This window comes from Mustela putorius, unplaced genomic scaffold, assembly GCF_011764305.1.
Source record: "Mustela putorius furo isolate JIRA1106 unplaced genomic scaffold, ASM1176430v1.1 tig00000460_pilon_pilon_pilon, whole genome shotgun sequence".
NCBI lineage: Eukaryota > Metazoa > Chordata > Mammalia > Carnivora > Mustelidae > Mustela > Mustela putorius.
In genome coordinates, this window is record NW_025421389.1 from 5,712,123 (window position 1) to 6,000,480 (window position 288,358).

At 41.0% G+C, this 288,358-nt stretch overlaps 1 protein-coding gene and 3 non-coding genes across 4 annotated transcripts; 3 read left to right on the forward strand and 1 right to left on the reverse strand.

The window, feature by feature from the left end:
• Positions 1–8,995: 8,995 nt before the first annotated feature.
• On the forward strand, positions 8,996–154,171 carry LOC101674957 (keratin, type I cytoskeletal 18-like). Its single transcript, XM_045080309.1, has 2 exons — positions 8,996–9,214; positions 152,905–154,171. Exons 1-2 carry the CDS (start codon positions 8,996–8,998, stop codon positions 154,099–154,101), a joined length of 1,416 nt encoding a protein of 471 aa, XP_044936244.1. The 3' UTR covers positions 154,102–154,171.
• LOC123392222 lies at positions 52,242–52,321 on the forward strand. The gene has a single exon (XR_006606924.1). It is a non-coding gene; the product is annotated as a small nucleolar RNA U2-19 (small nucleolar RNA).
• On the forward strand, positions 52,465–52,534 carry LOC123392221. Its single transcript, XR_006606923.1, has one exon. It is a non-coding gene; the product is annotated as a small nucleolar RNA U2-30 (small nucleolar RNA).
• Positions 68,207–68,346, reverse strand: LOC123392198. Its single transcript, XR_006606907.1, has one exon. It is a non-coding gene; the product is annotated as a U4 spliceosomal RNA (small nuclear RNA).
• Positions 154,172–288,358: the final 134,187 nt, after the last annotated feature.

Below are 288,358 nucleotides of genomic sequence, written 5' to 3' on the forward strand. Positions count from 1 at the left end.
GACTTTGGGATCACAATTTTTCCCATCAGAGGACTTAAGAAGGATTCAGGTCATGGGCTAACAACTGTGCATAAATTAGTTCTTGATTTTTGTTTAGAACATGCTTGACTGAAAAATAAATATTAGCTAATGGAGTAAATTAATATTATTGCTGATTTGGCTTTTTTTTTGATCCCTTGTTACCTTACCTTACCTTGTCCCTGCTTACCTGATTGCCTATCTTGGTCCCAGGACCCTAGATCTTCTTAACTTCTCTGCAGTTATTCATATCCCTCTGTAATAAAACCAAGCATCTTTGACTATGTTTTCACCTACCAGCTTTCTTTATTACCAACCCCATGCATATGGAGTAAATTTCTGTGCCCTCTAATCCTTGCACTTTCCCAACAGAAGGACTATTAATCTGATGGGACATAAGACCATCGACCAGATGGTGATTAATAATGTGTGGGAATCAGTGTGCATAAAAAGGAGTATCTATTATCTATCTATCTATTTATGAATATCTATTATCTATCTATCATCTATCATCCTTCTATCATCTATCTATCATCTACCTATCTTCTATCATCTATATCATCTATCTATCATCTATTTATCCCTATATCCTCTCCTTCTTCTCTCTCCTCTAGAGAAATTCAATTCCTTCTTTTCTAGTCTTACCTATAATTATATATTCAGGCATCATCTCAGGTGCTAGGTTCACAGTGGAGAAATAAAACAAACATGGAAGTGCTTTTATAGGAACTTGAGTCTAATGAAGGAAGTGGATGCAAACAACTCAATTTTAAAAACTGGTTACATATCATGAGAATTCTTTCAAAGGAAACAAATAGCAATGATCAGAGAAATAATTTAAGTAGAGAAGACAAAACCTCTTTTCTAGGAAAATATCTTTAAGGTTATATCTGAAGGATGGCTGGTGAGAATTTAGGAAGGAATGGAGGCAAGAGTTTCTAAGCATAAGGAAGAACATTACCTAAACCTCTGGGGCAGGAACCAAGAGAAAGAAAGTTGGATCTAGAAGTTTAGGTTATATAGTGACAATTAAGAACTCTAATTTTATCCACATGCCTGGTACAATTATTTATAAAATAGCTTTCTGGTCCTTCTGCCTGTTGTTGAAATACATGCTGCTTCCAAGGGGAAGGTGTAAATGGTGAAGGCCAACTGTTGAGGATGCACACTTTCATATAATCCCTCTATTTTCTCCTTGATTCTCATCATATGCCACTCCTGTTGACTTGAGCTCTGGAGACTCTCCAGGGCTGTCAGGCTGACTGGCATCTCTATCTGGAAAATATGTGTGTTGTAAGGTGTCCAAAAATGATGACAGGGTTAGGGGTAGAGATAGAGAATGTGAGGAGGTATGGGCATTTTTCATGAATGGAAAGGAAACCAGATCTCGGTGGATGACAGCAAAAAAGATAGGAATATCCATATGGCCAGTAGAGAGAGCCTCAGAAAGTCATCAGTGTGTGTGTGTGTGTGTGTGGTGCAGTAATGTCACTAAAGGCCAACACACCTTATCCCACTGTTCACCAGACTCTACCTTTCCTACACAGCCTTAACTAAGCTTTGTGTTTATTGCACTTAATATACAAGTTTCATAACTTCAGGAAACATTCTCAATTAATAAAATGTAAATTTATTCAGCTTGTTGTCTCATTTTACAAATATAATTTTCTCATTGACGCTTAATTGCCTCAAAATTCTTGAAAGGTTAAAAGGGAACTATCTCTTGAACATTAGTTTTTAAATTATGTCTTACCAATTAATTTGCTGAACTGATTGAATTTTATGACTTTTTTATTGATTGTTTGAAGCAAATTTCCAATTATCAAAGGATCAGATATTCTCCATTCAAAATTCCCTGGAGAGTAGCAGGAAGCTGGTTTAATATTTTCAAGATCCTGGGTCCTTTGTGACCAAAAGGTAACTTGAGCCCCAATATGGGATCAACTAAAGCAAGCATTTTCTTCAGTGGAAGATTTTGAGAAATCCAGAATCTAATTCTCAAGGCCGCTGTGACAATTGCTTCATTTAGAGAACATCTCATTTGCTTGCATTTTGGATACCAAGGTACTGAATGTAGTCTATTACATTTACACTGGAAATAGAAAAACACTTAGTCATACATCCCTGCCCAGAACCTGACTTTCACAAAAAACATGGGCTGTCAGAAGCAGAAATTAGTGTTTATCCTTCTTATATCAAGTTGTCTATGATATAGGAATAATAATATTTATAATTTATTGAGTATTTAATGTGCAGGGCACGGTGTAAGTACTTTACATATGTATCTGTATAACAACTTATGATTATATTCACATACATAGTTAATATATATTCATAGATAGGTGATAAATAATAAGATAGATGATAGATAGATAGATGATAGATAGATAGAGAGATGATAGATCTCCACTTTTAAATCCTCTCATGAACTCCTCATTTTAGAGTTTAGGAAATTGAAGCCAAAAAAATGAATAATTGGTTCTGAAGAGTCAAACTAACATGGAGTCACCTATGTCAAAGATAAAATGAAAAAGGTCAATACAGGTGCATACAGGAAACTTAACCCAACCTTACAGAAATCAGCAAAGGATGCTAATCAAACCCCATATGCCATCTGTTTGTGCCTTCTCCGGACTTCCTTTTTCCTCCGATTCAGCTATGCTGATCCAAATAAGAAAGAAAACCACCAAGCAATCAATGAGTTGAGAAAGCCAATAATTTCTGCATTTACTAGATAAAAACTCTTTAGTCTGTAAGAAACTCAGAACTCTTTGCCCCTATATCCCTGAGCTTCCCAACAGCAGGTCAAAGGCCTTATAATACTTTCATTTTTCTGCTTCATTTTATCAATATGCAGAGTTTGGTTTTGACATTTCTTAGCGTCAGAAGTGGCATCCAAAGCCGTGTCCATGGTGACTTTCCTCTTGACCAGACATATCTTGATACCCACCAAGATCTTTAGGTTCTCCATCTACACAGAGTACTATGAATCACCAGAGATAAGCGCTCTCACATTCCAGTCTCCACTTCCTTGCTCTGATAGCAAGGAAGTTTTTTTGCAAGTTTGTTCATGCCTGGTGCATTATACTGTCATGAGGTCCAGCAAACCTAAAGAGGCTGCAGTTCCCTCCCGAACTCTCATTCATATCTCTTTTTGTCTAGATGACATGATCTAACAAAAACAGTTTGGAAAACGATGGCCATTTGGGAGATATTTTGATCTTGTAAGTTTGTTTTCCTGCATAGTAAATTATTTACTATTTTGAGTTTTTTTTTCTTTTTTTTTATTCTTTTTTTTTTTTAATTTTAATTAACATACAGTTTAATATTTTTCTGGAGTAGAATTCAGTGATTGGCTTAAAAATAAGCACTATATAAATCAAGTTTGCTAAATTTTTAAGTTCATGTGATTTAGGATAACTTTGGCAAATAAAAGCTAGTTTAAGTTTATTGGTTTAACTAAAACAGGCTAATCTTTAGAATTATCAGCATTAAACATAGTGCTTTTACTCTACTTAGGGTTGCAGTTAAGTAAACTCACATATTCTCTGCTACAAAATTTGACAGCAAGAAGAATTACAAATGATGGTTAGCTGTTAAAGATCTCATGAGTACTTCCATGAATTAATGAAATTTGGGTCTATTAGTAAACATGGTTTGTACCACACAGAAAAATTTGCTATGCAGAAGAATATACTTCTAGTTATTGCAAAATGTATTTATAAATTTGTAACAATAACAGACTGTTAACAATAACAGTCTGTTATTAATTTATAAATTACAAATTTATAAGTTACAAATTTATAAATTTGTAACAATAACAGACTGTTATTGTTACAGACAACTCAAAATCACTTACTTTTTAGTTTTCTCTAGGACTTAAAGACTCTAAGTGTTAAGAATTCTAACAAACATTTATAATTAAAACTACCTAGAAACAGTAAGGGCAAAGAAAAACAACTATGTATAAGAGGTAGACAAGAAAGGTAAAATGGTTGCTCCAGAATGAAATTTCGTGTGTGTGTGCGTGTGCGCGCATGTGTTTATGGCAAAATCTGAATACTTACAGAAAAGTTATGGAAAACTTTTGTGGAAAAGAGATCATGGGAAAGGCATTTTATGTGTGGTCAAATTGGCTAATATTGGAGTGGATATATTTAAGTTTTTTAAAATTGAGCTTCAATTTCAAAGATACATGGTACAAAATTAGAATTTGGTTTTCCCTATGATAAAGGGACTAAGTTTTCTTGGACCGGGTTGCTTTTGGGTTGCTTGCAGTAATGAATTATGAAAGTTCTTACCTTTTAATCTGCCTAAACAGCAAAGATTTTATGTTTTATGAAAATAATTGACTGTGTTTCACATTGACTATATCAGGTCCTTGATTACTTAAGAAAACACAGTTCCTCAATATTAAGAGAGCTAAATTTTGTTTCCAACTCTATAAGCTTCTGTATTTTGCTTAATATCTTCTATGGTCACTTTGGTTTAAAAAATGTTGAAATGTTATTTCATAATGATTTGTGCCTTTATTTAGTCAAATATTCAAACTTTATGACACCTTGACAACTTTTTAAAAATCAAATCCTAAAATGAAGTCCTTTTTATCTCAAAGTTACTTTGAGATTTACCAGAAGACTCCTGGAAAATCTCAAAAGACTTATGTCTCACCTGGTAAAATGTAAAACTCTCAGGTTTATTTGATATGTTAAATTATGTGTGAAGCATAATCCAATAAAAAGTAATATTTAACCTTCTTAGCTTACATTTATATGGATTCATGTTATTAAAGTAAGTGTTCTGGAAATTGTGTGGATTTTCTAGATATGATATGTCCTCATATAATATTATCAGTCGTAATTCCAGTATTCTTGAAATGTGTGTCACAGAAATAACTAATTTTCCTGAACAATTCGATTATAATGAACTAGCATCAGATCCCTAACAAATGGGCATTTTAAAGTCTTTTGTCATTTAAGGACCATTATTTGGCTCTGATAATTTTGCAAAAGTGAGATTCATGAAAGGGACCCTCCAAGTACTCATGACTAATGACAATCTACCAAATTACATGGTGACAAAGTTTGGCTGCATATTTCACAACTGAGTTGGGCTCCACCTAATAGCTGGTCCTGTGCAAAGGCTGGAGACCTCAAAATCAAATTGTCAAGGAGGAGATGTAGCTGACATTGACAGACTACTTCCTCCCCAAGATATTGGGTCAAGAACATTTCTTTCCATCCCTTCTTCCCTCTCTAACCATCTTTGCCGGAATAGTCATACCACAAAGATTTTTATAGTTCTTTTGTCCACCTTTGCTTTGTCAGGAAAGATAACGCCATTGTTCACATAACTAAGATTATTGCAATGGGTGTAATCCAACCTCCAAGTGACTGTTGGATTTGCCATGATACTGATGAAGTTCTGCCCATCACAAACTTCCCCCGATTTTCAATGCCTCAGTTTCCCTGGCATGATCTCATCCCTCACTCTATCATATCAGACTCCCTAACACTGGGGGTTCATTTCCCTATTTCTGATAAACAGTCCCAATCCTTGAACCTCACATCCAAGCTTATACAAAGAAAGATACCCAAAGCAAGAGTAACTGGGGCAAGGGGAGAACAAAACACAAAAATGATTGCAGTCTACACACCCTTAAAATGTACTGGCCTACATGGCTGTCATCTTTCCAGTCCTAAACCAGACTCAAAAAGGAATTATTAGGAAGCTTTCATGATTCAAAATTCACTTCCTTTGGTAAGTCACTGCTCTCCTGGGTAGGAATAAATGCAAAAGAGGTTATGATCAGAAACCTCTCCTTAAGCCTTGGGGAAATTGCAGAGTCTACTACTAAAGCAATAGTGCCCCTAGGATTTTACCCTGAACTCTCACCAAAGTTGTTCTTGATCATTGAATAGCCTTAGGTTATCTTTTAGCTGAACAAGAAGTTATCTGTGCCATAGTCAATTCCACTTGCTGCATTTGGATTGACATTTTGTGGATGTTGAAACTCAGATACAAAAAAATCTGAGAACAGGAACATTAGTTATAAGTCTAATCTGACTCATTGTGGAATTACCATTTATTCAGCTAGTTATCAGTGCACTGGGTTCATGGTTCAGATCTGTACTACAATTTAACTTTTCTATCCTATTTGTCATTGTGTTTTGTATTGTGTTTTTTAAAGTACTCAGGTGTTGTCTATCCAGCCTTAGTGAAAACAACAAACCACCCCAAAGATACAAATGTAATGACCTGAATGGATGCCTGCACCTCAATATTCAGAGCAGCAATGTCCTCAATAGCCAAACTGTGGAAAGAACAGAGATGTCCATTGACAGAGGAATGGGTGAAGAAGCTGTGATGTATATATATAGAATGGAATATTACTCAGCCATCAGAAAGGATGACTACCTACCATTATTGACATGGATGGAATTGGAGGGTATTATGCAGAGTGAAATAAGTTGGTCAGAGAAAGACAATTATATGGTTTCACTCCTTTGTGGCACATAAGAAACAGCACAGAGGATCATAGCAGAAGGGAGGGAAAACTGAATGGGAAGTCATCAGAGAGGCAGAAAAATCATGAGGGACACTTAACTGTAGGAAACAAACTGAGGGAGTGTCTCATTTGGTTAAGCATCTGCATTCAGCTCAGGTCATGATCCCAGGGTGCTGGGATTCAGCCCTGCGTTGGGCTCCTTCCTCAGTGGGGAGCCTGCTTCTCCCTCTCCCTCTGCCTGCTGCTCCACCTTGTTCTGCACTGTGTCTCTTCCCCAACCCCTCTGTTAAATAAATAAATAAAATCTTAAAAAAAAAAAAGAAAAGGAGGGGGACAAACAGGGTTGCTGGAGGGGAGGTGGGTGAGGGAGGGGGTAATTGAGAGATAGGCATTAAGGAGGGCATGTGATATGGTGAATACTGAGTGTTATATACAACTGATGAGTTATTGAACTCTTTTTGAAACTAATGATGTACTATATTTTGGCTAATTGAATTTAAATTTTAAAAAACCCTGATGAACTGATGTTTGTCCAATGCTTCCAGATGATATCTTACACCTATATCCTTTGCAAAGCCTCCCTGCCTTTACTCTCTACTTTGACCCAAGCTAAAGTATTGCTCAAATGTGGCCTTTTGGTTGGTCCTAATCCTTAAAGCTTCTCTCACCCTGCAGAGAAGTGTTCAATTGTGGAATGGGGAAGAAAAATAAACAAAATGAGTAATCATTCAAAGGGCAAGATCCAGGGGTGCTTGGGTGGCTCAATGGGTTAAAGTCTCTGCCTTTTGCTCAGGTCATGATCTTGGGGTCCTGGGATCAAGCCCTGCATCAAGCTCTCTGCTCAGCAGGGAACCTGCTTCCCCCACCCCTCTCTCTCTGCCTGCCTCTCTGCCTACTTTGATCTCTGTCAAGTAAAATAAATAAAATCTTAAAAAAAAAAAAAAGGCAAGGTCCAGAAAAAACAGCTACCAATATATTGGGTGATGAGCACCCCATAATGTGTACTTGATCAAAAGTGGGGGAAATATAAAACTGAACTAAAATGGAGTCACCTATATCAGGGACAAAATGGAAACAGCACAGATGTATAAAATAAACTTAACCTAATCTTACAGGAATTTGCCACAACAACTTACCTCTGTATTCAACAGAGGATGTCAGCCAACCCCCCAAAACCAACTCTGTTCATGCCCATTCTAGACTTCCTTATTCCTCTGACTCAGCTACCTTGATCCAAATAAGAAAGAACACCACCAGGCAACTAATCAGCTGAAAAATCCAAGTAACTTCCACATTTACCTCATAAAAATCTCCTAGTCTGTGAACAACTTGGAATTCCCATTGTTCCAATAGCTTGAGTTTCCTGGTTTGCAGGTCAAAAGCCTTCCAATAAATTCATCTTTCTGCCTTGTGTTATATTCAGCATGCAAAGTCTATTTTTTGACAGTTTAAAGCACACAGCTAATAAAAGGAGGCAGACCCTAAATTGAATCGTGGCAGTATAATGCTAAAATTGAAGCAACTTAGGTTTGAATTTAGGTCATCTGGTTCCAAACACAATATTGAAATTCTAAACTGATTGTACAAGGGAAATTTTGAGGTTCAGGGGTATGGGGACCCCACCACAGATGTTTCCTCAAGTGTCTAATGGAGGGAGAAAGAGGCTTCCTCAGGCCTATGACTCTGACTTCTGACTCTGAGGGAGGGACAGGGTCTCCTCTGTGTCACTGGTGATGAGTTCATGGTACAGTCACTTGACTTATTAAATCACCAACCTCTTTCCCCAACAGTCACCCCAGATGAATACAATGATTGTACTTAGGTTGATCTCTGTAATAGTAGAATAGACTCTTGAGCCCAGGCTTGACAAATGCTCCTCCTCTGGCCCTTTCTGAGACAATAAATAAGGAACTCTGTTTGGCTGCAGCCCCAGTCTGCACATCCAAATCTGCACTGCATGAGGGCTCCGTCTCTGCTTGAACCTGGAAGTTAATAAATCCCATGAGGAAATGGGCACTTGCTTGTGGTATAACTGAGGAAGTTTCTCCTTAAGCCCGGTGGACCTCAGAATATACAGGAGTCCTCATTGGGACTGGGTCTTTCATAGTCTCTAGCAAGTTCTCACTTCTATCTTCTTGCTATTATCCCTGCTGTATCCCTGTCCGTAAAACTCTCATACTCCCCGCATGGTGTGCATAACCTCTCTGTTATCTCTGAGACTTCAAGTCTTAATCAAAAGTTATAAAGGTCCAAGAAGCTGTGGATGTTGCATGTGTATTTCCTGTCCTGTTCTGCTTGTCTGAACACTTGCCTTCTTCTTCACTCCCTCCTCTTTCTGATCATGGGAGAAAATTGCTCAGATCTGTTATTATACTCTTCCCATGTTTGTCTCTTTCCTTTCCTGTGACCCCAATGGTTCTAGACTGTTCCTGCTGCAATCACAGCTTTTCTCCAACTCTGACACCGTTAATGCCCATATCTCAAGTGCTCAAACAACACCACTTTACCGAGGAGTGGAGGCTGCGAGGACGCAGGCTGTATCCAGAAGAGGGTGAAATACAAAAGTTGAGCTTAGTCATTAAATCCAGTCAAACTTCTGAAGTCAAATCCTCATCTCCTTCAGAAAAGCAACAGTCTCTGTTTGTCGTCACCTCTAATCCTCTAAGCATTGTTGTAAAAGCAATCTTTGTAAGCTATTACTTCATACCCCTACACAAAAAAGCTCTAACAATAAATAAGAAAGCACTGGGGTATTTGTTATATGCTTGCCTTTTTTATTATCTAATTTAAAGCTCACATAATTTGGTGAAGTAGGTGCTATTCTTGCCTCTCCATTTAGAGTTCAGGAAAACTGAGAATCAGATTGGTTAAATAACTTTCACAGTGCCACAAACTTAAAAAGTGGTAGATGTGGCAGATGCACCCTTTAACCACAACTGTATATGACTCTCAAGTCTGGGTTTGTATGCACTGGCGTCAAAGGGAACACATGGTCAGATCATAAGGCCTTGGAGTCATGTCCAGGCTTTGGATGTTATCTAAGTGCAATAAAATGCACTGGGTCTTATATGCAAACAATGAATCATGGAACACCACATCAAACACTAGTGACACTAGTGATGTACTGTACAGAAACTAACTTAACATAATAAAAAAAAAAATAATAAAACAGAATTTCCTGCTGAGAAATTTGCTCAAGAAAAAAAAATGCATTGAAAGGTATAAGGTGGGGTGGGACATAATCTGATGTATATTTTTAAAGGTTCACTATAGTGACCTTATAGGGAATGGCTTGTAAGGCAGCAAAAATAGGATCAGGGATATTAATGATAAACCTATGAAGAAATATGAGAGAAAGATAACTGCTCTTATTAGAATGATGGTATCCCTGGGATAACCTCACTTCAACATACTATATTATCATTTTTATGTGTTGCTGGAACATATTGACTATTTTTTGAGGAGTTTTGCTTCTGTGTTCAAAAAAGGTGTTTGTATTTGTCTTCTCTTATTAAATATTTTTTAATTTTTGGTTTAGAGTTATGCTGTTTTCATAAAATGACTTAGAAGACATTCTCTCTTCTGGTTTTTGGACAGAGTTTGTATTATACTGGCATTATTTCTTCGTTAAATTTTTGGTTGAGTTTACCAATAAAATCATCTGAGCCTGAAATTTAGTTTATGAGAAGACATTTTATTAAAACCTTAATTTACCAGATAGAGCATTTTGCTTTTTCCTTCTTAAACCATTTTTGAAAATGTGTGTTTTTTTCCGATTAATTTGTTCTTCTAATGTAAGTTAACAAAGTTATTGTAAAAGCATTTTTATATTCCTTATTATCATTTTATATCTGTAAGGTCATGTAGTGATATCTCCCACTTTAATGTTGATAATACGTATTCTCCTTGTTTTTTTTCCTCAATCATTCTTTTATTTTTTAAGATTTTATTTATTTATTTGACAGATAGATCACAAGTAGGCAGAGAGGCAGGCAGAGAGAGGAAAGGAAGCAGGCTCCCTGCTGAGCAGAGAGCCTGATGCGATGCCAGGCTTGATCCCAGGACCTTGGGATCACGACCTGAGCTGCCGAAGGCAGAGGCTTTAACCCACTGAGCTATCCAGGCGCCCCTTCCTCAATCATTCTTGTGGAAAGTTTTTCAAATGTATTATTCTTTCCAAAGAATTAACTTTTTTAATGAGATGAAATTCATGTAACATCAATTAACCATTTTAAAGTATAGAATTCAGTGGCATTTAGTGCATTCAGTGTTGTACAACCACACCTCTTTCTGATTTCAAACTTTCAAAACCCCAGAACATCCATATCCACTGAGTAATCACACCTCATTCTTTTTATCCTCTCCCCAGTTCCCAAGCAATCACTAATCTACCTTCTATCTCTAGGGACTTTCCCATTATGGATATTTCATATAAAAGAGGTCATACAGGGGCACCTGTCTAGCTCAGTAGGTGGAACATGCGATTCTTGTATCTCCAGGTTGTGAGTTCAAGCACCACATTGGTTGTAGAGATTACCTAAAAATAAAATCTTAAAAAAAACAAAAACAAACCAAAAAGAGGTCACATGGTATATGATGTTTATGTCTGGCTTTTTTTTTTAATAGGCTATTAGTTTATTGTACTTTTTTTCCCCCATTTAATTTTTTATTTTTTATAAACATATATTTTTATCCCCAGGGGTACAGGTCTGTGAAACTTTTTTAACTTAGTATTTTGTTTTAAAGTTCGTATTACTCTGCCCAGGCTGTCATAACAAAATACCACAGACTGTTGGCTTAAACAACAGAAATTTATTTTCTCACAGTTCTGGATGCCAGAAATCCAAGATCACAGTACTTATTTGGTTGGTTCTAGTGATGATTCTCTTCTGGGATTGCAGGCAGACAACTTTCTCACTGTGTCTTCACAAAACATTTCTTCACTGTGTTCTCAGAGAAAGAGAGTGGGATGAAAGATGGACTCTCTGGTGCCTCTCCACATAAAGGCATTAACCCTATCAGCAAGGCCCCACCCATCATAAATTTAAATTACTTTAATTACTTCCTTAAAAGCTCTTTCTCCATATACAGGCTTACTGAGGGTTTAGACTTCAACACTGAATTTTGGGAGGTTACAAACGTAGTCTCTAACAAGATCCATCCTATCATGGTATTATTAATGTCTCATTCTCGTGAATTTAATGTTAAATCTCTTAGTCCATGGCCAAATCTGAGGTTATAAAGATTACCCCCATGTCTTCTTCTACTAGTTTGAGTTTGAGTTCTTACATATTTGTCTTTGATCCATTTCAAATTAGTTTTTATATATGGAGTGAGGGTCTACTTTCCTGCTTTCATGTACAGTTGTCCAGTTTTCCTAGCACCATTTCTTGAAGATACAATTCCTCATTCAATGATCTTGCACCTTTGTCAAAAATCAGTTAGCCAAAGATGTTCAGTTTTCTGGACTCACAGTTACATTCACTGGTATCTATTTTTTTTTTAAATTTCTATTTATTTTTTAAATTTCTTTTCAGTGTTCTAAAATTCATTGTTTATGCACCACACCCAGTGCTCCATGCAATATGTGCCCTCCATAATACCCACCACCAGGTTCACCCAACCTCCCACCCCTCACCCCTCCAAAACCCTCAGATTGTTTTTCAGAGTCCATAGTCTCTTGTGGTTCATCTCCCCCTCCAATTTCCCCCCACTCCCTTCTCCTCTCCATCTCCCCATGTCCTCTGTGTTATTTCTTATGCTACACAAATAAACAAAACCATATGATAATTGACTCTCTCTGCTTGACTTATTTCACTCAGTGTAATCTCTTCCAGTCCCATCCATGTTGATACAAAATTTGGGTATTCATCCTTTCTGATGGAGGCATAATACTCCATAGTACATATGGACCATATCTTCTTTATCCATTCATCCATTGAAGAGCATCTTGGTTCTTTCCAAGTTTGGCGACTGCAGCCAATGTTGCTATGGCCCTTCTTTTTGCTACATCTGTATCTTTGGTGTAAATACCCAGTAATGCAATTGGAGGGTCATAGGGAAATTCTATTTTTACTTTCTTAAGGAATCTCCACACTGTTTTCCAAAGTGGCTGAACCAACTTGCATTCCCACCAACAGTGTAAGAGGGTTCCCCTTTCTCCACATCCTCTCCAACTCACGTTGTTTACTGTCTTATTATTTTTGGCCATTCTAACTGGTGTAAGGTGGTATCTCAATGTGGTTTTTTTTTTTTCCTTTCAACTTTTTTTTTAATTTTTAATTTTTTATAAACATTTATTTTTATCCCCAGGGGTACGGGTCTGTGAATCACCAGGTTTCAATGTGGTTTTGATTTGACTCTCCCTGATAGCTAGTGATGATGAACATTTTTTCATGTGTCTATTAGCCATTTGTATGTCTTCATTGGAGAAGTGTCTGTTCATGTTTTCTGCTCATTTTTGGACATGATTATCTGTTTTGTGTATGTTGAGTTTGAGGAGTTCTTTATAGATCCTGGATATCAGCCCTTTTTCTGTATTGTCATTTATGAATATCTTCTCCTATTCTGTGGGTTGCCTCTTCGTTTTGTTGACTGTTTCCTTTGCTGTGGAGAAGTTTTTTATCTTGATGAAGTCCCAAAAATTCATTTTTGCTTTTGTTTTCTTTGCCTTTGGAGCCTTATCTTTAAAGAAGTTGTTGTGACTGGGATGCCTGGGTGGCTCAGTGGGTTAAAGCCTCTGCCTTCAGGTCAGGTCATGATCCCAGGGTCCTGGTATTGAGCCCTGCATCAGGTTCTCTGCTCAGCAGGGAGCCTGCTTCCTCCTCTCTCTGCCTGCTTCTCTGTGATGTCGGTCTGTCAAATAAATAAATAAAATCTTAAAAAAAAAAAAGAAGAAGTTGTTGTGACTGATGTCAAAGAGGTTACTGCCTATGTTCTCCTTAGGATTCCAATGGATTCCTACATCACATTGCAGTCTTTAACCATTTCAAGTTTATCTTTGTGTATGGTGTAAGAGAATGATCGAGTTTCATTCTTCTAAACATAACTGTCTAATTTTCCCAGCACTATTTATTGAAGAGACACATAGACCAGTGGAACAGAGTAGAAAGCCCAGATATGCACCCTCAACTCTATGGTCAAATAATCTTCAACAAAGCAGGAAAAAATATACAGCAGAAAAAAGACAGTCTTTTCAAAAAATGGCACTGGTATCTATTTAAACCCTTGGGCTATTGCCACACTACTTTGATGGCTGCAGCTTCATAGTAAGTTCTGAAATTGGGACATATGAGGCACCAAATTTATTGATATTTTTCACTCTTATTTTGTCTATTCAGAGGTCCTTGCAATTCCATATTAATTTAAGTATTGACTTCCATTTTCAAAGAATTAAATTTCGACTTTGTAAGTTTTCTCATTTCTTATTCTGTATTTCATTGATTTCTGATTGTTATTGTTCTTTTTTTTGCTACTTCGAATTTATTTGCATTTATTTTTCTATCTTCTTATGGTAAAAATGTAGTTCATTAATGTTAAGCCTTTTTGTTTTCTAATATAAGCTTTTAAAGTCATAGATTTTCTATGTAGGTCTAGAAAATCCTACAAATTTTGATATACTGTATTTTAAAATATTATTTTGTTCAGAATATTTTCTAATTTCTCTTGTAATTATGATTAGTTATTTGATCTATAGTTTATATCAATGTGGACTATAGAATTTTCACATATTTGTATATTCTGGATATTTTATTGTTATTGACACCTAATTAAATTCAATTACAGTAAAAAATATATTCTATAATATTTTAATTTTTTTCAAGTTTATTGATACTTATTTTGCAGTCTGACATTGGGTAATACACATGATATCCTGTTGTATCCTTTAAAGTAATTTTTTTCCTAGTTGTGTATAGTGTTCTATAAATATTAATTATGTCAAGCTGGTTAATGAATTGTTATTTATTTTTCTCTGATTGTTTCATCAGTTATTGAGGGGATTGTTAAAATATCTAGCTATGCTTATAAATTTTTCTAATTCTTTTTTAATATCTGTCAGTTTTCTCTTCATTTACTTTGAAATTATGAAGAAAAGCCCTCGGCAGAAAAGGAGAGTCTGTGTTCAAAGTGGGACTTTTGTCAGTGTGCAGAAGTCTGTCTGCCCCAGAAGTTGTCCAAAAGGACTTGTAACTACATTTGAATAGTCTTGAATCAAAATACTAAGACCTTTCATGTTCTTATTTTACAATGGGCTTTTTTGTTTTTTTTTTTTGTTTGTTTGTTTGTTTGTTTTTAGGCAAGAAAATGTGGTTGAGTCCATAGAGTGAAGTTTCTCCTCATAGTAGTGCATGTGGTGAAAACATCTGTATACTGCCTATCACACACATCCAATCATAGTCAGGGTTTTGGAGGTTGGGGGAGGTCACTGCATTAACCTGATTTTCATTTGAGGCTTTAAGGAATGAAGAGGATGTTGCTCCCTGTGCCCCATTATAGAGCATTCTGGCCTCTGCCCTGGATTTTCCCGATGCCAGTAGGATTCTGCTGTATCCTCTTGGGCTCAATTCTCTCACTGGGGACAAGGGAAAAATCCAGGGTTCTTATGCTAATTATATTCCCAGTCTTCAGAATAAAGAAGGTAGGAAAAAAAGAAAGGAGAGATGGGTGCAATAATGGTTAGAAAAAAGGGGGAGGGGGAAAAGGGCAGTAAAATTCATTATGATACCTGGAAAAATCTGTTCCCATTCATCCTTAATCCCCACAGTCTCAAAAAACGGCTGTCCCCCAAAATACTTCTGAATCGCCAACCTAGATGGAATCCCCATTCAGTCCAACATTTCCTCAGATTAACCTTCTTCAATCTTTTCAGATGAACTCCTTTACATAGCCTATCATCAAAACCTCAATACTTTCCTGTGTGCACACACACACATACACATACACACACAAAAAAGAAAGTAGAAAAGAGAAAAAAGAAAAAGAAATGACAAAAAGGTGAAGAAGGAAGAAAAGAAGGAGGGGGGAGTGAAAATAGGGAAACATGAAGTCTTATACCAAAGAGAAGATTACTTCTGGCAAATGCCCTTATATGCCTACTGGCTTCTGCCCCTTTCCGTGTGTGTGCATGTGTGTATGTGAGAGTGTGTGCAATATCCTTGCTGTATCTGCTTTCATCTATTGTTTTCTCTAAACTTTTTATAATCTGGCACTGGACCTTTCCCATATGTCTATTGCAACAGAGTGGGTATAATGAGGTTCTAGAACCTAGGTGAGGTTCGGTGGGCTGAGGTCCGGAGCCGATGACCAAGAAAGAATTCTTGAAACATCTTTGGTGCAAAATGGTGGTTTATTAAAGCATGGGGACAGGACCCATGGGCAGGAAGAGCTGCTGTCCTGTGTTGTGAGGGATGGCAGGTTATGTACCCTGCGGTTGGGGGAAGGTGAGGGAAAGGGAGGTTTCAACAGAGTTTTCATATGCTAAAGAGGGCCTACAAGGTGCCGGAAGACCAATCTTGTCTTTTAGCAAGCCATTAACATCAAGATAGTTGGGATATTCTTGTCTGGCAGGATTGTGATCTCTGCAAATTAACTATTTGTTTCTCGCTTATGGCAGTCAGGGGTGCCTGAGGAATGTTACACTTATTACCAAGGGGAGCGGGTGGAGAGGGGGTGCAAGGTGCCAGCTTTTGCTTTGTCTTCAGCCAGCCTCCTACTTTCTCATCAGGTATATTCTAATTGGTAATAATTATAACAATGGCAATAATAGTGATTAATGTTGCTGACTTCTCCAGATTCCTGTGATCCAACAACAGCATCTGCTATTTCTGCAGAGAACACAGGTGGAAAACTGTGAGTGGGGGGGAATATATTTTCAAACCAATGTACCAGACTTCCATTTATGACTTTCCATAATAAGACACACATAAATTACTTAACAGTTATGAAAGAACACAGGTAAATCAGGAAGCTTATTTATATATTTTTGTCATGTCCAGTAAAAAATCAGTTTTGTTTCTAATAAGAGATACATAATTTCTAGACAAATAACTGAGGGTATCTTTGCATTGACTTACTATTTTATCTTCTATCAAAGTTCTTCAAAGACTAAGTACATTAATGCTTACATCTGTTATCCCTTATTTCCTGTAGGAATCTTACTATTACTTTGATAGTTTAGCATTAATTTGTCCTGATGTATCCTTTAATCACTGTGATTACTTAAGTCATTTAAAAGATCTGGTAAAACAAATTACTAATCCAAAATTGCAGCCTTTTATTTCTAGGAAACTTTGGGATTTATAAAACTGCATTTGCTCTTAGGGAGGGTATTCTTCCTGGCCAGGTGTAGAATATCACTGGGAGGGTGGGGCATTTTCCTTTCCACATTCTTCCTCTCTGAAACTCACAGCAGCTTGTGCCTTCTTTCCTATTTGACACCTCATCCTCTTGTCACTCCAGCTGCGGAGGCAGCCCCCACCCCCATGCATTCAGTCCTTGACTAAAGGTCCCCTCTGAGCTCCTAAAGGGGAGGAGAGGCTTCTCTTCAGTGTTTTGCAGCTGACCCTGGACAGGGCATAGCGGGAGAGGTCCAATGTACCAAATATACTTTTGATCTAAAAACTTCATACCGGAACTTGTTCTTTGTTTGCCTTTTCATTCACCTGGTCATATAATCATGCTCTGCTTGCTCGCTTCTGTGCTGCTCCATGGGGAGAGAGTAAGTCACCCCCCTCTCTGAATTTTCCTACTTCCCTCTACTTGAAGTTGGGTAAGAAGTTTGAACCAAGATGTGCTGTGCAGATTTTCCTTATCTCTTGCACACTACTGGTCAGAAGGGTAGTAGCCCTAGATTTAAACTAGAGAGAGGGGTTGATTTCTAAGCCCCACTTAGGCCTTGAACCTATGTCTGACCATATGATCTCTCTCTTTTTTTTAAAGATTTTATTTATTTATTTGAGAGAGAGAGAGAGAGCATGATGGGGGGAGGGTCAGAGGGAGAAGCAGACTCCCTGCAGAGCAGGGAGGCTGATGCAGGGCTTGATCCCGGGACTCCAGGATCATGACCTGAGCTGAAGTCAATCGCTTAACCAGCTGAGTCACCTAGGTGATGAGGGAGCAGGAGGCTGGCTGAGGACAGAGTAAAAGCTGGCACCTTGCACCCCCTCTCCACCCGCTCCCCTCCGTAATATGTGTGGCATTCCTCAGGCACCACTAACTGCCATAAAACGATAAATAGTTAACTTGCAGGGATCACAATCCTGCAGAACAGGAATCTCCCTTGCTCTACAGATGTCCTAGAGATCTAAACAGAGAGGTTACCTTATCAATAGGACAAATTTTCAGAGGCAAATAACTCACAGTTCCTGAAGCCCTAATGTCTCCCTCCCCACCATAAACTGGAGGAGACTGAGGTAGAAGGGAATGTAAATGATAGTAGGATCATAATACCCCACCAAGAATCTCCCAATTATCTTGATGTTAATGCCTGACCTAAAGACGACATTGATCAAGCCATAAGGGCAAGGACTTCCCCCCCGCCCCCGGCACCTTGTAGGCCCTCCCTAACATGTGAAAACTCTGTTGAAACCTCCCATCCCTTCACCACCTCCCCCCAACCGCCAGGTATATAACATGCCTACCCTCACAACCCCAGGCAGCCGCATTTCCACCTGCCCACGGGCCCTGTCCCCGTGCTCTAATAAATCACCTTTTGCACCAGCGACGTCTTAAGAATTCTTTCTTTAGTCGTCGGCTCCGAACCTCCTCACCCCACCGAACCTGACTTAGGTTCTGGGACTTCATCATAGGCACCCCTGACCATATGATCTTTAACAAGTTCTGCATTAAATGTTAGTTGGCCACTGCAGTCCTTAATAGTGTTACTTAACTATAAATAGTTAAGTGGCAGTAACTTTACTACACCTAGGGTGCCTGGTAGTTCAGTCCAATAAGTTCAGTCCATTTACTGCACCTGGTAGTTGAGTCCATTAAGCTCCTGACTCTTGCTTTTGGCTCAGATCATGATCTCAGTGTCCTGAGATCCAGCCTATATTGTCTCTGCACTCAGCAGGGAGTCTGCTTGAAGATTCTTTTCCTCTGCCCCTCCCCAACACACACACACACACACACACACACACATGCTCTTTCTCTCTCACTCAAATAAATTAATTAAGTTAAACAAATAGTGCTACTTTGAGTTTACAGATGATATGCCAGACAGGATCTATGTATTTCTGAGTGTTATAATACAACACACAGTACAACAAAGAAGATCATACCTACACTATAATAACTAACATATAATACCTACTAGGAGTTGCTAGGTAAAACACAAGATTCCCTGTTAAATTTGAATTTCAGATAAACATTTTTTAGCATAATTTCATCTCAAATATTTCATGGAATATATGTACTAAAAAAGCATTTATTGGTGATCTGAAATTCAAGTTTAGCTGAAAATCTTTTTGTTTACTTATTTATTTGCTTTGTTTTTGCAAAACTTGCCACAATAAATGACTGTGTTATGGAGCATAGACTCCAGTGCCAAATTGCTTGCATTTCAAATCCCTACTGTGATTTACCAGACCTTGGTAAATGATCTTGGTAAGTGATCTTGGATGATTTTATTTTAACAAATTCTTCCTCAGTCTCCACAACTGAAAAAGAAACATGATAGTATCTCATATGTTTAGTGTGAGGATGATATGAATGAACATACAAGAAGTGCTCAGAACAGCGCCTGGCATATGGTAAGTACCACGCAAGCACTAACTGATCCTTAGCCTGTGTTCAGTTGAAATTCCCTTTTCAGGGGAATTTCTCTTTTCAGAAGTTCTTTGGTACACAATGTTTTCCAACTTTCTACATTGTGTGTCTGACTTTTTTCTATGCAAAAGAAAAAATTTGTTTTTAAGTTCAGTGTATATAAATTTAGGTTATGTGTGTAAATGCATGAATATGTATGTATGTATCCATCCCTCTTCACTCCTCCTTTGCTTGTCACTCACTCCCTTGCTTATCTCATTCAGTGTCTTTCCTTAGCAGACAAGTGTGGCACTAACCAAGAAGACAAAATTTAGCATGTGTTAATGAGGACTGGGATTAGATTAAGAAGTCCTTTGCAGACAGCAGCAGATACCAATACCAGAGGATGGATTTTACCAAAGCTGCCTAGAATGGAAACAGATACTGATGACAAATAAGCCCCAAGATGGGTAAGGAAGAACAACAAGTCTCTGAGGAGCAGAAGAGTAGGGTAAATTTCGGGTTCTTTGCCCAAGGGTTTGGATTCAGAAAGAAAAGAATCAAAAATTACAACCAGAAATGGTCAAGCAGGTTTGGATACTTTGAACTTGAGCTGTCCCATGCTCTCCTGGACTGACTAGTTAGAGCCAGGATGATGGGCAGCCAACTCGGGCCAGAGTCAAGTTGTGCTGAACAAAGTTTTTTTCTAAGCCATCATTCAAGCTCTGATTAAAGGTTTGAGCCAGGTGTTCCAGCAGGCAGAAAACAAGCAGCCTCCTCTAGGTGAAGTTACCCAAATGTATATGAATCTACCTCCTACATGATCATCCTGCCTTCCTTTCTCCATCTCCTTTACTAGGAACTCAAGAATATAATTGTTGAAGTTCTTGTGAAATACAGATCTGCATCTAACCAGGATCCTAACATCTCCAGAAATCTCATCACAGTACCCAAAACTCCCAGAGACCTTGAGGTCTCACAACGACTTGGAAAAGAATGAGGCTCTAAAACTAACTTTGCCTTTATTTCTCATGCCCATTCCTTCTCCTTCTCCATCCATTCTCATGTTCCCTCTCACATCAGGCATGAGACCAGCCAAAGCTCTTCTCCTGGAGCAGAGGGGACAGCTGCAATGCCCAGAAACTAGTGAAGCCCATGACCCCCTCTCAGCATCCATCTCTCTGCCTCAGGTGTCCGAATCCTTCCTCTGGGAAGTCACTTTGCTAACACTGACAAAGAGGGAGATGCAGGTTTAGGGTATGCATAGTGTCCCACAGAGAAAAGCACTCGCCATCAAAAAGCATCTTTCACAGACTCTCAGAGGTTGACTCTATTCTCTAACCTTGCTCTGTCAGTTCTGAAGGCAGGGCTGTGCCTTCCTGTGCTTGATATGACAAGTATTATTTTGGAACCATTTAGTATTTTATATTAGAATTTAGCAATATGGGTATTGTTTAGAGGCTGAAAAATCAGATACCAAAAAGAAATGTATCATCCAAGGACCAGTACATTTTGGTCTTTACCAACAAAAAGAAACAGATCAAGGGCAATTACCTATGTAATTAGTGCTTAAAACTCTCTTGGTCTCAATTTATCTGGATATGTTGGGTCAATTACCTGGTTAATTACCTATATTATTCATTTATTGTATCGGTAAAGAGCCCATGGACTTTGGCAACTATTTTTCAAATTGGTTTAGCAAATGTTATCATTATTGTATCATTGTACTAATTAGAATACATTCTATTAATATATTATAATCATTGCATATTATCATTATTATAATTTCATCAGCATCATAATTATTGCTGTTATTGTTATTCATTACTTTCATCTGAAAAAAATTTGAAAGAAAAAAAGAAGCAAGAGCTTGAAAATGGTTTCACTTGAAGCTATTAAAAGAATAAAAGGTATTGAAAGGTTTTTTTCCTAAATTCTGGCAATCTTGGAAATTATCACAAGCATTTCTTTTATAATTCTTTAGATGGTTAAGAAAAAACACATATTTAAAAATTGGTTTATTTGCACAAAGAGCAGCTTTGGGCAAATTAAAAATTCTAGTAAATTGAAGGAAACTGCCTTAGAATGGGATGTCTTGGCTAGAGGAAGAATCTGAGTTTCTTAACTGTGTCAGCCAGGCTCTTTGCCCCGATTTATGATTCATGAACATCTTCCTCAGAAGAGAACCTCTGCATGATTGTTGAAAGACTTGCTTCTCTTCACTAAGTATATATTACTCTTAGGATCACGTAATGAAGAATTTGTGTGAATGAATGATAGCACCTCTAGTTCAATTGTCCATTTATGTTGATTTATTCTGGCATGTATCACATCAACCACCTCTTAAGTGTTAGCACCAGGATTAAAATCAAGCCTTAGCTCTCCCACCCTGATGTCTTCCCTCTCCACATGTGATCCTGATTCAGGACCAGTGTCCCACAGCATCCTTTGTCTGGCTGATGCAGGCATTTCTCCCCACTGTGGTATCTACCAGGGCTCTAGAGGAAGCTCTTGAGACAGTAGAAGCCTGAGTCAGAGTTTTCCTACTGTAATGCTTCCATACTTTTTCATTACTGTATACAAATTATTTTGTAGTTCTCTAGACTTTTGGGAACTTCTCTTCATAAACTATTTAATAAAGTTTGCCTGTATCACCTGAATTGTCTTCTTCAATCATTTATAACTCTACATAAAAGTATTTCTTTGAAGGGAGATTCAAACAGCTTGTCTTCATTTCTATCTAACCCTTTCACTATTCAGTCTCACTTCACTTATGCTTGGGGAGCAGCTCTTCCAGAATTGTAGTGGGCTTCTCTTTCTGAGAAAGGCTACTGGGGTAAGTTAGAACCTTAAGCCCCTTCCATAGAGCCTGAGCCCTTTGGGAGCACAGACTTTCCTTCTCCACTCAAGGCTGTCTTCCCTATCCATCAAGAGTCACAACTGGTCAAGAGATTACCAAGCTGGTCCCCTGTGATCCTGCCTACAACATGTAATGCCACACATTCCTCCTGACTATTATCAAGACGCATTCCCTCTGCCAGTACAGTGACTCCTTTATTGCCTGCTGGTCCCTGGACAAGAGGAACCCAACATGCCCAGGAAGCAGCTATAGTTCATAATTCAATGGGAGCCTTGCTGTGTTTCTGGAGAAAACATTCCCTCATTAGAAACCATGGTCTCCATACCTACAGAGCCCAGTGGGAAAAAGAAGAACAAAATCCTCCACTGGGTCATTGTAAATGAGTGTACTTATTCTTTTTACTTTTTTTTTTCTTTTTACTTATCATTCTTCTTTTTACCTATTGTTCCCATAGCTATGGGAACATTTTTTTTTTCGCCCTCTTGGGAACATAGTGTCAAATAAAGGTCTTTGATTCAATGCATATGATCCACCCTGGAGGATAGTATCATAAAGTATTGGTTCTAAGCTGGCAGTTTGGATATGGCTTTGGAAAGCTGTTTCAGCAGTCTTAATAGGCAGTAGTTTCTGAGTGGTATGATGTGTGATACAATGAGCCCTGTCCTGTAAAATAGGCCACCTAACCTGACATGATATTATGTAAGACCTCATGCCTCTGGATCAGACACGTCGTGAGTCCTCAGACAGTGATGCTAGACTGCTGGCAGGAAATGTGATCACATACTTGGAATATTGTCTCTTCTTGTGAGAACAAAGCACCTTACTTCATAATGAGAAGAGGATACAAGTTTGTGGTATCAGGTAACAACTGCTTAATATAAGCCCCCTTGGACTCAGGGATACCTTAGCAAGGTCCCCAAGTCCTTCCCTCCTTAACTGACACCCCAGATACCCCATGTGCTACGTTGATAAGTGGCCCTTATAGCATACTATCATAAACTTAGAAAAACAATTTTCTTTTTGGGGACATCCTTGACGACCTATTAGGATTCAAATCCGATCAACTGGGTAAGGACTCATAAAAAATGTAGTTCTACCATACTTAGTATTTCTTTCTACAATTCTGCTACTGTTTTATTTCTACAACTATGCTACTTTTCAACCTATTTAACCACCACCAACATTTGCATCTTCTCCTCTGAGATAAGTATTAATAAACTTTGATCTCGTGGTTGATGTTATTAGTGTAGCCACCTGAGAAATTCCCAGGAGGAGGATTGTGGAAAGGAGTTATGGGATGGACATTGGAAATATGCATGTAAAGTGAAAGGGATCTCATGTGGTCAATTTGCCACCATGTGGTTGTTGATTTTCTTAAGGAATGTTGCCACATTGTGGGTACATCATTGGTCTTTGTTACAGGCTATTAGGACATCCAACAGTGACATTAACTAGGCAGTTTATGGTGGAAGTCCATGCTGTTGGATCCTTGCATAGCCTCCATCTCTGCTGCTGTGGCCCTTTTGTTGATGTGCCCATTGCCATTGGGTGGCTGATGACAGAGGCTGGTGACATCTTTTGGCTCAGTTATTTTTCTAGTTGCTGGTTTGGTGACTCTTCCATGGCAGCTGCTCTCTCATGGGCCTTAATATATATAATGGGAAAATCTTCACACTTCTTGTATACTCCAATATGTGCATTTTTATACCTCTATCACCTCTATCTCAGACATTCTTGTCCCCTATCTTCCAATATTTTTCTTTCTACATCCCAGATCAACAGGATAGGTCTTTGCCATTGCTTCCAAATATGTATGTATGATGTATGATGTATGATGTATAATTTTATATAGGCTACAATTTTTCAATTTTTCAAATTCAAAATTTTTAGGCAATTTTTTAGGCAAAAAAATAAAAACTTTCTATAGAAAATGAATCACTATGACTGACACCCAAAGGTCTTTTGATTGTGAAGCTTTCTCCTTGTCATTATTTTCAAAGGCCACCCTTAAGTAAAGCTATCATGCAGCTGCCATTTATTTTTGGCTTATACTCAAACCAAGCCAATCTGTTTGTGAACCAAAAATTTAGACTTTTCTCTCTTTATTCACCTCTTCAAACAAGATTTCTCCACAAAAGTAGAGGAATGAACTGAGGGAAAGGCACTGAAGCAAAAAAAAATTGGTTTCCATGAAGATTTGGGATATCTGTTAATACTGCTTGCTTATATCCTATGATTCTGCTCCTGTTTAATTCTGGGATGTTCTACTTCTACCTTACAATGGATTGGTGCTGGGCCTGTTCAGTCTTAGCATAGTAGATTTGATGGTACTGAACTCATACTGACAATTTTGGATGCATAATCCACCCAGGTGCCCCTCTGATCTTTTTTATTAGAAATAGAATATGCCTAAAATAAATACAAAGACACCTAAAAACAAAAAACCATTTGCCAAATCAATGATGGCATTCCACATACCTGAAGCTCCACTAATATGTCCTAGCAAATGTTGTACATCTGACCCAGAGGCTTCAAATTAGAAAATCACTCAGTTGAATTTGTGTTAATTTGTAAATTATGCTTCTGGATTAATCCTCTTTCTAGGAGGTATCAGAGTATTATATGGAAGTATCATAAAGCCCACCACCCTTCATTCTTCAGATAATTAAGAATGACACTAATCTCTCCAATCCCCACACCAGGATGTGTCATTGTGTTTTTTTGTTTGTTCCTTTGTTTTGTTTTGTTTTGTTTTGCTTAGTTTTTAATCTATCTTCCCAAAGAGAGGAGTTTCAAAGGTTTCCACTTGGCTCATCCAGATAATGGCTTTTGCTATGTACAAAATAATATTCCAATGTGGAGATTACACTAATGACAAGAATATCCACACCAATTATACATTTGGGGATTAGAGAAATAACCATCACATGGGTTTGTAGAGTCAGTAGACTCACTCTAAACCAGATCTTGACTAGGACTTTGTTATTACCTGGACCCACTATAGTATTTTGTTTTAAGTATCCCAGTATTGACAGCAATTAGATTCTGTGTCCAACAGTCCCAAAAATGCTTGGGTCCCTTTCCTCAGTGCACAGTTACCTAAGAAATGGATAAATAACCATTTGAAGGAGCACTAGAGGAGTCAGGTTTTTGTTTTTGTTTTTGTTGTTGTTGTTGTTTTTTAATGTTCAGGGTCCTTCCTTTTGGGAAATAGGCCACCCTTCAGTCAGTAGGATCAGGTCTGAAAACTGATTAGGTCAGGAAATTGCACAAAGGATCACAATATTTTATTGGAGCAGATGTCCTCAGCCTCCCAATCATTCACCCTTGTCTCATTCTGTTAGTTTGAGCTGAGTATTACCCTTGGCAGCTGCCTATCTATTTGACCTCTAGAGATGCCAGGCTCTATTAATCATTTCTTCAACTCTTTATCATTCAGGTCCCCTTGGATATCATTCTCACTTTGCCAATCATTATAATAATAATTGCAATGCCCTGGCTTCTGGCCACCTGGCCCCTGCTATTTTTAGGGTCATGTCATTCCAATTTTATTATAGAATCACCTTTTTGCAAAGGAGAACAACCACTGAAATTTCAATGATACAAATATTTCTATCAGTAGTGTACCTTGATAATGGCAGGTTCCTATGACTCACATTCTTTCTCATGAGAAGTAATCTCCAATGGCTCTTCCAGCCATACATAGAACATCTACTCCATCATTTCAATTTTCCTAAGCCTTTTAATCCTTTTCCCCACTGTCTTCTATGGAAATTATGGTCATCAGTTTTCCATGCTTCTACGTGCCATCCTTGTAGAAAGTTCATACTAACTTCTGGGATCTTTGCTAGGATGTCAAATCCCAAGTCAATATACTCTACCTATCAAATTAAAAACACTCTTGGAACTCAGTCCCAGTGTGTTCTTCACAGTTGTATCTGGCACATAATGTCTAGGATTTGGGGAATCCCTTACCTTTCTTTTTTTTTTTAATTTTTTATTTTTTATAAAAATATATTTTTATCCCCAGGGGTACAGGTCTGTGACTCACCAGGTTTACACACTTCATAGCACTCACCATCCCTTACCTTTCTTTTCAGACAGAGCACATCCTTAGCTTGGTTATGCTGTGAGTAATTCTGAGGAGGGTGGCACATGACTTCTGCATCCAATATCAGTACAGGATAGTACTAGCTCTGAAATAGGAGGAGTGGGTTATATGTATAGGCACAAATAGTTTAGACAAACTAGTTTGACTTAGATTAGTCAAAACTTTTGGGCCATATGTCCATATATCCCCAACTCAGGTATTAAGATCTCATGTTTTCCAAGTCAGGGCACTGGACTCAACGTAGCAGACCTCCCTTGGTTGGCTATTGAGTCATATTTGAAATTTTCCAACTTCATTGAGTTCTGGGTATGATCCTTGGCAGGAACCACTTTTCAGGAGATGACAGATTTTTTTTTAACCTATAATCAGGACCGCTGGATTTCACTCTTCATTTCCCATTTTCTGTTACCCCCAGATGTTCATAATATCTCTTGAGTGAAATGCTAGCACTTAAAAATGGCCATATTACCTTTCTATGCAAAATAATACTATTTTCTCCATTTGTTCTACACCTTAAATAAAACACTCTACCACTGGTATACCACCCTTATCTCAGGTTCTGTGAAACTTTTAACATCTAGACCACTACCTGGTGCCTGAGACCAATTGTGATCTGCCTGCCACCACTGATGGAGTCCTTATTGACAAAAGGAGGTGAGTAATCCAGCTCTAAAATCCCTACTTACCTTCTCAAGACACTCCAAGTACCAACTGTCATTTTTAAAGCTATCCAATAGCAGAATCTGAAGCAGACTTGGGGTGTAAGATTTTTGTCAGGGATCAGTATCTTTGAAGGAAAGAGAAGAAAGAAGGATTGGATGGGGAAGAAATGTAAAAGTGTCATGTGGCACAACCATCTTGGACCACCTAATTGGAAGTTCTGGAAGGAATACTAATGATCACAGTTGTCTTACATTATGTCAAAATTGTTGGACCTTTATATCTCTATATCAGTCAGTCATTGAGTAAAGACTGTGCCAGGAAAGGATATGCTCTGGAGCCAGGTGGCCTTCTGCTGAGGCAGACCCTAAAGGAACTGAGATCTAGAGACTTCCTGGTCTCCCCACTGTTCATAACTGAGGAATAATTGTTCACGAAGAGAGATGTGAGAAGTGTATGTCCATGTCTACCACACACCACCAAAGGTTAAAGATAATGAATATGCAAAAACAACCCAACAGATTAAAGGCAGCTGGTGAACATTATGCCACATCCTTATTATTTAATTTTATAATGGATATGCTTTTGAAAAATAGAGTGGGTAGTAGTGTTACAGTGACAAGGATCAGAGAGGATTCCCTCCCTTTATATGGGTCCCAAGGATGAGTTCTATAATCAAAATCATACAACTGATATAGACTAATTCTGATTGTGAGTGGGACATTATTTTCCAATTTGCAAAAGAAGACCATAGGAGTTCAGGGTTGGAAAGTGGTAAAGTCTAAATCTGAGATGGGGCTTTGTTTTCTGTTGCCATCTAAATCAACAAAAGTCCTATCCAAGTGTTTATTTTTCTGTGTGCTGTAGCTTACTTTTTGGCAACATGAACTCCACCTTTTCTCCAAAGAAGTCATTAGTACCGTTTTCTAGGAAGTTCAACCATTCCCAGGACAGACTTTTCTATTTCTAATGCCTTAGACCCCAGAGATAAAGGACGTGAGAACTTTTTCAAAGAGCCATCAAGGACTTTGTGAGGAAGGAAGAGAGAATTTTCAGTGATAGAGTAAAAGAGTTTGAGGATACACAAAGGAAAGATAACAAAAGGGGATATGCCAACTATAAGTCCCTCCCCCAGGGTAAGGGGGGGAATATATGGCCTGGTAAGCAAAGCCAGCCTACAGGCAAGATGGTACTGGTAGTAAAGGGCATGGGCTGAGTTGGAACTTGGGCATGGCTAGGGAAGAGGAGGAACTTTAGAGGGCCTAGATAATAGTGTCTTAAAAGAGAAAGAAACTTTGTCATCAGCACCCCAAGGTGATGTCAGCCTGTACTCTGATTCAGGTGAGTCAGAACACAACCAACCCATGAACACTTATTAGAGACTGAGGCTGAGCACAGCTTTTGCATTTGAGCAGGATTAAACCAAGTGAACACCAGCATTGCCTTTAAACCACTGCACTTTAGAACAGGGTTTCTTCAAAATAGCATAAAATAAGTTTAACTATATCATAAACATAATTAAAAACCACCAAATCTTAAGCAAAAACTAGCAAATAATATATTTTGAAATTATAGAAAATTTAAATTTGCATTAAAATTTTATTTAAATTATGGAAGTTTGTATTTTTAAATATCCATTAGAACAACATATAGAACCATTAAAATCATAGGAGAAAACTAATAAAATGTGTATAAAACCTGTGCACTAAACACTATATGACACTGCTGAGAAATGAAAGAAAACAAAGTTGAGCTACATAGTCCATACAATGCCAATCAAGTTCTAGTAGTGATTGTGGTTTTTACATTTAAAAAGTTTCATACTATAAACTTATTTTGTAAAGCCATAGGGTTCCAGAATATGGTTTGAAATCCCCAGCCTAGGGGCACCAGGGTGGCTCAGTCAGTTAAGCATCTGCCTTTGGCTCAGGTCATGATCCCAGGGTCCTAGGACAGAGCCCCTTGTCTTGCTCCCTGCTCCTTAGGGAGTCTACTCTTCCTTCTCCCTCTGCCCCTCTCCCTCTACTTGTGCTCTCTCACTTTATCTCTCTCAAATAAATATAATCTTAAAAATAAAATAAAATAATACCCAGCATATTTAATTCAGCCTTTGGCTCCTCCTCCAGCCCACCTTATTAATTTTTATTCTTCACTAGAATATCCAGATTGCATTTCCAATTCTTCTAAAATTGCCTTACTACAGGTTACTTAGTGGGATAAAAAATATGAAACTCATTTATTATTGAATAATAAGTGTGTCTAGAAGTTTCTTTTGCTGCACAATCCCATGTTTTATTATTACATTTTACAAAATTGAGGAGGAAAAATGAATGTTGGCAACTCTGCAAGAAAAATATATAAGACATCTACAATTTATTTATTTAAGTTGACATGGGATTTTAGCTCTTACAATAAGTTGAAATTTTTAATGTCAATATCACCTCCAAAAGAGGATCTGAGAAGTTTGATTCCAGAGTCAGAAAGTTTCTTAGTTAGGACAGACATTGGGTAATAGAGATCCTTAGCTTTAACTGAGGAAAAGGAATTCTTTGGAAAAAGGAAAAAGGGCAGAGATTCTTGGCTTTTCCTTGCTCAGAGCAACTTGGCCTGAAGGACATTGGGAGGGAGACAAACCATAAGTGACTCTTAATCTCACAAAACAAACTGAGGGTTGCTGGGAGGAGGGGGGTTGGGAGGAGGGGGGTGGGGTTATGGACATTGGGGAGGGTATGTGCTTTCATGAGTGCTGTGAAGTGTGTAAACCTGGCGATTCACAGACCTGTACCCCTAGGGATAAAAATATATGTTTATAAAAAATTAAAAATTAAAAAAGAAAAAGAATATGTGGATGGCAGGAAAGGTTGCCAAAGTAATCCTAATATAACTGCCTCTACCCCAGTACACTGTCCTTCACACCTCTTGGGACATCAGTCTTGCCTAGCTTCCAGTCTCTGTATCTCTACCTCCTCCTCAGGGATGAGAGATTCTATTCAACAAGGTCAGCTATGGAGGGAGAGTCTTCCTATGCAGATGTTGGACTTCATAGGCCTCTTCTCCTCTTCTGTGATTCATTTCATCTGAGGATTTCTCAATAATTGTTGCTCCTGTCCCTATCCTGGTTTTGGGGGATGTTGTACTCCATATAATAGTCTTAATCTAGTTTAGACCATTGAGATCTGACTGGAATATTTAAACAAGACTTAATATCAGCCCAGAGAAAACAAAAGGACAATACACTGTGGGTAATGACAACCAGGTCAATGGAATTACAAGACACAGTAGTTTTTCTTTCCTGTGGGTTCCTTCCAGTTCTGTCTCCTTCCATAGCTCCCTGGCCATTTCCCATACAATGGAAAACTTTTACTACTCAAAAGTGTCTTAAAGCAAGACAAGGCTCTTCAAGGAGCAAGGTCAAGAGAAACACAGCCTTTCTTACAGAAATGTGTAGAGCCCTAAGGGCTACTGCTGATTGTCTGACTTACCAGCAGGGACCACTGCTGAACTCAATGTAGGCAAAGGCAAATGCACAAACAATGAAAACTAATCTAATCCTGAAGAATACTGGAGGGATAAATCCTAACAAAGTCATGTTTGATTCCAAGCCCCGGCTCCCATAAACAGCAATCCCAGTAAAACTTCTCCCTTGCTCTCCTCCCAAGCAGTACTCTCTGCCCCATTGTCAATCATCTGCATCCCTTTGCAGGCCTAGTGGTTGGTCCATGTGCATACATTCAGTCCATGCATACCCCCTTTCAAAAGAGAAGGTAAAATAAAATGAAAAAGAGCACTTTGATGAAAAAATAATTAAAACAATGCCTTTAGAATAAACTTCATATTAATTAATAGATTTTATTTTTAGAGCAGTTTTAAGTTTACAGAAAATTGAGCAAAGTATACAGAGAGATTCTATATTCCCTCTCCTTCCCTATCACAATTTTCTGTATTATTAACACCTTGTGTTAGGGTGGTACATATGTTACAATTGATGAATAATTATGGATATATAATTATTAACTAATGTCCATAGTTTACAATAGGGTGCACTGTTTGCATTGCACAGTCTATGGTTTTGACAACTGTGTAATATAATCTATCCAGCAATTATAGTTTCAGACAAATAGTTTCACTGTTCTAAAATTCCCCTGTAATAAATATACTTCTTCTCTCCCCCAGATCACTGGGGTCACTGATCTAAATAAAACCTGTCTCTGGAGTTAGAATTTCTCCAGAATGTCATTTGGTTGGAATTATATCGTAAGTAGCCTTTCGAGGTTACTTTCTTTCACTTAGAATTATGCATTTAGTGTTCTTCCTTGTCCTCCATTATAAAACTTATTATTATTGCTGAGTAATACTCCGCTATATGAATTACAACTGTGTATTTACCATTCACCTATTAAGGGACATTCCGAATGCTTCCAATTTTGGCAATTATATATAAACCTGCTATAAATATTAATGTGCAGGGGTTTTTTTATGGACATAAGTTTTCAGCTCATTTGGGACAATAGCTGGGTACAATATTGCTGTCTTGTATGGTAAAACTATATTTAGCATGGTACAAAAACTACCAACTCTTTCCAAGTGACTGCCATTTTGTTTTCAATCAGCCATGAATAGCAGTTCCTGCTGCTGCCCATCCTCACTAGCATTTGGTGTTATCGCATTTTGTTTTTTTTTATTTAAACATTCTAAAAGTTTTGTAGTGCTATCTTAATGTTGTCTTAATTTGTAATTCCCCAATGACAGATGATACTGAACATCTTGCTATATGCCTGTTTGCCATCTGTATGTCTTCTATAGTGAGGTATTAGTTCAATTTTCCCACTTTTAATTCAGTTTCCATATTAAGTTTGAGAAGTTCTTTATGTTTTTTGAATATATGTATTTTACCAGATATGTAATTTCCAAAGATTTTTTCACAATCTGTTGCTTATCTATTCATTTTCTTAACAGTGTCTTTCTCAGAGCAGAAATTTTTAATTTTAATGAAGTCTGGTTTATCATTGTTTTCTCTTTCATTGACGATGCTTTTACCTAAAAAGACATTACCAAACCCAAAGTAAACTTGATTCTCTTTTATGTTATCTTCCAGGAGTTTTTTAGCTTTGAATTTTATATTTAGGCTTATTATCAATATTTTAAAATTTATTTTTTATTTATTTTCAGCATAACAGTATTCATTATTTTTGCACCACACCAAGTGCTCCATGCAATCTGTGCCCTCTCTAATATCCACCACCTGGTTATGATCAATTTTGAGTTCATTTTTTGTCAAAGTTAAATGTCTAAATTCATATTTTGCATGCAAATATCCATTTTTCCCACCACCATTTGTTGAAAAGACTAACCTTTCTCCATTAAAGTGCCTTTGCTCTTTAATCAAAGATTAGTTGACTGTATTTGTACAGGTCTGTTACCAGGATATCTATGCTATTCCATTGATCTATTTGTCTATTCTTTCACCAGTTAACACATTATACTGATTGTTTAGCTTTGCTCTAATTCTAGAAGTAAGCCAGTGTAAGTTTTCCAATTTTGTCCTTCTTCAAAATTGTGTTAAATACTCTGGGCCTTTGAGTTTCCATATAAACTTTAGAATCAACTTGTCAATAACCACAAAATAGCTGCCTGAACTTTTATTGGGAATGCATTAAATCTGTAGATTGATGGGGAAAAAACTGAATCAACAATATTGAGTCTTCCTGTCCATGAACATGGGATACACCCAGTTATTTGAATCTTTGTTAATTTCTTCATCTAGATATTGCACATGTTTTCTTATATTTACTCACATGTACTTAATTTGAGGAGCACTAATACAAATAATATTGTCTTTTTAAACTCGAGTTTCTAGGATTCATTTATTGTATAGAAGAAAGACTTGTATATTAACCTTCTATCCTCAACCTTGCTAGAATTACCCAGTTCTAGGAATTAGTTTTTGTGTTTGTGTTTATCAGTTCCTTGGGATTTTCTATATATTTAATCATGTTATCTGTGAACAGTTTTCTTTTTTCCAAATATGTATGTCTTTTATATCTTTTTATTTTCTTTTATATCTTTTTATTTTCTTTTCTTATTGTATTATTGTATTTTCTTATTGTATTATTGTAGGACATACTGTACAATGTTGAATAAAAGTGGTCACAAGGGACATCCTTGCCTTGTTCCTGATCTTAGGCATAAAACCTTTATTTTCTTATCATTAAGCATAATGTCATCTGTAAGTTTTTGCAGAACATTCTTTATCAATTGAGGAATTCTCCTTCCATTCCTAGTTTTCTCAGTGCCTTTTATTTTTAATTATTATGAATGGGTGTTGAGTTTGTCAAATAATGTTCTTGCATAGATTGATACGATTGTGTGATTTTTCTTCTTAAGAGAGTTTAAGTGATGGATTACATTAATTGGTTTTTGAATATTGAACCAGCTTTAATCCTACTTGGTCATGGAGTATATTTTTTTTAATACCTTATTTGATTCATTTTGCTAATATGTTAAGTATTTTTGAATATGTCTGCATGAGAGATATGTGTTCTTCCTTTCTTTTAATGCCCTTGTATTAGGAATGTTCCCTCATAGAATTAATTATTTCTTCTGCCTCTATTTTCTGGGATATATTTTTCAAAATTGGAATTTTTTTTAGATGTTTGGAAGAATTTACCAGTAAATGCATCTGGGTCTGGTGCTTTCTGTTTTGGAAGGTTATTAATTATTGATTTAATTTTGTATAGATATAGAACTATTCAGATTACCTATTTTTGTTTGTGAGTTGTGATAGATTGTATTTTGTAAGAAATTGGTCAGTTTCATCTAGTTAATCATACTTATGGGCAAAGAGTTGTACATAATATCCTTTCATTATCCATACCAGCAGTAGTAATGTCCCTTTTTAATTTCTGATGTTAGTAATTTGTGTTCTTTTTTTTTTTTTTCTTGGTTAGCCTGTGTTAAGATTTATCAATCTTTTTTGTTCTTCATGTTCTGATGTTTATTTATTTATTTTTATTATATAAATTTCAGGTATGCAATATAATTTGACATCTATATACACAACACAATGATCACCTGCAAAATTCTAGTTATCATATATCATGTTACAATTGACCACTTTTGCCTATTTTGCTTATCCCTCAACCCCTGGTCTATTCTTTGTATCTGAGTTCATTTTGTTTATTAAGTATTTGTTCATTTTTTTTTAGATTCCACACGTGAATAAAATCATAGTGTTCCAAGCTTTCTCCTTCTGATTTATTTCACTTAGCATAATACCCTCAAGGTCCATCCATGTTATTGCAAATGACAAGATTTCAATCTTTTTTATGGCTTGGTAGTTTTCCACTGTGAATGTGTGTGTGTGTGTGTGTGTGTGTGTGTGTGTACATGTTATCCACCTATGTATCTATTCTACTATCTATTTGTAATCTATCATCTATCATTTATTTATCTATCCCATTTTCTTTATCATTCATAGACATTTAGATTGTTCCCATATATTGGCTACTATACATAATGCTGTAATTAGGGAAGGTTTCAAATTTTTTTTTTATTTAGTGTTTTTGTATTCTTTAGGTAAATATGCAGTAGTTGAATTTGATCCTATGACAGTTCTATCCTTAGTTTTTTGAGGAAGCTTCATACTGTTTTCCTTAGTAGTTGCACCAATTTACAATCCCATCAACAGTGTACAAGGGTTCCATTTTCTCTACACCTCTCCAACACTTATTTTTTGTCTCCTTGATATTTGCTTTTAATTTTCATTTCACTAATAATTAGTGATAACAAACATGTGCCTGTTTGCTATCTCTATGTTTTTTTGGGGGGAAAATGTCAATTCACGTCTTCTGCCCATTTTTTAATCAGGTAGTTTGTTTTCTTGTTTTTGAGTTGTAGGAGTTCTTCATACATTTTTGATATTAACTCCTTATCAGATATATGATTTATAAATATTTTCTACAATTCAGTAGGTTTCCTTTTCATTTTGTTGATGATTTCCTTTATTGTGCAGAAAGCTTTTAATTTGATGTAGTCTCACTTGATTATTTTTGCTTTTGTTTCCCTTGCCTTTGGAGTCAGATCCATCAACACCTTTCTAAGACCAATTTCAAGGAGTTTATTGCCTATGTTGTTTTCTTCTACATATTTTATGGCTTCAGGTCTTATATTCAAATTCTTTTTTTTCATTTTTTGGTTATTTTTACTATGTTATGTTAGTTGCCATACAGTACATCATTAGTTTTTGATGTACTATTCCAAGATTCACTATTTACATGTAACCCCCAGTTCTCCATGCAATACATGCCCTCCTTAATACCCATCACCGGGCTAACCAATCCCCCTTAGAGTCCACAGTCTCTCACCGTTCGTCTCCCTCTCCAATTCCCCCCCACCTTCATTTTCAACTTCTTTTTCCTAATGTCCCCCATGCTATTCCTTATGTTCCACAAGTAAGTGAAACCATATAATAGTTGACTTTCTCTGCTTGACTTATTTCACTTAGCATTAATCCATTTTTATTTAAATTTTGTGTATGGTGTGAGACAGTAGTCTAGTTTCATTCTTTTGCATATGACAGACCACTTATTCCAACATCATTCCTCCATTTTATGTTCTTGGCTTTTTTGTCATAAATTAATTATATATGTGTGGGTTGATTTCTGGGCTCTCAATTCTGTTCCATTGACCCATATGTCTGTTTTTGTGTCAGTACCATACTGTTTTGATTACTATAGCTTTATAGTATAACTTAAAGTCAATCACGTTTGATGGGATAAATCCACTTGATCATGGTGTATGACCTTTTAAGTTATTATTGAATTTGGTATGTTAATATTTTCTTAAGGATATTGCATCTTTTTTCATCAAGGATATTGACTTGTAATTTTCTTTTTATGTGATGTCCTTGTCTGGTTTTGGCATCAAGGTAATGTTGGCCTCATAAAACATGTTTGAAAGCATTCCTTCCCCTCAATTTTTTTAAGAAGTTTAGAAGTATACATATTAAATCTTTCTTTGAATGTTTGGAAGAATTCACCATGAAGCCATCTGGTCCTGGACTGTTGCATGTTGGGAGATTTTTTTTGTTACTAATTCAATTCCCTTGCCAGTAACTAGTCTATTCAGGCTTTCTACCTCTTCCTGATTCAGTCTGCAAGGATTGTATGTTTCCTGGAATTTACCCATCTCTTCTACGTTGTTGATTTTTTAAAGCACATAACTCTTCATAGTAGTGTCTTATGATCACTTGCATTTCTGTAACGTCAATGATAATTTCTGCTCTTTCATTCTGATTTTATTTACTTGAAGTTTCTCCTTTTTTCTTCATGAGTCTGGCTAAATGTCAATTTTATCTTTTCAAAGAAACTGCTCTTGGGTTTATTGATTTTTTCAGTGTCTTTTTAGTCTCGATTTCTTTTATTTCCACTCTGATCTTTCTTATTTTCTTCTTACTACTAACTCACACTTTGCTATTCTTTTTCCAATTCCTTTATATGTAAGGTTAAAATGTTTATTAGAGATTTTTCTTGTTTTTTTTTTTTTTTTTAATGTAGGCCTGTATTGGTATTAACTTTCTTCTTAGAACAACTTTTGCGGCATTCCATGGATTTCTGTGTTGTATTTCTGTTTTCATTTGTCTCTAGGTTTTTTTTTTTAATTTCTCTTTTGATTTCTTTGAGGACCTGTTGGTTGATGAGTAGCATGTTTATTCTCCATGTTTTTTGTGGGTTTTTTTTTTCCCAGTTTTCATATTGTAACTGATTTCTTGTTTCATGCCATTGTAATCTGAGAAAATGTTTGAAGTGATTTCAATCTTCTTGAATTTATTAAGACTTCTTTGTAGCTCAACATATGACCTATCCTAGAGAATGTCCCAGGTGAATTTGAGAAGAATGTGTATTTTGCTGCTTTTGGATGGAATGTTCTGTATTTTTCTAATAAGTCCAACTGATCTAATGTCTTTTGAGACTAATATTATCTTATTGATTTTCTGTCTGAATGATTTGTCTATCTATTGCTCTAAGTGGGGACTTTAAAGTTCCCTGCTAGTATTGTATTGCTTTGAAGTTGTCCCTTTTGGGACAAGTTAATATTTGCTTTATATGTTCTGGTGCTCTTATGTTGGATACATATATATTTGTACAAACTGTGTCTTCTTGGTTGATTAACCATATCATTATGTAGTACCCTTCTTTGTCTTTCATTATAGTCTTTATTTTAGAGTTTAGAGTTTATTTTGACTAACAGGAGAATAGTTATACCAGCTTTCTTTTCATTCAACTTCTCTTCATTCTGGTAAGCTGGGTGTGGCAAGAGTCAAAAGGAAAGGAATAATCCCCAGGGGGCTCCACAACCAGCACAGAAACCCACGTGGGACTCAATTTCATGACCTTGAGATCATGACCTGAACCAAAATCAAGTCAGAAACTCAACCAACAAAGTCACCCAGTTGCCCCTGTCTTTTCCTCTGAAGTTAATCTCTTATAGGCAGCAAAAAGATGGGTCTTACTTTTTAAATCCATTCAGCCACTCCATGACCTTGGTTAATTTACTCCATTTAATTTAAAGTAATTATTGGTGGGTCTGTAGTTATTACCATTTTGTTAATTATTTTCTATTTTTGAAGTCCCTCTCTATTTCTCTCTTCTCCTCGTTCTCTCTCCCCTTATGGTTTGATTGCTTTCTTCAGTGTTACATTTAGATTCTTTTTTCATTTTCTTTTATGTGTTTTCTATGGTTTTTTTCCATGATTATCAAAAGGTTCATATATAACACCGTGTATATAAATATGATGATATATATTTATGTAAATATAAAATATAAATATAATACAGTCCCTTTTAAATTGATAGTAACTTAAATTTTAACACTTCATCAAGAAGATCTAAAAATTATAATGATATATGCTTCCAACATGAGGGCACCCAAGTCTACAAAACAATTAATAACAAACATAAAGGAATAGTTGATAGTAATACAATAATAAGAGGGGACTTTAATACATTTTAAAACTGTGTTTTTAACCCCCACCACATTTTACATTTTTGGTGACACATTTTTACATCTATTTATCTTTTGCATTGCTTAACTAATTATTGTAATTTCAGTGCTTTTGTCTTTTGATTTTCATACTTGTTTTATAAGTGATTAATCCACTACCTTTACTGTATGTTTATTATTTCCAGTGAGATTATTACTTTTGCATATTTTCTTATTATTACTTAGTATTTTTCCACTTAGAGAGATCCTTTTAACATTTCTAGTAAGGCTGGTGATAAACTCCTTTGGTTTTTACCTATCTGGAAAAATTTTGCTCTCTTCTTCAATTATGAATATAACTTTGATGAGTAAAGAATTCTTGGAAGTTTTTTCCTTTCAGCACTTTGAATATACCATGCCACTTTCCTGGTCTGTAAAATATCTGCTGAAAAATGTATTGATTTTTTATGGGGTTTCCCTTATGCATAATAAGTTGGTTTGCTTTTCCCAGCTACTTTTAGGATTCTCTATTATCCTTAACATTTACTATTTTATTTTTACTTTTAAAATGATTTTATTTATTTATTTATTTGACAGAGGGGGGGGGGAACACAGGCAAGGGTAGTGGGAGAGGGAGAAGCAGGCTGCCCTCAGCAGGAAGCCCAATGCAGGGCTTGATCCCAGAACCCTGGGATCATGACCTGAGCCAAAGGTAGATGCTTAATTCCTGAGCCACCCAGGCACCCCAACTTTTACTATTTTAATTGTAATGTGTCTTGATGTGGTTTGGTTCTCTTTGGTTCATCTTATTCAGAGCTGACTGTGATTCCTGGACCTGGATATTTATTTCCTTCCCCAGATTAAGGAAGTTTTCAACCATTATTTATTTGGATACTTTCTTCTTTGTTTTTTTTTGTTTTGTTTTGTTTTGTTTTTCTTTCTCTCTCTTCTCTTTCTGGGACCCCTGTAATGTAAATGTTATTATGTTTGATGTTGTCCCAGAGGTCCCTTAAGATATCCTCACTTTTTTCCTCCAAGTTATTATTTAAATTCCAGTAAGTTAACATTCAGTGTAATATTAGTTTCAGAAGTGGAATTTAGTGATTCATCACTTACATGCACCCAATACTTGTCACAACAAATGTCCTTCATGAAATAAGTCAGTCAAAGAAAGACAAATACTTAATGATTTCATTAATGTGTGGAATTTAAGAAATAAAATAGATGAACCTATGGGGAAAAGAAGTAAACCAAGAAACAGACTGATTTTCTTATTTAATGTTATATTAGTCTCTATACAGTACTTCATAAATTTTTTATGTAGTGTTCCATGATTCATGATAACGTCCAGTTTTTGTTGCAAAATGTACCTTCCTTAATACCCATCACCAGGCCAACCCATCTCCCAATGCCCCCCTCCCCTCTGAAATCCTCAGTCTGTTTCCCAGAGTCCATAGTCTCTCATGGTTTGTTTCACCCTCTGACTCCCCTTCAGTTCACCCCTCCACTAATGTCCACCATGCTATTACTTATGTTATGAGTGAAGCCATATAATAATTATCTTTTTCTGCTTTACTTATTTCACCTGATATAATCCCCTCCGGTTCCATTCATGTCAATGTAAATGGTAGGTATTCATCCTTTCTGATGTTTGAGTAATATTCCATTGTATATATGAACTGCATCTTCTTTATCCATTCATCTGTTGAAAGGCATCTCAGCTCCTTCCACAGTTTGGTGATTGTGGCCATTGCTGCTATGAACACTGGGGTCCATGTGCCCCTTCTTTTCATACATCTGTATCTTTGGGGTAAATACCAGTAGTGTGATTGCAGGGTCATAGGGTAGCTCTATTTTTAATTTTTTGAGGAACCTCCCCACTGTTTTCCAAAGTGGCTGTACCAGCTTGCATTCCCAACAATAGTGGAAGAGGGTTCCCCTTTCTCCATATCCTCTCCAACATCTCTTGTTTCTTGTATTGTTAATTTTGACCAATCTAAGTGGTTTAAGATGGTTTCTCAATGTGATTTTGATTTGAATTTCCCTGATGGTTAATAATGTTGAACATTTTTTCATGTGTCTGTTAGCCATTTTATGACTTCTTTAGATAAGTGTCTGTTCACGTCTTCTGCCCATTTTTTGACACGATTATTTGTTTTTTGGGAATTGAGTTTGGTAAGTTCTTTATAGATATTGGATACCAGCCCTTTATTTGTACTGTCTTTTGCAAATATACTCTTTCATTCCATGGGTTGCCTCTTAGTTTTGTTGACCATTTCCTTTGTTGTGCAGAAGTTTTTTCTGTGTTTTTTTTTGGGGGGGGGCATTGTTAGTTTGTTTGTTTTTATATTAAGATACCTAGGAATAAACCTAAGCAAAGAGGAAAGGATCTGTACTCTAGAAACTACAGAACACTTCTGAAAGAAATTGAAGAAGACACAAAAAGATTGAAAAACAGTCCATGCTCATGGATTGAAACAATAAACCTTGTTAAAATGTCTATGCTGTCCAGAGCAATCTATACTTTCAATGCTATTCCTATCAAAATACCATTGGGTGAGCCTGGTGGTGGGTACATGGAGGGCATGTTTTGCATGGAGCACTGGGTGTGATGCATAAACAATGAATTCTGGAACACTGAAAAGAAATTTAAAAAAATAAATAAAAATTTAAAAAATACCATTGTCATTTTTCAAAGATCAGGAAGAAACAATCCCCAAATTTGTATGTAACAAAAGAGACCCCTAATCACCACAGAAATGTTGAAAAAGAAAAACAAAGCTGGGGGCATTATGTTGCCTGATTTAATGTTATATTACAGAGCTGTGATCACCAAGACATCATAGTATTACCACAAAAAAATACACATAGGTCAATGGAACAGAATAGAGAGGCCAGAAATAGGTTGAGGGTCAACTCTGTGGTCAACTAATCTTTGATAAATCAGGGAAAAAATAGCCAATGGAAAAAAGACAGTCTCTTCAATAAATGGTGCTGGGAAAATTGGATAGCTATAGAATGAAACTGGACCACTTTCTTACTCCATACACAAAGATATACTCTAAATGGTTGAAAGATCTCAACGTGAGATAGGAGTCCATCAAAATCCTTGAGGAGAACATAGGCAGTAACCTCTTTGACACTGGCCACAGCAACTTCTTTCAGGATACATCTCCAAAGACAAGGGAAACAAAAACAAAAATGAACTTTTGGGGCTTCATCAAGATAAAAAGCTTCTTATTTTTTATTTGATTAATCTCTCTCTCTCTCTCTCCTTCTGATGAGTCTGGCTAGAGGTTTATCATTCTTGTTGATATTTTCAGAGAATTAGCTCCTGGTTTCACTGATCTGTTTTATTATTATTATTTTAGTTTTATATCATTTATTTCTGCTCTAATTTTTATTATTTCCTTCTTTCTGTTGTTTTTGAGTTTTGTTTTTTGATCTTATTCTAGCTCTTTTAAATGTAAGATTAGATTTTTATTTAAGATTTTTCTTGCTTTTTGAGGTAGGCCTGTGTTGTTATAAACTACCCTCTTAGAATGGCTTTTGCTGCATCCCAAAGATTTTGGACCTTTTCTTTTTTTTTTTATTTCTATCTATATATCTATCATCTATCATCTCTCTATCTATATCATCTATATCCATCTATCTAAAGAGGGTGCATGAGCATGGGAAATGGCAGAGGCAGAAAGACTGCAGACCAACTCCCTGCTGAGTGCACAGCCTGACACAGGACTCAATCCCAGGACCCTGAGATCATGACCTAAGGCAAAATCAGTGGTCAGCCACTTAGTGGACTGAGTCACCTAGGCACCCCCTGTCTCCATATTTTTTTTGTTTATGTTTGATTTCTTGGATGATCCCTTCATTGATTAGTTGCATGTTATTTAATCTCCCTGTATCTGTGGTCTTCCCAGATATTTCTAGTTTCATAGTGTTATACTCAGAAAAGGTGCAATCTTTTTGAATCAGTTGAGACTGTTTCAAAACCCAATATGAGATCTGTTCTAGAGACCATCCCATGTGTGTTTGGAAAGAATGTGTATTCTGCAGTTTTAGAATGGAATTTTCTGAATATATGTGTAAAATACTTCTGGTACAATGTGTCATTCAAAGTCACTGTTTCCTTCTTTATTTTCTGTTTGGATAAGCTGTCCATTGATGTAAGTGGAGGTTTAAAGTCCCCAGCAATCATTGTATTATTACCAGTTAACCTCTTTATGCTTGTTACTAACTGTTTTATGCATTTGGATGCCCCCATGTTGGATGTGTAAATATTTACAATTGTTGTATCTTCTTGTTGAATTGTTCCCTTTTTTGTTACATAGTGCCCTTCTTTTTTTCTGTCTAAATCTTTGTTTTGAAGCCCACTTTCTTGATATAGTAGTGTTATGTCTTCTTTCTTTTTACATCCATTTGCATAAGTGTTTCTCCAACCCCTCACTTTCTCTTCTTTTTTAAAAAAGATTTATTTTATTTTATATATTTGAGAGAGAGAGCATGAGAGGGGAGATGTCAGAGGGAGAAGCAGACTCCCCACTGAGCAGGGAGCCCAAAGTGGGACTTGATCCTGGAAGTCCAGGATCAAGATTCAAGCCAAAGGCAGTTCCCTAACCAGTGGAGCCACCCAGACGCCCCTATCCCCTTACTTTCAATCTGTCTGTGTCTTTAGTTATGGAATGAGTCTCCCATGGCCAGCATATAGAGGGGTCTTGTTTTTTTATCCATTTTATGACCCAATATCTTTTGATTAGAGTGCTTAGTAATAAATTACATTTAAATTCATTTTTGTTAAGGATTATTTATTGCCATTGCCATTTTGTTATTTGTTTATTGTTATTTAGTGGTTTATTTGTTTCTTTGTTTGTTTCTTATCCTTTTTTTTTCTCTAGCTGTCTTTCTTGGGTCTCTGGCTTTCTCTATGTACTTGGGTTCTTTCTCTTAACTCTTTGCATATCTATTCGTAGTTTTTGATTTATGGTTACTATTAGTTTTTTACATAAATTTTTCTGCAGATATAGCAATCTATATTAAGTTGATAGTCATTTAAGTTTGAATCCATTCTTTACTCCTCTCCCCATACAAGTTTTAAGTATATGGTGTCATACTTTACATCCTTTTATTTTGTGTATCCTTGACTGATTTTTACAGATGTTTTTATTTTTATTGCTTTTGTATTTTCTACTTTTCCTACTCTCACTTATGGTCTTTCCTTTCACCCAAGGACTCCCCAGTAACATTTCTTGTAAGGTTAATTTAGTGCTCATGAACTCCTTTAGTCTTCATTTACCCGAGATATTCTTTATCTCTTATTTTCAATGAGCTTTGCTGGATATTCTTGGTTGTAGATTTTTCCTATCTTTGAATATATCATGCCCCTCTCTTCTGGCCTTAAAGTTTCTTTTGAAAAATTTGCTGATAGCCTTGTGAGGTTTCCCTTAGATTAACTGTCTTCTTTTCTCTTACTGCTTTTAAAATTCTTTCTTTGTCTCTCCTTTTTGCCATTTTAATTATTATATGCCTTGTTGTGGCCCTCTTTTGAATGATGTTCTTAGGGGAATTTCTGTGCTTCCTGGATCTAGGTATCTGTTTCCTTCCCCAGATTAGGGAATTTTCCAGCTATTATTTCTTCAAATAAATATTCTGCACCATTTTCTCTCTCTTCTTCTGGGATCTCTATAATGTGAATGTTATTATGCTTGATGGAATCACTGAGTTCCCTAAGTCTATTCTCATTTTGAACATTTTTTTCTGTCATCTGTTCAATTTGATTACATTCCATTATTCTGTCCTCCAGGTTATTAATTCATTCCTCCATTTCCACTAGCCTGTTATTGATTCAGTGTAGAATATTTTTACACATTCTTAGATAAGTAAATAACTCTCCCTCCCATATGACCCTAGTGTTTTTTTCAAATTACTACATCTACTCAGTGTCTCTGCAGGCTGTTTGTCATGTTGTCTAAGAGCAGTGACTCAACTTTTTATTCCCATTCAAGCTCTCCTAGAACTGACTCCACTGATTTTTTAATTGTAGATTTTAAGTCCATCTGGCTGAAAGAATTCCTGAAATTCTGCTCCTATCTCTTCCAAAGCCAAATGTTATAGAGATTCTTCTGCCTAACACAGGTTCCCTGGTGTGATAGTCTTTTTGTCCTCCTTCTCTGTGGCCGTCACTTCCTCCCAACTGTGGATGGCTCATGAGTCCATTTAACTCTCCACTGCTTCTCTACCTTTCCTGCACTCTTTGATATGGCCTTTTCTCTACTTTTAGTTGAGGAGTTTACTTTCCCAGTCCTCAGGTCATTTTCTGAGTTGTTTATGCTGATGTGAGGGTTAACTACTTGTATTCATAGGACGGGGTGAGCTGGGGTACTCTTATTCTTCCCAGTCTGCTCTATTTAGCTTCATATTTTAACTTTCCTACATTCCCTCATACTTCCTGCTGTATCCATTTTATATGTTCCAAGACACTTTGGAAATAGGTAGTGTCTTTTGCAGTTATTTTATTCTTCTTCTCTAACTATTGGTGTTCCCCTAAGAGGCTAGACTGTGGATACTGGGATACTGTGGAGTATTTTTGGATTCTGAAGAAAAACCCTTCCTGTGTATCTGCTCCTTGAAGTGTGGTGCACCTTCTAGATGAAAACAGGCACCCACTTGTTACTCTCAACCTTACACAAGCACTGCACCAACAGACACTAGATGCAGGAGGTGTCTAGACTTGTTTGTCTGTCAGTCAGTGTAAAAGCAGAAAACATGCTTGGAAGAGGCCCTGTACCTCTTTAGCTGCCAATTCATGAAACCCCCAGGGGTATGATCTAGGACCTCCAATTCCTTCCTGCTCTATCTACTTCATGTTCTCTTCATAACTATCCACTCTTAAACTTCAAAGCTGCCTCTTGTCTTCATAACATTAATATCTATTCCAAGAATATTTCTTTCTTTTTTATTCCAAGAATATTTCTATCAATTGAATGAAATACTAAAATCCTAGCTCGTATAAACAATAGGAAGACCAAATCATTTATTTTCCTTAAATTTTTAAGAAAAAACATTAAAAGTTGCACTTTGCTACCCTAGCGAAGTCACTCAATAGGTTATCTTCCAGCTGAACTTCTCTAATTCTCTAGTTCTATCTGTTCTAGTATCTACTCTGAAAAATGCAAACTCAGAATAGCACAGGATTTGCTTCTTTCATAAGAACTGCCAACTGGAAACAATGATATATAATTAGTGTATTTCATGAGGAAGACTAATATATATTTTAGCAAGGAAGAAACTGAGAGGTTTTATATATATATTTTTTTCATATTCATATTCATATATATTCATATTCATATATATGAATTTAACTATCTCTCCTTCCGGTGAGATGTCTAGATGTTGAACTGTGTACATACACACACATCAAAAAGGTTGCTTCTTATTAACTAATGCTTTGTTTCCAAGCCCCAATTAAGATAACTTTGGACACAATGGAGATTTTTTTCTTAATTTATCCATTGGAAGCTTAAAGAATAGAATTTAAGGCTGAATGTCTACTTTTTCCTAAAACTCAGATCTTGCTATTAGAGAGATTCTGATTCTCACTGGTTGTTATCTGGACTTATTTTCAGTCTAACATTGTTAAAGGATAAGAGAATTAATAGGTGAGAGTAATAGATCTCTACATTGGGTGTGTTTCAGATGTATCTAGGGAGATTCGCAAAATACTGCTGCTTGTATTCTGCTTCCTGAGGGTAAAGCTAATTGATCTGAGGTACGATATGGTTATTAGGATTTTTTAGAATTTAATAGGTAATTTTAATATTGAACCAAACTTCAATGACATGGATCTATAACAGAGTTCTCAGTTGTTGTCCTCAGACCAGCAGGATTAAGCACCACCTAGAAACTTGTTATAAATATAGACTATTGAGGCTTTCAGATCTATGAATCAGAACTCTAAGAGTGAGGCTTAGCAATTTGTGTTTTAGCAAGGCTTCCGGTAATTCTCTCAGACACTAAAGTTTGAAAATCCATGATCTAAACCTTGATCCAACTTTAATGGACATCAAAGTCATCTAAAAGTTTTGTAAGTATATATAAGCTCAGACCCCACTCCAGACTCACCACATTCATTTGCTGGTAGTGTGGCCATGGCACTTTCATGTTTTGCAAATACTATGGTGATTCTGATGCAAATTCCTGGTTAAAAGACATGTATTGAAACAAACTCTTCATTTTAGTGAGGAAGAAACTGAGAAGCAAAATTATTTGCCTGAGGTTGTAAAGAGTCCTCATCATGTGAAAGACACAAAAATCTTTCAATTTTACTATATTGTATCATTTCTTAAATGTGTGTATCTTTGAGCTTGAAGGAAGAAACCACAGGAGTATGAGCAATTACAGAATGAAGTGGAGACAGGTCAGCCTCAGCCTTAGGATTTGGTCAATTATGTCTGGTGGGCAAATGAGGGACTGAGTACTGCAGGTTTTGCGTATTGCATTGAATTAAACTGATATATTCTTTGTATTACAAATATTTTTACTGATTGTGTGGCAATATAATGGGCAGGAACTTGTAAATCAAGTATCTCCATATAGAAAGTGTTCATTCAAACTGGTTTATTCCAATAATAAACAAACAAAATCACAACATTTAAAAATCTCATTATAAAGAATTTCATCTAACAAAGATTCCATGTAGAATATTATTTTAGGGCAAATGTTTTCTTTATCTTTTGTGACATAGGAGAGTTCATGAAGCCTGATGTAGTGGGTTGGGTGGAGACCCATGAAGGGGCAGAGACTGAGGGTTTCCAGGAAAGAAATGAGATTCAAGCTACAGGGTACTAATGAGTAGATTACTGGGGAGGTGAAACGCTAGAAGTTGTAAGAGAGGCATGGAACCTGCCTACTTATAGGAATATTTTGGACAGATCAGATAAGAGAAACAGGGGGTTTGTTCTTGCTCAGTGACACCATGTGGAGCAACCAAACAGTGGGAATAAAGTTCTGTGAAGGGGGATGCCTGGGTGGCTCAGTTGGTTAAGCAGCTGCCTTCAGCTCAGGTCATGATCCCAGCGTCCTGGGATCGAGTCCCACACCGGGCTCCTTGCTCCACAGGGAGCCTGCTTCTCCCTCTAACACTGCCTGCCACTCTGTCTGCCTGTGCTCGCTCTCGCTCTCTCTCTGACAAATAAATAAATAAAATCTTTTTTAAAAAAAAGTTATGTGAAGGTAGTTACCTCCATATAAATGCTGTCTTAACTGTATCCACAAATAATATTTTTGTTTTCTGTTACTGCTAATTAGAAGCAATGATCTAGTGGCCTTTTCATTACTTAAATACACACTTATTCAATAAGCAATTTTCAAATAATAAATATAGACTTATTTGAGTTATTATATTCATATGCTCTAAAATACTTATAAATAGCAATTCTTGGGGCACCTGAATGGCTCAGTGGGTTGAACCTCTGCCTTCAGCGCAGGTCACGATCTCAGGGTCCTGGGATCATGCCCTGCATTGGGCTCTCTGCTCAGCAGGGAGCCCACTTCTCCCCTTCCTCTGTCTGCTGCTCTGCCTACTCGTGATCTCTCAGTCAAATGAATAAAAATAAAATCTTTTTTAAAAATAGCAATTCTTCATTTTTGCCTCCTCCCAGTCACTGGAGACCACCATTCCACTCTGTTTCTTTGTTTTTGACTATGTTAGATGCCTCACATAAGTGCAATCATTTAGTATTTCTCCTTCTATGTCTGGCTTATTTCACTTAGTATAATTACCTCAAGTTTCATCCTTGTTACAGATGGCAGGGTTATTTTTTGGGGGGTGGAGAGGATGAATAATATCCCATTGTATGTATAAACGACATTTTCTGTATCCATTTATCTGTCCATAGACATTTAGATTGTTTCCATTTCTTAGCTATTGTGAATTATACTGCAATAAGCATGAGAGTGAAAATATCAATCTAAGATCCCAATTTCAATTCCCTTGGGTAAATAGCTGGAAGTGAGATTGCAGTATTATATGGTACTTTTATTTTTAGTTTTTTGAAGAAGTTCCATATGATTTTCCACAGTGGATGCAACATTTTATATCCCCACCAACAGCATTTAAGCATTCCAATTTCTTCACATTCCCATCCACACTTGTATCTTTGTGTTTTGTTTTAGTTTTTAGATAATAGCTACCCTAACAAGTGAGATGATATCTCATTGTGGTTTGGATTTGAATTCTCCTTGGAATTCCCCTTATGGCTCAAACTCACTACACTGAGATTAAGACCTGAGCTGAGATTAAAAGTCAAAAGCTCAACTGACTGAGATATCCAGTCATTGCATTCCCCTAATCATTAGTAATGTTGAGCATCCTTTCGTAAACCTGACAAGTCCTATGCTTATCTTTTTAATGTTTATGTTTGTTTGGTGTTTGTTTGTTTTTTGGTTTTTGGGTTTCTTTTTTTTTTTTTTTTTGTCATTGAGTGGGAGTTTTTAGAAACTTTGGATATTAACTTCTTATCAGAAGAGACATCAAAGACTTTAACCATAATATAAGAAATATATATTATTTTTGTTAAATATATCTGCTTATCAAAAATAATTAAAACTGAATAAACAAATAACAATTGGAAAAATATTACATAGGTAGATTGATATAGATACTGATATAGATATGTAGTTATAAAATAGGGAGAGTCATTATTTGTATATAATTAACAATTAATACATTGAAAAATTAAATGAACAACAACAAAAGAACTCAAGTGAAAATGGGCACAAAATTCAAACAATCTCTTCACAAAAGAATACTAATAAAACTACTAATGTGAATACTAATAAGCATGTGAAATCATGTTTAGCATTATTATTAAACAGGGTAATGCAAATTAAAGCCACAAAGAGATACCATTTCCAACCCACTAAAATCACTAAGATAAATTTTGAAAGTTCTGACAATATCATATCTTGTCAAAGATGTGAAATTACTAGAACTTTCACACAGAGCTGAGGGAATTAAAATGAACTATTTACTTGGGTAATGTTTTTGACAGATTTTTTAAAAATAAAGTACACATCTGGCCAATTTTGCTCTTAGCTATTTAAAAGATGTGTTTATTAATGGATTGTGCATGGATACTTATATCAACCTTATTCATAACAGCTGAAAACTGAAAATAACCCAAATATTCATCAACTGAAGATTGAATAACCAAACCTTGGAACAATCATATAATGGAATACTACCTAGTAGTAGCAGTAGTAGTAGTAGTAGTAGTAGTAGTAGTAATAAAACAACTAATGATAGTTGGAATAACATGACTGAATCTCAGAAACATTGAGCACAAACAAACTTTGTGGGTGTTAGAAATATTCTGTATCATGTTTTGCAATACTTTTATGAGTATATATAATCAGAAAAATTGATCTAACTAAAGAATTAGGATAAATTAATGACCTTAATAAATAGTATGGTGTTAAATAAAATATATTATCTAGTGTTTACATTTTGGTTTTTTCTAACCAGGATGAAATGGCAACCTGAATAATTACCAGTGGAACAGGTATAGTGTTTAGCTTTATGGTACTAGCTGAGATATTGTTTGCTGGCAGGTTATTGACATGATCTAACTCATCCTCTCAGGGTCTTCAGACACAATCATCTATCATCTCACAAAATAATGAATCTGCCATACTGGAGAATCCCAGAAGGTCTCTATACAATCAACCTCTTGAATTTTATTTTTAACCTTACCCTTTCTTAACCTTGAAGTATTTCAAATTCTAACAGCTTTCCTCATTAGCCTCCACCACAGAGCTGTAGCATGAAATAAAATTGTAAGTACCATCACCAGCTCTATAATACAGTCAAAGATAAGAAGTTAAATAGTGAAAGGACAAGAGAGAGGAGGAGGATTGAGAAGATTCAACAGGAGGGGAGATAAAGGAAGTGAACAAGTAGGATAAAGGAGGAGGGGAAAATGGTAGAGAAAAACAGAAAGAAAAGTTATGTACTTCTAAAAAAAAAAAAAAGAAAGAAAGAAAAAGAAATTTTCAGATCGTGGTGAAAATTTGTATTTTCAAACTAGTTTTCTATACCAGTCAGTGCTGTGAATTAGGCAATAAAAGATGTCTCAGTATCCCCAATATAAGCATGTTGGACAGCTCCTCTACTCTACAAACACCAGACCTTTGTCTTATAATAAAGCAGCTCCTCTCTGGATTAGCATATTTTTTTAAATTTTTTAATAAACATATATTTCTATCCCCTGGGGTACAGGTCTGTGAATTGCCAGGTTTACACACTTCAGAGCACCCACATAGCACATACCCTCCCCAATGTCCATAACCCCACCCCCCTTCTTACAGCCCCCCTCCATCCAGCAACCCTCAGTTTGTTTTGTGAGATTAAGAGTCACTTATGGTTTGTCTCCCTCCCAATCCCATCTTGTTTCATTTATTCTTCTCCTATGCCCTTAACCCCCCATGTTGCATCACCACTTCCTCATATCAGGGAGATCATATGATAGCTGTCTTTCTCCGCTTGACTTATTTCGCTAAGCATGATACGCTCTATTTCCATCCACTTGTCGCAAATGGCAAGATTTCATTTCTTTTGACAGCTGCATAGTATTCCATTGTGTATATATACCAAATCTTCTTTATCCATTCATCTGTTGATGGACATTTAGGTTCTTTCCATAGTTTGGCTATTGTGGACATTGCTGCTACAAACATTCGGGTGCACGTACCCCTTTGGATCACTACGTTTGTACCTTTAGTGTAAATACCCAGTAGTGCAATTGCTGAGTCATAGGGCAGTTCTATTTTCAACATTTTGAGGAACCTCCATGCTGTTTTCCAGAATGCACCAGCTTGCATTCCCACCAACAGTGTAGGAGGGTTCCTCCTCCGGGCCGAGTAATCCACTCGGGTTTGCTTTCAGGAGCTTTTGTTCCCTGAGCGCTTTCCGTAGAGTTCTGGAGGATGGGAATAAAAATGGCGGCCTCCTGGTCTCTGGCCCAGAGGAGCTGAGAGCCCAGGGCCCCACTCCTCAGTGCGCCCTCAGAGAACAGAGCCCAGTAACTCCCGTCTGCCTGACCTCCAACCGTGGTCCGAGCTCACCCAGCCTGCAACTGGTTCTAGGTATCCTTGAGCTGTGAGCTCATTGTGGGCTCTGTCTCTGTGGCTGGCTTCCCCATTGTAATACCTGTAAGCTCTGTGACACTCAGACACCCCCGATCCTTCTGTGACCCTGCAGGACCTGAGGCCACACTGATCCCTCGTGGGCTTCACCCCGGTTTAGCCTCTGGAGCGATGTCCCTCAATGGAAGAGATTTTTAAAAGTCCTGATTTTGTGCTCTGTTGCTCTGCCGCTTGCCGGGAACCAGCCCCTCCCCCCGGGGTCTATCTTCCCATCACTTTGGATTCACTTCTCCGCCAGTCCTACTTTTCAGAAAGTGGTTTTCTGTTTCTAGAATTGCTGTTCTTCTTCTCTTCGATCTGCCGATGGATTTGTAGGTGTTTGCAATCTTTAGATAAGCTATCTAGCTGATCTCCTGCTAGTTGAAGTAGTCTCAGCCTGCTACTTCTCCACCGTCTTGACTCCTCCAGAAAACCAGGATTAGCATATTTTAAACAAAATTTGAGCTACACATTCTGTGTATATTTAATGATCCTAGAATTTTTAATATAATTTTTCCTCATGAAAACTCTGTTATAGCATCAGGGCCCATCTGTTTCATGCTACCTCCTTAGAACTTCATTTCTTGTTTAGATATATTTATTAAGAATGGAGAAGCTCTCCCTTTTTTTGCTCATTTTAGTTTTTAATTGATTTGTGAAATATGTTTCACAGAGGACTAATTTATCCAAAACATTTTTTATTATTGACTTTTTTCAAAACACTTAATGATACAATATAATCTAAAAAACACACAAACAAACAAACAAGAAATAACCCATGAAGCTCCCTTTCCCCCCATTTCTAAGTATCTGGGAAAGTGAAACTTGATTATGGCCACTGCCTGGACCTGGGTGACCCTATAATGTCTCCCTTTATATTCCAGACCCTACCCCCAACAATAGCACTCTGGAAGACCCTGGGAAAACTGGTCTTAGGAAAGAAATAGCTTTTCCTGCCTTTATACAGTTTTTCAGAGATTCAGGCCCCATCAAGCACAGCTCTTAAAAGTCTCAGAAGAGAAAACAGACATGCTATGGAAGGAATTTGGGGAAAAATTGAGACAGTTCAGATTCCAGGGAAGGTAACCTTTTCAGTTCCCAACTCTGATTTCAAGATTCAGTGAAGAATAAGTGGTTTAAAACAAATGTTTTATTCTCTGAGATCTGCTCTTACTGAAGTGGATCAATGATGAAAATAGCCAAATCTGAGCATCAGAAGACCTTCCAGTCTACCTGATGCATGATCTCTCTAGTTCTGAGAAGCAAAAGTAACTTAAAACAATAAGGGAATATGTCTGGAGGGGTGTGTGTGTGTGTGTGTGTGTGTGTGTGTGTGTAAAGGTGACTGAGTATAACTGAGGACTTGATAGATGGGTGTGTGTGTGTGTGAGACTAATGAGTTCTGAGCAATGATGAAAAGGTTTTACTGCTGACCTTTACAACTATCAAGGTTTCTACACTTGATCTGAGCTCAGAATTTAAAAAAAAAAAGTGTTTTATATCCTCAAGGAATCCTTTTTTCTCATAGCCAACAGCACAGATATGATCTGGGGTATACAAAGTACATAGATAAATGAATACAAAAAACTATAATTGCAGATTAAGCCTCTTTCCTTAATTTCTTGCTGAAAGGAAATAACTAAGAGGAGATAAGTAGCCTCAGGACCTTCATGTAGCTCTCTGAAACAAATTCTTACATCTAGAGTACTCAATTCCTAATATTTATCCTGTGTCCATTTCTTCTGAGATACTGAGGTCCTCATCAGAATGTTCTTTCTTTTTTTCTTTTTTTTTTAAAGATTTTATTTATTTATTTGACAGACAAATCACAAGTAAGCAGAGAGGCAGGCGCAGAGAGAGGAGGAATCAGGCTCCCTGCTGAGCAGAGAGCCCGATGCAGGGCTCGATCCCAGGACCCTGGGATCATGACCTGAGCCGAAGGCAGAGGCTTTAACCCACTGAGCCACCCAGGTGCCCCCAGAATGTTCTTTCTTAATGGGTGTACAATACAAGCTGATTCTGTTCTTAAAGGGAAGAACTACCGGGAGGAAAGTCTTTGGGAAAATAGTCCTTAGAAGCTCATTTGCAATGTTTGGGATTAGTTCTCAGGGTGGCTAAGAAGACCTAAGAGAGAAAGAAAAATTGGTCAATATCAACATCATGTTGACAGTAACCGAAATAGGACCATCTTTTCAAAGGAACTGAATGATTCTCTGGGTATAATGCCATGAATCACAGAGTTTCTCAGTTTCACTAATGTCACTTTGTCACTAAGAATGAGCATCATTCTGGGAACAATAAATTTGGAGAGGAAATCAAGGGAATATGACCAGAGAAGCTTCTTTTTGCCCTTCCCTCAGCACCCTGACCCTTCCCAGCTGGCCCCTATGATTTGGGAAGCTCACCATCCCAGAAGCACTCTAACCACTTCCACCATTTGTTACGGTTCATCTCTTTTCAAAAAATAACATTTAACCAAAGAATCTTGCCTGAGACTTCTGGATTCAGATATATATTACCAAAAATCAGGGAAATTAATAATGCCTTCATAAGAAACATTGGCATTCTCATAAACTCATTCCCCAATTCAGCCTGCCTTTCCCAGAAAGGAGCAGAGGATCACTTAGAGCCATGTGGTTTATTATGTCAGTTTGAAGCTGAATTTGATCTGCTGGTAGAAAACAGATAAGGAGCAGGGAATACCTTAGAATTATGGCTAGAAGATTAGGAAAAATCACAGAACAGAAACGTAGAGATTATAAATGACTATAATTTATGAAATATAGGCTGCTAAAAAATGGTATTCATAAAAAATAGCTTTAAAATAGTTAAATATCCCTACTTGAATTGTTGTAATAATTTGAGGGTAGGAGAAATTTTGTTAGATAAAGAGTTTTTATTCTAAGGTAATTTCTCATTCTGTCCACTTTATAGTGGCTATTATGAGGCTCAAATGAGATAATGTGCATTTTGAAAGTAATTTTAAGCTATAAAACATTTACAAATATTGGTAATGGTTCTTTTTAATTTGTTTTATCATGTTATGTTAGTCACCATTCAGTACATCATTAGTTGGTAATGGTTCTTTTTGACATTGTTAGTATTAATCCAGTCAAAAACTCATATGAAACTTCCCAAAATATTTTCAAGTACATCACAAAACTATGTGGGATAGAAGATGTTAGGCTTAATTGTTTCAATTTTACTTCAAGGCCTAGCGGAAAAATTTTGGGAAATTTATGACAAAATTGGGACTAGTCACCAGCTCAACTGTCTCCTGAGATAGTATAGTTCCTTTTATACCACATTATTCCTATGCAGAGAAATTAGATCAGAATACTATAACAGCTTAGCAAAAAGGCACAGTTTTATTCAAGGGATCTGACCCTACAGAACAGAATATAGGCCTATAGAAAACAGGCTAGCCATATCACCTTAAGAAGGGTTGTGGAAAAAAGAATATGACATTCATAGGAGGTCAGGTTTCTGTTCTCACTCCACCACTATGGCACACATTATATTTTGGCTAACCCAAAAGATATCACCAGCACAATTTTTTCTTATTATTCCACTATACAGGCTAGAAAATTCAACATTTATTTATCTACCAAGATGACTATTAACTGCTATGTGATACAGTCGTATCAATAAAATAGGTTAGTTTAGGAGTGACTGGTATTTCTCTTTTCTAACAAAATAAATAGTTAACATTGATACTATCATTTCCTCTCTTTATTATCTTGATTCCAGATATAAGATCTGAATATACAGTTGCCAAATTATGATTCTGAAGCCTAAAATATGAAGAAAAATCCAACAGAACTACAAGAAAATCAATCTTAATACTATCTAAGTGCTTGACTATTGGCAAAATCTTAATATCCCAGATTTTTTATAGTTGGGGAAAAATTAAACCTCATTTGTTTTAAACCACTTTAGGAAAGCAGATTTTGTTTGGATTGATACATGTGAATATAATCTTGTAATTTATATTATTAATTTGCAATTAAGTGATTATAATTTTCTTTTCTCCAAATGTACTTATCTATGAATGGGAGATTATTTAATCCAGAAAACTCCAGGTAATCTGAGAGATGGTGAAGAAAATATGTGAAATACAGAGAGAGCCCATACTCTGATTTTTTAAAACTTTAATTTTTATAAACATGTATTTTTATCCCCAGGGGGACAGGTCTGTGAATCGCCAGGTTTACACACTTCACAGCACTCACCAACGCACATACCCTCCCCAATGTCCATAATCCCACCCCCTTCTCCTAATCCCCCTCCCCCCAACAACCCTCAGTTTGTTTTGCGAGATTAAGAGTCACTTATGGATTGTCTCCCTCCCAATCCCATTTTGTTTCATTGATTCTTCTCCTACCCATTTAAGCCCACATGTTGCATCTCAACTTCCTCATATCAGGGAGATCATATGATAGTTGTCTTTCCCTGCTTGACTTATTTCGCTAAGCATGATACGCTCTAGTTCCATCCATGTTGTCACAAATGGCAAGATTTCATTTCTTTTGATGGCTGCATAGTATTCCATTGTGTATATATACCACATCTTGATCCATTCATCTATTGATGGAAATTGAGGTTCTTTCCATAGTTTGGCTATTGTGGACATTGCTGCTATAAACATTCGGGTGCACGTGCCCCTTTGGATCACTACGTTTGTATCTTTAGGGTAAATACCCCGTAGTGCAATTGCTGGGTCATAGGGCAGTTCTATTTTCAACAATTTGAGGAACCTCCATGCTGTTTTCCAGAGTGGATGCACAAGCTTGCATTCCCACCAACATTGTAGGAGGGTTCCACTTTCTCCACATCCTCGCCAGCATCTGTCATTTCCTGACTTGCTGATTTTAGCCATTCTGACTGGTGTGAGGTGATATCTCATTGTGGTTTTGATTTGTATTTCCCTGATTCCGAGTGATATGGAGCACTTTTTCATGTGTCTGTTGGCCATCTGGATGTCTTCTTTGCAGAAATGTCTGTTCATGTCCTCTGCCCATTTCTTGATTGGATTATTTGTTTTTTGGGTATTGAGTTTGCTAAGTTCTTTATAGATTTTGGACACTAGTCCTTTATCTGATATGTCATTAGCAAATATCTTCTCCCATTCTGTCTGTTGTCTTTTGGTTTTGTTAACTGTTTCCTTTGCTGTGCAAAAGCTATTCATCTTGATGAAATCCCAATAGTTCATTTTTGCCCTTGCTTCCCTTGCCTTTGGCGATGTTCCTAAGAAGATGTTGCTGTGGCTGAGGTCGAAGAGATAGCTGCCTATGTTCTTCCCAAGGATATTGATGGATTCCATTCACACATTGAGGCCCTTAATCCATTTTGAGTCTATTTTCGTGTGTGATGTAAGGAAATGGTCCAATTTCATTTTTCTGCATGTGGCTGTCCAATTTTCCCAACACCATTTATTGAAGAGGCTGTCTTTTTTCCATTGGACATTCTTTCCTGCTTTGTTGAAGATTAGTTGACCATAGATTTGAGGGTCTGTTTGCGGGCTCTCTATTCTGTTCCATTGATCTATGTGTCTGTTTTTGTGCCAGTACCATGCTGTCTTGATGATGACAGCTTTGTAATAGAGCTTGAAGTCTGGAATTGTGATGCCACCAACTTTGGCTTTCTTTTTCAATATTCCTTTGGCTATTCAAGCTCTTTTATGGTTCCATACAAATTTTAGAATTATTTGCTTCATTTCTTTGAAAAAGATGCATGGTACTTTGATAGGAATTGCATTAAATGTGTAGATTGCTTTAGGTAGCATAGACATTTTCACAATATTTATTCTTCCAATCCAGGAGCATGGAACATTTTTCCATTTCTTTGTGTCTTCCTCAATTTCTTTCATGAGTACTTTATAGTTTTATGAGTATAGATTCTGTGCCTTTTTGGTTAGGTTTATTCCTAGGTATCTTATGGTTTGGGGTGCAATTGTAAATGGGATTGACTTCTTAGTTTCTCTTTCTTCTGTCTTGTTGTTGGTGTAGAGAAATGCAAATGATTTCTGTTCATTGATTTTATATCCTGACACTTTACTGAATTCCTGTACAAGTTCTAGCAGTTTTGGAGTGGAGTCTCTTGGGTTTTCCACATATAGTATCATATCATCTGCAAAGAGTGATAGTTTTACTTCTTCTTTGATTTGGATGCCTTTAATTTCCTTTTGTTGTCTGATTGCTGAGGCTAGGACATCTAGTACTATGTTGAATAGCAGTGGTGATAATGGACATCCCTGCCATGTTCCTGACCTTAGCAGAAAAGCTTTCTGTTTTTCTCCATTTAGAATGATATTTGCAGTGGGTTTTTCATAGATGGCTTTGATGATATTGAGGTATGTGCCCTCTATCCCTACACTTTGAAGAGTTTTGATCAGGAAGGGATGCTGTACTTTGTCAAATGCTTTTTCAGCATCTATTGAGAGTATAACATGGTTCTTGTTCTTTCTTTTATTGCTGTGTTGTATCACATTGACTGATTTGCGGATGTTGAACCAACCTTGCAGCCCTGGAATAAATCCCACTTGGTCGTGGTGAATAATCCTTTTAATGTACTGTTGAATTCTATTGGCTAGTATTTGGTGAGAATTTTCGCATCTGTGTTCATCAAGGATATTGTATAGCTCTCTTTTTTGATGGGATCCTTGTCTGCTTTGGGGACCAAGGTGATGATGGCCTCATAAAATGAGTTTGGAAGTTTTCCTTCCATTTCTATTTTTTGGAACAGTTTCAGGAGAATAGGAATTAGTTCTTCTTTAAATGTTTGGTAGAATTCCTCTGGGAAGCCCTCTGGCTCTGGGCTTTTGTTTGTTTGGAGATTTTTGATGACTGTTTCAATCTCCTTACTGGTTATGGGTCTATTCAGGCTTTCTATTTCTTCCTGGTTCAGTTGTGGTAGTTTATATGTTTCTAGGAATGCGTCCATATCGTCCAGATTGTCAAATTTGTTGGCGTATAGTTGCTCATAGTATGTTCTTATAATAGTTTGTATTTCTTTGATGTTAGTTGTGATCTCTCCTCTTTGATTCATGATTTTATTTATTTGGGTCCTTTCTCTTTTCCTTTTGATAAGTCGGGCCAGCGGCTTATAAATTTTATTAATTCTTTCAAAGAACCAGCTCCTAGTTTCGTTGATTTGCTCTAGTGTTTTTTTGGTTTCTATTTCATTGATTTCTGCTCTGATCTTTATGATTTCTCTTCTCCTGCTGGGCTTAGGGTTTCTTTCTTGTTCTTTCTCCAGCTCCTTTAGGTGTAGGGTTAGGTTGTGTACCTGAGACCTTTCTTGTTTCTTGAGAAAGGCTTGTACCGCTATATATTTTCCTCTCAGGAATGCCTTTGTTGTGTCCCACAGATTTTGAACCATTGTATTTTCATTATCATTTGTTTCCATGATTTTTTTTCAATTCTTCAATTTCCCGGTTGACCAATTCATTCTTTAGAAGGATGCTGTTTAGTCTCCATGTGTTTGAGTTCTTTCCAAACTTCCTTTTGTGATTGAGTTCTAGCTTCAGAGCATTGTGGTCTGAAAATATGAAGTGAATGATCCCAATCTTTTGATACCGGTTGAGTCCTGATTTAGGACCGAGGATGTGATCTATTCTGGAGAATGTTCCATGTGCACTAGAGAAGAATGTGTATTCTGTTGCTTTGGGATGAAATGTTCTGAATATATCTGTGATGTCCATCTGGCCCAGTGTGTCGTTTAAGGCCTTTATTTCCTTGCTTATCTTTTGCTTGGATGATCTGTCCATTTCAGTGAGGGGAGTGTTAAAGTCCCCTACTATTATTGTATTATTGTTGATGTGTTTCTTTGATTTTGTTATTAATTGGTTTATATAGTTGGCTGCTCCCACGTTGGGGGCATAGATATTTAAAATTGTTAGATCTTCTTGTTGGACATACCCTTTGAGTATGATATAGTGTCCTTCCTCATCTCTTACTATAGTCTTTGGCTTAAAATCTAATTGATCTGATATAAGGATTGCCACTCCTGCTTTCTGCTGATGTCCATTAGCATGGTAAATTCTTTTCCACCCCCTCACTTTAAATCTGGAGGTGTCTTCAGGCTTAAAATGAGTTTCTTGGAGGCAACATATAGATGGGTTGTGTTTTTTTATCCATTCTGATACCCTGTGTCTTTTGACAGGGGCATTTAGCCCATTAACATTCAGGGTAACTATTGAGAGATATGAATTTAGGGCCATTGTATTGCCTGTAAGGTGACTGTTATTGTATATTGTCTCTGTTCCTTACTGACCTCCCACTTGTAGGCTCTCTCTTTGCTTAGAGGATCCCTTTCAATATTTCCTATAGAGCTGGTTTGGTGTTTGCAAATTATTTCAGTTTTTGTTTGTCCTGGATGCTTTTAATCTCTCCTTCTATTTTCAATGATAGCCTAGCTGGATATAGTATTCTTGGCTGCATGTTTTTCTCGTTTAGTGCTCTGAAAATTTCATGCCAGCTCTTTCTGGCCTGCCAGGTCTCAGTGGATAAGTCAGCTGCCAATCTAATATTTTTACCATTGTATGTTACAGACTTCTTTTCCTGGGCTGCTTTCATGATTTTCTCTTTGTCACTGAGACTTGTAAATTTTACTATTATGTGACGGGGTGTGGGCCTATTCTTGATTTTGAGGGGCATTCTCTGAACCTTCTGAATTTTGATGCTCGTTCCCTTTGCCATATTGGGGAAATTCTCCCCAATAATTCTCTCCAGTATACCTTCTGCTCCCCTCTCTCTTTCTTCTTCTCCTGAAATTGCAATTATTCTAATGTTGTTTCATCTTATGGTGTCACTTATCTCTCGAATTCTCCCCTCCTGGTCCAGTAGCTGTTTGTCCCTCTTTTGCTCAGCTTCTTTATTCTCTGTCATTTGGTCTTCTATATCGCTCGTTCTTTCTTCTGCCTCATTTATCCTAGCAGTGAGAGCCTCCATTTTTGATTGCACCTCATTAATAGCTTTTTTGAATTCAACTTGGTTGGACTTTAGTTCTTTTATTTGTCCAGAAAGGGCTTTTATATCTCTTGAGAGGGTTTCTCTAATATCTTCCATGCCTTTTTCGAGCCTGGCTAGAACCTTGAGAATTGTCATTCTGAACTTTAGGTCTGACATATTACCAATGTCTGTATTGATTAGGTCCCTAGCCTTCAGTACTGCCTCTTGTTCTTTTTTTTGTGGTGAAATTTTCCGCCTTGTCATTTTGTCCAGATAAGAGTATATGAAGGAGCAAGTAAAATACTAAATGTGTGGCAACAACCCCAGGAAAATATGCTTTAACCAAATCAGAAGATATCCCAAATCGTGAGGGGGGAGAAAGGGGATAAAAAGAGGTTCAAAAAGAACGAAAGAAAAGAAAGAAAAAAGAAAGAAAAGAAAAGAATTTTTAAAAAAGAAAACGAATAAAGAAAAATATAAAAAGAAAATATATATATATTAGATAAACTAGTTAAAAAACATTAAAAAAGAAATGGTAATAGTTAAAAAAAATTAGCAAAAGAAGAGAAAAAAAAATGAAAAAGAAAAAAATTAAATTAACTGCAAGCCTAAAAAAATCACAGGGAGAAAGCCATGAGTTCAGTGCTTTGCTTTCTCCTCTTCTGGAATTCTGCTGCTCTCCTTGGTATTGAAACCACTCTCCTTGGTAGGTGAACTTGGTCTTGGCTGGGTTTCTTGTTGATCTTCTGGGGGAGGGGCCTGGTGTAGTGATTCTCTAGTGTCTTTGCCCCAGGCGGAATTGCACCTCCCTTAGCAGGGGCTGGGGTGAATAATCCGCTCTGGTTTGCTTTCAGGAGCTTTTGTTTCCTGAGCGCTTTCCGTAGAGTGTAGGAGGACGGGAATACAAATGGCGGCCTCCTGGTCTCCGCCCCTGAGGAGCCGAGAGCCCGGGGCCCCACTACTCAGTGCGCCCTCAGAGAACAGTGCCCAGTTACTCCCATCTGCCTGACCTCCGGCCGCGCTCCAAGCTCACTGAGCCTGCGACCTGCTCAAGGTAAGCCCGAGCTGTGATCTTACTGTTGGCTCTGTCTCTGTAGCCGGTTTTCCCTTTCCAATACCCGCAAGCTCTGCGACACTCAGACACCACCGATCCTTCTGTGACCCTGCAGGACCTGAGGCCACGCTGACCCCACGTCGGCTTTGCCCCGGTTTAGCCTCTGGAGCGATGTCCCTCAGTGGAACAGACTTTTAAAGTCCTGACTTTGTGCTCTGTTGCTCCGCTGCTTGTGGGGAGCCAGCCCCTCCCCCTGGGGTCTATCTTCCAGTCGCTTTGGATTCACTTTTCTGCCAGTCCTACCTTTCAGAAGGTGGTTGTTTTTCTGTTTCCAGAATTTCTGTTCTTTTTCTCTTCGATCTGCCGATGGATTTGCAAGTGTTTGCAATCTTTAGATAAGCTATCTAGCTGATCTCCTGCTAGCTGAAGTAGTCTCAGCCTGCTACTTCTCCGCCATCTTGACTCTTCTCCCATACTCCAATTCTTAAGGGCCTGGCCTAATCTGAAAAATCATCATCTCAGCAAAAATCATGCTTATATGTTTGATACTTATGGTGATAAATTCCCAACAAAATAAATTCCTTTGTCCTTGTTTCGTGAATGACTTCTCTAGTCCAGGTGCAGTGATTATTTGTCAACCTACAATACAGAGATTTTTTTTTCAATACAGAGATTTTAAATGATGTTGATGAATTTACCTCTTTCCAGTGTTATTTATTTTTATTATTTATAAGTTCCCAAATGTCCCTGGATTTTCGCCACAAGGAAAACCAAATGTGAAGTTAAGAGCAAGATTCATTGGCTCAGATTTCCCCAAGCAACACATATCAAGAACTTGATTATCAGTGTTAGCTAGACAGCCATTTTCAGCACTGGACAGCAACTACCAGGTGTAACTGTCCAGGGTCACTTTCTAAGGAGAGACTTGTTAAGTTGTAGAGAAGAAAAGTTCTCAGTTCAGTAGAAGGGAGATGGACGAAATAAACCTGGGTGGAGAAAAAGAAGAATCCAATTAAAACTAGGAATTCTGTATTGGCAGTTTTAATCATTTCCTTTTCTCCCCCTTTAATATCTGAAAAGAGTTTTTCCCAACTAATTACAAATCCGTTGTTTTCAGACTGATTATCACCACATTATAAGAGCCATTTTCTTCCTTCTCCTAATGTATGATTGTCTCCTAATGTCTCACACCAAGTTTCCCATAGTTTGTACAGATTTTATCCTCTATTTTTCCTCCAATTTCTTTTCTGATTTAGTTATTCCTCCCTTCTTCTCCCTCATTGTAGTTTATCCCTCATCTCTGGCAGGAAGTCTTACCAAACTAGAGAAGAGTTCTCATTCACCTAAAGAAAAATGACTCAGCAAGAGTAGGTAGGATGCTATATCTGGTCATTGTCTCTGGGGCTTTCTGCTAGCTGTTGACTAAACTCTAGTGTTGAAATTGCTTTTGCACTGTTCTTCTTTCACTAAGTGTGTTTAATCTGCTGTAAAATTGTTTTCATGGTTGTGGTCAATGTTATTGTAACTGTTTAACAAGGAGCATTTCTTTGTTTTACAAAGAGCTTTGACAGTCTCTATGCAAATTAGTGCCTTGTATAATGCCATTAAGCATGCTTTCTGGAAGAGTGACAACTGGAATCATAGATAAATCTGTACACCCAGTCTAGGGAATAAGGAAACTAGGGTAAGGAAGGAGAGATTCTATCTGTGATGCATGGAACAGGCATTGCCTAAAGATACCTAATCTTTACTTTAACCTATAGTCTTGTGTTTAAGATAGAAGTAAGCAGATTTTATTAAATAAGCTGAACTTTTGTCCCTCTTATCATCTGGGTCTAATTGTCAAACTCCACCCTGAATTAGAACACAATGAATTTAGATTAGCCTAAGAAGGACTTTACATTTTTTTAAAAATTTGGGTAATAGCAACCATGTTTCTTCTTTTTTAATTTTTATTTATTTTTTAAATTTCTTTTCAATGTTCCAAAATTCATTGTTTATGCACCACACCCAGTGCTCCATGCAATACATGCCCTCCATAATACTCACCACCCAACCTCTTACCCTCCACCCCTCCAAAACCCTTAGTTTGTTTCTCAGAGTCCACAACCATGTTTCAACAACAACCACGATGTTTCAGTTAGAAAACATAGAGTACCTTAGGGTAGGTCACAAAACATATTTAGCTTGTGATATTGTGAGGAAGAGGGGTAAGGAAACACATTGTTGAGAAATAATGGTAAACACTATTTTATTACTCTTAATCCTGGTAACAATTCTGTGATGTTAGATGTCACATGTTGCGATCCTTTGAAGCAAACTCTGAGATGGAGTTCAGAAGCCAAAATAGGGCTTGAGAAGTGTCTGTGGAACAAGATCTGTAAGAAGAAATGAAAGAAAGATCATGCCCTTATACTCCCATAGCCATTAGTCATCATATGTGAGCCAATAAGACGGGAAGTGACCTAAGGAAAACATCTCTTTGCAGCTAACAAGAGGCCAGCAAGGACTGATAGCAACAGGCTGTTGCCAAAGATAGTACCAATAATGGGGGCAGCAATTCTTCACTGAAGGGGGATTGCATGGTGTATCATAGAGACAAACAAAAAAATTGAGGAGTTAAATGATTATTTAAGGTTACATAATAATTTTATTATTTATATATTATATATTTATTATAATAATTATAAGCATTGTATATTCTAATAATATATAATACTACTAATAATTGTTGTTATTATCTATACTCTATTCCAAGATTTTTTTCTAAGCACTTCACATGTGTCCTTGTTTAAGTCTCACAACAATTCTGTGGGATGACTATTATTCTAGACCCCATTTTAACAGATCAAAAAACCAAGATATAGTAAATAACATGCCCATGTTAGCACACAGGTAGATCTAGGGTTCAAACCCATCAAACCCATGACTCCAGAGACCATGCTATTAATCATTACACCATACTAAGGCTGTCTGAGTTTGAACTCAAAACTTTCTGATAATGAATTACTCTTATTCCCTTTATGATAAGCTGGAATGACTTGAGAATGTTCAAGAACTTAAATGTTTTTCTCAAAGCTGAACCTCAAGCAAAACACTCCTGAAGGCACATATTCCTGGCTCGCTACTCAGGATCCTGAAAAACCATCTGAGTATTATAAATCAGAGGTTCCCTAATTTTCCTGAGCTCTGAACCAATCCAAACAGGTTTCCAGCCTCCCCAGGAAGGCATGAGGAAGAGGCATGTCTGGAGTATTTATTCATACACCCCTACTTGCCTTCCCCTAAAAGGCACAGCAATGAGGAATTTTCCAGACTTTTTTTTACCTTAATGTTGGTCATGCTGTGTGGGATCTGGATCTTTCTTAACACAATACCTGCTTTTAAGGTTCACTTGTTTCTTTGAATAGGGTTCTAACAGCAGCTAGTCAGTATTCTAGTGGTCTCTTCTCTCTTCTGTGGCAAATTCTACATTTTTTGGTCTTTCAGACCTTTTATATGGGTCTTTTATATAAGCTTCCCTCCCTCCCCACTTCTCCTACATGAACCAGTATCTTGCACCAGAGATTACAGCACCTACATTCTCTATGCTCTGCTGAAAGCCCTTGCTCTCACCATTCAATGTTCCTGTCTTTTGGGGAACATTAAGGCATGTACATGTACCCTGGGTGGTGGTGCACAAACAATGAGTTCTGAAACACTGAAAAGAAATCTAAAAAAATAAATAATTTTTTTAAAAAGAAATGCTTTAATCAATTTCTAAAAGCTACATGTTTTTTCCTTCTTTGTTTCACTCAACCAATATATATTAAACATCTGAGATGTGATTTGATCAATCCTTGAACTCCAGAAGCTCATAAAGTACAGGAGAAGACAGATACACAAACAGATAATCACAAATGAAATGTTTGATAGACCAGAGTTGAGATGTAGACAAGTCCACATAGTGAAGATCAGGCACACCCTGGGTAAATATGCCTATCCTTCAATGTACAAGGACATGAGTTGATTCTTGGGAAAATTAGTACTTGATCCATGTACAAAGTCCTTGATCTTTGTCAATAGAGAAACTCAAACAAATCCAGACACAAGCAAGGGTCTGGGGATTCTGTGACATAAGCCAGGTTAGAGCCAGAATGCCACATAGGTGAAGATGGAGCTTGACGAGATTTAGGAACAAGACCTGAGGGTTGAAGAGAAGTGATGGTTTCCAGTGGAGGATTTAATTTAGTCACTTGTCATGACCCAGATACACTTACAGGGTTTATGCACTGTCAGAAAAATATCTGTGGATGACCTGGGAGAGCTGCCCCAACTAAACTCTGAAATTTCAGTCCACAAACATCCCTACCCTTGGATCATCCCTTACAAATTAGCAGAAGGATAGAAATACAGAACTGCCCCATTCTAATTAGAACATGAATGTGACCTCATTAGTCTACCAGCTGGTGCTTCCAGAATATTTGAAGGAAAACCCTCTCTACTTTCATTCCCTTTGCTCCTCAATAATCCTACTGCCATCACATCTGCACACTTAGAAATGGTTAAATAGTAAATTTTGTGTTATACATTTTAATCACAATAAAAAATTTAGAACCTAAAAGAATAGTACTGTATGACTAACATAACATAATAAGAAAAGAATTTAAAAGAATAAACCTAGATACAGATCTTACATCTTACACAAATATTAACTGAAAATGTATTAAAGAAGTCCATGTAAAATGCAAAACTATAAAACCTCTAAAATAAAATAAAGGTGAAAATCTACATGACCTTTGATTTGGTAATGAAGATTTAGATACAATACCAAAAATATGATCCATGAAAAGAAAAAATATGGTAAGCTGAATTTCATTGAAATTAAAAGTTTTTATTCCATCAAAGATACTGTTAAGGAAATAAAAAACAAGCAAACCCCAAACTGGGAGAAAATATTTTGCAGAATACATATTTAATGAAGGTCTTGTATCCATAATATACAAAGGACCCATAAAACTCAAGTATAAGAAAACAAAACACACAGTTTTAAAATAAGCAAAATATCTATATAGATACCTCACCAAAGAAAACATACATATAGCAAGAAGTATATTAAAAAGATGCCCAACAGAGATGGAGAGGAGAAGTGAGTTGGGAGAAATTGGAGGGGGAGACGAGCCATGAGAGATTGTGGACTCTGAGAGACAAATGGGGTTTTGGAGGGGAGGGGAGTGGGTTGTTGGGTGAGCCTGGTGGTGGGTATTATGGAGGGCACATATTGTATGGAGTACTGGGTGTGGTGCATAAACTATAAATTTTGGAACAATGAAAAGAAATTTTAAGAAATTATAAAATAAAAAAAAGATGTCCAACATCTTGTCATTATGGAATTACAAATTAAGCAACAATATGAATGCACTATGAAGTACTGTAAAAGGCTTTTTAAAATCCAAAATGCCAATTGCTGGTGAGGATATAGAGCAACAGGAACACTCATTAATTAAGTAGAAGACAGTTTGTTTCTTACAGAGCTAAGCATAGTCCTACCATAAGACCCAGCAATCATCTTTTAGATATTCAGCCAAATTATTTGAAAAATTATGTCCATATGAAACCTGTGCACAAATGTTTACAGCAGGTTTATTCATAACTGTTGAAAACTGAAAGCAACCACGATATCCTTAAATAGGTGAATGAATTCTAAAAACTATGGCATGTCTGTTGAGGAACATGACCAAGGACATGACCATGACCACCACAAATTGACCCATGAGCTGAACCTAAGCACTTGGAGAGTCCTCACTCCTACCTCTGTCCTTCGAATGTCCGTTCCACTTGCCTTTCCCCCTTCCAGAGTCTGCTCCAAGGACAAAGCCTTGAGATGATGATGTGATATTGAAGATACCTGCATGGTATACATGATTGAGTCCATTTCAGGACTCTTTATAAGCCTAAAAGATTTGGAAGGTGTTTGAGGGGATCTATTCATCTTGCTGCCATCCAATACAAGCCTTATATGTGACTTCCATTTCCTCTTATTAAAATTGTCACCTACCAACTTGGAGAGGCCTGCCTCTTTCTTTGGTCTCTCTCTGCCCTTTGTGTGATAGGAATCAGTTTCATATTATACAAGGAAAGCTCCTGAGAGGGCTGTGAACCTATAAACATCCATACATTAGAATAGTATTCAGTAGTAAATAGGAATCATCTATGAAGACAAAGACATGGATGAATTTTTAATGAATATTGTTAGTGGATGAAACCAATCTAAAAATGCTACATATTGTATTATTCCAACTATATGCCATTCTAGAAAAGGTGAAGCTGTGGAGTAGAATCAATAAACAGATCATTGGTTTCTGGGGTTCAGGGAGGGGAAAGGTTGAATACATAAAGCATTGGGGGTCTTTGAGGCCGTGAAGTTATTCAGATACTGTCATGGTAGATGCATAACATTACACATTTGTCAAAACCCATAAAATATTATAGTACTTTAATGCATGCAAATTCAAAAGATAATTTAGGAGGTTGGACAATCACAGGACCTGTAGACTGTGGCAAAAGAATCCAGCCATATTACAAATGTTTGAAATAAGCTAAGGGAAAGAGGTTGGGAGGTTAGAGGTGTCAACTTTGGAAACTGATGGGGTCTATAAAACTAAACTGTGTAAGTACTCTACCCTAGTTAATGAAGTTGTTTTCTATGAGGGTATGAGTTAACACCCATAACACTTTTCAAGATAGAAACCATATATATGCATACTGAAACTAAACAATAAAGTAAATGGAGAGTGTATGGCAAGAGTCAGGTTTCTCACAGATAGTGAGAGGTTACAGACAAGCCGGAGAAGGCTAGAGTGATAGGTTTGGCATTGGATTAGAGTTACAGACAACATTAGAAGTTATATTTAGCTTAATGTAGATATAGATGGATTTGTGTGAGTGAGTGGATTCATACACACACATAAGTGTATTTATCCTGACCCTTGAGAGAGCATAGAAGCAGTAATACCTTAATAGTAATGAGCACACCTCATAACCAAATTTTGGTTTTTAATATCATTCTCCAATAAAAGAATCCAGATCTCTCTAGAGAAATGGTTGATATTAAAAACAGACACACACACACACACACACACACACACACACATGGGTTATGTGACATGGACACCAGAATCAACAGAAAGAATAATTTGAGTGACAAATAAACTAAACAGTATTGGATTCTAAGTTTTCAATTATCAATAATCGCACCTCGGATAAACCTCATTGGTTACGATAATGCCACTGCGCAAAGCTAAGCAGTATTGGATTCTAATCCAAAATAGAAAATAAATACCCATGAATCCAAGAATAGGTGAAGCACTGGGGACATTTTAAAGCTGTGAAATTATTTGTACAATACTGAAATGGTAGACCCATAATATCATGCATTTGCAAAAACCCATAGAAAGTTTATAACACTTTAATGTATGCAAAATTTTAAATAAATAAATAAAGGGCAAGACCAATGTCCCATGCAGAACTCCTTAAGAACATATCTCCCTACTCCTTAAATGGGAGGGTTATATAACATTATTATATGGATGTACTTTCATTAGTTGTAAGAAATGTACCATTGTAACATAAGATGTCAATAAAAGGGGAAAGAAAGTGTGTGCTGTATAGAAAGTCTCTGTAATATCTTTGCAACATTTATATGAATCAAAAGTTATTCAAAAGCTAAAAATTTCTTTAGAAAATAGAAAAAATATGGAATTGGCCCTACAAATACTATTTGTCAATAAAAAAGATCAAAGTACCAACACATCCACAGCATGGTTTAACCTCAAAAATATTATGCTAAGTGAAAGAAGAAGGTATAAAAGCCACATTTTTATGCTCTATTTATATTAAATATCCAGGTAAGACAATTTGTTAGAGGCAAAAGTTAGATTAATGATTAATCTTATCTGTGTCAAAATAAATAAATCTTCCAAGGCAAGTACCCAGTGTGTGCAATATTCCCCTTCAAAATGGAACCCAGAGAAGGACAGGGAGGGGCTACTAATCTTCTTATGACTGAGATTTTCACTCTGTCTGGAAGACCAGGAGCCCAACTACAAAAATCACTAGCATCTCACTTACCCAATATCTCCATTGGCTTTCCAACAGCCCAAGGACTGGAGACTTTGAAGGGGCCTCTCAGCCTCAGGTGGGCCAGCCAGCTCTGCAGACAGATACAGCCTTGGCAATCCTCCTATCATCTCCTCTCAGTTCTGCCACCAGTACCTCCCATGCTGAGCAAGGTATTGATCAGCTTCCATCCAAACAACCAGAGGCCTTTGGGAGGTGATGATGATGCATGATAAATGCAGACCAAGACAATCACAGAAGAGCAAGCAGGGATGGTAATGAAAAGAGAAATTGGTTATTGACTTTGCATTTTCTTTCATTTAGTCATTTAGATAACACAGACTCCAGTGAGAGATGCACTGGCTTCTAGACACTGAGTGACCTACTCCACCTCCTGGGGATCAACATACCCGTCTGCACATGAGATGGTTGCATGGCACGTGCAGTGGAGACGTCCGGGTCTCAGCTCTGCTACCAACTAGAATTTGGGAATGCACAAATCATTCTCTCCGAGTTCCAGTTTCCCCCTCCGTAAAGACTTATGGGGTAATTGTGAGGATTAGAGATGGTGTCAAAGGCCTAGGATGAAGAGATGGTGTCAAAGGCCTGACAATTCACAGCAGCTGCACACACAGAGGAAGCATCTCCAGCCCTGCCAGTTCCAATGGCAACATCTGATTATTCCAGTGATACACTGGGAAGAACAGACATGGAATGCCACACCTGTGACTGCTGCAGAGACTGGAGACACTAGGGGACAGGATTAAGTAAGAACCACTCTACTTAGGACTCAGATTATAAAATCAATAGCAGCAATTAATAATAATAGTGAGTACCACGTGCCAGATCCTGCACAGGATTCTTGGGATCTAGTAACTCACCTCACTATCACAATACACTTCTGCATTGGTGTCTTATTTGCTTATAACCTTGAAACAGACACTAAGATGGAGTTTATGGTGCAAGACATTTGTTAGGGATCAGCACCTGTGAAAGTGGAAGAATAGGACTGGGAAAAGGAAGAATTTTGGCTGCAGTGCAGCCCCAACAAAGCCCTAACAACCTAATGAGGAGGCCAGGGGTGAGCACTGCCTTCTAGGGCTGTCCCACACTGGCTTCATATCCTGCATTCTTTAGGCTTTCCATGGAAATCCCATGCAACAAGTCCTTCCCTGCAATGGGAATATGGGTAGCACAGCGTATGTGGTAATGGAAATACAGAACAACTCACTGAAGAGCACAGGTATACTCAGTGGCTCTGCTTGGAACCACTAAACTACCTTGCTTTTTTGACAACTGACATTCGCACTGTACTTTGTAGAGTCCTACCACCTCTATATGTCCCTTGATGCACTCCACAACGCCACTGGGACAGTGGGTTCTACATTTCAAATGAGGAAGTTGAGGATCAGAGAGTACATTTTCTTGTCCAGTCACACAGAAAGCAACAGAGCAAGGATTTGAACCTAGTCCTCTCTCTGTACCTGACTCCAAAGTCAGTCTCTCTCCTCTGAGCCACACTGACTTTCTTAGGTTGCTTTGAGGTACCAGTGCTCAGCACCGGGCTGCAGTCTCTGTTTTATCTCATGGCATGTCAGACATAAAGGCCCCCTCCTCACACAGAGGTGAGTGTGGATGTCAGTTCCAAGCGTGGCACACTGCTTGGAGGAAGGTCCTCCATAAACGGGGAGGAGGGAACAGGAGATTGATAGCCTGACCTTGGCAGATGGCTTTGTGCCTACCCCTACAAAACACCATTTACAGACCCAGACATTTCTCAGCTCAAGCAGAGACACTCACAGAACAATGCAAATAAGGCAGCAATATCACTGACATGGAAAGAATGTCAAAGAAAGCAATGTTATCTTAATAGCTTTGAAATAAAGTACAGTCACTAGAAGGAATTTACTTGGAAATCATATTCTTGGACTTTGCAGGTAAGACTTACCTTCCGACCTTCACCCTGGCCTTCTCCCTAAAGGATGAGAATGTAGAGGCCTTTCTTAATGCCCCTCTCAGAGTTACCCAGGGCACAGGCATCTGGCCCATGGACCACTGCTCACTGCTTCTGGAATTTTGATTCATTTCCAACCACTCAGCACACCACCAGCTGTGCTAAAAGTTTTACTTCCCAAACACAGCATGGACTTTAATGAGCTTACAACTTCTGTACTCTCTTGGTGTACACGTGGCAAAAAGTATACAGAAAGATGCTTAATATCATTTGCCATTAAAGAAATGCAAATTAAGCAATAGTGTGATAGCACTATGAACTAATACAATGGCTTTAAAAATCTTAATACCGGGACGCCTGGGTGGCTCAGTGGGTTAAAGCCTCTGCCTTCGGCTCAGGTCATGATCTCAGGGTCCTGGGATCGAGTCCCACATCGGGCTCTCTGCTCAGCGGGGAGCCTGCTTCCCCCTCTCTCTCTGCCTACTTGTGATCTCTGTCTGTCAAATAAATAAATACAATCTTTAAAAAAAAAATAAATAAATAAATAAATAATCTTAATACCAACTGCCAGTAAGACCTGCTCTCAGCCCAGTGACCCAAGTCAATATGTCCTCCTCTATGTGCTGTCCTGGCCTCCTCCCTCACTCACAGGCTAAAATGATACCTTTGTCCTACAGCTCATGAGAGTTTACTACCCTTCTCTTCTTGACCTGTGGTTCTTCTGAGCCCAGAAGCTGGTTTGAGTCTATCCTGTGTCCCTCGACCCTCCCACAGACCCTACCACAAAACTTGCCACAGAGCCTCCCACACACCCTCCCACACATTCTCCCACTGACCTCTACACCCTCCCACAGACCCTCATACATACCTTTCCATACTTTTGCCACAGACCTTCCCCCACACCCTCCCTCGCATCTTCCCACTGACCCTCCCAAACACCCTCACAGACCCTCCATAGATCCTCCTGTAGACCCTCCCATAGACTCTAATATGCACCTTCACACAGACCTCCCCCACACATACTGACAGACCCTGCCACAGATCCTCACAAACCCTTACAAAACATTTGTTGAATGATGTTGATCTGAACTAAGCACCTGTCTCTCCTTACTTCTAAGCCCTGCCATCTCTGCTCTGACCTTCAGAGGTTTCAAAAATGACATACAGGGGAGGAGTCAAGATGGCGGAGAAGTAGCAAGCTGAGACTGCTTCAGCTAGCCGGAGATCAGCTAGATAGCTTATCTAAAGATTGCAAACACCTGAAAATCCATCGGCAGATCGAAGAGAAGAAGAACAGCAATTCTGGAAACAGAAAAACAACCACTTTCTGAAAGGTAGGACCGGCGGAGAAGTGAATCCAAAGCGACGGGAAGATAGACCCCGGGGGGAGGGGCCGGCTCCCGGCAAGCGGCGGAGCAACCGCGCACAAAATCAGGACTTTTAAAAGTCTGTTCCGCTGAGGGACATCGCTCCAGAGGCTAAACCGGGGCGAAGCCCACGCGGGGTCAGCGTGGCCTCAGGTCCCGCAGGGTCACAGAAGGATCGGGGGTGTCTGAGTGTCGCAGAGCTTGCGGGTATTGGAACGGGAAAGCCGGCTACAGAGACAGAGCCGACAGTAAGCTCGCAGCTCCGTGTTACCTTGAACCGGTCGCAGGCTCGGTGAGCTCGGAGCGCGGCCGGAGGTCAGGCAGACGGGAGTAACTGGGCGCTGTTCTCTGAGGGCGCACTGAGGAGTGGGGCCCTGGGCTCTCGGCTCCTCCGGGCCGGAGACCAGGAGGCCGCCATTTGTATTCCCGTCCTCTGGAACTCTACGGAAAGCGCTCAGGGAACAAAAGCTCCTGAAAGCAAACCCGAGCGGATTACTCACCCCGGCCCCGGGTAAGGGCGGTGTAATTCCGCCTGTGGCAAAGACACTTGAGAATCACTACAACAGGCCCCTCCCCCAGAAGATCAACAAGAAATCCAGCCGAGACCAAGTTCACCTACCAAGGAGTGCGGTTTCAATACCAAGGAGAGCAGCAGAATTCCAGAGGAGGAGAAAGCCAAGCACGGAACTCATGGCTTTTTTCCTGCGATTTTTTTTTTAGTCTTCCAGTTAATTTAATTTTTTCTTTTTCATTTTTTTTTTTCTCGCCTTCGGGTAAAATTTTTTTTTTAACTGTTACCTTTTTCTTTTTTAACGATTTTTTACTAGTTTATCTAATATATATATATATATATATATTTTACATTTTTCTTAGCTGTTTTCTTTTTTTAAAAATTCTTTTCTTTTCTTTTCTTTTTTTTTCTTTTTCTTTTCTTTTTGTTTTTTACTTTCTTTCTTCCTTTTTGAACCTCTTTTTATCCCCTTTCTCCCCACTCACGATTTTGGATCTCTTCTAATTTGGTTAAAGCATATTTTCCTGGGGTTGTTGCCACCCTTTTAGTATTTTACTTGCCCCTTCATTTACTCTTATCTGGACAAAATGACAAGACGTAAAAATTCAACACAAAAAAAAGAACAAGAGGCAGTACCGAAGGCTAGGGACCTAATCAATACAGACATCGGTAATATGTCAGATCTAGAGTTCAGAATGACAATTCTCAAGGTTCTAGCCGGGCTCGAAAAAGGCATGGAAGATATTAGAGAAACCCTCTCGAGAGATATAAAAGCCCTTTCTGGAGAAATAAAAGAACTAAAATCTAACCAAGGTGAAATCAAAAAAGCTATTAATGAGGTGCAATCAAAAATGGAGGCTCTAACTGCTAGGATAAATGAGGCAGAAGAAAGAATTAGTGATATAGAAGACCAAATGACAGAGAATAAAGAAGCTGAGCAAAAGAGGGACAAACAGCTACTGGACCACGAGGGGAGAATTCGAGAGATAAGTGACACCATAAGACGAAACAACATTAGAATAATTGGGATTCCAGAAGAAGAAGAAAGTGAGAGGGGAGCAGAAGGTATACTGGAGAGAATTATTGGGGAGAATTTCCCCAATATGGCAAAGGGAACGAGCATCAAAATTCAGGAGGTTTAGAGAATGCCCCTCAAAATCAATAAGAATAGGCCCACACCCCGTCACCTAATAGTAAAATTTACAAGTCTCAATGACAAAGAGAAAATCCTGAAAGCAGCCCGGGAAAAGAAGTCTGTAACATACAATGGTAAAAATATTAGATTGGCAGCTGACTTATCCACAGAGACCTGGCAGGCCAGAAAGAGCTGGCATGATATTTTCAGAGCACTAAACGAGAAAAACATGCAGCCAAGAATACTATATCCAGCTAGGCTATCATTGAAAATAGAAGGAGAGATTAAAAGCTTCCAGGACAAACAACAACTGAAATAATTTGCAAATACCAAACCAGCTCTACAGGAAATATTGAAAGGGGTCCTCTAAGCAAAGAGAGAGCCTACAAGTGGTAGATCGGAAAGGAACAGAGACCATATACAGTAACAGTCACCTTACAGGCAATACAATGGCACTAAATTCATATCTCTCAATAGTTACCCTGAATGTGAATGGGCTAAATGCCCCTGTCAAAAGACACAGGGTATCAGAATGGATAAAAAAACAAAACCCATCTATATGTTGCCTCCAAGAAACACATTTTAAGCCCGAAGACACCTCCAGATTTAAAGTGAGGGGGTGGAAAAGAATTTACCATGCTAATGGACATCAGAAGAAAGCAGGATTGGCAATCCTTATATCAGATCAATTAGATTTTAAGCCAAAGACTATAATAAGAGATGAGGAAGGACACTATATCATACTCAAAGGGTCTGTCCAACAAGAAGATTTAACAATTTTAAATATCTATGCCCCCAACGTGGGAGCAGCCAACTATATAAACCAATTAATAACAAAATCAAAGAAACACATCAACAATAATACAATGATAGTAGGGGACTTTAACACTCCCCTCACTGAAATGGACAGGTCATCCAAGCAAAAGATCAGCAAGGAAATAAAGGCCTTAAATGACACACTGGACCAGATGGACATCACAGATATATTCAGAATATTTCATCCCAAAGCAACAGAATACACATTCTTCTCTAGTGCACATGGAACATTCTCCAGAATAGATCACATCCTCGGTCCTAAATCAGGACTCAACCGGTATCAAAAGATTGGGATCATTCCCTGCATATTTTCAGACCACAATGCTCTAAAGCTAGAACTCAACCACAAAAGGAAGTTTGGAAAGAACCCAAATACATGGAGACTAAACAGTATCCTTCTAAAGAATGAATGGGTCAACCGGGAAATTAAAGAAGAATTGAAAAAAAATCATGGAAACAAATGATAATGAAAATACAACGGTTCAAAATCTGTGGGACACAACAAAGGCAGTCCTGAGAGGAAAATATATAGCGGTACAAGCCTTTCTCAAGAAACAAGAAAGGTCTCAGGTACACAACCTAACCCTACACCTAAAGGAGCTGGAGAAAGAACAAGAAAGAAACCCTAAGCCCAGCAGGAGAAGAGAAATCATAATCAGATCAGAGCAGAAATCAATGAAATAGAAACCAAAAAAACAATAGAACAAATCAATGAAACTAGGAGCTGGTTCTTTGAAAGAATTAATAAAATTGATAAACCCCTGGCCCGACTTATCAAAAAGAAAAGAGAAAGGACCCAAATAAATAAAATCATGAATGAAAGAGGAGAGATCACAACTAACACCAAAGAAATACAAACTATTATAAGAACATACTATGAGCAACTCTACGGCAATAAATTTGACAATCTGGAAGAAATGGATGCATTCCTAGAAACATATAAACTACCACAACTGAACCAGGAAGAAATAGAAAGCCTGAACAGACCCATAACCAGTAAGGAGATTGAAACAGTCATTAAAAATCTCCAAACAAACAAAAGCCCAGGGCCAGACGGCTTCCCGGGGGAATTCTACCAAACATTTAAAGAAGAAATAATTCCTATTCTCATGAAACTGTTCCAAAAAATAGAAATGGAAGGAAAACTTCCAAACTCATTTTATGAGGCCAGCATCACCTTGATCCCCAAACCAGACAAGGATCCCACCAAAAAAGAGAGCTATAGACCGATATCCTTGATGAACACAGATGCGAAAATACTCAACAAAATACTAGCCAATAGGATTCAACAGTACATTAAAAAGATTATTCACCATGACCAAGTGGGATTTATTCCAGGGCTGCAAGGTTGGTTCAACATCCGCAAATCAGTCAATGTGATACAACACATCAATAAAAGAAAGAACAAGAACCATATGATACTCTCAATAGATGCTGAAAAAGCATTTGACAAAGTACAACATCCCTTCCTGATCAAAACTCTTCAAAGTGTAGGGATAGAGGGCACATACCTCAATATCATCAAAGCCATCTATGAAAACCCACCGCAAATATCATTCTCAATGGAGAAAAACTGAAAGCTTTTCCGCTAAGGTCAGGAACACGGCAGGGATGTCCATTATCACCACTGCTATTCAACATCGTACTAGAGGTCCTAGCCTCAGCAATCAGACAACAAAAGGAAATTAAAGGCATCCAAATCGGCAAAGAAGAAGTCAAATTATCACTCTTCGCAGATGATATGATACTATATGTGGAAAACCCAAAAGACTCCACTCCAAAACTGCTAGAACTTATACAGGAATTCAGTAAAGTGTCAGGATATAAAATCAATGCACAGAAATCAGTTGCATTTCTCTACACCAACAGCAAGACAGAAGAAAGAGATATTAAGGAGTCAATCCCATTTACAATTGCATCCAAAACCATAAGATACCTAGGAATAAACCTAACCAAAGAGACACAGAATCTATACTCAGAAAACTATAAAGTACTCATGAAAGAAATTGAGGATGACACAAAGAAATGGAAAAATGTTCCATGCTCCTGGATTGGAAGAATAAATATTGTGAAAATGTCTATGCTACCTAAAGCAATCTACACATTTAATGCAATTCCTATCAAAGTACCATCCATCTTTTTCAAAGAAATGGAACAAATAATTCTAAAATTTATATGGAACCAGAAAAGACCTCGAATAGCCAAAGGGATATTGAAAAAGAAAGCCAACGTTGGTGGCATCACAATTCCGGACTTCAAGCTCTATTACAAAGCTGTCATCATCAAGACAACATGGTACTGGCACAAAAACAGACACATAGATCAATGGAACAGAATAGAGAGCCCAGAAATAGACCCTCAAATCTATGGTCAACTAATCTTCGACAAAGCAGGAAAGAATGTCCAATGGAAAAAAGACAGCCTTTTCAATAAATGGTGCTGGGAAAATTGGACAGCCACATGCAGAAAAATGAAATTGGACCATTTCCTTACACCACACACAAAAATAGACTCAAAATGGATGAAGGACCTCAATGTACGAAAGGAATCCATCAAAATCCTTGAGGAGAACACGGGCAGCAACCTCTTCGACCTCTGCCGCAGCAACATCTTCCTAGGAACAACGCAAAAGGCAAGGGAAGCAAGGGAAAAAAATGAACTACTGGGATTTCATCAAGATCAAAAGCTTTTGCACAGCAAAGGAAACAGTTAACAAAATCAAAAGACAACTGACAGAATGGGAGAAGATATTTGCAAACGACATATCAGATAAAGGACTAGTGTCCAGAATCTATAAAGAACTTAGCAAACTCAACACCCAAAGAACAAATAATCCAATCAAGAAATGGGCAGAAGACATGAACAGACATTTCTGCAAAGAAGACATCCAGATGGCGAACAGACACATGAAAAAGTGCTCCATATCATTCGGCATCAGGGAAATACAAATCAAAACCACAATGAGATATCACCTCACACCAGTCAGAATGGCTAAAATTAACAAGTCAGGAAATGACAGATGCTGGCGAGGATGCGGAGAAAGGGGAACCCTCCTACACTGTTGGTGGGAATGCAAGCTGGTGCAGCCACTCTGGAAAACAGCATGGAGGTTCCTCAAAATGTTGAAAATAGAACTGCCCTATGACCCAGCAATTGCACTATTGGGTATTTACCCTAAAGATACAAATGTAGTGATCCAAAGGGACACATGCACCCGAATGTTTATAGCAGCAATGTCCACAATAGCCAAACTATGGAAAGAACCTAGATGTCCATCAACAGATGAATGGATCAAGAAGATGTGGTATATATACACAATGGAATACTATGCAGCCATCAAAAGAAATGAAATCTTGCCATTTGCAACAACATGGATGGAACTAGAGCGTATCATGCTTAGCGAAATAAGTCAAGCAGAGAAAGACAACTATCATATGATCTCCCTGATATGAGGAAGTGGTGATGCAACATGGAGGCTTAAGTGGTAGAAGAAGAATAAATGAAACAAGATGGGATTGGGAGGGAGACAAACCATAAGTGACTCTTAATCTCACAAAACAAACTGAGGGTTGCCGGGGGGAGGGGGTTTGGGAGAAGGGGGTGGGATTATGGACATTGGGGAGGGTATGTGCTTTGGTGAGTGCTGTGAAGTGTGTAAACCTGGTGATTCACAGACCTGTACCCCTGGGGATAAAAATATATGTTTATAAAAAATAAAAAATTAAAAAAAAAAAATGACATACAGGACCCATGTGCAGGGCAAAGGGTGAGGCCAATATTTGATGACAACAAAGATACTGCCATACCCCAACTCACTAGTGCATAGAGGAGAGCTTAATATCTGAGTGCCTGGCCTAATCCTCCTGTCCTTTTCCTGCAACACACACACACACACACACACACATTCTCACATGCACGCATACATACTAACATGCACACACATATACACATGATTACACGTGCACACATGCACATGTATGCATTCATACATATGCACAATCTTGCATATACATGTGCTCACACATTGCTTTTTTATTAATTTATTTAAATTCAATTAGTTAACATACAGTGGATCTTTAGTTTCTGAGGTAGAATTCAGTGATTTATCAGTTGTGTATAACACCCAGTGCTCAGTACATCATGTACCCTCCTTAATGCTGATCACCCAGTAACCTTTAGTAACCCTCAATTTCTCTCTTATTGTTAAGAGTCTCTTATGGTTTCCCCCTCTCATTTCTTCTTATTTTTCCCTCCCTTCCTGCATGATCATCTGTTATGTTTCTTAAATTCCACATATGAGTAAAACCATATGATAATTGTCTTTCTCTAATTGACTCTTATTCTATCTTATTCTTGGCCATCTTTCAGATGAATTATGAACATTTCAACTTTTTGCAATGCCAAGAATTGTCATCTCTGAATCTCCTCCATTTTTTTGACAAAATTACATATATTTTAAAGTGTACAACATGATGATTTGACATACATATACATGTGAAATGAATACCTCAATCAAATAAACTAATACATCCATCACCTTACATGGCTAGTTCTTCATTTTTGTGATGAGAACACTTAAATTTACTCACATAGCCAATTTCAAGTATGCAATATATTATTATTAACTGTAGTCATCATGCTGATGTTACTTCCTCAGAACTTACCTTGTAACTGAAAGCTTGTATCTTCTGACCTAATCCCCCAAGTTATCCCATCCCCCAGCTCCTGGCACCCTACTGCTATAAAATCGTTTTTTCTTTTTTGTTCAGGTTCCACATATCAGTGATGCCATATAGTATTTTTCTTTCTTCCTTCACCTTATCTCACTTAACATAATATCTTCTACTTTCATCTATGTTGTCAAAATGGCAGGATGAATGTTCTTTTTTATTTTTTTTTTTATATTTTACCTTTTAACAGTTGAAGTATAGTTGGCATGCAATGTTTTATATATAATGCATGTGTGTGTTTAAAGATTTTTATTTATTTGACAGAGAGACAGCACAAGCAGAGGGGGTGGCAGAGGCAGAGGGAAAAACAGTCTTCCTGCTAAGCTGAAATCCCAACATGGGGCTTGATCCCAGGACCTTAAGATCATGACTGGAGCTGAAGGCAGATGCTTAACCAGCTGAGCCACCCAGGCACCCTGGCATACAGTGTTATATTGGCTTCAAGTGTACAACATGCTGATCTGACAATTCTATACATCAGTTAATTCTTGCCAGGATATGTGCAGTCACCATTCGTCATCATACAATGTTATGACAATATTATTGATTATGTTCCCTGTGCTTTACTTTTTATCTCTGTCACATATTTATTTTATAACTAGAAATTAATCCCTCTTCATCTTCTTTACCGACTTTACCCATTCCCCCACCCCTCTAACAACCACCAGTTTGTTCTCTGCATTCACCAGTTTGTCTCTGATTTTCTTTGTCCATTTATTTTGTTTTGTTTTGTTTTAGATTCTACATGTAAGTGAAATCATATGGTATTTCCCTTTCTGCCTGACTACTTAACTTGGTGTAATAGCCTTTAGACCCATCCATGTTGTCCTTCAAATCCTGTTCAATTCTGGAGGACTTTCCCCAGGTTAAAACTCTCAAAAACAGAGACAGCTGGCCTGGTAGTTAACAAGAAGAGAAAACATCTGTGCCTCCTCAAAAGGGCGCCTGGGTGGCTCAGTGGGTTAAAGCCTTGCCTTCAGCTCAGGTCATGATCTCGGGGTCCTGGGATAGAGCCTTGCATCGGGATTTCTGAACAGCTGGGAGCCTGCTTCCCCTCCTCTCTGCCTACTTGTGATCTCTCTCTCTATCAAATAAATAAATAAAATCTTTAAAAAAAAAAAAAAGTAAGCTTGGTTACTTCCTGTCTATCCAATAACCATGGCGTTCAAGAATTTCCCATAAGATAGGGAAAATCAAAGAGAAATAAATGGGGTCCCTCCTCCCTCTTCAGATAGGAAGCCGGGGCCTGAGCCCTCTGTTCCTGTCTCAGAGTGCCCCAGGCTACCCCCTGCTTCTGCATCATCCCTGCCTCCAGCATAGAGTACAGATACCATTGCAGGTGGTGGCTCCAACAGAAAGTCCAGAGACCTTTTAGGTTTGAGATGGCAGTTCTGAGAGGACACTTGCCCTTGATATGATACAGAGGAGAGGGACAAAAGGTAAGAGGAGAGTGTGTATGACTATCCAAAAGTGGGATATAGTTTCTAAGCTCTTTTCACTGTTCTCCCTGCCTCCCCTGGAGTTGGGGATGTTCCCTGCCTCTCCTTTATAAAGCAAATGAATGTGTCCTGGAAGGCCCAGAAAAGTAACCTAGATTAATGGTAAATCCCTGCCACCTACCCTCCATGGTCTGTTTCTGCATCTGTGAAACATGGGCTGGAAGGTGCAGAATTAGAGTCCTTTAGGGCTGATATGGGAACCGCTAGTCCTTGGTCTAAGAAGTTACCTCAGCTGGTTGGGGTTTAAGAAGAAAACACATAAGGAAAATGCCTCCAATGCAAAGTCCAGTAGAGCGGGCACCTGTGAGGCTAATGAATAGGCTACCGTGGCCTAGAAAGAGACAACCAATAGCAGACTCTGCATTCAGACAGCACCCCTGAGTAATCATAAATAACTTCAGGAGTCCTGGCCTCTCCGCCATATGACCTGAAGGTCCTGTCCCAGTCCCTGCCTTGGTCTCATCATCTTACAGATGATCAGTTGACTGGGGTGATCAAAGGGACAAGGGACCTTCAAAAGGGACCAAGTCCCTTTTGTTCCATAATTATATGGTGTTGATGACATGGATTCCCAACTGCCACTGTCACACCCACTGTCCAATGCATTGGAAGCTCCACCTCTGCCATCTGCCTTCCTTCAAGACCTTCTTCTGACCCTTCCTCCCAGAAAACTCCACCTGTCCACTCCTCCTTGAAGTTCTTGCCTGCTCTGTGGGCACTTTACTTTTCAGGGTCTTCAGGTCTCACCCCGCCTCTGTTCTGAGCTGTTTTGCTTTGAGATCTTAATACGTCAGGTGTGTCTGCAACTGGAAAGCAGCTGCCTTGTCTTCTAGGTGTCCAGCATAGTGTATAAGATATAATTAGGAAGGGGCACCTGGGTGGCTCACCCTTTAAACATCTGCCTTTGGCTCAGGTCATGATCCCAGGGTCCTGGGATCAAGCCCCGCATTGGGTTCCCTGCTCAGTGGGAAGCCTGTTTCTCCCTCTCTCACTTCCTCTGCTTGTGCTCCCTCTCTCCCTGTGTCTCTCTCTGTCAAATAAATAACATTTTTAACAAAAAAAAAGGTATAATCAGGAAGCTATGAGAAGTTTATATAAATCACAAATATTTTTGGTATTTGGCAAACAAAGAAAATCCTAGCATAGTACTAGACCATTTTAGTTAGCTGGTGCTCAAATTGTGATTTTTGTCTGATAAAACTGTCAGAGTGGGTTAGAGTGATTCAGGGGGATTACAATAAATACCAGGGATCCAAACTAAAAGATGTCACTGGCTCCTGCCTCCTGTTTTTTTTTTCTCAAAATATAGTTTCAACCTAATTTCTAACAGAACCATATACCATGTATCAAGAGCCTGGAAAAAATACATAAGCATTTCAGCAAAACACCAGACTTCCTAAGCTTCTCCTTCCCATCCTTACCTCCATTCTTGGAACAGATAGAGGGATTGGATGTTATCACTCCTCCAGCATCAGGGGTCATATTTCTTCCCCCTGTATATCACAGTCTACCAGACATACCTGATGAACTGAGAAAAAAAAAATCATATTCACAGGACCATCCTGATGTTCCACAGATGGAAAGAAAAGCCCAGAGCTTCAGTCATGCATGCAGAATAAGGGAGCTGTGGCAGTTTGAAAAGGTTGGACAGCCTCTCCCATACCTTCCTAATATTTCCCTATTCAAAGTCACTCTCCATCTTCCTTGGACCTTTGATATGCCTATACCAGTGGCTGGCATCAGGATAAGAGAACCTGAGGGTCAGAGAAGTAAGAGGGAAGGGGAGGAGTTAGGAGCAAGGAGAGACTAACATTCAGAGAGAGAAGGGATGGTAGAGAGGTGAGTAAAGAAGCTGGCTGCCTGTGCACAGAGTCTTCTGAGTTCCCTACATAGGAACCAAGCAGAAACTGAATCTTTGTGGTACCAAAAACAAAGTTCCAGAAACCCTTCTCTTTGAGACAGGCTTCTTCTGAAGGAGCTGCCAGATAAGGCACAAAACATGAGCTTGTTTTTTGTGTGTGTGGTTTTTTTTTTTTTTTTTTTTTTTTTTTTGGCTTACTTGCTTGATTTTATTTCTTTGATAGCATGGCTATATTTTTAAAGTTCCAGGTCATTTGTTTTTCAAAATATCCCTCAATTTGGATGAGCTTGTTTTTTAAGCTTAAGAGGCAGGGAGAGATGGATGAAAAAGCAAACATAAAAATAGAGTGTGCAAATTCCTGACGGAGGAAGCATAGCTCTGCTCTGAGTGCTGGACCCAGTACCTCCTTGGACAACCCTGAACATTGACGAGTCTGCTGTGAATGTCAGAGTCTACGACCTACAGGAACAGAGAACATAGGCAACAGAATCATTCATGGCCAGTGAGGATCTATTTAGAGACACTCAGGAGCCACCTGAGAGACTCTGGCCACACAAGAAGTGATGAGGAAGATATGTTTCCATTAACTGACTCCAAAGAACTAGAGATCCATGAACGCACTACTGATAAGTACACAAATTGGTACAGCCACCTAGTAAAACTAAGTAGTTGTATCTTCTAAACAAGAACATATACAGGACTTCCATACAGATATACATGGGATTGGAGGAAATTTCTGAGACATGGGGATTATTTTCCTCTCCTCACTTCTCCTTTCTCAAGATATTATCTTGAGAGCATTTCCTCTCTTAGGTATATCAGCAACATATATTCTCCAAAAACAGGTAATAAAAGGTTTGTGGGAGCATCATCCATAACTCCCAAACGAAAACTTCTTCAATGCCCATCAATAAAAATGAATACATAAAGTATAAAATAGTCACAGAGATGCAATTTGAGAAACAGCAAACTACGACAATACACAATTTTGAAAAACCTCACAATGTTGAACAAAACAGTTCAGATTCAAGAAAATACATACTATGTGTCTCATTTATAGTAAGTTCAAAAACAGGCAAAACTGACCACTTCTCTTGGAAGTCAAAGTATGGTTTATCCATGTGTGCAGACTGTAATAATGAGCAAGAGAGGAGCTTTTAAGATCCCAGTCAGGTTCTGTTTTCTAGAGCTGAGTACTGGTAACACAGATGTGTTCAAACTTTCATGTATGTTTATCGAGGCAGACAGAGCCAACCTCCCACACTCAGCTCCTTGACAGGGAGATAAACTAAGGCACCAAGAAGTTAAACAATTTTCTCAAGTTCACACAAGGCTCAGTGGCTGGGCTGGACTAAAGGACTGATCTGCTGACTCCTAGTTCAGTGCCCTAGACTCTCCAACCTCACTCTTCTCAAGAAGTCTAGAGCTTTGCTGTCCAGTATGGTAGCCACTAGGCACACGTTGCTATTTAAATTAGAATTAATTAAAATTAAATAAAATTTAAAATTCAGTTTTTCAGTCACCTTAGCCACTTTTTTGAGGGCTCAATACTCATATGTGGCTAGTAGCTATTGTATTAGACAACACAGATTTAGAATATTTTGATCATTACAGGAAGTTCTGGTGGACAGCACTACTCTGGAAGGACCAATGAGAAAATCAGGTCCAACAGAATCTCTCAAGGCACTAAAACTTATCCGAAGCATCTTTTTGGCCACTTACCTGATGGTCTGGTGGAAGAGAAAAGGGCCCAAATAGTGAATAAGATCCCAGAGCTGGATCTTAGCAAGCAGGTGTAGCATGACACTAGTGACTCAGCCCACCTTCCTCTGCCCCCTCCTTTCTCCTGAAGCTCAGGGCTCACCCTCACCCCAGATCACTCAATGCTTTTCTAATCCAAGATTGCTTATGCTTCAGTCTTTAATGTAGTGAAGCTTTGCATCTATTAAAGAAGTTTCCAGTCAGAGAGCACTCTCCAGAACTTTTGAACATTACTCATCCTAATCTCAGACAGGCTGGAAGACACATCCTTTCCTTCCACGAGTGGCTCTTGAGAGTGGATCAGATTTTCCCCAACTAGACTGAACCTCAGATATCTGGGCTTTTGACAATCTTGGTTCACAGAAGGCCCAGGGCAAAGAGAGGTTCCCCCCCCACCTCCTCCTTGTCCCTTCACCATGCCACATAGTCCCTCCCATGGTGTGCTGATGTCTTAGCCAGAGCATTCTCTAGGAAGAACTCTGAGTGACAGAGCTGTCAGGATTACACCTCTAGTAACCTCTCACTTCGTAAGGGTGATCTTTTCAACTCCAAGGTTGTAATGAACTTCCCTGAGCACATTGTGCATATTTCACTCCCCATGTCAGCAGAGGAAGACCTATGAACTCTCTGAAGGAGTGGTTGGGGGATAGACCTGAGGATCTCACAGGAAAAAATGGGGGTGGGGGCTCAAGCACCTCAAAGGTTAGGTGTTAGGGGAGGGCCCAGACCTCTCTCCAGCATGCTGAGAGAAATCCTAAATGGGAAACATACTAATCTAGCTCAGAGCAATCACCTTGTTGCCCACACACCCAGGAAGGGCATGGTGTGGAAAGTTCCCCAAAGCTGAACATTCCCAAAATCTGTCTCTCTCTTGGGACAAGGCTCGCTAGCTTTGTTTTATCAGATGATTGCTTTTTTACTCCTTATGAAGCCATGTGGAACTAAACGTTCTTAGGAAAATACCTACTTCTGGGATTGCAAAGCCTTTGGGTTTTTAGTCATCCTAGCACTTGATCTCTATTTCCCACTGCTGAAAAAAGACCAAAACTAAAAGAACAGATGAAATAAACTTTGAGGGAACAATTGGGAAGTGCATGTTTATGTAACCTTTATTCCTTTTTACCCCAAGCTCACTCTCACCTGCAGCTCTATCTTGGGAGTCACACCAGTGCAGCTGAGCTGACCGTGTCTCCCCAACTTACCTGGAAGAGTGTTTGCAGGTTGAATGCTTCACTTCTTAGATGCTCCCTAATTGCTCGTTCAGCCTTCATCAGAAGCCCATGCTGACTGAATATCAGTGAGCTTGAGCTTCTTTTTCACCTTTGCCTTTCCTTTCTCCTTGAACACAGGGGAAATTGGAGAACCCAGTAGATTTCTCAGTACCTGCTCTACCCCTCCTTCAGCATCTGAAGCCATGCTTCCTGGAAAACTGCCCACTATTTACTGAGCTGCTGAGTGGAAGATGGGGAGGGCTGAGGTTGAGGGAGGTTGGTGGGTTGGGATCAGAGGTAGAGACCATGGTGGGCCCCTGTTATGCAAGGCAGGTAGATGATTCTGTGGCTCAGCCATGCCAGAGAGAGGACAGGTATAGTTACCTGGAGATGATTTTCATTTGCAGAGACAAAAAGCTTCAAAACTCTGGAATTCTAGGTGCAGAGATATTCTCAAGAACCCTTTCTTCCCTCCCAGCTAACGTCCTGGTTGCCAATGTTGGGCTAAAACAAATCTTCCTTTACTTTCCTATCTCCCTGCCATGTGGTCTTCCACTAGTTAGGGCCTCAGGGTAGAGATGAAGTTTTCTCATTTGAAAAATAGGAACACAGGAAGTACCAAAGACCATGGAGCAGAATCTAGCACCAGCCTTCTAGTCTCCTACCTACATCAATTATCTTCCCCTAGCCTTATCAACTCATCCTGTAATCTAACCTAAAAGCTAGATATTTAAAGACCCACATTACATGAGACATGGAGCACCTCTCCAAACCCAATTCTGTCCTGTTCTACCTCAGGTCAGTTGACTATGTTATCTTCTACCCAGATCAGCATTACAGGTTGGGAGCCTGGGGGTCTGGGGAGGGGGGATACCAGCATTATGGTTTGGTGGGGTGGGGGCCAGAGTGGGGGATTGGGGACTAAAAGTGAGCTTGACCAATTGGTCTGCACCTTGGTACATATTCCCAGAGGAATATGCTCCCATAGGGGATGCAAAGGTCTAACTTCAATGGGTTATAAGCAAGTAAATGAGACAATCTGCACATCACCAAAAACTTGAAAGTGTTAGGGACTGCTATTACTGCTGCTGTTGCTATTTTTACGTTTCTTGTCCTCTCTGGCTCCAATATTCTCCCTGTCTTACCCTGGGCCCTGCATCTTGGGCTTGCCCTGTGAGAAGAAAAGGACAAGTCATATACAACGAAGTGTTCTGGTCACGCACTCAGCCTTGAGCCCAGAGGTGGCAAATCTGGACTTTCTGACCCACAGGGCTAACTGGCCACCCCTTTCCATGCTGCCCAGGACTTCTTCAGACCCAATAGTCAGCCTGTGTCTTCCCTAGGTTCCAGCTCCAAGCTGCTTAAGCTTGAGCTTGGGACAAGGCCTTGCTATACTCACAGAAGTGACTTAGTTCATGTTAAGATAGCTAGAGGAAATATTCAGTACATGAATTCTTTTGCAAGCCAGGACTGAATTGGATCCTAGCCACCTATAAACATGGGAAACAAAAAACAACCCCAAGCCATCTCTGGAAACCCTCTCTACCAAATACAATAGAGTTTCATTTTACCACTTTCAAGAGAAAAATCAAAAAACACACAAGGAAAAAAAAATCAGTTCAATAGCCTACCTTAGTGTAGTTCAAACAACTTACTCTCTTTCCCTTCCTTCCTTCGTGTTATGTGAGGATAATGGATCTACAATAATTTTGTAGATTGATATTCTGGTTACTCTGGGTATTTGAAGAAATGGTGAGTATTATAATACTTATTTTATAGAAAAATAAGCTAAAGTTAGGAGAAGAGACATACCTGGATTGGCGGGACCCCAGCAGTAAGCATTTTATCATGCCATGTTTCTATGGGTTTCTTTGTGGCTCATTTTCCTTGAAGCTACAACAACTGTCCACCAGATTCATTGTGGGCAGGGGTAAGGAGTGAATGTCATCATCAAAGAGGTCAATGGAGCAAAAGGGTCTGCAGGTGTTATTCCTGCCCACCACCAGCCTCTCCTCTGGGCCCTTCTGGCTGGGAATCCTTCCACTGTTTTCCACCTGTCTGCGTCTGCTTCCCTTCCAGCAGCTACCACCTGCAGCCTCTCACCCTGCTCCACAGAGAAACAACTTCATTGTTCTTTTTCTTCCTGTTTAAGAAGAAAGCACACCTTCTCTGGAGCTTTGTAATGTTTTAATTATTTCAATATTGATGACAAGAAAAAGTATGCCCCCCAAAATTTTTAAAAAGCAGAAGATGATCAAAAAGCTATTCCTGGTGTCCTGGGCCTGTGCTTTCCGTGCCATAGTAATTCATGATCACTCCATGGAGAGCTGTCCAGACTCTACCCTATACAGATCCTTTCTTCCCATCACCCATGTGGTCCCAGAAGACCAGACAAAGTGGAAAGCAGAAACACAGGTGGGAAAGTAAGTTCCTGGGCATGAGCAGGGCCCCAGTGAGGTATGGGCATACCAGGGGACTGACACACAATATCTGAGGGGAGTCTGTTAACCAGGTAGAGCTAGAATGGCTCTCAGGAACATTGACTTCAAGGAGGCAACTGAAGCATGTTGGAGAAAACAGAGTCTGAAGAATCCAGCCTGAGTGCTGAGGTCCATTTTCCTCACACCAGGCACCTCTGGCTATACTGAAAAACTATCACCAAAGTCTCTGTGTCCGTTCAAAAGAGTCATGAGGCCTCCAGTTTGACAGTATCTAATTTTAACTCTTTGTCTTTCCATCAAATGAATATATATATATATTTTTTTAATCTTAAAACCTGCTGAGGGCCCAGCACTTTGGAAGTTGCTAAACATAAGTAAAATAAAGAGAAAGTGGAAAAAGCACCAGGCAGGCACCTAGGAGACCTGGATATTAATTCCAAGACACTTATCAGCATTTGCCAACTTCAGACAGGTCCTCTTCTTTCTCTGGGTTCCACACTCTCACCTATAAAGCCAGAAGTGGCCTGTGCATTCTGTGAAGGCAGTTTTTAATGGCGTTCTTTTACTCACAGAGCCTATAATCTGGCCATACCCTGAAGCTTAACACTCAAGTGTTAAATGCTATTGTGGGATGACTTTCATTTCTAAAATCTGCTACTTTTAACCCCCGAATGTTATTTTCTATTCCCGGATCATTGCCTTCAAAATCCCAATCCCAAGGGAGAGTTGGGAGAGGCTTCTCTGAGCCTTCCTCAGGTTCTCATGACCTTAGCCTAAAATAACAGCCTATGGGCCCCATTGATGCCCTACAAAATGGGGTCATGTCTACCTGTTATCATAGAATGAGCACCAAAAGCAAATAATCCCTACTGGCCCATTTCTCCTTCAGCTTTTTGGAAGAGATAAAGATACACCTGGACAAAATGGAAGATTGATGTTCTCCCCACAGCACCAAAGGCAGTGTTGTGTTTCTTTCCGAAGCTAGTTGTGAGTACCTGCTGTTTGCAGAGTTCAAATGAGTTCCAGAAACACCAGCTAATGAGGTCCCCAAGCAACCTAGCCAGGCTCAGCCTGATCATTCCTTTCTGATCCTCCACCTGCAGATTGGTGGGTGTGAGAACATGAGGTTTTAGTCCTCCATCTCCAAGATGCGATGGGGAGGGGGTAGGTTTAGGCTCTTGTCTACTCTGGAGATGCCCATCTGAATATGTCCAGGATGATCAGGGTCACTGGTCTGGTGACCACAGAAGGATTTGCCCTCAACACTGCCAATTCTCCCAGGCCAGTCTCCAACTGAGGCAATTACAAAACACTGTGTCAAAACTCTCTGAGTCTCAAGAGCAGATGAGGATGTGACACAGTGTCATGATCATCTCTGCTCCACCTCTGTCTGGGAGGGGGTGGGATAGAAATAGAACAGCAGGAAAAAACATTAAAGCATGGTGGGACTTAGGGTCCATCTGTCCTGAATTCACACAGACACTTCTCAGCTGCCTAATCCAAGGTTAGTCGCCCAAGGTCACTATATCTTGGATTCCTCCATTATAAAATGAAGTTAATGGCTCCTATTTAAAGAATCATTATGGTGCAAAATTAGGTAATATATGTAAGCATTTCAGATAGTGTCTGTCATAAATTGGGTGCTCAAAAATGGTTGTTATAATTATTATCATCCTCTCAAGAAACATAGAGGATGCTAATATGGACATGGGGGACTCAGAAATGAAACCAAACTGAATGAGATATAGAAAAATGGATATGAAAGGCTGTCTGAATTGAGTTTGAGGAGATCCACAGAGATCCCTGTTCTCAGGTTACAGGGAAAGGAATGCATTTCTAACCTGGGAGATTAAAGCCATCTCTGTGCCAGACTCCTGGGGTCACTCTCTAAGAAAGCAAATAGAAGCAGGCTTTGGATCTGGGAGGAATCTCTGAGATGCAAGGATTATTTTTCTGGCTATCATTATATTACATTTCTTTCTCAAAAAGATCCTGTCCTGAGAGCCCCTCAGAGGTCACTGCAGCCTGGATTATGGGATCTTCAGGGTTGCGCCATCAAAAGTTTTGTTTTGCCAGTGGACTTGGGTCCTGACATAGGCACTAGGGCCTGGGAACTGAAATGACACACAACTTCATCTCACTCACAGAGGATTGTGGTTTTTTTTTCTAGGGGCTACAGGCTCCAATGGATGAGCACTTCACCCAAATGCTCTGGAAAACAGTGTAGAGCATCACAGGAGTATCTGAGCAGAAAAAAACAATCTGGTGGCCTTCCCTGAAATATCTCAACATCCTGAGGATAACTCCACGTGGTGAGAAGTGTATGGAGGGCATGTCAACAGTACTTTCTTGGAGCTATGAGAGAAGCTGCTCCCACAGGGGTGATAAGTCAGGAAATCAGGAATGAGGCCTCAATATCTTTCCCTACTGTGCTTAAGCCCCCCTCCTTCCCGAGTCTTGACTGGACTTTTATCCCTATATGGCAAGGACTGTAGTGCAGGAGGCAGACTCTCTGGGCTTGGAATCCTCTTACTAGCTGGGATCACACTGGAAGAGGTGGATTCACTTGGATAGGGAGTTCAGTCCAAGGCCATCAGCCTCCCATACTTAAAAGTTCCCATGATCACCACAAGTCAAAGGCCCACAAAGCCCTGGTGGACAACACTGAGCCTTTGAACCTTTGTCACAGAGAGGAACTCTCATCTTGACAGAGCACCCCTACCCAGCTACATACTACATCACCAAGAGGTCCTACAGAGACCAGACTGCAAAGATACCAAGTCACAAAGGCGGGGGGGGGGACCTACAAGGACAACGACAGCTGCACACCTTCACACTGGCACACAGAGACACAATGACACCAGAAGCAACTCTCCCTTGTCTCACTAATTCCTTCTTGTCTATGTTGGCTGATGTTGCCATACAAAATATCACAGGCTGGAAAATTAAAAGGACAGTAAACAACAAGTGTTGGAGAGGATGTGGAGAAAGGGGAACCCTCTTACACTGTTGGTCGGAATGCAAATTGGTGCGACCACTTTGGAAAACAGTATGGAGGTTCCTTAAAAAATTTTAAAATAGAGCTACCCTATTACTCTGCAATTGCACTACTGGGTATTTAGCCTAAAGATACACATGCAGTGAAAAGAAGGGACATCTGTATCCCAATGTTCATAGCAGCAATGGCCACAATTACCAAACTGTGGAAAGAGCCAAGATACCCTTCAACAGAAGAATGAATAAGGACGATATGGTCCTTATATATAATGGAATATTACACCTCCATCAGAAAGGATGAATACTCAACTTTTGTATCAACATGGATGAGACTGGAAGAGATTATGCTGAGTGAAATAAGTCAAGCAGAGAGAGTAGATTATCATATGGTTTCACTTATTTGTGGAGCATAAGATATAACACAGAAGACATTAGGAGAAGGAAAGGAAAAGTGAATTGGGGAAAATTTGAGGGGGAGACAAACCATGAGAGACCACAGACTCTGAGAAACAGAGGGTGTTAGAGGGGAGATGGGTGGGGGGTTAGGTGAGCCTGGTGGTGGGTATTAAGGAGCACATGTATTGCAAGGAGCACTGGACATGATGAATAAATAATGGATCTTGGAACACTGAAAAAATTAAATTAAATTTAAAAAATATATCACAGGCTGGGAAGCAGTATTTGCTTTCTGGGGCACCTGGGTGGCTAAGTTGGTTAATCATCTGCCTTCTGCTCAGGTCATGATCCTGGGGTTGAGCCCCACATCAGGCTCCCTGCTCATCAGCGAGCCTGCTTCTCCCACTCCCTCTACCTGCTGCTCCCCCTGATTGTACACTCTCTCTCTACCTCTCACTGTCAAAAAATTAATTAATCTTTAAAAACAAGACTGGGGGCAACACATTGCCTGATTTCAAGCTTTACTATAAAACTGTGATCACCAAGACAGCAGGGTACTGGCACAAAAACAGACACATAGACCAGTGGAACAGAGTAGAGACACCCAGATATGGACCCTCAACTCTATGGTCAAATAATATTTGACAAAGCAAGAAAAAAATATACAGTGAAAAAAGACAGTCTCTTCCATAAATGGTCCTGGGAAAATTGGACAGTTTTGTATAGAAGAATGAAACTAGACCATTCTCTCACACGATACACAAAGACAAACTCAAAATGGATAAAAGGCCTCAACGTGAGGCAGGAATCTATCAAAATCATAGAGGAGAATGTAGGCAGTAACCTCTTCGACATTGTCCACAGCAATTTCCTTCAAGGCATGTCACCAAAGGCAAAGGAAACAAAAGCAAAAATGAACTTGAGGGACTTCATCAAGATCAAAAGCTTCTGCACAGCAAAAGAAACAGTTAACAAAGCAAAGAGGCAATCCATGGAATGGGAGAAGATATTTGCAAATGACACCACAGACAAAGGGCTGATATCCAAGATCTATAAAGAACTCAAACTCAGCACACACAAAACAGATAACCATATCAAAAAATGGGCAGAAGACATGAACAGACACTTCTCCAAAGAAGACATAAAAATGTCCAATAGACACATGAAAAAATGTTCCTCATCATTGGCCATCGGGGAGATTCAAATCAAAACCACATTGAGATACCACCTTACACCAGTTAGAATGGCCAAAATTAACAAGACAGTAAACAACGTGTGCTGGAGAGGATGTGGAGAAAGAGGAACCTTCTTACACTGTTTTAGGGAATGCAAGTTGGGGCAGCCACTTTGGAAAACAGTGTGGAGATTCCTTATAAAATTTAAAATAGAGCTACCCTATGACCCTGCAATTGCACTACTGGATTTTTATCCCAAAGATACAGATGTAGTGAAAAGAAGGGCCACTGCACCTCAATGTTCATAGCAGCAATGGCCACAGTCACCAAACTGTGGAAAGAGCCAAGATGTCCTTCAACAAATGAATGGATAAAGAAGACATGGTCCCTATATACAATGGAGCGTTATGCCTCCATCAGAAAGGACGAATACCCAACTTTTATATCAACATGGATCGGACTGGAAGAGATTATGCTGAGTGAAATCAGTCAAACAGAGAGAGTCAGTTATACATGGTTCACTTACTTGTGGAGTATAAGGAATAACATGGAGGACATTGGGAGATGGAGAGGAGAAGTGAATTGGAGCAAATTTGAGGGGGAGACAAACCATGAAGGACTGTGGACTCTGAGAAACAAACTGAGGTTTTTGGAGGGGAGAGGGTTGGAGGGTTGAGTGGGCCTGGTAGTGGTATTAAGGAGCACACATATTGCATGGAACACTGGGTGTGGTGCATACACAATGAATCTTGGAACACTGAAAATAATTTTTTTAAAAATAAAAAATAAAAATAAATAAAAAAGAATTTGTTTTCTTACAGTCCTAGAGGCTGGAAATCCAAAGTCAAGCTGTCAGCAGGTTTGGTTTATTGTAAGAGCTTTCTTCCTAACTTGCAGATGGTGCCTTCTAGCTGTGTCCTCATATGGAAGAGAAAGAGAGAGAAACAGGGTGTCTTCCTCTTCTTATAAGGACACAGTCCTATCAGATTAGAGCTCATTGCATAAGACTTCATTTAACTTAATTCATTTCCTCATAGACCTATATCCAGATGGCCACATGGGGCTTGGGGATTCAACATATGATTTGGGGGAACACAATTCAGTCCATCACCCTGGTCTTCTTAGGTCACATGAAAGTGCAAAGAGCAGAACGCCTAGACTGATTGGACTCCAGTGCTGTTACTTACTGCCTCTTTGATCTTGGGCAATGAACCAGACCTCACTTTTTCCCTTTAATATGGGTAGTACAGATCTGGTGAAGGGTAGAGAAGGTGACTGGTTTGTGCTCCTACTGGATAGTAGGCAATCAACAATGTTTTTTTGTCCCTTACTGTGGCCTTTCCCTGAGCTTCAGGGGGAGGAGATAGAGGCAGAGGTGGTTATAATAATGGGAAGGTGACCTTTCTTCTGGGTTTTCTACAGTCCTAAAACGGGAATTCCCCGTAAGAGTCACAGTGGAGAGGACAGCTTACCACTGTCTTACACAGGGGCATTGACCCCAACAATATTGAACACAATTGGGGTTTGGCACTATGCAGCTACCATCCATGGTTTCTGGATAGTACAGATGTGGAGGCAACTCACTCATCCAAATATCAGCCTCTCTTTTCTTACCTTGATGCCTTCTTTCTTCAGCAGACTAACTTGCATTCCAGAGCGCAGGTGGTATCAAGTCACCCTCTTCCAGGCTCCCCAGCTCCTTTCCATCTGGCTAGCAGAGTAGCCCCTTGTCAAGGGGCACACATGGCCACTCTTGGACTGAGGGGAGAGGTATTCTTCTTCAAAGTCATGGGAATATTGAAGCTGCCCAGACAGCCCCCACATGCATGAAGCAGAGATGCCTTCGGCCTTGCCCCACTCAGCTCTGAGTAGCAAATACTGGCCTGTGATCCTCACTGTAGCCCAGACACCTGTGTCTTCTCCCATGGTCTTCTAAGAGATCTCCGCTTCCCAGAAGCCTAGCCCTGGCCAGGCTGAACTAAGGCACTCCCCTCTTCACCTCAGGCAGAGGCCTCTCTCCTCCCCTTAATGCGCCTACTCAGCAGGATGCTTAAAGGAGTAGGAGGACCATCTCTCTGCTTCCAGTAAGCACCCTGCTACCTCTGCCACTGATACCCCTCTTCACTTACTGCAGGGTTCTTTTCTCAACACTTTTCCACCAGAGGACCAATCAGTCAAAAAATAAGAAACAGAAGGCTTTCTTCCTTTCAACAACATCACTCTTTGGAGACCTGTGCACCTGGTTGAATGAGTCTATGTCTCAAAGTTGAAACAAATCCCAGAAAAATCATAATCCAATGACTCAAATGTCAGCCCCTCCACTGAGCTTTCCCATGTCCTCACCAGCCTTAAATGGATCATTATGTAGCTTACCTATGGGAATTAAGGGAACACTCTGGGCTCTGCATTCACCTCAGTTGCTGCAGTCTGCAAGTATCCCTGAGGTCTTCCTGCATGTCATGCAAGTTGGGAGGGTAGGAGAAAATCCAAGAACGAGGGTTTCTGCCCAATGTAGCCCTCTGGCTCTGAACACAGGACGGGAGGAGCGAGTGAGTGAGAAAACATTGGTGAAGATGCATGAGAGGTGTGTGAGTGTGAGTGAATGAACGAATGAATGAATAAATGTCAGGGTGTTAGTGAGATCATATGAGTGAATGAATGAATAAGTGAGCATGTGAGGTGTGTGTGTGTGTGTGTGTGTGTGTGAGTAAATGGGCAACAGCATGAGCAGAGTGTGTGAAGCATGAGATAAGAGTCTCTTTCTCTCTCATTTACAGTCATATCCCTGGCATCTGGAACATAGAAAGTGCTAATAAGTGGATTGAGTAACTAAATAAACCAACGAGTAATGCAGTAGTTATTATCAGTATACCCATTTCTCAGATGAGCACACAGAGCCCAGAGAGGTTGGTAAGTGGCAGATCTGTCATTCAGACTAGGAGTTCTGATTCCCAGTCCAGTGCTCTTATGTCTCCATAATAAAAATGGTCATGTGTAGGAAATACCAGACCCCATCTTTTCATTTCATGCGGCCTTCCAGCTTCAGTCCCAGAATTTCAGAAGCTAGGCAGGTTCAGGGAGGGGAGGGGAGCACACATATCAGGGAGGGAGACAAAGGGCTCCCAGGACTTCTCCCACCATCACTTAGACTCCAGACTGGGCAAGGGGAAGGGTGAGGTGCTTGTCCTAGAGGGAGGCAGGCCATGGCCCATGAGCTGTCCCTGATATGGGGGACATTTTTGTAGGAAGGATCAGCAGCCTGGGTTCCAGGGCCTGTCTGTGACCAGAGCAAACCCAGCCTCTCTGGACCTTAGTTTCCCAATCTCTGAGAGGAGGACCTGACCCCATTTCTCAATGCAAGCTGCTGACCTGTCCCTGCTCCCCACTGTTCCTGGAGGAACAGCTAAAAGGCTGCTCCGGAATTGGACAAACCCCCTGGTCAGGAATCCCCTGTGCCTTCCTCTCTGGGTGGGGTCACAGGCCTGCAGAGGAAGAGAGATTGCTGCTTTTCTTCTCCTCAGTTGAAACTTGCTCTGGGAGGTTTCATCAGGATTTCTGCTCCCAGACATCCTTTTTTCTATAAATGCCCTTGCTCTCCAGGATTTAGGTTACCTCGCCACTATCATCTTCTCAAAATATACTTCCCTGAGACAGCCTAAGGGTCCTTCCTGGCTTGACCCCAAAAGGGTCACCACTGAGTAATTTGTGTGTGTCATTCAGTGCACACCCAATGTGTGCACCTAGAGAATGTAATCTCCTCATGGTGCAGGGAACAGCATCCTCTGGGGCTGGGCAATGGAAACCCACAAAGATCTACAGTGACACTGGAGCTCAGAGATCCCCTCAAGGACTGGGGTTGGAAAAGGGGCACCTGGGCCCTGAATTCCCTCACAGGTGAATAGGGAGCAAATTTCTGGATCTGGTCTCTAATGCTAGCTTTTAGGGTGTGAAAAACAGAGTATCAAGGTGTGAAGTACACCCTTTCTACAATGAATATTAATAAAATGGAATTACATCTTCCCTAGATAAAACTTTCAAGAAAATGAAGTATCACAAAATGAAAAGGAATGCTAAGTTCTATATTCAATAAGATAATTACTCATCTTATGAACTGTTAAAATCAGAATTTAGTTTTCTTGTTAAAGAAAAGTGAAAAATCACATGCAGTTCCTCCTTAGAGTTAAAAGCCTCTGTGAGCATATGTAGAACACATATTTGAATAAGTTGACACCCAGACAGTCCATAAACAATTTTTTCTGGTGTCCCAATGAAGCCTTTAACTATGGGTTTCCAACTTGCCAGAATTGATGTATCAGGCTGTTTTCTCGGCTTTTCCAATTAAGTGTTGCAGCACTCTCCACTTCATTTACATGAGCAAAGCTGGCTTTCTGCTCCATAAGGTTTTCAGCCAAAAATAAAACATTTGCCTCCTCCCATCCCCCAAATTCCATTTTTTTAAACGATTTTATTTATTTATTTGACAGAGAGATCGCAAGTAGGCAAAGAGGCAGGCAGAGAGAGAGGGGGAAGCAGGCTCCCTGCTGAGCAGAGAAGCAGATGATGCAGGGCTCAATCCCAGGACCCTGAGATCATGACCTGAGTCAAAGGCAGAGGCTTAAGACACTGAGCCACCCAGGCACCGCCAAACTCCATTTCATATCTGAGCCTTCTCAAAAGAGAGGCCACCCCTTTTCCATCAATTTTAAAAATAACATGGTATCAGGTAAAATTTGCAAATTCAAGTTCAATTCAAACCTGCTTTGAAATGGTATATGCATTTTCCCCCAGATTTAAGTGAAATAAAGCAAAGAGACACAACACAGTGCTAAATAAAACCTACAGGTTTCTTGTCTGTTATCCAGCCTGCTATCCTCCAGCAACTGTGTCTCTGGCACACACAGCCACCTATCCTTTGACTAAATCCCCTTTGGGTGCCAGGATGTCTACAGGTATTAGCTCCATAGCGTTTGAGGTGAGAGGACAGTGGAGACAGAGACATAAGATCATCTGCAGAGATACTGTGCGGTGGCTGTGAGGGAGTCTCTGGTGTGGCACTGCAGCAGGAGGGATTTAGAGGACACAAGTAGTTCCCAAACTGATGTTAGGGTCTTCTGTCAAGATTTATAAAATTAGATCCTTGTCCCCCACCTGAGAGATGCTGATTCAGCAGCTTTAGCCCTGAGAAACAAGTATTTGCAGTTAACAAAAATGATCATAAATTATTTTACTGAATAGCAGAGAATGAAAACCGCTGAATGAGATCATGGAGACAATTAATTGCTTGAAGAATGTGAGCAAATGAGTTATACTTCTTCAAAGGGATGGACTGGGTGGCACAGGGGGTTGTTTAAGAGTACAAATTTTTCCTAGTTCATACTCCACATTACTGGGAGCAGAGCTGAACCGAGGACACCCAAAGTGTGAATCCCTACTTGACCTTATGTCATTTCACATAAACATCATACAGTCATAGAATCACAGGGTTTCAGATATCTTAGAGATAGATCTGGGTAACTTTTCTGCATTCTATTCATGAATGTCATCTCTAACATCTCCTTCACTTCGTCTTCCACTCTTTACTGGAATTGCTCAAATGAAGTATTTGATCATCAGCAAACTCTGCCTCTCTGGGGAAAAAAAATTATACACACATATACATATATATATACACACACATATACATATTCCACAAATTCGACAGCCTTCTCCCCATTATGTGAACCAGAATCTACCAGTCTGAGTACATTCTACCAGCCTCTGTCCTCGACATCAGAGCTAGCTAGCTGGCTGTTGTTCCTGCGAGCACCCTGCCTTCTGGAACAAACTTCATTTTGCCCCTATTTCCCCCTTCATCCTGTGAGCGGTGTGACTTGCAGTTCCCTGCCCCCCAACATGATGAGTGCAAGACCCATCCCATTTCAATGAGAAAATCACCTCAGGAATCCAGGTGTTTGGACAGTGTTCCAAAATACAGAGATATAGCAACTATGAGGGTACTCCCTGATTTATAAACCCTTCATAAATCTGCCAGACAGCTATGGTTACCATAAAAACACTTTGGAAAAGTCAGTCATAAGCTCCAATCCTGAAAGTCAGCTTCCAATATTGGAATACTGATATTAAAATACCAATTTTTAATACTGGTAAAGGGTTCACTGCCCCCGTTGTACTTGGACAGGCCTGTCAGAATGAGCCCCATGGGATCAGACTGACTCCAGACTGGCTTTTTCTAACCCAAAAGAAGCATAGGTTAGAGATCTGTTTGTGCAGAATCCAGTTTCAACCTACATTTTCTCACCCATATAAACCCAAATAATTTGTCTTTTGAGTAGGTAGTGTGCAGTCCTTCCTTAGCTAAGGTAAACTGAAATAAGTTTGTAGACTGCTAAATTATTCTCCTTATCCTGTTTCCTTGCTTCCATTGCTCTTGGAATCCATGGTCCAGATTTTTCCTCCTCTCTGTCTCTAGAGATACTACTTTTTACTTCATATGGATGTTTTCCAGTGGAGGAAGCTTCACAAGCTACCTTGGTAATCTCCTCCCAGGACCTTGGTCAGCCTTTCTTTAAGATGCATTTTTTTTTTATTATCTACCTTAAATAAATTTTGTTGAAATTAAAACTTGTTTTACCCCCTTCAGTTCTATCCTCCACGGCCTCTAAAAACAAGAGCTGATCATCTTCTTCTACATAGACCCCTTGCAATCATCTTCACCATACTTAACAGCCTCATCATTCACCCTCTCTCCAAAGACCCACACAAGCTACTGTCACAGAACAGGTTCTAAATGCAATGTGCTGTCCTTGGAACCAGAAAGAGACATTAGTGAAGTTATGACATTATGAAGTTCAATAAAATATAGAGTGTAGTTCATAGTAGAATGCCAGACGTAAACTCTTTGTTTTGACAAATGTACTTTAATTATGTAAAATATTAACATTAGGGGAAATTGGGTAAAGGCAATGTGAAAATTCTCTATATTATTCTTGAAACTTCTTGTAAATCTAAAATAATTCCAAGAGGGGTACCTGGGTGGCTCAGAGGGTTAAGCCTCTGCCTTCAGCTCAGGTCATGATCCCAGGGTCCTGGTATCGAGCCCTCTGCTGAGCAGAGAGCCTGCTTCCAACTCCCACTCTGCCTGCCTCTCTGCCTACTTGTGATCTCTTTCTCTCTGTTAAATAAATAAATAAAATCTTAATAAGATAAAATAATTCCAAGAAAAATATTTTAATCACAATAAGGGGAAAAAAATTTTTTTTTCATTTGAATTTCCTAAGGAGAAAGTTTCCAGTCTTCTCAAATCTGGAAGTTTGAGAGACTAAGATGAGAATGGGAATTTAGATTTACTTTTATATTTAGATTTGTGCTGCTCTTAAAATATATGAAGCACTTTGGCATTCTTCTCTTTTGTGCAACAAACCTGTTGAATGAAACTGGTACTAGTACTATTCATTTAACCATGAATGAGAAATCCAGGACTGAGCTGGGACATCAACCTAGATGTTTTACCTCTAAAGTCAGTGGTCTTCCTCCACCCTACTCAGGCCATCACAGGGCACAGACTCAAGACTCTAAGCTTGTCCCCAACAAGCACAACTTGGGACTCCATGGTCCTTGGCTGTTTATCCTCATCCCTAGTCTCTTCTCTCCAGGCCTGAAGCCCAGGACTGGGGGCATGAAGTATCTGGGAGAGAAAAAGTACATCATCTATGTTCCTTCCCTTTAAAATGCTCCCACCAACCTCTACCAGTCTCGGCCTCAGTAGTCTCATTGCTGCACATAGTAGCCAGAGGACCTGTGAAAATACAAATCAGATCCAGTCACTATCTTGCCCCGCACCTCCAGGAGCTCCCTGTCTCACTCAGGGTAATAACCAGGATCTTCACAGTGCACCTTTCCCAGGCTATCCATGGAGCTTGATACCATACTTACTCCAATCTTACCTTACATGGTACCTTTGCTGTGAAGCCCAACCCAGTGACCCTGTGTAAATGTGCAGGCCTTGCCCACTACTGCCATTCCCAGTGCCTGTTCAAATTCCCTCCACAGTACTCATCACTTGTTACACGCATTAGTATTTATTTCTGTATTTTGGCTCTTGTCTATCACTTCTTACTGGAATGTAAGTTCATTGAGGACCTGGAGCTCATGGTTTTGTTCACCGTGAGTTACTCAATGCCAAGAGTAGTAGGCACTTGGTAGATATTTTCTAAATTTTGATTAAATAAATGAATGAGGAGTGTGTGGGTGGCTCAGTCAGTTGAACATCTGCCTTTGGCTCAGGTCATGATCCCAAGGTCCTGGGATTGAGCCCCATGTCAGGTTCCCTTCTCCTTCTCCCTCTTTTTCTGACTCTCTCTCACTCATGCTTCTGTTCTCTCACTCGTGCTCACTCTTTCCCAAATTAATAAATAAAATATTAAATAAATAAATAAATAAAATGCATACTTAAGCCATTTTTCTGCCACCTACCTGTCATACATAAATTAGATCTTCCCATGATTTTCTCACAGCACTTTGCTGTTTCCTTTGAGGTGGATGCTACAACTTGTAATTAACTATATGTTTGTTTTTACTTCTTCTTGTCTTTTTCCCTGACTGGAATAAAACCCCCTTGAGGGCAAATACTGGGTGTCTGCCAGATTATTGCCCCAAACACCAAGCATAAGGTTGGTGAGATTAGAGTGCTCATTAATTACTATGTGGCAGACTAGACAAGTTTATCATGTTTTAGAGAGTTTAAAGAATTGTATTTTTTTCTGGAAAGTTGGCCATGGATGTAGTTGGTGCACATAAATACACACATGAACATACATGTACCAGCACTGACTGGTCACAGGCCTGAGGGTGTTCTTAGTTCACACAGCCAGGTTGTGAATTTTGAGTTATTCACAGGAAAATAAGAGAAAACACGTTAGAGGTGTTGTGTGTATGATTATTTCCCTCGTTGATTTTAATGTGAGAACGTCATTGCTCTCAGTTCATCCACCCTCTCACCTGGATTCCAGAACCTCTCGTGGTCCATGTATTCCCAGGAATCTTCAACTGACATATCCAGGAAAAAGAAGAATCTCTTATCTCTTTTTCTGAGTCTGACTTTTAATGATTAGATTTATTTCAAAGGCTTCCCTCAAACACCAGTTTTTAGATAAGAGAGTGGGTATGACAGGTTTGGGGAGGAGAGAAGGGATCCTCTCACACTAAATTTCACAGGGCTATCCTCCTGGGTGAACAGGCTACTGCCTGGGGATGTAATCATGTGATTACAGTCACACATGCATATGCACACACACATAGTACACATGCACACAGGCACGATGTAAGAAGAAAGGAACGTGACCAGAACAGAAGACAGTGACTGCACCTGTCAGATCCCATGGCACAGCTCCTATGGCTATTCTTCTAGCTGGGCTCTTCCCTGAGGGAGCCTGCCACCTTGGGAAGCCTGACCCTTCACAATAATTCAGGACGCTGTTTGGGTTTTTGCTTGGAAGAGTCTTCTTCACCTGGTCTTAGGATTTTTGCTCTCAGAGACCAAGAGAGGAGTAGTTTAGCTGCCTCCTTTACTGGCCACTTGAGAACACTCAGGGTTTCCCTTAGCCCAGGTTAACTGAGTCATGAAAAAGAATCCAAGAAAAGGGCAATGAAAATAAAAGCTAATGTCAGAATCAAGAAGAAATGTCACCACCACCATAAAAGTTGGGCTGCTCTTGGTTTCTTATTCAACACTCATGGCACAGTTGAGTGACTTTGATTTTAACTATTTCATTCATGACTTCTCTTTTACCATGACAACTTTCCCCATCCATGAGTAAGACTTTTCCATTAAAACTGGGTTTATTTCAACAAGGGATGCTATAACATCACAAACAAAACCCCACCCCCTAAAACAATTCCTGCAACTTGCTACTGCTTTAGCATGCCTTCTAGTCTCCCAAAAGGCTTCACCCAAACATTCCAGGGCTCCTAAATGCCCCCACCCACCAACTCCTCAACTGTGTCACAAGTGTGGAGAACAAAACACTGAGGGGCCTGTAGGTCCAGGTTAGAGCCTTCCACATAGTAGGATATGTGGACTGACCTTAATGCCAGCTCATAGTAGGAATGTGGACTGACCTTAATGCCAACTCTAATAGGCTGAGGAACCAATAAGGCAGCATCTTTCCTCTACAGGATAGACATGATGGAGCAGCAGCACTTACCACAGGATGCTAGTCCTTCCTGCTCAGCCACTGGTTGATTTTGTCAGTTTGTCCCAGCAAATTCTTCTCTCCTACAGGCCTCTCCTGTAATGCTCAGCCTGCTTCACCTGAAGACAGAAAGTGGTCTGGGAAAAGGCTCAGCACTCAACTGACTCAGCACTAAGTAATCTAAGCTACAACCTGAGTAGACATCATGTGCTTCCTCTCCTTCTTGCCAGGGAAGGATTATCACCTGATAGGAATGTGCAGAAGAGGCTCCTAGGGCTCTGTTAATGAGATTTTTTTTTAATTTATTTGACAGACAGAGATCACAAGCAGGCAGAGAGGCAGGCAGAGAGAGAGGAGGAAGCAGGCTCCCCACTGAGCAGAGAGCCCAACGTGGGGCTTGATCCCAGGACCCTGGGATCATGACCCGAGCCGAAGGCAGAGGCTTTAACCCACTGAGCCACCCAAACGCCCCTGTTAATGAGATTCTTATAGAAGCTAGAGGTCACCTGTACACCATAGGCTTCTCTTCACTTTTCTTCCTTCCTCCCTCCCACTCCTCTGCCCATTCCTTCCTTCCCTCTCTCTCCCTTCTCCTCTCGCTCCTTCTCTCCCTCTGTATCTCCTTCCCCCTCCCTCTCTCTTTCTTCCTCCTTCTTCCTTTTCCTCCTTTTTTCCTCTTCCCCTTCTATTATTCCTCTCCCCTTCCCCTTCCCTCGTTATCGCTCCTTCCTTCTCCCTCTCTTCCATCCCTCTCCCGTCCCCTTCTTTCCCCTCTTCCTCTCTCCCTCCCTGTTTTTCTCTCCCTTCTCTCCCCCTCCCTTGTTTCCCCTTCCTCCTCCTCTCTCTCTTCCTCTTCCCCTCTTTCTCTCCCTCATTTCCCTCCCCTCTCTTTCTCTCTCCCTCTCCTCTGCTCCTTCTCCTCTCTTTCTCTCTCTTTCCCCCTTCCTCCCTCTCTGTCCTACACCTCTTTCTCAACCTACCTCTATATTTCTCAGAGGCAGTTCTCTGTGAAGCTTGAGCTGCATTATCTTCAGTGCTTCTTAGTTCCTGGACAAGAAGACCCTGAGGTTACCACTTAGCGTTTGTTCAGAAACCATCTCTCAAACCAGGACATTTCTTTCATCCCAGAGGAGACTGACCAGTTTCCTCCTCCTCAGCTAGGGATGGGCCACCTGCACTAAGAACCACTTCGAAACCCTGCATTTGGCAGATGTCCTCAGCACCTGCCTGCTCCTCTGACTTCTAACCAGGGCAGGATTACTGACTGGGAAACAGAAAGTCAGACTCAAAAGGAAGGTCAGCAGCATCCAAAGTCATAACACTGTGTGAGAATATGTACTTAGGTTCCAAGGTCTGATGTATCACACCTTTGAGGGAGACAATAAAAGAGATGGGTCATGGATAGGTTAGAATCAAATGACCAAGGCATTTAAAAATTGCCAGGAGACTCAGCACATTTACAAAACTACAGTGCCACTGAACTTTTTTGAGAAGCATTTACAACAGAGTAGATAGATATCTCCTGGGCCAGGAAAGAGAAAGTGTTGGGTGCACACAAGTAGATCTGTGGGATCAAAAAGCCTAAGAATTCTGGAGACAGCATAGGGGAGGAGTCATGCTTGGCTCTTGTCATCAGGGACAGGTGACCAGGCCACCTAGGAGCTCCAGCCCTGTCTAGAATTCTAACCATGGGTATTTCTTAGCATCCAAGGATAAATCACTTTGTTCAGCCAAACTGAAATTTATTTGTTTTCAACAAGTATGGTGAGGATCCATAAAACATATAGTAACTTAGTTACTTTGAACAGCAGACTGAATGAACCAAATTATCTCAAAGATCAGAGAGAGAAGTACATCCTCCTTGTTAAATTCTGTAGTTTGCCAAGAGATATTTGATGTAAAATGAGAGAAAAGAGGGAGGAGAAGAGGCAAGAAAAAGGTGGGGGGAAGGCAGAAAGGAAGGAAAGGATGAAAGGAAGGAAAGAAGAGAAAGAAGGAAGAAAGAAAACCACAAAAGCAATGTCTTCTTTAGAACCTCTAAGACTCTGGTTTGTGCAGCACCAGAAAGTAAGCCCAGGGCCTCAGACCTGCAGTCCCGTCTGGTAGGGGGAGCAAAGGAAGAGTGCAGCCCACATCCACCACCTGCAGGAATCTTTGTTTCACTGGTGGCATGTGGTTTGTGTAAAACAGACCCCAAAGAGAGATCACATTGCTAGGACTCCCCACTATTCCCATGTCTGCCCATGCAGAAAGCCCCAGTCTGGCATCATCATCATATAATACCAAGCTGTATCCTCTGCCCCAGTCTACGTATTTTGTCCCTAGATACGATAGTTTGTTAGTCATTGCTGTGAAACCTTATAAGTCAAAACATACTGATTAACATTTCATTTTTCTGCACATTATGGTAATTATGTCCACCTTTCTTCTAATACTTAAGATCTGGCTTCTCCCGGGGCGCCTGGGTGGCTCAGTGGGTTAAGCCGCTGCCTTCGGCTCAGGTCATGATCTCGGAGTCCTGGGATCGAGTCCCACATCGGGCTCTCTGCTCAGCAGGGAGCCTGCTTCCTCCTCTCTCTCTGCCTGCCTCTCTGCCTACTTGTGATCTCTCTCTGTCAAATAAATAAATAAATAAATTCTTTAAAAAAAAAAAAATCTGGCTCTCCCATCCCATTCCAGAATTCCAAAGTCCTTGTTGATGTTAGAGAACACAGTTTTCTTGCATAGTCCTTTTCTGTAAATGCTAGTCTTCATAGTTCCTCTTTCACTAATCTTCTCCATACTCTAATGCCCCTCTAACCACTGAATTCTTCTTGCTTTAGTAAGAATAATTATCTCCTGTCCATTCAAAGAAACATGGTCAGAAGATGTATTCCCAAGATTTACATGGTAAATGTATTCTAGCTTATTTAAATTTGTGAGACTTCTGAGCCCTTCCTCAATGCTACAGCAAGGAAGTTCCAACATCTCTACCACATTCACTATTCACCTTTGTCATAGCTAAACTTCAAGGATCTTCTAAAACACCCTTTCAGAATACTTCCACAATTGTTCCAATTTCCATACTGGTACAACACTAGCCAGATCCTGCAACTTCTTTGGCAATTAAGTGATTGCCCTTCATGGAAAGAACTATACCTTTCATTCAGCCTAGGAGATAAATAAATGAAAAGAAATAGTTTCATCTGTATATATGCATTTAAATACCACATACCTATTACTTCCTTTTGCAAGATTTCAAATGCCACAATAAATGTCAGCCAATACCACATTTTTGTATTTACACTGCACACACATAAATCAAGAATTATCACTATTCATATCCCAAATTCTCAACTTCTAATTTCACTTTATCCCAATACAAAATCCTTAGAATTTTGAGGCCAATGTATAGCCAATACTATCACTCACTACCCCACTCATTAACAACAGTGTAGTACCTAAAATCTCATTCTGAGGATTTGATTATAAGTGCCATTGTCAAATTTGGGCACTCAAGATTATGTGGCAACAGATTATGCGGTACTGAGGTGTATGGCTCTGGGAAGGTGGAGTAGAAGTTCATTTCCCTATTATTCCTATTAAGTATGACTAAAAACACTGTACATTACATTTTTTAAAAATATAAGAAAACAATAAAAGGTGGAAAGAAAAGGCAGACCAGTATGAAATCTTGAGGAATAACACCATGTTCAGTTCTCTGAATTTTCTATCTCATATTCTAGATTTGGAGACAAGGACAGGAACTCCGAAACACCAAAAAGAATAAACAACAACAACAAAAATGACCCCCAAAAAATGTACTCTCTCTAGTCAAATGATCAGGAAAAGGACAGCACAGAAGACAGAAAAAGTAGACAATAATTACTTTCATCCAGGCAAACACTACAGAAAATACCTGTGGTCTCAAGTTACTCAATGTCAGGAAATGCAGAGTGGTGAGTCTTGATTTCCATCCTTACAATGCTATACTGAAGCATCTCACCATACCTACCTACCTCACCAGGACTGTGGCAGAGAAGACTGAGTAGGAAACAGATTTTATCCCTTTGGGGCATATGTCAGTGAAGACCATATAGGGAACATGGACTTTCACTTTTACCTGGCAGTAATGAAATGTTCCTTTCCCCTCTCTGCTGAGAGGTATCAGGAGAGATCTCATGAAATCAAAACTTTCACTATTGCCTATGGTAAAGAAGCACTTCTGCCTCTGGTGTCAGAGGAAGACAACTGAGGAGAAGCAACGGGGTGTTCCTGTTTCTCAAGCAGGCTGCTGGCAGTGGAAGACCTTGGGAACCAGAATCTCAACTCCTACCCAGCAGTAACAAGCAGATCTCCCTACCTAGTCAATCGAGATCAACTGGTAAGCTGAATATCTACCGCCACATGGCAGTAGAAACAAAAGATTTAAATAAGATATGGAGTTACATTCCATAATATTCAAAATCTAGGTCCAAATTAAAAATCATCTGTCATGCCAAGAAACAAGAAAATGTCAACTTGAATGGAAAAATAGTTGACAGATACCAAAAAAGCAGAGGTGTTAGAATTACCTGAAAAAGATTTTAAAACAGTCATTGTTAAAATATTTCAATAATAAATAATGCAAATGTTCCATACAAATGGAATTTTTAAAATCTCAGCAAAGAAATAGGAGATAAGAAAAAACAAATAGAAAGTTTAGAACTGAAAAATACAATAAAAAAACATTTAAAAACTCAATGAATTTTAGAATGGAGGGGACAAAGAAAAGAATCAGTGAATTTGAAATTTAACAATAGAAATTACCCAATCTGAACAACAGGAAAAAATAGATTGAGGGGGAAAACTGAACAGAGATTCAGAGAACAGTGGTACTATACAAAATATCTAACACATGTGTCATCAGAGTCCTGGAAGAAGATGAGAAAACTGTTAGGATTGAAAAAATATTCAAAGAAATAGTGACTAAAATTTTCTCAACTTTGTCAAAAAACATAAGCCAACAGTTTTAAGAAGCCAAACTAATCCCAAAGACATCCAGGCACACCACAGTCAAATTCATGAAAACTAAAGACGTCTTACTTCTATGGGGAAAACAATTTGAATGGAAATGTATTTCTTAACAGAAACCATGAAGGCAATAAAGTACTGACACAATATTTTTCAAATGCCAAAGAAAAAAACTGTCAATCCAGAATTATATATCGAGAAAAAATATCCTGCAGTCATGAAACAGATATCAAGACAGTGTCAAAAGAGGAAAAATCAATTTATTGCCAGAGACATTCTTTAAAGCAAAACAAGAAAATTCTCTAAACAGAAATAAATTAATAAAAAGGAGGTCTTGGAGCATATGACAAAAAGACATGGCAACAACAGAAATATGGGTAAATAACATAGCCTTTAGGATTTTTACTGAGTTTTTCAAATTCTGCTTGGAACTTCAAGCAAAAATTATAACACAGTGTGATGTATTTCTAAATGTATATGGAAGAAATGCTTAAGACAGCTACATTATAAATGGGGAGGATAAAGGGTTGTAAACTGTGGGAGGGGTTTTACACCTCACTCACACTGCAGCAAAGGTTTTTTATACTAAATTAAGTCAGTATTCATTCAGATTTCATGGTTATGAGTTAAAATGTTAATTGTAATCTCCAGGGCAAGCACTAAGAAATTAACTCAAAAAGAGTGAAATTAATGACAAGGGAATCACAATGTTACATTAGAAGATATTTTTAAATGCAAAATAAAGTAACAGAAATAAAGGAGAAAAATGACATAAGACATAAATAGCAAAATGCAAGAGTAAGTCTTTCTTTTTTTAAAGATTTTATTTATTTATTGAATACAGAGAGACACAGTGAAAAAAGGAACACAAGCAGGGGTAGTGGGAGAGGGTGAAGCAGACTCACCACTGAGCTGGGAGCCTGATGCTGAGCTTAATCCCAGGACATGGATCATGACAGATGCTTAATGACTGAGCCACCCAGGTGCCCCAGTAAGTCTTTACTTGTTGTAATTATACTAAAAGTGGATTTAAAACCCTAACTTAAAAATAGAGATTATCAGAATTTATTTAAAAAAACAGGACCCAGCTACATGCTACTTTAGGAGACACACTTAAGATTCAAAGATGAAATTAAATTGAAAGTAAATAGACAGAAAGACATACCACACAAACAGTAGTGAAAAATGAACTGGAACAGTTATGCTAATATAAGACAAATTACACTTTAACACAAAAGTTGTTATTACAAACAAAATGTCATTTTATAATGATAAAAATGCAAATTTATCAAGAAGATAAAACAATTATGAACACACATATACTGAAAAGAAATCTCCAAAATACATGAAACAAAAACTGACAGAATTGAAAAGAGAAAAAGATAATTCAACAATAATAGTTGGACATTTCAATATCCTACTTTCAATATGGGATTAAACAACAAGATAGAAGATCAACAAAAAGATATAACTATAAACCAACTAGATGTGATTTACATCTATAGAACACTCCATCCAACCATACCAGATTATATATTCTTCTCAAGTACACAGGGAACATGTAGACCATTAAGTTAGGTCATAAAACAATGCCAATACATTTAAGAGGATTTAAATCATGCAAAGCACATTCTCTATTTATAAAAAGGATTACATTAGAATTTTTTTTAAAAAGCCAGGGAATTTAAGAAATTCATAAATATGCAAAGCAATAGCAAAACATTTCTAAACAGGCAATATGTCAAAGAATATATCCCATAAAAATTAGAAAATATTGTAAAATAGAAACAAAACCAAAACATATAAAACATATGAGACAAACCTTGCAAATATCTATATTAAAAAAAAATCTGAAATCAATAACCTAACTTTCCACTTCAAGAAACTACAAGAAGAGCAAACTAAACCCAGCAAATGAAAGGAAATAATCATCATTATGTTGAGGAAAAAGGAATAAGGACTAAAAATTAAAAGAAAAAAGTCAAAACAGAAGTGGGTTTTCTTTAACCAATAAAATTGACAGATCTTTAGCTAGACTGACCAAGAAAAGAAAAGTCAAATTATTAAAAGTAGAAATGAAAGAGAAGCCACTACTACCAACTTTATAGAAATAAAAAAAATTATGGCATTATGAATAATTTTATGCTAACAAATTAGATAACCTTAAAGGAGATAAACAAGTTCCTAGAAAGACATAAATTGCAAAATCTGACTCAAGAAGAAACAAAAAATCTAAACAGACCTGTAATAAGTAGACAGGTTGAGTTAGCAATTTAAAAAAAATTAAAGAACTTTCACAAATAAAACTCAAGGTCAGATGACCTTATTGGTGAGTTTTACCAAACATTTACAGAATAACACCAGTCCTTCACAAACTCTTCCGAAATACAGAAGGGAGGGAACATAATTCAGCTCATTATATGATCTGGTATTATTAACCTGATGTAAAAACTAGACAAAGAAACCACAGGAAAAGAGCTACATATCAGTATCTTTTATGAATATAAGTGCAAAATTTCTCAAAAAAATACTAGCAAACAGAATCCAGCAACATGGATCCCAGCAACATTATCTATTATGAAGAATTCAAGGCTAGCTCAACATATAAATATCAAGAAATATAAATGTAAAACAATAGATTATGGAATAATGAAAACAAAACATAAATATCTCAAAAGACAGAAAAATCACTTGAGAAAATCCAATGCTCTTTCATGATAAAAACAATCAATGAACTAGGTATAGAAAAGAACTTTCTTGACTTAATAACAAACATCTTTGAAAAAAAAAAAAAAAGCCCGTTTTGAGGGGCGCCTGGGTGGACGGCTGCCTTTGGCTGGGGTCATGATCGCTGGGTCCTGGGGTCACACCCCACTTTGGGGTCCCTTCTCGGTAGGGGAGCCTGCTTCTCCCTCTCCCTGTGCTTGCTGCTCTGCCTACTTGTAGCCTCTCTCCATCTCTCTAATGGTTAAATAAAAGCTTTAAAAAAAACAAAAAACAAAAACCCATTTTGAAATGCTTAAAGGTGAAAGACAAAATTTTTCTACCATTAGGAATAGGACAAGAATATCTGCATTTTCCACTATAGAAAATGCTAAGTAATCCTCTAAACTGCTATTACGACTAATTATTTCAGTAAAATATCAGTGTGAAAATCAACATGCAAAAATGAGTTGAATTTCTCTGTGCTAGCAATGGGCAATCTGAAAAAGAAATTAAGAAAATAGTTCAATATACAAAACATCATAATGAGTAAAATACTTAGGAATAATCTTAGGAAATAAATTTTAGGATAGAAAGTACAAGACTTGCATCCTGAAAACTACAAAAATCATTGAAAGAAATTATAGAATATCTAAGTATATGGGAAGACATTCTGTAGTCATGGACTGGAAGTTGCAATATTGTTAAAATGACAATGCACCCCAAACTGATCTACAGATTTAACACTATTGTTATCAAAATCTAGCTGTCTATTTTGCAGAAATAGAAAAGCTAATCCTAAAATCCTTATGGAAAGTAAAGGGACCTAGAGTTGCCAAAACAATCTTAAAAAAGTAAAACCAAGAAGAGGACTCACACACCTAATTTCAAAACATTAAAAACTATAGTAATCAAGATTGTGTTGTATCAATGTTAAAATAGACATATAGATCAATGAAATAAAATTGAAAGTCTAACATAGACTTATACATTTATGTAATGAATGTAATAAATGCATAGATTTATGGCTAATTGATTTTCAACAACAAAAAAGAAAATAAATAAATAATATATAAATAAAAGAATCCAAGACAGTTCAATTGAGAAATAAGATTTTTTTCATTTCTTCCTGGTTCAGTTGTGGTAGTTTATATGTTTCTAGGAATGCATCCATTTCTTCCAGATTGTCAAATTTATTGCCGTAGAGTTGCTCATAGTATGTTCTTATAATACTTTGTATTTCTTTGGTGTTAGTTGTGATCTCTCCTCGTTCATTCATGATTTTATTTATTTGGGTCCTTTCTCTTTTCTTTTTGATAAGTCTGGCCAGGGGTTTATCAATTTTATTAATTCTTTCAAAGAACCAGCTCCTACTTTCGTTGATTTGTTCTATTGTTTTTTTGGTTTCTATTTCATTGATTTCTGCTCTGATCTTTATGATTTCTCTTCTCCTGCTAGGCTTAGGGTTTCTTTCTTGTTCTTTCTCCAGCTCCTTTAGGTGTAGGGTTAGATTGTGTACCTGAGACCTTTCTTGTTTCTTGAGAAAGGCTTGTACCGCTATATATTTTCCTCTCAGGACTGCCTTTGTTGTGTCCCACAGATTTTGAACCGTTGTATTTTCATTATCATTTGTTTCCATGATTTTTTTCAATTCTTCTTTAATTTCCCGGTTGACCCATTCATTCTTTAGAAGGATGCTGTTTAGTCTCCATGTATTTTGGTTCTTTTCAAACTTCCTTTTGTAGTTAAGTTCTAGCTTTAGAGCATTGTGGTCTGAAAATATGCAGGGAATGATCCCAATCTTTTGATACCGGTTGAGTCCGGATGGAACTAGAGCGTATCATGCTTAGCGAAATAAGTCAAGCGGAGAAAGACAACGATCATATGATTTCCCTGATATGAGGAAGTGGTGATGCAACATGGGGGCTTAAGTGGGTACGAGAAGAATAAATGAAAGAAGATGGGATTGGGAGGGAGACAAACCATAAGTGACTCTTAATCTCACAAAACAAACTGAGGGTTGCTGGGGGGAGGGTGTTTGGGAGAAGGGGGTGGTATTATGGACATTGGGGAGGGTATGTGTTTTGGTGAGTGCTGTGAAGTGTGTAAACCTGGTGATTCACAGACCTGTACCCCTGGGGATAAAAATATATGTTTATAAAAAATAAAAAATTATATTAAAAAAAAAAGATTTTTTTCAACAAATGGTGCTGATACAACTAGATATCCACATATAAAAGAATGATACTAGACTCTTATCTTGCATCGTGTGTACAAATTAACTCAAAATGGAAGACAAAACCAACTGAATATAAAATTAAAACTAAAATATTCTATTAGAGGAAAACATAAGAGTAAATCTTTGGGAAGTTGGAGTAAGTGATGATTGGACAAAAACACTATAAAGAAAGTAACTTCTTAAAATTCTCAGAAAACTAAGGATAGAGGCAACTTCTTCAACTTGGTCAAGAATGCCTGAAAAAGCTCTACTAGCATTATACTCAATGATGAAAGATTAAGTACTTTCCATTATGTGGTATAAGACAAGAATGCCCATTCAACAACTTTCATTCAACATACATTACAAACTTTGGTCTGCACAATAAGACAACAAATGAAAATAAAAGGCCTGCAGATTAGAAAATAATAATAGTGGGGACCGGTTGGCTCAGTTGGTTAAGTGTCTGCCTTTAGCTCAGGTCATGATCCTGGGGTCCCAAGATGTAGCTCCATGTCAGGCTCTCTGCTCAGCAGAAAACCTGCTTCTCCCTTTCCCTCTGCCCTGCCCCTCCCACTCATGTTTGCTCTCTATCTATCTTTCTCTCTCTTTCAAATAAATAAATAAATATTTTTTTAAAAGAAAAAAAATTGTTGCGATTTGCAGATATGATTGCCTAAGGAAAAAATCACCAAGAATTCACAAAACATGTCTAGAATTAATAAGTAAGTTCATAAGGTCACAACATAGGATATTAACCTTAAAAAAATCATATTTCTAAATGCTAACAATGAACACATGCATACCAAAATTAAAGTTACAATACCATTTATAATGATTGAAAGCAATGTGAAATACTTAGGAGTAAATCTAACAAAACATAAAAGGACTTGTATGCTGAGAACTATAAAATCCTAATGGAAGAAATAGGACAAGGTCTAAATAAATGGAGACACACCATGTTCAAGAATTCTAAGTGTTAGAAGACAACATAGCAAAGGTGTCAATTCTTCCCTGAATTGGAATATAGCTTTAAAGCAATTCTTTTTTCAATTTAAATGCAATTAGCCAACATATAGTACATCATTAGTTTTTGACGTAGTGTTCATTGAATCATTAGTTGTGTATAACAACCAGTACTCATAACATCATGAATCTAGCAAGGTTTTTCTTCTATAAACACAAACAGGATTATTCTGAAATTTACATGGAAGGGGAAAGGTATGAGAAAAGCTAAAACAACTTTGAAAAAGAAGAAAGTTGGAGAAATCACTCTAGTATATTCTAGGACATATTATACAACTAAAGTGACCAAGATTATATGGTGTTGGTAGAGGGATAGACACACAAATTAATGAAATAAAAAGGAGAGTTCGGAAATAGACCCATAAATATGTCCACCTGATTTTTACCAAAGTGCAAAAGAATTCAATGAAAGAAGGACAACCCTTTTAAGAAATGGTGCTAGAGCAATTAGACGCCTATCTATGGCCAAAAGATTTAAAAAAATAAATAATAACATTGACTTAAGTCTTATATTTTGTATAAAAATCAAATTCAAACTTACATACAAAATATAAATCTATGAATATTTTTAAAAATGGGCAAGGATTTGGGGGTTTAGGGACAAACTTGAAATTAGAAGCATAATCCATAAAAGAAAAAAAATTGGTAAATTGGACTTCATCAAAATTAAAAGGTTTTGCTCTGCAAAAGGCTCTATCAGGGAATAAAAAGATAATCTCATAAGTGGGAGAAAATATTTGTGCAAACCAAATAACCAATAAGGGTGTGATATCTAGAATATGTAAAGAACACTAGAAATGAAAAATAACAACAAAGCAATAGGAAAATGGGAAAAGAGATGAATAGAGAAGAATATGCAGATAGTAAATAACTGCAAGAGAAGATATTCAACATGTTGAATTAGTAATTTGAGAAATACACAGAAAAACCACAATAAGATATCACTAAACACCTAATAGATTGCCTAAAATTTAAAAAAAGAAAACTGTGATAGTGCCAAATGTTAATGAGATTGCAGAGAAACAGGATTAGCCATATACTGAGGGTATAAAATGGTGGGAATATAAACTGGTACAGCCATACTGTACCCTATCATACAAGCCAGAAATTGCATTTCCGGACATTTATTCCAGAAAAATGAAAATCTATTTTCACACAAAACATCCACACAAATGCCCATACAACTTTATTTATAATAGCCCAAACTGGAAACCACTTAGATGTCCTTCTACAGATTAATGGTTAAACACAGAATGGTGGCACTTCCATACCATGGGAAGGCTCTCAGCAAGTAACTGATGTGGGTGAATCTCCAGGGAATTATGACAAGTAAGAAACACCAATCTCAATAAGTTGCATACTGTTTAATTCCATTCATATGACATTCTTGAAATGATAAAATTATAGAAATGGAAAGCAGATTAATAATTACCAAGGGAAAAGGGAAAAGGACAAGACAGAAGGGAGTGTCCCTACACAAGGGCAATGTAAGTATTCTTGGGATGTGTCCTGGCGATATCAAATCAATATCATGGTTGTGATATTGCATTATAGCTTTGCATGATGTTATCATCAGGGGGAAAGGAGTAAAGGACACAAGGATCTTCTTCCATTATTTCTTTCAATTACCTATGAATCTATAATTATCTTAAAGTGAAAAGTCAAATTAAAAACAAAGAAATTTATGTGGTACCATTTCATTGGGATGGTACTCCTGAGAGGCAGGATGGAATGAGAGAAGGAGAGAAAGCAAATATTAGGCCTATGTTATCAAGACAGAGGTCATATGCACTACTGCATCTCAGGACTACTACATCCCAGAACCAAAAGCCAATGTACCCATTCTCCCTTCTCTTCCCCCTATTGTTCCTTAGCCTCATGGGAACTTAACTTCCCAGCATTTCTGGACTATGTCACATCTAAATCAAAGGCCTGTGTTTGTTTGCCTTATGCCCCCCAAGTAGTCTAGAACATAATAAACACCTTGATCTGTATGTCTTATCAATTACACTAGCAGAGAAAGAATTAGAAGGTGTGGAATCATACTTGTATTATTGTGTCCCAACAATAGTATCACCAAATATAAAAAGGGAGTTTTATGTCAGGAGCCCATGAGTCAACAGTGCATATATTATTCCATATCATACTCAAAAGAACTTAATGTGGTTTCTTCTAATTTTGCAGAAGAGCAACAAGAACTGGAATCCTACCCCAGGAACATCACATCACTGAGTGTAGGGATCCTGTAGCATAAGGTGTTCTCCCTCTCTCTCTCTGTCATGCACACACACTCACACACACAGAGCTCAACAGCATTATGAGTCTTGATACTAACACCTTTGCCAAATCACATAAGCTTTTTATAACTGGACTATGATCCAACAGATTGTTTGGATTTCTAAGCCTTTTAGTCATAGAATATCTTGGATCATCTTCAAAGAATGAAAAAGCCCTGGGGAAGGAAGGATAGTCTGCCAGAGTGGGGCTATCAAGTAAGGTCTTGGGAATAATCTGGAAGATGGGAAAGACAAGGTCTCTGGATGTTGGAATGAAGTGGGGATGAGATGTCTCACTGAAGGACCTATGCAGGGGGAGGGAATGTGGGGGTCACTTAGGGAAAGGGATAAGAATGAGTTTGCAGTATGACACCCATCCCATACAAGGCCAAAACCATCTATGTGAGGTGTTGGCTTCAGAACAGTCCTTTGAAAGGGACAACTCTATTTCTGTTTTTATTTCCATTTTTTATGCTTGGTAGATTTCGTGTGGCCTGAGGGAAAACCATAAAACTGTCTTACATCAGCTCATTATCATTGTCACTCTTTAGTTTTGCCTTATTCTCTATAACACTCATTACACAGAGGCCTCTCAGTAAACATGCATTCTCCTTCCCTGACCCCTCAAGCCCAACTCTCACCTGCACTGTCTCAGACGGCCCCTTCCTCCTGTCTGTGCCCTGGAATCTGGTAGATGAGCCAACAGGTTGAGGATGAATCTCTCAGGGAAAGCATCTCAGGAGGGAATCCTAGTTTTAGGACCTCCCTTATTGCCAGCTTTTGTTTCTTGCAATCCCAGCTTCCCAGTTGTCACAGTGGCCCTGAATCTCCCCGGCACCAACCTGAGCCAGCAGTAGCAAGACAGTGAACTCCCAGGGCTCCCTTTCTTCAGACAGTCCTCTCTAGTTAATCAGCATGACAATGGGCAGGCGGGGAGGACTAGGGCTGAACTCCTGTTTGTGATGCCTCAGTGGTCCTGGTAGGCTTCAGTGTTCCTGCAATGCTGGGATTGAAATCACAGGACTTTCACATCCCTGTTCACAGGCTTGGAACTTGCCACTCTTGGGGTTTGATCCAGGATATTTAGGATTGTTAGAACAAGGCTGAAAGCTCTGTTTCTATAGGTTGAGGTAAGTTTGCTTCGCTTCATGCATGCCCTCAATTAGAACAAATAGCCTTAGACACACAATAAAATAAAAAATTCATGATTCAGTGACAGCTAATCATTTGAAGAAACAACAGATGCCCTTACAATGAAGATAGATTTCATGGTATTTTTTTAAAGCACATTTAACTAGATGAATAATGCATTATAATGATCACACTGATATTTCTAAAAGTTTTTTAAGAATTATAATAAAATTTTTCCTCTTAAGATGCCAAAGAGATTTACCCAATTGTTGATGAAGTTAAAATAGGAGTGGGTGACTCTCTCTGTTTGACTTATTTCATTCAGCATAATCTCCCCTGTCCCCTCCATGTTGATGGAGAATACCCATATTGGGTATGCATCCTTTCTGACGGAGGCATAGTATTCCATGTATATGGACCATATCGCCTTTATTCATTTGTCTGTTGAAGGACATCTTGGATCTTTCCACAGTTTGGGGATTGTGGCCATTGCTACTATGAACATTGGGGTACAGATGGCCCTTCCTTTCACTGCATCTGTATCTTTGGGGTAAATACCCAGTAGTGCAATTACAGGGTCATAGGGTATCTCTAGTCTTAATTTCTTAAGATCTCCACACTGTTTTCCAAAGTGGCTGCACCAACATGCATTCTCACCAACAGTGTAAGAGGGTTGGAGGGGAGATGGGTAGGGGATAAGGTGAGCCTTCTGGTGGGTATTAAGGAGGGCACATATTGCATGGATTACTGGGTGTGTTGCATAAACAATGAATCTTGGAACACTGAAAAAAATAAAATTAAATTAAAAATACATACATACATACTAATGTATGGCATAAATAATGTGAAAATGCTTATAATATTATAGAAGATTAAAAAACAAGATGTAACATAAAATATTTATTGAAATATTAACTATAAAGCAAAGAAAGTTAATCAAAAAAAAAAAAAAGGAGTGGATGCAGGCTTTTTATACATCCCCACCAGTAGCTCTAGACCGTTCTGATGGAGGAAAAAGCCTTCCTGGTTTGGAAGACTGGGAGAAGGGCATGGAGTGAAATGGAAACGGGCTACAGAAACCAACCCTGGGTGGCGACAGATGGATAATGGGTGACCTGCAGGAGGGGGAGAACCAGCTATTGCTTAACTCCTGGAGGTAAGAACAGAAGGTTCTTGGCACAGGAGGAGACTTGTCTGAGATCCCAAGAAGATTTCCTGATGCCAGGAGTTGTGGAGCAGCCTCTTATGAGGCTGAGGCCAGCTTGCCAGGGACATATCTAACCAGGACCTGTCTGGTAATGGGGAGGGAGCCAGTAGGCAGGAGAGGGTGTACCAGCAGGTCACCTTCAGGCCTTGCCCACATGCCATGAGCAGCTAAACAGCTAGGCAACATAAACTAAATGACCTCTGGCAGAGACTGGGAAAGAGGATAAGGTTACTGAGCAACATCCAGATCTACCACGCTTCATTCTTCCAGTGTGTCCTGGGAGGCCTGCATCTTCCTGTCAGGGGACTCTACCTCACCAGGTGCCTGGGTCATATGAGCATGACTTGTTCTGTTACTCTGCCGACCTCTGAGGTCTTAACAAATATCCCAGGTGCAGGTTCATTACAGAATACCACTTGATCTAAAAGTTTCATTAATTTTATTAATTTTGGGATGAACTAATTACAACTAATTAAAGATATGAGTTCAGTTGTGGTCATTTTATAAATGAAAATCAGATTGCATCACTTTCCAAACTCTCCCAATTCCTTTAAATACCAAAGTCTGACACTGTCTGGGCTACTGATCCTCTATGTTCGTCCCCTCTGCTGAGACAGTGGCGGACACTAGGCTCCACCTCTTGCTCACACCTGTGTCTCAAGCCCACACCTGTGGTGGAATCTGAATCCACAGGGGTCAAATGCAGCTCCTTTGGGCTCCTTTGGCTCATTCTTCACCGGAGCTGTAGAAAGCTAGTAAAATATTCCTGGCATTAATACCTACAAATTCTTGAACAAAGATATTAAGTTGGCCCAGATTTCCCATTTCTAGGCTAATATATAAAACTTGCATAGCTAAGAACTCTTGATTTCATGTGGAACTTCTTCGTGACAGTGAATGATACATTTTTAGCTGAGAATCTTGAAGCTATGATTCACAAAGTTGCACAGGAAAGAGGAGGCAGCTTGGCCACAAGCTATATTCCATACACCAATGATGGCCAGGTCTTCCTCCTTCATACTGTCAGTGTTCTGTCTATAGGGTTACAAGTGCTTGGCTTGCCTAGCCATCTGAGGTTTCTCTAAACCAGGAGAAACTAGAGGTTGGAAGAGGAGGAAAGAGTAATGTGTCATGAATATTCAAGCTAGGACATTCATGTCACCATTTCCAGTTTTGAGAAGAGATTCTGAGGCTCAGAGGGGTTAGGTCATTGACCAGAGATCACGCATATCTAGTATATGGCTGAAAAGGTCAAGGGCTGGTGCAGGGGCCTGAGTGGCAGGTGGCAGATATGGTGGGATAGGTGGGTTGATAATGTGTGGGAGCCAGTCCCCTCTGATTCCTGGGTCTGGAAAAGTACCCCCACCAAAGTATATGCAGCTGTGCCACAAATGGAGGACAATGGAAAAGTCAGATCAGTGAGAGCTTTGTTTACTTTTATACCTATCTCATTATGGAAATTTTCCAACATGCATGAAAGTAAAAGAATAGTAAAGAACAGTCCACTTAACCATTTTGTACCCATCTTATGGCTTCAAAGTATCTACTTGTGCCCATCTTATTTCACCTACCCACCCTCCTCTCCCACTGCAGATTTTAAAGCAAATCCCAGGCATTATACTAATTTTATCTGAAAAAACCTCAAGTTTATTTATGATTATAAATATTTTATGATTATAATATTTTAATGACTGCAATTCTACAATCACATCTAATAAAATTTCTAACAATTCTTTAATATCAAATAATACTTGGCTTATGTTCAAATTTTTTGATTTTCTTAAAAAAAGCCTTCTTACATTTGGTATATTTAATTAGGATCTATATAAAATGTGCACATTGGAGTTGTTGACTTTAAATCTGTCACACTTCTCCTATCCCCCTTTTTGCGTGCCATTTATTTGTTGAAACTGGTTCATTTGTTCCTATAGAATTTCCCACATTTTGTATTTAGCCAAATGGTAAGTTTAACTTAAGCGTAACCTGGAGTTTAAATATAGAGGTTTGATTAGCTTCTTGCTTGCTGTTGTGCAGGAATATTTCATAATGCTCTTGCATTCTTATTGCATGGTATCTGATTTTGTCAAACTGATGCATCCAGATGGAGGTTTTCAGATGATAGCGAAATCTGGGTAATCACAATAATGATGATGGTGGTAACAAATGTCACACATTTTTTTTCCCCATTCCAGTCCTTCTTCATCTTACAAAGGAGGAAGTGGATGAACAGAGGGACTAAATAAATCGTTGCCCAGGGTATACAGCTGGAACCTGAGAAGCTAGAATTGAGCCCAGATCGGTCTCACTCCAAAGCCTGGTTCATCTAACCCTCTGTGGGGTTGGGTGACTTGGGTGCAAGAAGGCATCCCACATGGGATGCTCTCTGGGGAATGGAAGGAAGAGGAACATTTCTTTAAAATGAGCTAGGGAGGGCACACCGCAGCCTGGATAAGGGTGAGACAACCAGGAAAACTGTCTATGACCTGTCTAGGAGAGGTGTTCTGCAACCAAGGGCTATTTAGAGGAGGAGGGGTGTGTGTGTGTGTGTGTGTGTGTGTGTGTGCTCGTGCATGTATTGGGTATGGGTGATGCTTACCTTGTCCTGTTTTATTTTATGGCAGCCACACAAGGCGTATGGTAGAATTACTAAGTCAAGCAAGGATCAATTGATGAGGCTATTATTGGCTTCCTGGAGGCAGGATCCCTATACTGGGATCCCTGGCAGTGCTAAGCCCCAATGTGGAGGGACGAGGAATCCAAATCTCAGCCTATGTGTGAACCTGTTCTCAGAACAACCAAACACCATGCCCACTTGTTAGGAAGTTCTGGTTTTAGCCTTGGGATTTGTATTCAAGAATGAGCAATATTTGAGCTGGAATAGAAAGACGGGCCAGGAGCCACAGTGGAAAAGACCATGCTTTCTTCTGACCAAGGAGGCTAAGAAACATAATCATAGCCTTATAATGATTGTACCCCTTACCAGATTCTCTTCTGCTAGAAAAAGTGTTGCCATTAGAATTGGAAAACCTGGGACACCAGGGTGGCTCAGTTGGTTAAGCAGCTGCCTTCGGCTCAGGTCATGATCCCAGCGTCCTGGGATCGAGTCCCACATCGGGCTCCCTGCTCGGCGGGGAGCCTGCTTGTCCCTCTGCCTCTGCCTGCCATTCTGTCTGCCTGTGCTCTCTCTCTCTCTGACAAATAAATAGAATCTTTGGGAAAAAAAAAAAAAAAAGAATTGGAAAACCTGAATTTGTGTCTAGCCTCTAATGCTTACCTACATTAAAATGGTCACTTAAGCTCAATGGGCCTCTGTTTTCTCACCTCCATAATGAGGACAACCCCTTCAGAATCCACTCAATAGACACTCTTATGTGCCCAAAGCTATGTTAAGAACTACAGTGCCTCTTGAGCTCAGGGAGCATGGCTGATCATCATGACTGATGGAGACAGAGCAGAGTTTAGAGCAGAGGGTACAAAAAAGATGAAAAGGATCCCTGGCCTCAGGGAAAACCAGAATATTAGGAAGGAGATAAGCCTCTTACAAAAATGGCAACAGGATATGGCCAGAAAATGAAAATGTCATGATCGAGTTATAAGCAAAACATCATGCTTCCATGTGTTCGATATGGAAGGGGTGGGTGGTGTGTGTACAAAAGTTTTCACCTGGGGTTCCTGGTGGCTCAGTCAGTTAAGCCTCTGCCTTCGGCTCAGGTCATGATCCCAGGGTTCTGGGCTCCCTGTTCAGCAGGAAGTCTGCTTCCTCCTCTCTCTCTGCCTGCCTCTCTGCCTACTTGTGATCTCTGTCAAATAAATAAATAACATCTTTAAAAAAAAAAAAAAAGTTTTCACCTTTGAATTGGTCCTGGGAGACTGAGGAAATCTCAACAAGGGTACATGAAAAGATGTGTTCTTTGACAAATAATCTGTCATTCAATGATTGAGCCCAAGAAATGGGCCAGCTTCCTCACAAAAACACTGGGGAAATAATATGTGAGGGGCCCACCAGCTGGGTTAATCAACACTAAGCCAAAAGTTGCTCCTTAGGCTAAAATTTCACATATGTCTTCAGATGTAAATTGTTCCCTGACACCACAAACTCTAACCTCATATTGATAGGCAGTGCAAAAAGGAGACCAAAAAGGACTGTAGGTGACAGGGGTTTCCTCAAAAACCTAGCCCGCATGGCCAGAGAAGCTTTTTGTAGAGAAGAGCCATCAGTACCTTGGGGGTGGTGTTTCCAGAAAGCTGCCTGGTCATAGGAATGTCTGGAGAACTTCCTTTTAGGAAACAGCCTGGAAGCATTTTCCATTTTCCTGCACAGGCTTGTGGATCCACTCCAATGCCATAAGATGGACTCAGGCAGCTCAAGCCTAACACCTTGTGGTGGTAATGCAGAGGAGATACAGAGAGAATAAATCAAGAGGCAAGAATAAAGGACCTGAGGAGTCAAGATGGCGGAGAAGTAGCAGGCTGAGACTACTTCAGCTAGCCGGAGATCAGCTAGATAGCTTATCTAAAGATTGCAAACACCTGAAAATCCATCGGCAGATCGAAGAGAAAAAGAACAGCAATTCTGGAAACAGAAAAACAACCACTTTCTGAAAGGTAGGACCCGCGGAGAAGTGAATCCAAAGCGACGGGAAGATAGACCCCGGGGGGAGGGGCCGGCTCCCGGCAAGCGGCGGAGCAACCGCGCACAAAATCAGGACTTTTAAAAGTCTGTTCCGCAGAGGGACATCGCTCCAGAGGCTACCCGGTGCAAAGCCCACACGGGGTCAGCGTGGCCTCAGGTCCCGCAGGGTCACAGAAGGATCAGGGGTGTCTGAGTGTCGCAGAGCTTGCGGGTATTGGAACGGGAAAGCCGGCTACAGAGACAGAGCCAACAGTAAGCTCGCAGCTAGGGGTGACCTTGAACTGGTCGCAGGCAAGGTGAGCTCAGAGCGCAGCCGGAGGTCAGGCAGACGGGAGTAACTGGGCGCGGTTCTCTGAGCGCGCACTGAGGAGTGGGGCCCTGGGCTCTGGGCTCTTCCGGGCCGGAGACCAGGAGGCCGCCATTTGTATTCCCGTCCTCCGGAACTCTACAGAAAGTGCTCAGGGAACAAAAGCTCCTGAAAGAAACCCAAGTGGATTACTCACCCCGGCGGTGTAATTCCGCCTGGGGCAAAGACACTTGAGAATCACTACAACAGGCCCCTCCCCCAGAAGATCAACAAGAAATCCAGCCGAGACCAAGTTCACCTACCAAAGAGTGCGGTTTCAATACCAAAGAGAGCAGCAGAATTCTAGAGGAGGAGAAAGCAAAGCACGGAACTCATGGCTTTTTACCTGTGATTTTTTTTTTAGTCTTGCAGTTAATTTAATTTTTTTTCTTTTTCAGTCTTTGGTTTTTTTTTTCTCGCCTTCGGGTAAATTTTTTTTTAACTGTTACCTTTTTCTTTTTTAACGATTTTTTACTAGTTTATTTAATATATATATTTTTTCTTTTTTTATATTTTTCTTAGGTGTTTTCGTTTTTTTTTAAATTCTTTTCTTTTTTTTTTTTCTTTCTTCCTTTTTGAACCTCTTTTTATCCCCTTTCTCCCCCCTCACGATTTTGGATCTCTTCTAATTTGGTTAAAGCATATTTTCCTGAGGTTGTTGCCACCCTTTTAGTATTTTACTTGCCCCATCATATACTCTTATCTGGACAAAATGACAAGACAGAAAAATTCAACACAAAAAAAAGAATAAGAGGCAGTACCGAAGGCTAGGGACCTAATCAATACAGACATTGGTAATATGTCAGATCTAGAGTTCAGAATGACAATTCTCAAGGTTCTAGCCGGGCTCGAAAACGGCATGGAAGATATTAGAGAAACCCTCTCGAGAGATATAAAAGCCCTTTCTGGAGAAATAAAAGAACTAAAATCTAACCAAGTTGAAATCAAAAAAGCTATTAATGAGGTGCAATCAAAAATTGAGGCTCTCACTGCTAGGATAAATGAGGCAGAAGAAAGAATTAGTGATATAGAAGACCAAATGACAGAGAATAAAGAAGCTGAGCAAAAGAGGGACAAACAGCTACTGGACCACGAGGGGAGAATTTGAGAGATAAGTGACACCATAAGACGAAACAACATTAGAATAATTGGGATTCCAGAAAGAAGAAAGAGAGAGGGGAGCAGAAGGTATACTAGAGAGAATTATTGGGGAGAATTTCCCCAATATGGCAAAGGGAACGAGCATCAAAATTCAGGAGGTTCAGAGAACGCCCCTCAAAATCAATAAGAATAGGCACACACCCTGTCACCTAATAGTAAAATTTACAAGTCTCAGTGACAAAGAGAAAATTCTGAAAGCAGCCCGGGAAAAGAAGTCTGTAACATAAAATGGTAAAAATATTAGATTGGCAGCTGACTTGTCCACAGGACCTGGCAAGCCAGAAAGAGCTGGCATGATATTTTCAGAGCACTAAATGAGAAAAACATGCAGCCCAGAATACTATATCCAGCTAGGCTATCATTGAAAATAGAAGGAGAGATTAAAAGCTTCCAGGACAAACAACAACTGAAAGAATTTGCAAACACCAAACCAGCTCTACAGGAAATCTTGAAAGGAGTCCTCTAAGCAAAGAGAGAGCCTACAAGTGGTAGATCAGAAAGGAACAGAGACCATATACAGTAACAGTCACCTTCCAGGCAATACAATGGCACTAAATTCATATCTCTCAATAGTTACCCTGAATGTTAATGGGCTAAATGCCCCTGTCAAAAGACACAGGGTATCAGAATGGATAAAAAAACAAAACCCATCTATATGTTGCCTCCAAGAAACTCATTTTAAGCCCGAAGAGACCTCCAGATTTAAAATGAGGGTGTGGAAAAGAATTTACCATGCTAATGGACATCAGAAGAAAGCAGGAGTGGCAATCCTTATATCAGATCAATTAGATTTTAAGCCAAAGACTATAATAAGAGATGAGGAAGGACACTATATCATACTCAAAGGGTCTGTCCAACAAGAAGATTTAACAATTTTAAATATCTATGCCCCCAAAGTGGGAGCAGCCAACTATATAAACCAATTAATAACAAAATAAAAGAAACACATCAACAATAATACAATAATAGTAGGGGACTTTAACACTCCCCTCACTGAAATGGACAGATCATCCAAGCAAAAGATCAGCAAGGAAATAAAGGCTTTAAACGACACACTGGACCAGATGGACATCACAGATATATTCAGAACATTTCATCCCAAAGCAACAGAATACACATTCTTCTCTAGTGCACATGGAACATTCTCCAGAATAGATCACATCCTCGGTCCTAAATCAGGACTCAACCGGTATCAAAAGATTGGGATCATTCCCTGCATATTTTCAGACCACAATGCTCTAAAGCTAGAACTCAACCACAAAAGGAAGTTTGAAAAGAACCAAAATACATGGAGACTAAACAGCATCCTTCTAAAGAATGAATGGGTCAACCGGGAAATTAAAGAAGAATTGAAAAAAAATCATGGAAACAAATGATAATGAAAATACAACGGTTCAAAATCTCTGGGACACAACAAAGGCAGTCCTGAGAGGAAAATATATAGCGGTACAAGCCTTTCTCAAGAAACAAGAAAGGTCTCAGGTACACAATCTAACCCTACACCTAAAGGAGCTGGAGAAAGAACAAGAAAGAAACCCTAAGCCTAGCAGGAGAAGAGAAATCATAAAGATCAGAGCAGAAATCAATGAAATAGAAACCAAAAAAACAATAGAACAAATCAACAAAAGTAGGAGCTGGTTCTTTGAAAGAATTAATAAAATTGATAAACCCCTGGCCCGACTTATCAAAAAGAAAAGAGAAAGGACCCAAATAAATAAAATCATGAATGAAAGAGGAGAGATCACAACTAACACCAAGGAAATACAAACTATTATAAGAACATACTATGAGCAACTCTACGGCAATAAATTAGACAATCTGGAAGAAATGGATGCATTCCTAGAAACATATAAACTACCACAACTGAACCAGGAAGAAATAGAAAGCCTGAACAGACCCATAACCAGTAAGGAGATTGAAACAGTCATTAAAAATCTCCAAACAAAGAAAAGCCCAGGGCCAGACGGCTTCCCGGGGGAATTCTACCAAACATTTAAAGAAGAACTAATTCCTATTCTCCTAAAAATGTTCCAAAAAATAGAAATGGAAGGAAAACTTCCAAACTCATTTTATGAGGCCAGCATCACCTTGATCCCAAAACCAGACAAGGATCCCACCAAAAAAGAGAGCTATAGACCAATATCCTTGATGAACACAGATGTGAAAATACTCAACAAAATACTAGCCAATAGGATTCAACAGTACATTAAAAAGATTATTCACCACGACCAAGTGGGATTTATTCCAGGGCTGCAAGGTTGGTTCAACATTTGCAAATCAGTCAATGTGATACAACACATCAATAAAAGAAAGAACAAGAACCATATGATACTCTCAATAGATGCTGAAAAAGCATTTGACAAAGTACAGCATCCCTTCCTGATCAAAACTCTTCAAAGTGTAGGGATAGAGGGCACATACCTCAATATCATCAAAGCCATCTATGAAAAACCCACCGCAAATATCATTCTCAATGGAGAAAAACTGAAAGCTTTTCTGCTAAGGTCAGGAACATGGCAGGGATGTCCATTATCACCACTGCTATTCAACATAGTACTAGAGGTCCTAGCTTCAGCAATCAGACAACAAAAGGAAATTAAAGGCATCCAAATCGGCAAAAAGAAGTTAAATTATCACTCTTTGCAGATGATATGATACTATATGTGGAAAACCCAAAAGACTCCACTCCAAAACTGCTAGAACTTATACAGGAATTCAGTAAAGTGTCAGGATATAAAATCAATGCACAGAAATCAGTTGCATTTCTCTACACCAACAGCAAGACAGAAGAAAGGGAAATTAAGGAGTCAATCCCATTTACAATTGCACCCAAAACCATAAGATACCTAGGAATAAACCTAACCAAAGAGAAACAGAATCTATTCTCAGAAAACTATAAAGTACTCATGAAAGAAATTGAGGAAGACACAAAGAAATGGAACAATGTTCCATGCTCCTGGATTGGAAGAATAAATATTGTGAAAATGTCTATGCTACCTAAAGCAATCTACACATTTAATGCAATTCCTATCAAAGAACCATGCATCTTTTTCAAAGAAATGGAACAAATAATTCTAAAATTTATATGGAACCAGAAAAGACCTCGAATAGCCAAAGGGATATTGAAAAAGAAAGCCAACGTTGGTGGCATCACAATTCCGGACTTCAAGCTCTATTACAAAGCTGTCATCATCAAGACAGCATGGTACTGGCACAAAAACAGACCCATAGATCAATGGAACAGAATAGAGAGCCCAGAAATAGACCCTCAACTCTATGGTCAACTAATCTTCGACAAAGCAGGAAAGAATGTCCAATGGAAAAAAGACAGCCTCTTCAATAAGTGGTGCTGGGAAAATTGGACAGCCACATGCAGAAAAATGAAATTGGACCATTTCCTTACACCACACACGAAAATAGACTCAAAATGGATGAAGGACCTCAATGTGTGAAAGGAATCCATCAAAATCCTTGAGGAGAACACAGGCAGCAACCTCTTTGACCTCAGCCGCAGCAACATCTTCCTAGGAACAACGCCAAAGGCAAGGGAAGCAAGGGAAAAAATGAACTATTGGGATTTCATCAAGATCAAAAGCTTTTGCACAGCAAAGGAAACAGTTAACAAAATCAAAAGACAACTGACAGAATGGGAGAAGATATTTGCAAACGACATATCAGATAAAGGACTAGTGTCCAGAATCTATAAAGAATTTAGCAAACTCAACACCCAAAAAACAAATAATCCAATCAAGAAATGGGCAGAAGACATGAACAGACATTTCTGCAAAGAAGACATCCAGATGGCCAACAGACACATGAAAAAGTGCTCCATATCACTCGGCATCAGGGAAATACAAATCAAAACCACAATGCGATATCACCTCATACCAGTCAGAATGGCTAAAATAAACAAGTCAGGAAATGACAGATGCTGGCGAGGATGCGGAGAAAGGGGAACCCTCCTACACTGTTGGTGGGAATGCAAGCTGGTGCAACCACTCTGGAAAACAGCATGGAGGTTCCTCAAATTGTTGAAAATAGAACTGCCCTATGACCCAGCAATTGCACTATTGGGTATTTACCCTAAAGATACAAACGTAGTGATCCAAAGGGGCACGTGTACTCGAATGTTTATAGCAGCAATGTCCACAATAGCCAAACTATGGAAAGAACCTAGATGTCCATCAACAGATGAATGGATCAAGAAGATGTGGTATATATACACAATGGAATACTATGCAGCCATCAAAAGAAATGAAATCTTGCCATTTGCGACAACATGGATGAACTAGAGCGTATCATGCTTAGCGAAATAAGTCAAGCAGAGAAAGACAACTATCATATGATCTCCCTGATATGAGGAAGTGGTGATGCAACATGGGGGCTTAAGTGGGTACGAGAAGAATAAATGAAAGAAGATGGGATTGGGAGGGAGACAAACCATAAGTGACTCTTAATCTCGCAAAACAAACTGAGGGTTTCTGGGGGGAGGGGGTTTGCGAGAAGGGGGTGGGATTATGGACATTGGGGAGGTTGTGTGCTTTGGTGAGTGCTGTGAAGTGTGTAAACCTGGTGTTTCATAGACCTGTACCCCTGGGGATAAAAATATATGTTTATAAAAAATAAAAAATATAAAAAAAAAGAATAAAGGACCTGGTAAATTAGCAGCACAACAGCGTGGGGCCCTGGGTTCCTGGGCCTCATTCTGATGCTGCTCTCACTTCTGTATACTGCCCCCCAGGAAGGAGAACAAGTATGGAACAGGTTCTGAGACCTGGGTCAGGTGGCATTTCCCCTCCAGGATCTCTGGCCCCACTTTTCCCTTGAAGTATAAAAAGGACAGTTCACATTTGCTGAGCACTTGCTGTTTGTCAGGTACTTGGGTAAATCTTTAATATGCTTGATATCATTTTATTCTTCACCAACAGTCCTATGAAATGTAAGTATAGGGCACCTGGGTGGCTCAGTCGGTCAAGAATCTGCCTTCAGCTTAGGTCATGATTTCAGGGTCCTGGGATCAAGCCCCATGTGGGGAATCCCTGCTCAGCAAGGGAGGCTACTTCTCTGTTTCCCTCTGTCTACTGTTCTGTCTACTTGTGCTCTCTCTCTTTCTGCCAAATAAATAAATTAAATATTTTAGATATATATATATATATAAATATGCATATTTATATATAAATATATAAAAATCTTTTATGTGTGTGCATGTATATATATATGTATGTATATATATATGTGTGTGTGTGTGTATATATATATATATATATATATATATATATATAAAATCATTACCCCTCTTTTATAGAATACGAAGCTAAGGTTTAAAGAATTTAAGTCATTTGCCTCAGGTCACTCGGACAATAAAACTTAAGATCTTCAAGCTGCAGAGATGAGCCCCAATGCATTGGCCTGCCTCTCACTCCAGCCATGCTGACCAGTGCTGTCCCAAGATCCTTTGCCATCACCTCTGATGCAAAGAACATAAGGGGGTGGGGTGTTAGTCTTGGGACGGTTTCAAGACGGCCCCACTTTTTAACCTTTCTTGACTCTTGCCACTACCCAACATACTCCCTGCACAATTTAATCTGCCTCAGTGTCCCTCATACCTTCTCACCTTCTCTAGACCATGCTGATTTCTCCATGTGGATTTTTCTGGCAGTTGCTCTTTAGCCCTGTTTCCTTCCATGTAACAGATCCTTTTGTCATTGATGACACTGGTTGCCATATGACCTACAGTCAATTAGGAAAAGAGGAATCACACCACAGCAGGGCTCCTCTCTCAAAGCTCAGAGTGTGGAGCCAGTCCTTCTTAGAGCAGCCTATGGGTACAGGGGCTGAAACTTCCCAAATAACTGGACAGCAGGTGTGGACCAAAAGACATAAAGGAGGAAGGGGCCTTTTAATCACACAAGCTCAAAATTGGACCTAACTGTGATTTGATCTATGCTTATAGTTTCTTTTTATTTTTTAGAAGATTTTATTTATTTATTTGGAGGGGGGGGAGAGAGATAACAGGGGGAAGAAGGCAGAGGGAAAGGGAGAAGCAAACTCCCTGCTGAGCAGGGAGCCTCATTTGGGGCTTAATTCCAGGACCCCAATATCATGACCTGAGCCAAGGGCAAATGCTTAACTGACTGAGCCACCCAGGTGCCCCTGCATTTATAAAATTTTTACTTTTACTTTGCTTAAGTCAGATAATCTGAGTTCACCCTCCTCCTTAGCTTCTAGATGAAATTGGCTTAAATCCTTACATGTAAGAGAGTCTACATTCTGTTGCCTTCCTGAAACTGGAAATTCCCAGAGTCTTGGGTTTCTCCTATCAGCCCTAGGCAATTTCTGTGTTCCACAAAAGCCTCATTTCCCCCTTTGCATGTTATAGTTGTCCTGTATTAGCTGCAGTCCCAACCTCAACATGGGCCCCATACTAATTCTCTGATTTCTCTCTGTAAAACTCCCACTCATATAAGGAGCTAAGCACCCTATCTGGGACACCCTCCTATCCAACAAGGGCTTCAGTGAAGTCAGATAACCCATACTCAGCTCCAGAAGTAGCTAGCTACATGAATTGGGTTGCACTTCAGAGAGTCTACTGGTGTTGCCAGGACACAGGCCTGGCACTGGAGCTGGAGTGGAGAATTTTTACTATAGGCATTGAAAGTGCTGAAAGCCAAAGGCACAGCCAAGCCAAAATCTTCTAGGGAAACCTATGATGCAACCCAGAGAGTAGATTCAACACCTGAAGAGTGGAAAGGTCACAAAGCTAGCAATTAGGGTCTGGAAGAGAAAGGAGTCGGGCAAGAACAGGGCAGGAAGAATGAGGGTCTGGAAGCATTTCCAGGACAATTGTCACAAATCACAGTGGGACTCACTAGTAGTGAAGTATTTGCAAATGCAATGAAAAGTGCACTTAAAATCCAAAGACGCCAACAAGCCTCTTCTTAGTTGTAGAAAATGTGAGGTGTAGCAATTTAACCTTCATCTTAAATGGGGTGCACCATCACACTCTAGACCTAGACCCAATGTTTTATAGAAATTAATGCACTGCCATGATTTGTATCTCCCATTTTTTTTGGTATGTCTGCATCTTATGAAGTTATGTGTATAATTTCCAGTTTTTGCCATCCAGTTCCTAGCACAATGTTCTCTGGTTGACCATCACAATGATCCATAGAATGTCAGGGTCATCCAAATTCCCCTGAGCTATATTATGATAAGCGATCAAGGCTAGCATAGCTAAGAGGCACAAGGACAAGTACACTCTGTCCTGGGTATATAAAGACAAACTGCCTGGGCTCTTCCTTATTATGAGATTTGGCAAAGAAGTACTAACCAGATAAGTTGCTGTGTGTCAAGAGTCAGAATAATTGTAATGATGTAATGGTTATTCAATTGGCTCTTGACTGGACCCTTCCAGTCAAGAGAGCAGCCATTTGAATAGTCTGAACAGGGAAATCTTAATATAAAGAACTGGTTACTAGTAAAATGGTAAAATTCAATTACTGAAAAAAGTATAAAAAAATAAACAACTCTAAGGAATACAGGCCTAACAAATGTATGAAGTAGCTTACTACTTCTAGAAGAGAAGGGGTGTAGCCAAAGAAGGAAGAAGGCTCACCCACAAAGCTAAGAGTCAGATTTTATGGCTGTGGTCAGCTAGGTGGTTGGGAAGTCCTCCAAAGTTTGGTGGACCAGAACTGGTCAACAGGAATCTGTCCTCTGGATTGCCAGAGAAACTCACTGGAGAACCACTGGGGCCCCTGCATGCCTCCATCAGCCAACCACTCTGTAGTAGAAAAAAAGCAAATACACTAGAACCAGCAATAGAGGTCCTAACCTTTGTTATGCTCTGTAGCTTTCCTCGAGGGCCTACTACTGATAAAGTATAACATTGCTCCCACTAGCAACACTGTACCCACTGGTAAAGTTTACTGGGTCCAGATTTAATATCATAAAGCCAGGCAAAGAAAGATGGGTTTGGAGGTGAGAGATAATAAAATTATAGTTGGCACACTGTTTTTATCTACTCCACTAATTTTACCATATACAGAATAGTAGCTGTGACTACAGATTCCCCCTAGTCAAATTCATGGTAGTACTCCATGAATTGCTATGGTTCAATTGTTGTTCCCTGAGGCAAGGAAGATGGACTCCTATAAAGATATAAACTAAAGCACAGCTCATCTCAATGATGCTAGGACAGACCAGAGCAGATCTCTTTGATTTCCCATAGCATTCCTTTAGGCCACCTCTGATTTTATCCATTCCTGAGACAGATAATACCGCACAAACCCAGATTCACCTCCTAGTGGAAGTGTCCCCCTTCAAGCAACAAATGTCATCTCATTCCTCTTCCTTCCTCACTCTTGCCTCCTCTCCCATAGCCTCTTGCTACCAGAGTTAATCTGTTACACTTGGGTATTGAGATTCTGTTATGTGACACTGAACCATCTCTTGCCTTGGTTTACTATCTGAAGCACAAGAGTAAGGTAGAAGTCCTGGGGAGCTGACATCTCTGGAAACAATTTTCCACCTCCTGACGGCGTATGGGAGAAGAATGAGTCACAAACAAGTCAGCTGCAAAAAAATGGGAGCAGGGGACGACACTAGAAAAGACTGTCACCCCAAACAACTCCTCAGTCTCATATTTATTAGAAAGTGAGTTAACAATCAACAAAGAAGCCGGAGTAGATTACACATTGACCTGAGTCTTGTAGATATGTAAGAAGGGCATACTATGTCTGGTTACATAGTACATGACCTACAGTGAGCAAGCTCAAACAGAATGATTGAATAACGGCTGATGCTCTCTGGGGAAGGGGAGATAATGGAAAAATGAAGCAGGTGTCCTGAGCGAGCCAGGTGTTCCCAGTTGCTCGGCTTCAAGGACATATATCGTCCTCACCCTCAGAGGCCTATTGCCATTACACGTTTTTCTTAAGGCTATATCTAAGCATGCTTGGTAACTAGTATAATTTCTCAGAGGTTATATTTTGAGCAGTATGTTGTTCTGAGGGACAGTTACACAATTCTTAAACAATATAAGTTGGGACTCTGATTAAATTCATTCTCATTATTTTCAAATGAAAGATTCTGGGAGTCATTCTGTATCAAGAGTCCAGCAAAATTTAAATTTTTTTTCCTCATATAGGTTATCTCAATAACACATATTTATATTGGCCTTCCTTCATTCTTTCTCTTTCTTTCCATTTTATTTTATTTTATTTCTTTTCAGTGTTCCAAAATTCATTGTTTATGCACCACACCCAGTGCTCCATGCAATACGCGCCCTTCATAATACCCACCACCAGGCTCACCCACACCCCCACCACCCCCCTCCAAAACCCTCTGTTTGTTTCTCACAGTCCATAGTCTCTCATGGTTTGTCTCCCCCTCCAGTTTTCTCCCATCTCACTTTCCTCCATCTCCCAATGTCCTCCACGCTATTCCTTATTCTCCACAAGTAAGTGAAACCATATGATACTTCATTCTTTTCTAATCTCCCCTGTTCCTCACTTTTGCTCCCTGAGATCACATCCCACAGAAACTTCCTCATTCAACAACTGGTCTTGGGCTCTTCTTTCAAAGAAAACCATATAAGAATACTAGAGGTTCCTACTATACCACTTACCATCATCAATACAATTCTAATTGCTGTCAAACAAGCAATGTGTTGATAGTTGAGCTAAGCTACTTCATGGTATCACTGCCCCAGCATTTGTTCCGTTTGTCCAGGCAGCCTGCAGGGACCAGAAACTGACACTAAAGCTTCAAGAAAGAGCACACACTAGATAACAGCCCACAGAAATTCCCAATATAATCTCCCAGTAGCCCTTGTGATCAACAAACTCTTGTGCCTCCACTGCATTCCCCTGTGCAGTCCTTAGATATGAACCTCCATAGAACTTACCAAACTCTCTTCTTTTGGTTTGAATTGACAATCTAGCCTTAGCCCAGGAGTCCCAAAACACTCCACCCACAGATCCTAATACAGGCATGTGCCCCAGGTCTGATTGCTCTCTGTCTGCACTCTGTCTTGATCTTTCCATGTAGCCTCTTGAAGCATACTGCATACTTCCTTGAGGACCTGTGGGTAATAAACTTCTCCATTTCAATTTTTCTTGTTGTCTGTTGTAGAACTGTGATTTACCATCAGCACCCTATGCTCCACAATTAAATGTTAACAAAGTTACAACATAATACAATTCCAAAATTGCACTCTGGTAGTTAGCTTTCTAGAACCATTCCTGGTATGATTCATTTAGCCTACTTTCTTTAGAGGGGAAAAACTGATATAAAGATTTAAACTTATGCTTTATTTTTGAAGGACATTACGAGAAGGAAGGGAAAAATTAAGGGGAGGAAATCGGAGTGGAAGATGAACCATGAAAGCCTATGGACTCCAGGAAACAAACTGAGGGTTTCAGAAGGGAGGGGGTGAGGGGATGGGTGAGCCTGGTGATGGGTATTAAGGAAAGCACAGATTGCATGGAGCACTGGGTTTTATACACAAACAATAAATCATGGAACACTACATCAAAAACTAATGTTAGACACACTAATGTGTCTAACATTACATAATAAAAATTTTAAAAAAATAAATGTATGCTTTATTTAGAAAATGTATTCTTAGCATGAAAGTGAAAGAAATAATAGATGGGGAAAAGATGGAAAAGTAATTCAGGATTAAGAGATACTGCACTGGTCTTTGCTTCATAATGAGCATTGGAGAAACACCATCATTCTGCATATTTATGTGTTTGATTATATGGAATTTCTTCACATAGGCTACAGGAAAAAGCACACAAGTGCCATTGCAGAGTAGGGTGAAAATTTAACTCTCTGTTTCCATCTTGTATCCTAGTTTGCATTTGTCTAGTTTACTTCATGGGGAGTTAACTCCCCCTTCTGTTGGATCCTGCCATCCAGGCTTTTGGCAGCTGCTTGGACAGCAAGATCCTAAATATGACATGGTAGTTCATCTAAACCTGAATGTAGTCAAAGAAGCCATACCCTCAGAAGTGACTAGTAGACATGGCTTCATAGTAAGAGCCACTAGGAAACCACACACTCCAGGACAAGACATTCATCAGGACCTATTACAGAATCTCATGGCCCATTGAGTATGGTAGCAGCTAATACATGGGAAAAGTCCATAGGACTGAGAGGCTGGCAAGGTGAGGAAATATGAAGAGATACCTAAGAAATGTCTAGCAGCCACTGTAGACTGAAGTCAGGAAGGTTTTATATAAGGAATTAAAATCCAGGGCCTTGACTAGCAGCCAGGGCAGGGGAGGGGATGATGGTACTGGTAAAAATGTATTCATAGTGTAGGGATGGTTCAGTGGTAGGAGATTGTGAAGAGGAATTGAAGAGTATTCTTACCCAGAGATGTATCCAGCTCATCTTAGCATGACAATACCCAAGATAAGAAATTACCCAAACACCTACAGGGTTTCAGCTACTCTAGTACACCTGTGGCAAGCAGAAAGCTGGCATGATGAGTACTTAAAGGGACCTGTCCCTGCCTTTTAGCACTCATAGATTTATGTAAATATAGTTCTCACATCTAGAGTTCAGACTCAAGAAAGGCTGAATTTGTAAACAATTTTGCATCTGAAACTTCTGCTAAATGCCTGAGTGTAAAGACTCAATTTAAGTAATCAGCACATTTGTAGAGAGGAGTCACAAATCAGCTATACGAGATGGAACTGTGCATAGGGACTGAGCCTGGTCACACAGCTCAATCAGAGGGATCTGCTCTGGGTGAAGCAGAAAAAAAGGGAAATGATTCTTCTGGATTTCCAGGGGCAGGTAACATGGAATCCAGTTAGCTATCAGTTGTGATCAGTGCGATGAGAGGATGGCAGAGGCTGCTCAGGGAAGCCAAAATAGACGACTGGTCATGTTGAATAAATGTATCAAAAACAACTCATCTTATCCCCAGAAAAGTTTAAAAAAAAAAATGCTTTCCTAACTAATGAAAGGGAAGCCTCCTGTCAACCTCCAGGGCATGATCTTCATGTCACCTGATTAAAAATCATGGCCTCAATCATATCAAATTCCCCTCGAGGCAGAGAAATTACATGTCCATGCATGTTATGCATGTCCACCCATAGATAAACATATTTCGTCCCGGCTTACCCTAGGAATTCATCTTTCCTCTCAATTTTGACACTTTATCCCCTTAGTCACTAACTCCTATTGATCCAACATGCAAAATGGCTGTTGCTGCATCAGTTTATTTCCCTTCACTCTAATCTTATGTGAATTCAGTCATCGCTGTTGGAAGACAGTTATCTTCACTGCAGAGACAGTTTATCATGCATGCCCATCAAAGTGCAATGCTTCAGGAGAGTGTAGCACAACCTTAACTGTAGGGGTTGGGGAAGACATGCAGGGAGGCTCAGGGGATGACCTGCCATTTTGCCTCTCCTAAAACCCTTTCCTAAAGCAGCCTCACCATGCAGAAACTGGCCTTTATATTCTAATTCACATCTGTTCACTCTTGTGCATTCCTTTATATTGCACTCCTTTATTTCCTTGTCTGTGTTTCTGAACTAGTCTTAGAGGTGACAGCTGATTTCTCCCTCTATCTCCGGCCCCATGTTCAGTATCTTATGAGAAACTTTGTAGATATTGACTGAATTAATGAACAAATGAGGTTTTGATTCTATCTGAATCAATAACTCTGAAGCAGCAATGAATAGTTCTGAATTGATAGGTCAATTATATTTTTAAAATAAGTTAGAAAATTATTTTTTCTGTTAATATGTCAATAAAAGAATATCAGGCTATCAATATATACAAAAAGGAGTTGAAAATTAATGCCCACAGAAACTTATACATGGATGCTTTTAACAGCTTTACTCATAACTGCCAAAACTTGGAAACAACCAATATGTCCTTCAGCAGGTGAATAAAGAAAGAAACTGTGGTACATCCAGACAATAGAATATTATTCAACACTAAAAAGGTATGAGCTTTCAAGCCATAAAAAAGACATGGAAGAAACTATAATGCATACTACTAAGTGAAATAAAGCCTGTAACTAAGAGAAAGAATCTACAAAGTGCCTAATTCCAATCATATGGCATTCTGGAAAAGTCATTTAAAAATAATATTTATTGAGTACTGATTACATTCAAAGGCTTTGTGAAGGTAGGCATTATCAGTCCTGCTTGGAAAACTGAAACTTGGGAAGGTTAAGTAACAAACCTAAGGTTATAAATTAGTATGCAACAATGCTCTGTCGCCAAATTTCCTGCTCTGAGCCATCCCATCTTTCTCTCTTTCAAAGCACATTTCTCTCCTGCATGGGTCTGCCCAAACACCAGACATCCTGTTAGCAGCACTGCATTACCTAAAGAGATCCTCAGAGGGATCATTCAATTTCTTCCAGGCTGTATGTTCTGGACTTGGTAAAGATCAGTGTATTTGTCTAATTTCATAATTGGCAAACACAGGATACTCCATCATAATATACTATATCTCCATCCATACACAGACTGCTTTCTGATTAATATAGTTGTTTATGGTCTGGGTTCCCTTCTAGAATATAAATGTCACAATTTTCTATCTTGTTCATTATAATATCCTCAGTGTGCAGATCTAGCATAAAGGAGTCTACCGACAAAAGAATAAAATGAACAAATGAAAGGAAAAATACATGGACATGTTGTCTTACTACTTACACGATAAATGCAGCCACATATTATTATCCTCATTTTATAGACAAGAAAAAGGAAACCCACAGAGGTTATGTAACAGGACAAGATCACAGTCCATATTCCCATATTGTTTGGGTTATTTTGAAAAGATCCAGCCCACTTGATACCTGGCCCTTGGGTCCCCCTCCCCAGGCTCTGCCACAGAAGCAGTGGAAGGAGCCACAGCAAAGCAGAACTTCATTGAGGCCTTAGGATTTAAGGTCCAAAACAGAATATGTAAACACAAGCTTCACTAGACTCAATGGGGAGAAAATCAATAATAAAATGGAGAAGAAAACAAGAGAGAGAAATACCAAGAGAAAAGTAAAAATCAATCTTACAAATTATGAAATGAATGTCTCTACAGTCTAATCTAGGAAGTTCTGGGATTTTGGAGAGCAGAGATACAATGGCTTTGTATAAAACTGGCAGCTCAGAGACAACTTTCTGGCCTCAGGACACCTGTGGAAGCCCTAGTGTCCTGCCAGTTCTGTGAGCACATCAGCATTCAATGGAGAGATTGGCTGCAGACCTGCCCTACCCCAGGCTACTGATTCTTCCCAGTATGGTGACCCACCAGCAGCCTCCATAGATACTTGCACAGTTGCAAACAGTCTCCTCTCTTCTGCCTCTGAAGAATGAAACTCAGGGGACCAAGATTATGCTTTTACCTTCCTTGTGTGACTCAGGAATTTTAAACCAGTTCCCTGATGATTCTGGGTTTGTCTGCATGACCAAAAGGTAGCTGAGGAAGTGCTAAAGGCAGAGAGAGTGCCAGCAGTGAAATTTACAGCCAGCACTCCTGTGCTGCTGTCCTGGGAAAAGCAGACCCATGCACGTGATCTTCCCTTGAGGGGCTCCCCAAAACTGTGCAGAGGTATTTGGGTGTGAGGGGCATTTAAGCTTCCCTATCAGAAGCCCCCTAGAAGGCAAACGAAGACTTGTCTCCTCCCCAAGAGACGACATAGCAACATGCTCAGGGGGATGAGTGTACACACAAAAGATACTCCCCAGTGGATGTTCTTACAAGCAGAAAGCTTTGGAGAGCACATACAGAGAGTGGTACATTGAGGTCTACCAGCTGGCAGCAACCAGAAAAAATCACCCAGAAGAGCCCCTTGACTGTGGACAGCCATGTCAAGTCCTGTTACAGAACCAACCAGCACAAGTTTAGCAAGTGCATGTAGGAAACAACCAAAACAGACTTAGTGTGAGTGAATCAAAGCTACCTGGTATAAGCAGAAGACCCTCTCTTAATGGGAATTCAAAGGCCTGGCTGTAAACATCCTCCTTCCCTAGGACGACCTGAAAATTCTCTGGATCTCAGTTTCTTGGATGAGACAGATAACTCTCTCACTGCAGAGTTCAAAGGTTTTGTATGTGTTTATGTGAAGATCAAATAAGATAGTAAATCAGAAAACATTCTGAGAAAGCATAAAGCAGCAAGTAAGACATGTCATAAGGGATCCACAGACTTTGGTCTGGGGGCTTCTGGTCTGAGGATGAGGTTGGAAGAAAAATTAAACACACAGGAAAGAGTAATAAAGAACACTCCGAATGAGCAAATGAGCAAGGCTGTAGAGGTCCAGGACAGAATAGGGGTGGAAGGGAGGGGGCCGAGCCCAGAATTGTGTTAACAACTCAAAGAACCTTGCACTGCTATGCAAGGAAGGGATTGGAATTATTTTATTATTTTATAATTATTATAAATTGGAATTAATTTATTATTTTATTATAATAATTGGAATTATTATTTCTGGAAGCAGTAGGAGGGAAATAAGAGAAAAAATAACTAAAATATCTATGAGTAGGGTTTGACTTGAAATTAGAAAAAAAAATTCCAAGAGACAATGATAGCAGAGGTGATACTGCTGAAGGTTGACCAAGGAGCTAGAAAAATCATCTTCTATATAAGACGCTGGGGCCTCTGAGAAACGGAGGTTCAGAGTGTGGAGGACCCCAGCAATCATGTAGTTCTGAGATGTAATACAAACAAAACCAAATATTCACTGAGTGCTTATTAGGTGGTGGGCACCATTTGCAGTCTTTTAAGTACCATCTAATTAAATCCTATCCCAACTTTATTACTATCCCATTTTAAAGATGGGGTGTAAAGAAGTTCCGTAACTCTTTAGAATCAGGTGTGCAGACTGCTTTCCCAGTTCTTAGACTGGTGGCACCCTTGGGAAAAATGTAGCTAACATCTTGGTATCTATGAGGCCTGAGGAGAGAACAGGAAACTCAGCCAATAACTGGCATGAGACCAGGACTCCGAGAGGATACTGAAATTCCTAAGGGTACATCTGCCAATATTTCTTCCCCGAGGCAAATGTGTTTCAGGCAAGCATCCTGTCTACTTGGGTCAGTGATAGACAGCTCACCAATACACCTAGCAGAGTGCTTATTAACACATAACAGCACCCAGAAAATTCCATGAAAGAAGAGCAGAGACCTCATTTCTTATTTATTTATTTATTTTATTCTAGTAAGAACATTTAACATGAGATCTACCCTCTTAAACAAATTTTTAAACATGCAATATAATATTGTGAACTACAGGCTCTGTGTTCTCCAGCAGCTCTCTAGAATTTATTCATATTGAACTGTAACTTTATACCTGTTGATTAGCAACTTTCCACTCTTCCTCCAACCCCTGGCAAATACCTTCTACTCTGTTTCTATGAGTTTGACTATTTTAGATACTTCATGTAAGTGGAATCATGCAGTATTTGTCTTTCTGTAACCAGCTTATTTTATTTAGCATAATATCCTAACATAGGTTCAGAATATTAGAATATCAGATTATCAGGTCCATCCATATGGTTACAAATATCAGGCTTTTCTTCCTTTTCAGGGCTAATATTCCATTGAATGTGATACCACATTTATTCTATCCATTAATCCATTGACGGACACTTAGGTTGTTTTCATATCCTGGCTACTGTGAATAATACTGCAGTGAGCATGGGAGTGAAAATATCTCTTTGACATCCAAAGTTCAACTCTTTTAGATAAATACCCAGAAGTTAAATCATATGGTATTTCTATTTTTAATTTTTTGAAGAACCTCCATACTGTTTCCCATAGTAGCTGCACCATTTTACATTCCCACCAACAGTGCACAGGGTTCCAATTTCTCCACATCCTTGCCCACATTTGCTATCTTTTGGGTTGTTTGATGATAGCCATCCTAACGATGTGAGATGATATCTCATTGTGGTTTATTTTGCATTTCCCTGATGATCAGTAACATTTATTGTCTTTCATGTGCTTATTGGCCACTTGTATATCTTCTTTGGAGAACTATCTTTTGAAGGCTTTTTCTTTTTTTTTTTTCAATTTTTAATTAGGTTATTTGGCTTTTTTCTCTGAGATTTGAAAACAAGAGCCAAAGAGGATGAATGACTTACTCAGGGTTACACAACTTTGTGGGCATACTGTAATACACATTATGCTGACACATGGGCTCTGTGAGTTTGCCAGACCCAATCTGCTAGCCTCTTGTGATCAAAAGGAAAAAAGTAAACTATTCTCAGTCCTTCTCTCACTCAGTGGCAGAGCTGCAGAAAGCCATTCCTCCAAAATACAATAATATAATAAATTAAAATAAAAGTAAAGTAAGGTAAAATAAAATAAAAATGCTAATGGGCAGAAGTATTTCAATAAAAACATGTTTACCTTGTAACAGTTACTGTCATGCAAATGCTGGAATCACTTTGTTAAGCAGCTGTGAGCTAGCAGCTTCACAGAAATAGTAACAGAATCTTTCTCAGATATCTGTCAGTTTCCTATAAGAAACTGTTGGAGAGGTGGGGTCATTCAAAAAAAGAGATAGATGTGGACCAGGCGAATATGCTCTGTTGCACAACCATCCTTGTTAGTTCAGAGCTATCCTGGTTTTAGCACTGAAAATTCTGCATCCTGGGAAACCCTCTTCTGATTTTGGGGAATGGATAGATACAGAAGTTTAAGGAAAATATACAAAACTCATATTGTCCCCCAAACACGGGTTAGGAGCAACACTTGTCTGAGTGTGACATGACAATGGCACAGATTAGCTGCCTTACAGAGTCACCCTTATTCTCGTCTTGATGTTGGCCACCATGATTTGCCGCTAACATCAATGTTGTATATACATCGTTGCATCCTTTGGAGTGATGTGACTTAACAAGTGCAACTGTGGTGTAGTGGTGAACAGCAACTCCATCTTTGACATTGCCTGTGGAATAATTGCCATGCTCTCTGTCAAAATGTGTGTATTGCATGGAGCACTGGGTGTGATGCATAAACAATGAATCTTGGAACACTGAAAAAGTAAAACTAAAAAAAAAAAAAAAAAGAATGCACTAGTCTGATTTTTAACATGGTGAACATTGTGACCATGTTTCCTGAGAGTTCAGATCATGAATAGCAGAATAGTTGCAATATCAATGTCAGTATGACCCAGATATCAATGAAAAAGAAGGCTAAAGGATTGCTTCACTTTAATGACAGATACACAAAACCCAAAGCAGAGTTCCCTGCACAACATACAGAAAATGGGGACTGGGCATGATGAAGGTAAGAAGGTATATGTGGAAACCAAATTTCACAAGTCCAGACTCAGGTAACTACTTCTAAATCAATTAAAAGTTTTCATCTAAAAAAATACCAAAGCTCAGTTGTAAATAGTAATACCTGAATTGGCTTGGATCTACAGCATGAATGAATATTCATTATTTTCTTTTTGTATTGTTCTCTTGAATGTTCTATGCCACTGAGCTAAGTAATATTCCTTCATTGAGAAGTTGCAACTAGAATGCTCAGTGGGAGAACAAAAATAAAATTTTGATGACAGATGTGTCAGTCTTTGAAACTAAGAACTGTTTCTGTCAGATCTTACTAGCAAACATGCTTTGTACAATGTATCAGGTTATGTGTGGAATCACATCAACAAAAAAACAGTCTCCAAACTCTTAGACACTTTGATTTGGGGGGAGAAAAAGAGTTTCAAATCATCTTGATTTCTATGAAGATTGTAATGAAACCAGAGAAGATATTTTATTGTCCAAATGTAAGCTAGACTTTGCTCATATATCTGCATATTCAGCAGACTGTGCAAATGTGAATTTTGGCAAATTCAGCGCAGTCTGTAAACTTACCAAAGAAAATGAAAAGGACTTACCTGTTAACTCTCCTGCACACTTTGTACACCACACAACTTCAGTTGTGTGCAGTCTGCTTCTCTGTGAGACTGGGTCACTTTTCAGTTCCTCATTAATGGACAGAAGCACTTACAAAGACTTCTGACTTGATGGAGTTGGAGGAGTTCACTTCCTTAGTCATAGTCTTACCACATTACTGACATTGTTTTACAAGTGTTGGCCTACCATCAATTCATATTTTCCAACTGTGAGACCAAACGACCATGTCTAGTTTGGAAATACACTTGGGATGAAAATGGAGAGAAGGGTTACAGTAAAATAAAGGTTTCTATGCTCTTTCTCTAAATGGGAGGAGGCCATAGAAAGCAAGAAAAAGAAGAGCAGATTTCATCTAAGCTGTTTGGTGTTATGTGTGGGTTTCAAAAAAATATCACAAAGTGGCAAGTGGCTTACTTTTTTTTTTTTTTTATTACAAGACCACTTTTTTACTCAAAATAATGTCACCAGAAAAGAGAAGCCAAGTTAACCAGAACTTTGTCAATTTCTTCACTTTTATAAAACCATAACTTGCTTTAAACCCAACTTTGACATCACAAGTTTTATTCAGTGCTATAAAATTATTTCTCCTGAGAAAGAAATATTTAACATTTGATGGCATCCAGTATGCTTTAGAGTGTTTTAAAATGGACACCATGGATATGGAAAGCCTATGTGATAAATTTAAGATGTAGGCAACTTAAATGACAAAAACAAGCATGCAGGTTCAAAGTGGATAAATGTTTTCTGAGAGTTAAAAACTAATTCCTACAAGTATAAAGCATGCTGTTGCTGGTGAGTAAAATCCTAAGAACCCACACGTGTATGCTTTTGTTGATGGGATATTTATCTTGATGTCATCAGGATAAATACCAATTTATCTGGGTATTTATCTGGACTAACACCCCATAAAAGCAATCCTTCAGGTCAAAATGAATTTTGTCTTTGACCGTATTCACTCTTACTATTTCTTACCATTTCATTTCACTTCATTTCATTACAGAAAAGAAGGATGTCCTGTAGGCTTTGGGAAGTTCAAAAACTGTAATGAGAGATGAAGAAGGTAACCATAAAGTGAACAATCCAACAAGAAGATCTAACAATTGTAAATATGTATACACCCAACATGGGTGCCCCCAAATATTTAAAGCAATAAATAACAAACATAAAGGAACTCATTGATAATAATACAATAATAGTAAGGCATTTTAACACCCATTTATGTCAATGGACAGATGATCTAAGCAGGAAACCAATAAGAAAACAATGGCTTTGAATGAAACACTGGGCCAGAGGGTCTTAATAGATGTATTCAGAATGTTCCATCCTAAAGCAACAGAATATATACCTTTTCAAGTACACAAGGAACATTCTCCAGAATTCATTACATATCAGGTCACAATCGACCTCAACAAATACAAAAAAATTGAAATCATACCATGCATCTTTTCTGACCATAATGTGATGAAACTAGAAATTGACCACAAGAAAAAATCTGGAAAGACCATGAATATATGGAAGTTAAGCAATATGCTGCTATACAATGAAATGGTTAACCAGAAAATAAGAGAGGAAATTAAAAAGTACATAGAAACAAATGAAAATGAGAACATCATGGTTCAAAGCCTTTGGGATATATTAAAGTTGTCCTAAAAGACAAGTATATAGCAATACAGGCCTACCACAAGAAGCAAGAAAAATCTCAAATAAACAACCTAACTTTATACTTAAAGGATGTAGAAAAAGAACAATAAACAAAGCCTAAGTTTAACCAGCAGAATGAAGGAAATAATAAAGATTACAGCAGATATAAATGATATAGAAACTAAAAAAAAAAAAAAAAATATATATATATATATATATACCAATAGAACAATGAAAGCAAGAGTTGGTTCTTTGAAAGAAATTAATAAAATTAATAAACCTCTAGATAGATTTATCAAAAAATACATAAATAAAAAAGAAAGAATCCAAATAAATCAAAACACAAATGAGAGAAGAGAAAACAACCAAAGTTCCAGAAACACCAACAATCATAATATTATGTAAAATTATATGCCAAAAAATTGGATGACCTAGAAGAAATGGACAAATTCTTAGAAACATATAATCTACCAAAACTTAAGTAGGAAGAAACAGAAAACTTGAATAGATTGATAACTAGCAAATAAATTGAATCAACAATCAAAAATCTCCCAAAGACAAAAGTTCTGGGCCAGAGGGTTTTACAGGCAAATTCCACAAAACATTGAAAGAAGAATTAAATACCTATTCTTCTCAAACTATTAAAAAAAAATAGAAGATGAATAAAAGCTTTCAAATTCATTCTGTGAGGCCAGAATTACCCTGATTCCAAAACCAGATAGATACTTCACTAAAAAAGAGAACTACAGACTATCTCTGATGAACATGGATGCAAAAATCCTCAATAAAATACTAGCAAACTGAACACAACAATACATTAAAAATATTCATTCACTACAACCAAGTGGGATTTAACTTAAGGTTTCAAGGGTAGTTCAATATTCACAGCTCAATCAATATGATTCACCACATTCACACAGGAAAGGGTAAGAACCATATGATGCAGGAAAAGATGCAAAAAAAAGCATTTGACAAAGTACAATATCAATTCATGATAAAAATCCCTCAACAAAGTAAGTTTAAGAGGGAACATACCTCAACATAACAAAAGTTATCTATGAAAAATCCACAACTATCATCATCCTCAAAGGGGAAAAATTGAGAGCTTTTCCTCCATGGGCAAGAACAAGACAGGGATGTCCCCTCTCACCACTGTTATTTAACATAGTATTGGAAGTCCTAGCCACAGTAATCAAACAACAAAAAGAAATAAAAGACATCAAAATAAGCAAGTAAGAAGTCAGTTTTCACCATTAGCAGACAACATAATACTATATATATAGAAAACCCAAAAGACTCCACAAAAATAAAATTAAATTAAATTAAATTAAATTAAATGCTAGAACTGATACATGAATTCAGTAGAGTGCAGGATACAAAATCAACATACAGAAATATTTTGCATTTCTATACATCAATAATGAGGTGGCAGAAATAGAAATTAAGGAATAATCCCATTTACAATTGCACCAAAAAACAAGATAACTATGAATAAACTTAACCAAAGAGGTGAAAGACGTCTACTCTGAAAATTATAAAATAGTGAAGAAAATACAAAGAAATGCAAAGATGTTCCATGCTTATAGATTGGAAGAACAAATATTGTTAAAATGTCTATACTACCCAAAGCAACCTGCACATGTAATGCAATCTCTATCAAAATACTGAATATTTTTCACAAATAATCCTAAAATGTGTATGGAACCACAATAGAGCCTGAATAGCCTAAGCAACCTTGAAAAAGAAAAGTAAATTTGAAGGCATCCCAGTTCCAGACTTCAAGTTATATTACAAATATATTTTATTGTTTGGATATTTAGTCATGCTGTTTGGGAAAAATAGACACATAGATCAATAGAACAGAATAGAAAACCCAGAAATGAACCCACAACTATATGGTCAATTAATTCTCAACAATACAAGAATGAATACCCAGTGGGAAAAAACAATCTTTTCAAAAATGGTGTTGGGAAAACTGGACGGCAACATGCAAAAAGAATGAAACTGGACTACTTTCTTACTGCATACATAAAAATAAATTCAAAATAGATTAAAGACTTAAATGTGAGACCTGAAACCATAAAATCCTATAGGAGAACACAGGAAGTAACTAACCTCTTTAACATCAGCTGTGGCTAAAGATGGTCCAGACACTTATTTTCTAGATATGTGTCCTGAGGCAAGAGAAACGGAAGCAAAAATAAACTATTAGAAATCATCAAAATAAAAAGCTTCTACACCACAAAGGAAACAATCAACAAAACTAAAAGCAACCTATGGAATGGAAGAAGATATTTGCAAATGACACACCTGATAAGAAAGGGTTAGTATCCAAAATCTATAAAGAACTTACAAAACTCAACACCCAAAAATTGAATAATCAAGTAAAAAATTAGCAGAAGGCATGAATAGATATTTTTTCAAAAAACATGCAGATGGCCAATAGACACATGAAAAGATGTTCAACATCACTGATCATCAGGGAAATGCAAATCAAGACTACAATGAGATATCACCTCACACTTGTCAGAATGGCTAAAATCAACAACAAAGAATGACAGATGTTGGTGAAGATGCAAAGAAAGGGGAATCCTTTTGCACTGTTGGTGGGAATGCAAACTGTTGCAGCTACTCTAGAAACAATATATAGTTTCCTCAAAAAATTAAAAAAAAAATAGAATTACCATATGATCCAGTAATTCCACTACTATTTACCCAAAGAATGAAAAAACATTAATTTAAGGTATACAAGCACCCTTATATTTATAGCAGCATTATTTACAATAGTCAAGATATGAATCAGTCCAAGTGTGCCTATTGATTGATGAATAAAGATTGATGGATAAAGAAGAGGTGATAAATGATAGATGATAGATAGATGATATAGGCATAGGTATATAGATATAGATAAATTGGAGTATGACTCAGCCATAAAAAAGAATGAAATCTTGTGATTTTCACTGACATGAATGAAGCTAGAGAGTATAATGCTGAGAAGCAAAACAAAGAGCAGAGTGAGGGGAAGAGAGACCAAGAAACAGTTTTAACAATGGACAGTGAACATGGTTACCAGAGGGAGGTGGGTAGGAGGATGGTTAAAATAGGTGATGGGGATTAAGAAGTGCACTTGTCATAATAAGCACTGGATGATTAAAACAAAACCTTTAGAAATAAGTAAATAAAGGTCCCACACTTATATATTTTAAAATACATAGTAAAATAGCCTGCGACATGTAAATATTCAATAAATAGTTATGAAACTTTATAAAACAGAAAGAAATATAAGTATGCTATTATTTTGTTCAAATAATAGCTTTTATTGAAGCAAAAAATCAAATTGTATAGAATACATAATTTCCATTAAATGTATATTTTCCATAACTTTTATGACCAAATTCATAATGCATGTGCATAATTATTACTATTATCATTTATTCTTTTCTGGTATGTCTGTGTCCCAGCTGAACTTTCTAAGATCACTTTGCTCTGCTTGAGGAATGAGTGCAGCCTATAATCACAGCAATGTCCAGCTAGTAGCATCAGCTGGACTGGAGTTCCTCATGTTGACTTCTCTGCATATTCAAGCCCCATCTTATCTCTGGGATCAGACTCAGGCCTGGCATATGCTTTGGACCTCAGTTTTCTCACTTATCAGACAGAACAGTCTGGATTGAATCGGGCATGGCCTTTGCTCAGAGGCTGACACTAACTTTAGCTTTTTCTAGGGACTTGACTAACTTTTCCTTTACTCATGGAACAAATCCATTGAAATAAAGAATACATCCTTTTTCTGACTTCTTGGGACCTGAAGTTCAGGAGGTCCTTCTGGCCTGCATGTAGACATAAAAAATGTGGAGATGTGGGAAGCAGCTTGGCCTCCTATATTTAAATACAGTAAGTATATATTAAGTATACATAAGTACACACACTCAGGCAAAAGGCATGGGCTGGAAGGCAAACTGTCTGAATTAGAAGTACTTTAATGAAGGTCATGAACATGATTCTGCAACTTTATCTCCAGTTTGAGCTCCAACTCTGTTATGACAGCTTCCCTAGACCTTGGACTATCAAGATTCTTGGCGGGGGTTGGGGAGGCAGAAGGCATTCTGCAGTTACTGAAGCTCCCAGACTACTCAGATAACCACTGGTTCTCAGGGGATCTCTTGATTTTGGTTAAGGACAAATGGACACTTCAGCCTAACTATCTCCCTAGGACCATAGGACCTTAAAGGAATTCCTGCTTTTACTTTCCACAGTTGTACCCTCTGATACATGGCTGTCCTCTGGTTGGAGTCTACAGGGGGCACAACCTCCACCTGTATGGTCATTGTTTCACTTGTAGTCAGCTCTGGGCTAGCCCTTTGGGCCCCCAGGGTGGTCATACTCTATTCAGCTTTGTCATTGGTGCAGAGCATTGTGACAGAATGCTTTCTTTCCCTGTCTGAGGGGTCTTAACAAGATCATAATGAGTATCAGAAGGAAACCATCATTATATTGCATGCCTTCCCCACCTAGTCCCCACTCTAACTTATGTTCTGCATGTTTGTGTCCCCACTCCAACATGTTTTCCTAGAAGTATGGGAATCAACCATCCGAGTTTGCCCAGATCTTGACTTCAGCTCCTTTAGAAGAAAGTTTCAGTCAGGGACTCCCTAGAAGGAGTACACAGCCACAGACAAGACCCCTGGGATCCTCTTTGGGAAACCACACCCATATGCGTATTACACTTCAAAATACAGACATAGGCATTAAATACAATGGCATTATCATCCTTTGTGGCAAATTAATTCACCTGATGAGATGTATCTCCTCGCTCAATACATAAAACATAAGGTATATAGAGTATGATAAAGGAAAAGAGCCCTTAGACAGAGCTAAGGGACAGCTGGGCTCATACACACATGCAGCCCTATCAGCTGGTATTCTTACAGTGGAGGTAAATCGTCACCTCCTTCTGACCAATTCTCCATGTAGCTACACAGCACTTGCAACCCTGAGTAAGAAGCCTGTCTTATTGACTCTACAGTGAAGAGCTGAACATCTGTCCAGCAGAAAGGGTGTGTTTTCTACACTTGCACCCAGTTATTCACACATCTTTGTGCCAAGAATGGTGATGGATACCGGACATTCAGCAGTAAGCCAGCCTGATGTGGGGAAACTGAGGACAGAAGTCAAGAATGTCACCCTATCCTGGGAGGAGGGATTTATCAGAAAAATTGAAAAGAAGTCATGTTCCTATCCTCAGAGTGCACACAACCCTAAGGAAGAGAAAAAATACACCAGTCAATGAGATTTCAAAGGGAAAGTGCAATTTTCAAATCCCTACAAACTGAATATAAGAATGGAACCTGCCATCTGATGTGTCAATAGACAGAGCTTCCCTCCAGGCCTAGAAGGTAGCAGAAACCCTACCTATTTGCTTTTGTTGTTTTTGATCAGCCAGCCCTCTTTCCTCTGCTATAAATCTCTGATACATCAGTTAGCTACTATTTTATTTATTTTTTTATTTTTTAAGGATTTAGGGGTTTATTTTTTTAATTATTTATTTCTTTTCAGCATAACAGTATTCATTGTTTTTGCACCACACCCAGTGCTCCACGCTATCTGTGCCCTATTTTAAACTAGAGTTGTTTTGGGGCACTCACACTTCATCCCCACAAGGCAATCTGGCCAGCCATTCCCTTCTCTTCAATCAAATCTGGGAAAAGGAGTAAGGTTCATTTAGTTCCTGAAAACACACCACTCAAAATCCTGTTGTGCCAGTCTGTCCAAGTATTCTACCTAGTGTGGCTGACAGCGGTTCTTTTATCCCTGCCGCTTCCCTATGGAGCTCTCATCCAGCTGAAACTGTCTGTGGAACTGAGTTGGCTGGTACTGATAAAGCATGTGTCACAGGTTGGATTTCCCAGGAAAATGATTCTGAAACAAGACTTCCCTATTTGGGAGATTTATTAACAACAGTGTCTGTGAGGGGTAAGGGAAACAAGATTGGGCACAAGGAAAACTTGAACCTTGATGCAGTTACAACAGTGGCCTCAGTTGGTCCTATGGGAAGCTATAGAGCAAAAGATGAGAAGTAATGAGGAACCATTCCTCCTGCCAGAATGGTGTCTCTGTTTCTTGCCTCTGACACAAGAAGTTCAAAGTAGGTCTCTTGGCTCAGTGTGATATAATGCAGGAACCAGTGTTAGTAGAATGAACACTAAGAAAGCCCTCAAACAGGGTCACTGGCTGAGATACTATAAGCAAAAAAGACAAACCCTTACTCAGAATGGACTGCTTCCTCTGAAAATGCATTTTGCCTTTTCCAAGTTGGAAAGGGTTCAATACAATCAGCTTATCACTGGGTGGCGGGTCTCTTCAAGTAATGGTGCAGTATTGGGGATTCGGCTGGTCTCTCCTGCTTCCAAGTATAGCAGTAGCAACAGATAAATCTGCTTGAGTAAGGCAAAGTCCTATATTCTGAGTCCTGCATAACCTCCACCTCTCCCATCTCTGCTACTCCACTCAGGCACTAACAGATGAATAGGCTGGCCAATAGTAGGAGCTATCTGATGTCAAATGGAGAAATCGCTCTCTCTGCTTTTATCCTCTTGTTTTATCCTCTTCTGTAGCAAATGCTCCTTGGTGGATGCTAATGTTTACTCAATACTGTCCACTGTAAGTCCATCCACATGATTCTTCTCCACACCTCCTTGTTCTGGTCTTACAGTTTTTCCTCCTTCAGGGTCCTGAGCAACTAGTCAAACTATTTACCCCTGACCATGAAACCATATATATTTCCTGGCCTCTCTCCTTTCCACACAAGGTAGATGACCAAGTGCATTATTAAAACTTTTCCTAGTGTTAAGCTTTTCCATCATCACTGTTTTTCAAGGACCCCATCTGGGATCTTATAGAGTATTATGGTCCTTTTTTATCTTGCACCCACCTAAGCATCTGTGAAAATTTTTGATCCTTTTAGACTCCGCCATCTGGTCATACAGGACTGTCCACACGTGTGATCTGAAGGTGAGATACAGGTACAACTTTGGAGGATGATATGGGGGTTCACCTACTTATGTAGCTCCCTTTTGCTCTCTAGCCCTGCTTTCACCTGAACCTGGAGGTACCTTGATTTTACCATATTGTAATCCATATTACAGTGCATTGCTGTTGGTCCTTCCTGACCTTATGAGTTGGTAGATCTAATAAAATCCAACTCATGTTGGATGGTCCTGGCCACATGCTCATCCATTATCCCACATTTAAATTTGATCTCTACTAGAGTACAGTAGCAAGCCAAGATAAAAGCTCTTTTTCCAAAGTGCATATAATTTTTTGCTTCAGATATTGTGTTCTTGATCCCAAACCCTAGGTGTCTCCAATATGATGTTCCTATTGGGGCTTGCCAGAAACCACATATAGCCTTTCTTTAGACCACACTCCATATGGAGTAGGAACAGGATTTCCAGGTGTAGATTTGTTGCCTCAAGAGCTTAAAAGTTCCTGGCCCGAGCCCGAGCCCTGTATCCCGCTCCACCAGCTTCCTGGGCGGTTGGGGGTCCGGGGGCCTGGCCACGGGGTTGGCCGCCGGGATGGCCAGGGGTCTGGCCGGCATAGGGGGCATGCAGGGCGAGAAGGAGACCATGCAAGACCTGAATGACCGCCTGGCCTCCTACCTGGAGAGGGTGAGGAGCCTGGAGGCAGATAATCAGAGACTGGAGGTGAGAATCCGGGAACACCTGGAGAAGAAGGGACCCCAGGTCAGAGACTGGGGGCATTACTTCAAGACCATCGAGGAGCTGCGGTCTCAGATTTTTGCAAGTTCTGTGGACAATGCCCGCATCGTTCTGCAGATTGACAATGCCCGTCTTGCTGCTGATGACTTCAGAGTCAAGTATGAGACGGAACTGGCCATGCGCCAGTCTGTGAAGAGTGACATCCACGGGCTCCGCAAGGTCATCGATGACACCAATGTCACTAGGCTGCAGCTGGAGACAGAGATTGAGGCTCTCAAGGAGGAGTTGCTCTTTATGAAGAAGAACCATGAGGAGGAAGTAAAGGGTCTACAGAACCAAATTGCCAACTCTGGGTTGACCGTGGAGTTGGATGCCCCCAAGTCTCAGGACCTCAGCAAGATCATGGCAGACATCCGGGCCCAGTATGATGAGCTGGCTCGGAAGAACCGAGAGGAGCTGGACAAATACTGGTCCCAGCAGATTGAGGAAAGCACCACAGTGATCACCACACAGACCTCAGAGATAGGAGAGGCTGAGATGACCCTCACGGAGCTGAGACGTACTGCCCAGTCCTTGGAGATCAACCTGGATTCGATGAGAAACCTGAAGGCCAGCTTAGAGAACAGCCTCAGGGAGGTCGAAACCCGCTGCGCCATGCAGATGGAGCAGCTCAATGGGGTCCTGCTGCACCTGGAGTCTGAACTGTCCCAGACCCGGGCAGAGGGGCAGCGCCAGGCCCAGGAGTATGAAGCCCTGTTGAATGTCAAGGTCAAGCTGGAGGCTGAGATTGCTACCTATCGTCGCCTGCTGGAAGATGGGGAGGACTTCAATCTCAGTGACGCCCTGGACAGCAGCAGCTCCATGCAAACCATCCAGAAAACCTCTACCCGCAAGATTGTGGATGGCAAGGTCATGTCTGAGACCAATGACACCAAAGTTCTGAGGCGTTGAGGGAGCAGAAGCAGGGTACACTTTGGGGAGCAGGAGGCCAATAAAAAGTTCGAAGGTCAAAAAAAAAAAAGAGCCTGAAGAAACCTAAAAGTTGTTATGTTTGTTATGTTTCTTCTTGGTTCTGGGAAGTACTGTTGTAATAAGTTGTTCTTAATTTTGGAGATGATGCTCAGGCACATCCTAGACCTCTAGATCTTTAAACAATGCTTAGTGTTATTCAGTACCCCTTCTCACCAGTGCATTTCTTATTATTTTAATTAATTAAATGTCCTCAGAGTGTTCTTCAAACACAATCAACTCTTTGGTTTTGTCCTCTTTGATTTATCCACTTTTATTCCCACTTTTCTGAGGCTTCCCTTCTTCTGCCACATGCTTAGAAGTTCTGGCACTTCTATTTCTCTTAATGTGGACTATCATTCTGCCCAAACTTCTAGCCAATATAGCAACATAAGAGCACCATGGGGCCTATGGCCTGATATGAAATTCTGTACCAGAGGAGTTTACTCTTGTATCAATATGTTCTTCCTTACTAACTGTATGTAATCTCCCCTGATCCAGTTCACTGATTCAGTCTCATGACTTCCAGAATCTGCCATACACATTTGGTTCAGCTACATCAGCATATTGTCCTTTTCTTTCTTTAGCCAACCCAACACTTCCACATCATGATGGGACCCTAATTATTGGTATGACGATCTGGAGGGTGTGTTACAGTTGTTGCCTTCCATTATAATGCCCTCAAGTACCAGCCTTCTGGCAGGAGGACTACGTGAATTCTGAAGATCCAGAAGACCCAAAGAATCCTAAAGTTCAATATTTCAAGAGCACCGACCTAAGTATTTCTACTCTCAGTTTCAGGGCCCCATGCTTTTCTAATCAGGGTGAAGTCTTACCAGGCCAAGACAACCTGAACATGGCAAAGAAATTGAGAATTCCATTCCAACTTCTTTGGAGCTCTGTTACTCATAGAAAGTTTGGGTCTGATTTTCAGAGGAAAGGTCTGATGTCTGCAGAGGAAAGGTGTGTCTGTATACAGTGCAAAGGAGACACTCTTGCTTCCACATGTGTCCTTCTACCAGTGATTAATTACCTCCTACCTTTTATTGTCTTCCTCCAATGCACTGAATGATCCAACAAAGACCATCAAATTCCATCATCCATAATAATTATGATTTCCCCCAAATGTCTCTATTACCTGATACTGCTACTTCTAGTGTGTATAAATGCCCTCACAAATGTATTTTCTTCCACTATTATCCCAGCCCAGATCATCACCAGTGAGAGTTTTAACATTTCACTACGAAATGGGCCCTTTCTGCCAGCCTCAGTGGATGATGCATCTCCAAAATCCTCATTTTAGAGTCTGCATCCTAAGATCACATCCTGTACCAACTGATGTGGGTTGAGTTCCCAGGGAAACAGACTCCAAGACTCTAAGATTTGCATACAGAAAGTTTATTGAAAGGTGCTCTTGGAATAACACCCATAAGAGATTAGAGAAATCATTTTGGCCATAAACAGAAGTTAAACAGTGATTCAACTGCAAGAGAGAGTTCAACAGCCTATCTTACCAGGAGTTCTGGAGTTGAGACATCCTTTGGAGTTGTCCCCACAAAAGCCAGAAAGGCCTTTGTGGGTTTTTTGCTTTGTTTTGTTTTGTTTTGCTTTGCTTTGCTTTTTTGGGTTTTTTGTTTTGTTTTGTTTTGTTTTGTTTTATTAATGTTTAATGTATTATTGGTTTCAGAGGTGCAGGTATATGATTCATCAATCTTACATAATAGCCAGTGCTCATTACATCACATGCTCTCCTTAATGCCAATCACCCAGTGAACCCATCCTTCCACCCTGCTCCCCTCCAGCAACCCTCAGTTTGTTTCCTATGATTAAGAGTATCTTATGGCTTTTTGTAATGCTGAATTCACAAATCTCTGGATGCAGCTGTCCCCAGTGAAGGGGATCATCTTAGGTGGGCCACCTTCCTTCAGGAGAGGGTTATTGTTGGAGAGGGTCAATGAAGTGTCAACCAGTATTTCTGCAGGTTGGAGTCAGTCTTGAAGGCAGCCAGGCAATTCAACACAGTATCCCTTCCTGGAAGTACAATGACCAGAATGCTTTGTGCCCTCCTTTCATGACAGGGTTCCACAGGCAAATGAAAATACCTGAGCTGTTGAGTCAGACATGCATTGGTCCCTGCCCAGAATATTCAACAACAAAAATCTCAAATAGGGCTAATCATATCCATGATTTGGAGTTGTTGGAAAGATTCAATATATACAATACAATATATACAATAATATATACAATATATACAAAATTTATTAACAACCTGTTTTAAGAAAGGCACAAATCCACTTCTTTCCTTCATAGAGATTTCAGCACAGTAAAAGGATAGGAAATTCTTATAGACTGTGGTGATAGAAAAACACAGAGAAGGGACCCTGAGCTGGACCTGAGGGCCTATGGAAGTTTTCCCAAAGGAACACTGGGAAAATGCCTGCAGAGTGTCTGGACTCATTAGATTCTCAATAAATGAAACCCTGGGCTGCTGCTTTTCCTGTAGGTCTGCCTGTCTCCTAGGGTGTTAAACATGGCTCCATGTGTAGCAGACCTCCAGGCAGCAAGTGAAACACACCATGGGTGACTGGTTTTGCTTTCTCAAATACCGTATCTGCCTAAAGACATAGTCTGAGACAGATGGCATTCAGGGGCTCTGTACACAGCTCACAAATTCGTGTTTGCTGGAAGCATGTCAATGTTGCTGCCCCATGCCTCTAAGATCTGGGTCTGAGCCCCCTCCTTTTCTGCCACAGCTGCCAGGGACAGAGATTGAGCATGGCTGTGGGGAGGAAGCCACAGCAGCCGTGAGGGATGCCTCACTACCCAGAAGGGAAAGACGACTGGAGCTAGATCTCTGTCAGACACAGGTAGACTAATAATGTGTCTGCAAAGTGTTTTTGAGAGCAAAGTTTTATGAAAAGAGAGGCATTCAGCCCATCCAGCCATCAGGGAAGCCAGCAAACCCTCAGGAGTTGAGCCCCTATCCCGGAGCTCTTCTGAACTGAGGAAGATATCTGAGGGACCCAATCAGAAGTTTGGGAGCCTGCTATAAGCATCCATGAAAGGGAGGGTGGGAAGAAGAGGCATCCAGGAGAAGGAGAAGGGCAACCTTGCAGATGAAATCCTAAGAAGCTAGTCTGATGTTCCTTCCCAGCGCTACCACCTATCTCTAGCACACACTTCTTCTACTTGGGTCTTAGAGAGCCACTAACTCAGCTACTGAATTTAGAGAGGGACATAGAGGCACCTAGACAGGGGGCCAGGAAGTACAAACCAGTCAGCAAATGAGACAAGTATCTTGTCCCTAGAGGGCCCTTGGCAGCATGGCAAAATGGGAATGTTTGTCCTTGACACTTGTGTGGGTCCCTCTGGCCCTCAGGCTGCCCTCTTACCTCCCCCAGCTCCCTTTGGATGTGCTGAATTCCTACAGGACATGCAGGCCCCAGACTTGCCAGGTGATGACTGTTATAGACATTGCCCTGCAGACATTTCAGTCCTTGTATGCTAAGTACTGCCCCATATTAAATTCAGCAACCTTCTCACATAACGTCTGTCTCTGCCACATTGGCCCTCAGTCTCTCCTACATGTACCCTGTGACTTCTGTGTCCTCACTCATCTCTTGGCCTAGAAAACTCACCTAACCCTCTTCTTTGGGTCTTCAAGTATAGCCAGTTCTTTAAAGCTCATCTCAGCACCCATGTGCTCTGGTTGGTTTCCCAATCAGCAGATTTAAAAAACAAACAAACAAACAAAAACCATCTTCCCTCTTCTGATAATCCAGTGTGCAATAGTTATAACACCTACTCATCCTTTCCCATCCAAGGCCCAGGATGGGGGTGTTCATATGTACCATAACTCTGACTAATTCACAGGTCCTTTGATAGCAGGAGCCTCACCTACATTTCTATTCTGGCTAACTGAACCTTAACAGATATTTGGAAAAAGGATAGACTTTGGTTTCTATTTCCCCAAGATCTCTTAAAGATTAAAAACAAAAGGAAATTATACCCAAAGTGAAGATTGAAACTAGCAGAAAAATTAAAGCTTGTTTTTCATAGAAATGTTTCTCCCTAGTCACCTATCATGTATTTTCAGACCCCACTAACAAAAACACTAGCTGTCTCCACAGAAGCCAGAAGTCAATGATATGACCCAGCCGGTGAACAAGCAAGGCCCTGAATTCCTTATGCAAGGCATTGTCACACAGCCCAAGAACTCATCTGGTTTGTACTGTTCTCAGAGCATGCCTATAGCTCCTTTCCCTTATCCTAAGATAACCTCCTAACATCAGGGGCTGAATTTTGCCTCATTCTGGTATTGTGCCCCCCCCCAAAGTGAACATCGGAAATATGTTATTATATATTTACTTGATGTACATACTCCATCTCTCCTTATTAATTATCATGTTTCTTTGGCCTTTTCATCAATATGTATGTAATCTCAACCCCTATGATTATAAAAAAACATGTTCTTTCCCATTTCATGGAAGCAGAAGAGGGGAAACTTGCTCTCCTGTCTCCTTGTTTAGCCATCTCTCAAATGAACCCTTTCCTCACTGTATACCTGATGTCTCCATGATTGACTTTGCTGCACCATTGGGCAGACAGATTTGGGGTCAGTTACAAAAGGAATATATTTCTTCATAGTTAATGTTTTTATTAAAGATACAGATGTAGTGAAAAGAAGAGCCTTATGCACCCCAATGTTCATAGCAGCAATGTTACAATAGCCAAACTGTGGAAAGAGCTGAGATGCCCTTCAACAGACAAATGTATAAAGAAGATGTGGTCCATATATGCAATGGAGTATTACCCAGCCATCAGAAAGGATGAATACCCAACTTTTGCATCAACATGGATGGGACTGGAGGAGATTATGCTGAATAAAACAAGTTAAGTAGAGAAAGTCAATTATCATATGATTTCCCTTACCTGTGGAGCATAAGGAATAACATGGAAGACATTAGGAGAAGGAAGGGAAAAATAAAGGGGGAGTGGAATGGATGGGGAGATGAACTCTGAGACACTGTGGACTCTGGGAAACAAAGTTAGGGTTTTAGAAGGGAGGCATGGAGGGGGATGGGTGAGCCTAGTGATGGGTATAAAGGAGGGCACATGTATTGCATGGAGCACTGGCTGGTATACCTAAACAATGAGTCTTGGAACACTACATCAAAAACTAATGATGTATTATATGGTGACTAACATAAAATAATAAAAAAAATGATCTAAATGAGGTGAATTTTAACTGTTAGGGGAGTCTTCAAGTTAGCCAATGGAAATCACAGAATTGAGAAGGTCATGAATGTATAAAAATTAACAAAAATGATTTTTTTGTGGCAATGTTCTGCACTTAGCTCCAAGAACTCAACAACTATAAAGCATGAACTGGTTAACTCAATGTAAAGTATGAATGTAAGGGTTGTACTTGAGACTAGGCTGACAATGGTTAACAACATAATGTAGGTTCCAGAAATGAGTCTAAGTCTGTGTTGCTAGAAAGTTCAGCAGTCACATCTAGGGCAGGTGGGCAGGGCAACCATTGATTCAATTCCAGGACAAACATTCAGGAATGGGATTCATTGCTCAGAGTACCACACAGCAAGGACAAATTTGCAAGTGGTTTGTTTGCATTACCAGTGTGCAGGATAACAGAAACTTGAGGAGGTATGGATGATGACCATGTCACATGAGGGACTGTGCCATAAGTGGAGGAGACCAGGAGCTTAGCCTGAGGAAGACATGATTCAGAGGCAGTCCAGTTGAATGGGTATGCATGCCATATAATCACATGGGACCCTGTATTTGTTTTAATGCTCTACTTTAATGCTCTACTTTGTTTTAATGCTCTAGCTTGAAATTCATAATCATGTGTGAACAGGGTCCCCCATTTTCATTTGGAACTGGGACCTAAAAATCGTGTGGGCTGCCCATCCTGATCAGAAGCCTACAGTGTGGAAGGTTGCTTTTGTTACTCTAAAGAAAGGAGATGTGAGCATTTATCCATTTATCACCTCACCAAGGATTTATTGAGACCCTCTAAATGAGCACTATGCCAGGGCAGATGAGGGATGAAGGACAGGTTCCTGAAACTTTCTTAAATGGAAAGATTGAGTGTGTATGCAGGTAGAAGTCAAGAACAAGAAAATGTTTTTTTCTTGTGTTCTTGCAGATGAAGACAACAATATAGATTTGCGTAATAAGTTAGTAAAGTTGTACACAAATATGAGAAACATCTCAAAGAAGAAGAGCAAAACCTGCTGGCAACCTTCCACACTCTCCCCACCAGAGACCCACTTGGGCTTCCAAAGTGCCAAAGACCATTTTCAAACAACAAGATGAGTTGAAATATGGTTATGCCCCCACTTTATAACATTTTTTTTCCTCCTGTAAGTGAAAAAAAAAAATCATCACTTTTCCTAGGCTAAGGGAAATTAGGAACAGGGATGGGTTTGAGGAAAGAGGCAGATTCAAAATTCCATTGCCAGGCCAAATGAAGCCATGTTCCTGTCCTCACAACAAGAAAAAAAGCCAAACAAACACAAAACACCTCCTCTTAGATGTATTAGAGAGCTGAGGTCTCAGGTGAAAAGCTGATCTAATAACTGGAGAGAGAGACAGATGCAGAGAATCACAGCTTACCAGCAGCTGAAGCCAAGGAGCAGAAGCCCTTACTGTAGCCAGCCCTGGTAGGAACATTTAACTATAATAGATGAATTGCAGAGGCTCAGAGTGAACTAGCTTGAGAGTTAAAATATACCTGACTAATCTTTAACACAACAATAAAAGCAATTCAGTGAAGACAGGATAGCCCTTTAAGCAAATGGTGATAAAACAATTGGATGTCCACATACACAGCAATGAATCTAGACACAGACATACAAAAAAAAAAAAAAAACACTCAAAATGGAGCAAAGATATAAATGTAAGATGCGGACCTATAAAATTTCTATAAGATAACATAGGAGAAAATCTAGGTGACCCTGGTTTTGGTGGTGACTTATTAGATACAATACCAAAACCAAAATCCATAAGAGGAAAAGTTAGTAAGTTGGACAGCATTAAAACTAAAAACTCTGCTCTGTGAGAGACACTACCAAGAGAGTGAGAAGATAGGTTACAGACTAGGAGACTATATTTGAAAAATACATATCTGATAAAGTACTGGTGTCCAAAATATGCAAGGAACTCCTAAAATTGAATGATGAAATAATGGACATTCTGTTAAAAAAATGAGTGAAAGATCTCACTAAGTTTCACTAAAGAAAATATACAGATGGGAGCACCTGGGTGGCTCAGTTGGTTAAGCATCTTCCTTCAGCTTAGGTCATGATCCCAGAGTACCAGGATTGAGCCCCACATTGGAGACTCTGCTCAGCAGAGAGTCTGCTTCCCTCTCTGCCCCTCATCCCACTAGGACTCTCTCTTTCTCTCTCTCTCTCTCTCTCTAATGAATAAAAATATTTTAAAAAAAGATGTATAGATGCCAAATTAAAATATTAAAAGATGTTAAACAGCATATGTCAATAGGGAATTGTATTTTGAAACAACAATATATAGACAACATGCCTATTAGAATGGCCAAAATCCAAAACACTGACAATACTAAATTTTGGAGAGGATGTGGAACAACAGAAACTTTCATACATTGCTGGTGAGGATGAAAAATGGTATGGGGTGCCTAAGCAGCTCAGTCATTTGGGTGGTCAGCTCTTGGTTTCAGCTCAGGTCATGATCTCAGGGTTCTGAGATCAAGCCCCACATTAGGCTCTGTGCTTTGCAGGGAGTCTGCCTGAGATTCTCTCTCCCACTCCCTCTGACCCTCCCCTTGTTCTCTCTTTCTCGAATAAATAAATAGATTTTTTTTTAATTTAAAAAGGGGCAAGATGGCAGAAAAGTAGGAGACCCTGTTCCAACTGGTCCCCTGAAGTGAGCTAATTATCTACCAGAACACTCTGAACACCCATGAAATCAGCCTGAGATATAGGATGATACACTTCTGGATCTCTATGGGGGCAGAAGACTCCAGTGAAGAGGTAAAGCATACTGGGAACGATCGGACTGCTATTGGAGGATAAACAGAAAGGAGAGAGAGTCACCAGAAGTGAAACCCACTGGAAAGTAATACCCTAATATGAGAGTTCCCTATGACTGGGGACCACCATTAACTTGGCATCTGGTTAAAAGCACTCAAAAAGAGCAAACGATCTTAAGGGACAACTGCTGGAATCAGACAGTCACGGGCATGGGCATAAGACCATGGACACAGGACTGCCACCACTGGTGACCACCCATGCCAGAGAGAGTGCAACGAAGCCTCCAGGCCATGGTCCCTGAGCCCCCAGCTTTTCACTGCTTGCACCAGCACTGGCCTAGGTGTATTTCCCACCAGCACACGTGAGTCTGGTATGGATGCCAGCTGGTGCTCTCTAGAACCACAGACTTTTGCACTCTGCATTCATACTGTGTGACAGGGACCTGAACCAAGCTCCCCACTCTCTCCTGAGAGCACTCTTTGCAGGCCCTGGCCATTGGTCTCTAGGACCAACCAAGAGTCTGAAGACTCCCAGCCTGGGCTATCTCTGGTTGGGATCTCTCGGGCAGTCTGGACCCCAGACAGCAGTCCCAGCAAAGGCAGCCACTGGAAGCCGGCTCCCTGGACCAATATCTCTTGCAATTTTGGTGGCACGGGGGTGCAGAAACAAGCAAGCCCTTTGGGCAAACCCTGAGACTATGGCTGGGGATGTGCACTGCCTGTGGGAGGTTGCACAGCTCAGCAGAGTTTGCAGAAGGGGAGTCTGTGTGTTCTGGACTACCCAGAGGTAAGAAGACTGAGGTTTCATTCTGAGATGGAGGTCTGGGTGCAGCTTATTTTCCACTAAGCCTTTGAAAACCACAAAAAGCCTCCAAAGAACAAAAACCTCCAAAGAACGAAAGCCTGAAAAACCGGTTTCCACAGAGCCCAGCCCCTTGATAGGGAGCAGGAGGACTCAATCCAAGCAAGACTGACTGAAAAACAATGTGGCTTTAATTTGAATCTCCCTGAGGGCTAGTGATGATGAACATATTTCATGTGTCTGATAGCCATTTGTATGTCTTGATTGGAGAAGTGTCTGTTCATATCTTCTGCCCATTTTTTGAAATGTTTGCCTGTTTCGTGTGTGTTGAGTTTGAGGAGTTCATTATAGATCCTGGATATCAACCTTTTGTCTGTACTGTTCTCCTCTAGGATTCTGATGGATTCCTGTCTCACGTTGAGGTCTTTTATCCATTTTGAGTTTATCTTTGTGTACGGTGTAAGAGAATGGTCGAGTTTCATTCTTCTACTTATAGCTGTCCAGTTTTCCTAGCACCATTTATTGAAGAGACTGTCTTTTTTCCACTGTATATTTTTTCCTGTTTTGTCAAAGATTAATTGACCATAGAGTTGAGGGTCCATATCTGGGCTCTCTACTCTGTTCCACTGGCCTATGTGTCTGTTTTTATGCCAGTACCATGCTGTCTTGGTGATCACAGCTTTGTAATAAAGCTTGAAATCAGGTAACGTGATGCCCCTACATTGAGATATCACCTTACACCAGTTAGAATGGCCAAAATTAACAAAACAGGAAACAACATGTGTTGGAGAGGATGTGGAGAAAGGGGAACCCTCTTACACTGTTGGTGGGAATGCAAGCTGGTGCAGCATCTTTGGAGAACAGTGTGGAGATTCCTCAAGAAATTAAATATAGAACTTCCCTATGACCCTGCAATTGCACTCCTTGTTATTTACCCCAAAGATACAGATGTCGTGAAAAGAAGGGCCATCTGTACCCCAATGTTTATAGCAGCAATGGCCATGGTCGCCAAACTGTGGAAAGAACCAAGATGCCCTTCAACGGATGAATGGATAAGGAAGACGTGGTCCATATACACTATGGAGTATTATGCCTCCATCAGAAAGGATGAATACCCAACTTTTGTAGCAACATGGATGGGACTGGAAGAGATTATGCTGAGTGAAATAAGTCAAGCAGAGAGAGTCAACTCCAACTTATTTGTGGAGCATAACAATTATCATGGAGGACAAGGGGTGTTAGAAAGGAGAAGGGAGTTGGGGTAAATTGAAAGGGGAGGTGAATCATGAGAGACTATGGACTCTGAAAAACAATCTGAGGTGTCTGAAGTGGCGGGGGGGGAGGTTGGGGTACCAGGTGGTGGGTATTATAGAGGGCATGGATTGCATGGAGCATTGGGTGTGGTGAAAAAATAATGAACACTGTTTTTCTGAAAATAAATTAATTAATTTAATTTTTTTAAAAAAGTAAGCAAAAACAAACAAACAAACAAAAACAATGTGGCAGACCCCTCCCCCGGAAAGCCAGCCAAAAGAATAGGAGGAAAACCACCACAAGGTCCCAATAAAACAGTAAAATGAGAGGTTCAATACAACTAATTCTGTAATAACCTTTTAACTTGAACTTTCTTCATACATATACCTGTTTTTCTTTTACTTTTCTATTTTTTTAATATATATATAAGCTTCAAGGTAATCCTCTTTCCTGAATCAACACTACCTCTACATATAAACCAGTTTTAATCTCCCTTTATCTCTGGAAAGTTGAGTTCTTTAACAAAGATATCAAGATACACCCAGGAAGAATCAAAATAACTTTCCTCGCCCACATTGAGGATTTATAACTACCCTCCCATCTTTTTCCTCTGTCAATGTATTTCTTTTTGTTCTGGTATTATATAAATCTTATCCAGGGGGTTCATTTTGGCTGAGTTCTTTCTTTTTATCTTGTCATTTAATTTTGTCCGTCTTTTTGTTTATACGTTCTTGTTTGCATACCTTATAAATTTCATCTTTGGGGCCCATTTTGGCTGGATATTCTTTTTTTTTCTTTCTTTTTTTTCCTGTCTCTCTCTTTCTCTCTCTCTCTCTCTCCCTCTCTTTTTTTTTCTTCCTTTTTGGTGGTGACTTCCAATTGATCAGAAGCACTCCAGGGAGCACATTCACTGGATCATGGTTGATATATTCAGCTACACATCCCCTCAACCACCTCTCACCAAAATGATTAGGAGAAGGAATGCCAAAAAGAGGAAAAATTCAAAGACTGTGCCCTCTCTATCAGAGCTATTGGATAAGGACATAAACAGTATGTCAGAAAGGGAATTCAGAGTTACAATTATCCAGGCAATGGCTAGGTTGGAGAAAAACATTAATGATAATATGGAATTTATTAAGGCATAAGTGAAAGCTGCCCAGGAAGAAGTTAAAAATGCTATCAATGAGATCCAATCTAATCAAAACTCTCTAACAGCTAGGGTAACTGAAGCAGAAGATAGAATTAGTGATCTAGAGGACAAAATGATAGAGAAAAAGGATCAGGAGGAGGCCTGAAACAAACAGCTTAGAAGCCATGAAAACAGAATTAGGGAAATAAATGATGCCATGAAATAATCCAACATCATAATTATTGGGATCCCTAAGCGGGAGGAGAAAGAGAGAAGACTAGAAGATATAGTTGAACAAATTCTTCATGAAAATTTTCCCAATCTGGGGAATGGAACCAGCATTCATGTCCTAGAGACAGAAAGGTCATCCACCAAGATCATAGAATCTAGAAAGACCTCAAGACACCTGATTGGGAAACTAAGGAATCATAATTTTACACAGAAGCACTTGAGAGCAGATAGGGTGAAGAGATTCCTTATGTACAGAGGAAGGCCCATTAGAATAATGTCAGACCTGTCCACAGAAACTTAGCAAGCCAGAAGGGGCTGGCAAGACATATTCAGGGCACCAAATGAGAAGAACATGCAGCCAAGAATACTTTATCCAGGAACACTGACATTCAGAATGAATGGAGAGATAAAGATCTTCCAAGACCAGCAAGGTTTAAGAGTATGGGACCACCAAACAGGCCCTACAAGAAATAACACAAGAGTGTCATATAACAGAAATTTATGGAGATAATCTATAGAAACAAGGACTTCACAGGCAACATAATGTCAATAAAAATGTATCTTTCAATAATCACTCTCAATGTGAATGGCCTAAATGCTCCCATAAAATGGCATAGGGTTGGAGATGGGATAAAATGACAGGACTCATCCATATGTTGTCTACAAGAGACCCATTTTGAACCTAAGGATACATCCAGACTGAAAGTGAAGGAGCAAAGAAGCATCTTTCATGAAAATGGGCCTCAAAAGAAGGAGGGGGTAGCAATTCTCATATCATATAAATTAGATTTTCAACTAAAGACTGTAGTCAGAGATAAAGAAGGACACTACATCATTCTTAAAGGATATATCCACCAAGAAGACCTAACAATTGTAAATATTTAGTCCCCAATAGGGGAGCAGCCAACTACATAAGACAACAGTTAATCAAGATAAAGAGTCATATTGATATGAATACATTAATAAGAGGGGATCTTAACATGCCATTCTCAGTAATAGACAGATCATCCAAGCAGAAAATCAACAAAGAAAGAACTTTGAAGGACACATTGGACCAGAGAGACCTCATAGATATATAAAGAACATTCCACCCTAAAACAACAGGGTACTCATTCTTCTCGAGGGCACATAGAACTTTCCTCAGAATAGACCAAATACAAGGTCACAAATCAGGGCTCAACAGATAGCAAAAGAATGAAATTATTCCCTGCATATTCTCAGACCACAATGCTTTGAAACTGGAACTTAACCACAAGAAAAAATTTGGAAGGAATTCAAACACTTGGAAGCTAAAGACCACCTTGCTTAAGAATGTTTGGAGCAACCAGGAAATTAAAGAAGAATGTAAACAACCCATGGAAACCAATGAGAATGAAGATATTCTGGTCCAAAACCTATGGGATATGGCAAAGGTGGTCCTAAGGGGAAAATATATAGCCATCCAAGCCTCCCTCAAAAAATGAAAAATCCCAAATACACCAAGTCTCTTTACACTTTAAACAACTGGAGATTCAACAACAAATTAATCCAACCCCACATACAAGAAGGGAAATAATTATGATTAGAGCAGAGATCGATGAGTTAGAAACTAGAGATACAGTAGAATACATCAAAGAAACTAGAAGCTGTTATTTTGAAAGAATCAGTAAGATCAAACACTGGCCAAACTAATCCAAAATAAAATACAGAAGTCCCAAATTAATAAAATTATGAATGAAAGGGGAGATATCACGACTAACACCAAAGAAATAGAAACAAACATCAGAAATTATTATCAACAGTTATATGCCAATAAGTTGAGCAACCTAGATGAAATGGAGGCATTCCTAAAAACCTATAAACTTCCAAGACTGAATCAGGAAGAAAATTACAACCTGAATAGACCAATAACTAGTAACGAGATTGAAGCAGTGATCAAAACCTCCCAAAAAACAAGAGCCCAGGATCTGAAGGATTCCCTGGAGAATTCTACCAAACATTCAAAGAAACAGTACCTATTCTCCTGAAGCTATTTAAAAAAAATAGAAAAAGAAGGAAAACTTTCAGACCTTTTTGTGAACCCAGTTTTACCCTGATCCCCAAACCAGACAAAGACCCGAACAAAAAGGAGAATTTCAGACCAATATCCTGATGAATATGGATGCCAAGATTCTCAGCAAGATCCTAACTAAGAAGATCCATTAAAAGAGGCTACATTAAAAAGATTATCCACCACGACCAAAGGGGATTTATCCCTGGGATGCAAGTGTGGTTCAACATTCACAAATCAATCAATGCGATAGAACAAATCAATAAGAGAAGAGGGAAGAACTACATGGTCCTCTCAATTGATGCAGAAAAAGCATTTGATAAGATACAGCATCTGTTCCTGATTAAACTCTTCAAAGTATAGGGATAGGCGGAACATTTCTCAACTTTATAAAATCTATCTTTGTAAAACCCACAGTGAATAGGATGATCACTCTCACCACTGTTGTTCAACATTGTACTAGAAATACTAGCAACAGCAATCAGACAACAAAAAGAAATAAAAGGTATTCAGATTGGCAATGAAGAAGTGAAATACTAGCAACAGCAATCAGACAACAAAAAGAAATAAAAGGTATTCAGATTGGCAACGAAGAAGTCAAACTCTCTCTCTTCACAGAAGACATGATACCTTCTATGGAAAACTCAAAAGACTATACCCTCAAACTACTAGAACTCATAAAGCAATTCAGTAATGTGGCATGATACAAAATCAATGCACAGAAATCAGTTGCTTTCCTATACACTAGCAATGAAAATATAGAAAGAGAAATTAGAGAATTGATTCCATTTACTATAGCACCAAGAACAATAAGATACCCGGGAATAAACCTAACCAAAGAGGTAAAGGATCTGTAGTCAAGGAATTACAAAACACTTGTGAAAGAAATTGAAGAAGACATAAAAAGATGGGAAAACATTCCATGCTTATAGATCAGAAAAATAAATATTGTTAAAATGTCTATACTGTCCAGAGCAATTTATATATTCAATGCCATCCTAACCAAAATTTCACTGGCATTCTTTGAAGTGCTGCAACAAACAATCCTAAAATTTGTATGGAACCAGAAAAGACCCTGAATTGCTAAGGAAATGTTAAAAAAGAAAAACAAAGCCGGGAGCATCACATTGCCTGGTTTCAAGCTTTACTACAAAGTTGTGATCACCAAAACAGCATGGTCCTGGCACAAAACAGACACATAGACCAGTGGAACAGAGTAGAGAGCCCATATGTGGACCCATTACTCTATGTGCAACTAATCTTTAATAAAGTAGTAAAAAAAAATCCAGTGGGAAAAAGACAGTCTCTTCAATAAATTGTATTAGGAAAATTGGACAGCTATGTATAGAAGAAAGAAACTAGACCATTCTCTCATACCACACACAAAGATAAACTTGAAATGGATAAAAGAACTCAATGTTCTTTTGATAAATTAAGAATCTATCAAAATCTTAGAGGAGAACATACGAAGTAACTTCTTCAGCATAGGCCACAGAAACTTTTTTTTAAGACATATCTTCAAAGGCAAAGGAAACAAGCAAAAATGAACTTTTGGGACTTCATCAAGATCAAATGCTCCTGTACAACAAAGGATACAACCCACAAAACTAAGAGGCAACCCACAGAATGGGAAAAGATATTCCCAAATGACACTACAGACAAAGGGCTAATACCCAGGATCTATAAAGAACTCCTCAAACTCAATACCCATAAAAACAGATAATCATATAAAAAATTCACAGAGGACATGAACAGACACTTCTCCAAAGAAGACATGCAAATGGCTAACAGACACACAAAAAAATTTTCATCATCAATAGCTATCAGAGAAATTAAAATCAAAACCAAATTTAGATATCACCTTAACACCAGTTAGAATGGCCAAAATCAACAGGACAGGAAACAACAAGTGTTAAAGAGGATGTGGAGAAAGGGGAACCTTCTTACACTCTTGGTGGGAATGCAAGTTGGTGCAGCCTCTTTGGAAAACAATGTAGAGATTCCTCAAAAAATTAAAAATAGAGCTACCCTATGACCCTGCAATTGCACTACTGGGTATTTACCCCAAAGATAAAGATTCAGTGAAAAGAAAGGTCTATGTACCCCAATGTTCATAACAGCAATGGCCACAATTGCCAAACTGTGGAAAGAGCTGAGATGCCCTTCAACATATAAATGGATAAAGAAGATATGGTCCGTATATACAATGGGATATTATGCCTCCATCAGAAAGCATGAATACCCAACTTCTGCATCAACATGGATGGGACTGGAGGAGATTATGCTGAGTGAAATAACTCAAGCAGAGAAAGTCAATCATCATATGGTTTCACTTACTTGTGGAACATAAGGAATAACATGGAGGACATTAGGAGAAGGAAATGAAAAGTGAATTGAGGAAAATTGGATGGGGAGACCACCACAAGAGACTGTGGACTCTGAAAAACAAACTGAAGGTTTGGGAGAAGGGGGGAGGGAATGGGTGAGCCTAGTGGTGGGTATTAAGGAGGGCACATATTGTGGAGCACTGGGTGTGGTGCATAAACAATGAATCTTGGAACGCTACATCAAAAACTAATGATGTATTGTATGGTGACTAACATAACACAATAAAAATTTTAAAAAAGAAAATAGATTAACAAATTAGGAATAGAAAGAAATATTATTAATCTTATAAATTGTATCTATAATGCTGAAACGTATAAAATTGCCATTTTTATAGATTTAACCCCCAAACAAATATCATCTTTACAGAGAATTTTTAAAAGAAGAAAAGCATGCCTATTTTGATTGCTGCTATTCAATATTGTATCAGTGTCTTAGAAAAGAAAAAGAAATAAAATACATGAATATTGGAAAGAGGAAAATAAATTGGACCTAAAGGAAACAAAATTGTGAAAACAGGATCAGAATTCATGTAAAAAGTTTTAGAATACACAGTTTTGTGGTAAGCATACATACATGCACACACACACACACACACACACACACACACTCCCTTATCTAACATAGAGCCTGCATAGTAGACACTATAAGTTTGTTGGGTTGTTTTTGTAGAGTGCCCACTTGTGTCATCTCTGAGAGGGGAGCATATGGTATGTGATTCAGGCTGGCCAATGTCCAAGTTGCCAGGGATGTATTAAATTCAGGCTCCATTCCTCCATCCTCATCCTAATAGAAGGTGGAGAATTTTGTGCTGCTGATATGATGAGAGATGTCAAACAGTCAGGAACTAAATGGTACATAAGCACAGTGGCAGCCTTCACTCTGTGAAACTCCACTTGCAAGTTTGCTTGTCTGTCTTCCCTGCAGGATTATGAATTCATTTTGAGGGCAAGATCTGTTCATTTTGGTATCCCCAGCACCTGGTGAAGACTTGGCCTTATAAAAGATAATTGCAAGTGTTTGTGATTATTGAATATTTGTAGCTTATTTATTTTTCTTCTGAGATGGAAATATAAAATTAACTCCATTTTAGTCATTATATCCACAGGGCCTTGGGAAATTAACTGTGACTCTTACCTAGCTCTGGAACACACATCACTTGTAATACTGTCTAAATATGGTGTCCACACTGAGCTGACATCTCCAACCTAAGGATGTATATACTATTCCATCATATAAATGTACTTAGTCTGTGGTAGAGTGTCAGCTTGCAAAGTCACTTACAGCTTCTAATACAGGATGATCTGATGGTCATCTCTAAATTAGAATCTACCATACAGCCTTGAGAAAATATTCCACAGAGTAAAGGAAATTTATAAATCTCAGAAAAAAAGAAACTTTATAAATTCCATGAAATGCAGGTCAATCTCATTTTGAGTATATTCACTAAGATATTTTATGCATTCAAACAGTTAGATTGGGACTCAACTTACATCAATGGTTGCCTCTTTGTTGAAGCCAATCAAAGCTTCAAAGAAACTACAAAAGGAAAGAAACTTCATTTGTCCCTGAGGGATCAATTAACACCTTGAAATTTTCATCTAAAATACTTTTTTAATGGATACCTGACTAATATATGCTTAAATCCTAATGAGGACTGATAATAGAATCCTAATAGAGTTGTTTGTTTTTGTTTTTGTTTTTTTAATAGCAGTACCTATTTGTTACTGAGGAGTAGATAATCAGAGTGAGTAAAAATCTAACTTTAAATACATAAGTGCAGTCATGTATGTAAAAAAAACTCTTTATTCATGAAGCGTTTCTACTGCTGACTTTTTTAATGTAAGTTTTACAGAGATATCAAGATATATTTCAATATTCATGATTTTTTTCATAAATTTTAAAATTGATAAGTAACATACCTACATAAAAGTATAACAAACATATGTATGCTCAGATGAGTTTCATAGAAAGAACACACCCATATAAACAAGCAACTCCAAGAACAATACATAGAATCCCCAATCATGTTCTAGTAAGTACTTACAAGCTCTCCAACAGTAACACTGTCCTGACTTCTAAAATAAATTCATTTTGACTGATTTAGAGGTGACTGATTTCTCTAAATCAGAAACTGATTTAGAGCAGTATATACACCTTTGTGTCTGGCCTTTTTTTTTTTTTTCCTCAGCATTTTGTTTGTAATATGCAGCCCTATTTTTAGGTGTAGCATCAGTTTCTTGTATACTTGTTTGTGTGTAGTAGTCCATCATATGAATACACTATATTTTTTTACTGTTCATGGATATTTGGGTAGTTTCTCTATTTGGGTTGTAATATTTGATACTACTAATGATAATGCTGCCACATCCAGTCTTTTATGTGGCTGAGTTTTGATGTATTGTGTGTTTCTGATGGGTAATTTCTGGATCACCATAATATATACATACATTACACTTCAGCAGCTGTTCACAGCCAATGTTCCCACTGGTTTGACCAATCTGTATTCCATATCCCTCAGAAATGAAAATTCCAGTTGTTCCATGTGTTCTCCAACACTTGAGAGCAGCATGTTTCCAGTGGGTATGCAGTGTTACCTGATTGTGACATTTTAATGTGACCCAATTTATTAGGCTTTTGCTCTGTGTTTCATACCTTTCCACCTCTGTTCATAAAGATATTCTATGTTACATGATAGAATATTTATTATTTTACTTTCCACACTCCAATCTAAAATCTTGGAAATTATCTGTGCTTGTTGAGTAAATTTAAGGTTATGATTAATTTCTCCTTTTCAGCCTCTCCCTTTCTTTCAGTTCATTCTTCATCTTTAAATTTATCTACTTTTTTCTTTGCTTACATTGCCTCCTTTCTGAGATTTTTCTAATTCTTTTTTTATACTTATTATTCATATCTTACATTATTCCCTTAAGCATTTGGAACTTGTTTTAAAATATGAGATTATAGTTTCCTCTATTTTACGAGACTGTATTTATGATATTCTTTCTTTGACTGTAGGGATGTTATCCTGTTCCTTACATTTCTCTTAAGAACATTATTTAGGATTCAACCATCATCTTTTTCTATTCTTCATTTTTATATTAAACTGGTTTTTATAGACTTTTATAAGGGAGATCAGGAGAACATTTTTAGCTTCATGTGTACAGTTTTTGTTTTTGTTTTTTCTGCTGCTGCTGCTTTAGTAAAATGGGCAGAACATTGGCTTAGTATTTTCTGTGGTCACCAAAACCCATCCCTTTCCCAACTTTTATCTGAACCTCCCATTTCTTTGCCTCTGTTTGGTCTGGCTTCTCTTCCCAGTAGGTTGTATCCTCGTGTGAATCTCTATCCCAGAAGGCCTCTTGAGCTGATTAGTTTCATAGTTGGTGAGGCCCAGATTGCTCAAGTCCTTAAAATGTTACAGAACATACCCTGCATTCATTTGTGAATTAAAGCAGGCCAAAGGCATCCTAGTTCCAGCAGCTCTTCTCAAACTACCCACTGTTTTTACCAGTGTTCACCTATTGGCTGCTATGAGTTCTGCTATTAGGTCCATCACACACCCTCTTACTTTCCTGTTTCATCCCAAACAATATGGACACCACAGAGGACTTGGAACAGTTGAGGCTTTCTGTACCTGAACACATTTTGTAGGTCCAAGGGATGACTTGTCAATTAGTTTTGTTGTATATATTGTCTTACATTTCTGGTTTTCCTGCCCTGTGTGTTTTTGTGAATGGTTTAAGGGAAATTCAAAACCCAAGCTAGAACTACTGTCACATTTGCACTGAATTCTTTCAGGAGGATCTATTTTAATTTCCTCAGAGCTTTGTAATTTGGCACATAGCTAGTGAAATGGAAAGGAAGATGCTTTATATCTGCTGTGGACACTTCCCCATTAAAATTTCCAGCCTACCTCACCTGCACAGGGCCTGGGGAAGCTAACTTAGAAAGTTGTCAGGGACCGCCTCCAGTCGGGAAAGTCCCTGCCATTACAAGATGGCGCTTGGCTCACTGCCAGCAAAATACGTTGCAAGTAAACAACGAACTTTCTGGTGAAGCCCGCCTAAAGGAGGACATAGTCATTGGCTGTTTCAGATTTAATCAGCATAGTAACAAGACTCTCATTGGCTCTCCCCATTGCTTGGCCCCTTATTGGTCACCCTGCTGCATATAAGCTAAGGAAGTTGACGAAATAAAGGGAATGAAGCATTAACACCATACCAGGCTCATTGTCGTTCTTGTGGGCCAAGGGCGCCAGAAAGTTAATTATTAGAGATTCTGGAGACTATGCTTTGTAAATCCAAAACTCATTCCCGAATCAGAACTAACATATTTTCTAGCACAACTTGGTTAGCTGCTAATCAAGAAAAAGGCAACATCAGAGAAACTGGGGGTGTGGAAGGATGCTTCTTTCTGTGGCATCCCAGAGGGTGTAAGGGTTAAGTTAATTAATTCAACTCCTTGAGGACTTGGATGAAAACATGTGTATTGGAACTTTTAGGGATTAAAGAAGATAAAATGAGAAAAAATGTACAAGTAGCAGCAAAAACACTAAAAAGGAACTATTTCAGACATTTGAGAAGCCTCATCTATAAATATATTCTCTGTTCTGGTTGATTAGAAATACAAGAAACATAATTCCTTTGAAACCAGTTTTTTTCTACATGCTGAAATAATTTGAGAATACATCTCCTATCTATATGTTAGTTGACACTATGGTAATCTCTCTCCATTTAAGAAAGCATTCTTGCTGGAATTGTGGAACAAGTATATTTGCTCTCCCTAGCTTCCAACCATTTGGAAATATTCAATCAATGTTTTGAGCCTTTGATTTATGTCAAGAACAGTTGTCAGGATCAGTCAGTTTCAGGCTTAAAACAAATGGGCAGTTTGAGGTGTAATATGAGGATTAATAAAAAAGATATATGTAGGCAAGTTTAGGGAAATCAATAAGGGATGGTACAATCTCCATGGGCTAGCAGTGTTGGTTGAGGGAGAAATAGACCAGTAGGCCCAAAGGAGCACTGCCAAGACCAAGAATGACCAAGACCCTCTGGTCTTCTAGAGCCTGCCTTGGAGGTTACTGAGGCCTGAGGTTTGGAGTCTCCATGGTTGCCTTTGAATGGTTCCGCCTCCCACAACACAGAGCAGAGGCAATACAGAGAGATAATGGACATTCTCCTACACCTCCAGACACCTGGTGAACAAGCAGGAAAAGCTTTTTCTGTTCCCAAGGAGCTTATATTCTAGTGGAGATGGAAAACAATAAACAAACACACAATTCAAAATTCAGTAGGAAGAAGAGCCAGGTGAGGTGAGCAGAAAGAGTAGCAAGTAGGCCAGTGCTGAAGCCCTTGGAAAGGCACCTGAGTATAGACTCCTTGGGAAAGTACCCTCCAAACAGGGACCCAAATGACATATGAATTCTTGGGCAGAGAAAACAAGTGCAGAGTGGATGGAACATGCTTTGGAAGTTCAAGGCACATGAGGATCAAAAGGCATTTTTTTGTAAGGTGGTATCTCAGTGTGGTTTTGACTTGAATTTCCTCGATGGCTAATGATGCCAAAATTAACAGGACAGGAAATAACAAATGTTGGAGAGGATGTGGAGAAAGGGGAAATTTCTTACACTCTTGGTGGGAATGCAAGTTGATGCAGCCTCTTTGGAAAACAGTGTGGAGATTCCTCAAAAAATTAAAAACAGAGCTACTCTATGACCCCGCAATTGCACTACTGGGTATTTACCCCAAAGATAAAGATTCAGTGAAAAGAAGGGCCATATGTACCCCAATGTTCATAGCAGCAATGGGCACAATTGCCAAATTGTGGAAAGAGCCAAGATGCCCTTCAAAAGATAAAAGGATAAAGAAGATATGGTCCATATATACAATGGGATATTATGCCTCCTTCAGAAAGGATGAATACCCAACTTCTGCATCAGCATGGATGGGACTGGAGGAGATTATGCTGAGTGAAATAACTCAAGCAGAGAAAGTCAATCATCATATGATTTCACTTACTTGTGGAACATAAGGAATAATATGGAGGACATTAGGAGAAGGAAAGGAAAAGTGAATTGGGGGAAATCAGAGGGGGAGACGAACCATGAGGGACTGTGGACTTTGAGAAACAAACTGAGGGTTTGGGAGGGGAGGAGGTTGGGGGGATGGGTGAGCCTGATGGTGGGTATTAAGGAAGGCACGTATTGCATGGAGCAGTGGGTGTGGTACATAAACAATGAATCTTGGAACACTGAAAAAGTAAAATAAATTTTTTTAAATGTAAAAAAAAAAAGTGTTTTGTTTTGTTTTTCCTATTTGACTGCTGAATGAAGTACAAGAACTTTCCCATAAATATTATCACCTCTAAGCAAGGTTTCCTGTAAACCCATAAAGAAAGCAGGTGGCCCATTACAAAAACAGATGTGTTCTTAAACACTAAGATAGTTTCTTCTGTGGCTAAGTTATGTGGAGAACTTGCATTTCCTTTCCATCATTGCATTCAATTTTGCCCTTTTGAGGAGGGAGCTTTCAGTAAAATGGAGCCTGGGAATGATAAAACTCCTCTCTCTGCAGTGACATAAAAGATGGAGAGAAATTCAGGATGGAAACTTGTAACCTTAGAAACCACACCCAACCAATGTAGAGCCCCCACCAAACCCTAGTGTCCTAGATTGGCCAATGTCTCCTGGAGACAGCTGGGTAAAAGAAGGAGGAAGAAGAAGTAAGGGAAGAAGAGTAGGAAGAGAAAGAAGAGTTATTAGCATTTATTGAACACTGACTCTGCACTAAGATTGTTCTAAGCACCTTACATTATTACCTCATTTAATCCTCAGTCTTCTGAAGCAGTTAGTAGAATCATGCCTATTTTATAGAGGATAAAACTGACACAGGGAGGAGTTAAATAGCTTCTTCCAAGGACTTGGAGCATAAGTAGAGGAGCTGGAATTAGAGCCAGGGGTCTGACTGGAGAGCCATGCTCTTCTTCACTGCCACGATTTCTTTAGTTGGAACCTGAAGAAGGAATAAATTTCCTAATATCCGACAAAACTTCCACCTGCACCAAGCAAAAGAGAAGTGTCCCTCTCTCCCCCATATTTTCAGGCAGACCTTGGAGGATCCGCCCTTAACTATGATTTCTCCAAATTTCATTTGGGATTGTTGGAAGAAGGGAAAGAAAAGGAACCATACAAAGTGTTTCCCTGTTTTGGGACTTGTACTACAAATTCCCTCTTTTCTCTATCCCATCAATACCCTAGCATGCCCACTGAGTCATGGTGATCTTTTGCTAGGCTAGTCATTCACTAACAAAAGTCAAACTTTTGTAAGACACCAATTGCATCAGACAGAAAATAGATTCAGGCACACTCAAAGTGGTCATTTGAAGACTATCGATACCAAAGAGGACAGAGTATAGAGAAAACACTAAAACAAATCAAGTTTCCCAAGACTAAACAAGAGTAGGGCTCCCCACCCCGAACCTACCTGTTCTACACTTGAGGAGGAAAATGAAGCAAGACTGGAACCTAGAGAGAGAAGCCATGTGGAAAGAGCCCCCTACCAAGAACTATGCCTTCATGAGGAGAGCAAGCAGCCAGCACCCCCATGATGACACTACAGGAAGAGAGAGAGGGAATTGACATCCTTGCCTCATTCTCCTCACCCCTTCTCCTTTGTTATACATTTTCTCTATTGGTGGAGCCTAGAGCACAGCAAGAACAGGGCACACAGAATTTTGCAGGCCTGGATCTGGAGGGCAGATGGACCCAGCAGCACATTCAGGCAAGTGTTAGTACACAGGACAATGAGCTGACTACTGAAGAATAAGTATGGCATGTCCAGACCTTTGACAGGCAAACTGCAGCCCTGCTGCTGGGAACTCTGTGCAGCCCACCTGCCCACCCTCACATGAGGAAAACAGCAATTATATTACGTTAGATTGTACAATGGTTTTCTCTATGCTGCCCTGTGTCTCCTGTAACATTGCTTGCTATTGAGTGTAGTATATCAACTCCATATTTTATCATACCCTGCTGTGGTAGTGCAGCAAACAGATAGATGTGGTAAACAAAGAGAAAAGAGGAATACAAACACTGGCATGCTGACTTCGAAATCCTTTGTGAGTACAGAGAGGTTAAACATATTCTCAAAGCTGCCAATAGCCATTTGCAGAAGAAATAAACAAAGTTAGCTTTAGGGGGATTTGGAGTTATTAAACAAACAAGCATAAATAAATGCAAGATTTCAGAGAGGAAAGCTTATTAAATTGTAGAACAGGGTGTCCTGGGGAATCTGAATTCTTCCAGGAAAATTTTTTAAAAGTGAATAAGAAATTGATTGTCTAGGACATAAGAGACATAGGAGTTGAACCCAACAATGTTGAAAGGCACAGTTAGGTTGCCTAGGTAAATGTTTGTAGGCCAGAGTAGGCTCTAAGCAGAAGGATAAATGATAAGAAGCAAGCTGTGTCTGGGCATCTTCTCTGAAATACCACATTTCTTTTCCTCTTGCCAGCCTCCCGCATGATAGGCCCATTTGGTCACATTCACTCCATCCTTATTCCCATTTCTTGTTCCTATTCCCTCTAACCCCAAAGTGTTAAGTAACAGCAGAGCAATGACTAATGTGTTAGCTAAAAGTAAGGCAAAATCCTGAGACAATTACTAAGAATATTTACATTTTAGGAAGCTCTTTCAGAGTTTTACTTTTAGTTTCAGAATTAGCCCTCTAGGTAAATGTTTCTTATTTGGTGATGCAGGCTGAAATGAAAAGAGGAGTCAAGATGTCTCTAAGAGAAAAAATGTTAGCTTGGACAACAGATTTTGGTTGTCCAACCTCCTGAGTAAGAAAAATTCTGTCTCCCATAAAGACTTATTTAAAGTACAATTTCCTAGATCCCACCGACTGAGATATACTGTACCACAGGCCAGCGCACTTCTGCCCTTGCATGTAGAGTCCAAAGGAACAGGAAAAGAGGGAGATTTGGCAACAATGACCCTCATTTTTCCTGTTTAAAGGCTACAAATGGTTGTAAATCTATATTACAAAAGTAGAAATACTTTAGTATTTCTACAAAATACAAAAGGCGGGGAAAAGCTTCATATGAGAAATAGAAGGAACTGTCACAAAGGACCTCTCTTTACAAGGAGAATTTGATTTCATCGGGAGATGAGGAGTGGCAAGAAGAAAAATATTTTTCATGGAACAGTAACAGCACTTTAAGCAGGATAGATCAGACCCTGAGTCTGTGACATATTGATCCCCAGCCTATGCTCTCTCCTGAGACTCTTAAGTGTTGGCTGTGATCTAAAACTTTAAAAGCTGATGTACTGGAAAGAGCACTCAAATGGGTGTTGGGAAACTTGAAGGTAAATCCTGATTTTTCACTAATTTGTATGTGTCCCAGGGCAAGTCACTTAACCTTTCTATTTATAAGATGATAAGGATGGATAAAATAAATTATTTAGAACACTATTAATTGTGAAATTCTAGTCCTAAACCACCAACCATTGTAAGATCTGTAACTTTCTAAAGTACAAAGATCTCTTTATTATAGAGTTCAAGCTCATAACACATGTATTAATTCAATCATTTGCTTTTTCAGCCACACATGCAATTAATATTAATGGAGCATACTACCAATAAGGGAATAAGGAAGCTCATCTTCAATATGCTTTGAAATCATATTTAAGCTTCTGTTTTATTCACTGTCTGCTGCTGCATTAATCCCTTGGGTAACTTAATCTATTGCCATTTTCACAAAGAAAAACCAGAGACAATTTCAGTACTAGAATTAATCATTTGACTATCAAATCATCCCCCATTCTTAGTAACAACCCTACAAGACCTTAAATATGGAGGTTTCCTTTCCTGGAGTGTTCAGAAACTTTCTTTTTACCTTTCAAGGTAGCCTTTTCATTATTTTTGACAAGGACTACATTTAAAAAACCATGATGAAATTTTGGTTTTGACAATGATGAAGCAATAAGAAATATATTTAACCTCCTGCCATAAACAAGTGGACCAAATATATGAAACAACTGTTTTGAGAAATTGAATAACAATTGTTGCAGAGCTGGTGATGCCTGAGAAGATAGAGATGCAGGTGATGAGCCCTATGATTGTGCTACAGTTCTGTCCAGAAAGAATTTCAAGATTCAGTGTGGGAAGGGAAATCCGAACAGAACCTGCTGGCCCTACTGAGCTGTGAATACAGAGATTAGAGCCAGAGAGGTACATTCATCCAGAGTGACATGGATAAAAGAGCTCCAGAAATCTGCAAAGAGTATCCTTGAAACTCTGTTGAGTACTAAGATGTGAATATTTAGAATGAATCTCCATAACTGACTGAAAATGATCATGAAGTTTCAATTGAAAATTCCTGGTACTCCTGTAAGAGAGGGAGAAAAGTTCAATTATGTCTTAGTCAGCTTGGACTGCTATAATAAATTACCACAGACTAGGTAGCTTAAAAAATAAATATTTATTTCTCCAGTTCTGGAAGCCTGGAAATCCAGGATCAAAGCAGCAGTGGATCTTTATCTTGTAAGTGTATACTTCTTGGTTTGCAGACAGCTATTGGCTTACTGTATCCCCACATAGCAGAGAAGAGACAGAGGAAGCAACCTCTCAGGTCTATTCATATAAGGTCTCTAAACAAATTATGAGGACATTCCACCCTCAAGACTTAATTATTTCCCAAAGGTCCCACCTCCAAATTCCATCATATTGTAGGTTAAGGCTTAAATGTATAACATACAGTCCACAGCAAATTACAACCAGCCATAATGAAGAGTCTTCAGTAAACATCCAACATTCAGTGGGACACTGACATGCAGTGGAGATGTTGGAGGAGACAAACTTCAGCAGTAAGGCTGAACTTTCCCTAGAGTAGGTTACTATGGACCCATCCAAAGGAGACTTAATGCTAGGCCTCCAAGGAACTAAACTGACGCAAAAGTGATTTGACTGCCTGTAAAATAAAGTCTACTTATCTTTAAAAGAATGCAATAGATCCAGGTACTTACAATGTAACATGCAATACAAATACACCCAGTCACAAATTACTAAACCATGCAAAGAAGCAGGTATATATGACCAATGGAAGAGAAAAAAAGAAAACCACAGGCAATTATCTTTTATAAAGAAACATGCAGAATCCTCAACAAAATAGCAGCAAAACATTTTATTTTTTGTATGGTGTAAGAAAGGGGTCACAAAATAGCAGCAAAACATTTTATTTTTTGTATGGTGTAAGAAAGGGGTCCAGGACTACCTGAGTGACTCAGTTGGTTAAACATCTGACTCGATTTTGGCTCAAGTCATGATCTAGCGTTTAAGCAGGGAGTCTGCTGGGAAGCCCCTCTCTCTCTCTCTCCCTTTCTTTCCCTCCTCTCTCTCTCATTAGTTAAGTAAGTAAGTCTTTAAAAAAAAAAGTGGTCTAGTTTTATTCTTTTGTGTGTAGCTGCCCAGTTTTCCCAGAACCATTTGTTGAAGAGACTGTCTTTTCCCCACTGTATATTGCCTCCTTTGTGGTAGGTTAACTGACTATAATTGTAGGTTTATTTCTGGATTTTCTTTTCTGTTTCATTGATCTGTGTGTCTAGAACAGAACACTGTTTTGTTTACTACAGCTTTGTAATATATCTTAAATCTGGAATTGTGTTACTTCCAAAAATTTGTTCTTCTTTTTCAAGATTGCTTTGGCTACTCAGGGTCACTTAAGTTTCCATACAAACCAGGATTATTTGTTCTAGTAATGTGAAAAATATTGGTATTTAGATGGGCATTGCCTCAAATCTGTAGATTGTTTTGGGCAGTATGGACATTTTAAGAATACTGGTTCTTTCAATCCATGCATATGTAATGTATTTCCATTTGTTTATGTCATCTTCAGTTTTATAGTTTTCACAATACAGTCTTTAATGTCTTTGGTTAAGTTTATTCCTAGATATTTTATTATTTTGGGTACAATTGTAAATGGGATAGTTTTCTTGATGTCTTTTTTGCTACTTCACTATTAGCATATATAAATGCAACAGATTTATGTATATTAAATTTTATCCCACAACTTTAGTGAATTTATATATTTCTTCTAGTAGTTTTTTGGTGGCATCTTTAGGGTTTTCTATGTAAAGTATCATGTCATCTGAAAATAGTGAAAATTTTACTTCTTCCTTACAATTTCTTTTTCTTGTTCGGTTGCTATTGCTGAGACTTCCAGTACTATGTTGAATAAAAGTGGTGAGAGTGGACATCTTTGCCTTGTTCCTGATCTTAGGAGGAAAACTCTCAGTTTTTCACTATCAAGTATGTTGTTAGTTGTGGGTTTTTCACTTTTTGCCTTTTTAAAATTCAGTTAGCCAAGGTATAGTACACTATTAGTTTTCGATATAATATTCAATGATTCATTAGTTGAATATAACACCCAGTGCCCATCATATGACCTCTTTAATTCCCACCACCCAGTTACCTTATCCCCCTACCCATATCCCTTTCCACAACCTCAGTTTGTGGCCTTTTTTATATTGAGATGTGTCCCTTCCTTACCCTCTTCATTGAGAGTCTTTATGATAAATGAATGTTGTACTTTGCCAAATGTTTTTTCTGCATCTATTGAGATGATTAAATGGTTCTCATCCTTTCTCTTGCTAAAATGGTGTATCAATGGTGTATCATGTTCATTGAGCTGTGACTACTGAACCAACCTGCAGTCCCTGGTATAAATCCCACTCAGTTGTGATGAATAATTTTTTAATGTATTCTTGAATTCAGTTTCCTAATATTTCGTTGAGTTTTTTTGCATCTGTGTTCATCAGAGATATTATTAAAGACAATTTTATTTTTTGTAGTGTCTTTATCTGGTTTTGGTATCAGAGTAATGCTGGTCTCATAGAATGAATTTCCTCCTCCTCCTCCTTCTCCACCTCCTCCTGCTCTTCCTCCTCTTCCTCCTCCTCCTCCCTCTTCTTTTGAATAGTTTGAGGAGAACAGGGTAATAACTCTGTGTTAGATGTTTGGTATAATTCATCTGTGAAGCTCTCTGGCCCTGGACTTCCATTTGTTCAGAGTTTTTTTTAATTACTGATTCAATTTCATCACATGTAATCAGTCTATTCAATTTTCTTTTGATTGCTGATTCAGTTTTGGAAGGTTACATGTTTCTAGGAGTTTATCCATTTCTTCTAGGTTGTCCAATTTGTTTGCACATAATTTTTCATAATATTCCATAATAATCCTTTACAGTTGTGTGGTGTTGGTTGTTATTTCTCCAGACCTGAAACCATAAAACTTCTAGAACAAAAAATAAGGAGTAATTTTTTTTGACATTGTTGTAGAAACATGTTTCTAAGATATACCTCTTCAGGTAAGGAAAACAAAAACAAAATTAAACTACTAAGACTATATCAAAATAAAAAGGTTTTGCACATCAGAAAAACCAAAAATAAAACAAAAATACAACTTTCTGAAGGGGAGAAGATATTTTCAGATAATATATCTGATAATGGGTTAATATCCAAAATTTAAAATGAACATATACAACTTTTAACCAAAATATAAAAATAAATAATCTGATTAAAATTAGGCAGAGGACAGGAACTGACCTTTTTCCAAAGAAGACATAGATGCCTAACATACACACAAAAAGATGTTCAACTTCACCATCATCAATGAAAAGCAAATCAAAACCACAATGAGATATCACCTTACACCTGCCAGAATAGCTAAAATCAAAAAAAAAAAAAAAAAAACCACAAAAAATAACAAATGTTGGTGAAAGTGTGGAGAAAAAGGAACCCTTGCTCACTCTGGTGGGAATGCAAATTGGAACAGCCTCTGTGGAAAATGATATGGAGATTCCTCAAAAAATTAAAACCGGGATTACCATATGATCCAGTAATTCCACTATGGGTATTTATCAAAACAAAACCAGAACACTAATTTGAAAAGATATATGAACCCCTATGTTTATTGCAATATTGTTTACAATAACCAAAATATGGAAGTTACCCAAGTGTCCATTCACAGATAAATGGATAAAGAAGATGAGGTAAACATATACAATGGAATGGTACTCAGCCATTAAAAAAATGAAATCTTGCCATTTGCAATGACATGGATGGACCTAGAGACTATAATGCTAAGTAAAATAGGCCAGATGAAGGAAGACAAATATCATATGATTTCACTCATATGTGGAATTTAAGAAACAAAACAAAGAAAGAAGAAACAAAAGGTAGACTGAAGTACAGAGAAAAAATTGGTACTTAAACTCTTAAGTAAAGAGGGGAAGTGGGTTGGAGAAGGGTAAAATAGATAAAGAGGATTAAGAATACACTTATCTTGATACACATTAAGAAATATGTAGAGTTGTTGAATTGTACACCTGGTATTAATATATCATTGTATGTTAATTATATTTTAATCAAAATAAAATAAATAAATTGAACTTTATCAAAATTTTGTCCTTCATGGGACACTGTTTTTATTTAATTTCTTTTCAGTGAAACAGAATTCATTGTTTATGCACCACACCCAAAGCTCCATGCAATGCATGCCCTCCATTATACCCACCACCAGGCTCCCCCAACCTCCGATCCCCCACCCCTTCATAACCCTCAGATTGTCTTTCAGAGTCCATAGTCTCTCATGGTTCATCTCCCCCTCCAATTTCCCTCAACTCCCTTCTCCTCTCCATTTCCCCATGTCCTCCGTGTTATTTGTTATGCTCCACAAATAAGTGAAACCATATGGTAATTGACTCACTCTGCTTGACTTATTTCACTCAGCATAATCTCTTCCAGTCCCATCCATGTTGATATAAAAGTTGGGTATTCGTCCTTTCTGATGGAGGCATAATACTCCATAGTGTACTTGGACCACATCTTCTTTATCCATTCGTCCATTGAAGGGCATCTTGGTTTTTTCCACAGTTTGGCGACTGTGGCCATTGCTGCTATGAACATTGGGGTATAGATGGCCCTTCTTTTCTCTACATCTGTATCTTTGGGGTAAATACACAGTAGTGCAATTGCAGGGCCGTAGGGAAGCTCTGTTTTTAATTTCTTAAGGAATCTCTACACTGTTCTCCAAATTGGCTGCACCAACTTGCATTCCCACCAACAGTGTAAGAGGGTTCCCCTTTCTCCACATTTCATGGGACACTATTAAGAAAGTGAAAAAACAATCCGTAGAATAGGAGGTTATATTTGCAATTCATAAATCTGATAAGGGACTTGTATCTAGATTATAATAGAATTTCCACAACTCAGTAACAAAAAGACAAAATGAACTTTAAAATGAGCAAAACATCTGAATAGACATTTCTCAAACAAAAAAAAAAGGCCAATAATACATGAAAAGATGATCATGATCATTAGTCATTAGAGAAATGCAAATCAAAACCACAGTGAGATACCACTTCACATGCTAAAATGTCTATAGTTAAAAAGACAAACAATTTAAGTGTTGACAAGAATTGGAAAATTTGATATCATCATACATTGCTGGTGAGAATATAAAATGATGCAATGTTATGGAATAAAGTTTGACAGTTTCTCAAATTGTTAAAACATGCAGTTACCATGTGATATAAAACTTCCACTCAAAGGTGTGTGTGTGTGTGTGTGTGTGTGTGTGTGTGTATCCAAGAGGAAAGAAAGCATACTTCCACACAAAAATGTGTATTCAAATATTTATAGTAGCAATAGCTATAATAGCCAAAAAATAGAAACAATGCCAACATCCATCAACTGATGAATGGTAAACAAAAAGTGACATAAGCATGATCTGAAATATTATTTAGCAATATAAATGCATGAAGTACTGGCAGATGCTACAAAATAGATGAACCCTGGAAATATTACCCTAAGTGAAAGAAGTCAGTCAAAAAATGTTTATAGGAAATGCAAAAACCTAAAGAAGCCAAAATAATCTTCAATGATAAAACAAAAATGGAAACCTTTTATTACATGATTTCAAGAGTCCTTTTTAACCTACAATGATCAAGACAGTATGGTACTGATCAATGAAATAGAATAGAGTACAGAATAGACATATATTATTGATTAATTTTACAAAGACCCTAAGGTATCAATGGGTAGACATTTCCACAAATTCTGCTATAGAATTGGATATCTACATGCAAAAATAGGCAAATTAACCTTTATTTAACTTCACACTGTACACAAAAAGTAATTAAAAATGTGTCATAGACTGAAATGTAAGATCCGCACTTACAAAACTTCTAGTGGAAAATAGAGGGGAACATTTTTTTGTGATCTTTGCTTAGGCAAAGATTTCTCAAACATGACACAAGAATGTGGAGTATAAACAGAAATTTTGATAAAATGGACTTCATATATTTAAAACTTTTGCTTCTCCAAAGGCATTAAGAAAAGAAACAGCAACATACAGACTGGAGAAAATATTTACAAAACACATACTTGATTTCAGAAGTATAAAACATTCTCAGAACTCAATAATCAGAATGTAGATAACATAATAAATATTTGGTATTTATTAATGAAAATATGTAAATGACAAAAATGCTCAACGTCATTACACATTGAGGAAATGTAAATTAAAACCATAATGAAGTACCCCTTCATTTCCTCTAGAATAACCAAAATGTAAAAGACTGACAATACCAAATTTTGTCAGGAATGTGAAATAGCTAGAACTTCTGTACATTACTAGTGGGAATGAAATGTACAGGCACTGTGAAAAACTAATCACTAGTTTGCTAAAATGTTAAATATACACTTACCATATGACCCAACAATCACAATCCTATGTATTTACTTCTACCGGAATGTTCATAGCAGCTTTATTTATAATAGCCTAAAACTGTGAAAAAACACAATGAACAAAACATGTCACATATCTATATAATGAAAAATTAATCAGCAATTTAAAAGAAAGACCAATTGATGTATATAACAATAAGAATAAATCTCAGAAGCCTTATGCTAAATGAAAGAACATGAACACAGAATACTTTATACTGTGTTATTCAATGTGGATGAGCTCTACAAAAGAAAAAAAATACAGCGACAGAAAGTATCAATGGCTGCCAATACCCAGGGTCAGAGGAAGGGATGGACTGATTTGGGGCATAAGAAAAATCTTCCATACTTAATTGTGGTGATAGATATACTACTTTGCACATTTGTCAAAATTCATCAAAATATACACCTAGATAACTCTTGTTGAATGCAAATTATGGCCGGGTGAAGTTGATTAACAAGGCCAACAACGGAACTGTAGAAGTGATGGGTGAGAAACTTGTCGGAGAACAGCGTGACCATGTACTGGGACAGAACAAAATAGGGTTTTGTTCCCAGGGATCTGTGTGAAGAAAAGTGGGTTCAAATAGTCACAGAAGGGAATGCAGTTAGACTTAACAAAACACACAACCATCCTCTTTTTGAAATGACATAGGAAATCTAGAACACTGTACCTCCTGAGATGGCTCACAGGCTTCCTTATGCCTACGAGGATTTGCGTAGAACTTGGTGTAAAGTCTTTTCATTTAAAGCACCACCCGTAACCAGCGGGTGATGGGCTCTTGAATGGCTCCAGAGGCAAAATCCCTCAAGGGAAGTGTGCTGTGACTCCAGGTAATGACCACATGGCAGCAGCAGGGTCAGGCTTGGTGGGGCTAAATATTCATGCCCCTGAGGCAGATGTCAGCAGACTTAGATTCTAGAGTCTCTTTTATTTTAAATCAAAATGCTTTTGCAGTCCTGAGATATAGCAAAGTATGAACAAAATGAATTTGGGAAATACTAAATTATTTTAAAATACTTTCAGCTCTCTGCAGAAAAATGTGTTCTGCAAGGTGAAATTTTTGCATCCTACCTCTGTTTTCAAAACAATGACTTTATCATCAGTTCTACCTGCCTGGCACCAAGGACACCAAGTTGCCATTATAGATTCCAAAACCCAAATTCTGGACTAGTGGGGCAATAGATACCTGTGTACATACCTGAACATTATGTTGGATTTGCTTGGTTCTGCTTGGTTTTCTGGAAAAATAGAGCAACCCATTTATTCTCACTTCTCTTGCAAAGTATATTTTATCTTTCACATAAATACCACTTTTTGGCTCATTCCGACTGGTGAAGATTTTTCTCTACCATCCTAACTTGTGGAGGTCCGTTACTGCCCTTTGCAGTGGTTGAAAAATAAATCCTTTCACTTGCCAAGAGAAATATGGAATGAAGAGAAGAAAATATGTTTAGAAAACATGAAGAGAAAGAGGAAGTTCTTCCTCTCCTCGGGGGTACATGTTAAAGCTTCCAGCTTCAACCCTCAATTAACAGATCCACAGTTCAATTCCCAAGTCAGATTTTTCTCTGGTCAGGCGAAATGGGATTATTAGAAGTGCTGAGATAAATTTTAAAGAGTCTCTCAATCAGAGGAATAACTCTCCTGATGAAGCATCCAGCTCTGATGGGCCGGAGACACTAGGGGCCGTTTGTTTTATTTGCAAAGGTGGATGTATTTATGCAGATCCAAAAGGTACCAGGCAAAGGGTATATTTATTAAATGAGGATTCTCTGCCTATAGTTGAAGTGAGGCACCAAGACTAAGTGTGTTTTGGGTACAGACTTCTAGGCTGCTACAAACCCACGGGCTCCAGATCTAAAATCAGAGAAGACCGTTATTTGAGAAATGTTTTTAAAAATTAAATATAAGGGCACTTGGGTGGCTCAGTTGGTTAAACATTTGCCTTCAGCTCAGGTCATGAGCCCAGAGTCCTGGGATCAAGACCCGCATCAGGCTCCCTGCTGAGCCTCTTTCTCTTCCTCTGCTGTTCCCCTTGCTTATGTGCTGTCTTTAGCAAATAAATAAATAAAATATTTTTAAAAGAATTAAATACAGCTCTTGCTTTTTTTCTCTTCCCTTGTTGAAGAAGCACACATGCATGATGATGTCCATTGACGTGTGTGCACGAAGATGATGAGCATTCTCATCAAAAGCATGAACTGGAGCACTAACGGGCCCTGTGACAACAAGCACTGGCAGACTATGTCACCTCACTGTGACTCGTTTTCTGCCTCTGTAAAATTACAATGGAACCTGCCTCCCAGTGTTGCTGGGAGGAATAAAGGAGATAAGGCCTGAAAACTACATAGAATGCAGCCTGGCACATGCTAAATAATTGCTAAGTCATGTTATAATCATTATGTGGAGAGAAGTACATATAAGAACACCAAGGCAACAGTGTAGTTAGTACTCCACGTAGACACCCTGTCTTTGACACTTGCACAGCAATGTGACCATGGGTGTGCATTCAGACACATGCTCGATGTGGGCACAATCTTTGATCCATCTGGACATGTGTAGATGCACATTTCTCCAGCCCCATGTGTATGTGCTCAGATGTATACAGGGACCACAGCTGTGTCATTCCTGGGCCAGGACCAGCACTGGTTCCCTGTAACCTAACAGAACACCTATTTCTTGATTCCTAAGCTGTTTCTCCCTGAGGTACACATCTGGCAGGACTCCAAGAGAGCCTTCCCACCCCCTCTTGATGCACAGAGCACCTGCGTGTTTGAGGAGCTCACACATGTCTATACCCCAACCCATTCTGTCCTGGGTCACAGCCAAGATTGCCCACATCCGTTCCTCATGGGATGAGAGCCTGCACAATGCACCTCCTGATTTAAGGGGAGCTCTGGCCAAGTAAAAACCTTCGAGTGTTCTCCATTCCTTCCAGTATAAAGTCCAAAATTCTCAACCCAAACTGTACCCCTTCCTGATGCCTCCACTGTCAAGTGCTTCCCTCTCCAGAACCTGTGCCCACTTTCCCAGGCTTCAGGGACTCCTTTGTGCACCTCTTCATCCAGCAAACTCTCCTTGGTCTTCAAACTCCAGCTCAAATGGCAGAAATTCCTTCTCCCTGTTCCAGCCCAGTCCTTTGCTACCAGGGGTGACCCTGATTGTAGTGCAGGAAAAGAACTCACCTTCTCCTATAGCCTGCTCCATCCTAAATTATCCAGCCCTACAGGACCTCATATTTCAGCACTCTATTCTATGACTCATAACCCCATTCACATCAGCCTCCTTCCTGGGCCTCAAACAGATCAAATTTTTTCTGTTTCTGGGCCTTTGCACAACTGTGCTCCTTGCTCTTTCCCTTCCCAAGCTTGTGTGTGCAGGCCTGCATGCACGCATGTGCACGCACACGCACACACACAGATACACACATGATCCCCCAGCCACCTTCTTGTCATACCTCAAGTCTTAATTCAAGCACCCCCTTCAGAGAGACCTTCCAGGACTCCCCTATCTAATGGGCCCCTTTCTCTCTGTCACTCTGTACAGTTACCCTTTTTATTTCCAACACAGCATTTTCCCAGCTTGTAATTCACAGGCTATTCAATTAAGGCATAACCTCGTTTATTGCACTTTGCTCTACTGAGCTTTGCAGATCCTGCATTTTTTACAAATTGAAGGTTTGTGGCAACCCTGCATTGAGCATGTTGATCCGTGCCATTGTTCCAACAGCATTTGCTCACTTTGTGTCTCTGTCACATTCTGGTAATTCTCATAATATCTCAAACTTTCTCATTAGTATTATATTTGTTACAGGATGTGTGATCAGTGATTATGACTCACTTGAAGTTCAGATGATGGTTAGCATTTTTTAGTGATAAACTATGTTTTAATTAAGGTATATGCATTGTTTCTTTCTTTTTTTTTTTTAAAGATTTTATAATTTGAGAGAGAGATCACAAGAGGAGAGAGGGCAGAGGGAGAAGCAGACCCCCTGCCAAGCAGTGAGCCCGATGTGGGACTCGCTCCTGGGACTCCAGGATCATGACTTGAACCAAAGGCAGTCGCCTAACCAACTGAGACACCCAGGCACCCCTGTGCATTTTTTTCTTAAACATAATGCTAGTGCACACTTAATAGACTATAGCATAGTATACACATCACTTTTACATGCACTGGGAAACAAAAACATTTCACTTGACTTACTTTATTGTGATACTTGCTTTATCGCAATGCTCTGGAACCAAACATGTTATCTCTGAGGTGTGCCTGTAGCCCTTTCCTGTTTCTTGTCTGCTCCTCCAGTGAGAATGCCAGCATGCCGGCTTTGCATGTGCTTGGTCACATCTGCCTTCCTCAATATTGTGTTCCAAGCACCTGGCATAGTGCCTGCCACATGGGAAGCATTCCATGGACCATCGGTCTCTTTCTCTACCATGCACCGAGTCTCTGAAGGACAAGAACTGTGGTTAATACTCACAGGTTTGTTTGTTTGTTTGTTTGTTTGTTTGTTTTCTCTGTACTTACTTCTCCAAGGGTGATAAGAATCCCAGATATCATCTTCACAAAAGATAAAACTCTGCCCTACCAGGTAAGACTGATTAAAACAGAGCTGCTTCATTTGAAGCAGAAACACACACACACACACACACACACACACAGGTACACATCCTCATGCACACACATTTTCTGATTGGTTTGAGGCTCCTCTTTGAAATCACCACAGCTCTGATAAGCTGAGTGTGAAAAACACCACATTAGTGAATTCTCTGAAGTATGTTGCTATGGTATAAATGTTTGTGCTCCCCAAATCCATACATTAAATCCTTTTTTTTTATCTATAGGAGGGGTTTTTAAATTTTTATTGTGTTATATTAGTCACCATACAATATCTCATAGTTTTTGATGTAGTGTTCCAAGATTCAATTATTTTATTTTATTTTATTTTATTTTATTTTATTTTATCAGTGTTCCAAAATTTGTTGTTTATGCACCACACCCAGTGCTCCATGCAATACATGTGCTCCTTAATATCCACCACCAGGCTCACCTAACCCCCAACCCCGCCTCCTCTAAAATCCTCAGTTTGTTTCTCAGAGTCCACGGTCTCTTATGCTTTGTATCCCCTTTGCTTCTCCTAATGTCCTCCATATTATCCCTTAAGCTCCACAAGTAAATGAAACCATATGATAATTGACTTTCTCTGCTTGACTTATTTCAGTCAGCATAATCTCCTCCAGTCCCATCCATGTTGATGCAGAAGTTGGGTATTCACCCTTTCTGATGACTGAATAATATTCCATTGTATATATGGACCATAGATTCTTTATCTATTCATCTGTTGAAGGGCATCTCGGCTCTTCCCACAGCTTGGCTATTATGGACATTGCTGCATGAACATTAGGGTACATATGGCCCTTCTTTTCACTACATCTTTATTTTGGGGGCAAATACCCAGTAGTGCAATTGCTGGGGTATAGAGTAGCTCTATTTTTACTTTTTGAGGAATCTCCACACTGTTTTCCAAAGTGGCTGCACCAACTTATAGTTCCACCAACAGTCATACATTAAATCTTAATTCCCATTGTGGTGGTAATAGGAGGTGGAAGGTGATTGGGTCAGAAGAGTGGAGCCTTCATCAATGGGATAAATGCTGCTGTAAAAGAGGCCTTGAGGGGCACCTGGGTGGCTCAGTCATTTAAGCCTCTGACTCTTGATTTCGGTTCAGGTCAGGATCCTGAAATCCAGCCCTGCGTTGAGCACCAAGTTGGGCTCTGCACTCAGTGGAGAATGACTTGGGATCTTCTCTTCCTCTTCCCTCCAATAAGTAAATAAATCTTTAAAGGAAAAGAAAATAGAGGCCTCAGAATGCTCTCCATCCCTCTCTTTCCTGTGAGGACATGGTGAGAAGTGTACAGTCTGCAGCTCAGAAGATGGTCTCACCAGAACCCAGTCATGCTAGCACCCTAATATCAGAATTCCAGCCTCCAGAAGTGCGAGGAATAGATTCCTGTAGTTTACAAGCTTCCCAGTCTGTAGTATTTTTTTAATAACAACCCAAAAGGACCAAGACTTATGTGTTTCTTACTATAAGTTTGGTACTCCCTCGGTGAGGGAGAGGATAGCGACTTGAGTGATTGCTCCCTGGGAGAGAGCCAAAAGGGAGAATGTAGCCAGAGACCTTCACACTTGTTGACTGAGTCTTCACAGACTTCTGTAGAGGCCAAGCTGATGTGAGGCAGGGAATGGAAGAATGGGAAGAACGGGGAGACCCCATCAGAATGGCACTCACAGAGCATCACTCCTCACAATGGACAGGGAGGTCTGCCAAGGGCTCTGACATCTGCCTCTGTTAGGGCCCCCTGAACCAGAGAGATGGTGCCCTCTGATGAGTCTGAGCTTCCTCATCATTAGGAACACACACCTGCAAAGAGGGAAAGGGCTCTAGGGTTGCTTGCCATATCATCACTGTTCTCTAGAGAAACAGAACCAATATTACAGAGATTTGTTTTTAAGGAATTGGCTCATGTGATTATGGAAGGTGGCAGTTCCAAAATACGTGGGGTGAGCCAGCAGGAAAGAGTGGAATTTGCAGTTTGAGTCTGAAAGCTGTCCACTGTAGAATTCCTCTTACTTGGGGATGTCGGGCTTTTGTACTTACCCATGCCTCCAACTGATTGGATGAAGCCCATCCACATTATGGAGTGCAATATCCTCCACTCAAAATCCACTGATTTAAATGTTAATCTCATGCAAAGGCACTCTCACAGAAACATCCAGAATAATGTTTGACCAAGTATCTTGGCACCATGGCTCAACCAAGTTGGCACATGAATTAACCATATCACATTCACCCAAGACCTTCGTTCATCAAAACAGAAATCTGAAACACAGAGAGATGTTGGTCAGTGCCCTGGGACACAGATTGAGCAAAGCCAGACCCAGAACACAGGTCATCTGCTCCTTAGCCTGGTGCACCCTCTGTTCCCAGGCAGCCCGCCAGAGAGGTTTAGAGCTGGCCCACAGAGACACAGCTCTCCTGACTCCCAGACCTGACAAACCCCAAACCTTGTCTTCCTCAATCCTCCTGTCAATCAAACCATTATCCTTAAGCCCCAGAATTTCAGAGCCCTTCTTCAGAATTTCCTATGAAGTTATAGTGCATCTGTGGACAGGGAGCCAACTGCTACTTCAACATCAGTGTTACTCTCCAGGTGGCTCTCATGTCCACTTACCGATGTAGCACTTTTCCCTGTCCTGTCTCCTGCTTTCTCTGGGTGTCTGCAGGTGCTGCCTGCCCTAGGACCATCCCATATTGCACTCTACCCCTCTCTTCCTCCTGGTCCCATCCCATCCATGCCTTTTGCCTTTCCTTCCTCTACCCCATCACTGCATCTCTTCTCTTTCCATCCAGACCCTCCACCTTCCCCTCCTCTTCTCCCCACCATTGTCCCCACTTTTCCTCCCTTCCCATCCCACCCTCCTATTCCCCTTCCTCTTCCCTCACTGTCCCTCCTCCTTTCCCATTCAGACCCTCCTCCTCTCTTTCTTCTTTTCCCCATTTCTGTCCCTCCTCCTTTCCCAGCCAGCCCCTCCTCCCCTCCCTCTACCCCATCACTATTCCTCCTCCCTTCATCCTACCCTTATCCCCTTCCACTTCCCCATCACTATGCCTCCTCCCTTTCCATCCTAACCTTCTTTCCTTCCTCTCATCCCCATCACTGTTGCCATCCTTCCTCTCTTCCCATCCAAACCCATCTTCTCCATTTGAACCACTTTCTTCTCCTACCAACCATTACCCATCTTCTTCCCTCTACCCATGAGCTTTTTGCTTATGCATCTGACTCCTTTGTCTCCACAGAGTTAGGAATTGGAGGCTGAGAGCTGACACCTCTGGCAAGGTATAAAGCCACAGGTGCAGGATTTGAAGGTGTACTTTGAGAGATTAGAAATCAGGAGGCCCAAGTTTTAGACCCATTTGTCTTGTTCTCTTCAGCTCTCTTAATATTCATTGAGCCAGCTTCTCCTGGCCCCTAAACCATTTTGCAGACAGAAAGTGTTGATTTCTATATATCCCTAGGGTTTGAGGTGCCAGTGTGACATCCAAGATGAGATATCCCATAGCAGGGCAGCCTAGCACAGAGGCAGTGTCCTATTAAACATGCTGTATGGAGTCAGACTACCTCATATCCCAGACTCTCTAGTTGCTAGCTGTGCAACCTTAGATGGGAAGCATCACTCCCCTGCCTCAGGGACCTCATCTACAAAGCAGAGATGATGACCCATGGCTGCCAGGAAGATGAAATACACTAGAGCTTGTGACATAATTGCAGCAGTTCCTGGCACAAAGCAGCTTCCTCCATCCTCTGCTTTTTGGGCCCTATTGTGCCTTGGGAGGGCGGGGGGGAAGAGGCATTGTTTTATGTACCAGGATGCCATAGGAGGGATGGAAGGGTGCTGATCACTAGAAATGGAGAGCATCTTCCAAACAGATAATAAGATATTGTGACCCTCCCTTACTTGGGCTGGCTTACTTTCTTCTCCCAACTGCCAAGGGAGCTCCATTCTTTCTGTTCTTCCTATACAGGTATAAAACCAGACGTCTGCATTGTATTCTACATGTTACATCACATTCTCTTACATTATCGTATTCAATCAACACAAAAACCCTGTGATACAAGATTTCCCCTGTGCAAGATCTATGGTGAAATCTAAAGTATGTCCTAAGAACCACAAAGTTGGCTTTGTAAGATGACAGAGCTAAAGAATGACTAGAACTCCAGAAAAGCAGAGAAACAGGTAATGTCCCTTGGTTTCCCAGGCCTGACCACCAGCAAGAGCTATGACCCCAGGTCTGTCTCCCAGCAAGGGCTGTGACCTGGCCAGTGTTGCTGGAGAGCTAACCAAATGCCGCCACTGGACAGAAATACATCCTCACCAGGTGTGAGGCATGGGTTACATAAAGAAACATTCTATTTAGCAAAGAAGGAAGGTAGAGAAAAACATCCAAGAAAGAAAGAAAAATGGATGGCAATAGAATAGGAATTCTAGAGGCTTAGAGGGAAGAATTGCATTATTTAACCAGTAAAGTCAGTAAGATACAGAGTCCTTGTTTATGGGAAGTTGTCAATGTCACCTGATTTATAAGGATCTTTTAAGAAACAAAGCAGGAAAGCAAAGTGGCTCAGTTGGTTAAACCTCTGCTTTCAACTCAGGTCATGATCCCAAGGTCCTGGGATAGAATTCCACAACAGGATCCTTGCTCTGCAGGGAGCCCGCCACTCCCCCTACTTTTGCGCCCTCTGTCTCTCTCACTCCCTCTTTGACAAATAAAATCTTAAAAAAGAAGAAGAAGAAAGAAAGTAAGGAAGGAAGGAAGGAAGAGGAAGGGAGGGAAGACAGAAGGGAGGGAAGGAGTAAGGAAAAAAGGAAGAAAGCGGGAAATGGGGAAAGAAGAGACCTCAGGCCCAGATACAGTCTTACCTTATCATTCATCCAGACCATGGGCCAAGGTGAAGGACATGTCAGTGAAGGTGAGAATCCTTTCACTTTCAGCCCTGTGCCTTCTCCCCCACACTGAGTCCACCTTAGGGCCTGCATGCCATTCAGCCTCATGTGGTGTCACCTTGTAATGATGCTGCATTAACATGCCACAAAGAAGGCTAGGGGACAGGAAATATGGTGTGGATTGTCTCTGCACTGTGACCTGGGTTACAAGTGCTCTGCACAAAAGTAATCTCAAAATAGATTACAGACTTGAAACCATAAAAAATGCCTAAAATGCCTAAAAGAAACTATAGGCTATAAACTCTTGGACAGCAGTCTTAGTAATATTTTTCTAGATATGTCTCCCCAGGTGAGAGAAACAAAAGCAAAAATAAACAATTGGTACTATACCAAACTAAAAAGCTTATGTCCAGCAAAGGAAACCAACAACAAAATAATAAGGCAATCGATTGAATGGGAGAAGATATCTGCCAATGATATATCTGATACGGGGTTAGTAGCCAAAATATATAAAGAATTAACACTACTCAACACCAAGTCATCATCGTCATCATCATTCAATTAAAAAATGAGCTGAGGAGCTAAATTGACGTTTTTCCAAAAAAGACATACAGATGGCCAACAAACACATGACAAGATGCCCAGTATCACGCATCGTCAGGGAAATGCAAATAAAAATGGCAAAGACATATTACCTCACACCCTGTCAGATTATCTAGTATCAAAAAAACAAGAAATAACAAGCATTGGTGAGGATATAGTTAAGAAGGAGCACTCATGATCTATTGGTGGAAGTATAATTTGCTGCAACATTGTGAAAAACAGTATGGAGCTTCCTCAAAAAATTAAAAATAGAAACATCACATAATCCAATAATTCTATTACTTTATATTGACTCAAAGAAAACAAAACAAAAAAAAGCTATTTCAAAAATGCAGTGCTTTACTTTAAACCAAGGGGAACTTTGCAGAGGTGAAAACCTTTGCTGGATTTTCTGTTCAATAAAGTTTTACTATGAATGAGAAAAAAAAAGCTATTTCAGAAGGATATATGCACCCTTATATTTATTGCTACATTATTTACAACAGCCAAGATATGGAAGCAACCCAAGTGTCCATCCATAGATGAACTACTAAAGAAGAGGTGGTATGGATACATAATGGAATATTACTCAGCCATAAAAAAGAACGTAATCTTGCCATTTGCAACAACAAAGAATTGAATATAATACTAAGTGAACTAAGTCAGATGGAGAAAGATAAATACCACAAGATTTCACTTATATGTATAATCTAAAAAACAAAACAAATAAAGAAACTCATAAATATAGAGAATAAATTGATGGCTGCTTTGGGGGAGGTGGGTGGGCAAAATAGATGAAAGGGGATTAAGAGGCACAAACTTCCAGTTATAAAATAAATAGGTACAGCCTAGGAAATGTGATCTGTAATATTGCAATAACTTTGTATGATGACAGTTGACAATTGAATTTATCATAGTAAATATTTCATAATGTATGTAATTGTCAAATCACTGTATTTTACACCTAAAGCTAATATATGTCAACTATTCTTTAATTAAAAGGATATATATAATATGCAAGAACGTGGGTGGCTCAGTTATTTAAATGTCTGACTCTTGGTTTCAGCTTAAGTCATGATCTCATGGGTTATGAAATCAAGCCCCATGTCAGGCTCCATGCTCAGCAAGGAATTTGCTTGAAGATTCCCTCCTTCTGCTCCTCTCCTTGCTCTCTCTCTCTCGAATAAAATAAATAAATCCTTAAAATATTGCTCTACAGGGACGCCTGGGTGGCTCAGTTGGTTGGACGACTGCCTTCGGCTCAAGTCATGATCCTGGAGTTCCCAAATCGAGTCCTGCATTGGGCTCCCAGCTCTATGGGGAGTCTGCTTCTCCCTCTGACCTTCTCCTCGCTCATGCTCTCTCTCATTGTCTCTTTCTCAAATAAATAAATAAAATCTTTTAAAAAAAATATTGCTCTACAGGTTTTGGACTTTGTAAGAAACAGATTTCAAATAATTGAGACCAAATTTCAAATTGTTTCTCTCTCTGGTTCTTAATTATTTCAAGCAACCAAAGACACAGTTATGAATTTGACAGGAAATCCCTTAAAGTGTGTACATGCATATGTGTGTGAGTATGCATATCTGTAGTTTTCATGTATGTGTGTACCTCTACATGTGTGTATATACAGGGAGTGTGTATATATATACATGAATGTGTGTGTTCCTATGTGTGCATGAGACTGTGTGTATGTTTGCTTGCTTAGGTAACTTTTTTCAACTTCTAAACAGATGGTAGGAACGTATCCATGGCACCTGAGCTTTTGAGAAGGGCCGGCTTTTGCCCACTCTGATCTGGTGTTATAGGGCATAAGTGAACAGTCCATGGCAGAGGCAGCTCTTATCTTAGATTCAGACATTATGCACTGGACTGTGAATGAAATCTGCCATCCAAAAGAGGGTATTAATGCAGTCTGAGATGGCTGAAGGCCGGGTCAGGAACTTTGCTCCAAACATGTCCCCAGATGTGGAGTACCTACACACAAATCTGGGGTGGACAGTGTAGCATTAGTTCCTTAACAGCCTGCCTCCCATTATCATACCTTTCTTCCCTCACCACAGTTAGTGTGTTTTCAGCTGTAATAGGAAAATCTGTTAACAGAGACATAATTATAAGGACAGTCCTTCTCTCAGACTCTAACCACAAGTCTGCATGCCAGGCAGTGCCCACCTGGATTAGTGGAGCAGCTAAACAATGACATCAAGGGGCAGCCCACCTTTCATATTTCTACTCTCCATCTTCGGAGATGTTCATGTTTGCAGAAAGGTTTCATCAGTTCCCAGCTTGATATATGAGAGGACCTTGTTTAGAAACAAAGAAAAGAGACTTTTCTTCCTTACAACTATTTTATCAAGAAAGAAAACCTTCTCCAAAGCTCTCCATCTGACTTTCCCTCAAACTCCCTTTGAATATGATTAGGTCCTAGTCCCAAGAACTATGCACAAAAGAAACATGAAAAATGAAATTCTGATATCTTTAGGCAGTTGTGGGGTGATGGAGAGATAATTTGAGAAAACACTTACCAGTGTGTCTCGTGTTCCCCAGCACAGCAGTCTTTGCATGTGCCATTCCCCTTTATCCTTACCGGCTTCCTACCCCCAACCTCATATTGACTTGCAATTTACACTCAATCTAGAACATTCTCTCACTTCTCCTGTGAACATCCTCAGCGCCCCCACAGAGTCACTTTATTAGATTCAAGTTTACACAACGTATTTCATTAGGTTTCACATCTATTACCCAAATGTGACACTTTTTCTTTGTCCCATATGACACTAATTCTCTGACTTTATAAGTTTTGTGATTACACTGAGTCTGCCCTAATCCATGACACTCTAGTTATCCTTAATATAAAGCACTTCTGTAAAGTCCTGTTGCTATATAAGGTCACATATTTACAGATTCTGGGGGTTAGGACATGGACATCCTCAGGGCTATTTTTCTGCCCACCACGCACAAGGAGACTTTCCTGAGAATCTTGGTATGAAGAGTCTCAGGCCATGGATCTACATGTAGTACAAGCCCCAGATGAGTAGCCTAAGCAGCCTTCTTTCAGAAACACAAAGTGGGCATTTACAAGGCATTTCCACTTCCATGAATTCATGTGATATGCACAGGACTGCAGACAGGAAAATAGGAACATTCATGCCCATTTCAGAGACATAAGCCTGGCACTTAAACAGAAAGAAGGATACTGGAATGAGCATGAAGGCGCCAGGGATGGGCTCAAATCTTTAGGAACCAAGTCAGCTGCTCCTGACACCCTCCCTGCCAGCAAGCTGCCACTGCAAAAAATGACAGTGTCCACATGTCCCTCCCCAGAGACTAGATGGCAAACAGCATCACAGGATGAAGGACATGGAGGGCTGGGGGATGCTCTCTGTGAGGAAGGAGTAGAAATCCCCCAGACTCCCTGCTATAACTCAGACCACCTCCCACAGGGTCTCCACAGGGTGCCCATAAGCTTGAGGGATGAGCCCGGAGACATGAGCATCTGCTGCAGGGGCCTGCACCAAGGTTCCTCCCCATGTTCCAGGTGGCCTTCAGCTGGGCTGCACCCATTCCCCTCCTCCTGACCCCATGCAGTCTCTGCTTCAGGAAGGGTTCCATCCGCCAGGAGGGCTTGGCACCAAGTCTCTGCACGGCCCAGCATTTCGGTTTGAGGCACTGATGCGTATGTGTGCTGTGTTCCAGTTTAATTATTCACAATTATAAAGTCGTGGGATATGAAATCCTAATTGAAAATTTGGGTGCTTACCTTCTGCAGTCTGGGGAGAATGTGTATGCCTGTCTGGTTAACAGGAAAGGGATTGTATTTTCTAGATCATTGATTTATCATCATTAAGGCTCCAAATACAGTGCTGTGTGAGTCAGCATCAGGAATATGCTTCTCTCGTTTCATTTATCTCAGACTGAAATCGCTTCCAGCTCTCTGAATGTTAAAACAGACTGGATTCCACTTGGTGCCATCGCCACCCCTAGCCTGTCAAGGCTTGTCTCATCTCCTTCATGTTTAGAATGGATGATTTCAGTGAGACCTTCACAATTATCTCTGCACAGTACTGACTGCAAAGGGCACGCTTTGCCAGTTTGGCTCAGAGTTTTGTGGCCTGCCATGGGGTAGGGGCAGGGACACTGACCCCACTGATTCCTCCCCTCACTCTAGGCACATCCAGACCAGCTCCCTGCAGGAGGCAGCAGCAGCCAAATTCCTGGCTGTAACCGGAATTTCTAGGAGAAGGATGGAGGGGCCAATGAGAAATACGTAGCTTCCACATGGCACAGGTTTAGGAGTGGGTAGTAGAGACCCAATTCCTGATTGAGCCAAATGCCCATCAGACTCAATCAAGAGTCCGCATTTCCCAGACCCCTCAATGCCTGTCCTACACTCTCAGGCAGTCACACCTCAGGGCACATCTCCAGTGCAGCTGTGTATGGCCTGCAGGAGCAGAGCTTTGCCTCCTGAATTGACCTGAGCAGGTAACAGCAGTGTCACAACACACAGAGACACATGAGGAGCAAGGACACAGACCTACAGCCATATGTCACAAAGACACCCACAGTCACCTGGGCACACAGGGATGGTCCCTTCCTGTCAATCACTCTTTCTTCATAGCAGTTGTTAGTAGGCCAAAATCATGTTAATTGTCTAGATTTTTATCACTCTCCTAAGGCAGACATGTTCAGGAAATCTCTTTTGTCTTCCTCCAGGACCTTCAGATGAACTGGCCTCCCTGGCTCCTGGCTGGTAGGTAAATGTGCTCAGCTCATGTGCAGAGCAGAAGTGATGGGAGACATGGCCCAGCACCATCCTCCATGCTCCCCTCCCTTCTCTGTCATCCTCATGCAGATGAACTCAAAGAACACATTTTGAACTTAACGTGAATAATAATGAAGTTATGTATCATTATGGTACCAGGTTTGGAGCTTATCTGTAGTAATACCTAGTATTCCCTGAACTCCTGCATTCCTCCAGCCAGGGTGAGGCTTGGTGACGGCAAGTTCCTGCCTTATACCACCCTGTAGATCCAGCATCCGGCACACAGCAGGCTTTCAATAAATAGTTGTTGAATGAATGAGTGAGAGGATGGACAAACCAGAAGATGAAGGAATCTGCCCTGGAGACTTTCACAGGCTGCTTCTGCCTCCCCGCATTTTTCCAGTGTGGATGTCACTCTCTTTGGGAAGCACTCTCTGACCCCAGATCTGGACTAGGTGTGCTCTTCTGAGCATGCACCAAGGCTGGTCCTGTCCTCTCAGCTCTGGCAGCAAGCCTACCCTGTTCCATCTTGGGCCAGCCGGGGGCTTCACACAGCAGAACTGCTGGGAGCTCATTGGCCAATACATTCCCAGTTTCCTCCACAATGCTCCTTGTACAGCAGGAGCTTGATAAACATGCATTTACATGACTGAATGGATGAGCTAGTATTTGTTAGCACTTTGAGTCTACGAAACACAGTCACAGACAAGTGTCCCTCACCATCCAGAGCTCTTTGATTCCTAGGTTCAGCAACAGCTGTAGCAGCAAAAGGGACAGTGTGATCTGAATCTGCTGCATCTCGAGTTAGACATAGCACTTACTGACAGTGCAGATTTTAAAGTAGACCAACAATTATCTTCTTAGATAATTTTTCTGGTTCCTAATTTCAGATAGAAAAGGTTATCTACACTTTAGCTGATAGGATCTTCATAATAATCCTCTCAGACATTATGATCCCCATGATAAATAACAATTTAGGTTCAGAGAGGTCAAGTGGTTTGCCAAATGATACACAGCATGGAAATAGCGAATCCAGACTTGGAACTCAGTCACAGAATTTTCTTTCCTTTTGTGCTGGCTATAGAAACCCAAGAGACTGCCTAAGAATAGCAGCAGCATGGCCTGAATTTTCTGAAAAAGCCCTGATTTTAACTACTTTTCCCATTTTGCCTATAAGTGCACCCTAGAACTTGTCAGGCTCTTACACAATTAATTACCACTTGGAGAGTGTGGTTTCTACTTGTCCAAGGTACAGTTCAAGCAATCATGGTATGTTGTGTACCAACATGCCATGAAATCTAGCCCCTGAAACTATCCCAATACAATTCCCTGCCCCACCACTCTCCACCCCATGCCAGACACACGGCCCACCTTATCCCTTACCTCTCATTCCCCCCACCCCCCAGAGACCTTCCATTCCCTAGGAAACAAACCTCCTAAAGAAGGCTTCTTTTCCCTCTTCTCTGGACTCCTCAGCTTCTCGGGTCCTAGCAGACAAGAAATGGGCAAAATTCAGGGACAGGAGAGTTACCAAGGCGGGAGGTCGGGGGGTCTAGGCATCCAGACCACTACTGAGCCATGTCACTAAACACCACTGGAATGCTGGCAACATAACTGACTTTTGTGCCTGCAAAATGTAGGTCAGTACTTCAATGCAACAAGAAAACAGCATGACCAGCCAAGTGAAGACAGAAAGGAAGTAATTATAAAATATAGATTAAATAACCATCAGATAACAAGCCAAAAAATAAGCATCAACACATGGAGATAAAGGAAAACAATTAAGTCCGTGGGTTGTACTAGTTCCCAAACTTGTCAGAAGCCTCCCCCTCCTTCCTGTTTACGGCAAGTTTCATACAGTTCCGTTCCTAGGGGTCTGCTTTCTTTTCTCTCTACCTGGTGTTTGCAGCTGTCCCAACAGGGGACATTCTTTATCCTAGAGGCAATGAGGGCCTGGTCCCTGCTGCAGGCTTTGCAGGCTTGGAAGTGCTTTCTGGATCCTGGAAGAAGAGGGCACTTGGGGATGCTTCGAGAACACTGACAACCCCAAGCTGGCATAAAGTTGTTAGCCTTGGACAGCACTATCCATGACCTTCTCTAAAAATTCCACACCAAAAACCTCTGCTTAAATGAAATTGTCCCAATATTTTTATAGCTTCACTTCTTCTACCAGCAATTTAATTGCCCAGAAAAATGACGACCAGAGAGGATCCTGGAAAGTTGAGTCATAGAGACATCTTTTGACAGATATCAAGACACCTCAGTCTGGAATTGGTTCTGTTGGTCTGTTATTAACCTACTGTGTGACCTTGAGCAAGTTAATTAATCTTTCCGGGCCTTAGTTTCCTCATCAATAGGAAGAGTTTTGCAAAGCAATCTGTGAAGACTTCATCTTTTTGACAGTAGGAGATAGGCAATGCAGAAAGGTCCTTTGTCTGCTCAGTGGACAAGGCCTAATCTGGCTAACCCCAGGAGAGGAAGACTGCCCCTCTCCTCCTCAAAGGACTTAATAATCCACATGGGGTCCAAGTGTCACAGGACCTGCCCCAATGTTGGCCCCCATCCCTGCTTTCCTCACTGCCATCCCCCCAACATAAAGTGGAAGGTTGCCTGCCCTTTGTGGTCACTTTTGTCAGCTTCCTCTTGGGGAATATGAGGTCCAGAGCACAACAACTAAAGCTCCAGGTGTCCTCCCAGAGCAAAGTAGCACATCCAGCCTCAGAACAGATGAGGAAACTGGCCCAGAGAGGAGATATGACTCACCCCAGCTTTTACAATTGTGAGCTTGGGAGCTTTGAGCGCACCATTTGCCATTCAGGGACTTGGTTTTCCTACCTGAATATGGGCTTTGTTCCACTTATTCATGGTGTTTTGTGAGGAAGAATTAACAAATATATATCACACCGAACACAATACATATTCAAAAGTGGCAGGTATTGGGTGTCTGGGGGACACAGTCTTGATTCTTGAGTCTTGATTCTCGGTTTCAGCTCGGGTCATGATCTTAGGGTCCTGGGATTGAACCCCACATCAGGCTCCCCACTCAGTACAAGTCTACTTGATATTCTCTTTCCCTCTTCCACTGCCCTTTCAGCTTGTGTTCTCTCTCTCTAAAACAAATAAATCTTTTTTAAAAAGTGATGGGTATTTTATTTTTTAAAGATGTTATTTATTTATTTTTTGAGGCAGCGGAGGGGAGAAGCAGAGGGAGAGGGACAAGCAGACTTGTCCCTAATGGGAGTCTCAGTCCCATGACCCTGAGATCATAACCTGAGCCAAAATCAAGAGTTGGTTGCTTAACCAACTGAGCACCCCAAAGTGATGGGTATTTTAGACACCACATCCAGGCCAGTTTTCCTGCTTGCAAGACTCATATTCTTCCTATTGCAATCCATTACTTCTGAAAAAGACAGCGTTCCTCCCTCCGCTAGATACTACTAAGGACCAGCTTTGGCAGGGGCTTCTGGTGATACTTGGACCTCATATGCCTTGTGAAGTCCTCCTCCTTTGAGGAGGAGAAGGGCAGCCTTCCTCCACTGATCTAACCAGATCTGGCCTTGCCCCTCTCATCTCCTGGGATAGGAGTCCATGGTTTTAAAGAACAGTGATGTGAACTTGCATGAGGCAAAAGGAGGATCACTGGACTGGGGGCTCAAATCTCGGTTCCAGAGTCAACTCCACAACTGGGTGACTTCATTGGGTGATTTGGCAGACACTTAACCCTTCCCTGCCTCCTGTCCTCATCTTCAAACAAGGATAAGAATACCTGTCTCACTAACTTCACAGATGTATTGTGAGGCACCAGCAGGAGCGTAAATATGAAAAGGCTTTAAAAATATAAAAATACCAATTCGATGGAAAGATTGGTTACTCTAAGGGGATTTATTATTGTGAGAATCGGGAAAAGACTGGATGTGAAGGATTGCTGTGAATGTTAAAATGTTGGGCAAATTTATAGGCCCTGTTCTTATTAAGCCGTGCCAACAGACAAGGCAATGAGGAGGGGTGTACTCGAGGTCACACAGGATGCAGTTCTGACTCCCTCTAGGACATACTCCCTGAGTCTGCCTGATGCACATGATGTGGAGAAGAGAGCCGTGGGCAGGCTCCCAGCTGCGTTTGTTTGCCTGCTGAAACCCCTTCTGTTATAATCCTACTTACCGAAGCAGCTTCCATTTGTCAGAAAGGGCAACTTTGCATAATAAATTACATTGGTGTAATCAAATATTTCCACAGATTAAATTAGGTTTAATTGGTTGTCCTCAAGACTGTTTCCCTCCTTCCCAGCAGAGCTGACCACCCCACCATTGCCCTTCTTATCCTCTGTGCCAAAAGCAACCCCTGAAATCATCCCTAAGCCACACCAATAGAGGAGGCCTGCATCCAGCTGGGCGCACTGGAGATATGGTTGGAACATGGCATGAGTTCCCTAGATGCTTGTTCTCTGCAATTTCATAAAGATTGTTCCAGATCAGTACCTGCAGAGTATTAACTCACTTCTTTTTAATAGCTAAAGAGTATGTTATTTGATGGATATAACATGGTTTATCTACTGACGGAACAGATTTGGGGAGAATCTCACCTACTAATTGACTTGTACAAGTCATTTTATTCTTGAGTCTTGAATCATTCTTCTCTCTTCTGATGAAAGTGAAACCTGCTTTGCCTGTCTCGCAGGATAACTGGTTGGGCTGAAAGCGCAGTAACCACACCCTGAGGATCCTACTGAGCTATGTAAGCACTCCACAGCATCATTTCACTTAATCTTCAAAACAACCTATGAAGCAGGAGTTATTGTCCCCAGTACAGAGGAGGAAACCAAGGCACAGAGAGAGACTGAATAGAATTTTCAAGGCCACATCACTAGTAAGTTACGCAACAAGGCCAGGCTCAAGAGAACAAGGTGTGTGGATGTAATTGGAAATGGGAAATCCCCATCAGAAGGTCCTCGCCAATACCATAGGGTCAAGGATCACACAGATGGGTGCTCCCATGAGATCCCTGGCTGCCCATTGATCCACCTGCAGGTGCCTCACTCTGTTTGGATAGAGTGACTCAAGACCTGGTGAGAGAGGGTTAGGGTTAGCCTGGATCTACCTACTGCACCCTTCTGTGTGCACTCTCTTGTCTTCAGCCAGCCTCTCACTACTGTCCTTACACTGTTGCTTCACTGCTGTTGCTTTGCTTTTTGTCCATGAATACAGCTTGATGCATTGCACAAGACAGATGTTTAATAAGTGCATGTCATATCAAGTTAAATTTCCCATAAACAATTAAACAAGAAACAAAATTTAAAGAAGCCAATTTCTGGATGTGAACAGAGCAGGGTTGATAGGAAGAGAGCCAGAGCAAAGTAGAAAGAAGAGATGGTGAAAATGATTCCGGCCATGGGCCCTTCTATTTCAGGGCCATAAACCCTGAAGGTCTCAGAGAATCTTCTGTACCAGGAAGGTAGATACAAGCCAGGATCAGAAAACGGGTTCTTTACCCTCCCAGACAGTGGCATCCATCCTGCAATATGTCTCTCCCTAGGATAGTGTGGGTGGCCCAGGCTGAGCTGCAGGCTTTTGACTGGTAGCATGGGGTGGGCACCTCCTGGGAACCTCTGCACCAAACAGTGTGAGGGGGCTGGTGCAGGCCCAGAACAGGGCTCCACACACCACACCTCAGACCAAATCCATCCCAGTGTCTATGTTGTAAAGAGTGTTATAGGAACATAGCCACACCCAAGCTTTTGTAGACTGCCTATGGCTGATTTTTCTACAACAGCTGCGTTTAGTAGTGGTGAGAAAGACCATATGGCCAACAAAGTCTAAAATATTTACTATCCGGCCCTTAATTTGCTAAGTCTGGCCCAGAAAGAGGTGCAGGAAATCCACTGTCTACTTTAAGCAGTTGCAGCCTTACTACCTCTTCTCTCTTATCTCAAGTCTGAGAATAAGGACAGCCCCAGGCAGGAGTGATGAAAAGTATCAAAGCACTGGTGTGACACAGTGCCATCATTTAGAGCTCATGCCTTTGACTGGAGCAAGGTGCTCAGCACTGTGCCGTTACCCCTTGATTTTGGAGGCCTGGGCAGCATGGGTGCCAGTGGACAGGTGGACACTTGGACCCAGGGCACAGACTGTTTCCCAGAAGAGCCACACTTGGGTATATGAGGAGACGGGACAGACAAATGGTGTGGGAGAAGCATTCCATGCGAGTGCGGCTGCCATGTCTATGCCCTCCCCACAGCCAACTTTAGTGACTGAAGCAGGAAATGGTGATGTGTTGGCTCCATCTCTATCAGCAGTTCCCAGGTCACACTCTGAGCCTCAGTCTTGGCACAGAACATCTGGCAAGGCCTGGCCTGACTGGCTGAGACCTGCTCAGCCTCCCCAAGTTCTCCATTGCCTCCCATGCAGCCCAGTACCTTGGGATGAGGAGAGTGGATAAGCATGGGCCAGAGGGAAAATTGCCCAGGATGCCTTTCAGCATGTTTCAGCCATGACCTGACGAACAGGCTTTAAAAATAAATCCAGCTGGAAACTCAGCTGAAAACAGCTTCCTAAAAACTGCAGGAGAAATTGGACACTTTATTTCAGTGACAAAATAACTGGGCTGTTGATCCAGTAGGGAAAGGGCTCATTTCAGCAATTCTAACCATGGTCTGGAGTTGCTGAGGTTTGCCTGATGGTGCGGCCGCAGGACCTCTCCCTCTGCTGCTCCTCAGGGACCCCTCAGGATATGCCTTCCAGGAAAATGGCCAAACATGATAGATGCCTTGCTTTTCAAACCAGTCTGAGATTGAATTTGACTTCTCAGACTTTCCCAATGATCCAAGTCCAAAATACTGCTTCTGGTCCATCAGCCCCTGTCAGTCTTCCTTACAATTTTTAAGTCTGAAAGACCTAACCTCTGAATGCCATTTTGATCCAAGAAGAAAACTGTTGGAACCAGTAAATGAATTACTAATTTAGAATATAAAAGAATGATACTCTCATTTTCCCAGACTTAGACTCCTATGGTTACCAGATTAAGGAACAGCAATATCTGTGCTTTTATAAAGCTGGACAGAGCTCCCATTGGACCAGGGCTGCAGCTGACAGGATACCTTCTCCACACTCTGCATTTCATTCTTACAACAACCCTGATAGATACCTAACTCTATTTTCTCCATCTCACAGTTGGGAAAACTGATGCAAAAGCTTACATCCTTTATCCCAAACTACATCTTAGTGAATGGCAGAGCCACAGATTAAACACATTCCAATTCAAAATCTCATCTTGGCTGTGTACATCACACCAACCAGAAATAACTTCTCTTCTGCAGTAGGATAACTCTCTCCTGGGGACTCATCCAAGAGGCAGGCAGCATGGCATTGTGGTTGGAACATGAACTTTAGCAAATGGGAATCTGTTACCAACCTGCCATGCCCTGGAAGATTCTGGAAGGATTCCATGCGCTGAGCTGAAATATTTCCACCTCACCCTGTGCTTGTAGGTGAAGGTCTTCAGCTCACATCTTCATCGATACCTATCCAGTTCCCTCAACCCTCAATATTGTGGTGAACTCCAATGGGATCACTTGTAGCAGGTCATCATGGGAAAACACTTCTTCTGCAATGAGTGAAATAAGCAGGAATACTAGAAATAAAGAACAAGATAAATTACAAATATATTTTTAAGGCACCAAAATTCCAGAGAGAAAAGAACACTGCTAGGTGAGCTCAAGATCACAAGGTCTTTTCCCCAATGGGCATGGCTTAGTGGCAGGGCCTGGCCCAGCCCTGCTGGAAGAAAGAATATCTAGCAAGTCTTTCAACTGCTCCCAAGGCTGATGCAACAAGTTGGATATTTGAAATACCATGAACTCACACCTGGACATTTGCTGAGGTCAGTGATGGAGACTGTAGTCCTTCAGAAATAGACCTAAATCTTCTAAAAATCAGAGTGAAGTTTCCTGAAGAAGTCTTGCTAAACTCAGGAAATGAAGGCATGCCAGAACGAACAAGGCCTACCTGAGAACACTGCCATTCTCCCTCTTAAGACACTTGTGGGTTTTGAGTCTTTGGTTTCTAGGCTGGCATCAGAGGCTTTGGAACACTGAGAGGCAGCATTGGACACCCTAGATGGACAAGAGCAAAGCAGAGGGAAGCTAAGTGTACATTTTCCTTCCCTTTTCTTTCTACCTATTTGTTTTATATTTAGAGTTTCTGCTTTCTACATAGTATGAGTTTTGTCTTTTTATCTGGTCTAACAATCTCTGCTTTGTAATCAAATGGTTAGTCTGTTGACATTGAATGTATGGTCAGGCCTACATATGCCACTTTGTCCCTTGTTTTCCATTTTCCCCTCTGGGTTTTGCTTCTCAGTTGCTCCCTTTTTGCTTTATTTTTGACCCATTGGATACTTTTCCGCATGCCAACATTTGCTCCCCTCCCCCAACTGATTTTTTGTTTTATTAACATAGAAACGTATTATTTGTTTCAGAGGTACAAGTCTGTGATTCATCAGGCTTACACAATTCACAGCACTCATCATAGCACATGCCCTCCCCAATGTCCATAACCCAGGCACCCCATCCCTACCTCCCTACCCCCCAGCAATCCTAAGTTTGTTTCCTGAGATAAAGAGTTTCATATGGTTTGTCTCCCTCTCCGGCCCCATCTTGTTTCATTTTTTTCCCTCCCTACCCCCCCACGACCTCCCTTCCTGCCTCTCAAACTCCTCATATCAGAGAGATCATAGGATAATTGTCTTTCTTTGATTGACTTATTTCACTTAGCATAATACCCTTTAGTTCCATCTACTTCTCAGCCTCCATAAGCCTTCCAGACTGGAAAAGAACTCAGAAAAAGTCCCCACATATTTTTGCCACCTCCCAATATAGTTCTCTGTTCCAACCTTTTGAAAACTGGGTCTTATTTAAACCACAATCTAGCCCAAATTCAACTTATTCCATTATTGAAGAGAGAGTCTTTTCCCCTTCTGCATAATGAAGGAAAATGAAAACAACAACTTAAAAAGTCAAAACATCACCTACAGTCTTTAAAGTTCTTTATGTACAATATGTAGCACAGGATAAAACAAAAAATCACTAGGCAAGCAAAGAAGGGGAAAAAAACCTCCTAATAAACAGAAAAAACAGCCCAATGATTCAGGTATTAGAGTTAGCAGCAAAACCTTTTAAAACTCTGGATAATAAAGTTATGAATAGTGGAAAAGTTCAACAATTTAGATGAAGACAGTTATTTTGACATGTGTAATTGGAACCTATACATAAGTAAAAATGCAATATCTGAGTATTAATAAGTTATTAGGTATTGATTATTAATATTTAACTGATAGATTTAAAATCACATTGGATATAGCCAAATACAAGATTAGTGAACTGTAAAAGAAGTCAAAGAAATATACGCAAAGGAAAAAGAATGGAGAATACATCCAGAGATCAAGAGGCATGCTGGACACATTTAATACGTTTTAAAATGCTTATAATTGACAAGATGATGGAGGAGTAGAAAACCTAAATATCACTGGGTCCCAAGAGTTCAGCTAGATGGTTATCAAACCATTCTGAACACCTACAAACTCAATAGGAGATCAAAGAGAAAAAGAGCAGTAATTCTAGGAATAGAAAAGAGACCACTTTCTGGAAGGTAGGATGTACGGAGAAGTGAATCTGAGGTGATATATGGGAAGATGGACCATGGGGGAAGGCGCCAGCTCTCGGCAAGCAGTGGAGCAGTGGAGCACAAAATCAGAACTTTTAGAAGTGGGCTCCACTAAGAGACATCACTCCAGAGGCTAAGCGGGGTGTGGAGCCCTCTTGGAGACTCTGTGGTCTCAGGACCTGTGAGGTCACAGAAAGACCAGGAGTGTCTGAGTATGGTAGACAGAGCTCCCAAGTATTGGAGCAAGGAAGCTGGATGCAGAGTCAGAGCCAAGGAGTGGGCTCTCAGATCAGGGTTACCCTAAACCATGACTTGAGGCACAGTGAGGCCACTGCTGTTTCAGCAGGGACCCCACAAGTGGCAGATGGGGGAAGAACCCCTCCTTCATCCTCTGGAAGGAGCAGCACAGAAGCACGCTGCAGGAATGTGCTGGGTTTGGAGACTCCATATAGAAATGCTGGGTCACAGCCTGGGTGAGCACAAAGTGCAGCCAGAGACCAGGGAGATAGGAGTGATTGACTGCTTTTCTCTGAGGTTGCACTGAAGAGTGGGGCCCTGAGCTCTCAGCTCCTATGGGGCTGGAGATTGGGAGGCTACCATCTTCATCCCCATTCTCCAAAGCTGTGTAGAAAGTGTTCAGGAAACAAAAGCTACAAGAGCAGATTACTTAGCCTAGTCCCTGGGAAGGGTGGTGCAATTCTGCCTGGGGCAAAGGCATTTGAGAAATAATGCAACAGGCCCTACTCCCAGAAGATCAACAAGAACATTCAGGCAAGACCAAGTTCACTGATAAATAAGAACTGCAAAACTTCAGAGCTATGGGAATACAGCACATAGAATTCATGGATTTTTTTTTTTTTTACCATGATTCCTTAGTCTTTCAAAGTTAATTTTTTTCTTATTCTATTTTTAAATTTTTCTTCTTTCCTCTTTTATCCTATTTTATCTTATCTTACCTTATATTTTTATCTTATCAATACCATTTTTAAAAATCTTTTTAAATGTTCATTGTTATAGCCATATTCTATTACCTCATTGTACTTAAACTTATCTTTTGTATACATATAGGTTTTTTTTCTTTAAAATTTTAGGATAGTTTCTTCTAATATATCAAAATATACCCTAAATCTGGAACGCAGCTTTGTTCTAGTTTCCAGCCTGATCCATTCTTTCCTCTTTTTTTTTCCTCAACCAACTTATCAATTCCTTTTTTAGAATCTTTTAAAATTTTTATTTTTACAGTCATATTCTATCCCTTCAACACATTTACCCTTATTTTCGTGTATACACACACACACACACACATACATATATCATATATACATATATATGTATATATATCATGTATATATATATAGTGTGTATATATATATATCATATATCAACATATATTTTTTTTTCTTTCTTTCTTTAAAATTCTGGGAAGGAGCTTCTTCTAACAGACCAAAAATAACCAAAATCAAGTATGTGTGTGTGTGTGTGTGTGTGTCCTCATATCCTCATTTCTTCTCCCCCCGTTTTTGGGTCTCTGCCGATTTGGTTAGTATATATTTTTATTGGGTCATTGCTACCCTTTTGGTATTTTGTTCTCTCACTCATCTATTCTTAACTGGATAAAATAACAAGGCAGAAAAACTCACCTCAAAAAAAAAAAAAAAAAAAAGACAAGAGGCAGTACTGATGGCTAGGGACCTAATCAATATGGACATTAATAAGATGTCAGAACTAGAGTTCAGAATGATGATTATCAAGGTGCTAACTGGGCTTGAAAAAAAGCATGGAAGATACTAAAGAATCCCTTTCTGGAGAAATAAAAGAACTAAAATATAACCAAGTTGAAATTTAAAAATCTACTGGTGAGGTGCAATCCAAAATGGAGGCTCTTACTGCTAGGATAAATGAGGCAGAAGAGAGAATTAGTGATATAGAAGAACAAATGATGGAGAATAAAGAAGTTGAGAAAAAGAGAGACAAATAAATACTGGACCATGAGGGGAGAATTCAAGAGATAAGCAATACCATAAGAGAAAACAATATTAGAATAATTGGAATCCCAGAAGAAGAAGAAGAAAGAGAGGAGCAGAAGGTATATTGGAACAAATTATAGCAGAGAATTTCCTTAATTTGGCAAAGGGAACAAGCATAAAAATTCAGGAGGCATAGAGAAACCCCCTCACAATCAATAAAAATAGATCAACATGCCATCACCTAATAGGAAAACTTACAAGTCTCAGTGACAAAGAGAAAATTGTGAAAGCTGCTCAGGACAAGAGGTCTGTAACAGGTAGAAATGTTAGATTGGCAGCAGCCTATCCACAGAGACCTGGCAGGCCAGAAAGGACTGGCATGATATATTCAGAGCACTAAATGAGAAAAATATTCAGCCAAGAATATGACAGCAAGACTGTGATTGAAAATAAAAAGAGAGATTAAAAGCTTCCAGGACAAACGAAAACTAAAATAATTTGCAAACACCAAACCAACCATACAGGAAATATTGAAAGGGGTCCTCTAAGCAAAGAGAAAGACTAAAAGTAACATAGATCAAAAAAGTACAGAGACAATATACAGTAACAGTCACCTTACAGGTAATACAATGGCACTAAATTCATATCTTTCAATAGTTATCCTAAAAGTAAATGGGCTAAATGTTCCCACCCAAAGACACAGGGTATCAGAATGGATTAAAAAACAAAACCCATTGATGTGATGTCTATAAGAAACTCATTTTAGACCCAAAGACACTTCCAGATTTAAAGTGGCGGGGGCAGTGACTATGCAAATGAACATCAAAAGAAAGCTACGGTGGCAATCCATATATCAGATAAATCAGATTTTAAGCCAAAGACTATAATAAGAGATGAGGAAGGACACTATGTCATACTTAAAGTGTCTGTCTAACAAGAAAATCTAACAATTTTAAATATCTATGCTTCTAACAGGGGAGCAGCCATTTATATAAACCAATTAATAACAAAATCAAAGAGACATATAGACATATAGATAATAATAGTTGGGGACTTTAAAACTCCCCTCACTGAAATGGACAGATCATCTAAGCAAAAGATCAACAAGCAAATAAAGGCCTTAAATGACACACTGGACCAGATGGACATCACAGATATATTCAGAACATTCCATCCCAAAGCAACATAACACACATTTTTCTCTAGTGCACATGGAACATTCTCCAGAACAGATTACATCCCGGGTCACAAGTCAGGTCTCAACTGGTCCCAAAATACTGGGATCATTCCCCACATATTTTCAGACCACAATGCTCTGAAACTAGAACACAATCACAAGAGGAAATTTGGAAAGAACCCAAAGGCATGGAGTCTTAGTAGCATCCTACTAAATAATGAACGGGTCAACCAGGAAATTTTAAAAATTCATGGAAACAAATCAAAATGAAAACAAAACTGTTCAAAATCTTTGGGACACAGCAAAGGCTGTCCTGAGAGGAAAGTATATAGCAATACAAGCCTTTCTCAAAAAACAAGAAAGGACTCAAATACACAACCTATTAGACCCTACACCTAAAGGAGCTGGAGAAAGAACATCAAAGAAAGCCTAAACATAGCAGGAGAAGAGAAATAATAAAGAGCAGAGCAGAAAAAAAGGAAATAGAAACCCAAAGAATAGTAGAACCAATCAATGAAACTAGGAACTGTTTTTTTGAAAGAATTAATAAGATTGATAAACCCCTGGCCAGATTTATCAAAAAGAACAGAGAAAGGACCCAGATTAATACAATCATGAATAAAAGAAGAAAGATCACAACCAACACCAAAGAAATACAAACGATTATAAGAACATATTATGAACAAGTTTACACCAGCAAATTTGACAATCTGAAAGAAATTGATGCATTCCTAGAGATATATAAACTGCCAAAACCGAATCAAGAAGAAATAGAAAAACTGAACAGACCCATAACCAGTAAGGAGATTGAAGCAGTCATCAAAATTTTTCCAACAATGGAAAATAAATAAATACAAAGATGGTAGTATCTCTGCTCTCTGGCTTATCATTCTTGGCATCTCACACTGGGTGTCCATAGGACATGCTCCCTGTCCTGTCCCATGACAGCTACCTGGGCTCCAATCTGAGAGCAAAAATTGAAATAAATTAGATAAGAAATACAGGTTCTTAATTATTATTGATCCAAAGAAGAGTCTTATAAACTTGTAATTTCTCCTTTCTTCTCTCCTGTACCCTCCAAAGTCTGGTAGGATGCCTGAGCAGCACTGGTACTCTGAGGGACAACCTTCTATACAAGGCTACATGCCAAATGATTTGGTGCAGCTGTGGGAACTGAAATCCTTGGCCAGTGAATGCTCCAGGTGAGGTCACAAAGTAGGAGCTATGTGGGCAAAGGGAAAGAGAAAAGAGGCTTCTCTGTTCTTTCTCATTGGCTAGAAACTATTAGAAATTCTTTATAACAACTCAATTCTAGAAAATTCTAGAAAAGCAACTCAATTCTAGTGCTAGTAGCTGGGGTACCTGGAGTTTCCTCAGCACAGGGAAGAGATTTAGCTCAAAGGAGCTATGTGTCTCTCTTGGTCCAATTCCTGGGGACAAAAACATTCATGCCAACAAACCAGGGATTAAAGTGCACCTATAGGACAAGTGTGGGGTTTCTAGGCCAGCTCCTAGGTGATCAAAGTCAAACCTCTCTGACACCTTCTTCTACTCTCTCCCCCTGTAGCACCTCTCTCCCTCCCCCAGATAATTCTTGTTAGCAACATGGTGTCAATTTGAACACTTGGAGGAGGGAAGAATGTGAAGGGATGGAGGATTAAGCCTTCACTTAGATGATCTAAGAATGTCCCAGAGCCGACACATCCAGAATTAGACTCATCACCTATGTCCAAATCCTACTTCTCATTCAGGGTTCATTTTCACACCATTCACCCAAGCTAGAAGCCCTGCAGTCATCCCCCACCACCGACACAGGCCCTTGTTTCTGCTGATCTCGTGAAATCTACTTAAATCTGTGTTTTCTGCTTCCCCATGTCCTTCATCATTGACTATCACACTGACTTTTACCCTCCCCACTCACACACACCTATCTGTCACACTGGCTCCAGGAAATCTCATCATGTTGCTCCATTCCAAACTCCTGATGGTTACACATGGTCAGCTGGGTAAGATCAACCTTCTTAGTGTGGCAGACAGGGTCCCATCCTATGTCACCAGCCTTACTTCCTGCTTCCCTTCCCCCCACATTGCCACACAGAATTGCTCTCTAACACTTGAAGGAGCCATGCTATTTAGTACCCCAAAGATTTCCTGCACACTCTCCTTTCCCTGGCTTCTGCTGGTCCATCTCTTCCTTCAAGACATGGCTTAGATGCTCCATCTTCTAAAAAACCTTTCTTTTCCTGGGTCCTTCCTTTTGCTATGCTTCCATAAGCTATGAATCTCTCTCTTTCTCTCTCTCTCTCTCTCTTTCTCTATCAATCTCCCAACTTTTAAGCATTTACTCTATGCTAAGTACCTTAAAGAGTTCATATAATTTAATACCCACAGCAACCCTGCAAGGCAAGTACCATAATCAAACCCATATTACTGATGAATAAAATAAGTCACAAGTTAAATAATGTATCCAAAGTCTCAAACCCAGATACACTGAGATTTTACTGTAGGTCAATGGGAATAGCTCTCTTAACACCATGCTGTCTCTGTCCATAGGCTGTGAGCTTCTTAAAGATGGGGATGAGTGGTGTCTCACAGAGGAGAACCTCAAACCTTATTATGAAGACAGTGGGAATCCCACTCTATTTATAAAGGACTAGTCAGGAAATTTAAGCAGTGTATGAGGAGTCCTTGGTCTTCTTTTTTAAAATTCCACCTGAGATAATTCATTGAAAATATTAAAATGTATTGAGTCCTTATTATGGGGCTGGAGACAACAGACATGAGCAATTGTGTTCTCATCCTTAAGAAACTCATAGACATAACAATCTAGCTAGAGAGTAGGTAGAGTGTGCTCAATGTCCCATGCTTACCAAATAGGGAGATCTCATTGTATAGTGGAAAAAAGCCACTATAAGGATCAGAAACCACCCTCCTTGTGACTAGTCCTTCTCCCCCTTCATAAATGGCCTTTTCTTCCCTGAAGAAGACTCAGCATCCATGAGCACAAACCCAGGGGATTTTGTGGCTATGGCAAATCAACAGTAACTGCTACTCTATGTGTAACAATCTGAAGCAGGGAGACCAGTAGGGTGTGGAGGGTGTATGCTCTAGAGAAAAATTTATCCAGACCCATGGCTTCCCCATTCTGTGACCTTGGGGAAGTTGTGTGGCTTTTGGGGAACTTTGTTTCACCTTTTCCAATGGTTATTATAATATGGACCTTGCTCATAGGGTTTTTGGAGAATTTAAGAGCAGTTATATGTAAATTAGAAAGATTAGTCTTAGATATATATCAAGTGCTATCCTAGTATTTGGCACTTCTGTCCTTGATAAGGGGTCCTGTGCAATGGGGTAGTATCACCACAGTGAAGGTGATTATAAAGAGTGTTTTCATGGTGCAATTGTTACACATTTAATGCACAGAACAGGGTCAACTTCTTCTTCACTGTTTTTGCCTTTATCTTATACTAAACTCCAGAAATCCCTGTGATCCTCAGTCCCCATCCCTGCTCTCCAGTACAGACCAGAAACTGGCTACTGAAACCTAGAGACAGGATGAATACTGCTGAGTACAACAGTGTGTCCTGCAGATTCCTGGTGGGACAGAGAGAGGACTGGTTTCAGCTGAGACTGTTTTTCCTACTAGATGCCCTCCTTGACCCAGCAGAAGGAAAAAGAGGTCTGTCCTCTGTTCTCCCCAGTAGCAACACACGGACTTACCCCCATCCCACACTTCCCATACTTTACTGCCATTCTCTGTGTCTGCCTCTGGCCTGTAAGGTTCTCAAAAGCAGGCACTGTGTAGACTTTGACTAGTTCTAGCTTTGACCATGGTACAGAAAAATAGTAGATGTTCAATAAATATTAGATAGGTGAATGAATGAATGAATGAATGAGTGAATTTTCAGGATAAAATTAGACAGATAAAAAGTAGAACCCCAGGAGGAGAAAATGCTAGCAGTGAAAGTTCTTTCATCATTAGCCATTCAAAATGGCAGCACATATCTAAGTGTGGGGAGTGGCACTGTGGGGAGGGGGAGGGCATATTTGCAATTCCTGTAACAGTCACTAGACAAATGTTAAATTTAGTGTTTTATTGATTAATACTTGAATTTATTTCCAGTAGTGTGTGAAATGTATGTGTTTATAAGCACTGATCTAAAATAAATATTAAATAAAGTAGTAGAATATTTATAAAATTCTTGATCTGGACCCTTTGGACTAGAATTTTGAGGAGTCTGTGGGAAAATCTATGGATTCAGTGACTTGGAAACATGTGAAAAATTTCCATTTGGACAGGGAGAGGTGGACCACCCAGAGATCATGAGTTGTTGACAAACTGATGCTGGTTTCTCTGTTGAGGGTCTCACCTTGAGAACACATTAACACCTTTCATGGGGGCCAAGAGTTGGACAACAACAGTGTAGGCCTGGAATATTTGTGAAGCACTCACAATGACCTTGAGGAAGGTAGAACACTAGTACCATTTGCCAGCTAAGAAAAGTGAGGCTCCCTGTGGATTTTCTGCTTAGTTGATCTGTCTATTGCTGAGAGTAGAGTGTTAAGGTCTCCCACAATTAGCATATTCTTATCAATATGTCTCTATTTTGGTTAACAGTTGGTTTATGTAGTTGGCTGCTCCCATGTTGGGGGCATAGATATTTACAATTGTTAAATCTTCTTTTGGATAAACCCTTTAAGAATGATATGCTGTCCTTCAGTATCTCTAACTACTGTCCTTAGCTTAAAATCTAATTTGTCTGATATTGTTACTCCAGCTTTCTTTTGACATCCATTGGCATGAAAGATAGTTCTCCATCCCTTCACTTTTAGTCTGGATGTATCTTTAGTTCAGAATGAGTCTCTCATAGACAGCATATGGACAGGACCTTTCCTTTTATCCAATCTGCAACCCTATGCCATTTTATGGGAACATTTAGGCTGTGTAGGTTGAGAGTGATTACTGACAGATAAGATTTTATTGTCATCATGTTGCCTGTGAAGTCCTTGCTTCTATGGATTGTCTCTGAATACCTCTGTTCTGTATCACTCTTGGGGTCTTTCTCCTTTTATAGGACCCCCCTTAATATTTCTTGCAGAACCAGCTTAGTAGTCATGTAGTCTTTCAGTCTTTGCTGGTCCTGGAAGCTTCTTATTTCTCCATCTATTCTGAATGACAGTCTTGCCAGATAAAGAATTCTTGGCTGCATATTCTTCGCATTTAGTACCCTGAATATGTCTTGCCAACTCTTTATGGCTCGCCAGGTCTCTGTGGATAGGTCTGACATTATTCTGATGTTCCTCCCTCTGTACGTAAGGAATCTCTTCCCCCTTACTGCCCTTGAAACTGTTTTCCTTGGTTCTAAGATTTGTGAGTTTTACTATTACATGCCTGGGGGTTGATCTTCCCTCATTGATCTTGGGGGTTGTCCTCTCTACCTCTAGGACAAGACTACTTGTTTCATTCCCCAGATTAAGGAAGTTCTTGGCTATGATTTGGCCACATATATCAAGTCCAACAGTGGGCAGAAGACATGAGCAGACACTTCTCCAAAGAAGACATACAAATGGCTAACAGACACATGAAAAAGTGTTCATGATCATTAGCAATCAGGGAAATTCAAATCAAAACCACACTGAGATACCACCTTACACCAGTAAGAATGGGAAAAATGGATAAGGCAAGAAACAACAAATGTTGGAGAGGATGTGGTGAAAGAGGAACCCTCTTACACTGTTGGCAGGAATGCAAGTTGGTGTGACCACTTTGGAGAACAGTATGGAGGTTTCTCAAAAAAATTAAAGATAGAACTACCCTCTGATCCAGGAATTGCACTACTGGGTATTCATACCAAAGATACTGATGTAGTGAAAAGAAAGGCCATATGCACTTCAATGTTCATAGCAGCAATATCCACAATAACCAAACTGTGGAAACAGTCAAGATGCCCTTCAACAGATGAATGGATAAAGAAGATGTGGTCCATATACACAATGGAATATTACTCAGCCATCAGAAAGGATGAATACCCAACTTTTGCATCAACATGGGTGGGACTGGAGGAGATTATGCTAAGTGAAATAAGTCAGCAGAGAAAGTCAATTAACATATGGTCTCATGTACACAAGGAATAACATGGAGGATATTAGGAGAAGGGAAAAACAAAGGGGGAGAAATTGGAGTGGGACACGAGCCATAAAAGACTATGGACTCTGGGAAACAAATGTAGGGTTTTAGATGGGAAGGGGTTTGGGGGATGAGTGAGCCCAGTGATGGGTATGAAGGAGGGCAGAGACTGCATGGAGCACTGGATGTTATACACAAACAATAAATCATGGAACACTGCATCAAAAACTAATGATGTATTTTCTGGTGACTAACATAACACAATAAAAATTTTTAAAAAACTAATGATGTACTGTATGGTGACTAACATAACACAAAAGAAAGAAAAAGGAATAAAGAAAGGCTCCATAGGATTTAAATTCCAGCTGCTGCAAGAATAGAACCAGCTCTCTGAACTCTAAATCTGGGCCCCTCATGCTACCCCCGAGCTAGAGCCAGCTTCAGGGAGCAGTCAGGTTGCTGGGAGTATTCTATGAAGTATGTTAGTGCCCACCTGAAAAGAGAAATCTGAGCAAAAACTTTTTTTCTTTTGCTCTACTTCTTGTAACTCCACTGATAATTGGGCCAAACCTAACAGGCTGATGCTGAAAAAGGAGCCCCAGCCCAGGGCACAGAAGAGTGCAGAAGGCAGTGGACCACAGGGACCATATCCCCATAACCAGCACAGGAGGCAGAGGGGCCTGGGGTGGGGGTGGGGACAGCAATAGCTCCCCAAGGCCCAAGGTGGTCAGAGGAAACCATTCAACTCTCCAGGAGGAGGGAGAAGCCAACAGAGTCCCCAACAGACAAGCCAAAATGGTCTAGGTGAATAGAGGAGAGCAGAAGCTTCCAGAAGGGAGGGCACACCAATCAAAACATTTCCCTGCAGCTGGCCAGGACCCTGCAACCACCCTTGGATCCCAAGATTACCTACCTGGGCACAGCCTAGAGCAAAATAAATCTTCTCCCCTGAGGTAAAGAGCTTTGTCAAGATTTCCATTAATTCATCAAACATTCATGAGGTGTCCCCTCTGATCAAGCAGAGACTGACCTGAGAGCTTAGGTCATTGACAGCTGCCTGCCCAAGGGGAGGAGGGCGTTGCACTCCTGGCCCAGTGGACTCCAGCCCCATAGGGCTAGCAGTGAAGGCAGTAAGCCTGGGGGAATTGTGCTGGCCCATCAAAAGCCCTCCCCAGGGTCCCAGAGGGCATCTGTGGGGACACAGCATCTGAGCATGTACCCTGGCCTTCCTAACCTCCTAGTCACTTGTGGCTCAACCACAGCCTGGCTGGGCCCTGATGACACAGAGTCCAGAGAGGACACAAGCCCTTCCTAGGCCTGCCCTGGGTTTGGCCTTGCCAACACTTGCAGGCTGCTGCACTGCAGAGAAATGAAAACCTCAAATGATTTTTTTTTTTTTTTTAAGCAAGAGGAGGAGGGGGTAAAAAATAGCAGCACACAATTAGGGAGCCGTTGAACTTCTGTGCAAACTAATGAATAAACCAGCCCTTGACAACTTCCCCCAACTGCTGCCGACAGGATAATTGGGCCTAATTTCTTAATTTTAATGCCGTTGTTACATTTGGCTTCTGCTAATGAGATGTAAATATGTGTTGCGGTTTGTGGATTTGTTTAATTGCAGGGTAGCTAAACTGCGATTGGCCAGAAGGTTAGTCTTTTATTTATTTATTTATTTATTTATTATTTTTATTTTTATATGCCCCCAAATGGAAAAGAAAGGGAAGCTGGGGAGGGGTGGTGTTGGTGGTGCGTCTGCCTCCTTCCCTATGCCCTCTTCTTTAGGAGGTAGAAAGGAAGATCTAGTGCCTCCTGAGGGCTGCTTGTTTGGGGTATGGGAAGAGAGTCAAGAGGACAGCTTGAAGAGGTCAAGAGGACTGCTTGAATGTCATCTCTCCCTGAGCCACTGCGCTGTCAGTGGCCACACTGATCTAAATAAGTCCTGTCCAGTCTCCGGGGAGGAGGAGGACATGGGGCTGGTCCCAGTGTGCTCAGCAGTGGCAGGCAGAATTCAGATCAGAGTCACTTGCAAAATGTCAAGGCCACCAGCAGGAATGGGACAGCAGGGGGCCCAGAGCAGGGCAGGAGCATGGCTCCTCCCCATAATGTAAAGGAGTATAGTGAGGCATGTGATGGCAGAGAGGCAGCTAAACGTGGGTGCCCAGACCTGTAGCCTAGTTTCAGGGGCACAGAGAAGAGTGTCCTGATGGCTATAAGCCCAGCAGAGGCTCATGACAGGGACAGGTCGAGCCAGGGGAGGGTGGAAGGGCTTGAACACTGAACACAGACCAGAGTCCAGAGAGGACCAAGCGCTGTGGATGCTGTGGGAATGCCATGTCCAACAGTAGTGGTGCTTCAGTGACGGAACTCTGAAGACCTTCCAAATGGGACCTCATTCTACAAGCGGGACCTCACCACAGCCCTGGGAGGCAGGGGCTATCCTGGTCCTTGTCTGACACATGGGGAAAACCCTCTCAGAGGTCTGTAACTTGCTCAGAGTCACGGAGCCAAGCATGGTCTGACTACAAAGTTCATGCTGTCTGTTCTGATCCTCCTTCCTCCCCTCTACTCAGCCAGCCTGTCATTGATCCCTGCGCAGAACCCCACAGAGAGGTCTGTGTCTGTGTCTATGTTCAGTCCCTATTTCTAGGCAACTCATTCCTGGAATAGCAGTGGCCAGCATCTGGGTCTAGGAAGGGTCATGGATCACAGGCTCCCAAAAGTTGGAGGCTGTCTAGTTCACATCCTTCATCCCTCCCAGGGCAAGGATGTGCCAGGTCATTTAACAGAGCTCAGACACTTCCCTGCATCCACCATGTCCCAGAAGGGGTGAGTAGCTGCCATGCCAGCATTCACATCCCTTGTGATTAGAGAAGTCCTTCATTATTTCTGACTTTAGTCCTTGATCCATGGTTTTAAATAAAATCTCTTCACCTTCCCCTCTCCAGAACAATCCTTCACATACTTAAAGAATGACACTCATATCTCCTCAGGCTTCTCTTCATGGGAACAATAATCTTGACTGCCTTCTGTCCTTCCTTCTCACTTTGGTTTCTCTGAGACCCTCTGCTCATGCCCCTTGAGTCTTGTCTGAACTGCAGAGCCCTGACTGACTGGAGGTCACCTTTAGTCAGAGACGCAGAAATACTTCTTGGAAGTGATGCTTAGAAATTGGCAACAAGCCTCCGGTAGCCGACTCTCTGCCCTCCCTGTCCCCTCTAACCCATACCTCTAGTCTACCTTCCACTTCCTGACCACTTTGCTCTCTTTTGAGGAGAGAACCTGATAAACCAACTCCTCCAGATTATAATTGTGTATTATTTCTCTCAGAAGTATCTACATTTAGACTAGAAAATTGTCTAGTCCAAAAAATGAATATCTAACAGTTGAATTTTTTACTTTAGAATAAATTTTAATGGAATAACAACTAATTTTACAAAAAGGATATTCAAAATATTTTGATATCAAAGAGGGACACAAACATCCCCATCAGAGAGGATGGCTTGGTCTATAAGGCAAATGTCTCCTCTGTATTTCTTTTTTGGTACTTTATTTTTCACTTCTGTGTTTTCCTTCATTTGGGCCCCTTACTGTTTGTTTTTCTTCTCTACTTTCATGAAAGCATCCAGATGAAGTTCAAAGTCAGGTGACCCCACCTCTACTCCCAGCTCAGATGGCTAATGGAAGTCAGGAGGAAAGTACGTCATGGTGTTTCTCAAAGACAAAAGGTCCCAGCCTTGGAGGTAAAGTCATCTGGTCATCCTCCTGTCTGAATTTCACACATTTTACTGCCCATTCCAGGCTAGTGCTTGCCAGCCTGTGCTTGAATCCTTCTATGAACCCTCTGTTTCCCCCAAGACATTCCTTCCATACATGAGTAGCTCATATTGCAAAGATAAAATTTATCTCATCACTTTGGCTGAAAATGGGTCATCCAGTGGCTTGTAGCAATGGGTCTCCACCCTCCTATCAGAGAAGGTCATGTTGCCCATTGAGAAGAACAGGAGTCAGGGGCTGGACTCACACTCTCCAGCAGCCATGTGTTCCCAAAACTGGTTGATTCATGTCCTGCCTCACTGTCCTCATCTGTGCAACAGGAAGAGTCTTCATCATCTCAAAGTGTGGATAAAATGAAATCATGTTTGTAAAGCACTTGGCATATAGTAGGATGATCCATGCTAACTCTGAGCCTTCTCAATGAAAGGCCCTTGAATGCCATAGAAGACCATCATGTCCTCCCCTTGCTCCTCTGAGTCAAACTTCAGGGAAAAGGATTGCATGTCCTGTCACAGTTCCAATTCCCTCACAAGAATAACAGGAGAACCACCTTTCTTGCCCTTTCTATCTTAGAGGCCCAGCCACTGTCAAATATAATCATAAACTTGGTAGGATTGCAAAATACTGTATCAAACTTGGGTATTATTATTTCTTCTAGTTTGTATGTGTATCTTTTTCTTCTCAATTTCTCTTTATATCTTGCCATTTCCCCTTCTCTATTTCTCTTCTTTCCTGAGCTACCCCATCTCTCCCTACACCTTCTTCCTTCCTCTATCCTCCTCCATTCCCACTACAACTCCACTGGGCCTGTCACTGCTGCCTGCTGGAGAGGGGAGCAGTGTCTGGAGATAAGTCCGGGAGCTTCTCCACCAGCCTCTGAATTAATACATAGCTGCTCGTTCCCAAGCACATTTTGTGGGGAAAAAATACATCCATGTTAGTTTAATAATGATAATAGAAAACAATATGTATGCTAATAAGAAAGCTACTTAAATACTTGGCAAATTAAGAAGATCTTCCTTAGTCAGGCAGCTGATGAAACACCTCTATGTATATAATGATTTCATCCATCACCCAAGGCCTGTGTCTCCCTTGGTTGGCTATCTGAACACCATAGCCCCACCAACCCAGGCATTTATTTATTTATTTATTTATTTATTTATAGGATTCTTTCATTTTAATTGAGTATAGTTTACATACAATGTAATATTAGTTTCAGGTGTACAATATAGTGATTTAACACTTCCTTCCGTACATCACCTACTGCTCATCATGACAAGTGCACTTCTTAATCCCCATCAACTATTTCACCTATCCCCTCATCACCTCCCCTCTGGTAACCATGTTTGTTCTCTGTAGTTAAGAGTCTGTTTCTTGGTTTATCCCTCTCTCTCTCTCTCTCTTTTCTTTGTCTATCTGTCTAGTTTCTTAAATTCCACATATGAGTGAAATCACGGCATTTGTCTTTCTGTGATTAACTTATTTCATTTAGCATAATACTCTTTAGCTCCATCCAGGTCATTGCAAATGGCAAGATTTCATTATTTTTCATGACTACATAATATTCTATTGTGTATCTATACCACATTTTCTTTTTCATTTGTTTGGTTTTTTTTTATTTCTTTTCAGTTTTCCAGAATTCATTATTTATGCACCACACCCAGTGCTCCATGCAATACGTGCCCTCCATAATACCCACCACCAGGCTCACCCAACTCTCTCCTACCCTCTTCTTCAAAACCCTCAGTTTGTTTCTCCGAGTCCACAGTCTTTCATCCAACCCAGGCTTTTAAAGCAATAGAACTAGCTGGAAATCTACCCCATTCCTAAATCCTCTTGATCGGCATAAGGAGTAAGATGTGGGGGTACATTCTAGACTAAGTAGAGTGACCCATTTTTTTCTATTCTCTGACAACAATGATCTGAAACCTGAAATGCTCCCTGAAATTACAAGGAAATCTTTCCATGCTGATACCTGGTTCCTATTCCAGATCAATTATCTCCAATTTAGGCTCCCTATCTGAGCATTGTTGTTGTTGTTTGTGCTTAATAATTTAAAAGGAAAACTACCTAACCCCTAAGATGGCTCTCTGAAAAGGAGGCTGTGGTTCTAGATCCATGAGTCCATGGATGAGTTCTGCCCTTGACCTTCTGGAACCAGCTAGCACCCCAGACGACACATGTACCCTGGGATTCCAGGCATGAAGTTGCAGAGCCGGGTAGACAGCCCAAGTTAGGCTCAGCCCAGAGGATAGCTCATTCTCCCTGGGGAAGAGGGTTGTATCAGGTATAGACATCTGGACCACACTGGCTCCCAGAAGGATGACCGCAGCAGCAACCCTCAGGCTGAAAACAACACAGAACCAGTGTTCAACAGCAACACCATGTGGCAGTGAGGCACAGAGATCATGCCTTCATTCTAAGGGCTGTGTGGAAAGAGAACTTAGTTTTATAAGCTTCAAATGCCCTAGAGAATTTTCAGACAATTCATAAAGAAAGATTTAAAAAAATAAATGGTAGACTTAATTTCCTACCAACAATATTTCAAGTGTCAATATTTGATTGAAAAAAAATGAATTAGTTGTATCTACATTTGTACCTCAAGTTCTTAGAGCTTTCATACAAATTATGCAAAAAGAGTCAGCACATCCCAGTGTTATGTAATTTAGTATTGAACCTTGCTCCTGGCCTCAACAAGATCAAATACGTTTCAGTGCAGTAAATCTCAAGGTTCTTTGACCATAGTTTGCGACACCTATAAAGCCAAAGTTTCCGCCCTCTATTCCCACTTAGTTGACACTTACATCAATAGAGACCATCACAGCATCTTGTTTTATAGAACCCTACTTCTGGGCTAGGGGCCTCTGACCAGACCACATCCTGGTCTGCCTCACCTGCCCTGAGCTAAGCTCTGTTCCTTCCCCTCCTCAGAGACCATGTGACTCAAGAGGCCAGGCAGTAGCCTGGGGAGTACTGGTGGGAGCCAGAAGACACTAGATTCTAGCATTGGTTTTTCCACTTGCTTGTGCTTCCTTGAGATTTGTCCCTTCAATTCTCCAGCCTTTAATTTCTTCATCTGTAAAAGAAGGTGAAAGGAGATGGTCTTAGAGGCCTTGTTAGCTTGACTTATCTGTGGTTGGTGACAGGAGTGCCAGGAACCAAGTTGGAAATGATCATGTTAGAGGTCAATTAGGAGTCTACCCTCTTATTTGCACCAAACTATCCTGAGTATTTGATTACCTTGCTTTGTTCCTAAAATTTTCATGCAAATGAGCTTTTTTAAAAGTCTTATACATTTATTCCTCCCAAATCTCAGTCTCTGTGGTCCAGCCTCTTTGCAGACCTATGCTATTGAGAGAAAGAAGAAAGAATGAAAGAAAGAAAGAAAGAAAGAAAGAAACAAAGAAACAAAGAAGTGATAATTGCAACCTCTGACCCAACCTTCCACCCTCACAATAACCTAAAGGCTTGTTAAACTCTGTTATGCCAACCTCAGGGGTAAAGCCTCTGTGTGTTGAGCTTTGCTCCAAACTGTGTTACCCCTCCCAGTCCCTGGATAATGGGAGCCCAAGGAGAACCAAAATGGGTTCATCCTTGTGGTCTGAGTGGGGAGGGCATGGTTCCATGTACCACACATTAGAGGTTTGCAGAAGCAAAGAAGTCACAGTCTGGAGCCAGGTGGACAGGTCCAAATCCAGTATCCAGTGTTACAAAATTGGACATGTTAGATTTAAAAAAAAAAAAATTAAAAAAAAAAAAGGCCGTTCAAGTAGCAGATAAATAAGAGTTGAGGAAGAAGAGAAACAATAGATTCCAAATGAACAATGGGGTCTAAGGCCTGGGTCTCCTCTTGAGCTGCAGTCAAAGTGGATGTGGAGGCTTTTTCTCTGGTCCCTGGGGCATTCTTTTCTTTTCTTTTCTTTCCTTCTGCTGCCTCCCCACCACCACCAAACAAAGCCTCTGTCTCTGATTACAAATCCCATGCTGCCTAGACATCCTGAATCTCAGGCTTAAGTCAACACAGAAGAACTTCCCTCCCCAGGAAAGCCATGTGTTTGCCTAACCAAATACCCCAAACTTCAAGCCAGTTGTCAGATACAAAAACTAAAACACAAACAAACAAACAAACAAACAAAACTCCACAATTCAGCCTTTGATCAAAACTGCCAGGGATTTCAGTACATTACAGTGATGCATGAGCCCTGCATATCTGTCACTGGAGCCATTATCTGAGACCATGAAACCCTCCTTGTCACTCATTCCCTAGCCCTAGAGGGAGAATGAATATTCACTTTGGAGAGCGGAGGAGAGTCTCTGCCATGGCAGCAGGGAGAGTCATATGGGCAGGTTTTCCTGTTTGATGTTTGCTTTATTTATTTTAAATAATAAACTTTTTGGAGCAGCTTTTAGGTTTACAGACAAACTAAGCAGAAAATACAGGAAGTTCCCATCTATGCTGTCCCGCTCCTCACCAGTTTGGGTTATTGTGCTTTGATGTGGTATATTTGTCACAATTGATGAACCAGAATTGATACCTTGTTATGAACTAAAAGTCCACAGTTTACATTAGTGGTCCCTCTGTGTTGTCATGCTATGGGTTTTTAATTAATGTATAACTACATGCATCCACAACTACAGTGTAGGGGCCTATTTAGCCAGAGCAATTTCATCTCAGTTGAACAGCCATTTTATTGTTTATGCAGTAAAACTTAAACTGACCCTGCCCTTAAACTGACCCTTACTTAAAAGCAAGTCTGGGAAACTAATAAAATATGGTCAACCAGTTCCAGGTAACAAAGCCCAAATACAAGGGCGGGTCAGGCCAGGTGGAGACATCCAATCAGGGAGGTGCGCATACTGTCTCCCTCGCTACCAAGGAGTGTGGGCCCTGTCTTTTGGGTGCCTTTTGGGCACCAATTCTGACCAAGGCAATAGGCTAATTCAAATATCTACTATAGGGTAAATTGTAATTCAATTGGCCACCTGTGTGTGACCTAGCATGACTATGCAGCTTTCTCTGTGTGTTACAATCTCATTGGCCACTTGTGTGTGGCCAGGCTCAACCACATGGCCTTTGCCCTCTAAAAGTTAGTCTGTAAGGCAGGGAGGGGTCACCCTCTCTGTAAGAGGTGGCCCCGACCAGTCAGTTTGATTCTCAATGCTTGGCGTGAAATAAAGTTTTGCTTGACCTTCACTTTGTATCAGACTCGCTCCTTTGATCATGGACCTATCAACAGTGTCATACAGAATAGTTTCACTGCTACAAAAATCCCCGGGCCTCACCCATTCATCCCTCCCTTTTTATTGTCTCCACAGTTTGCTCCTATCCAGAATGTCATATAGTTGGAATCACATATAGAGGCTTTTTCAGATTGTCTGCTTTCACTTAGTAATATGAATTTCCATTTCTTCCACATCTTTAAAAAAATGGCTGGCTAATTCTTTTTTTCTAAAGATTTTATTTATTTATTTGACAGACAGAGAGAGAGAGACACTGAGATCACAAGTAGGTGGAGAAGCAGGCAGAAAGAGGGGGAAACAGGCTCTCTGCTGAGCAGAGAGCCTGATTCAGGGCTTGATCCCAGGATCCTGAGATCATGACGTGATCTGAAGGCAGAGGCTTAGCTCACTGAGCCACCCAGGTGCCCCCCCCCTTTTTTAATCACTGGATAACACCCCATTATATGGATGCACAAGAACTTATTTTGCATTCTCCTATTGAAGAACAAATGAGTTGCTTCTAGGTTAGTGCAATTATGAATAAAGCTCTATAAACATTCATGTTCAGGTTTTTGTATCGACATAAGTTTTCAACTCATGAGGGTAAATATTGAGGAACATGATAACTTGATGATGTGGTTATAATGTGTTTGGTTTTGTAAGAAACTCTCAACTATCTTGAAAGTGGCCATACCTTTTTTTATTCACCAGCAATGACTGCGGGTTCCTGTGGCTCCACCACATCTTCTTCAGCATTTGGCATGGTCATGTGTGGGCTTTTAGCCAATAGGTGTGTAATGGTATCTCATTGTTTTAACTTGTAATTCCTTAATGACATATGATAATGACCATCTTTTCATATGTTTATGTACCATCTGCATATCATAATTGGTGAGGTATGTGTTCTAGTCTTAAGCTTTATTTTTTAATTAGGCTGTTTATTTTCTTATTGTTGAATTTTTAGAGTCATTTATATTTTTGGATAGCAGTCCTTTATCAGATATGTGTTTTGCAAAGATTTTCTCCTAGTATGTAGCTTGTCTTTGTATTCTCTTAACTGTACTTTTCACAGTGCAGAAGTTTTTTTTGTTTGTTTGTTTGTTTGTTTAATTTTGAAAATCCAGCTTGTAGATTTGTTCTTCTATGGACCTTGCTTTTAGTATTCTATCTTAAAAAGTCATTGCGAGGGGCACCTGGGTGGCTCAGTGGGTTAAAGCCTCTGCCTTCGGCCCAGGTCATGATCCCAGGGTCCTGGGATCAAGCCCCACATCTGGCTCTCTCATCAGCGGGGCGTCTGCTTCCCTTCCTCTCTCTCTGCCTGCCTCTCTGCCTACTTGTGACCTCTGTCTGTCAAATAAATAAAGAAAATCTTTAAAAAAAAAAAAAAGTCATTGCGAAACCCAAGGATGGATGGATAGATAGATATAGATAGACAATGATAGATAGATAAATGATAGATAAATAGATAGATGATAATGATAGATTATAGAGAGATAGATAGATAGATAGATAGATAGACTTATCTATCTATTTATTCTCTGCAGGCATTTATTATAAGTAATTGGCTCATGTGATTATGGAGGCTAACAGAATAGAATCGACAATCTGGAGACCCAGGAGAGCCATCGGTATAGTTCTAGTTCAAGTCTGAAAGCCTGTGAAGGAAAAGAGCTGATGGTGTAATTGCAGTCTGAAAACCTGCAGGCTCAAGAATCAGGAAGAGCTGATTTTTCTGCTGGAGACTGAAGGCAAGAAAAAGCCAATGTCTCAGTTCCAACTGAAGATTCTCAGAGAGTACTTTCCTTCCCATTTCCACACAGGAGAAGGCAGACCAGTGGCCCACATACCTTCAATCACTCTCATTCATTCACTGATCCATTTATTCAATAAACACTTATCTGCTGTCCACTGTGTGCCTCACCTGATAATTAGCCCTGGCTATCAAGTACAGAGCCAACCAGTGTCCTTGTCCTCAGGAAGCTTATAGTCTAGTAGGAAGACAGGTACTAAATAAATAAGCAAACACAAAATAAACTCAGATTGCAGTGGTCATGAGAGCAGTGAGGCAGAGGACAGGAAAGTGGAGAAATAAAAGGGGACAGGAAAGCCTCTCTGTGTCCCAGAGTCTATACCAAGGATGTCAGTAGGCAAGCTAAGCAGAAAGAACTGTGCTCAGGTCAACAGACAAGCACATGCAAGGCCCAAGGTTGGGAGCTAAAGAGTGGTTAATCCAGTGTTGCTTCCACTGATTTTTTTTTTCCATGAGACTTTGCTTTACTCAAGATAAGACACCATGTCTCTTATGTGTCTTTACTTAATACAAGTTGATGGACAGAATCAGGGCAGTCATAGAGATTTGTACATTGTGTTTGGAGGCTATCAAAAAATCTTTGAGGCCTGAGTTTCTGCATCTCTGAAAAGGCCATGTTTAGGAAGAGGGAGAAATGAAGGGTCTCCCAGCTGGAAAGAAAATGTAGCCTGCAGTCAGCAAGGACAAAGTCACCTGCCAATGAGGCAGATGAAACAAGGCCCAGGAGCTGGGATGACAGAAGCATATACGAGGAGGCTTTGAGGTAAAAGTAGGTCAGATTTCTGATTCCTGAGCTCAGTGTTCAGCCTCCTAAAACTTAATAGAGCTGCAGTTTCCAGAGCAAAGGGCAAACAGATGTTACCTGGATATGCTTAGCTCCCATCCTCGCATGTGGTGCTGCACACACCGTGGCCGGCTGCTTCTGTGCCTGCAGGCCTGACCCTGGTGTGCTCATGGAAATCAGAGTGGCCCTGGGTGGGCAAGGGGAGGTGGGAGAGAGGAAGGAAAGGAACATACCATACATTTTCCAGTGGCTGAACCTCATGTAATTAAATCCAACCTCCCTCCAGCTGGGACCAAATGAGGTGTGTGGTCTTCTGCTTCAACTCACAGCAGAGTTAGTAGAGAGAGGGAGGCAGAGAAAGGACTTTTGGCACCCAGGCCCTTGTAATCAGGCTTCAGACTTCTCTCCCAGTCTATTCTCCTAGATACAAAATGGACTTGGTGTCCTTTTTCCACCTCCTTACCCACCTGAGTACTTCAGCCTCTCCGCAGTGCTCCCTTCCATACATGTATATACATAAAAGTGTGCGTACACATAGAAACACATAGACACACTCACAAGTCTGTGCACACATCCTCACACATGTACTCACATATACATGCACACATATGCATGTGCACACACCACATCCTCATGCACACCTGATGGCTTCTCCTTGTCATTCTGTAAGCAGCTTTTACTCATTGTCGCAGGTACCATTCAAACCTTCCCCAGCCCATATGCATGCTGCCTTCCATGACAGCAGTTGCCATCTATTGCCTGCTTCTTGTACAATGGCCTTGGCAGTTCTGAGGTTGATGTCATTGCCCCCATTTCTCAGATGATGACATCTTCAGAGTAGCTCAATGATTCAGGCCAGAGAGTAAGACAGTAATGTGGGGCAGGAGTTCCCTGCTTCTTTTTTAGGAAAAACTGTACTCATAAGGGCTATCAATGCAGTAGAGAACAACTAGGAAAAGGCATGTTTCTTCTAGAGCAGATAGCGTCAGGATGGAGGAAAAGATTGCTCCACCGTACAGGTCACAAGGTCATGACAGTACCTTTCATGACCCATAATCGTGATGGGTGAACCATGGGATCATGGTGTCAGAGTTCAATATAACTTCGGTAAGTCTTTGGGCTGGGACTGTTTGCACCCAGGTCCCAGCTATATTATGTGCCTGCTTTGTGGCTGGAACAAACTGCTTAACATCTCTATGCTCAGAGGTGAGGATGCCCACCCATTGCTTACTCATGAGAATCAGAACTTGTGCTTGTAAAACCCTGATGCAGTGCCTGGCACAGGGAAGGCATTGGGTAAGTGTTGGTTCTCACAGTTATTATCACATGTCCCAGTCACTCAGCATTAAGGGAGTGCTCTGGGCAGCTCCCCAGGCCCAGATGGTCCCAACCAGAGGGGCCTTCCCAGTCAAAATGGGAAGCCAGCTCTACATGCACCCAACTCTGAGCTGCCAGAACTCCCTAAATGCCAGCACAGCCCATCACCAGCACCAGAGCTGAAACCCATTCCTGGGACAGGCTCTCTGGTTTTTCACAATGGGCACACAGTGAATGAGCAATGAGAGCAAAGTGCATACCCAGCTGGGGTTCTTCCAGCTCACTGTGAGTAGGCAGATCTTCTTAGATCTTCTTTCCAGAGTGAAGAGCTGGGCCTTGGAAAACTGACTAAATGATTTAATCAGAATTACTCAGCAAAAAGAGTCAAAATATGGGCCACAGTGTCCAGTGTCCAAGGCTGAGAAGTGGGAGGTGAAGTAGTCACACTGGCTTCGCAGCGGAGACCTCACTGGCTCTGTTGCCTTAAGCAAGTCTATGAACCTCAGTTTCCTTGTCTGTAAACTGGGGCCAATGAGACATTATGAGACTATTTTGCAGATTGAACTAGGTGATGTATATGATGTTCCTAGCACCTGGGAAGACTTGGGCAGTGGCACCATTACTAGAGATAACATGAGGACTGACTGTTAGGGTCTCTGACAATATGAACCCCAACAAAGAGAATCATTTTAACCCCACCTTTGCTGGGCCCCTCTTGAAGATGGCAGCTCCTTTACACTTCCTGGCTCCCTCCACCTTCTACCCAGCAAACATTAATTATATATGAACTTTCCTCAAGCAGAAGGGTTATAATTAATTTATGTTGGGACCATAATAAATTCCAATACAAACTCTGTTTCATTGCATCCAACTATGCTCTAACTGCAAGGCATAATTTCATAACTCATGGTACAGTGCTGCCTCCTGCAATACCCCTTCCCCAGCTCCTGGAAGAGAAACCAACAACCAACAGAAGAGAGAAAGGAGACACCAGGTTCTCTATCCATGGAGAAGGTGGAAAGCTCTCCATTCTCCACTCCTCCTATTGGCCACCATGCCCAGAAAGGAAGGAGCACACACCGGCAACACACACCTGGCATGGGATTTCAATTCCTCCTCATAATTGCTGTGTGACCTATGACATTCACTCAGCTTCTCTGAGCCTCAGCTTTTTTATCTATAAAAATGGAACAAAACAAAATATGCACACTTTAAGGTATTTGTGAGGATGAAATCAGAAGAACTTTTATAAAATATTCACAAAAATATCAGGTGCTTACCCTGTACTTAATAATAACAAATAACAATGGCAGCTAATATTTAAGCAACATTTACTGTGTGCCAGGCATTGTGCTGTCTCATTCAACCTTCATGGCAACCTGTGAAGTGAGTCCCCATGCTGGTTCACTGGGTATTGTGGGGAGAGGCTATCCTCAAAGCACTGTCCTTCTTTAGGAAGGCTCCTGTCCAGTGGAACAGGGGCAGAAGGTGGGCAAGTGCCATCTCTGGAGAGTTCACAGATGGGTACTGCCTGACTGTTGTTACACAAGGTCTTTTCCAGAACCAAAGCATGGAGAGGGAAAGGTTGTTTGCTTCAGAGGACATTCTTATTACTCCCAGATTGCAAGGATCTGAGGAGTAAGTGACTCAAGAGTGAAGATGGCAAATATAGATTATAAAGTCAGGAGGTAAAGGGAGGGGAGGAGGTGTGGCTGCCTATGAAGGGAAAGCCAGCCAGATCAAGGATGCTGGGAGTGCAGGACTGTGTGGGCCAGATGGAGGGGTTCATGCCAGAAATCAGTTCCCCGGAGACCCTGGCCTTTCTGGCAGCCCCATGCAGGGCTCCTCCTTTCCTCCCAGGAATCTCCCACAACTGTTGATGAAATTCATTTTTCTTTAAGTGTTTTTGTGCTATTACCCATTCTCAAACAGAACATCCATGTGCTAAACCAGTTGATTTGGATGTCACTGAACATTAATATGTCCTTGAGCCATTAGTCCTGTGTGCCCTGGCTCCCAGGTCTCTCATCTGCTAGTCTGCCCTCTTCAGGGATATAACGCTTCCGAACCCACATCCTCTCACTTCTCGCCCTTTTGGCTAAGATCAAGTGTGAACCCGCATCCTCCTTCACCCTGATTTAGGTGTCTTCAGAGCAGCTATAAATTCCTGATAATTTTAAACTTATTTGGTGGGCACCTGGGTGGTTCAGTGGGTTAAGCCTCTGCCTTCGGCTCAGGTCATGATCTCAGGGTCCTGGGATTGAGCCCCAAGTCAGGCTCTCTGCTCAGCAGGGAGCCTGCTTCCACCTCTCTCTCTCTCTCTGCCTGCCTCTCTGCCTATTTGTGATCTCTGTCGAATAAATAAATAAAATCTTTAAAATTTATTTTATTTGTTATATGCTCATTGCCTGTGTTCCCCAGTAAAATGTCAGATTTGGGGTTATGGGCTTTAAAAAATCTGTCTAAACTACCATATCCTTAAAACCTATAACAATGTCTAGGAAATACTAAGTTTTCAATAAATAGATGTTGAATGAAGGAATGAGCACAATAAAATGTGTCATCCTCTTCTAATTTGGTTACAATAAAACCAGTTAGGAAAATATTACTTTGTCTATAATAAAGCCAGTTAGAAAATAGCCCAAGAATGCGTATGTGTGTGTGTGTGTGTGTGTGTGTGTGTATGCACATGTGCACACATATATGTAGTATGTGTTGTGGAGGGTAGGGGAGTCCCAACAAAAGGTAACCAATCTTTTTGCTCAGGAAGCCACATTCTGCAGAAAAGAGAGGCCATGTGCTGGAAAAAGAAAGACATTGCAGAGAGACTGGTCTGGTCCATAACTTCCCCAATATCCAACAAGACTGGCCCAGCAGTCCATAGCAGGGAGGGGGCTGCATGCTGCCACAGAGTCAGGTTTGACCCAGAACATAAGCAAGCATAGCCTGCCAGTGAGCAAAGGGCTCAGGCACTTAGGAACTGGTACCACTGCACCTGAGCTGGCCTGCTAGGAGGTTGCTGCCTACTTATGCCCCTCCCTGGGGGAGCGGAGCATGGTGTTTCTGTATTCTATCTGCTGGGGCGGTAGAACCAGGTGTCAAAGGGAATAAAACCCCTCAAACCTCACCTTTGGAGATCTGGAATTTACCACTGGATTTGCTGCTGACTCTTAGGCAAAATGTACTTAGATCTCTGAGCCCCAGTTTTCCATGGGTGACTTCATGACTCAGTTTGCATAGGACAATCGATGGTAGACATCTGGTATCCCAACAGATCAGTCACACCTCCTGTCACTTCCAAAGAGTCTCATTTTAGACAATAAATTATGTTGTCATTCTAATAATAAATCTCTTTTAGAGTTTTTATGAGGATTAAATGAGTTGACACATGTGATAGTGGCCACCACAGTGTCTGGTATGTGAATCCCAGTGAATGTTCATAAAATCAATTAAATACAAATCACGCCTGTGTCCTGCCTAACCTGAGCCCCTAGGGCCCTGTCCCACTGCTACCTCTGGCCAGATGCTGGGGCACGTACTGGATGCCTCCTCTCTCTCTTTCTGCCCATCTGTTCTGGGATCTGATGTTTTAGCTCCTCCCATTCTCCCACATCAGCCTGTCTGCTACGGAGAACTTCATGGGCTACCTAGGGCTCCGTGAAGAGAGCATTGCCTTGCCCAGAGGTGCTTGGCTTCCAGCGATGGATGCTCTCCTGTCCTTGCCACACAGGTAATGGACAACTAAGGCCACTTAAGGAAACATTCCCTTATCTTACCCTGGCAAAGTTCCCTCTTCCTCTTCTTGAAAAATGGGCAGCTGGCCGATGTGGGAGCCATGACCACTCTTCAGAGCTGTCAGCAGGATTGATAGATGGAAGTTCTGCTCTTTGCAAGAAGAAATTTTGCAGTGAGAGCCTGTCCCTTGGGCTTCTCCTATGTCCTGTGAGGAAGCATGGACTGTAAAGAAGCTTCTACAGACAAAGAAAAAAGAGCCATTCAGAGACAGGAGGCTGGCACGAAGTCTCAGAGCTTCAGGTCAGGAGCCCAGTTTGGCACTCCACATCTTCTCATGCTGTGAGTTTTCTGGGTAAGAAGTGAGCAGTTTGTGGGGCAGCAGGGGGACAGTGAAGCATCCAGGAATGAGAAGAGACCAATAAAAAGGAAACACAGTGCCAAGTTCCTGCTCAATTAGGGTTCAATGGCAACATGTAACCTACACTGGGTAGGACCTCTGTCCACAGACCCAGTACTGGGAGCTGGACCACCCACCCTGCCAGATTCTGTCCTAACTGTGCCCTTTGTGACCAAGCACAGAGGGCTGCAGATTAGAAAAACAAAATTCCAGGATGCCTTGTAGTGCTAAGAACATACTGATATTTTAAAAGTGTTGTTACCTGAAATATATATTTAACTGGATGTGTAGTGTTTTGTGGGGTAGGCTTGCATGCACAAAGCCTTCTCTGCTCAGTGCTCAGAGTACAAGCAGGCATTTTCAGGAAAGTCTACCTATGGAAACCAGTCCCAGATTCTGGGTCTTGAAGGCTAATAGAGTCCCTGACAGACGGGAACAGGCAGAACCCCATGAAGCATAGGGAAGGGGCCCCAAAAGCTCTGGGCTGGTTGTGTCCCTAGCTCAGAGCTAGGTATCTGCTAGAAACAGGGAGGCCCTCAGAAAAAGGGAGGGAATGTCTCTTGGGAGCAGTTACCAGAGAGCACAGTGCATGCTTACCGCAAGACTGGATCTGTCCTTCACAACTCTTTGGGAAAGAAGGGATGGCAGAGTGAACAGAACAGAGGGTGGGGCAGATGAACCTGACTGTGAGCTGAGCCATGGGACCCCTAGAAAGTCACAAAACCTTTCTCGGCATTATACCTAGGTTTCATGACCACACACCCACAGAATATTCAGTACCTGAAATGTGCTGAATTCAAAATTCATTTAGTGAAATTCAAAATTGCCAAATGAATAAGTTGACTCAGTCCATAGTATAATATTTCTTTGATTGCTGTGTTTATATTTCCTGAATCTGAACATTCATATCTTTCATCAGTTCTGTTAATCTCTCAACCATGGTCTCCCTGAGTACTACCTCTCTCCATTCCCTTCACTGTCTGCTATTAGGTGAGTATGAGACTTTCTAATTCTACCTTCCATGTTTCTTAACTTTTCTGTGATATTTGTCACCTCTCATCTCTGGTGTGGCACTGAGGCTGATGTTCTCTAATGTGTTTTCCCCTCCACTCATCATTTTCTCCACTACTTTCAGTCAGATCTTCGGTTTGCCCAGCAGATTGTAATTTTAACACAATCTATATTAATTTTGAGAAGTTCATTTTTCAAGCCTTCTTGTTCTTCTATCATGTCTTGTTCCAATTTTATGGTTTTTATGGCTTCAGTCTCTAATAATTTGTATAGACTCTTATTTAGTGTTGCATTGCCTTTGGTGCTTGGGGTTCCAGGCTTCCTGTTTCTTGAGGTGTATAGCTCATAAAAGAATGCATAGAAATATGTTCGACATTTTTACTGTGAATTTGTAATCAGCAAAAACTTTTTTCTCAGTGGAAATCCTACATGACCTAAGTTTTTTGTTAGCTTCTTCCCGGCACCATGGGACATCACAGACATGGGATCAATTTTATGTTCATTGCTCAGCTTGGGAATCCCAGCCCACATGGGGACTGCCAATTCCAACTCTAAACCAACACATGACAAAGACTCGGGGTACCAATTACACACAGGACATTTTTCCATCTGAATCACTGGCATATCTGTTCTCTTCTGCTCCTATAGAAGACCTCCTACTCCCCCCTTCAATGATATTGTTACCCTTTGAGGATGTCCTGCCTTGTGTAGGCTCAAGTCTTGTTTTCCTATCCCTGTGTGATTAGAGCCCAGAGCCTTCCATATGTGTGCACACAGGTACATGCATGCACTCACATGCAATTATATACCTACCATGTACAGGGGTACAGACACACGTGCACATATGTGCAAGAGAGCATGTATACATATACACATGGAAGTACACACAAACATACGTACATATATGCACATGCATCTGTATGCACAAGGACACATGTGGTCACTGCAGTGCTATCTCACATTCCTGTAGTGTTGGTTTTGAATGCCTTGCTGCTGGCAGCTGGGGATTTCCATTCTTTTTGTGTCTTCATCTATATTTTTGAACTATATGTGCATATGATCACCTATTCAACAATTCTGCAGATCTATATGGGAAAAAGCTGGCTTTTGTCCTCACTTGCCATGATGTTGGCATCAGAAGCCATTCTATGTCTTGTGGGTGTGATGTGTTCAGTGTCCCTTTCAGAGAGCATCCCTGAACAAGGCTTTGGCTCATCGTGGTCCCTCAGGTCCTTGTTTCCATCTTATGGACACTGAAAAAAAAAAATACTTGTGCCCAGAAGAGGTTAGAGACAGTTAGTGGAGCTGACTCAGCCCCTGAGCACCCCTAGCACTCCAGCTGTGACCTAAGACCCAGATCCTTTCATCAGGCCTCACAGATCCAGGATTCATAGGCAAAACAGAGGGACATGGTGGCCATAGCCCAGCCCCTAACCCAGAACATTGAGGTACAAGCTCTCCCTAGCCAGGGATTCTGCCTTGGTACATTGTGGTCTTATAATAGGTGCTCCCAGAACACCCTCAGGCTGTCCCAGACATGTACAGCCCCTTCCTTGTGGCCACCAACCCTCCCCCTCTGGCCCTGTGCATCTCTGGAATGCTACAAGACTGAGAGCACTTCACCATGAGCAAAGCAGCACAGAGTCTTGGTAATTAGATGTAAAGCTAGATGACATGTAAAACCCTGTGCTCCCCATTATAACTCTGAGCATCAAGAACCAAACCCCTTCTCTACCCCCAGGTGTCAATGAGGGGCAGGCTGGGTCAGAGTTCCAGAGAAAGACCATCACAGAAGATCACCATCCCATTGTCCTGTTCTTTAGTCACCAGTTAGCCCCAGCAGTGGCCTAGCCATGCCCAGGGGATGGTCTCCCCGGCCCTGCCACACAGATGCCAGCAGGTGCCCCTGACTTTCGGCCCCTGCCCAATGGTGTAGGTGCCCTGAGAAGCATGAGGACAGCATAGACTCCTTCCTATACCCAACTGAGGTTATGTTCACAGCCCTATTGGGATTAGGCTGGGAGGAGTTGAGGGGTGGGAAAAGAAATCTGATTATCCAGGTTGGAGTAATTCCCAGAACTTCCTGGGGCTGACTGTGCTGCATCTGTCCTGCAGCCCAAGTTCACCCCTGCACACACTCTCTTCCATGTGCACACCATCATCCTGGTCTGTCATTTGTTCCTGCCTGCCCGCCTTTCTCCTGACTCCTTTCCTTCAACCATATGTTCATTCACTAAGGGTTTGTTCATTCGTGTACTCATTTCTCCATCAGACTATGAAGCCCTCTCAATGCCAGGCACTGAGTTAGCACTGAACTGGCTCTAGGGAAATAGTGATAAGTCACAGCCCCAGCTGTAAAGGGCTGCTGTTCAGAGGGAAAGTTGGGCATACAAACAGATGATTCACACAAAGCCATCATAAGTATCTGCAAGGGGATCCTGAGGCAGGAGAGGCCAGCCACCAAGCATCTATGAGGGGACAATTTGAGGAGGCTCTGGGAGGTAAGTAGGATCTAGCAGAGGGGCAGGAGGAAGGGAGTCACAGCACCAAGGAGATGTGAATGGGCACTGCCTGTTCCCCAGAGGGCAAGGAGAAGGTGGTAAGCACCAGCCAAGGAAGATGGACCTGGTCCAACAAATGATGGGGCTACAGAAAGACTTCAAGCAGAACCATGCAGGATCAGCCTGGGTCTCCACTTGGTCATTCTGGTGAAGTGTGGGGGGGTGGGATGATTTGGAGAGGAGATTGTTAGAAGCTGGGGGATCAGTCCTGGGGGGAATAATGAAGACCCAAACCAAGGCAGTAGCAGTGGGGACAGGAACAAGTGGGTAAACCTGAGGTTAGACCAGCAGAATCTGTAAGACTTGCTGCTTCACAGCCATGGGTGAGAGAGAGGCAGGAGGCAAGGATGGCCTATGGGTTCTGGTTCATTATTTGGGGATGGAGGGGAGGAGAATCCCAGGGCCAGCTTCTACGCAGCAGCCCAAGCCTCACCAGCAACCCTGATGGAGGAGCCTGTTACTCTTCTGCTCCCCTCTAGACACTGACTCTGAGTGCTTCCCCAAGCCCACCTCCCTCCAGCCCCATGTGTGAGGATGAGGACAGGACAAAACAGGCTCACTCTCTTTCTCTCTCTCTCTCTCGCTCTCTCTCTCTCTCTCTCCCTCTCTGCAGAGCCTGCTCTTCTGCAGTGCTGGGAAAGGAGGAGAGATCAGGAGGCAGGGCTCATCCATTATGAATTCCCCCTGGGGATTCCAGTGCCTCCAAAGCCAATTGCATTATTTAAAACTGGCTTAAATTTGGCCCAGAATAAAGAGATGCTCTCTTGTTGGTCATCATCCCTTTGTCCTGTGGCATCTTCCCCTTACTCCTTAGAGGAGGCACAACACTTCAAGCAGAGAATCAGGTCTCATGCACAGCCCCACACAAAAGGTATCACTTCCCCTCTGCCCAGCTACTGAATGGAGCTAGTTGTTCATCCTCATTTTAACCTCCTCGGTTCACAAAGGTAGTATACTCATAATAGCATGTTGTGGAGAAATCTAAGTTACTTGGTTTATTTGGCTGAACCACTCTGAGGTAGGTGATCCTACAGGTCTCATGGAAGCTGTGAACAGAGAAATTGTCCTGTTCCCTAGAAGCAAAGGACAGCTCTGGTGACTGGATACCAGAGGCCTGAGCTTCTAGCCTGGGGGAAGAAGGAAGGAAGGGCAGAGCGGCCAGACTGGTTGCTATGGAGATTTTCTCCCCAGCAAGTGGAGTAGTTGGGACTGTTGCTGGAGCTAACCTTGAAGGATTTCCATGAGAAAGAAAGGAAAAATAGGCAGAGATACAGATATATGATGTGAAGTCTGACCTTTACCTGGGAGACTGGGGAGGGTCGGTATGTCAGAAAAGATACCATAGCTAGAGGGAAGGAGAAGAGGAGAGGAAGGCAGGGAGGGGAGAGGGTGGAGGGACAGACAGGCAGCATTTCCCAAGTGCCTGTTACATGCCATACACTGACATCAGGGTATATCTTCTCTTATTTGTCCTCACCAAACTCTGGTATAGAAGGTGCTACTAGTCTCTCTTTTACAGATGAAGACACTGAGGTTTGAAGACCAGTAAATAAGAGTCTAGGGTTGGAATCAAGGTTTTTCAGAAATGACCCTAAAACTCATACCCATTCCCCTGGTGCCTGATCCTGCTGACTCACCTCAGTGGTACAGCACTCTGGGAGGTAGGGGCCACAGGACTCCAAAACCAGCCACACATGAGAGCCCCCCTTTCCTGGTTGTGCTCCTGTCCAAACACTCAATCATCTCCCACATGGTTCTCCCAGCCATGGGGGGCCTCAGGGTCTATTCCTTTCTACCCTCCCTGAGACGTCCCCTATTCATCTGCCTCCACTGCTCAGACCAGGCATCGCTTTCCCTCTCATCCACCTTCTGCCTTGGTTCTCAATTCTCTTGGACTACTCTTCTGCAGACCTGAATCCCTGACTTCTCTAAAGACCCTCCAACCCCACCTCTTGGAAACTTCCCTGAACACCATGCCATGGTATACTTTTTCTTAGAGCTCTAAGGACATTCAAACTGAGGAGACCATGTGTTTTCATTTAAAGACGCAGAGACGAGCCTGCAGGGGTGGGGGCTCCACACAACAAGGGCTGAACAACTCCAACATACGACAGCCACAGGGAAGGGCTCATTCTTGCCCAGGATTGCCCTCTCTTAATCTGGAAAAATAGGCTATAGGCCCTGTGGGTCTTCCCTTGCCTTGCTCTGCCTCCTGGTTGAAATTTTTAAAGCAATCAGTGTCCACAGAGTATCAGGACAAAGATAAATAAGTAACTAATACTATTTTTCTAGATAAAAAAATAGGCTACACTGACTCCCCAAAGACTGGAAATCAGGAGGTGCTAGAGCAGCCCCAGAGGCAGATTAAGACAAAATTCCTTTTAGATGCATTGTTGCTATCAAAATTTTGTTTCATACATGGAGCTGCACTTCTGGTCTGGACTCAGGACTTGAAATTTAGAAGCTCAAGTTTCAAGGAACAAAAACTTAAGCAGCAGAGTGGCCATACATTCTGGAAGCATAGGTGATTACAGGTAAGAAATGGTTTTCTTATATTGCATGACAACACATAATCAACTCAATGACATTACATGTGTTTTGTATTATCTTTCATTAGCAATGTAGAGTGCAGTGTGCAGCTCAAAATTACAGTGGGAACAGTGCATTAATGCAACGTCTCCACCAATACTTGCAGGTCTGAGGCATTACTTCCTTGGATTTTTTCCTCTGATTTTCAAAAGTAAACGTCTGCCTTTAGTGAACCCCAAAAGAAATAACCAAAGAGCTTTAGATCTGATGGGCATCCACCCTTTTCCATCCAGATAACTCATCCAATCTAGTCTGGAAAGTTACCATCCACCCTCCCCTTACCTCTGTCATGAGCAGCACTCCATCCTGTTGGAAACATCTGGGGAGACCTCTCCTTAGTTTGCCAAGTGAAGGAAGTGATAGTAATTGGTCACTTACATAGCCAAATAAAGCAAACAGATATCCACGTTTCCAGAGTTTGTGGCCACCATATGTCTTAGCTCAGACTGATATCACAAAATACTATAGACTGGGTGACTTAAGGAGCAAACATGTAGTTCCTATGGTTTTGAAGCCTAGAAGTCCGAGATCAGGGTGCCCAGCATGGTCAGATTCCAGTTAGAGCCCTCTTTCTGGTTTGTAAATTGTTATTTCTCACTGTGTCCTCACAGTGTATGCCTGTCTTCATGGCAGGCGGAAAGTCAGCAAGCTCCCTGGTCTTTTCTTATAAGGGCACTAATCCCATCAGGTGGACCCCACCCTCATGAACTCCTCTAAACCTAATTATGCCATCTCCAAATTGTGGGGTTGGGGCTTCAACATGTGATTTTGGAGGGATAACAATATTATGCAGGGATAATATTCTATCCTTGCAACCCAAATATTTATATTCTTCTTACATTAAAAAAACAACAACAGGGGCACCTGGGTGGCTCAGTGGGTTAAAGCCTCTGCCTTTGGCTCAGGTCATGATCCCAGGGTCCTGGGATCGAGCCCCGCTTCGGGCTCTCTGCTCCACGGGGAGCCTGCTTCCTCCTCTCTCTCTCTCTGCCTACTTCTGATCTCTGTCTGTCAAATAAATAAATAAATAATCTTTAAAAAAAAAAAAGCAACAACAACATACATTTCATCCCAACATCCTTCAAAGTCTTAACTCATTCCAGCATTAAGTTCAAAGTCCAAAGTCTTATCTAAGTATCTAAATCAGATACAGGTTAGACTCAAGTATGATTCATCCCAGTCAAAATTCCTCTCCAACTGTGAACCTATGAGTATTTTACTCAACAAATAAAAAACACCCAAACTCAAAAATGGGCAAAGGACTTGAGTAGACATTTCTCCAAAGAAGAAAAAACAAATGACCAACAAGTACACGAAAAGATTCTGAATATCACTAGTCACTAGGGAAATGCAAACCAAAACTTTAGTGAGATACCACTTCCCATTCATTAGGATAAATGTTATCGAAAAATAGGACCTAATATATGTTGGTGAGAATGTGGAGAAACTGGAATCCCTGTGCACTGCTAGTGGAAGAGCAAAATGATGCAACTGAAATGGAAATTAGTATCATGATTCCTCAAAAATTGAACAGTGGAATACCATTTGATCCAGCAATTCCACTTGTAGGTAGATACTCAAAACCGTTGAAAGTAGGGACTTGAACAGAAATCTGTACACCCATGTTCATAGCAGCATTGTCCACAATAGCCAAGAGATCAACGCAAACCAAATTGTCACTCACTGGATGACTGGATAAACAAAATGTGGTATATGCATACAATGGGATATGATTCAGCCTTAAAAAAGGAAGCAAATTCTGACGCATGCTACAACATAATGCTAAGTGAAATAAGCCAGTTAAAAAAGGACAAAGATGTATGATTCCACTTATATGAGGTACCTAGAATAGTCAGATTCATAGACACAAAATACAGAAAGGTGGTTACCAGAGGCCACAGGGAGGAAGGAATGGGAGTTAGAGTTTGATGGGTATAGGGTTTCAGTTTGAGATGATGAAAAAGTTCTGGTGGTGATATTTTCACACAGTGTGAATGTACTCCATGGCACTGACTTTTACACTTAAAATGGTAACAGTGATAAATTTTACGTAATGTGTGTTTTGCCATAATAAAGAGAAATTTAAAAGAGGCATTATACTTGAATGCCTTTGAACTATATCAATGCAAATATTTTTACATCTTCCGAAAAGCTGGCTACATATTACCCTTCCTACTCTGTTAATCATAATTCTTCTACACAAGCCCTCATTTGTGTATTCTTTTTTGCAAAATGTATCTCTTTCCATACATTCATGCTGTTTTTTACACATGTCCAAGTCAGTGCTTAAAAAAAAAAAAAGAAAGAAAAAAGAAAAGATGAATCCAATCTCAATTGGATTTTCAGAACACAATGTCTGAGGTAGAGTGACAGCTACACCACACTATCCCCTGAGCTTGTGAGACACAACCAGACCCCTTGCCTTTGTCAGCTGCCTCTCACTGTGATGCTAGGGAAAGGAAATCTAAGCTTGGTATGATTCCCAGGAGGGAGGAATCCAGTGGCCTTGAAGCATGTGAAGACTTGCTATGAAAAAGAGAGATTTGATTATTCATACATTTTTCCAAAGGACCAACTGGCACTTCTGAGTTGGACTTGTAAGAACTCCTTCTGTTTAAGGTATGTGGAAACAAACAAACTTCTTTGTATGTAATGAGTCCTCTGCCTCCAGATTAGTCCAAAGGGATGGTAAACCTCCAAGAGGGATGTTAATGAAGGGCTCTTGCTTAGGGAGGGAGTTTGGTATAGAAGTCTTCTCAGTCCCTTTGGAAACACAGATCTGGGACATGATTTACTGAGCACCTTCTATGCTATCTCACATCTCCTGGTAAGCTCACATATTTTTCAGACACCTGAAGTTAAAAACCATTGATCTTATTTTTGGGGCCCATTCTATAGCTACTGATACAGAGCCATTCAGTTTTTGCAGGTCACTGATCCCTACCAACCACCCTCCCAGCAATCAAAAGTACATATTGAGCTACTACTTGGTGCCCACCACTGTATTAGATGCTCTGGTGCAAACAGCATAAAAGGTATGACCCCCAGCCCCAGTGGAAAAAACCTGCAACTGAAGAACTTTTTAGGAAAAAAATATGGCACATGTTTGGTGCTCAAGAACTACATATTAATAGGATTAATTATATATAAACAAGATCCAAATTTTGTAGGATTCTCAAGGAAAGCAAAGGAATCCAATCTGAGCTACTTCAGTCAGGATAGGTTTCAATGCAGAAATGAGATCTGAGCTGGGTCTGGAAAAATAGGAAGGAACTGGTTCAGAAATGGGAAAGCAGCATTAGATATGTGAGAGAACAGTTTTAGCCACTAATTATTATGCATTGGACATTGAGTTAAGTCCTTCACGCAGTACCTCATTTAGTCCCCATAAAGTCCTAAGAAATAGGTATTAATACCCATTTTATAGTTAAGAAGCTAAGGGGTTTTTTTATTATTTTTTTTTTATTTCTTTTCAGTGTTCCAGAATTCATTGTTTATGCACGACTCAGAGCTCCATGAAATACGTGCCCTCTGCAATACCCACCACCAGGTTCACCCGCCCTCAACCCTCCTCCCTTTCATAACCCTCAGTTAGTTCCTCAGAGTCCACAGTCTCTCATGGTTCATCCCCCCTCCAATTTTGCCTAACTCCCTTCTCTACATCTCCCCATGTCCTTCATGTTATTCCTTATGCTCCATAAATAATCGAAACCATGTAATAACTGGCTTTCTCTGCTTAACTGACTTCATTCAGCATAATCTCTTCCAGTCCCGTCCATGTTGATACGAAAGTTGGGTATTCATCCTTTCTGATGGAGGCATAATAATCCATAGTATATACGGACTACATATTTATCCATTCATCTGTTGAAGGGCATCTTGTCTCTTCCCACAATTTGGTAACTGTGGCCAATGCTGCTATGAACATTGGGGCACAGATGGCCCTTCTTTTTGCTACATCTGTATCTTTGGGATAAATACCCAGTAGTACAATTGCAGGGTCATAGGGAAGCTCTATTTTTTATTTCTTAAGGAATCTCCACATGGTTTTCCAAAGTGGCTGCACCAACTTGCATTCCCACCAGCAGTGTAAGAAGGTTCCCCTTTCTCCACATCTACTCCAACACATGTTGTTTACTGTCTTGCTAATTTTGGCCATTCTAACTGGTATAAGGTGGTATCTCAATGTAGTTTTGATTTGAATCTTCCTTATGGCTGGTGATGATTAACATTTTTTTCATGTGTCTGTTAGCCATTTGTATGTCTTCATTGGAGAAGTGTCTGTTCATGTCTTCTGCCCATTTTTTGATATGATTATCTGTTTTGTTTGTGTTGAGTTTGAGGACTTCTTTATAGATCCTGGATATCAGCCCTTTGTCTGTATTGTCATTTGCGAACATCTCCCATTCTGTGTGTTGCCTCTTTCTTTTTTTGACTGTTCCTTTGCTGTGCAGAAGCTTTTGATCTCAATGAAGTCCCCAAAGTTCATTTTCACTTTTGTTTCGTTTGCCTTTGGAGACATATCTTGAAAGAAGTTGCTGTGGCCAGTGTCGAAGAGGTTACTGCCTATGTTGTCCTCTAGGATTCTGATGGATTCCTGCCTCATGTTGAGGTCTTTTATTCATTTCTATTTTATCTTTGGGTATGCTGTAAGAGAATGGTCAAGTTTCATTCTTCTACACATAGCTGTCCAATTTTCCCAGCACCATTTATTGAAGAGACTGTCTTTTTCCCACTGTATATTTTTTCCTGCTTTGTCGATGATGTTGACCATAGAGTTGAAGGTCCATATCTGGGCTTTCTACTCTGTTCCACTGGTCCATGTGTTTGTTTTGTGCCAGTACCATGCTGTCCTGGTGATCACAGCTTTGTAGTAAAGCTTGAAATCAAGCAACATGATGCCCCAGTTTTGTTTTTCTTTTTCAACATTTCCTTAGCAATTCAGGGTCTCTTCTGATTCCATACAAATTTTGGGATTGTTTGATCCAGATTTTTTTTGAAAAATGCCTTTGTAATTTTATTTGGAATGGCATTGAAAGTATAGATTGAAGAAGCTAAGGTTTAAGGAAGTGTGTGACTTGCCAACAGCCACACAGCTAGTAAGTGGGCAAGCTCAGGTTGGAGCCCACATTGAATTCCAAAGCCCATGCTAGTAATCACTATACAGTTGGCCTTTCCTGGGCTGGAGACAAGTAGACTGAAGGTGTCTTGGGAGAAGAATAGGGAACAGTGACCAGAAGGGAGAGTGATCCCCATTTGGGGGAACTTAGGAGCCAGACTGAGGGGAGATAGAGTCATCAGGAATCACTATGGGCATGTTCTTGAGGAGGCACTTGGTCAGGCAACACAAGAAGTCTCCCTTCTGCTGAGCTGGCCTCTTCTAAGGCCCTAGCAAGCAAGGAGTATCCCTATACCCCAGAGGCAGAACATCCCAAAATAGACAGTTGCAGACAGGTTGCTTCTCTCCCTTGAACAATAAACAAGAGAACCCTTTGTTAGCCCTCCCAGAGGGGCAATGGCTCCTGGGAGAAATCCCACAGATTCTGGCAATGGTTGCATTTCTTCAGTCTGACAACTTCAGGAAGCAAAGAGTCTTTATCTGTCAGGCCCAGAAACCAATCTGCCTTTTTTCCCCAACTTCATCCATCACCATCCCCACCTGCTGTTAGGGAGGTGGTGGAGGGAGGGAAAAGAGGGCTCTCCCTCCAACCCCTATTTGCCAACAAACACTGGCTTTTCTATTTCCCTCCAATGTGCTCCTATCAAATAAAGCTATGGTCACTAATCAGGCTGGAAGGACAGAGAGAATAGCAACAAGGCCCTTCCAAAGTCTTCAGAGATCAAACTCTTTCCTAAGTGGCCTTCTGAACAAAGCTTCTGTTGCCCAGTACCAAGTAAGAATGCCCCCCCTCTTGCCCAACACCTTCTCTACAACCCATTACCAAGTACATCTCTCCTCTTTTTGCAAGGACAGTAGCTGTCCTGCCCTTGCCTGCTGACGTGCAGGGGATTTGATTTCTCTGAAGGATTTCTCTGAAAGAAGAAACAGAATTGTTTCTCAACTTCAGTTGCAAGCATTTCCAACCAGGCTCAGCCCCCAGTAGCATCAGGGAGCCGATGGGGCAAGAATGGGGAGCAATGAGGTATTACAGGGTCCACTCATGCCATGGTCCTAGAAAGGCGGGTTGGCTGTCCTACTTGGCTGAGTATGTTGCAGGACAAGGAATTGGGGGTTTGGGGGCAGTGAAAATCTCTACACCCATTACCCCACTGCTAATTCTACATGAAGAACTCAGGGAAGCTCCCAACAGGTAGACAGCTCCTGAGTCTTATCTTGGGGCGGGGGGAGTTCATTATGTTTAGATTTCTAAAACTCTAGGCTCCAAGACTGCAGTCAGTCTGATTACCAGGTAGTAGAAACCCTGCTGGGCAGGATGGACATCCTGGCCATGAGAATGTTCCTCCCTGGGGGACCTATGGCGTCCATCTTCAGCAGCCAGAGCTGGTGTGCATGTGAGTCGTGTATGTATGTGAGAGACCCCTAGGACAGAGCACTGTGGTGACTCACAGTGGAGGGGCAGGGGAGAGAAGCTCTAGCTACTGGGTAGAAAGATGAACCAGGGCTGGAGGCACACACCACACATGCATACACAGATGTGATACCCACTCCACTAGCACCTATAACCAGGATCATCAGCAGGTATGCATCAAGTTGTGCACACAATGGACTCCCCAGTAGGAAGCCTCCCATTTCTCCTCCTCACTTACAAACCCTAACATAGTGACAGCTCTTATGATGCCCTTTCCCATAAACCCAGATTCTTTCATCACTGTCTGTGCTCCTTAGAGTGATGCCTATTTCCCTCACTCTAGTTTTCTTTTTATATATCAGTAAATGTCATATGTCCACAAAAAAAAAAAAAAAGGGCATAAATCTCTTGGCTCTGATCTGATGTGAGTAGCAGTGCATACGCTGAGTGATTATGTGTGTGTATACATGCAGCTGCATATGTGTGAGTGTTAATGCATGTGTGTCAGTGTGTGAGCATGCCTGTGAATTATGCACTCATATTCAAATGTGTCTGTGTGCATATATGTACACCAGTTTCATGTCATCACTTTGTGTTTCTTTCTGGTATTAACCTAAACATCACCTACTTACGGAGGAGACTGAAAACTGAATCCTACATTGTATAGAAGACTTAGTCTAATCTCTTTGTCTCACAGATAAGGAAACTGAGTCTCAGAAAGGGGAAGCTGGCCCAGGTCCCACATCCAGGGAGTACTGGGCTGCCTGTACTCCACGCTGCCAAACACTGTTTCTCACAGCCCTGTCGACCTACCCCTGCTTCTCCCCACGTGGGGGAGGGGAGGGAACTGTCTCCTCTTCCTGTCCTCAGCATGGGCCCTGCAGTGACAGCAAAATAGAAGTGGACATGTGTGCCCAATAGTGTTGATGAGAATAGGACCAAGTCAGCATCTTAAACAGATGGGAAAGAAGCCGAACAGGTACCCTCATGGGAAAATTAATTCCACAGTAAAGGAAATGGAAAAACTAAAATAAGCATGATGGGAGAGGTCTACAGGGATGCTTGGCATGAAAGCAAGGACCAGAGGGGTGGGCCATTGCTGGCTTCTTAGCCTTTGTACCATTAATATGCTGCTTGGAAAATAAGGTTTCATCTGCTTGTGGGCAGGACAGATGGTTCTTTCTAAAATAAATATGTCCTTCTACAGGTGAGAAAAAATTTAATATGGTTGTAGATAGACTGATAGAGATAAATAGATAATTAGATGATAGAGAATAGATAGATAGATAGATAGATAGATAATTGAAAGCTAGATTTTGGAGAATAGGTATATTAACTGAGGAAAATTAACTAGATAAAAAGTTATAAAAATCAATGGAAAAATAGGAAATAAATGAAAAATTTAAAATAGGCAGGAAAATGAGTATGAAGAATAGGTTTTTATAACTAGGTGAGCATGAATCACGGATGTGGTCACTTGGCAGCAGACAGCAGGCCCAGATAATCACAAGTGGGTGGGTAATGAGAGCTCTCACAGCTGTGGGAGCCAGGCCCTATACTAGCAGTTTACAAACCTCATCCCATCTATCCTCACGAGTCTGTGAGGGGTTATTCTCCATATCCCATCCCCCAACTGAGGAAACTGAGGCACAGAGAGGACAAGTGACTTGCTCCAAATCACACAGCCTATGAAAAGAGACAGGCTCTGGCCCCGAGTCTGTCTGAATGAAAGCCCATGTTCTTAACCATCTTACCATGCCCCTCCCCCTGGGGTGGAAATGGATGAGGACTAATGATGGAAAGTTCTACAGACCCCCGGAAACACAACCACATCCCCCTGGCCTGATTCTGCCACCCTTGTTCTCATCTCAGTCCTCCTATTTAAACCTAGAGCTGGACAAAACCTCCAAGCCCTGTGCCCCCACAGCTGAGAGAGCCTGGTGCCATCTTAACCCCAAGTTCTGTAAGGCCAAAGTCACAGGTCCTAAAAGGCTCACAAAGGCAGCCTTTTCCCAGAATGGCTCTTCTTCGAAATCCCACTTTCCCTTCACTCTCCAATTGTATCCTGACTCTGGAGAGAATTTCCTCCTGCCCTCATCAGAACTAGCTGTGTTGGCTGTGACAGATTCTAACAACAAGCGATGCTGGAGAGATAGGCAGCAGGATGCGGACATCAAATGACTTCTTGAGAAGTGCCCTTGGGCTGTCTCTCAGCTTGCCTCCTCTCAAATCAGGACCCTAAAGAAGTCCCAAGAGGCAGGGATGGGAGGAAGTCAGGTTTGGAGCAGCAAAGTCTACTCTGCTTGGGGCAGCATCTGTCAGAAGAAACCATGGGACCTGTTCTCCATGCCTGGAAAGGCCAGCCATTTCTCCCAGCCTCTTAGAAGGGGCCCTGGGGTGTTTATGTGCCTTAAACCTTAGCTGAGATTATAGATCCCAAAAATCATGGAAGAGAAGAACCAAGGGAAGCCTAAAGCCCAGCACTAGGAGTCAGGCTTCTGGCTGTGCAGCTGGAGAAACTGAGGCCCGGAAGGGTAAAGTGACTAACTCACAGGAGCGGTGGTGCACCGTTGGGTCCCAAGCCGCCCCTCCATGCGGCCACACACTGCTTCTCATTCAGCCCAGGGCTATTTTTTCAAAGGCTCATAACTAACTTTAATATGAGTTTGAAAACCTCATAATGAGGGAGGTAAATCTTCTTCAAATCCAACACATATTAGCATTTTCTCCCTCTGTCTGGACTATTTGCTCTCTCTGATGGGGTGCAGACTGCTGCTGTTAGAGACAGCCACATCACATCCCTGCCAAGACTTCCCTGGGAACCCCTGTCGAAGGGCAACGGAGACTATGAACACTCAGAATTCAAGGCCTTGAGCAGGAGACCAAGCTGCCAGCATGAACACTGTGGCAGCAGCTAAGGATGTAATAACAAATTTGGGTTCCAAATCTCCAGGGTGTTCAGTTCTCAGTATTGTCCTTCAGGCTTAGAAGTCAGCACTGCTCTAGACAACAAATGAGCACGCAGCAATTACCCAGTGGGGTGTTGGGAAAATAACCAGATGCAGCACCACACCACTCACAGGTAAGGGGCAGACACGGGCCCTGGGGAACAGAGTAGAACCTGAGGAGGCAGGAGATAGTGTGGTGTTCTGTCATTTAACTCTCACAACAGTCCTTTGAAGTGGGTACCACCATCCTTGCTTCACAGATAAGAAAACTGAAGCTTAAGAAAAAGAAAAATAACTTGGATGCACAGATGGTGGCGGTGATGCTGGCTTTGAACTGGGCTGCCTGATTCCAATATGCTCTTTGTGGTACCTGGGGGAGGGCCACACAGTGCCCTGGTTAGGGCTGGCTGGATTTGAATCCTGCTCTGCCATTTGGGACCTAATGCTCTTGGGGCATTTGATTAATCTCTCTTCAGTTTCCCCATCTCCATGATGGGAATAATAAGAATTCCTTCCCCCGTAGGGTATTGTAATTACTCAACATTTGGAAGCACACTTGTCTGTATACAGGTGTTGTCCCTGCTAATATTCTCTCTGCCTCTCTTCTCCTAGGCATGCATAGCAATGTCACCAAACTGGGACCCTCGGTATGCTTACCCATCACCTTCAAGAGCTTCCACTGCCCCCAGGGAACTAGGTGTACAATAAATTAGCTTGTCTTCTGAAAGGGAGGACATGAGCTTTCTAAGAAGAGGGGCTGTTCGGGGTAGGAGTCATGCATGGTAACAGGCAGGGAGTCCCCCAGAATTAATTGCTTACCACATGTCATCTCTGGTGACAAAAATCGCAATTACTGTCTTCCTAGGAAGAAAAACTTCCAATCCTCTCCCAGCTCTGTTCCCACAGAGGGCCTGATTCAAGCAGTTTCGGGAGGCAGTACCTGCCATTTCCAAAGGGTAAAATGACCCACCAGAGGAAAAGAGGACCCTCAATTTTAAATGATAGACTGGCTTTATCTGGCCTTTTAAATCAGTGAGGGGACTGGCCATACACTAATGTCTTTCCAGTGAGCTCTCCTATTCAGATGGAAGCTAAGAGACAGACAGATGATATTTATTTTCGAGGACACATGCTGGAGGTAACCTTGCATGCTCTCTGTTCTTACCTGGCCTCTGACTTTTGCCTCAGGATTCATCAGAGCAGACTTGGGGAAAGACCAGAATAACAATTGGGTCCCCACTAGATTTCCTGAAAGCGGGGACAGTCCCCAGACAGGCCCAGATGTCGGCTTTGTTTTAGCTGTTTGTCTTTGAACTGAGCTCCTATTTGTGTTCAAAGAACACAAAGTCATGATGCTCTTACCTTTCTCTGAACACCAAGTTCTCACTGCCTGGTCATGATCACAATCCTTCATTCAGTCCTAACCTTAGAAGTGCAGATATTAACCACAATATCTTGGCTTTTCCTATTGCCTCTGCAAAGGTGGTGGGGACTCATAGAAAAAAAGAGAGACACAGTTGGGGGCCAGTAGCTTGAGGAACCTAGACCTAGAAATGGTCTTTGTGGGCCACTTCCCATACGCTGGGGACATGGTAAAGGAGGATGAAATGTAAGTGAGACCAACAGAACAGAGAGAGTGTGGGCTTCAGTGAGTCAAATTCACTGTAGGAGAAAAGGGGAAGCAGGGGGCTCCCCAGCTGTGGTCAGGCACTTCCCCATGGTTCCTGGGCTGGAACCCACATGCTGAGTCAGAGACCTGAATCTTGCTGCAGAGCTCTGCTGACGCTGGAAGTGCTCCGTGATAATTACCCTCCAAGTGTCAGGTTATTTCTGTCTCTTGCAGGAGGACAGATCAGGAGGGGGCAGAGTCCAGAAATAGCAAAAGCAATTAGCACGCGGGCTTCTCAGGGCATAATTACCATGTGCCAATTAGGACCTGGCCAGGTAAACCTCGGCCTAATTTCTGGGTACATGGGAGGCAGGGGCATTGGCACACTCTTACCAGGCCCTCACCTGGTGGACAGGTAGGACCCGTTCTATGGCATCTTCTGTCTGCAAGGCTCTTTGTGGACTCAGGGTTCAGGGTGGGCTAAGGAATTTCCACCTGGCACATACTCTGTGACTTGCAACATGAGCTTGAAGGTCTGGGAGACCCTGGGAGCCTTGTCAGATACTCACCAATCAGCCCAGCTATTCTGTATCGAAAATGGCCTGGCTGCGAGCTCTATGAACTTGGACAAGTCCCTTAAGCTCAACGAGTCTCCATTTTCTTTGCTTTGAAATCAACAGCCTATCCATTGTATTAGTCAGGATGGGGTAGGCAATGCTGCCATTACAAATGACTCCAAATTCTCAGAAGCTTACTGAAAACAAATGTATGTTTCTCACTCATATCAGAGCCACTGTGAGTCTAAGCAGCTCCCAGGGCAGCTGCCCCCCATCTAGGAAAAGAGGACCATACTCCTCTTTCAGTGGCTCAGCAATCCATGCTCCATCAGATGAGAGCAGTCCTGCCTTTGTCACATATGCTCCGCAGGTGCCAGAAGAGACAGAGACCAGAGCAGAGCAGCAGGCCAGAGAGACAAGTCTTAGTTCCGCTGACTTCCTACTGGTCAGAGCTAGCCATGAGATCCTGTCCATCTGCAAGGAGGCTGGGAAGGTGGTCTCCTACAGCTCAGGAAGGGAAAGGGAACCAGACATAGGTGAATCCCAGATGTTCATCATAGCTAGACTATCATCATCACTAAGAATTTGTGCAAAGTCTAGAGAGAATGGTCCATAAGTCACTAGACGGTGATATTCTCCCTGCTACTGTTTTCCCCATTGTATCAAGTTCCTGTTTGCAGTTCCTATTAGAGTTGGGGCTAAAATGCCTTTGAGACGGGGAAGTCAGTCATCAGCATTTAAGGAGGCTCATGCTGGGCAGAGACAGGGGAGAGATAAGGCAATCTCTGTCCCCAAGTGCTAACCTAACTCGAACTGAGCAGAAAATGCAAAGAAAATTTATATGTTTGTGTCATGCAATATATGCCCCAATGTGATTCAGGGACATGGAGCAATCAGGGCCAGGATAGGAACCAGCTAGTGCTTCCTGGAGGCATGCCCCCCCACAGAGCAACCAGGATTTCCCAGGATCTGAGCCTTCCTTCCTGGAGCCTCACTCACTGGTCCAGTGATGAGCCCTCACTCCTACCCAGCTGCTGCCCTCACTTCTGAGCCTTAAAGGTAGCAGGGTGCCAGCCTGCTCAGCAATCTGGAGCCTTCCTCCATGGACCCAGCAGAAGCAGCATAGAATCCCCCCCTACCCCCCCCCTCCGTGCTGGAAGTTGGGACCACTCGTTCCTTGTTCCCTTTGCCCTAAAGCAGGGAGTGAAGAGTGCTGAGCCCCAGCCCCAGCCCCTGGACAGCTATGTGGACTCTAGATGCCTCCTGACACACCTGAACTCAGGTTCTCATACAGAAAGGTGGGGTATCACTGAGATGATAGAGGTGCCCACAGTACCTGGCACCTACACGTAGGAGCTTTCTCACTGCTGTTCTCTCATTCTGGTCCAGAACCAACCCTCAGTCCCCAGGCCCTCTTCCCAGACATGTAGGTGGCCAGTCACCCTGTCATACTTTCCTCACTGAAAACCCAGCATCGTCTCCCTGGAGATTTGTGCTGAGTTGGTGGTCACTGTGTCATTGAGCCCCCTAGCCTCTGCACCCCGCTCCAGGGATGTGGAATTCTGTGCACTGCATCTGTGTCTCTGACCAGCCCCAAACTCTCTTTCACAAGCTTGTCAGCCAACTCCCTATTTCAACTAATGACAAAATGGCAATATTATTTTCGCAATACAAGGAGCAGAAAGGTACCATGCTGTGAGGGCTCAACCCTGGAGCTGGAAGGAGAAAGTCTGTGTCCTTGTGCTCAGGTCCTGGCTCTGCTGCTTTGGTGAGACCTAAATGTGAATTCCCTGTCTATAAAAATTGGATGGCTTGCCATCCTACCAACATCCTAGGGTGGCTGTGGCGGGGACAGGGTAGTGCAAAAGACAATCTGCTCTGCATTCCCTAGTCCTTAAGCCTCAAAGACAGGTGAGGACAGAAGCTCAAAAAGCTTGTCCAAGGTCCTGAAGGTAAGTAGAAGTGAGATACAAATCAGGACCTACCTGCCCCCACCCAGGTAAGTGCAACGTGGTGTCACCAGGGGCCCGGAGGTCCTTCTCCTCCCCCCTCACCGGCCAGTCTCGGGCAGGCCCTGTCCACTTGTCTACCTATCAGCTCATTGAGGTTCACCTGCACCAGACAAAGCCTTATCGCATCAGCACCATATCCAGGGCCCGTGCGTGGCCACTGTAGACAGTGTGAATAATGGAGTGTCATGTTTGTCTAATGGATTTATCACTACTTACGAATGCAGCTTCATCAACAAAAGCAGGTGAAAATCGATGTTGAGGCAGCTAAGTGAGCTGCACCTTTCCTCACAGCTTGGCATATATTGATAGTCTTTTGTCCACTTGGTGTTTTGCTCCCAATGTGAAGCTAAAAGCAGGCATGTAAATGCCCTCGGCTCTTCCTGCACTCCTGTCCTCAGGCTCCTGTGCAGGGCAGGGGTCTAGAGCTCACTCCCCCACATCAGGGCAGCAAACCACCTGGAGGGTTTTCTTCTCTCTAGAAGAAGTGGGAGCAGCCCCTCTGAGCACTGTACTCCAGTGTCACGGAGTCAAGCCAGACTACTGTCCTGAAGCCTAGGGGCTGGGAGGTGGTGTACACCTGCCACTGATCCTGGGCAAGGATGGGCATTTCCTTCTGTGTGATGTATGAAACTCATTTTTGTTTGTGGGTTTACTTTGCTTTGGGTTTTTCAGAGTAGGGATTGGCTGTCAAATTGGAAGAAACCTTAAAGGTGGATTTCAGAGAGCTGTGAGATGTTTCAGGACACATCTGTATGAGGATATGGAAACAAAATGGAGCAGGAAAGCTGTAATGCCTTAAAAGTTGTTCTAAATTTTCATTTTTTTAATGGTATGTTCTCTACACCCCGCTTGACTTACCACTGTGTTCAGTGTCTACTGAAGAAAGTGGGGAAGGACCATCCCATTGGAAAGAGCTGCAGATGACAAGTGCTAAAAATGTTTCCAATTAATTTTATTTATATACTAATTATCTTAGCTTAGGACCACTGACTGGGTGGTTTAAACAATAGACCTTCATTTCTCACTGTTCTGGAGGCTGCAGGTTTGAGATCAGGCTGCCTGTCAAGGGTCAGTGAGGTTTGCAGACAGCCTTCTCCTTGCTGTGTCCTCACGTGGCAGAGATGGAGTTCATCCCTTGTGTCTCCTTTTACACAGTGTTAATTCCACCCTGGGGCCCCACCCTTATAACCCATCAAATACCATCATCCTGGGGGTTAGGACTGCAGTATGTGAATGTAGGGGACACAAATGTTCAGTCCACAGCGTTAAATTCTGGGGGCAAAATGGAGTGAAAAGATAAGCATGGAGTAGGGATTCATCATCCGTTTTCTATTTAAAAGAAGCCACCATTGGCCAAGCACATCATATGTGTCACTTCTAATCCTTACAATGACTCTCAGGATAGGTCTTATTTACCCAAAACACCAAAACTCAAGCTTTCATACATTGGAGATGAGATGGTAGTGTTGTCCCATTTTACAATTCTGAACACTTTCATGAGCATTTCTTGGTATAGGCCAAAAGTTCTCAAACTTGGGTGCCTGATGGCTCAATGGGTTAAGCTTCTGCCTTTGGCTCAGGTCATGGTCTCAGGGTCCTGGGATCAAGCCCCACATGGGGCTCTCTGCTCAGCAGGGAGCCTACTTCCTCCTCTCTCTCTTCCTGCCTCTCTGCCTACTTGTGATCTCTCTCTCTGTCTGTCAAATAAAAAAAAAAAAAATCTAAAAAAAGTTCTCAAACTTCAGTGGTGCACCAGAGTGTTCTGGAAGGCTTGTGGGCCCCACCCCAAGAGTTTTGTCTTCAGTAGATCTAGAAAAGGGGCAAGAGAATATGCATGTCTCACAGGCACCCAGATGGTGCTGATACTGCTGCTCAGTGAAGCTGCCAGGCACAGTTTTGGGGAGGTCACAGGACACTGACAGACCCCATCACTCCAGGTACCGCTCTGGCATGTGGACAGAGAATTTCTGGGGAGAAGAAGACTTCATGGCCTGGGCACTCCCAAAGCACAGAAGCCTTGTGTGTATTCTCCACTTGGACCCTCGCTCTCCCTTCAGCCATTCCTTCCTTGTTCTTAATTAACTCTTGATTCCTTCCAGATGGTGAGGAGCTCTTAGCATGATGAGAACTGTGTCACTCTCCCTTCTTTTTTGCATTCCTCTGGTAGAAGCAGAATAAAAATTCGTATTTAAATAGGTTTGAGAGACTCACTGTTAATTTGCGTAGAGGGCAGATGCATATTTGTGGAAATGTCTTGTATTTCTGGGATCTTGTTCCCAAAAGCATGTGCACATTCATGGATGGATATACATTTAATTTGTGCCTGAGAGAACAGGAGGGATAGGAGACACAGTTCCCATGTTACATATGGGGAATTGAAGGCTCAAGAAGCTTCTCCCAAGTTCTATACTACACTCGTAGCTACGCTGCTACCATAGGTACACTGTTCTGTAGCTACACTGTTACTAATAACTATTAATCACTGAATGCTTCCTATGTGCACTGAACCTTCACACAGCCCTTGAAGTTACTCTTCATGGCTAACATTGATGAAACGCCTCCAATAGACCTGGTGCTGTCCTAAGCCCTTTATTTGTATTATCTCATTTATCCTCACACTGCTCAGTGAGGTCCTGCTATTGCCCCTATGTTTAAGAACAGGAACCAAACCACAGAGAACAAGGTATTTGCCCAAAGTCACGCCAGCAGTAAATGATGGGGTCTTGATTGGATCTTTATCCCTTGTGCCCTGTCCAGCCTTCTAAGGCAGACGCTCTTATCCTACATATCACTGATAGCCCAGAGAGATTAATAGAGGCCATATGGGAAGTCACAGTAGCAGGTGCAAACCCAAACTGTCTGACTTCAGAGGCAAGTCAGGTCAGAAGCCCAGGTCTCTAGACTCCTAAGCCAGGTTTCTGTTCACTAGTGAATACCAAGCAGGATGCCTGCCTCAAATGCCAAAGCCAGCATTGGAGTTGACACTACCTAAGGTTCCCAGCATTGCCCTTAGAGATGCAAAGCACTGTCCATCTTACATCTAAATTCTACTACCCTCCTCGCCTTCCACCTCAGAGAACAGGGAACAACATTTCTAAGAGTACACAACAGTTCAGAAGCAAGAATGGAATGAAAGTCTGAAAACCTGCTAATACTGTTAGTTCTAACGCCTTTAGTTTTACACTAGTTGGAGCACCACAGCAAGCATGCCTCACCAGGTTCCTGCTCTGGGCCCTGTAGGTTCCTGCCCTGGGCCCAGTGAGTCCCTGAGGCTCACGCACTCTCAAGATGGTATGCTTCCCACAGCCTCGGTCAGGAAAATGTTTCCATTGTCTTTGGGTTGCTATGGCATTCATTCCAATATGAATATTCATCCAGCCCTGCAACATCTTTTCTGGTCTACAGAGAGGGGGTGGGCATTGAAGGTGGGAATGAGGAGAGGGTAGACAGGGTCCTGGCTGTCAGCTCAGAGGAGAAGAGGGGGCTTGTGTGGGAAGATGATGAGGATTTCTGGCAGCATCTTACTATCTTGGATCTCCCTCCCTGCTGAGCATCTCCATGCACTTGACCAATATGCTCCCCTTCTTCCCAACACCCACATGCAGAGAGGCAGCCTCTACCTCATGCTGAAAGGGAAGAGCAGAGAAGAGCTTTCTTTGTCCTTCCTCATGTCCTTGAGTCCCTGCTCACTCCTGCTGCCTGTGGGGCACTGGGTTCCTTGGAAGATGGAAGTAGGCAGGTTGCAGACAGCAGATCCGGGGGCCAGTCTCTTTCCAGCCGCCAGAGGGTTGTGATGCCAGAAGGGATGGGGGAGGTGCCATATGCTTGGCACGGACTTCTGGCTCGCCTCGTTGTCAACGACTGCTTTCCTGAGAATGCTCGTTTCTCAGAGAACCTGCAGAATGAGATTCATGTCTGTTCATCAGTCAGAAGGCAAAGTGAGCCAAAAATCTTCCTGTGTAGGCCCTAAAATACCGAAGTCTTCTCAGCCATCTGTCCCCACTGCCAGCTACTCCCAAGGAAAGAAGCAGATTGGGGAGTGGGGCTGGTGTGACTCCACCTGTTGGGGTTAGAAAAGCTCCTGGACAGAGATGGGGTCAGAATAGACAGGGTGTGAGTCTTGCTGTCAGTCGAGAGAGGAAATTGGAGTCAGCCCTGAGAATTGAGTGTTTCTTGCTTTGGAAGTTCCTCCACTAGATGCTTTGGTGGGGGCAGGGGTGGTAGTGGTTTTTTGTTATTTGTTTTTTTTTTTTTTGGTTTTGGGGTTTTTTTGTTTGTTTTTTGGGGGTTTTGTTTGTTTGTTTGTTTGTTTGTTTTTCTGTGAGACTCCAGAGTACAGAACAAGAGCCAACTACTGGTAGATTCAGGAAGACAGATATTGACTCACTGAAAAGAGGCACATTCTCAAATTGAAATTAGAATCTGCTTCCCCTGGAAACAAGAATCTGTCACTCAAGTGTTCAGGCACCAACTAGGTATGATGACCCAGGGGCAGAAGGTGTGAAGGGATGTCTGCATCAGGGCTAGCTTGCTCTGAACCACCAGGAGGGTCCCTTTCACTCTGAGCTGAGCTCCACACACTCCGGGTCTTGGGGTTTCTTACCTCACTTCTGGCCGGTCATCCAGGAAGCATTTATGGAGAACCATCAAGTGATATCCCAGCAGGGAGTATATAGGAAAGCAGAGAGAGGTGACAAGCCCATAAAAAGATGATTATCAGGTGGTAGCAAAACACCTGAGCATGTGTGCTGTGCAACATACAAGCCACTTAAAAAAAAAAAAAAGATATAAGCCACGCAACACTGGGACAATCCTGGGGCATCTGCGGCATCCTCATACCAGCCGGGGGCAACAGGTCTGGTGAGTGGTGAGGTGCTCAGAGGTGAGGGCAGAAAAAGGCCAGCACAGGTAACAGGCCAGTGGGCCGAGGGACACTCGCATCACCAGCCTCCAGCTTGGGGAGACTCCAGGTAAGAACCCAGATGTAAAATGCAGAAGTATATCCAGTCAAGGATAATTCTTGACCCTTGAGAGGTCTATAGCTTGGGTGGCCTCCATTATGGGCAGTTAAGACAATGACGGAAGGGCCCTCCAGTGCCCCTCCCAGCCTCACAAGCCTTTGGGGCTTACTGTTTGCTGCCTTGGATGATAATTATCTTTGCAAAGTTCTGACCTCTCAAACCAGACTGTGAGTTCCTCAAGAGCCAAATCCATCTTTTACCCATTCCCTCCCACTCACCCTGACGAAACCCGCTTATAGGCACATGCACACACACACAACTTCACACGTGTTAATGTACTAACAAGTAAACAATAAGTCAATACTTTCCTTAGAAACTATTTTTCAAAGTGAGAGAGTAGGAGGTCTAAGCCCTTGAAATCTGGCCAGTGGCCCAACTTGATGAAGTGAGACCCCAAATGTGAATTATGGAAAGCATGGATTTAAGACCATATATATTTCTGAGAATAGGGTAACTAACTGTAGGAAGCTGAGGTTTTACTCAGTAGAAGATAAGAAAGTGTCTGATACAGGCCTCAACACCTACAGAGTGATGGATAAGTGCTGGCTGAATGAAAATTATCCTCATAGATCTTCACTCCCAACAACACACACCACACACAAACCCCACATACACACTACACATTCTACACATACCACACACACCACACACATACAACCCACATACCACACACACCATCCCACCACACATGCACCACGCATATCCCATACACATAACACACAGATATACCCTCAAACACACCCCATGCACATACTCCACACAAACACACACATACACACACACACACACATCTTGCCTGTGAGTTCTCCCATCTCTCACCTCTCTGGCAGCTTCTTCTCACCCTGGAGTGACAGATGTGTCTGTTTTTTGCTCCTATGTAAGCCTGGCAGGTCTCATTTTTCCCATTCCCTATCCCTTCACCCTCCAGGACCTCCTTCCAATGAGAGGTTCTCTGTTCTCTGGTTGTCAAGCTCTACTGTCTCCCCACAAACAATTTATTCAGCCTCACTCTTCTTTGGAGGAGAACTTCCCCTAGAACACAGGGCACCAGAGTGGGCCTCTAACATCTCAGTAACAGCCGGCTGGGACTAGGACCATGGTTTCTGTATCAAGCTTTTCCCAGACTGAACTCCTCAGGTTCTAGAGCCTTCTGGACTCATCTGTTCATGGCTCTGTTTCTCTGCGCAACTTTTCCCTTTGGTGGGGGAGGAGGGACAGCCTGGGTCTCAGATTCCCAAGGAAAGAGCAGTTGCAAACACCTCTGCAATCTTCTCCCCACCCCTGGTCAGAGGCACCCACCTTCTGCACTGGCTTGGGCCCTCGGGTTTTCAGATAGGTGTGAAATTGCTTATAAGCCTGAGGGCGGGAGCTAAGTTATGCTTTACTGTACACAGATCAGGCGCTCAGTCCCTATTTGCAGAAGGGAAGCAGGAAGGAGGGAAGGAAGGCAGAGAGGGAGGGAAAGAGGAAGATGGGCTGAGGGGAGGGAGCACTTGCTTGTGCGTAGCAAGGCCCGAGTTCATTTCTGGCTTGTCACCTGATAACTGCCTCCAGTTCTCTGGGCTTTTATTTCCTTATCTGGAAAATAAAGATGGAATCCCTTGTCTCTCAGCACAAATGTGGGATCAAATAAATAATCAGTCAGTACAAATGCAGTGGGCACAACGCTGAGTGATGCTCAGACATGAAAGAGAGCTTCTGGTAAAGGGGTTCATGTGGTTCCACCCAGCTCAGCTCTCCAAACAGAAGATGAGGACTCCTGTCTGCACAAACCCTTGCCAGCAGTGGGTCTCCTGACCTCTGCTCCTCAACTACCCACCAGTGGAAAGAAAGTAGGATCGCAGGGAAGACTTAGTCTGCATTTCTCTTAAATTCAGTAAAGATGAAATTCTATTCACATTGAAGAGATATTTGTATTTCCCTTCCTGTAAATTGCTTCTTCACAGGGCCAACCCATTTTTCTTTTGAGTTTTTGGTCTTGTTTTGTAGAAGCTCTTTATAGTTAAGAGAAATTGGCCTTAGTCTGAGGTCAGAGTTGCAAACATTTCCTCCGGTTTACTGTTGTTTGACTTTACTTATGGTAGGTTATGCCATATAAATTTTTTTTAAATTTTTTATGTAGTCCAGCTTACCAGTTTTATTTCAGGATTTCTTGGTATGTGTGTGTGTGTTTCCTGTCATAGTTAGAAAGGCCTTTCCCACTCTGAGATTATAAAGAATTCTCCCATATTTTCATTTTCCCAGTTACTATACAGATCATTTTTTCCGCCTTTACATTTTTGACCCCTTTGGAATATACTCTAATTTAAGATGCTTACTAATATCCCACTTTTGGACTCAACAGTAATTTTCTCAGGGTCTACTTTACTGTTCAAGACTGTTGAATGGCCCACCTTTTTTTCCCACAAATTTAAAAATATCTGAGGAAGCCTCTTCAGATTACTCTAGATTTTCTTATGTATCTGGTTTTATTTTTGGACTCTACCTCTGTTTCATTGATCAGATGAATTATTCATGCACCCGTACCACATGGTTTTATTTATTATAGTTTTAAAATATACCTATAGCACTTGTCTCCGCGGATGCACATCTGCTTTGGAATTTTTTGAGCTACTTTTGCTTTTTTCTTTTTCTAGGTGAATTTTAACATCAGCTTATCTAATTCTAAAACAAATTATTTTGCTATTCATTTGGGCACCAAATTTATAGATTAATTAGAGAAAATGTATGTTCATTTTGAGGCTTACAATCTATATGATTTAGGAAATATATTCAACTGCTAACTGGCTTAAAGGTATTGGCTTACACATCCAGGTTCAAGGAGAAGCAATCTGGAGGCAGCAGATGGAGCTAATCTGACAGCTCCATAGAGCTACCTGAATCTAAATTCCTTCTGTCTTCCTTCTCTAGCTTTCCTGATGCTGGCTTCCACCCTCAAGGTCAGCCTCACGAGAGACTGCAGGGTGGCAGCTGGGGCTGCAGACAGGAAGGAGGATGGTGAAGGTGAAGTGGGCACTTACAAACTATGCCTCCTCCTCTTTGAAGGAGTTTTCTTGGACATCCACCGAACAAGCATCACTAGCACATATACAGTGTAGTTTTTCCAGAGAGCTGGAAAATGCAATCTTTTCAGCTTAAACATACTGCCATCCCAAGTAAAATTAGATTCCTATCAATAAGAATAGAGGAGAAAACTGGAGAAGCAGCCCACAGACTCTGCCACCTTGTCCTTGAACTTGAAGAGCCTGTCCTCTTGTTCAAGTCCATCACCTCCCCACTCACCTTCATGTGGGTCTCACCACATCACAACATTAAAACTGCTCTTATCAAGGTCAACAACTGCCATCTTTCCAAATCCAATGATCAATTTTCAGTGTTCATCTTCTGCAGATGTTCAACAACACTCAGCCAGCATATCACACCCTCTTTTTAAAATACTTCTGTGGTTTAGCCATGGACCACACCCCTTAATTTCCTTCTCCTTAGCCAGCTGCCCCTCCTGCTCTCCTCTGCCTAGACCTCTTCTCTTTGCTGTGCATACTGGCTCCTTACGGAGTATATGTAGTCCCATGACTGTGCATAAGTGCGGGATGCCTCTCAATGCAAACAGTAGACCTGCATACCTATTAGAATGGCTAAAATTGTTCAGGCTGGCTCTGCCAAGTGCTGGAGAGGATGCAGAGCTGCTGGAACTCTGATACACTCTGCTGAGAACGCAAAGTGGTGGGACCACTGTGGAAGCAGCTTTTCAGTTTCTCATAAAGTGAAACACACACCTGCCTTCTGGCCCAGAAATCCCACTCTGGTTATCTACTCAACAGAAATGAAGACATGTGTACACATAAAAATTGCATGTGACTATTTATTTCAGCTTTTATTTGTAATGGCCAAACATGTGGGGAAAAATTTTCAAGTGTACATCTATAGGTGAATGGAAGAACAAATTGAGGTATATCCCTACAGTGAAACACTATTCAGCAATAAAAAGGAATGAGCTATTGATGTGCATGACATGGCTAGATATCAAATGCATGCGCTGAACGCAAAAAGCTACACACAGAAGACAATATATCACATTATTTCATCTATCTGATTCCACCTCCACTTCTGAAAAAGGTAAAACTATAGGGACACAGACATTAATTTCCAGGGGTTAGTGTGAGGAAATGTGTATAAAGGGACATGAGAGAACGTGCTGAATTGATGGAAATATTCTATATCTTGACTGGTTAATCTCTATCATGATTGATGGTGGTGGTTACATGACTGGCTACATCTGGCAAAATTCATATACCTGTACACCTAAAAGGGTAAATTTTACTACATAAAGTACACATTAATAACCCTGAACATATGTATCCAGCCCATCTGCTCTCCTGAACTCCACACTTACGTGTTTCCTCTTAGAAAAAAACAAAAGAACTACATGTAGAGTCTTCGTCATTTCATTAAATGGTACTTTTACTCATGGAGTTCCTTTGGGGAAAAACAAATCTTGGGAACCTCTTTGACTACTGGTTTTCTCATGCCTTATACTAACCTGCAGTCTGTGGCTCCACCATGTCCTGACCTGATATATTTCTCACAACGGGGCTCGAGGCTGTACCATTAAGTCTTCACTGAATCACTGAATCTGTGTCTGCTTTTGGACTCCTAGAGTCCCTTCTTCAGAGAGTGTCCTGGTTTGTTTCATTTTGTCCTTTTCAAAAAATAAGTAAGGTCACTTTTATCAGGTGCTCAAAATCACCCAGTGAATTTCTTACACATTCAGAAGAAATTCCAAGTCCTCCCCCAGCCTTTTCTGAGCCGGCCTTCCTCCCTCTGTGACTTCAGCTCAAACATCAAAGCCAGGGGCTTCCATACTTCTCTCAAATACCCCAACCAGATCCTCCTTAGGTCCATGCACCTGCTCCTCTTTCTTCCTTCTGGGCAAATATGTGGCCCATGTGCTACGTGTTCACTTTATCTAGCTTTCAACACAAATGTCATCTCCAAGAGGCTATCTCAGCAGCCACTCTTGATTCCTACTTTGCTTTAATTTTTCCACCTAAATCTTAACACTTACTAAGATTATATCCTTTGACTCACCTGTCATTGTGTCTCTTCCCCACCAATATGTGAGCTCATCTATGGCAAGTATTACTGAATGCATGAAAGACTGAGTAGGCCTCAATAAGCTTTACTGTCTCTGCCAACTGTAGAGAGCTGTGGCTCTGAATAAAATCCGCAGGATTTTATTGCCATCCTTCCTAAGGATAGCTCATCAAGGAGTCCTTCCTCTCCCTTACCCACTTCCTCCTCTCACAGTTATGGCCTCCCTAACCATTGAAAGAGATGCCCTGGCTCCTTCCCCAGCCCTTGATCATGACATCCTCACCTCCCACCCCAACACCACTCAGCAGCACACTCATGTGCACACAGTCCAATGCTGAGCTGCAGAGATGAGGTTCTCCAGCTGACACAGACTGCTCAGTGTGCCAATACCTCCCCAAGCTCAGTCCAGGCTCTGCAAACCTGGCCTTCCAGATTCATCCTTGAGCTCAGCTTCCAAGGATATTTGGAGAAAAATGACACAGGCTTATGAGAATGCTGCCTTACAGAAAACAAAGCTGTCTTCTATGTTCGAAGCTGCCTCCACTGAGGGAGGCCAATAGATGCTGTTTGAAGCCAATGGATGGGAGCTGGATTCCATGATGTCCAGGGGGCCAGATCCCAGGATCCAGGCAGAGCTGCTCCACTCCAAGGAGGGAAGCCTGTGGGGCCCACAGAGGTAACTGTTCAGTTTTCTGAGACTGCGAGGTCCCAGAGTCACAGCTCATTCCCTCAAAGGCAGGGAGGCTAAGGCCTCTGTGGGAGTCACTGGGAAAGCATGTGCATATGCCCTACCTTCACTGTTCATTTATTTATTCATTTATTAATTCATTCAGAGGATATTTCTTTACTACCTATGGTAGTCAGGTTCAGGCCAAGTGAGGGAAAGAGAATAACCAAGCATCAAGCACCAAAAAGTATAGCCACCCCATGCATCCCCAGCCAGTGTTTCGTCCCAGGACACAAGAGCCATCAGGCCATGAAGCCTGACCCTACTTATGTCTGGCTACAATCCCACTGCAGGGTGGGCCCTTTTCCTCTGCCCTCCAGAAGGTCCAAAGCAGCTGACCATTTCCACTTCCTTTGCACTGCTTGAGCCAGAATAAACACTCCTTACTCTCTGACACAATAACGGGGATGTCAGGAGTGAGCGATGGTGAAAGTGAGGGTGGTACTGTTGGGTGAGGAGGATACCAACGGTCACATGAACAGCCGGGGCCAGGCTTCCCATCTCTTCCTCACACTGGGGCCCCTCTGCTGCCCACCCAGCTGCTTCCCTGACACTGTGCTGGCCATCAGAACACTGGCATGCAACTTCCTGGACTCCCATTAATGTGGGGCTGGACAATAAACTGAGAAGAAGATCCCTCCCCACTTTGGCCCTCAGCTGTCCCTTGCCTTCTGTGTCTCTCTCCATCCATCTGCGTGTTGGTGCCCTGGGGTGAGGGGCCAGCAGGTGTCCAACCTCACACATTCATTTAATGCACTGAATAAAACATTACTCACAGATTAACTGAGCAGTTTTAAGTGAACAACCATTTTCATCTGTTTTAAATTTTCATGGGTACTTTTCTGAAGAACAAGTACATTGTTAATAATTGAAGGGAATGAGACCTTGTTAATCTCTCTGTATTTTAATAAGGTCCTACTGTGCCCCAGCCATTTATATTTAAAACAGCTTCATTTTTCCCTAAAGTTGTTTCCTTTGAGGAGAGTCTTGGGGGGCGCAGCAGGGGAGGGGTTGTTTTTCAGTCTGAAAAGAATGCTTGGAGCTGGTCTTAGGGTTTCAGGATGAACTCAGGGAGACCATAGGGTCAGCATTCAGAGCAGGGCATAAGGGGGCCCCAAACACACCACCACCAACTAGTACCAGAGGACAAGATGGACCATGGGGTTGGGCCAGAGTGGTTGGGTGGTCCAACTGGCAGAAACAGAGAACCAGCATGGGATTTAAAAAAAAAAAATAAAAAACCAGAACTGGGGGAAAAGAGGAAAGGAACACCTTACCAGTTAGATGGAAGCAAGGACCAAGGGACTGAACCTACCTTTCACACCTGGTTACCTGGAATGAACCCCACTGTGCTCCGCAGACACTGCCCTCCAGCCACACACACAAACAAGCAGTTACAAAACAAGAGCTACCAGGTCCCTGCATGTATTATGTGTCAGACACTATTCTTTGGGCCCTCTGCATGTGTTGTCCATTTAATCTTCATGACAATCTTCTAAGGTAGGTACTAATATTATCCCCATTTTACAGATATGAAAAAAATGAGGCCACAGACAGGGAAAGCAATTTGTATAGGGTTATACACTTAATTAACAACATAGCCAAGTTTGGAATGCAGGTGTGCTTGGGTTTAAAATACTCTCTTAGCCATTGCACAATGCTGAAAAGATGACCTGCTGAAAATCTGCCCAGCTTCAAATCTATGATTTTGTTCTAGGGTCTGGCTTTCATCAGGCAGTGATCTCCCTGTCTGTTCTATGGTGTCTCTGCCACCCACCCCACCCCACACAGCTCCCTCCCTCCATCCCCTACTGGAGTAAGTCTGCCCCAGAGCCTGGCCCACTCCCATTAGACACTGGGTTTGGGAGTGGGAAGGCAGATGGCTGAGAGGCATGGGAAGAGGAATTGGCCTGGATTGAAAGCCGCTGAAGTGAGTGATTTCATGCAACAAGCTGTTAAGACACGCTGTGCAGGGAGCTTAAAACAGCTCTACATTAAAGCCTTACTCTACTGGAAAAATCAGCTTTTCATATTTATAGGCAGGAAGGCAACAGTCCTACTGGCTAGATGAGGTTAGCTGAAGGCTTCCTGGTCTGCGGGGGAATAAGAGACAAAGGTAAGCAATTCACTTGGAAGTCACACAATGCACAGCTTCTTCTCCAAGGTAGGCTGTGGGCTCATGCTCCAGGGCAGAACAGGAATGTTAGGCTAAAGTTAGGGACATTGTTCTGTCCAGCATGCATTGTCATTTGTGGAAAGGTGAGCCCATGGGTGGTACATTTCCAGGGCCCCAGAAAATTGTCCTCTCAATCTGAAAGAATGTCTATCCCATCATCTATCCCACTGAGGATATGTTTCTGCACAAATGCATCGGAACCAAAGGAAACTGCCATTGCTACATTCTCTTCCAGCCCCCAGCTGGCACACAACAAGATCCTCTCTGCACTGTCTTCCATCTGCTTGGAAAAGCAAAATGACCTAACAACTAGAGAATAAATGCATCTCACAAATATCTCTGACATAAAAGCCAGCACAGCCCACATGAAATCCAGAGAAACACAACTCATCAGCACAGGCAGGAACTAGCTGTGTGAATCTGGGTGAATAGCTTTGGTTCCCCGCGCTTTGCTTATGAGTACATATTAGTATGTTAAAAGAATACTGGGCTCCTTCTGGGCCTGGAATTGCATTCCCACGCCCATTACAGTAGCTTCATGTTCCCGAGCTCCATGGAAGAATGAGGAAAGCACAAATCCATACTGGGACGCAGGCAACACCCTTAGTGTAGCCTGGCATATGCTCGGCACTCAGTAAATCACTCCTGTTATTCCTGTTGCTATCTTCATCTTTTACCTAACACTCGAAACTTTACTAAATCATCCTCATTTTACAGAGACTCCAGAAGATTCAGTGTCTTGTCCTTGACCAGGGTCTTCTACTGGAGCCACCTGTGCCTTTCCTCCACTGCACTCTACATCCCTACTTAGGAAGAAACACAATGTCCTTGTCTGGCTCTTCCTACTGTGTCTTGTCTTGTAGAGAGAAACTTCTGCCATCCTTCCTGTTAGGAGCTAAATTATATCCCCCGAAATGCATATGTTGAAGTCCCAATCCCCAGGGCCTCAGAATGTGACTATATTTGGAGATGAGGTCTTCAAGAATTAATTAAGGTAAATGAGGTCATTAGGGTGGAGTGCTATAATCCCATATTACTGATGTCATAAAAAGAGGGGATTGGACATAACACACACAGAGGAAGGGCCATAAGAGTAGATCATCAAGATGATCTATAGGCCAAGGAGAGAGGTCTCAGGGGAAACCAACCCTGCCAACACCTTGATCTCAGACTTCCAGCCTCTAGAACAGTGAGAGAATATATTTCTGTGGGTTAAGCCCCCTTGCTGTGGTACTTTTCTCCAACACCTGGAACTGATGAGCACCCCTCTAGTCTGCCATAAGAACAGAAGAGTGAAGTTCCTGCCCCATGCAGGACCCCTGCCCAGCTCGAGGTCTGGTCCCCACCACACCCACTCTCAGCCCCCTACTTCTTCTCCTTGTGCTGCTTCCCCTCTCTTCCCCACCAAAACCAATTTTCTTAATTTTTCATTTAAGTCTGCCCAGAGACCTCCTGACTGCTTTAATTGGTCTGGGAGTCTCCTGACCCAACCTTCAACATGGCTATGTCCATCCACATGTGCATACGTGTGTACATGTGGAGGGGTAGGGGTGTCTAGCTGTATATTTAAGTATCTCCCTGAACCCTATCCATCGTGTATGCTTCCTAAGAGCAGGGATCATATCTAGACTCATGGAACACCAGGGCTGAATGGGACTTCAGGCACTATCTAGTCTGTGATCTTGATTTTACAAATGAGAAACCCATGTCCAGAGGAGGATAGTAATAACCTGGTCAGGGACAAATTGAGGGTGACTCCCAGGCCCCACGCTATCCCACCAGGCCACACACCTTATCTTTGGTTCTTTAGGGTTACCTGGGAGCCCAGTGGATATCTCTGTCCCTTGACACCTGTCAATAATTTCTGGGACATCCTCAGACACTACTCTCATCCTACTTCCTCAGGTGTGCGCATCTGACTTCTTTTCTGTAGCCCTCTCATGAAGACAAGGTGCCTGACAGTGCTGGCATCACAGGGGTAGGTACACAAGCTACTGTGAGTTCTCTGCCAGGCGTACAGACGTCCCTTCACGAGTGCACATTCACAATACATGAGAACTCATGCCTGACATTTATACTTGTACACAGAATTTTGGGTTGCTCGGTTGACATTTGTCTCCCTTATTGGACTGAAAGGGCCATAGGAGCAAAAGAGGCATCTGATCTATCCCCTGGTGATCTATCCCCAGCAGTGCCTGGTACATAGTAGGTCTTCAATAAGCACTTGCTGAGTGAGTAAATAGATATGTGTGCGAGCAGATACATGGGCACACACACAGTCATGCACACTGTCACATGCCCGCAAATACCCTTACTGCGCAGGAAGGAACACAGCAGAGGTGGCCATGGATTCTCCTATGCTCTCCGGGCTCACTGGTCAGGGAATGAGGTGAGGCGCCTCTGGAGCCCCCGGGAAGCCAGGTTACTCAGAGAGCAGGTCCCCGTGGGCCTGCTATTTTTCCGTATCTGCTGCCTCGGGTGAGCTATGGAGATAATCTGTGGGGCACTGACAGCTAGCTGAGGAGTGACAACTGGGTCCCAGATGGCAGTCAAAAGACAGCAATAACAGAATCGGATCTGGCTGTGGGCCTGGCCTCAGCTGGCCAGCGCCAGGCCCCAGGGGCTGTGGAGATCTCCAGAGGCCCCCAAGCCTCCCAGTGAGGGAGACCTGAACACAACTGCCCTTGGATTGGAGTCCATGGTGGCTTTAAACAGCCAGGGCCCAGCGCCTAACCCGGGAAGCAGAGACAGGGCAAAGCCTCGCAGGTGCTTTTCCCCTCCTCTACCACTGGCAGGCACCCAGCTGCTGGAGGATGAGCTGGGAGGCAGCACCAGCCAAGGGCCCACGCTTCCGCTTGGCCAGAGACCTAGTATGAGTGGTCTTTAGTCAACGCCCTGGCACAGCAGCCAGTCCAGCACTGGCTTCAGCCAGGACACAGCTTCATCAGAGTTCTCGTCCGGGTGCACAGGGGGTGTGGTTCAGGTCTGCAGCACAGATCTTTGAGTGCTGAGGCAATTCTGGCCATTGTATCTTCCCTGGAAGCTGACACTGACAGTCCTCATTTCCCCTAGGACTACGACCCCCTCCCCAAATAACCTAGCTCTCTCCCAGCTAAATGCAGAGAATGGAATAAGCCCACATTTGCCAGACACAGCAAAAATGAGGTAAAGTGTAGGGCACTGGAAGGGATAAGCTCTCTGCCATCAGAAATATGGAGAGCTACAGCAGACACCACTCAGCCCCCAGTTCATTTCAGTTAATTCACACACACACACACACACACACACACACGCCCACATGGTGCCAGGCCCATGCAAAAGGCTGGGAGTTGCAATGCATCTGTCATCCTGCCTCTGAACTCAAGGACCTTACAGATTTGTCCCCTGAAACCTATTCTCCACACATGAACCAAAGCAACTTTTTTTTTTAAAGATTTTATTTATTTATTTGACAGACAGATATCACAAGTAGGCAGAGAGGCATGCAGGGGTTGGGGGAGCAGGCTCCCCACTGAGCAGAAAGCCTGATGCGGGGCTTGAACCCCAGGGCCCTGGGATCCTCAACCAAACAGAAGGCAGAGGCTTTAACCCACTGAGCCACCAAGGCACCCCCCAAAGCAACTTTTTAAAACTGAAAGTATGGAACCCGTAGCTTCCCAATAAAATCCAAATTCCTTCTCCTGGTGGAAGGCCCTAAAAGTTTGGCACCTGCTCATGATTGTCCCATTGCCCACCACACCGCACAATGGCTGCACGGTCTCCCATCTGCTCCTTGTCCAAGCTCACCTTCACTAGGGCCTCTGCACCAGCTGCCCTTTCCCTAACATTCCCAGGCTAACATTTTTTCCCTAACATTAATTTCCCTAACATTCCTTGACAGGTAGGGCTCAGCTTACATGGCCCACTCCAAACCCTCCCCAGGATGCCTTTGTGAGATAGCCAAGCACAGGCAGATTTTTCATTCTTTCATCTGTCAGTAGAGCTTGAGCCACCATAACAAAATAACAACAAACCGGTGACTTAAACAGCAAATATTATTTCCCACAGTTCTGGAGGCTGGAAGACCAAGATTAAGGTGCTGTCAGGGTCATTTCTTAGTGAGGGTTCTCCTCCTGGTTCACAGCTGGCCATCTTTCTGTTATGTTCTCACATGACCTTTCCTCACTGTGTGTGTGGAGAATGAAAGATTGCTGTTGTCTTTTCCTCTTTGGATAAAGAGACACCAGTCCTATTGGATCAGGGCTCCATCCTCATGAGCTCATTGGGCTTTAATTACCTTCCTAAAAGTCCTTTCTCCAAATGTAGTCACATGGGAGGTTAGGGTTTCAACATACAGATTTTGAGGAAACACAATTCATTCTATAACATATACTCAGTAAATATTTATTTATATTTATAAATACATATTTATTTATATAAATATTTATATTTATAAATATATAAATAATATTTATATATTATTATATATAGCATCTGCTATCTGGTGCTCATGGTTCTAGGCACCAAGACATATAGTACACAAAATAGACAAAGATCTTACCCCTCCCCCCCAGCAATCACATTCTGATCAGGGAGAGGCAGTCAACTAAATACTGAATTTTGGAAAGTGGTGAGTGCTCCAGAGCACACCATTGGAGGAAAGAGGAAGAAAGAAAATTCTTCGGACAAAGGAGCAATGGGTGGCATGTAACAGGGACAGCTCACATATCTCCCTGTCCTCACTCCATCTTGGCAGGATTGCTCTTTCCTACCCAGGTGCCATTAGGGGTGGCTATGTAACATACACTGGCCAATGAAAAGGTCAGAGTCAGCTACAGTGTCCCAGAGGCTGACCTGGTCAGCCTGGTTTCCAGGACAAGATTTCATGGAGCAGAGACTCTAGCTGGCCTGAAAGGGACACGTTGTATAAGGGAGAAATAACCTCATTACCTTTAAGTAAATGGGGGTGTTTGGTACTGCAGCATATATCAGTCCATCCTGATTGGTATAGACCTAATGCAAGTGAAGGGTCCTTCATGCAGAAACAGGAGAAGAGTTTTCCAGGCAGAAGGGCCAAGTGCAAAGGCCCTGGGGCAGAAGCATGCTCAGCATGTTCAAGGAAAATAAAAAGGCCATATGGCTAGAAAGGAGTGGGTAAGGGGCAGAGGGCAAGAGACAAGCTCTGAGGCTGTGGGGGCTCCGAGGGCTACTGCAGGATCTTAACTCCCAGTGACAGGGAAGCCACTGGAGCGTTTTGAGCAGAGACATAGCATCTGATGTATTTTGAAAAGATCCCTCTGACTGCAGGAGAGATGGTGAAGGACACAGGTAGCAACCAGGAAATGTTTAGGAAACATCTAGGGGAGAAGCTGCAGAGGTTGAGACTGGGCTTACAGCAGCGGATGGGTAAAACTTGGGTACTGGAAGTATTTTAAAGGTGACACTAACAGGATTCTTTGATGTGGCTTGAGAGGGAAAGGAACCAAGGCTAGCTTCTGTGGTTTTAGCAAGCGCAACTGGAGTATGGAGTGACCATTTCCTACAGGGGGAAAACTGTGGAGGGGCAAACCTGCAGCTAAAAACCAGGAGCTCAGTTTTGGAAGAACCTTTTGAGAGGAACAGAATGGGCTGAGGACCTTCAGTGCATGAGGTGGATTCCAGCCCTGGCCAGGAGGCCAGAGAGGACAGGGGTGGAGGGAGCCACAAGGACGAGGAGCTGCAACAGATTCAGGGAGGATGGAGGCAAGGAATACACAGCTGACACAGCACCTCGACACTTCCGGTGCAAATTCGCATCAGCCACCCAACACACCCTGCAAAGAGTGACCAAAACCACATGGAATTCTTTTTGGAAATAGGACCGGAAGGAGAAAAGAGAAGGAGAGAGAGAGCAAGAAATCAGTCTTTGGACGGTGTGATGCTTAAGAGTAAGGCCTATAGCTCAGATTACCTGGATACAAACACCCAGTTTTGGCTCTTCTCTTGCCACGTGACTTGGACCACTTTGTCTCTCTGCAATCTAATTTTCTTCTTCTAAAAAATGGGTTAATAATAGCTCCCTCAAAGGGGCTTGGCAAAGATCAACAATGTCGTGTATAAATGAGAACCCATATAAAGCCTCTCTTTAGTGATCAGGAAATGTCAGCAGATGTTCCCTTGTCATTTGTAGCTAGCAGGACTTGGGTTTGAATTCGCACTCTGCCATTTGTTAGCTGGTGGGTTTGGGGCAAGTTGCTAAGTTTCTCTGTATCTCAGCTTTCTCCTCTGAAAAAGAAGCAATAAAAAATATATTAGCAGGTAAGTTCTCTGAAAAACAGAGATTGTGTTATCCTATAACAAGTAGGAGCCCTTGATGCATATTCGCTGAAAGAATGAATGATAGAATCACCTTCATCTTACCTGCCAATTGCTAAAATTAATTACTAACCTAAAATTCCTCCATGCAGGGGGCACTCAACAAGTGCTATCTAAGAGTATTTCTATTCCTAAGGCCACCTATGGGTGCAAGACTTCATTGTGGCTGGCCCTATGACAGTTATCTGTGCTCCCTCATCAGCCTGCTGCAACCTTACACCACCAGACCAGCTTTTCAAAGCACCCACCAGTCCCCTGTTCGGAATCCCTCAGTGGACTGCAGACTCCCAGGTAAGACTCTGACCATAGCCTCCTCCTGTATGAAGCCTTCAGTCAAATTGAACGTGCTTACGGCACTGCTTCTTCTAGAAATATGCCATACACACATGCACGCACACACACGCACACACACACATGCACATGGTTAAACAAACCTCACCCCTGCTGGTGGAAATCCTGCCCATCCTTCAAGATCTTATCCAGGTGTCTCATCCTCATCTTTAACCATCCTCCTCAGAATGTCTCTATTCTGTATTTCATTCTCTTATTTATCATTAATTGGGTGCTGTGAGTAGGAACAGAACCAATTTCAGATGTGAATACATAGTGGGCTGAATTCATCAACTTGATTCAACTCCCATGCCCATCTGGACAATTTTCTTCTTAACTCAGGCTGAATCAATTTGTCACTCCCTCAGTGTCCTGGTCTGTGGTTTCAGCAACCAACTCACTGCTCTTCAGGGATGCCTATTGTGTGCTAACAGGTCTGTGGGTGCCTCCCTTGGGACAACACATCTGCATATGAGCAGGGACTTGAAGGACTTTTACCCATGTACATTAGAAAGATCTTCAGGCCAGAGAGGGAGACTTTCTGGGAATAAGAGCTCCCAGGGTCCCCTGAATCCTGCCTTGTATGGGTGCCACTGCTTACCTGAGAGCTGGCCCTTTGGGGAAGGATGCTTTAGACATTTGCTGTGGATGGTTGCCCACAAAGCAGCAGACTCCAGACCAGCCCCACAGATGTTCCACCAGCTAGACAACCCAGAGTCCCCAAGGCCAGAGCACTGGCATATGTCCTGTTGGCCAGATGGCCTCAGGACCAAGCTTTTTCCAGCACTTTATTTCTCAATTTTGTTTTGAGGCTTTGGCGTAGGGACTTGACTGGGGAGAGGTGGCAGGATCACAAATGGGTGGTGCATTCCAGGTGGCACTTACCTGGGCACAGAAATTCTATACAACAGAATCAGCCTGGCACTCCTGTTTGAATGCAGATTCCTGGGCCCTACTCAGACCTCTTTACCTACTCATGGAATGGGGTCCAAGAGTCAGCTGGTGCCTGGTTCCTGCCTGATTCACAAAACATTTTATACCAAGAAAGCCAGGGTCCCGGGAACCTGCTACTGTGTTATGTGTTAAACTTCGAACATTTGCCTTCCTGGAGTATTTTTAGATTCTGCACTTTGCCGTATCTGCAGAATCTTAATTTTTCCTCTATAACTTCAGTTTTAAGGTCCTCCATATATATACCAGGCAAGTACAAAATATAACACCCTGAGCAAGTGCATGGGTGAGAAGCAGTCTGATCTGGGGAAACTGGCCGGAAATAACTACCCCCAGACCCAAAGACTTTGACCGTTCTCAGTACACACCCTTTCCAGACAGAAACATTCTGTGGCCTTTTCCAAATACGGCTTGCTCTTCTCTGAAAATTCCAAGTCTCAGGAATTTAAAGGAGAAACCAACATCCACAGAAATAACCTCATGAGGATTAATTCCTCATTCATATTATGTCCTGACCACAGTTATATAAAATGGGCATCATTATCCTTATTTCACAGATGAGAAGATTAAGGCTTAGACAATTATTTAGTATGTCCAAGGTCTCATCATAAGAAACTATCAGAACAAGATTTAAACTGTCTGCTTCCCAGTACATCGTGCTACCCTTTCCCTACCCCTCCACAGGAGAATCCCACTCCCACGACTGTCCACCCAAGCAGCACCCTCCGGGAAGGCTTTAGCAAAACACTCCTCCCTTTCCTGGCAACACATTCTCACCAAGGCTCCATCACAGCCCTTTCCTCCTGAAATGAACTTATTTATGTGTCGGCCTCTGCCACCAGAAGGAGCTCTTGGATATCAGGTCCTGTATCCCAAACGTCACTTTCTTTCCCCAAACTGAGAAGAGCAGCTGAGCCATGAAAAGTGCTCAAACACAACAGAATGGACCCTCCAGACCTGCCCTCTTGGAGCTAAGAATGGACAAAGTCTCCATCAGCTCCTGCTTCCTTTCCTCAGCTCTGACGCTGGCTTCACCACCCTCTGCCAAGGAAAGAGAGGTCCCCCAGCTCAATCTGTCTTCAAAACCCACACTCCTAAGAGCCAGGATGCGTGAGGCTTGGTGGTTCAGCTCAAGCTGTCTCTGTTGGTGCATGTTCTTTCAGGTTTCTCTTTTAAAAACATCAATAAATAGCTTGTGGTGGCTTTAACTGAGATTCAGTTACTAGAATAAAATTTGTCCTCATTATGGAGTTGAGCTGTTCTCTACATTTACTGTAAAAAGTAACGGGGGCCAGGAAAGCACAGTATTTAAAAGTCTAGGAACTGAATTCAGAGCTGATTCCAGAATTATAAAATGTGTCTGAATGACCAGCAGAGCCCCATACTCAAGCGTAGAAGGAAAGAGGAGACTTAAATTTGTGCCAGTGTCTCCCCCAGTGACTGGTATTGACAGAAAGGGAGGAGAGCAGAAGGGAGTTTGACAACATCACAAGACAGTCCAGGTGGCACCTGACATTTTTGGTGACTGTCAACATCAGGAGAGCACACAGCCTTCATTAATCCTAGGAAAGGGCAACTGGAATGGCTGGCAGCCTTCTCTCACTTCTCATCTTCCTGTGTGTCTTGACACTCACCAGTGTTTCATTGCTATTAACAGCTCTGCAAATTGCACTGTCAGCAAAATGCCCAGAAAGTTAATAAACAGTTCCACAAGCCAATCCTCCTAGTAGAGGACTCACCTCTCTGTCTCCTAATGAAAGGTGCAATTCTCTGGCATTTCTACCAGCTTCTGGGTGTGAGAGGCAAATTCATCTTGATACCCAGTCAAGGGATCAGGTCCTGGGCAATCTCTCAGGGCTAGCTGGGAGCTCATTAAATTTGGAGCCAGTATGTGTTCTATCCCATGTTCTCAATGCCTACTAGCTATATGACCTCACAAAACTCACTTAACCCCTCTAGGTCTCGATTTCCTCATCTGTAAAAGGGGAGCCATAAGAATTTTCACTTCACAGGTTGTTCAAATGTGATAATGTAAGTAATTAACAAAGCGAAGGCACAAAATAATGTTTAAAAGAAATAGAGCTATTGTCATTGCTCTCACATGTTCATTACTGTATTGACTCAGCACATATAGGGTTTTGTGAGGTTCCAATTAGTGCTCGAAAAATACTGAAAATATGGATATAAAACTATTGTCATTATTATTATTGTTGTCATTATTATTATTGACCTATCTTTTTCATTCCCTGACTGTCTTTCTCAAATGTTCCCTTCCATCTGTCCTCTCTGCCTTCTGTTCCCATCTTTGCTGTGACTCCTCCCCTTGGTTCTATTCCCAAATCCTGGAAGCTGCCAATGCCCGCTGGATGCCCCTGGCACTTTCCATAGCAATGTTCTTCTGGCTGCAGGGAAGGGGACACCAGAGGTTGGAACATTTTGACAAAGTGACCCATAAACCGGCTGTGTCCTGATCAGTGCTGGATCCAGATGGGATCGAACAACCAGTGTGACCGTGTGGTCCACTTTGGGGCGCGAGGCCACCTGGAGGCTATGGGAGAAATCAGGACTATGTCATCAGCTCACACCTCCCCCAAACCAAGGCAAAAGAGCAGGGATTCGCCAGACGGGGGGCAGAAAGAAATTTGGCTGATTCTCAAAATAAATAACTGAATAAACACCCACAGGCTCTCTGCAAAGTCACTGCCCTTGTTCAGCCTATGGTTTGGACATAGTTCCCATTGTCAAATGCATCTCTGGGGGGACTAAGTCAGTGTGGGATTGATTTTTAGAGTCTGACTGCCCACTGATAGAGGGTGTGAGGAAATGAAAGATATAAATTGTCAGCCTTTGCAATAAGAAATGCTGTTGCTGCCGCAGTTACTATCTGGCCAGAGGAAGAGGACAAGAGGACAATGTCTGGCCACCATAGGAGGACACCCACCTCCAGTAGGCTCCCGTTTGTCCAGCTAGCCTTTGAAAGGCCCCCTTGGACAAGTGACTAGACAGGTTTATTGGTTAATGTAACGGCCAGGAGCAATAGCTCTGGAGTGACCTGAGCTCACCTCTAGCACTTTCTGTCTGTGTGGCCCTGGGCAAGCCTCTTGACCACTCTGAACCAAGTCAGTTTACTCACTGACAAAATGAATATAATAGTAATACTTATTTTATAAGATTGTTGAGTTAAGAAATAGATGCATGATCTGTTTGTACCTATGGGTACAAAATACCCCAACTAACAAGCCCACCCCAAGTAAGGCAATTTATTAGCCCACAAAACAGTTACACGGAGAAAAATTCCACAGCTTTTAAGTGAATGACTCAGCAATCTCATCAAGAACCTCAGTTCTTTCCACCTTTTCACTTTGTACCTCATTGTGTTGGCTCCATCTTCATTCAAGGGCCCCCCACCCGTGGTCACAGCTGCCACTGCCCTACCATCACAACTGGAACAGGACGCACCCAGAGGAACAAGAGACGTGCTCTACCTTGTGTCTCTTTTCAAGGAGTCTTTGTCAGGTGCTTCTCAATCTCCCCTTTTATCTCATTAGCCAAGATAGTGTCTCATGCTCTTACCTTTTTGTAAGCCAAAGACTTACTAGGCAAATGGGACCCTGACTGACTTGCCCCATGCGTAAGCTCAGCTACCCTGAAGCATAGAACTACATAATCCCAAAACAGAAAGAATGGATAATGGGATTGAGTAGAGAACTAGCCATGGGCTGCAGCAGGTGAGGCACTGCATTTCATGAGGACACATTCAATGTTATCTGTTTAACATTAATGTCTGGGTTGTCACTTCATAATAGGAGCTGCGAGGCCTCCAATGGTTGAGATGCCTTGGTTCAAGCACCCCAGCAGCCAGCATGCTCTTCTTTTTTTTTTTTTTTTTTTTTTTTTTTTTATTTTAAACTTTTACATTTTTTTTTTTTTTTTTTTTTTTTTTTTAATTTTTTATTTTTTATAAACATATATTTTTATCCCCTGGGGTACAGGTCTGTGAATCACCAGGCTTACACACTTCACAGCACTCACCAAATCACATACCCTCCCCAATGTCCATAATCCCACCCCCTTCTTCCAAACCCCCTCCCCCCGGCAACCTCAGTTTGTTTTGTGAGATCAAGAGTCACTTATGGTTTGTCTCCCTCCCAATCCCATCTTGTTTCATTTATTCTTCTTCTACCCACTTAAGCCTCCATGTTGCATCACCACTTCCTCATATCAGGGAGATCATATGATAGTTGTCTTTCTCTGCTTGACTTATTTCGCAACATCTTCCTAGGAACAACGCAAAAGGCAAGGGAAGCAAGGGAAAAAATGAACTACTGGGATTTCATCAAGATCAAAAGCTTTTGCACAGCATGCTCTTCTAATGGAATACAGTTAACATATAAAAGCACATTTCCTTACAACCAAGCAAAAATGTGAAAGGATACTATTTCAGATGTATGTTATTTATTTCCAAAACTAAATTGAGACAGTTAACTTAATTAAATACAATTAAAGAAAGCTACACTAATACCAGACATATAGTTTAAAGAATTATTTAAAAGAGCATAAACATATAAGTACATTTAGATAAAAATCATACCAATTTTCAACTTTTGCCCTTGTGGCAAATCAACCAATGTCTATTTAGAGGAATGCAAGAGCCCTCCTGTATAATTTGTCTTGGATCTTTATTGGCCTACATTTCCTTTGGCTTGTCCATGCTGCAGTGCCTGTTTCCTAACTCAGCCAGATTTTCATCAACATCCTCGGGGCTGGTTTCCTTTCACCCTAATTAAAGAGGCAGGATTGCCAATTTCTCCATCTCTTCTTCCGTGGCTTAGGATTTGCTTGGTCATAAACACTGGAATGACAACTCTCCTCACAGGTGAGGGCTGTCTTCTCTACTTTCCATTTTGCCAACCTCATCAAATCTTTTTGAAATGAGGTAAGTATATGTAACCAAAAATATATACATTCTGATGTTTACTGTCCCTCAGTTCCACTCAACTCCCTCTAGAGTCAAAGTAGGGTTTTCCACTTTTGAATTTTTTCCCCCCAGATACACAGATGAAACGCAGAAGATCACAGCCTATAATTGCAATGTGTGTGCTATTCTTTCCTGGTGTGGTACCCAGTCAACAGTGGGCAATGCTGAAGGATGGGAAGTGGGGCAGGAGCACCAGGACTTGGCTGTGAACACCCCATTAGGTCTGTTATAGGTGTGGCCCAGCACCTCTCCCAACCAGGCACAGACTTAAGATATGGGGCATCTATCAGGTGAGCCCACAGTGACCTGTGTGACTGCAGTGACTCCCTTCACAACCACACTGCAGGGAACTCAGCAACCCTGTCCGATATCCACAAAACTCATTTGGACAGAAGTGGCAGAGAATGACAGGACTTCCTCTTCTGACACCTGTGCCTCTCCCCGTCCCCCACCATCACCCCCACCAAGAGTTGGAGCAACCACTTCTGGAATCAAGTTTTGTTAAACCAGGAGGTTAGATTTTATGAACCTGCTTAATTTAGTTTTTAATTGCATGCAGGTTCAAATTATATCAACTGGTTTTCATAATGGATGTTTCCCTTCTCTTTTAGAAAGGAGAAAATAGTCCAGCTCTCCAGGGCAGCATGGAGGGAGGAGTGATAACTTGTATTCAGCCAGAGATGGAAATGTCATAAAATCAGAGATTTAGGGGTCATTTGGTCTAGGCCACCAGTACTTTCAACCTGTACTCATTTTAATGTATTCTATATAGATGAAACTTCCTTCTCTATCTGGAGTCTTTGGGGAGCTCTCTCCCCAATAAAATGCACCAGTGGAAATCAATTCTTACCACTATGGAATTTCTCACAAAATGCAACCCAAATCTGTCTCACTATGAAAGATTATTATTCTTGCATTTCAGCAGGAAGGAGTTGGTCCCAACTGTTACTTGATACTAAAGACTTGACAGTGTGGGATGAACTCCTATGTGAAATCCCCAGCAATAAATAGCAAAAGGAAACAATTCCAATAGCTACCCCTTGTTATAAAAGGCCTTTGTCTTATCTAAAGAGTATCTTTCTAAAAGCTCTATCTCCCACCCCATGCTTCCCTCAATTTCTAGGTGGGAGGGAATAAGGAGATCATTGTGGGGAAGGGAAACTCCACCACAGAAATTTTGCTGCTGGAGATATTAAACAAAATCCCATTCTAGCACAAAACCCTCCTCTCAGACCAGCTTAAGGGTGAAAGAAAGCTCTGTCCAGGTATAGATGCCTGCCCATTTAAAGGGGCTAAGAAAAAAGAAAACAAACCAAGTCTAAACAATTAAGTGAAAAATTAAATAGTTAAGCTTTGAGTAAAGATGCTGCTGGAATGGGAGCTTAGGCAATAAGAATGTTGGAACAAGCAGGCTCCAAGGAGCTTCCCCATAGAGGAGAAGGAGAGAGCAGGAGGCCAGCCCCATGTCCCTGGATGCTGAAGAAGCAATACAATAGTGCAGGTGCCCTTATGCCTCCCTGAAGAGTAGACATTCTCCTGGAGGCAGCTGACACCCCAATAGCAGGGCAAACACACCCTTTGTTCAACTTTCAATTTTCAAGTCATGGACCATGAAGTTTACACCAAGTGAAAAGTGATCCAGCAGATGAGGAAGGCAGCCTAGGGAGGATGGATTCAGCAGGGAAGAGGAAAAGGGAGGCTCAGCACATTTTCAGTGGCTCCTAATGGCTCAGGCTCCTAAATCTTGGACTCATCGATGTTTGTGGGGGTAATTTCTCCTTAGTGCAGAAGGGGCCAGGGACCTCTTGGGAGCATTACTTTATTAGGGACTTCTCCCCCCTTTTCTGTGTGAAACACCTTGTTCTTTTCTCTTCTTTGTATCCCTCTCTTCCCCATATTCAGCTCTCCTCACAGTTTAAATTCCAAGCCCACAACTTGGAGTGGTGCCTGAGAAACACATGGGCCTGCACACTGGCTTGTCTTCAGAGTCTCCTTCCATACTGATTTCTTTTTCTCCCTTCCCCCCTTATCCTTTCCAATATTCTCCTCCATCTTTCCTCCTCCCCATCCTTCCCCCTCACCACTCTCTCCCCCACCTCTTTGCAAAGATTATAAATCTCTTTTTGTTCATGCTATCCCTTCTGCTTGAAATCTCTCCAAAATGCCACTAAATTGTATCCAATTGTGATTAAAGCCCACTGAAAATCTCTCTCAGGTTCCTACAGCTCACTTCCTCCCTGTCCTCTGAACTGCTCCCCCCTCCCCCACCCGGCACTACTGATCTTCTTTTTTTGGTAGCAAAGTGTTAGATGTTTCAGTGTGTGTGCGTAATATCCTTCCTTGTGTGTAAGCTCCTTAAGGACAAGGTCAGTGTCCTCTGGTCTCCCTCCTTGGCATCTGACACATTGTGGAGCATAATGTGAGAACCGAATCATCTGAAATGGAATTGTCCCTCATGACTTCAGATTTCTCTGCTGGACAGTTCCCTACCCCTCTTGCCAATTTCATCATTGGGCAGAATCCCTTACAAATGCACAGTCATTGTACATCTTTACTCTGAAAGGAGATATATACAGTCAGAACACTGAAATAAAAGTCTCCCTGGGTCCCTGGAATCACAGAGGATCGATTTAACTTACTTTTCCACTAGGCTTTCAACTTTTTCACTGAACTGGTTCTTCACTGTCTATAGTCTCTCCCAACCAAAGAAAATCAAAGATCAAATATGATAAAGTAATGAAGAGAAGATGTCTTTTCTCTAAAGGCTACCAGAAACCATAATGTTAGAACTGATAAAATCTATAAATATTCAGAATCCACTATTTATAGGTGAGGAAGCCCAAAAGTAGCTAAAAGATGACATAGAAGTTGGTTAGTTGGTACTGATGTCAGCACACACCAGTCTCTGCCCTCAGGATGCTCCCTCTTGCTGCATCCTGCTGTAGTGGGCTTCCTTGCCTCAGCTTTGCTCTGTCCTCCACACCCTTCCATCCTAGCTCATGGTCACCTAGTAAAAAGAAGGTATCTTCATCCACACTAAGTATACTAGTGCGAGTGAACAGCTCCTAGCTGCTCCTTCTCAGTAAGCTGAGTTCTAATAAGGGCAGATACTTAGCCACAAGAATAAATCAGTATGTGATTCCAGCCCTTGGCAGCTGTCCTGCAGGGAAGAATTTCATTGGGATCCACTTAATCACAGCACAGAGTTAATGGTACTGAAGTGCCCACTGTTTCCTTCTCCAGTGAACTGAGATGGAGATTGCTGCCCATAATTCCCTGAGCACTAAGGCACTGAGAGACTTCAACTCATGGGGAATAACATCTCTTTGGCAAGGAAGCTCTCTGCAATCATGGGAATGCATTAAGCTCCTTCCATGGGCAGCTGAGGGGCTGCAGACCGTACTTATCTCAGCAAGGAACCGCCAGCAGGGTGGAGGCACCTACAGCCTCGCCTCCTCACCCAGCTTCGGGTCACCATTTGAATAATCACTCCAGGGCACCATTCCAGCTGCTGTTCTGCTCCCTGGAAATGTCTGTGCAAACCCCCACTTGGGCACTGGGGGGAAGAATTCCACCTCAGCAGGAGGAATATCTCATCAGGGAGTCCAGAGAACAGCAAGATCTAGTTCCAAAGCTGAATCCACAAAGAAAATGAAGCTCCCAGATCCCAAGCTCAGACTTGTGATTTTCTTTCCTCTCTGCCTCTTGAGTCCTGGAGTCTTCTGTGCACTTAAATTTTACCAACAGCCACTCATCAGGGCTGAGCAAAGTACCAGCAAACTTCATACAGGTCAAGAGGGGTATTGCCCTGTTGGTGTAGTGGATGAAAGGGGAAAGAAAAGAACAATAACAGTGACCTCAACTTGTAGATGACCTGAGAAGTAGCCATCTTCTTAAAGGGATCCAGCTGTGGAGATAGGGCCTGGAGAGAAGGAGCAGAGCACTCCTCATGCTCTGGGCAAATCTCCCAAGGTTACACATGGTTCAAAGTGAGACTCTATTCATATCTTAGGCCAATATACTCAGTAAGGAGGGGAGGGGAACAGAACAGGAAGTACACTGAACCTACAGGTATGTAACTATGCTCAAATCCCTATACCTTTACTTATTAACAACATGATTCAGGACAAGATGCTTAACCTCTCTGAGCCTCAGTTGCCATATCTGTAAAACAAGAGCAAACCACGCAGAGTTTGTTATAACCATTAAAATAATATAGCCTACTTCAACCGGCTCAGCTTAGCCCCTGGCTGCAAGTAGGCATTCAACAAGCACTCCTCCTTCCTTTCAGCTGAGGATGCTTCTGTCCTGTGGCTATTTCCCAGGTGGCAAGCACAGGCTCCACGCTTCTGCAGGTCACAGTAAATTGGTCCCTGAGAAGAACCTTTTGATTGACTTCCTTGACCTAACAGAACCAACCTGAGGGTAGGTTGTTGGCACTTCAATATCCTCACACCCAGAGATTCCTCCCTCTTTGAGGCTGAGGAGGGGGCTCCCAGCCAGGACCCAAGTTCTCCCTGATTCTCCTGAGATTACACTTGGGCAGTCAGGGGAGGGATTCAAAAGCCAGAGAACATGCGGCCTAGACAATCCGGCCCCATATGTCCTCAAACTGAACACCAAACAGAGTTAGGCAGAGATCTGAGTGGGCCTTTCTAGAGACTCCAGGTCCCTCACAATAGGGATGGAATGTCTTTCCCTGGCAGTCAGGGCCTGCTACAGTGCAGCCCCAGCCTTCAACATATCCTCCTCCTCCACATCTGCCCCCACCTGCCTCACACACACACACAGACTCTGAGCCTGATAAAACAGACCACACATCCCACACCCTCCCCTATCTCTCTGCCCAGGCTGTGCCCTCAGTCTGGAGTGCCTTCTCAAGTTCACTACCCACTGAAATTTTTAATTCACAACTTCCTAAATCTTCTCTGATTCCCAAATGAGCAGTGACAGCACCTTCCAGAACATGCTAATACTGCTGTCTACACAGCAAGTGTAACACTCGTTAGTCTTTACTTCTCGACTCATCCAAAAATGTTTTCTGAGTCTTTACTGTGTGCCTCTTATGATTATTGTGCCTCTTATGATTTTATTTTTTTTATTTTAGTTATTTATTTGAGAGAGGGAAAGAGCGAGAGAGGGAATGGGGGGGGATAGAGAGAGAAGCAGGCTCCATGCTAAGCAGGGAACCCGAGGAGGACCCTGAAATCACCATCAGAACCAAAGGCAGATGCTTAACCAACTGAGCCACCCAGGCGCCTCTGTGCCTGTCATGGTTTTAGTTGTGCACATATCTTTGCAGT

What these genes read in the sequence shown, in the direction of transcription:
- LOC101674957 (XM_045080309.1), top strand. Translation starts at nt 8,996, where the DNA reads ATGCCCATATCTCAAGTGCTCAAACAACACCACTTTACCGAGGAGTGG. An exon ending in TTGTTGTAAAAGCAATCTTT is followed by an intron (nt 9,215 to 152,904) that starts GTAAGCTATTAC and finishes TGTTGCCTCAAG; the next exon opens with AGCTTAAAAGTTCCTGGCCC.